The 283,566-nt window shown below is 36.1% G+C and overlaps 29 protein-coding genes, 1 long non-coding RNA gene and 3 pseudogenes across 35 annotated transcripts in view; 17 read left to right on the top strand and 16 right to left on the bottom strand.

Moving 5' to 3' along the window:
* Positions 1 to 2,456: 2,456 nt before the first annotated feature.
* On the bottom strand, positions 2,457 to 41,234 carry LOC141819912 (anthranilate synthase alpha subunit 1, chloroplastic-like). Its single transcript, XM_074707175.1, has 11 exons — positions 40,979 to 41,234; positions 40,709 to 40,899; positions 40,441 to 40,630; positions 36,691 to 36,842; positions 35,313 to 35,428; positions 34,951 to 35,197; positions 34,730 to 34,786; positions 14,829 to 14,981; positions 13,971 to 14,051; positions 4,251 to 4,337; positions 2,457 to 3,044 (listed from the first exon to the last, which is right to left on the bottom strand). Exons 1-11 carry the CDS (start codon positions 41,190 to 41,192, stop codon positions 2,727 to 2,729), a joined length of 1,806 nt encoding a protein of 601 aa, XP_074563276.1. The 5' UTR covers positions 41,193 to 41,234; the 3' UTR covers positions 2,457 to 2,726.
* LOC141819933 (F-box protein At1g67340-like) lies at positions 8,202 to 8,822 on the bottom strand (annotated as a pseudogene).
* A 7,006-nt stretch (positions 41,235 to 48,240) lies between the features above and the next one.
* On the top strand, positions 48,241 to 61,411 carry LOC141820096 (signal peptide peptidase-like 2). The gene is made up of 7 exons (XM_074707378.1): positions 48,241 to 48,336; positions 52,983 to 53,164; positions 53,267 to 53,344; positions 53,442 to 53,598; positions 61,080 to 61,133; positions 61,212 to 61,304; positions 61,397 to 61,411. Exons 1-7 carry the CDS (start codon positions 48,241 to 48,243, stop codon positions 61,409 to 61,411), a joined length of 675 nt encoding a protein of 224 aa, XP_074563479.1.
* A 28,420-nt stretch (positions 61,412 to 89,831) lies between these two features.
* Positions 89,832 to 92,223, top strand: LOC141820014 (uncharacterized). The gene is made up of 3 exons (XM_074707293.1): positions 89,832 to 90,191; positions 90,532 to 90,665; positions 91,431 to 92,223. The coding sequence occupies exons 1-3, from the start codon at positions 90,024 to 90,026 to the stop codon at positions 92,116 to 92,118; spliced, it is 990 nt and encodes a 329-aa protein (XP_074563394.1). The 5' UTR covers positions 89,832 to 90,023; the 3' UTR covers positions 92,119 to 92,223.
* Positions 92,224 to 92,682: 459 nt separating this feature from the next.
* Positions 92,683 to 100,650, bottom strand: LOC141819975 (dolichyl-diphosphooligosaccharide--protein glycosyltransferase subunit STT3B). Its single transcript, XM_074707243.1, has 6 exons — positions 99,629 to 100,650; positions 97,623 to 98,159; positions 95,759 to 96,213; positions 95,465 to 95,587; positions 94,033 to 94,092; positions 92,683 to 93,150 (listed from the first exon to the last, which is right to left on the bottom strand). Exons 1-6 carry the CDS (start codon positions 100,517 to 100,519, stop codon positions 93,021 to 93,023), a joined length of 2,196 nt encoding a protein of 731 aa, XP_074563344.1. The 5' UTR covers positions 100,520 to 100,650; the 3' UTR covers positions 92,683 to 93,020.
* A 1,483-nt stretch (positions 100,651 to 102,133) lies between these two features.
* LOC141820071 (protochlorophyllide reductase) lies at positions 102,134 to 103,733 on the bottom strand. Its single transcript, XM_074707354.1, has 4 exons — positions 103,642 to 103,733; positions 103,463 to 103,564; positions 102,851 to 103,379; positions 102,134 to 102,767 (listed from the first exon to the last, which is right to left on the bottom strand). Exons 1-4 carry the CDS (start codon positions 103,690 to 103,692, stop codon positions 102,250 to 102,252), a joined length of 1,200 nt encoding a protein of 399 aa, XP_074563455.1. The 5' UTR covers positions 103,693 to 103,733; the 3' UTR covers positions 102,134 to 102,249.
* A 1,418-nt stretch (positions 103,734 to 105,151) lies between these two features.
* Positions 105,152 to 108,069, top strand: LOC141819951 (uncharacterized; annotated as a pseudogene).
* A 418-nt stretch (positions 108,070 to 108,487) lies between these two features.
* On the bottom strand, positions 108,488 to 115,079 carry LOC141819894 (protein REPRESSOR OF VERNALIZATION 1). The gene is made up of 8 exons (XM_074707149.1): positions 114,643 to 115,079; positions 114,494 to 114,556; positions 112,286 to 113,041; positions 111,752 to 111,886; positions 111,028 to 111,111; positions 110,625 to 110,684; positions 110,312 to 110,401; positions 108,488 to 108,981 (listed from the first exon to the last, which is right to left on the bottom strand). Exons 1-8 carry the CDS (start codon positions 115,012 to 115,014, stop codon positions 108,697 to 108,699), a joined length of 1,845 nt encoding a protein of 614 aa, XP_074563250.1. The 5' UTR covers positions 115,015 to 115,079; the 3' UTR covers positions 108,488 to 108,696.
* A 918-nt stretch (positions 115,080 to 115,997) lies between these two features.
* Positions 115,998 to 116,758, bottom strand: LOC141819874 (uncharacterized). Its single transcript, XM_074707127.1, has 3 exons — positions 116,644 to 116,758; positions 116,453 to 116,572; positions 115,998 to 116,381 (listed from the first exon to the last, which is right to left on the bottom strand). The coding sequence occupies exons 1-3, from the start codon at positions 116,725 to 116,727 to the stop codon at positions 115,998 to 116,000; spliced, it is 588 nt and encodes a 195-aa protein (XP_074563228.1). The 5' UTR covers positions 116,728 to 116,758.
* Positions 116,759 to 117,084: 326 nt separating this feature from the next.
* LOC141819895 (uncharacterized) lies at positions 117,085 to 122,886 on the bottom strand. Its single transcript, XM_074707150.1, has 5 exons — positions 121,949 to 122,886; positions 119,271 to 119,329; positions 118,540 to 118,668; positions 117,606 to 117,741; positions 117,085 to 117,501 (listed from the first exon to the last, which is right to left on the bottom strand). The coding sequence occupies exons 1-5, from the start codon at positions 122,651 to 122,653 to the stop codon at positions 117,187 to 117,189; spliced, it is 1,344 nt and encodes a 447-aa protein (XP_074563251.1). The 5' UTR covers positions 122,654 to 122,886; the 3' UTR covers positions 117,085 to 117,186.
* Positions 122,887 to 125,202: 2,316 nt separating this feature from the next.
* On the top strand, positions 125,203 to 137,726 carry LOC141820082 (uncharacterized). Of its 3 annotated transcripts, XM_074707366.1 has the most exons (8): positions 125,203 to 125,349; positions 126,844 to 126,969; positions 127,065 to 127,108; positions 133,086 to 135,465; positions 135,535 to 135,599; positions 136,773 to 136,877; positions 136,983 to 137,151; positions 137,263 to 137,726. In XM_074707366.1, exons 2-8 carry the CDS (start codon positions 126,856 to 126,858, stop codon positions 137,467 to 137,469), a joined length of 3,084 nt encoding a protein of 1,027 aa, XP_074563467.1. In that variant the 5' UTR covers positions 125,203 to 125,349; positions 126,844 to 126,855; the 3' UTR covers positions 137,470 to 137,726. The 3 variants fall into 3 exon arrangements, with proteins under 3 accessions (XP_074563467.1, XP_074563466.1, XP_074563468.1); XM_074707365.1 differs by having other exon boundaries at positions 133,086 to 135,599; XM_074707367.1 differs by lacking the exons at positions 125,203 to 125,349; positions 126,844 to 126,969; positions 127,065 to 127,108 and adding an exon at positions 132,005 to 132,033 and having other exon boundaries at positions 133,086 to 135,599.
* A 9,364-nt stretch (positions 137,727 to 147,090) lies between these two features.
* On the bottom strand, positions 147,091 to 153,296 carry LOC141819950 (synaptotagmin-2-like). The gene is made up of 9 exons (XM_074707214.1): positions 152,354 to 153,296; positions 151,568 to 151,809; positions 150,967 to 150,985; positions 149,674 to 149,879; positions 149,328 to 149,437; positions 149,135 to 149,233; positions 148,550 to 149,000; positions 148,359 to 148,457; positions 147,091 to 147,256 (listed from the first exon to the last, which is right to left on the bottom strand). Exons 1-8 carry the CDS (start codon positions 153,130 to 153,132, stop codon positions 148,369 to 148,371), a joined length of 1,995 nt encoding a protein of 664 aa, XP_074563315.1. The 5' UTR covers positions 153,133 to 153,296; the 3' UTR covers positions 147,091 to 147,256; positions 148,359 to 148,368.
* A 2,265-nt stretch (positions 153,297 to 155,561) lies between these two features.
* On the top strand, positions 155,562 to 157,711 carry LOC141819970 (BTB/POZ domain-containing protein At3g19850-like). The gene is made up of 4 exons (XM_074707240.1): positions 155,562 to 155,719; positions 155,796 to 156,292; positions 156,371 to 157,004; positions 157,201 to 157,711. Exons 1-4 carry the CDS (start codon positions 155,657 to 155,659, stop codon positions 157,606 to 157,608), a joined length of 1,602 nt encoding a protein of 533 aa, XP_074563341.1. The 5' UTR covers positions 155,562 to 155,656; the 3' UTR covers positions 157,609 to 157,711.
* On the bottom strand, positions 157,611 to 161,389 carry LOC141819971 (uncharacterized). Its single transcript, XR_012601110.1, has 5 exons — positions 160,616 to 161,389; positions 160,380 to 160,480; positions 159,843 to 160,086; positions 158,855 to 158,989; positions 157,611 to 157,717 (listed from the first exon to the last, which is right to left on the bottom strand). It is a non-coding gene; the product is annotated as an uncharacterized LOC141819971 (long non-coding RNA).
* Positions 161,390 to 161,958: 569 nt separating this feature from the next.
* On the bottom strand, positions 161,959 to 164,459 carry LOC141819993 (transcription factor ILR3-like). Its single transcript, XM_074707265.1, has 5 exons — positions 164,197 to 164,459; positions 164,037 to 164,096; positions 163,235 to 163,312; positions 162,934 to 163,096; positions 161,959 to 162,440 (listed from the first exon to the last, which is right to left on the bottom strand). The coding sequence occupies exons 1-5, from the start codon at positions 164,307 to 164,309 to the stop codon at positions 162,147 to 162,149; spliced, it is 708 nt and encodes a 235-aa protein (XP_074563366.1). The 5' UTR covers positions 164,310 to 164,459; the 3' UTR covers positions 161,959 to 162,146.
* Positions 164,460 to 165,764: 1,305 nt separating this feature from the next.
* Positions 165,765 to 168,560, bottom strand: LOC141820114 (ATP-dependent Clp protease adapter protein CLPS2, chloroplastic-like). The gene is made up of 4 exons (XM_074707394.1): positions 168,286 to 168,560; positions 166,766 to 166,864; positions 166,157 to 166,266; positions 165,765 to 166,067 (listed from the first exon to the last, which is right to left on the bottom strand). Exons 1-4 carry the CDS (start codon positions 168,533 to 168,535, stop codon positions 165,984 to 165,986), a joined length of 543 nt encoding a protein of 180 aa, XP_074563495.1. The 5' UTR covers positions 168,536 to 168,560; the 3' UTR covers positions 165,765 to 165,983.
* Positions 168,561 to 169,531: 971 nt separating this feature from the next.
* Positions 169,532 to 177,291, top strand: LOC141820110 (uncharacterized). Its single transcript, XM_074707391.1, has 9 exons — positions 169,532 to 169,842; positions 170,322 to 170,851; positions 171,532 to 171,631; positions 172,949 to 173,017; positions 173,290 to 173,386; positions 174,389 to 174,459; positions 176,583 to 176,644; positions 176,730 to 176,847; positions 176,950 to 177,291. Exons 2-9 carry the CDS (start codon positions 170,520 to 170,522, stop codon positions 177,028 to 177,030), a joined length of 930 nt encoding a protein of 309 aa, XP_074563492.1. The 5' UTR covers positions 169,532 to 169,842; positions 170,322 to 170,519; the 3' UTR covers positions 177,031 to 177,291.
* Positions 177,292 to 178,331: 1,040 nt separating this feature from the next.
* LOC141819964 (putative 4-hydroxy-4-methyl-2-oxoglutarate aldolase 2) lies at positions 178,332 to 180,791 on the top strand. Of its 3 annotated transcripts, XM_074707233.1 has the most exons (3): positions 178,332 to 178,419; positions 179,197 to 179,264; positions 179,984 to 180,791. In XM_074707233.1, the coding sequence occupies exon 3, from the start codon at positions 180,000 to 180,002 to the stop codon at positions 180,504 to 180,506; it is 507 nt and encodes a 168-aa protein (XP_074563334.1). In that variant the 5' UTR covers positions 178,332 to 178,419; positions 179,197 to 179,264; positions 179,984 to 179,999; the 3' UTR covers positions 180,507 to 180,791. The 3 variants fall into 3 exon arrangements, with proteins under 3 accessions (XP_074563334.1, XP_074563333.1, XP_074563335.1); XM_074707232.1 differs by lacking the exon at positions 179,197 to 179,264; XM_074707234.1 differs by lacking the exon at positions 179,197 to 179,264 and having other exon boundaries at positions 178,333 to 178,476.
* A 2,386-nt stretch (positions 180,792 to 183,177) lies between these two features.
* Positions 183,178 to 188,211, top strand: LOC141819995 (putative adenylate kinase 6, chloroplastic). Its single transcript, XM_074707268.1, has 4 exons — positions 183,178 to 183,624; positions 185,066 to 185,206; positions 186,450 to 186,722; positions 187,852 to 188,211. The coding sequence occupies exons 1-4, from the start codon at positions 183,337 to 183,339 to the stop codon at positions 187,993 to 187,995; spliced, it is 846 nt and encodes a 281-aa protein (XP_074563369.1). The 5' UTR covers positions 183,178 to 183,336; the 3' UTR covers positions 187,996 to 188,211.
* Positions 188,212 to 188,930: 719 nt separating this feature from the next.
* Positions 188,931 to 192,158, bottom strand: LOC141820020 (uncharacterized). Of its 2 annotated transcripts, none has more exons than XM_074707300.1 (7): positions 191,972 to 192,158; positions 191,758 to 191,864; positions 191,582 to 191,662; positions 190,616 to 190,709; positions 189,895 to 189,994; positions 189,412 to 189,620; positions 188,931 to 189,333 (listed from the first exon to the last, which is right to left on the bottom strand). In XM_074707300.1, exons 1-7 carry the CDS (start codon positions 192,074 to 192,076, stop codon positions 189,169 to 189,171), a joined length of 861 nt encoding a protein of 286 aa, XP_074563401.1. In that variant the 5' UTR covers positions 192,077 to 192,158; the 3' UTR covers positions 188,931 to 189,168. The 2 variants fall into 2 exon arrangements, with proteins under 2 accessions (XP_074563401.1, XP_074563402.1); XM_074707301.1 differs by having other exon boundaries at positions 190,616 to 190,676.
* A 1,016-nt stretch (positions 192,159 to 193,174) lies between these two features.
* LOC141820056 (uncharacterized) lies at positions 193,175 to 198,736 on the top strand. The gene is made up of 9 exons (XM_074707337.1): positions 193,175 to 193,312; positions 194,198 to 194,224; positions 195,146 to 195,225; positions 195,481 to 195,553; positions 195,685 to 195,742; positions 196,348 to 196,399; positions 197,317 to 197,341; positions 197,520 to 197,611; positions 198,455 to 198,736. The coding sequence occupies exons 1-9, from the start codon at positions 193,184 to 193,186 to the stop codon at positions 198,486 to 198,488; spliced, it is 570 nt and encodes a 189-aa protein (XP_074563438.1). The 5' UTR covers positions 193,175 to 193,183; the 3' UTR covers positions 198,489 to 198,736.
* A 268-nt stretch (positions 198,737 to 199,004) lies between these two features.
* LOC141820095 (uncharacterized) lies at positions 199,005 to 202,458 on the bottom strand. Its single transcript, XM_074707377.1, has 6 exons — positions 202,453 to 202,458; positions 202,292 to 202,316; positions 201,851 to 201,983; positions 201,026 to 201,122; positions 200,495 to 200,581; positions 199,005 to 199,376 (listed from the first exon to the last, which is right to left on the bottom strand). The coding sequence occupies exons 1-6, from the start codon at positions 202,456 to 202,458 to the stop codon at positions 199,242 to 199,244; spliced, it is 483 nt and encodes a 160-aa protein (XP_074563478.1). The 3' UTR covers positions 199,005 to 199,241.
* Positions 202,459 to 202,891: 433 nt separating this feature from the next.
* LOC141819890 (monosaccharide-sensing protein 2-like) lies at positions 202,892 to 207,782 on the bottom strand. The gene is made up of 6 exons (XM_074707146.1): positions 207,506 to 207,782; positions 206,757 to 206,858; positions 206,005 to 206,571; positions 204,340 to 205,256; positions 203,614 to 203,801; positions 202,892 to 203,525 (listed from the first exon to the last, which is right to left on the bottom strand). Exons 2-6 carry the CDS (start codon positions 206,833 to 206,835, stop codon positions 203,078 to 203,080), a joined length of 2,199 nt encoding a protein of 732 aa, XP_074563247.1. The 5' UTR covers positions 206,836 to 206,858; positions 207,506 to 207,782; the 3' UTR covers positions 202,892 to 203,077.
* A 4,911-nt stretch (positions 207,783 to 212,693) lies between these two features.
* LOC141820001 (putative flavin-containing monooxygenase 1) lies at positions 212,694 to 214,906 on the top strand. The gene is made up of 5 exons (XM_074707276.1): positions 212,694 to 213,238; positions 213,322 to 213,559; positions 213,633 to 213,811; positions 213,953 to 214,311; positions 214,376 to 214,906. Exons 1-5 carry the CDS (start codon positions 212,792 to 212,794, stop codon positions 214,761 to 214,763), a joined length of 1,611 nt encoding a protein of 536 aa, XP_074563377.1. The 5' UTR covers positions 212,694 to 212,791; the 3' UTR covers positions 214,764 to 214,906.
* Positions 214,907 to 227,292: 12,386 nt separating this feature from the next.
* Positions 227,293 to 233,522, top strand: LOC141820094 (transport inhibitor response 1-like protein Os05g0150500; annotated as a pseudogene).
* Positions 233,523 to 235,838: 2,316 nt separating this feature from the next.
* LOC141819935 (serine/threonine-protein kinase ATR-like) lies at positions 235,839 to 250,039 on the top strand. The gene is given in 15 exon segments (XM_074707196.1): positions 235,839 to 235,998; positions 236,055 to 236,199; positions 236,279 to 236,417; positions 236,419 to 236,820; positions 236,922 to 237,046; positions 237,725 to 237,869; positions 237,941 to 238,476; positions 238,566 to 238,654; positions 240,425 to 240,773; positions 241,764 to 243,014; positions 243,114 to 246,411; positions 246,489 to 247,058; positions 248,106 to 248,723; positions 248,801 to 248,995; positions 249,604 to 250,039. Coding segments are annotated over 15 exon segments (8,190 nt in total). The 3' UTR covers positions 249,772 to 250,039.
* Positions 250,040 to 253,031: 2,992 nt separating this feature from the next.
* On the bottom strand, positions 253,032 to 254,126 carry LOC141820017 (uncharacterized protein At1g76070-like). Its single transcript, XM_074707296.1, has one exon. It carries the CDS (start codon positions 253,926 to 253,928, stop codon positions 253,209 to 253,211), a length of 720 nt encoding a protein of 239 aa, XP_074563397.1. The 5' UTR covers positions 253,929 to 254,126; the 3' UTR covers positions 253,032 to 253,208.
* A 1,564-nt stretch (positions 254,127 to 255,690) lies between these two features.
* Positions 255,691 to 259,105, bottom strand: LOC141819963 (histone-binding protein MSI1-like). Its single transcript, XM_074707231.1, has 5 exons — positions 258,455 to 259,105; positions 257,945 to 258,097; positions 257,217 to 257,341; positions 256,300 to 256,381; positions 255,691 to 256,083 (listed from the first exon to the last, which is right to left on the bottom strand). Exons 1-5 carry the CDS (start codon positions 259,088 to 259,090, stop codon positions 255,874 to 255,876), a joined length of 1,206 nt encoding a protein of 401 aa, XP_074563332.1. The 5' UTR covers positions 259,091 to 259,105; the 3' UTR covers positions 255,691 to 255,873.
* Positions 259,106 to 261,211: 2,106 nt separating this feature from the next.
* Positions 261,212 to 262,054, top strand: LOC141820093 (E3 ubiquitin-protein ligase BOI-like). The gene is made up of 2 exons (XM_074707375.1): positions 261,212 to 261,445; positions 261,533 to 262,054. Exons 1-2 carry the CDS (start codon positions 261,212 to 261,214, stop codon positions 262,052 to 262,054), a joined length of 756 nt encoding a protein of 251 aa, XP_074563476.1.
* Positions 262,055 to 263,419: 1,365 nt separating this feature from the next.
* On the top strand, positions 263,420 to 264,825 carry LOC141819985 (SKP1-like protein 1B). Its single transcript, XM_074707255.1, has 2 exons — positions 263,420 to 263,725; positions 264,652 to 264,825. The coding sequence occupies exons 1-2, from the start codon at positions 263,420 to 263,422 to the stop codon at positions 264,823 to 264,825; spliced, it is 480 nt and encodes a 159-aa protein (XP_074563356.1).
* Positions 264,826 to 265,488: 663 nt separating this feature from the next.
* Positions 265,489 to 267,815, top strand: LOC141819959 (large ribosomal subunit protein eL22y-like). Its single transcript, XM_074707227.1, has 2 exons — positions 265,489 to 265,787; positions 267,497 to 267,815. The coding sequence occupies exons 1-2, from the start codon at positions 265,540 to 265,542 to the stop codon at positions 267,639 to 267,641; spliced, it is 393 nt and encodes a 130-aa protein (XP_074563328.1). The 5' UTR covers positions 265,489 to 265,539; the 3' UTR covers positions 267,642 to 267,815.
* Positions 267,816 to 268,628: 813 nt separating this feature from the next.
* On the top strand, positions 268,629 to 274,357 carry LOC141820010 (cysteine--tRNA ligase, chloroplastic/mitochondrial-like). The gene is made up of 9 exons (XM_074707288.1): positions 268,629 to 268,992; positions 270,264 to 270,327; positions 271,451 to 271,612; positions 272,570 to 272,746; positions 272,831 to 273,112; positions 273,217 to 273,342; positions 273,451 to 273,654; positions 273,770 to 273,874; positions 273,952 to 274,357. Exons 1-9 carry the CDS (start codon positions 268,826 to 268,828, stop codon positions 274,198 to 274,200), a joined length of 1,536 nt encoding a protein of 511 aa, XP_074563389.1. The 5' UTR covers positions 268,629 to 268,825; the 3' UTR covers positions 274,201 to 274,357.
* Positions 274,358 to 275,614: 1,257 nt separating this feature from the next.
* The window catches only part of LOC141819877 (uncharacterized), a 70,599-nt gene continuing 62,647 nt past the window's right edge, over positions 275,615 to 283,566 (top strand). The window contains 6 exon segments of the mRNA XM_074707132.1: positions 275,615 to 275,771; positions 276,824 to 276,901; positions 280,012 to 280,124; positions 280,733 to 280,826; positions 281,495 to 281,538; positions 281,654 to 281,722. Coding sequence (XP_074563233.1) covers positions 275,675 to 275,771; positions 276,824 to 276,901; positions 280,012 to 280,124; positions 280,733 to 280,826; positions 281,495 to 281,538; positions 281,654 to 281,722 — 495 coding nt within the window. The 5' untranslated portion in view covers positions 275,615 to 275,674.

The following is a 283,566-nucleotide window of genomic DNA, read 5'->3' as shown; positions in this document are numbered from 1 at the left end:
AGAACGAACGAATGACGAACGCTATTCATCCCCTCTAACACATGCACTGATCTTGTAATAATGAGTATACAAATGATAATAGAAAACTTAGAATAATATTTTTAAAATTTTTCTTCAATAATTTTAATAACCTTATCATGCATAATACATGAAGAATTAGGTGTTGAGTTATATATATAATGGAAAGTTTATTTGTAAAAAAAAAAAAGAAAGATTATATGCATTTTCAGCATATAACCGATAGATATCTTTTAATCGGTTAGTAATAACCATAAAACATTCCATATATCTCCTAAACAACTTAGCTGATTTAAGCATAAGGTAAGTAAGTTCTATTTATGTGGTAGATAAGTAGGTATTTCTTATATTTAATGTTTAATTCTTTACAATATTTTTAAAAATATTTTGTCCTAAAGAGTGATGACTAGACAAATCTAATTGTGTTCCTAATTTGTGCAATATTTTAATAGATTACTCTAAGCTCATCTGGTATACAAAAGTCCAATACATGATAATTAAATTTTATTAAACCTCATGGAATATTGTAATTATGTTCCTGAATACTTTTTAAAGATAGGGCAAGAGATGTGCTCACATAAAATATTTAAAGTCACTCGAGTTAGCTAGCTAGTGAAAAAAATATTTTTTGTAAGAGTGTTTCTTAATTTTCTCATTTGAAAAAATAAATTTTGCGAGCTTGCTAGTGACAAATGATAGTGTTTCCTAACACTTTGTTTGGGAGGAGGTGAGGGAAGGAGAGGGAAGGGTAAAGAAGGGGAAGGAGAATTTTGACCTCCGTTTGGGATAGAGTGGAGTTAAGGAGAAAGGGAGAGAAGGATAAGTTTTACCTTTACATGTTCATGAATCGCTAGAATTTTTTACACTCTGATTTGGGGTGTAAGGAAGGGGAAGAGAAACTCAAAAATATTTTATTCTAATTTTACGTCTATTTTAAAATATTAATTTTCAAATTAACTCATCTATTTAGATATCTCTCATCTTTGCACCATCGCTCCTCACACAATGCACATCATTATCGTCCAATGTCCTACCGCTTGCACTTCACGATGTCGGCGCTAGCTTTCGCCGCAAATATCTTCGAGGACAAGCCTTAAAAGGATAGAGACAGATAATATTAATCTTCTTCTTTTTCTTCTCCAAAGAGCCTACATTATCTATTTTAGAACCTTCCATATCTCAACTTCTACATGCAACATTGATAGAATTTTATAATTTTCCATCCGTTCTCTACATGCATTATTTTTTTTTAAAAAGTGAAGATATTTTTATAATTTTATATATTTAATCATCATTCTCTTTTCTTTGACACATGTTACGTTTATGAACCTTTCATCCCTTCCAAATAAGGAGAACATAAATATTTTACTTCTCCTTCCTTTCCCTTTCTTCCTCTCCCTTTCCCTTCCATTAATGAATCTTCTCTCATCCTATCCAAACAGAGCGTAAGTAATAGCTATCCTAATATTTCAGTGTCATGTGAATTTATATATAGAGAGTAAGATGTCCCAATAGAATATTTGCAAATAGGAATCTTTGTCAACTCTTACACTAGACACTTCTGTTGAGGTTGGTGCAGATGAGATGGTCGGATACGTAGAGGAGATGAATATTATATATATAACTTAAACCATGTTGTCAGGCATAATTAAATTTAACACATCAAAACGATTAAACTGAATCACATATCACATAGAATCATCATTTCTGCAACATAACAAGTGTCAAGCAAGTGGTGCCAGTTCTCAATTACTCGCTCAGAGTGAGATTTTGATGGTAACTAGGATCACCTAACTAAAATAGCCAAGTAACTGTAGCCTAAATTCTGAAGATCAGACTAGTCTTGGATATGTCTAATTCAACACTACGCTGGGTATAGAAAGTGATACCTCAGTGAACTGCAAAACATAACTATTGATTTTTTAATCTCTAGGCCACCATTGGTAAGCTAGATTGAGTTTAGTATTTAATTTGGAGCTGGGCATAGCCCCAATATCCAAGGTCCTTTATAGAATGAGGTGGAGATATATGAAGTGTAGTTGCAACAGTTATTAAACAAAATATTTATTGTCTTAGTGTATCCCCATAAGGGAGGGAGGAGCATTGGTCATTTTTGTTAAAAACAAGGATGCATTATTGAAGCTACGCATAGACTATAAGCAATGGAGCTTGAAAACAACAACAACAATTGAGCTTGAAAAGCATTTTAAAAAAATTAAGACAATTTTTTCAATTAGTATGAGGCACCTCCACGTACTGTAAAATTAACTTGAAGTTGGGGAACCACCAACTAAGGGGTTGAGATTTGACATTTAATATTAATATTGCATTTAAGATGTGGTATGATCACTATGAGCTCCTAATGGTGCCTTTTGACGTGCTAATGCTCCTACTACATTCATAGACCTTTGAATTGAGTACTTTTGAAATTATTGGACTAATTTTTAATAGTTTTCATTAATGATTTGCCAGTCTACTCCAAGTCTGAAGTAGAGCAAGAGGAGCATCTCAGATACACCAACTATATCACAAACCTCAACCAATTTAATTTGTCAGTCATTGCAATGCCCAACATTTTAGGCTTTTAAAAAAAACTGAGAGGAGTGATCTTGGTTTACTAGAGATGCTAGACTCGCAAGCAAACATAAACTTAATACTGGAATGCCAAATCTCGGATACACCAAAGACTTGTGAAACAAGTTTCATCCTCACACAAAGGTAGATTCCGCAAGATCTATAGCCCGAGCAAGAGCTGCCGCCTTGTTCTCACACTCTTTCTGCTCTTCATCAGGATTGCTGTCTGCCACAATGCCGGCTCCAGCTTGAAGATGAGCAACCCATTCCTGGCGTCTCTGCATGTCCTTATATGAGAACATGGTGTTGTAGCGGCTCCCAGTTGGAAACACTATGGTTCGTAAAGCAATTGCAATGTCCATGTCACCCGTAAATGACACTCCTCCGAAACCACCACTGTAAGGCCCTCGCCGGGTAGCTTCCAGTTGATCAATTAACTCCATGGCTTTCACCTAATGCAAAAAATGAAGAGTGTTTTAGACAATGCAGAAACAAGAAGGTACGTGCCGATTAGATGACACTTTGAGTGGTAGGAGGCAAACAATACCATGCTTGCACAATCACATGGGTCATTTGAGAACTGCAATATTAGAAACCACAACCTTTTATTTCTACAGTCACATGGAGGATAGCTACCACTATACAAATGAGAGGGACGACAAGAACTGTTTGATTTCATTTACTTTAGTCAACCGACAAACATTGGCTTTGTGACTTGTATGCAAGGAGATACAGAATACAGAAAATTCTATAAAACAGAATCAAGATACAAAGGCAAAAAAAAGTATTGACTGGACTAGAATTTAGCAGTGGAGTCTTTACAAAGCCTCAATAAAAAAAATAGAAAGTTTGGAACACTATTATCTCATGCCGAAGTATTGATCTCCAATTGAAACACTACAATTTTGGTACCATAGTGTTGACACTCGGTTGGACACATTTCAAAACATTCCAACACCAACTCAAATATGACACCAAAATATGAACTTTCAAATTAGAAATTTAAAGCAATAATAATCATTTTGATTAATGATTATGTTATCCTAACACTAAAATAAATTTTGTGCATCGAATAACAGCATCAGTTCATATAGCATCCTACTGACATTAATTTTATAATTGTAAGAGTTATATCAAACCAATGTATACGGGAGTTGGATTTGAATTAACACAATTGAAACTGCAATAATTATAGATACAAGATGTGAATACATGTGTTTCTCCTCTAGCTAATGTTGGTGCATATTCTCTTTGCTCTCTTTTCAATATATAATCTTCATCTTGTGACCGAAAGACAGACTCACTCAGAGAGATGAATAATAGGAAGAGAATTATATTGTCTCAGTTGGAACCCTTCATTGGTATTTTTCTCTTCTTTCCCTACTCTCTTTTTATCTTTAGTGTTTTATCTCCTCATGATTAGCACACAAAATCAAAGGATGAGTCATGAAAATACAATGTATCTATCTATCTCGATCAATCTCGAAGGTACTACTGACCAAGACAAATCTTGGCTCAATGAATACCACAAACCATGTCATGGTGGCAAAGTGAAATTTACCCGTGCCAACTTATTAGCGACTAGAACATTATGACTTAGCCATGCCAATGGATAAGTTGAATACGTCAAACTCAGAAAGTGAAAGTCTCATCGTAACCTTTGGAGCTCCACTAACAGTTCCTACAGGTAATGCAGCACGGAGTGCATCCCAGCAAGTTAGACCATCAAGTGCTTCTCCTGTAACCTAAAAAAGAACGTGTTAACATCCTTGTCATAATCAAAATATACAAAAATACATTACTAAGATTGGTCAAACCATGCTCCTCATGACATAGGATTACTGAAGCAAAATTGTGAAGTTTGATAATGCAAGAGCATAGTCTTCACTAGAAACAAAAAGAAATCTTAAATCAGATATATCAGCGTTGGGCAACAGGAAGCTATTAAAAGAACTAGGGTATTTATAAGCTTAAAGAAGAATATTCAGCAAAATCAATTTCGCTTCAAAGTCCTGAATTAGAAACATCCTAAACTATATAGCCCAATGGGTCGGTGAAATTTGCAAAAGTCATTAACTAATAAGAGTTTTCACATTCAGTTTCTAACAAGCTACAAGTGATTACCTCAATCCTCGATCAAGCAATAACAACCTGGTAAATATTAGGGGTGTGGAAAACCAGATAATCAGAATTAGAAACCAAGACCAAACTGCAGTGTTTGGAGAAAAAAAACTAACTCCATCAATAAACACCAGTGTCAGTTTTTATATTTTTAATTATCTATATCTAGATCTTTACAACAAATTCTTACTTAATTAGCTCAATAAAGGGGATTAGATTCGTGTAACCAGACCTAAAGAGTTGGGAAAAACACAACTTGATGATGACAATGAATAACTCAACTTAGGTGAGGTTGGAGTTGTTTCCAGTTTCAGAGTAAAATTTCAAACTTGTCACCGTAATCCAGAAGTATAGTTATAAAAATCTGAAACTCAACCTGACCATAAAGGTGTGGAGTTTTAGTCAGCATGGGCTGTTGGGTTAAGATGACACTCCTAGTTGATCCAACATCCAGAAACTAGTTCACATATGCTTGCTTTCATATCAGACTATTAGAACCAAAAACAAATGCACAAGCACAAAGCATTTTCATAGTTGAACAAACCATGTGTTGAGTGTGCCAAATTTTGCTTTTTTTTTTAATTCAAAAATGATTTATTGGATTTTTTTTCAAGAAATTCTTTATTATATAATTCGTGCTGGGAACCTTATTGAGGCCAAGAAAGGGCCAATTTTGAGTTGACAAGAGGGAATTGAGCTTAGAGGAGTTTAGATTCAAATCAGGATCGAAAGGATTTGAATCAGATTTGAAGGATATCCAAATTGATCACTTTGGGGGTGAAGCATAGTTGAATTGGAGAAATTGGGTTTGTTTAGTTGAGACATCGGATTTTCTTTGTATAATAGAGGGGAATTGATAACCTAGTTGCCACTTCCTCCCTCCTTGTGTTGACCATTGCCCCTCCCCATCTTTGCGCTACACCCCTTTTCCTCTCTCATTGTTCTCTTCTTCCCAGAGTAGCTGCACCCCCTTTCTCTTGCAACCACACATCATGTCACATAGACCTTTTGCTGTGCAGCGCCATCTACCCATATGTTGTGCCATACCCTTTCAACCAGCCATGTCATGTTGTTCTTTCCAACCACATGTAGTCGAGCTTGTGTTGTGCCGCTTCATTTCAACCACGCGTCATACCCCACCATCCTTCCAATTGCAGATCGTGTTGTGCCATCCATCTCTACGTTCTGGCCCACCCTTCAAGCCACACATCATGCCGTAAACTAGCAGCAATTTATCATTGTCTTGTTTAGTCTGCAAGGCATTGTGTGAGACTCCTAGAGGTAAGACAAATCCTCATCATTTATGGGTAGCTATTATAGAATTGAATCTATTGGATTGGTCCTAATCTAATTTTATCTATTAGGACCAAACATGGAGGATTTGAGAGTTGAGCTTCCTATAGAGTCTCTCAGAGTGTTATAGGCAGCTTTTGCAGGCAATTAGCTTTACATTTTTTTTTTACTCCTCTTCACAATGATGTTGCTTGAATATTATTTTATTTGCACTGGTGAAACTACATTGTTTCATTCATCAACATACATTTATTTTGTTCTATTATAATATAAAGTTATTCACAACTAATGTTGTTCTGTGGATGATGTGGATTCTAGGTATGAAAGTTCCCAAGTGAGAGGCTTCGTCAGATAGAACGAAGTCATACGACTACGCCCTTGAATTCACCTAATACGTTGAAAAAGGGATGAATGCATATCCTTTTGCTCCTTAGTAGAGTTTTAAGTAGGCGTGATAGGCACTACTCTATATATAAAGATTAGCTGGTGTGTATACCTACTTTTATATAAATATAAAGAAAAGGATGGGCTTCACCCCTTCTAGTCGGGGGATCAAAGGTTAGGGTTGGATTCGTTCTTCGTTCGCCTTGCACCTGAGACTATTTGATTTCTAGGTGTGACACCATGTAACTCCACTTCATGTGCACCTTTAAAGAAATATTAACAACATGAGAGTGAAGAAGGCTAAAGCTGTGTCAAAAGAAAGCGTAACATTTTTATGACCAAATCATGTCAGTTAAATGAAGACCCTCCAAATTCAAAAAGCTAACTGCATAAAATTTGACTACTGATTGTTGTGCTATTTTCTCCAATATAATAAAATTAGATGGTTAAATCTGCCTCAAAACACATTTCATTTAAAGACCTATTATATTTGAGAGGTGCCCGAAAGGCAATCGCCTTAAATATTGTTTTATTTATTTGATAAATAAAATTCACTATTTGAGTGTTCATTCTATATATATGTGATTTGATCTTAAACTCAATTAATGAAGTCCACAATACAAAGTATAACATGAGAGAAATTATTATTAGATTACAATTAGTATCTCATTATGTGTAATTATATACGTATTGACATCTTCCCTAGTAAATGAATTGATGAGATTGAACATCATCAATTCTGTAAAACTAGCACATGTTATATCCTTGGTTTATCCAAGAAGTAGATCCTCGCTGGCTAGAAACATAGGAATGTTGAGAGTTAATATATGGATGCTAGTTAAGAGTAATTAGTTCATCGGATGTAACATGATATGAGACTTTATGTGATTTTTTATATGTCAACGAAGATCTCATTGCAACTCGAGTATAAGTTTCTTTAGATTTGAGGTATTCAAGTCATTTTGGTCATAGAAACTTATACTTTGATATCTTAGCAAAACATCTCCTAGGAAGTATAGATCTGGGATGATTGGGTATAGGTCAATATGTGCGAAAGTATTTAAATAACTCATAGAGGATTCATTATTTCTTTTATAAGGAGACATATACCCTATGATATCTTCAGGATTATTATTTATAAGTCTTTGGCTAAAACAAACATGTCAAAAGGATGGTCTTCTTAGACATGTGTTTTTAAGTAATTTGAATCTACAGGATAAGGAATTACTACTTGGACTAGGTGTAACATAGTCGGCCAGGTGTCACTCATGATCTATTCATAATTAATGGTTAATTATGAATGATCAACATGACCGGAAACCTATTGGGTCATGCACTACAAGTATATCTTAAAGACCTAAAATAAGTTAGAGAATAAGATTCTCAAAAAAAGAGAAATTAAATATGGTTGGACCACGCAAGTTCGGGTTGGAGTCGAGTTTGGGTTGGGGATTTTGGATTGATTTAAATTTGGGTCGCTCGACCCGGGTTTATTCAAATTTAAGGTTTAGGGGATTTTTTAAGGGTTCAATCAAATTTTATTTTGAAAATTAAGATGTTTATGTAATATTAGGGGGCGCTTGGTAGGCGGGTTTAGGAGAGGGGAATGGGAATGAGAATCAAAATAAGGATATGATATCCCTGATTTCATAACCTACCCCTCCCCCGGTTATCGCTAAACTCATTCCCATTTGTTCCCGTGGACAGCGATACCCCGCGCCCCGCCGCGATTCTTCCCTCCCCCTCTTGGCCGCCCCCTTTGTCTTCTCCCCCGTTCATCTAAGCTCTCCCATCTTCGTCCTCTTCTTCTCTCAATCGGTGTCAGCGGCGACGTCGGCGACGAAAATGGCAGGAGGCACGCACTCGGCCTTGTGCGATAGCCGCCAATCGAGAGCCTGGCACGCCGGAGCAGTAGCTGACGACGCCGCAAACCGAGCACCGCCGGAACTCGTGTCGGCAGGTCTCCGGCCACCCGCAGTTGCGCTGTGAGCAGAGGCGCAGGTCCTCCAGAAGCCGCGTTGGGGAGGATTGGGACCAGTCGACGAGGAATCGATTGGCTGGGTGCGGCTCCGGAGGGGGCAAGTTCCAGCCAAAGTCGCTGAGGAGGGGGCTTCCTTCGGCGGCGGCGGCAGCAGTCTCCTCAGCGATTCCCTCCGTTGTCGCCCGGCGATGCGGCCCATTCTTCCATGCTGGCCAAAGAAGGTCGCGCGGGCGCTCAGCGCGACGTCGACACGGAGATCCTTGGCGTTTTTGGAGCCGCCGCTTCCGTCGAACTGAATGATCGCCAGAGAGTACAACGACCACGGATGCGATCGAATCGCTGCCTTCGCCATCAACGACGCGCCGCTTCCTCTGTTTCCCAGGGTGTAAAATCTTATACCCATTTTCTCTATACCAAGCACTATCAATCCAGTAATCATTCCCATTACCATTAACCCCTCAATGAAACCCATTACCATTCCCATTACCGAATTTATACCAAGCACCCCCTTAGTATGATAATGATAAAATATTGAGATAACAGTGAAGAATAATTGAGAAAAATATCAAAAATATTTTTTCCGAGTTAGGCAAGTTAGGTGGGTTCGGGTTTAAGGTTTTGAGTTGATTTTGGGTTCGAGTTAGGTTCGGATTGGAATTTTTTGATAATCTTTTTTGTTTCAACCTGACCCGAACCCATCCGACCCACCCGAATTGACACCCCTACAAGAGGGTTCATCGGCGATACAGTTTGTACTAAAGATAAACGACTACATTGAGCTATTGGGATCACTTGGATTTGTAATAAATCATGAGTTAAGTATCGATTTAATTCTGCACAGTTTGCCTGATAGTTATTCACAATTTGTGATAAACTATCAGATGAAACATCTTAAATCCACCATTCCCGAATTGATCAACATTCTTAAGGCAGTGAAGTCATCTGTCAAGAAAGAATCAAAAGCTGTGATATTGTTTGACTCTTCTAAGAAATATTCTAAGAGGAAGTCAAAAAAACTCACACCAAGGGAGGAAGAAGGTTAAAAAAGAACAGGCTCCAACGGGCCCTTGCTATCACTGTGGCAAGATGGGATATTGGAGAAAAAATTGTAAGATTTATCTTGGGTCCTTAAAAAAGAAGAAGGCATTAAATGCCTCACTTCAAAAAGGTATCTTCATTATTGAATGTCATACTATTTCTTCTAACACATGGTATTGGATATCGAGTGTGTCTCACACATATGTAATGACATGTAGGGGCTAAGAGATAGTAGAAGACCAGTTAAGGGAGAAATAAATTTACGAGTTGACAATGGGACAAAAATTACGGCCGTAGCCATAGGAACTTTTTTGTTAAAATTCCCTGGTGTACTAGTTTTGGAATTGGATAATTGTTATTATGTTCCTTCGTTAATAAAATATTATTTCTATTTCTTGTTTAAATAGAAAATATTTCTATCCAACTTTTAGTAATAATTATTGTTGCATAACTTTAAATTGTGTTCTTTATGGGACTGGAATGTTAAGCAATAGGATTTACGTGTTAGACATATCTAATGGCATATTCAACATCGAAACGAACAACAAATGCTCTCAAAGAGACAATTATAATTTTCTATATGTGGTATTGTCGCCTTGGCCATATAAGTAAGAAGCGCATGACCAAACTATAAAAGATCGACATTTTGGAATTTTTTGAATTGAATTCATTTAATATATATGCTTCATGCTTGAAGGTAAGATGACTAAATTACCTTTTAAGGGAAAAGGTGAATGGGAGAATGATGTACTGGGCCATATACATACCGATGTGTGTGGACCCATATTAACTCACGCACGAGGAGGTTAAGCTAATTCATTACCTTCATCGATGATCACTCACAATTTGGGTATGTGCATCTCTTAAGATATAAGTCTGGGACATTTGAAAAGTTTAAAGAATATAAATATGAAGTAGAGAAGCAACTTGAAATAAATATCAAAACACTTTGATCAAATCGAAGTGATGAATACTTAAACTAAAAGTTTCAGGATTATTTCAGAGACAATGATATATTGTCTCAATGGACTCCGTCTTATACATCACAACACAATAGTATATTAGAAAGACGAAATCGAACCTTGTTGGACATGGTTAGGTGGATGATGAATCATGCAAATCTCCAAATCCTTTTAAAGTTATGTACTCGAGACAGTTATTTACTTGCTAAACAGGATCCCGACTAAGGCAGTCTCGACTACTGCATATGAGATATGGACTGATAAGACACTTCATTTGTTTTATATGAAGATATGAGATTGTCCTGCTTATGTGAAAATGACTATATCAGACAAGCTAGATGCTAAGTCTAATAAGTGTCTATTTATTGATTACCCTAAGAAAACAAGAGATTATAAATTCTATTATCCCTTGGAATAAAAAAATGTCTTAAGGCATGATGTATTTCTTGAGAAAGAGTTTTTCTTACAGAAAAACGATGAGAGTTGAACTTGGAATAGTTCAAGAAACTCCAGCAGACATTGAAGAGATGCCTAGTCTGGAATCACAACCAATTACTCATAATGATGAGATAATGATTGAACCTATTGATACACCACATTTTTGTAGATCTAGTAGGACATGCCAAATTCTCGAGAGATATGAATTCCTCATAAGTGAATTGAAAGATGTGTTGCTCATAGAGGATAAGGAGTCTACTTGTATGAAGAAGTTCTGAAAAGTTTAGAAGGGGATAAATGGTTAAAAGTAATGAAGTCGAAAATGAATTTCATGTATGAAAATCAAGTTTACCCACCTGAAAGCATAACACCTATTGGGTGCAAGTGAGTTTTCAAGAAGAAAACCAATATAGATGGTAATGTGATTATCTATAAAGCAAGACTAGTGGCGAAAGGTTATCATCAAAAATATAGTGTTGACCATGACGAAACCTTTTTATTAGTAGTCATACTTAAATCCATTTGGATATTCCTGGCCATATTAGCTCATTATGATTATGAGATATGGTAAATGGATATGAAAACAACTTCCCTCAATGGAAACATATCTGAAGAAGTATATATGATACAAATTGAGGATTTCACATCTGTTGACAAAAATAAGGTATGCAAGCTTCAACGATCCATTTATGTACTGACGCAAGCATCCAAAAGTTGAAACATCCATTTTGATGAGGCAATTAAAGAGTTTAATTTCTCACAAAATCTTGACAAACCCTGCGTATATATGAAGGTTAGTGGGAGTGTGGTCGTGTTCTTTATATTATATGTAGTGGTATATTACTCATATGACACAATTACCTATTCTACATTCAGTTAAAGTTTAGTTATCCAAAATATTCTCCATGAAAGACGGTCGGTTTAGTATGGATAAATCCAAAAAAGGTTTTCTTCCCATGAGGCATGAGATTCACCTTTCGAAGCCCATGTGCCCGAGCACACAAAACGAGAGGATCCGTATAGGTCAGATCCCATATGCGCTAGCTATATAATCAATCATATATGTTATGTTATATATTAGGCCTGATATATCATACGCTCTGAGTGTCATGAGTAGATATCAATCGAATCCAGGGATAAATCATTGGGTGGTTGTCAAAGCAATCCTTAAGTACTTGAAAAGAACTAAGGATTTGTTCTTGGTATAGATAGAAGATGATATGATTATACGGTGGTATACTGATGTCAACTTCTAGACGAACAAAGATGACTCCAAATCCCAATCTGAAAATATATTCACTTTAAATGTAGGCGTAATAAATTTAAAATAATTCAAACAAGAAACCATTACTGATTCTACCACTGAGGTATAATATATTGCGGCTTCAGAGGCGGCCAAGGAAGTGGTTTGGATGAAAAAGTTCATCACTAAATTTAGAATGGTTTTGAGCATTGTTGAAGTATTACTGATTTATTACGACAACAATGGGGTCATTGCATAGGACAAAGACTCCAAGTCTCATCAACGGTCTAAACATGTACTTCGTCACTATCACTTGATCAGGGAAATCATAAGTAGAAAGAAATACAAATTGAAAACATTCTCACCAAAAAGAATCTAGTAGATCCTTTGACAAAACCTCCACTACAAAATAAATTTGAGAGGCATGTTGAGGCAATGGTATTAGATACCAAGGCGATTGATTTTATGACGATTGGGAATATGTTATATTTGAGAGGTGTCATAAAGACAATCGTCTTAAATATTATCTTATTTATTTAATAAATAAAATTTACTATTTGAGTGTTCATTATATATATATATATGTGTGTGTGTGTGTGTGTGTGTGTGTGTGTGATTTGATCTTAAACTCAATTAATGAAATCCACAATACAAAGCATAACATGAGAGAAATTATTATTGGATTACAATTAGTATCTCATTATATGTAATTATGTACGTATTGACATCTTCCCTAGTCAATGAATTGATGAAATTAGACATCATCAATTTTGTAAGACTAGCACATGTTATACTCCTTGGTTTATCCAAGAAGTAGATCCTCACTGGCTGGAAACATAGGGATGTTGAGAGTTAACATATGAATGCTAGTTAAAGGTAACCTGATATGAGACTTTATGTGATTTTTTATATGTCAATGAAAATCTCATTGCAGCTCGAGTACAAGTTTCTTTAGACTTGAGGTATTCAAGTCATCTTGGTCATGGAAGCTTATACTTTGATATCTTAGCAAAACATCTCCTAAGAGGTGTAGGTCTGGGATATTTGGGTATAGGCCAATATACCCGAAAGTATTTGAATAACCCACAGAGGATTTATTATTATTTTTTATAAAGAGGCGTATACCCTATAACATCTTGTCAGAATTATTATTCATAAATCTTTGGCTAAAACAAACATGTCAAGAGGATGGTCGGTCTTCTTAGATATGTTTTTGAGTAATTTGAATCTACAGGACAATGAATTATCACTTGGGCTAGGTGTGACGTTGTCGACCTAGCGGGGACTGATACATAGACTATGTTCTGAGCTAAGTGGATATAAGATCAGGTAAATGGAACAGAGACACTAATAATTGTAGCTGCTAAAGGGTTCAAAATATGTTCTAAAATCAATCATGATTTTTTGATTAATTAGAGGTCATGATGTACTACTAGGTGTCACTCATGATCTATTCATAATTAATGATTAATTATAAATGACCAACATGATCGAAAACCGATTGGGTCACACGCACTACAAGTAGATCTTAAAGACTTAAAATAAGTTAGACAATAAGATTCTAAAAAAAAGAGAGATTAAATCTGGTTAGACCAGACAAACGTCAAATATGGAAAGTATTTATCGCACTGGAAGCGCTTATGGGCCACGCCTTATACAGGCAAGTTGGGCTTACTCATGTGACATGGCCTTGAGTTTTTATTCACATTTCTTATAGGTGAGTCGGGCCTACATATGTGATATTAACTTGAGCTTATCCCTCAAGCCTTAATAAAGAGGTATATAAATGAAGATTTTCCAAGTCCAAAAAGCTAACTGCATAAATTTTAACTAATGATTGTTGTGTTATTTCTCCAATAAAATAAAATTAGAAGGATAAATCTGCCTCAAAACACATCTCATTTAAAGACAATCTTACTGTAGAGCTAATGTGCATCACATGTGAGTATCTCTCAACATTCATAAGTTTCTCCACCTTCACTGAACCAGCTTTCGACACCTGGATGACAAATGAGGAATAATGTAATTCAGGAAATTAAACAATTTCATAATGGGAAAAGACGTCGATGAAAGATTATGCTGAAAAATACTTGAATAATGTTAGAATTCATTAGCTTCTTAACAAATTTACAAACTTTATTGCGAGACTATTCATTGTGCACATGTTGAGAAAATACAACACTTTCACATATATTCCAACTAGGAAACTTAGATGCCCTTGACCCAAGTTCCTAAATTTAGAAATAATGTGTCAGACAAATTATCACTCTTATCAAATACTTGTTTTCAAGTCTGAATAACATAGGTCGATGAATAAGACTTCATAGTCAACACATATAGACATTAATTACCCTTGATGTCATTCATCTACAATTTAGTAATATAGATTTTCATATTATTCTAGCATTTGAAAGCTCTCTCATCTCTGTATCAATTTACTAAAGAACCAATTGAATATCAATGGTGAAGATATTGCAGGTTTGATAATGATAGCATGGTTGGATAACCACCAAATTAACCAGTGAAAACAAGGATTCTATATCACAAAAGAATTGAAATTAATCAAATTTGCCATCAAAGCATATGAGGGATCAAGTCTTGTACTATCTAGTTGAAACTTTACAACCCAACTTGACAGAAAACATGAGATTCTATAAAGTTCACACAAGCTTTTGCAAAAAAAAAAAAAAAAGTTTTCAGTTTCATGGCACAAGTACAATAACTACATTAAGAAAGAAAACAATTTAAGAAGCACGCATAGAGGATGATGACAGACCCTTCCAACATCATTCCGTCCCAAATCCACAAGCATAATGTGCTCAGCACATTGTTTTTCATCATTTAGTAACTGCTGTTCAAGCCATTTGTCCTCCTCCTCAGTTTTACCTCTTCTAACTGTCCCAGCAAGTGGTCGGTTAACAATTTTCTTCTGCAAACAATAAAAGAGTTCAGTTTGCATGAAAACCTATCTTTACCTATTACATAGACTTTTATTTGAAATAGCAATAACCAGAATGAAAACAATGACAGTAAAGCTTAAAACAGATACTCAAATGCAAAAGGCTTCAAATTTTCATAAATAAATTTAAAAAGTTATTGAATATTAAGCTAATCTCTGTCACTCCATGTTTGTCTGCTGGACAAGTTTTACATGGTAGAGGCGAAATTTTAATATCTAAACGACACTGTGCAATAAGGAGTTGAAAAAAAAAAATAAACAAAAGAGTTGGATTTGGCATAATGAGTAAGAGAATAGGCAATCACCAATGAATAACCAAGTCAAAGAAGGAATAATAAAATTTCATTTACATAATAGCTACACAATTATTTACCATATAATTTTATGCAAAAACTTGTATAAATCAGCTCTAATACTTGGACTCTTCATTTAGCCCTTCTATATGGCGTTAGATACTAATACTCAGACACTAGCAGTCCTAATGGATACAACATCCCCGTTGATCATGTGTTAAAAATTATAGAAATGGCTCTCTGAAACTTGGATCAATGTTAGTCATTTAGGTTCGGGTTATTACATAGAGAAAAATCATGGAAACCATACCAAAATAGAGTTTGTGAACGAACATGTAAGGTGAGAAATTTTGCATTTTTAAAGTTACAAGCTGTAAATTTTAGCATATTGGAAAAATTCAAAAGTTACAAAACAAGGAGGTATATAAACATTAAATATTACATAGAAAGATCAATATTACAAAAGTTTAATAGGCATAATAAGACCATAGAACTAAAATATTAGAAATGTAACAATCCAATAGAACTGACAAAAGCTCTTACCCTCATAATAACTCATGGACCAAATTTCTATATCCAATGCTAGAAAATACTACTCCTTGTTGAATATCCTAATACAATTTGTGTCATGTTAATTGCTATACTGTTTAAAATGTCAAGGACCAAGTTGTAAATGTTTAAAATGTGGACCAAGTTGTAAATTCTAAAGCTTCTGGACTTTTTTGCAAAAGCACAATTAAAAAAGGATGAGCCGCGATTTCTTCTCATCCATGTGTACTGCTCCTTATACTTCTTTCTTCTTTGACCCTAATCTTCTCCCATTGACAAACCCACCACCGCTTCCTCCTCCCAACCTCTCATGAAAACCCTAAAACCCTCTTCTCAAATTGTTGTCGCTGCTATCGCAAGCCATTGTTGTTGCTACAATGTTGCACGTCGACACTATAAATTTCAACCACATTATCCATAAACCATCACCCCTCGTAGTTATAGACTCCCATCATAGCAGCATCATTTGCTGTCAGTCTCGCACCAGCGCCATGATATTTACAACTTCCTCTAACAATAAGATAGCAACAACAATACCCATTATTTATTCCACCATAGTAGAGAAACTTCTCCTATGTTTACCTTTAAGAGTAGCAACACTAAATCTAGTGTTGGCTTCGACTACTGACCCACAACCCACGTGTTGATTTACTCGTGAACAGAGCATAGCTTAAGGCAAATTAGTATGATTTGAGCTAGTATCAGGTGGAGGTTCTTCCTTTTTTTGTTTCCCTATAACCACCTTGTACATGATTAAATATACAACATAAATGATATTAGATAACTAAAAAAAAGAAATCATTTATAAATTGCTTAATTATGAAATAGGGAAATAAGTCCCGATAAAGGAGGGTTGCATTAGGTTGCCAACCCATGATGAATTAACCTCGTCATGGCTAGTCCCAAGCTCGGATAAAAGAGGAGGGGGTATTAGGTTGATAGTCAACGTTAAACTAAGACAAATATTCAATGAATTGATCCATTAAATTATTGTACTAATGCTGATTGTTCCCTGGAAGGAACGTGTTGTAGAGTCCGATTGTAATATCTTGGCAAGGATTGCTACATCTCTAGATTAGGATGTAGTGATAAAAATGCAAGAGTTTGCGTTGCAAGGCTAGACTATAACGTATCGACAAGGACCATTACATCTCCATGAAAATTTGAACGTAGTATTAAATAGGCAAAAGTTCTCACACTATAGGTTGGATAAAAACAAATATGATAGGAAAACTAATAGTCTAAATTTGAACATGAAACATAGGAATCGTCATTGGTAAAACAATGGAGGTAGTAGATATGATGATTATAAGAAGAATTAGTATTTTGTGTGTATAAGAGAAAAAATGGGTAGGCGAGAAAGCAAAAATGATAAAGAACTCGGATTTTAGTTATGGTATACAGGAAAGAGTAAAATAAGAAATGGAATGAGTATTGTTGTAGATAGTTCGTTAAAAAATGAAATTGTAGAAGTAGTTAGAAAAGCGGATAGAATTATAGCTCTCAAGATAGTAATGGAAAAAGAAACTATGAATGTAATTAGCATATATGTACCTCAAATAGGATTAGATAAAGATACAAAATCAAAATTTTAAGACGACCTAGATGAAGTATTACAAAATATTCGATCAAATAAAATGATTTTAATAGGAGACGATCTAAATGAGAATGTTGGAGTGAAAATGAGAAATATGAGAGGGCGCATAAGGGTTATGAGTTTGGAATAAGAAAGGAAGAAGAGAAAATTATATTGGATTTTATGATAGCATATGACCTTATATTGGTTCAAATCCTGGAAACAACCTCTTGCCAAAGGCAAGGTAAGGCTGCGTACAATGGATCCTTTCCCCGGACCCCGCATGGCGGGAGCTTGCACCGGGCTGCCCTTTTATATGACCTTATACTAGCTAATACGTTTTTTAAGAAAAGAAAAGAACACTTGATCATGCTCAAAAGTAGGAATAACAAATCACAAATTAACTTTCTTATAATTAGGATTTGTAAAGATTGATATTGGTGCAAGTCGCACCATACGATTAAACCTAAGTTTTGATATTGGCAAAGAGTTAGAAGTTAAGTCATTTTGAGAACTAATGTGCTTATCAAGCTTGTAGGAAAGTCCTAGTTGAATCTAGGTAAGGAAGTCCTGATCAAAAGGACTGGACAAGGAAGTCCTGGTAGAAGGGCTGGACAAGGAAGTCCTAATCAGAAGGGACTAATCGGAAGGACTGGGCAAATCTTGGCGAGGATATCAAGCAAGAAGCCTTGAAAGTCGAGGACGCCAGGTAGGAAGTCCTAGGGATGGAGAACACCAAGCGGAAGTCTAGACGGGTCGAGAATCGGAGGTCTAGTGGAAAGTCCCGAGAGTTAAGATTGAACTAAACAAAAGTCCAAACAAGTCGGATAGACCAAGATTTGACACCAAGTAAATTCTCCTGAGTAGAGGAGTGAGGACGCACTCTCGCAAAGAAAGTAGTAGACATCGGTTCAACTTAAGATTTCACAGGAAATCCAAAGTTGAGATTGGATAGTTAGAAAGCTATCAATCATACTATACTTATTTTTGTTAATAGTGTGATGCAAGGAAGGCAATTTGAAAGTTGATCGGAATTGAGGATTCCGGCCGCCTGAATTGATTCCAAGTGCCCTGATGAATTCCAGGCGCCTAAATGGGCCAAAATCTGTACAACGAGATGAGGTGGTAAACTCTGATTGGGCAATGCACATCGGCAACCAAGTACTCGGAAGGGATCCAGGCGCTCGGAAATAGATAAGTCGCAGCTAATAGAGTTTTGTCCAGTGGTCGACACATCAGCAGTACAGGCGCTCGGAAGTGATTCAACGCCCGGAGTTGGCTAACTCACCGATGAAGGTGGATCGGATAAACCATGCTAGAGGCACTCGAGGTTGGTCTAAGCACCCGGATTGCACCATAAAAGGAGTTGTCGACTAGTGCTTCAACACATGAATTTCGTCGATCAACCAAGTGCTTTACTACTATTCTGAGTCTTCCAGACGCCGTGCTCAAGCTTTAATGATGCAACAACGACATGACGTCGCTACGAGCTTAAACGAGCCTAGCATTTGATAATGCTAGTTTGTTGTATATTCAATTGTTGTTTCTTTGTGTTGATTTATTCTAAGGGTCAGTAAGATTATGACCAAACCCTATCTTTGTAAAAGAAACAAATCTTCTCTTTTGAGAAGAAGGTTAATAGTAATTTTCTATTGAAAGCGGTCAGACTGACTCGGGCCTTGGAATATGCGAACCAAGTAAAATCACTATATATTCTTCTATTCTGTTTTATTATCTTTCCGCTGCATGACTCTATTATCGAACGATTTTTGAACGTGTACGAAATGCACTATTCACCCTCTCCTCTAGTGCTTTCTCAATCCAACAATTGGTATTAAATTGGGGTACTCGAAATTGGTACAACCACAAATTGAGCTTGTGGTTTGTCATTTGTTTTTAGTTTTTCATTCTTTGCCAAAATTGGTGCAATCAACTCTTCTGACAAATTCTTTTTCGGTTTGTTCGAAATTGGTACAACACCACTCAAGTGACTTTTTCCTTGAGTACTCTATTGTTCCCACACTACTAATCCAATACAAGTCTTGGAACATCATTTTTTGTGTGTGCAAGTTTTTAAATGGCACACCAAAAGGGTTACAACATAGCTCATCCCTTACTCTTCACCGGAGATGACTTCGATTACTGAAAGAGCTATATGGAGTTTCACCTGAAGGCCCAAGTGAAAATATGGATATACATCCGAATTAGGTTCACTCTACCTATCAAACCAAATGCTTCGTCCAATGGACCTGTGAGGACTAGAACCTAATCATCAAGAAACAAGTAGAAGCTGATGCCAAAGCGACTCAGACTCTTCAATGTGGCTTGACCAAAAAAGAACTCAGTCGGGTCGACCCCTTCATCAACGTGCAAGATTTGTGGAACAAGCTAATTAAGCTCCACACAGGAACGTCTGACACTAAGGTAAGCAAAAGGACTTATTTTTGAATAATTTTTATAACATAACTATGTAGGAAGGAGAGTCCGCTAGTCAACTCCATGTTCGACTCCAAAACATTCTCAACATGTTGCACACAATCTAACAAACCGTGGAGAATCGGGATATAATAAGGTATGCACTAAGAGGCTTCCCGAGAAACACTTGTGGGCATCAATCGTCGATGCTTACAAAATTTCCTAAGATCTCTCAAAAATTAAACTCAATCAATTATTTTCTGAGTTTGAACTTCATGAGCAAACTAACACAAGCCAAGCCAAGAAGGGTATGACTCTTTTTGCAGGACAATTAAGGGAGAACAAACAAAAGGTGAAAATTAAACTACCATCAGAGGAGTTTGAATCCGATGACGACGATGTGCCGAATTGGTCAACCTCATTTAGAGACTAGAAGAGAAGCAAAAAGGGTTTAGCAAACGGGAAATCAAGAGTAACACGAAGCAAGAAAGATGGATCAAATCGAACATTTACTCAAAAGTTCGACTCGACCTACTACGAGTGCAATTAGAAGAGGCATTTCAAAGCCGATTGTCCCAAGTTGAAGAAGACATATCAAAAGATGAAGAAGACATTTAAGGCAACATGAGACGAGTCATCATCCTCCAAAGGAGAGTACCACAACCACCTAGCAATGATGGCTAAAACCTACACCGAGTCTGAGACCGAATCTGAAGTTAAGTCCGAGAGAAGTTACGGATCCATATCCATTTCTGAAGGATCAAACCGCAATGTAAGTATTAGAGTAGAATTATAGTTGTACGAAGTTATTACTTATTTAAATAAAAAAATTAGAAAAATCGAACGACCGGGTCAAATCACTCCTAAAAGAGGTCAAACTTCTTAAGGAGCAGATTAACCTGAGTTTGATAACAGATCAGGTTCAGATCGGAACCTCAACTCAAGTTCAACAACTTGAGGAAGAGAATTCTAATCTAGAAGATCAGGTTACCAAACTTAGAGGTTCATTGAAAAAGTTCACTATCGGATCCAAGGGCCTAGATATGCTTCTTGAGTCTCAGCAAGTCATGTACAACCGAACCGGACTTGGATTAAAATCAAAACACAGTCAAAATAAATCATGCACGCCTTTAATTAATCAAAACAAATCTAGAGTCCAAGCATGGGTTCTTAAAATCGATTTGGTTAAATAAGTCTAAACGAACAAATATTTAATCCCTCAAGATTAGGTACATATTTTGGATAGATTTTATCTAAGCCATGATCGAGGGAGAGCAAATCAAAAAAGTATTTTTCATTATTAGATAAATAAATTGCTTGTTTATTTCTTTAATGCATAATTAATTTTTATTCTTATTTAATATAGAACGGATAGATAAGGACATAGACTTACTTGAGTATTGCCATATAGTACTAGGATATGACGAGATGATAGTACATTAGAAAAACTTTGACTAAGCTGTTAGGTGGGGTAAAGTGTATCATACATAGTCTGCTTAGTTAAATGGAACTAACTAAAGCTATCTCATCATATCCTAAACTAGTTAGATCAGAGTTTTTCAATATATTAACTAAGTATATAATTTCATTAATTAGTTTTGTCTTAAAAAGTGATCATTGCTCCAACACCCAAGAAAGCATTTGTGCCTTACCATGGCCTGCAAGCTAAAACTTGAAATGGATACTTAATTGATCAACAGTGGAACTTGAATCTAACTCAAGATCAAACAAGTCTCAGAATTCAAATTAAATTAATTAAGAATTAAAGTGGCAAATTATCTCACACAACCCATAGAACTGAATGGTTGAAAATCTAGAAATGGATAAGATCAATTTAGGGTTTAATTTGAAACAAATTAACATAATATGAATTAAATCTAGCTAATTAATCTAACTCAATCAATTCAATTTAATCAATTAACCCTAAACTAATTAATTAACTTAATTAACTTACCTTAATTAATTCAAAATAAATTTGATAACTCTACTTTATTAATCTGAAACTAAATAAGTTAATTAAATAATCTCAAACTTAATTTAATCTTAATTAATCTAATAATCCAAGTAATTTAATTTAACCTAATATTCAATTAATCTAATTAATTAAACTCAATTTAAACAATCTTAATTAAACTTAATTAATCTAAACTTAATCTAATAATTTAAATTAAATTAAAATCCTAATTAATTTAACTAATTAAACCATAGATAATTAAACCTTGATTAAATAATTCTAATTAAATAACTTTAATTTAAACTTAATTTAACTTAAATATAATAATTTATCAATTAATAATTCTATATATGAATAAATCTGACTTAAATTTTAAATAAATTTAACTAAATTCTAATTAATATTTTTAAATTTTAACTTAACTCATAATTTCAATTTAACTTAACTAATAATTTCAACTTCTTTAATACATCTAACCTTAATTAAAATTCTAACTAAATTCTAATTTAAACTTAACTTATAATTTTAACAAAATTTTGATTCAAACTTAATTAAAATTTTAATAATTTTAAATTTTAAACCTAATAAATAATTTTAACTTAATTAATAATTTTAATTTTAAACCTTAAATACTTAACTAAAATAATTAAAACTTAATCTCAAACTCAATTTAACATATTGAACCTAATTAAATCAAAATTTAATTAACTAATTTAATTAAAACCCATTTAAAATTTAAATAATCAAAAATTAATTCCAACTTAAATAATCAAAATTTAATTCGTAATTACACTTAATATGTTTAATTAAATAAATTTAAACTTAAATTAAAATTGAATACTTAACTAAAATAATTAAACAAACTCTAACTTAGATAACCAAACTCAATAATTCTAAACTCCAACTTAAATAATTAAACTTAATTTAAATAATCAAAATTCTAATTTAAATAATTAAACTTAAATTAATTTATCTAAACTCAAATAATTCAAATTCAAGTAATAAAATAAATTAAAGTTCAAACCTATTGAAATTTAGATAACTATCTAACTCCTCACTCAAGAAATTTAGACACTAAATCACACATAATCAAAATACATTTTTTTTTAAATGAACAAAATTAGATATGAACAAAATATGAATAAAAAGAGGATATTAAAAATTCATGTATATAAAATTCAATACTTACTGACTAAATATTGGGTGACCCAATTCTACGTTGTTAAAATCCAATTACTTAAATATGAGTCTAAACTCAATTGAACCTTAAATGTTAAACATCTGCTCGTAAGTTATACCTAACTTACGTTATATACCTGGTCAAAATAAGAAGGGGATGCATGCTTGGACCTCAAAGACCCAATTTAGCTTGTTAGGAATTATTGCAGGCATTCAATCTTAAATTTTTTTTATGCATTTCACTTTAGTTTTAAAAATGTTTTTTTAAATCTAAAAATGTGTGTGAAAACTCATTTTGAAAAATCTTCTTGAAACTCGTTTTTAATATTTTTAAGATAATACCTTTTGAAAATATGTTTAAAAATTCCCTTTGAAAATCTCTTCTAAACCTTAAATATTTTTGAAAATGCAAAATCCATTTTCAAACATATATAAGTACTTGGAAATACTCTTATTTTCTTCAACAAATATGCTAAATGATAACATGCCTTCAAAATTTAAAAAAAAAAATCTTGACAAATCTCATTGGCTTTGAGAAATATAAATATTTTTTAAACTTATTCATCGATTTTCCATTATTTTGATTTTTGGAAAAGGGGGAAAAGAAAGAAAAGTTAATAAAATATCTCACCTAAAGATACAATAAGCATATATTAAGGGGGAGAAATCATATTAGGAGGGAGACATCAAATTAAGGGGGAGAAATCTCATTTTTATGCCCTTAAATTAATTTTTATTTGTTTCCCCTCATTTATTTTTATGTTATATTTTAACTTAACTTTAACCAATGTTGTTAATAATCAAAAAGGGGAAGATTGTTATACAAACAACACCATGTGGATTAAACTTAAGTTTTGATATTGGCAAAGTGTTAGAAGTTAAGTCATTTTGAGGACAAATAAGCTTATCAAACTTGTACGAAAGTCTTAATTGAATCTAAGAAAGGAAGTCCTAGTCGAAAGGACTGAGCAAGAAAGTATTGGTCGGAACGATAGGGCAGAAATCTTGATAGATTGAGGACATCGGACAAGAAGCCTTAGGGTTGAGGACACCAGACAAGAGGCCTTGGGGATCGAGAATACTAGACGGAAGTCTAGACAAGTCAAGGACCGGAGGTCAACGGAAAATTTCGAGGATCAAGATCGAGTGGAGCAAAAGTCCACAAAGGACAGATGGATCAAGATTTGACACTAGGTAAATTCTCCTGAGTGGAGGAGTGAAGACGTGCTCTCGAAAAGGAAACAGTAGGCGTTGGTCCAACTTAAGGTTTCACGGGAAATCGAAAGTTGAGACTGACAGCTAGAAAGCTATCAATCATGCTATACTTGTTTTTGTTAACATGGTGATGCAAGGAATGTTATTTGAAAGTTGGTCGGAATTGAGGATTTCGGCCGCATAGATTAATTCAAGACGTCTGGATTGGTTCCAGGAGCCCTGATGAAGTCTAGGTGCCTGGATGGGCCAAAATCAACACGGCAAAATGAGATGGTAGACTTTAATTGGGTAGCACACGTCAACAACAAAGCCCTCGTAAGGGATCCAGGCATCCGGAGATAGATAAGTCATAGCCGATAGAGCTTCATCCGGTGGTCGACACATCAACAGTACAGGCGTCTGGAAGTAATTCAAGCACCCAAAGTTGGTTAACTCACTGATGAAGTTGGATTGGATAAACCATGCTGGAGGTGCTCGAGATTGGTTCAAGTACACGGATTGCACCATAAAAGGAGTTGTTGACAAGTGCTTCAACACAGGAATTCCGTCGATTAACCAAGTGCTCTACTACTGTTCTGAGTCTTCCAAACGTCGTGCTTAAGCTTCAATGACGCGACGCCGCTACAAGCTCAAACGAGTCTAGCATTTGGTAATGCTAGTTTATTGTATATTCAATTGTTCGTTTCTTTATGAGTTGATTTATTCTAAGGGTCGGTAAAATTGTTACTAAACCTATCTTTGTAAAAGAAACGAAGAAGGTTAATAGTGATTGTCCATCAAAAGCAATCAAACTGACTGCGGACCTTGGAATAGTAGCCACGAGGTTGCGAACCAAGTAAACCACTGTGTATTCTTCTCTTCTATTTTATTATCTTTCCGCTACACAACTCTATTTTCAAATGATTTTTGAACGCGTATGAAGCACGCTATTCAGCCCCTCTAGCACTTTCTCGATCCAACAATTGCTAGGGATGCTTTGCCCCCTCTAGCACTTTCTCGATCCAACAATTACAAGGTCATCCCTAAAGAAAGCTTAACTATCTAACATAGATTAATAGTGTTGAATATACGTCTCAAGTATATCAATAGAAGAAAAATATAGATAACTTTTAGAATTAAGAGGTAGAAGTTAAAGGATGAGAAGCAAAATATATTTAAGGAGAAAGTAGGAGTACAAACATTAGGTGAAATATAAGTGACTCTAATACGATATGGGATAAAATAGTATCAAAGTTGAAAATAATAATTAAGAATGTATTCGGTGAGTCAAAGAGGCATGCACCATTAAGTAAAGAAACTTGGTGGTGGAATGAGAAAGTACAAGAGAAAGTGAAAAAGTACAAAATAAAGTGAAGGAAAAATGAATAGCCTATAAGAAATTATATATTTGTAGAAGTGTGGAAAACTTTAAAAAATACAATAACCAAGAAAGAAGTTAAGAAAGTAGTGAATAAAGCCAAAAATAAAACTTTTGAATGGTTATATCGAAAATTGAATACAAAAGAAGCGGAAAGAAACATATATAGAATAACTAAAGTGAAAAAAAGGAAGACAAAAGATCTTATCCAAATAAAATGTATGAAAGATGAATGTAATAGGATACCAGTAAATAATGAAGAAATAAAAAAGAGATGGAAGAGGTATTTTTATCAACTTTTTAATGAAGGTTTAAGTGACTAACTTAACTTAGGTAATTTAAGTAGATAAATGAGTATAGAAATTTAAATTTTTATCATAGAATTCAAACTAAGTAGAACAAGCTACAAATGGGATGTAAAATGGAAAAACCGTTGGACCAGATGATATTCTGATAGAGGTATAAAAGTTCCTAGGGAAACAAGATATTGAATGACTTGCAAAATTATTTAACATGATATTGAAAATGAAAAAAAAAATCTGATCAATTGAGGGTAAGTACTTTAGTTCCCTTATATAAGAATAAGGAAAACGTATAAAATTATGCAAACTATAGGAGTATTAAACTAATGAGTTATACCATGAAATTTTGATAAAGAGTAATAGAAAAAAGATTAAGAAGACCACGATGACCGAAAGTCAATTTGGATTCATGCTTGAAGGGTCGACAATAAAAGTTATACATCTTCTCATGCAACTAATTGAAAAATATCAGAAGCAAAAGCAAGATTTACACATGGTATTCATTAACTTAGAAAAAACTTATGATAGAGCCCTAAGAGAAATTATATGGAGAATTCTAGAAAAGAAAGACATTAGCGTATTATATATTAAACTAATTAAGGATATATATGAGAATATAACGACTAGAGTGGAAATTTCAGGCGGATTAACTGAAGCATTTCTATTAAAGATAGTGTTAGATTTCTCTATACGTGTTTTAAAATTTTATTTCACTAAACAAACAGTGGAAGCATAATAATCTATTACAACACATGTATCAAAAACCACACGAGGATACACAAGCATGCAGACATAATCATAAAAATAGAAGACACAAACAAATTATACCTATTGAATGATGTAATGCGGAAACGACTTCAACTAGCAACTTTTAAAAAAGTTGTCTCTGTTTGTATCCACGTCGAGATCTCCGCAAGATGACTTCACTAAGTCACATGTCATGTCTCCGTTTCAATACTAATCGAAGGAGACAAAGCGATCCGACAGAGAACCTACAGTTCGATTCGGTATTCGACGGCTCAAAACAACCCGATAAGAATTGCACGGAGGCGATTAAGCCTCCGTTCAAAGGTCAGATGGCTCGCTGCCGATAAGGAGCAGCAGGCCTAATGACGTCAGAATTCCAACAACAACAATTACTTGTCAAATCAATAGCCAATGACAGAGGAAGAAGACCTCGCGGCTAGAAGCTCTTGCTGTTCAATGGAAAGGGGGGTCAGCTGAGACAACCGACTACTTCTCTCGAAGGGGGATGGTTGACAGAGGATGGTCCACCGATGGCACCCTTGGTCGATGTCAGCGAACACCTTGGACGGCAGCCGCAGGACCCTTGCTGGTCAGCGGCGCAAGGAGGAAGAGGGGTGGTAGGCAGTGGGTAAAAGAGAAGGAAAGAAAAGAAAAACCTTAACCCTTAGGTTTTCAATTCATTAAATATCTCTTCCATAGAGATATATTTATAGATCTCTAATGGATTTGATTCACGAATCTAAAACCTGTATCTATTAGCCCAAAATTCAATCTAAGAGCCTTAAGTTGGGTTCAAGACCAAACTATGTTGGTTCAAAATCAAACTACTTTTTAATTAAAACCAAATCAATTTGATTTATAATTAAACCAAAGAGGATCCACTTTGTCTTCACAAGGCGTGGCCCATCCGCACTTCCATTCCAACAAAATATCTTCCATATTTGTCCTTCGTTTGGTCCAACCAGACTCATTCTCTCTTGATCTAAAAATTTAATTCTCAAACTCGTTTTATGTCTTTTAGATAGTCTCGTAGTACGTGTGACCTTATAGATTCCCGATTTATGTTGGTTATTCATAATTAATCATTAATTATGGATCGATTATAAGTGACACCTAATAGTACATCATGATCCCCAATTAACCGGAAAATCACAGTTATTCCAGAATCATTTCTGAACCTTTCAGCAGTTACAGTTGTTCGTATGTCTGTTCCTTTCACTCATCTTATACTCGTTTAGTTCAAGACATGATCTACGTGTCAGTCCCCGCTAGACTAACTACGTCATACTTAGCTCAAGCAGTAGTTCATTATCCAACAGATTCAAATTACTCAAACATCTATCCAAGAGGATCATCTTCTTGATGTGTTTCTGCTTTGACCAAAGACTTATGAGTAACAATCCTGACAAGTAGTCATAGGGCATGTGTCTCCTAATAAAAGAAGTGGTGAATCCTCTATAGGCTGCTTAATTATCTTCGGACATTTCGACTTATACCCAATTATCCCGGGGTCACACCTCCGAAGAGAAATTTGCTTAAAATGTTAAAGTACAAGTCTCCATGACCAAGATAACTTAAATACTTAAAGTTAAAGGAAACTTACACTCGAGTTGCAATGAGATCTTCATAGATATATATATAATCATATAAAGTCTTATGACATATCATATCTGATGAACTAGTTACTCTTAACCTGTATCTATATGTTAACTCTCAACATCCCAATGTTTTCAGACAGTTAAGATCAGCTGCTTGGTAAAACTAAGGAATCTAACATATGCTAGTTTTATAAAAACAATGATGTCTAGTCTCATCAATTCATCGACTAAAAAATATTTTAATACGTACATAATTATACATGTAGAGATACTCACTAATTATGATTCAATCACAATTTCTCTAATGCTATGCATTGTATTGTGGACTTCATTAATTGAATTTAAGATTTAATTAGATATATAGAAAAAATACACTCAAATAGTGATTTTATTTATCCAATAAATAATATATTATCTAAGACGATTATCTTAAGACACCTCTCAAATATAACAGATAGGGTTACATCAAGGATTAACTCTAAATTCCTATCTTTTTACACTAATCATGGGCGACCTCATTAAACATATTCAAGGCATAGTACTGTAGTGTATGTTGTTTGTAAATAATATTATTTTAGTAGATGAGACACGTGAAGGGCTAAATATTAAACTAGAATCTTGACGAAAAATACTAAAAGTAAAAAATTTTAGGCATAGGAAAGTAAAAACAAAATATATGAAATTTATGTTTAGTAATATTAGACGTAATGAGACAATTGTTAAGATAGGGAATAACGAGTTATCTAGAACTGAGAGCTTTAAATATTTAGGATCATTTTTGCAAGACGATGGAGGAATTGATAGAAATGTCTTACATAAAATATAAGTAGGATGATTGAAATGGAAGAGAATGTTAGATGTTTTAAATGATTGTAAAGTACCTCTAAAACTTAAAGGGAAGTTCTATAAAACAATGGTTAAACTTGTTATGTTATATGGTGTTGAATGTTGGGTTATAACTCGAGTACATGAGCAGAAGATAAGAGTTACAGAGATGAGGATGTTAAAGTGGATGTGTGGACAAACGAGGATGGACAGAATAAGAAATGAGAGCATTAAGAAAAAGTTAGAGTTGTATCTGTTAAGGGAAAACTCTGAAAGACACGTTTAAGATGGTACGGACATGCACTTAGACAATCAATAAATATTTTAATTAGGCGATATGAAACTATGACAAATACGCACATCAAACGAGGAAGATAACAAAAAAGACTTGATTAGAAACAATAAATCAAAATAAAATTTATTTAAGTATAAATGATAATATAATAGGAGATGGGGCCCAATAGTATAGAAGAATCCATATAGCTGACCCTGCCTAGTAGAATAAAGCTTAGTTGTTGTTATATGTTCTTGCGTGTTTATATAAATTAATTTAGTGTATGATGGATAGAAAATAATAATAATTTCCTTGAGAATTAAATTAGGCCTTTATCAGGAGAACATTAAGGATATATTCTTTAAGGTTTAGATTATACCCTTGTTAGAAGAAAAATTAATTGCAAACAATTTACCTTTATATCTTGATAATGTCTTTTATGTTTATTTGCCCTTTCTATATTCTAATTGTCTATCTAATTGGTATTGCCCTATTAAAACTTATTAATAAGATTTACAATAGACAACTTAAAATTTAGAACATAGGGAAACTTAGAGGAGTCCCTTTAAAGAAACTCATGTTGAAGCAGAAGCATGTCAAAGGGGGATGGGGTGGGGCGTGGAGGGGGGGGTGGCATAAATTACAATATTCATTGTTTGTGAGTTACTTTTCGAGTAAACTAGCGAAAATAAAAATGGACAACTAAAGCAATGCACCACTGATACAAACATACCACACCCACAAGATATAATGATTTAACGTGGTTCACAATGGCAGCTGTTACCCCACAGTCGTACAGTCCTCAACCGAGGTAGTAAAAACCTCTTACAATACAACAATTTTATAGTCTTAACAAAGATATAGATTTAATCACAAAAGATTGATAAAACATAAATATATTTTACAGACATTTGTAGGAGTAAAATCTAGATCCTTTGAATTTATAAGGCGTAATTCCCTCCAAATCGCAGATCGGAGGGAGAATACGAAGTCTAGTATGCAAATCAAGATTGTTCATGTAAAGAGCTTTAGCACAAAGAATAATAGACCAATGTAGTAGAGATCTTTTAAATGAGCTTTTCTTCACGCGTGTTTGTTCGTGCATGAAACTTTTACCATAGTCAACTGATCACTTTGACTTATCGTATCTGGTTGATTTATGACATGTCGAAGTCTTCGCAGTCAACCAAATCACCTTCTAATTTTGCCTTCGATCGACTATGAGCTCCTACAATCGATATGTTGCTAATGAGTCGACTTCCCAAGTCGATTATTCACCCTTTTGCTTCCTTCTGAAATTCATCAGTCAACTAGTCCAGTCGACTATTCAACCTTCTGTTCCATTTTGGAATTCAACATTTGACTACACTAGTCGACTATTCATTGTTTATTTCTTTTCAAAATTTGTCAGTTAATCACGAATTCAAGCATATTGTGGTTTCCATCAATTGACTGTACATGCACAACAATCACTGCTTACAAACCACAATCCTTAACGGTCATTCGTAGTATTGATCCAATAGTTCATATAGTCGACTGATCCCATACCACAAATCCAAACTTATTCGAATTTGATGTTTGCATACTCTTGTACAACAGTCGACTAAGGCACCATGAGTCAACCCATCTGCAGGTTGAGTCTGCTTAGCTCTAAAACTACCCTCATCCCAGGGTTTCAATAACTCAAAACTCTCAGGTTAGAAGCATACCTAATGTCAAAAACCTTCATGCCCACTGAACTTCCGTGCTTGGTGTCTCACCGCTCCGAGTATTCCTAGCCAAGATCCTTCTTGGACTTTCTCCATCTAGAATCCAACACTCCTTATTTGTCAAATCTTCTCCACATCCATCTACCCAACATCCCATGCCTATTATGACTTCTACCACATCCATCTGCCCAACATCTGACATACTATGTCTGCTAGAACTTCCATCGTGTCTGTCTGTCTACCATCCGTGTTTGTTTGTCTAGCATCCGACATCCCATACCTGCTAAGACTTCTACCACATTGAACCTATCAATTCATCTACTCTTGCACACTTGACACATAACATCAGATCACAATAAATACTTAAATATGGTCTAAACATCAAAATTATACGACAAACATGCTAGGTTAGACTATATCAACAACCCTCCAAAACATGCAACAACATGCATAGGTGATTGCATCAACAACACGAATCATCATGAGAAATATAAGTGAACAAATAATGCAAGAAAGATTCGGTTCCGTTTAAGAAGTTATGTAAACTAAATTAATAAGGAAATGGATAAAATTCTTGTACCAAAGAGCTACGATTCTATTTATAAGAGTTGCAAGATTTCTTATGTTAGAATGAAAATTTAATAAATTTTTTGTAATAGTAGAACATTGACTCTGTGCTCTGAAGCCGTTGTGTGAATGTGTATAATGAATTAATAAATTAAATTAATTAACTACATTGTAGAGCATTAGCTTCGCTAAAAAAGGACGCTTAAGTCTTTTTGTGTGTTTATAAATTTGGCCAAATTGCATGAGATGCTTTACTCACTAGGTAGATTACGGATCATTCACTATATTCTTATGAGGTGTATTTTGGGTGGATTGTAGATCGTTCACCCTATATATATGTATGTAAATGTGCATATACATGATACATTTCATTACGAGTAAATTGCGGGACATTCGCTCTTTATATATGATGCATCATTCTCAAGTGGATTGTAGGTCGTTCACCCTTATCTTACAATTACATATGATGTGCTTTCGTATTAGGTAGATTGTAGATTGCAAGTCATTTACCTTTATTTATACGATACATTTTTTGATGGTGAATAGCGGGCCATTCATCCACTTAATAAATCATGTTGATTCTCAAATAAAGTAAAACTACAATGTATGCAATGTTGAAAAAGAGAAACTAAAGAGAATTAATGAGATTAATTAAAAAGCGAATGAAAGAAGAATAACGAGAAAGGAGTAATAATTAAATGAAGAACATGAAAACATAAACTATAATTTTTGTTGTTGCCTTTTATGATTTTGTTTTCATGAATTTCTCTTCTTTCTCCACTTTATACTATGTGCTTACTTTTCATTTTCTTTTGACCTCTAGATTCGCAAATTTGAGGCGATCTTCAAGGTTAGATGATATTATGGGATGGTCTTGTTCAAAGATACTCAGTGATAACATTGGAGACGATTTCTATTAGAATCCATTCAATTTATTTTCTTTTATGCATTTGGTAATTTTGATACTTAGTGTATTCATTTCGTTGTCACCATGAGTCCAAATGTGTCGGTCATGTCATAAGTATAGTAGAGTCATTATGTTGAGTTGAACATTATGTTAATATTTTTCTATATTATCGAATAAATAGTTTTAAGTATTCATTTTCATTATAGCCTTGCACCCTTAGTAGTATTTTTTTATACATTGATAAATATTGTATGAGTAGAGAGATTATCCTTTATATAGGGATGGAAGTCTTCGAGTTGTGACATTAATTGTGTCATAAACGGATCATATTATTTAAGTCAATCAAAAATAATATGAGATAAAATATAAATATTTACATATTTTTTTAACAAAATTATAAGATTTAAGATTAATTAATCTCGCTGAATAAGTTGTATGACATAAAAGTTATTAATATTTAAAAATAAATTGTAATCAGATCAATTTGTGCAGTACATTTATATGTTTGAGTTGTGTTGTCACTTTCAAATTTTGTCTCTAACAATCATGTTTTGAGTTGGATCAAATTCGGATGTATCATCTGGTCATGTCTAATATGACACTCTAGTTGATCACATTGGCATCTATAATTGCAATATATATGATAGATGTTATGTAACAAGGTTTAAATATTGATCCAAGTGTTGGTCTTGGTGCCAACTACCAACCCAAGAGAGTATCATATCGAGGCGATTCATTTCAACACAAAATATGTTTTGGCACTTGTCTAACCATTCTCAACTATGTCTTTGCAGGAATCTACTCTCTTAAATCCCTCAATAATTTCCTTTAATAAAGTCATAATACTGAACTCTTTATCTCATTTCTTGTTTACCTTAATAAAATTTCTTTAAGTCTTTTTGTTTAACTTATACTATTTGACAACCTCACCAACTTTCCATATGTAGTCTCCTATCTCATAGATTTCAAAAATGAGCTTGTTATAGTTGCATACAAATGAAAGACAATATTAGCTTAATCTAGTTTCTAACTGTTCCTAATAACTCACGTATATGAGCTTGTCAAAGTTGCATACAAATGAAAGACCATGCTAGATTACTCTAGTTTCTAACTGTTCCCAATAATTCACGTTAACCTTTGTAGCTTAATAATGGGTTCTTTGATGTTCCTTGAATATTGGCATAAACTTAACTAGCATCTTACTATGGAGTTATACTTTTAAAGGGATTAGAATTTTAAACTTGCATAACATTTCAAACTTAAAATCATGCAAATTATATATGTATAACAAAGTTTTGAGATAATCATATAATTTTTTCCTTTATTAGTTTAGCACAAATATTGCCTTCTGTATGCTTGTATCGAGCTCCAAGTAGCTCTTATCAAGCTCCATGTAGTAGTATTGTCTCATATCATGTTAATAAAGCAATAAAAATATACAAAAAAAAAACTCAAATAAATTGTCTTTAAACTTTTGACAATTTTTTTTATTTTTTATTTTCACTATTTATAGTGAAAATAGTCTACTTGCCACCATCTTAAATAGACTGAATTACGGTTAAGGACTATATTCTCTTGGAATAATGTCTCATTCGCCTCCTCATATGACATAGGATTTAAAATCATCATTTTGGGAGGACTGAACTATCCAATCATGCATAAAGCCCAATTGTTAATGGAGTACATCAGATTGAGGAATGATTTGAATGTGCAATAACCATGCATTTTCATATGGAAGAAAATTTGCTTACCATGTAACATCAATAGATTGATTAATCGTACATATAAAAGCATCAATAAGGTCTAGTGCATTTCTATCTGTTAAAGTAAATTGGCAAGCCATTTATTTGCTAACCATTTATCCCCAAAGCTCCATTTATTAGGAAAATGACAAATTTCTATATTTATATTGTTAACACTCTCCCTTCATATGTGGATGTGATACTTGATTTGACTAACCACTTATCCTAAAGTTCAAGCTACGAAAGAGACTAATTTATGTGTTTATATTGTTAACAATATCAGCGTATCAAGTATCAATTAATAAACAATCAAAGTAGTGGATGATACAATTTGATACACTATCGAAGTATCAAGTATCATTAGTAAACAATCAAAGTAGCGGATGATACAATTTGATTCTTGAACACGATTATGAATATTATCTCAACTAATTTAAACATAAATGAAGTGAATGAAATACAATTTCTATAAGAACATATAATTTTCAAAAAAAAAATTATAGAAGTACCTTCTTTGCTCGTGTAAGGATTTCAGGACTTGATGCTACTAGAATACAACCTCTTGCCTGTATAATTTTTAGTGTCATGAATATTCCAAAAAGGCAAACGAGAAAAGAGTTAAGAGTTGAAAAAAAATGAAAAGTTGGAAGATAAGAACAGTAATAAAACTATCAGGGATCAGAATCTGAAAAACAGAGTTAAAAATTATATCAACTGAAACTTAACACACTTGTAAATAAGCCATATATGGACTTGGATTCACAATTCTCAAAGCTCGATAAACTTCAAATGGATCTGCAAATGTACGCCGCTCGAAGCGCTGGCTCAAGACTATCTGAAAAATGTCACCAGCAAAGATGTGTTCTTTTGCATGCAAGACAGCCTTTTTGTATTCTTCACTTGTCATCGATGACTTTGTTAAAGCCGCACCAAACTGATAAGTAGACAGTTTCACAGAGCCAGCAGAGAGTGTGGGGCTAAAAGAGAAAAGTGGGAAATATGAACAAAGAATTACACCAGATCAATGAAGAAATAAAAAGAGGAATAGGAGATAAATTCATCAATTAGAAGAAATACACTAAACATACTCACACATTGACATTGTGCACCCTGGATAGCAAATTATCTAATTTTTTTTTCCCATCTTGATAAGCACTCTCAATGGAGGAGTACCGATCCACTCGCACCCAATGAATCACATATGCTTTCTGTTGGAAAATCAAAACTTTGAAATTATATCATAGATGAAAACCTTTCAAAGAAGGAAGCCTATTATGAACAAAATTTCTTTCAATCACCAAAGTGACTTATGCATGAAGATCCTATATATAGAGGAGCATTGTTCCACACAATGCCCGATGTTAAGACAAACAAAAAGCAACAAAAGATGACTAGATCTAAGACCCCAAGCTAGCACAAGAAATAACTGAATCTGGAACAAGTTGCAAGGAAGCATATATAAACAAATTTCTTCCAGTCACCAAACATACACATTGGCATTGTGCGCCCTAGATAGCAAATTATCTAATTTTTTTCCCATCTTGACAAGCAATCTCAATGGAGGAGTACCAGTCCACTCGCACCCAATGAATCACAAATGCTTTCTGTTGGAAAATCAAAATTTTGAAATTATATCAAAAATGAAAACCTTTTTAAAGAAGGAAGCATATTATGGACAAAATTTCTTCCCGTCACCAAAGTAAATTATTCACGAAGATTCTGAATATAGAGACATATGTCATTGGGTGTTGAGGCTAAAGCAACAAGAGATAATTAATTTTGTGGCTCCATGCTAGCATAATAAATAATTGAATTTGGATGATAATTTATAGATGATGGAATTTCAATTTGGTAGAAAACTGTAAAAATCAAATTCTTATTGCAACATTTTAAGTTTACAATTCATGTGATAAGGTTGTATACAATAGACCCAATGTGATCTAACCCTTCCCCGGGACCCCACGCTAGCGGGAACTTCGTGCGCCGGACTGCTTTTTTTTTAATTCATGTACTTGCAATTGGAAATTATGACTAAATTGTTAGGCAATATGAATTTGTGTGTTGATATTTAATCAACAACTATGTATTATGAAACTATAACTACAACAAATAAAGATATAAAACATTATGTTGTGAAACAATAATTGCCACACTAATAGAGGCCCAAAATGAAAAACCAACATGCATCTTGCCATCATCCCAGGAGTGTCAACAAATGGATAGATAGCTTTTGATTAGTTCTTCAAAACTAATGGTATGATTGTTGATTCCAATGATAGAATCATTCCATGATGTGAAGGTACACCTTCACAAAACAACATTCATTGCAGCTACATACAATTTTGAAACTGGCAAGTATAAAGAAAAATATCTTACTAGAATAGATCATAATTCCTATGACGAACAGAATATTGAACTAATACCATATATAAAATTACCATAGTTAGCCAAAATAATTGTAGAAAGGTACCTTCTCAACGTGGTCAAACACTATCACATCATTGTAGAGTCCTAGGTGGACATCTGGGAGGTTTCTGTCATCCCTAGGGGAATTAGTGAATGGAAGCTTTTTCTTTTCAACATATCGGACAGTATCATAGGAAAAGTAACCTGCCCATCCACCTGAAAACACAAATTACTATAGTCATCAAATATAATTTGACATTTTGAAATTCAATGTCTCTTAATGAAGTATGTCCAAGCCTTTTCTTAACACCACTTAGACAAGAGAAAAGGAAAAAAACAAGTCAATCTTAAGAATATGTAATTTGAAGGTGCTTCATCATTTACAAGAGAAATTTCTGTTAAACCAAGAACTTGCAACCAAGATTCAAAATCTCAAGCTATGTCGATGCTTCGATTTTTTGAGTATTGTTTCAATATCGTGTCAACGTTCCAATGTATGGTGTCAATGACGAATTAAAGGTTCGAGAAGGAAAAGATGAAGGAAAAAAATAGATTAACAACCATATAGTTAATTTGAATGTTTGTTTTCCATGTAGAATGTTACAATTTTAATGTTATCTTGTAAAAACACAAATTATAAAAAAAAAACATTATCTCAATTTTAGCATACTAAGGGGTGTCGAATGTTGACATGAAATGATACACACGACACAGGAGATATTGTCTCAATTCGAATTTCATTAATTTACCGGAATGATACGCTTTGACAGTTTCACTTGACAGCAACCAAACTCTAATCTATTATCTAGCATAAAGATAAAATTTCTATTCAAATGATACAAGATATGACTTATAGCATAATTATTTGATATATTAAACTACACTCAAAATGACACATAATAAATGGAGTCTATACACTTGAACATAAAAGGATAGAACAATCATGTTCTGCTCTACCTAAATTGGTTTATTTATCTTATAGAAAAGGCATCTCACACCTCTTGGCACATCCATGGGCAGTTATTTGGTTAGCCAAATCACAAAGCCAACATTTTTTTATTATAGTTCAATTTTAATTATATTTATTTTTTTATTGTTAGTGTAAGTTAATTATTATTGTTTGATTATTGCTGTTGAGTTTGGATTTAATTATTAATTAGTACTTCAGCTATTTGATTGCAACTATGCTAATGTTTAAAAATTTACTTATTAGTTAGTTGTTTAAAATTTTTTAATAGGTATTTGATTCGAAAAATTTACTTCAGCTTCATGCACCGGGCTACCTTTTTCTTTATTTGATTCGAAAAATATTCCTTTTGTTTGATTAAATATAACAATGGAACTGCCCTCAGGTAAGGTTGATCATTAATGTTTTCTATAATTTTATTATCACGTCTTTTAGATTATACATTCTTACTTAATGCCATGGGCACTTGGCTGATTGAATCATTGATTGCTTCGTTCTTTGTATATTGTGAAACCATTGCGTTGAGTATTAACAATTTATATGGAATATGAACAATGGAGCAAAATTATATGGAATATGAACAATGGAGCGAGGTTCTTCATTTGAATACCATGCACCACCTAATTTTAATAGTTAATAGTTACAAATTAGAGACAAGCATTAGGAATCTCTTAATCAACTGAGAAAGCCCATAGAGTATCAACATTATTGATGAGTATATAAAGGACGATGGAGAAAAATATGGTACAAATAGTAACATAAAATGTTGCAATAAATTTAGCACCTACAAACAAGAAGAATAATGAAAGACGAGCTCCTAAAAATATTTTGTTTCTCATGTGAATTCCATACCCATATCTTTTTTTAATATACTTTGTGCATGATGCACTTTTCCACCAAAAGAAGAATCACTTTTCACCATATGTCAAAAGATAATATCATAGATTGATTTATTACAAGGGTTAAAAGCTTTATTTATATAAGACTAAAATGAGTCCTATCTTAAACTCTTTGTTACACATCAAAATATCTCGATCGAACTAACCACTCTGGGGTCAACACTTTTTCGATTCAAAATTGACATATATTACTCTTTACAAAATTTTATCATTCATATTGTCGCCATTTTTGTTTACCTCAAAATTTAAGCCTCTTTTTACAAGTGTTCCTAGTCTCTATCATCTATGAAGATTCTTAGGCATGGTAGTAGTGATGATATGAGATCAATATGACAAGTTTAATCGACTATGTTGTTATAATGGAATGGTCATTCTATTTATATGATTGATGAACTCAAAGCTTCTGTAATATGAATCCATTGATGGAAGATTGAATCAACTGAAGAATAGTTTATGATTACAATGGAATGATTATTCTGTTACAAAGGTTAGTGTTCTAGAAGCTTCAATAAATTCAATCAACTGAAATAGTTGGTAAAGTTGTTGTCAGCAAGAGATCAATCAATTGAAAGCTTAAAACAATTAACTATATTTGTACTGGGAAGACAAAATAAAGGCTAAAGGAAAACTGGTTGAAGGGTGGTTAAGGAGTAACGAAGAGGTTATCCAAAAGTGTTTATACATTGTCCATTCTCTCAGTTATTAGATTATTTCTCTTTCTTTACTTTAATTCTACTCTTGTGCCAAATTTTCTCTTTATAAGGAATTGTATAAGGTGCAATGGCGGAGCCAGGAAATGGGTAGCCTCCGGGCTAATCCCGAGCTCCCCGGGCTATCTTCTTTTCTCCTTTATATTTTTTAATTTTTATACAATAAATTTAAATAGTAAATTCGTTGGGCCCTCGGACTAAAGCCCGGTAGCAAACTATTTGGCTCCACCCTTGTATAAGAGGTTTATTCACCAAACTAGTGGATTTCGAGGAGTGACTCATCGAAAAATCATAGGTCATTGAATAGGAATCAGGGGCCTAAACCACATAACAATCTCTCTTATTAGCATTGCTCATTTTTTATCCATATAGTTTGTATTTATTTGTTGTTGTGTACTAATCAATTGTAGAAATCAAACTATCGGCTATTCAACCCCTCCCCTAGCCTCTTTTTTCTCAATCCCACAGTTCATTCCATTGCTCCACCATTATTACTCGGCCATTAGAAGCCCACCACTAAATCTACAACAAATGACCAAGACTCTAATTCTCGGCTAGTATCACCTCCTATTCCAAATCAAACATCTAAGAAGAAAGTTTTAAATGCAAATGCTACATGGGATTTCATACCTCCTCATCCTAGTAAATACATTACAAATGGGTATGCACAGTAAAGACCTAAACTATAAACTACAGACATTGTGTAAGAGATACACTCAGGTTTATAGTGTAAATCAAATGGACACAATTTCATCTAGGCCTAAGATTGCTCCTTTGGCAGCAATTAGATACCAAGAAGGTTTTTCTCGACGATGATCTTATGGGGAAAAAAAGTGCAAGTAGCCTTCAGGGTTTATTCAAAAAAACTTAGTCTTGTGCCATCTATCTAGCTACAACCACTAGTCCTAATTGTGTATGGATGTATTATATTGAAAAAGCTCATACACCTCTAACTAAAAAGAAGATAAAATTCTTGTCAGTGTAATGCAATTTGTTACACATCAAATTATTAGAAAGGATCAAAATTTGAGGATTACAACAAGTTCTAAGCCTACATGAAGTTTCAGTGGTTGCTAAGAAAGCCAATTAGGTAGCATTCAATACCTAAATTCTTTTAGCCTTCCCATGTGATCCCAAACACACAGGGGCATCAGTTGAATAATAATGTGGCTAGTAAAGTTTATTGCTCACCTGCATGCATTATACAGAAAAGGTGGAGGAAAAAAAGCAAGAGTTACCACAAAAGACATCAGGAAGCTCTGCAATTAACTGAGGGCTCCAACTCTCCATGATTCTCCGTGGGATTATCATTGGGTCTTCAACAATCTCCTCCGTCATGTTGCCTTCCTCGTGATCCATAATCGACACACTGTATTCCTTGACGACGATCTCCATGGCCGGCTGAGCTCCCACAACACTGTAACGACCCTGACCACGACGATTGTTCAATACAGCATGACGAATAAAAGCAATCAGAAACCAAGGAAGACAAGAATTGGAACTCACCACGTTAGTACCCCGGGAACCTTGCTCCACTGACTCGAAGAGAAAGCTGGGAGCGTCGCGCTCATCCTCTTTCACGAGACAACGGTAGGCTAACACCGGTGTAAGGTGATCACTGAAGATGGTACGGAAAAGGGGAACCAAATTTCCGTTGTTGGCAGCTTCTGCGAACTTAAAGGACTCATCGTTTTCACCTAGAAAAAGCAACCAACACGTATCAGGCATCATTCCCGTTGACGACCGTAAATGTACATGTGCACAAAGCTTAAATACCTGTGAGGCCTAGGGAGGAATGTGAGAGAGCGGAGCATGAGAGTGAGGGCAGTGGGGAAGAGAAACCGCGTGGGAGGGAGTGACGGAGGAAAGGGAATCGTCCGCGTAAGGATGCGGTGGCCGGTACGGCGGGGAAGAACGAAGCTGGTAGTCTGCGGCGGCGGCGACCGAGGAGGAAGGTTGTCGGATGGTAGGAGGTGGCAAGCGCTTCCATATGCGGCGGGAGAGAAAACGAAGAATTCGGAATCGGGGTGGAACGGCGTCGGTCGGAAAGGGGTAATCGAAGTAATACACTGGGATAGTCATCCCCTCCCGTCCAGCTCAACGACAGCACACCAATCCACGTGGCCTCATTCCATCTTCAGACTCTTGAGTCAACGGTATCGACAGCACACCAATCACACAACCGTGTCACTTTCGCTGTTCGCCATCACAGATCGCTTCCCTGACTTAGCAATTCAAAATTGCCCACGTCCACAGTCCGTCGGTCGTGCAGTTGGCATTCCGAGCGCCCTTTCATTCGACCTCTCAATTCTCGTCTATAGCCTGATCACTCAGAATGCCCAATGCAATTGGCACCTGAGTTCCTAAAGTACTTCTTCACTTGGGGGTGCGCCGAGTTCCATACTCAACGCTCGGCTTGCATTTTGGCTTCCTAGGTCCCTTATGATGTGTCTGATACATTGGGAAACCAGAAGCGTAGGCCATAACTAGTCTGGTCCTTGCAATATGATCCTAATAGGCACTAATCATAATTTAGTATAACCACTGCGGATATGGATTGATCGTGATCGGAAATGGGCCCTACAAGCCGAAGTCTTAATTGGTGAGGGCCTCATTATAATTCATGTTATTGCAACCATGTATTGCAACCCATGTTAGGGTTCAAGAGACCCATGATATATATGTCCCCGCAGGCTAATATAGATGGTTCATACATGAATATCACTATCAATATATATGGAGTCGAATTTCAACAGGGATAAAAATATCTCACTAGTTGCCTTAACTCTTACAGGCGCTATTATTACTAAAGGTGAAGCTCCTCATGATTTACCTCTTCTAGGTATAGTAGGGGATCACCTTAGAAGATAATGATTTCATCTTTTGACTACAAGAGACCAATCATATAACCTCTAGAGCAATGGTGCAGCGGTTATAATGGATCCCAAGGATTTCAAATTCGAGACTCAACTAAGGTACACTGCAGAAATAATTTTTCTCTAGTGGATAGCAAGTTAGAGAAAGCGGACTGTCTGGATAGGCCATCGTGAGTACTTCTCGATTTATCCTGATGCCCATTGAAAAACTTTCGTTGGGTCAACTAAAAAAAAGACTAATCATATAAAAGAATTAAAGTTGGCAATTGTACGGAGATTTGAACTTAGTATCTCATCTCTTCTATTAGCCTTCTCTTTTTTTTTTTTATCAACCTCGATTGTTAGAGACTAACTTAAGTATCAAAGGGATTTTGTCGCACACCTTTAGCCCCTTATGATGCATATGTAGATTCATTTTCATCTTGAAGGAAGCTCCTACAAACACCCAAGAAAGTAACATATTCTCAATGCATTATTTATAGTGTCATATGTGGAAAACTCGAGATAAAGACGTCGAGGATGATGAGTATGCAAAGGAATAAACAGAAGGAGTTTATCATCGCGGCAACATAAGAGGTTTTCCAACAACATGCTACTCTAAATCCTCCATCTAAAATCCGCGTAGAGGAAGTAAAGCCTTGAGCTAACAACCATAAGAATTCATGGACTAAAGCTCTCAAGCCAAGCTTACGAAGGCATCTAGGGGACCTCCCAAACGCATGGGAAACCATGAAGGGAGTTTCTTCGCATAGAGGATCACTTCTTTGACAAGATTTTAGTCGAAGAACTAAACTCCCCCCCCCCCCCCCCCCCCCCCCCCCCCCAACCTATTGTAGCTCATTTAACCTCAAAGACTACCTTATGCTAGTTTGAGAATGTTACCCTCCTTTACTAGTATTCAAATGCAGTGAAACGTTGAGTGTTCCTAATGATCTTTGTTGGACTTGTGCAATAATTGTTCAACATGTTGAAGCCCAACACCATCATCCTTTGAAGATTTTTGTTCCACCTTCTTGTACCACTTTGTCGATTGCAAGAAGTATCAACATACTCCTCTCAACTTGTTCAATCTAAAGTAGTAGGGGTATAATCACTTCAAATATATATATCAAGCGCTTTACTTGAGAAATATTGGAGGTATCTTCTATGACATCTAAGGTGCTAACTAGTGCCTTTCCCAAGACCTTCAAGAGGAAGACTTCTTCTTGTGCTTGACAATGATGCCCCTAGTTGACTATGATGAGCTCCTTGTGTTGGTGCAATCGATTCAAGATTTTGATGTTTGTTTGACAATATATTCAATGGAGTATGGTCAAGTTGATCTAGTCAAGTGAGAAGTCTAGTCAGGTCAAGGTTGATCAAATGACTGACAAAGATAAGTTTAGTCAAGTCAAGGTTGATCAGATGACTAGCAAAGACAAAGTCTAGTTAGGTTAAGGTTGATCAGATGACTAACAAGAGTAAAGTCTAGTTAGGTCAAGGTTGACTGGATGACTGATAAAGTTCAAGCAAATCAAGGTTAACTGAATTGACAAGAAAAAAGTATAGTCAAGTCAAAATTGATAGGATGACTAGCAAAAAAGAAATTCTAAGTAGATTAAGGTTGATTGATCCTTGGCAAGGGAAAAGTCTATATAGATCAAAGTTGATCGGATGTCTGACAAAGGAAAAAGTCCAAGCAAATCAAGGGATGGCTAGATGTCTGATAAGGGAAAAACTCAAGAAGGTCAAGGGTAACCGAATGCTTAGCAAAAGGAAAAAAATCCTAGGAGAGTAAACCCTGAGTAATGAAAAGTCTTAGAGAAGTAAACTTTAAACAAATGTGATCAGTAGGTTCAAGTGACCAAAATAAAGTTTCTGATCGACTTGCGATTAGTGTATGTAGTCGACCGAAAAATAGTGTGGCTAACACTATTTTGCACTACTATTTCTATTATCTATATCGTGCTAAATTTGGTGTTGTATGAAAGTCTTAATGGATATTGAGCAGAGAAAGTCCAAACTGTAGGATCGCTGGAACACGCTAGAGGGGGTGAATAGAGTGTCATTGCTTTTCAAACTCGTTCGTTTTTCTATTAAAATACTAGCAGCGGAATATTAGAAAACACACAGAGGATTCACGGATTTTTACTTGATTCCTAAACCCCCAGGGTTAGTACGTCCAAGGCCTATGTACGGGAAACATCCGTCCACTAGTGGTCTCCTTTTCGAACCTTGTGTTGGGTTGCAAGGGTGCAAACATAGTCCCACATCTAAAGCACATGAAAAAGATCATGAGTTTAAATGATGGAAGATATCTCCATTGGTATAAGGCCTTTGGGGAGAGCCCAAGAACAAAGTCATGGGGGCTTAGGCCCAAAGTAGACAATATCATACCATTGTGGAGATATTTTGATTCCATCAGTACTAACAAGTGGTATCAGAGCGAGACCGCTCTTCACCGGACTAACCGCCGGATGAGCCATGATCCAGATCTAACCATGTGATTTAAACCTTAAAACAAAGGAAGTGGGTGCTCCCGTGTCTAAATCAAGAGGACCAGACACCAGGTGAAAAGTCCTAGTAGGTCGGGTGGACCGAGGGGCAAAAAGTCCTAGTTGCGGCTAGGTGGGAAGTCCTAGTAGGTCGGATGGATTGAGGGGCAAAAAGTCCTGGTGGGTCGATGATTCAAACATAAAAAACAACGTTGAGGGGGGTCTGTTGTCCTTTGTTTGAGAGGGGGATTGTTGGGTTGCAAGGGTGCAAACATAGTCCCACATCTAAAGCACATGGAAAAGATCATGAGTTTAAATGATGGAAGATATCTCCATTGGTATGAGGCCTTTTGGGGAGAGCCCAAGAACAAAGTCATGAGGGCTTAGGCCCAAAGTAGACAATATCATACCATTGTAGAGATATTTTGATTCCATTAGTACTAACACCTTGTTCGAAGGCGGAGAAACTCGTCTTACATGTTGGGATGTATACCAGAATCCTAGCTATGTAAATAAATATTCTTAAATAAGAATCACATTTGGTCAATATTTGCAAGCGTCCGATTAATCTATATTGTACATAAACATGGTGTGCGGAGTCACACACAGAAGACCGTGTTATCAGTTCCTTATAGATTATAAACAGTGTTCACAACCAAGATGGATTGGACAAAATATTGGATTGGTTGTAGTGTAATTTGGTCTTAGTCTGTCTTGACTATAGAATTACACTAGTACACTAAGTGTGTATTGAGCAGGACCATCTGAGGATTGTTCGATTTATACTGACTATATAATCGAACTAAACCTCCGTTACTATAGATGTACATACTCTTAATCCCGATATAATAACAAACACATGTACTTAGTATGTAATTCTTTGATTCATCAAAGGGTAAGGTTTAGATCGATAGATCAAAAGGCCCGATGAGTTGGGAAGAAGTATTATGTACATGGTGTGTTGTTGATTATAGAAGGAAACTGTGTCCTATAATCTAGGTTGATGATGTCCCCTTGAGGAGCTCATAAGGATTATCATGTAAACCCTGCAGGTGGACCTTGTCCACATGATAATAAGGTTGAGTGGTACTACTCTTGGATTAGAAGTTGATTAAATTCGAGTTGTCAGTAACTCATTTAATTGACGGACATACGATATCTTAAACACAGGGAGACTAATGTACTTATAGTAAGAAGGAGCCCATATTATAATATGGGATTGGTGCGGTAGTGCAATAATAACTCTCTAGTGGAATGAGTTATTATTGATAGACTTAAGCTGTGTGTTCGGTGAAGAACATGGGAAACTTAAGCCCATCGGGAGACCAAAACCAATTCCTCCTCTAGGTCCCTGCTGTAGCCTCTAGAAACCCTCAAATCCGCCTTGGAAGAATTCGTGAAGAAACCAGGCATTCGAACCCATGCTAAGTAGTGTAATCGATCAACTGATCGATTACACACTTTGGTAATCGATCAGCTGATCGATTACCAAGCTCCGTGGGAGATCGATTGGTAATCGATCACCTGATCGATTACCAGGCTTAATGAGAAAAAGTTACGATGTTTAATCGATTCCTTGATCGATTAAATATCTCGGGTTCAAATTGGTAACTTCCGAAATCATACCAAATTCTCCGATCTGATTGATTCCAATCATACCAAGTTTATGATTTAAATCATACCATATTTATGATATAAATCATACCAAATTTGTGAGATGGCTAGGCTATAAAAGAGGTGGCTTGCAAAGGTTTTGGTGACATACGAATCAATCTTTGGTGGCCGAAACTCTCGGCAGCCAACCTCCTCTTCCTCTTCTCTTTTCTCCTAACAAAGAGAAGGAAGGAAAGTTTGCTAGCCATCGGAGAGGAGAATTCTGGTGGAAAAATTCTCGAAGGATCGTTGCCCACACAACGTTCGAGAAAGAGGAGAGGAATACAGCAGAAGATCGAGGGGTCATCCACATCCTTCGCAACAGTCCGAAGAAAGGTATAATTTAATGTTTCCGCATAAGTTAAATTATCCCTTTTTATATTAGATCTTGTAAACCAAACACAAGAGCCCAATGATCTAAATGCGTCGATCAAACTTCGTTTGATCGACTATGAGGGCAACTTGAGATCGTTTCCGAGAAAATTTTTGTTCTGCAAGAATTTACTGAAACGATTTTTCAAGACTTTCCCATCATTACAGTCCAAAATAAATAATAACAAAAACAAGAACTTTAAAGTAAGACATAATAATAAATTAAACCAAACTCACCGTTCTGGAAGTCCTAAGCGTCGCGCACTCCTCCTGGATCTTCCCTGGTTGTAAGCGTCTGGCCCCGTTCGCGTTTAGAAACACCACTAGTTGAGTAGGGAAGTTTCTAGCTTGAATGATCTTATTTGTGTACGTTCACCTCCTTTTATACTGCATCTGAGTCGACTCCAGGCTGATCTGAGTCGACTCCAGTCGACGTAGTAGATAAAACTTCATTCTGCTCGTTATCCACTGTCTGAGTCGACTCCAGGCTTGTCTGAGTCGACTCCAGGTTCACTCAAGTTGACTCAAGCTACAATTGAGTTGACTCCAGAGACCATTTTTGTAGAGCTCTGAAAGGGCTTCGAAACGCATCTGACCGTGTCTCGTTCTGAGTCCCGAGTCAAAAGTTATGACTCGTTGAAGTCGAACTTCTCATGTGTTGCCCCTGCATCAAGATTCCTGCAATATAAGCATGCAAATAAAGCAACACATCCTGCCCTTGCTTTGTGAGTTTAACTTCAGATTTCTACCGAAATTCTAAGTTAGTCTGACGCCTACTGTTCCACTCCGGGAACACGTCCTTACCAACTTCACTCTGGAGAATTTATCTTTGCCAACCAAGTCTTCCTGACTTGTTGGACTTTTGCTCGGATCTGTCCTTAGCCCATAGGATTTGTGCAACGGTTTGGTCCTCCTGACCAACTTAGACTTTTGCTGTGACTCGATCTTCTAGATCAGTCCAGACTTCTGCTGCAACTCAATCCTCCTGACTAGCCTAGACTTCTTGCTGCAGCTCGGTCCTTCAGACCAACCCAGACTTCACTTGGTGCTTCGACTCTGCCAAGACTTCCACATGATCCTCCAAATTAGGACTTTCCCTTTGCTTAGCCTACAACTAAGACTTTCCCTTGCCTAGCTTCACTCACTAGGACTTCCCTTGCCCGATCGTCCAGATTAGGACTTCCACTGACTAATCTAACCGACTAGGACTTCTCACTAGTCATCTGACTATACTTCGTTCACTTCCACACATCCAAACATCAAGTCCTATTTGGATCAACCCTTGGTCAAACTGACCAGACTTAGGTATATTGTTAAACATCGAAATCCTATGAAAGATCTAGTGCTTCTTGCACCAACACAAATAAGTCAGCTGAATCGGATATTTGACAAATAAGTAAGATAAGTCCTAAAGAGGTTTTTTTAGATCGGAAGGTAGTGAGAACGTGCCCCATCTGGGATAAATCACCTAGGTGATAGTCCAACTTAGAAACTAACTTGGAGTTTCAAGTCGAAATCAGATAGTTTAAGTGTCAGAATAATTTATGTATATATATATATATATTATTTATTTCTAACTCTATTTTTGCAGACCTATCGTTTTTATTGTTGTGCTAACTTTGTTTTATAGAAAATAAAATCTTCAAGGTTTGATTGATCGAACATGGAGGTTCAGTTAACTGATCAAGAATCCATATGCATCTTACCATCAATATGTGTAGCTATTAAGCAACAATTGTTTAGCCCAGTGGTAAATGAGGTAGATCGGGAGGACTTTTGGCAAAAGGTTGATGGTTCATATTCATATAATGACAATATTGAGAGAGGTTTAACTTTGTCGCTCTTGCCTTGAATAAGAATTGTTTTACATTTAATATTTCATGTGGACACCTCATGGTAAAAAAATTGTAAATATTAAAATTTTAGATGAATAATTTCAAGTCAAACTAGGGTAATGTCTTCATAAAGATACACATAAAATAAAGCATAGAATTTGCATCATCTTGCTTGATCTAGAGTTATCTACGTTCATGGATGGGTGCTTCTTATATTTTCCATAGTTTGGAATCTTGCACTATGATGGATAACATGGTTATAACGTATCATTCCAATAATTTTTAAAACTTAATACTACTTAATACAAATCTACATTGGGTCCAAGGTTTAAAATTTCAAACCATGTCAAAATTTTAATTTATAATCGGAACGATATAGTTTCGGTACTGTATCGTCCTATACCAATACAATTTCGATATATTTTTAAATATAAATATATTAATTAAATTTTTTATTAATATTTGATTATTATAAAGGTCATAGGTTCGAGTCTCAAAAATTATCTCTTACAAAATAGGATAAGACTGCGTGCAATAAATTCTTCCTCGGAATCCGTATTGACGGCAATTTCATGCACCAGGTTGCCCTTTTATAGATATTTATTAAGTAAAAATTAATTTAAGATTAGTTAAAATTTATTAAGTAGACATGGCAGGATCAAATAAATTAAAAAAAATTATTTTGATCGATTTAAAATTAAATTAAATTTATATATATAATAATTTAATTGATAGTAGTATATTTCATAAGGTTAGAAATTATATTATATTTAGTTTTTTATATTTTTTTCTAACAATATGTTTTCTCCATTTTAATGGGATTTATTTTTTTTACTTATCTTGTGGATAGATAGAAGGGAAAAATTATCTATCTTTTAAGAGGAATTTTTTTTCATCGATAGATAGAGGTAAAAAATTAATTATTATTAAAAAGGCAAAGAGGTTTTTCCTATCTTTGTTTACCTTGTGGACAGATGGGAGAAAAAAATTAATGAATCAAGGAGAAAAAATTAAATGAAAAAAATAAGGGAAGGAATTTAAATTAATGGATAGAAATGCATAATATAAATAAATTAATTAAAAAATAAAAATAGAAATGAAAATAAATAAATTTATAAAAAAAACTTGAAGGTAGCCATGACCTTGTGGTTGCCTCCACGACGCCGCGAGGAGGTTGTGGTTGTCTTCATGACCTCTTTGTGGACGCCATGAGGTCCACCTTGACACCTTTCCAGTCCGCGAGCTGAACAAAAACTTCTGCTCGTACTAATCGGTATAGCACGGTAATTGAATCTATGGTTGTGTCACTGTGTCAATCATGTCAATGAGTATCTGTCATGCCAACTATTTACACCCCTTAGCATGATATAACACTGCTTATGTATTGTTATTTTTTTGTTTGCAACTTGTCTTCGTACAAAATAATATCAAAATTATACCAATTTCAAATAGAATACAAAGTCTAAATTTAATATATAGTCGTCTTATTTTATTTTCCTTCATATCCTTCCTTCTTCCATTTTTAATTCACCACTAATACCATAAATTAGAACATCTACACAATACTGAAACACCAAAGACCAAAATTCCGTCATGGTTTGAGATTTTGATCGAAAAATTATTGTGGCTATAGCAATAGAAGGAGGATATAAAGCTCTGAGAGATCAAGATGAAGAAGTATTAAAGATAGCAAGATGGACTAAAAAGTAAAACAATGGATAGTGAATTGAAAGGCACAAGGTCTTTTGATGAACACTCCCTTTATAAGGCATAAATAAGATTAGAAAATACAAAAGTGAAAAACAATTGATGAAGAAGTTTATAAAATTACATGAGGGCACATTCAGTGCCAAATTTTCCAAGAGAGATCTCTTAAGAACACAACTGAATACACTCAAGATTAGAAGATGAAGCCATTGCTCAAATGCACAAAAGATTGATAGAGTTAATAAATAACTTAATGAGCATCCAAGAAGAAATAATAAATACGACTACATTCTAGAATGCATTGAATGGATTTCCAGGACTCCAAAATGGGCCTCAATTGTTTATGCATTTTTAAGGAACCTTGAAGTGGGCATTATAAAAGAACTCTTCTCAATAATGGAGAGTTGTTTGAACGTCAGAATATACATATTGAGAAGCAAGAGAAACAAGTCAAAGGAAAGACACTGCTTTTGTAGCACAAAACGAAGAAAATAGGAGCATGTCTTCATCCTCTTCATTGCTATCCGGATCACCATCATCATGATTATCTGAGTGATGAAGAATCATAAGTGGCACACATATTGAAGAGTCTTTAGGAAAAATAAGAAATCAAGTAGAAGTGAGATTAAGAGAATTAAAGTGAAGAAGAACAAGTAGGAGAAAAGAGGGTAGTTTGGTATTTCAATTGCAATAAAAAAGGGCACATTAAAGAAAATTGTCAAAAATAGAAAAAAGCCAACCAGAAGGGAGAAGATAAAGAAAAAGTAGAAGAGAAGGAAAAAAAACCAATGGCCATTAAGGGCAACTTGGGATAACACATCCACATCCAAAGAGAAACAAGAGCATTTACATATAAGAAAATGCAATCTAGCACTAATGGCCATTCATGATGGTGCTTCTCCATAAGAAAAAGAACAAGAATAGGTTTGAAAGTAAATACAATCTAACACTCATGGTTATTCATAATGGTGTCTTTTCAAGTGATGAGGGAGATTCAAGCACTTGCCAAGGGGAACATTGCACAACATGAATGATGAGATAAACTCTTCTTTAGTAGATAAATTGTTAGATATCATAGGTAGTTTCACCAACTTAAAAGGAAATGCCAAAAGCAAGAACAAACATTTAAAGAGGTTAGTTTCTACTTTAAAAGATAAGATTAGCTTATTTCCACCACTATGAGATGAATCACATGTACATGATTGACTTCAGATTAAGAATTTAGTTGAAAATGATGATTTAAAGAAATCATTAACAAGTTTGTTTGTGGCTCAAAGAGTTTAAACATCATAATTGAGAGTCAAAGGATAAACTATAACAAGATTGGGTTGACATACAAGTCAAAATCCAAAGAAAATACATATTCATCAATTATAGTTAAGGCCAACCAAAACCTACGAATGTAATAAGTGACCTTCTTGGAGTAAACTCAAAAAGGCCAACAACATCAAATATCTTTGAGGTCAACTTCTAAGTGTTCATAAGCTATGTTCCAGATTTATCTAGAAGGCAAACTAGGGGGAAAGGCCGTTTACCTCCAGGATTAATTGGGCGAAGCATAGACATTTGGATTATCAAAAAAAAGGACAACAACATCCTTAAAAAGTGGATTCGCAGGAGGTATTTAGTAAACTTAGTGGAGAGTCTCATATATTGGTTTACTAAATCGTCTACCTCTTTTTAAAGTAGATTAGGGATGCTTACATCATTTACCTCTTGCTAAAGTAGATTATGGGATGCTAGCAATTGGGGACAATGGTTAATTTATATGATAGTTGATACAATATTTAAAGTCTAGTGTTAAATAATATGATTCATATATGTCTGTAATTGTATGAAATAGACAATTGGGGACTTATATGTTATATATGCTTGAATCATTGATAATTTATATGATAGGCTAACTTATGTTGCATGATTGACTTATATTTAGTTTTCCATCTGCATAGTCACATAGAAAACATTGACCTTAGACATCTCACAATAAATTTTAGAAATAATGTATCTAAGTATTGAGACACTTAGATGATAAGTAAAATGGTAGAATGTTATTTTAGCTCATGATGTTTGTTATAATGCATTTAATTGGACCAAAAATATCAAATTGTGAATTAATGATGACAATAATCAACCATACTTATGTAGTTGATCATGTAAACTTAGTTCAAAATGATCATGGTTGAAAATTTTCCCATGAACAACATCATTAAGTTTTATGACTGAGTTTTAAAAAATTATCAAATACATCATAGATTTATTTAAATTACCTATTTATATTTTAAACACATTTTATCCAGTGATATGTAGTGCCAAATTTATAAAAATAAACAATTTGTAATTAGAAGAGCATATGTTACATGCTAAAAAATTAATCTTTTTAATCATTTTGAATTTTGTGGTAAAATCCTAAAATATGCAACATTTATATACAAAACTATTTTTCCTAGGTAAAATTTACCTAGTTATATGTGTATACAAAATTTCATGAATTTTAAAATTTTGCGGAACTTTTAATGATTTTTCAAAGCTGGACTACTAAATGTTTCAATGTTCAATTTACTGCATTATGGAAATCCAGTAAACTATATGAAGCCATTCAATCAACCAAAATAAGAAAATCAGTCCTTTTAACATTTTGTACCCTTTTTAATGGGGGTTTGACGATCCTCCATGGTTTAAAATTTTGTACTGTACCGGAAGGCACAGGTGAAACATATTGTTTTACTTGCCGACCGGCATGGCACTGACACTGAAAACAAACTCTTTTTATTTGCTGTGCATACATATTTGATTTATCTGTCTCAGCATATTGTTCGTTTTTACAGAAAATGTGCATAAACTATATTGCTTATGTTATCAACAGGGTCATAGTAATGCTGACACAAACAGAGAATCTAGTGAGAAGGAAACTATAGAAATAAAAGAAGTGGGAGCCTTGGGTTTTATTGTAGTAGCATCAGCATTTCTGGTGTTACTCTTCTTCTTCATGTCCACAGGGTTTGTGATGCTGCTAAATGTAATGTTTGCCATAGCTGGTTCACAGGTATATATGGGATATTAATGCAGCCATATCACTGCGTTGTGATTTGGTGCAATATTGTCAATTATAGCTAGATAAGTCGCTAGCTTTCCAATTATTTAATTTACATATTTCAACCCTGATATCTGTTTTGAAGTTTATGTGTATCAGGGACTGCATGCCTGTCTTGTTTCACTAATCTCAAGGTACTTTAAGGATCAGAACTCACAGTTGGTTGCACAGAATTATCTTTAACATGCTTTGTTTTGTAAGCTTAAAATCTTGTATTGTATTATCGTGCAGAATGTTCAAAGGGTGCAAGCAGATGAAAGTAAATATTCCTCTTTTGGGGGATGTTACGATTCTTGCTATTGTGCTCCTGCCATTGTGCATAGTCTTTTCTATTCTTTGGGTAGTAAATCGACATTCACCACAGGCATGGGTTGGCCAAGATATTCTTGTAAGATAACTACTACTATTTTACTAGTATTGACTTCCACAAAAAGTAGGGAAATGACATGTGGTTCATAGGAAATTAACTCATTTTAAGTTGCAAATTGATTTCTCACCTGCTATATGGATTTCCGAAAGGACAAAATAAATCAATAGAAAACCAAATAATCCTGTTTTTAATCAAGTGCTTCTCCTTTAATATTTTTGCCTATCTTCCTCGTTAAATACTAGGGTAACACTTGCAAGTACTTTTTTTTTTCTTATCAATAGGAAAGAGATGCAGGATCCAAGCCCATAGATAATGGGGCAAAAATTAAAAGGGTATTCACTTTTACAGAATCATTAAAGGAGCCACCCTTTTTGAGTTATCATCAAATGAGTGTCCAAGATGTCCCACCTAATTGTCTACAAAATTTGTCTTTCTCAACCAGCTGCACCTTCACTTGCCCTCTAAAAATATTAAACAGGTTGTTTAATTGGTCTAATGTGCACAGTTAAGCAAGCTCATGTAGTTTTGGTTAAAACTGCTCATTTTTAAATTTAAAACATATGTAAACAATTAAAATTACAATAAAAAATAGAAACAAAGTGATATAGATTATTATGAAATTTTAAAATTGTAAGGTGAATTATAAATTAAAGAATTATTAAAAATGCATGTGTTTTTTTTTTTAACTTAGAGTAAGTTAGGACCATATAATAGATTTGTTCAAAACTACTATAAGAATCTAAATTGATCTTATTTCACAACAAGCACTCTATGTTTCTTGAACCCTAAGAAGTCATTATATGTCTTTCTTTTCTAATTTTGGGCATTTTAAGTCTATGTAACAAATTTAGTCAAAATTCTATATGAACCTAGTTTAGATTAGTTCATAACAAAAAAACTCTTATGCCTTCTTATATGTCTTCTTTTTCAAATTTAGGCTAGTTTAGGACTTTGTAGAATTTTTGGCCAAAAAAATTATTACATGAATCTAAAATGGTCTAAATTCACAAACAAGCACTCTTATATGTTCCCTAAAGCTTATGAAATTGTTATATGCCTTTTTTCCTAATCTTGAATATTTTTGGTCTATGTAATAGTTTTGACCATGCCTACTACGTAGACCTAAATTTATCTAATCCATAAACAAGCACTCTTATGTGCTCCCTGTAATATATGAAATTGTTATATGTATTTTTTTCCAATTTTGAACATTTTAGATTTATGTAATAGTTTTGTTCAAAATTACTAAATGAATTCAAACCAATTTAAATTTATAAATAAGTACTCCTATGCGTCTACTTGGATGTTATGGAGTCATTATATGCCTTTTTCAATTTTGAACATTTTAGATCCATGTAACAATTTTGACGAAATTGCTACATGGTCTTGAAGGAAGTAAAAAAAAAAGAATTACATAAGTGAAGGCCAAAATCTATTTATTTTGAATTTCTTTAAGGTTTATAATGTAAAGGCACTTGTGAATGAATGATGACTTTAAAAATATATACATGAAAATAGAAAAGAAACAAAAACAGAGATTCCTAGAGAAGAACAATAATGAAGATAAAAGTAGAAAGGAAAGGAGCTATTAACGGTACGGAGATGAAGAGACATTTGCAGGGAGAAGAAAGGGTACATTGGTATACCAAAGTTAAAGGATTGTAGTAATATTAGCACATTCCTTGATGGATTAGGTGGGACATAAGCTAGAAGAGAACCAATATAATTTTGTTTACGTAAGTGGCGAAGGTAGTTTAGAAGGATATGTTTGGTAAAAAGCATAAAGTGGGATGCTCTTGTTAGGACAAGATTGAGTAAGTGAATAGCGTATGCACTCGCAAACACAAATTTCTAACTACTCGTTCTATAGATCTATCAAGGTTACACAAGTTAGCATAGTGGTATAAAAACCATACAAGCATATACCATTCAACACACATGACTTATATGTGGTTTACTAGTACCTCCGAACTCCTATGCCACAATCTATGATCCGTTAGTGGATTACTCCTAGAAAGTCACTACCTTTTTCCTTCTTACTTAACTATTGAGGTGCAGAAATGTCTTAGAAGATCAAGATTACAAGTGAAAGGAATGCCATAGCGGTTTTCCAATTCTATTTCGCCAACGTTGAAGCATCCCCGAAGCCCTTCTTTTATAACCTTCGAAACCTCTTGCTGTAATTTGATCTACGACTAGTTTGTACCATCAATCGATAGCTTTACTTGATTCGACCATTGTTGAGCTCCAATAGCTCTTTCTACTTTCTATCCTTGGCATCAACTAATTAGAACTTTACCATTAGTTGATTGATGTGCCGCTAGTTGCCTGATCGTCTGAAATAAATATTTTGTTCGTTGCCTTGCCTCAGTCGACTACTTCATCATTCAAATAGATTTCATATCAGTTGATTGGTTGGACTCTAAACCTTGAATCTTTGGCATTTTGGATTTCCCCATTCCATTAGTTGACATGACTCTCTATTATCAGCTAATTTGAAATCCAATTACGACCAATTTTAAGGCCGAGTTTGCCTACGTTTAGTTCTGCCCCAACCCCATCTGTACAAGCCACTCATCTCTTACAGCTCACCATGTAATTTTACCACTCATAGCTTTTCACAGCTTGACTTTACCCCTCGGCTATCTTGTGTCAGATTACTTTTTCCCTCGGATGCACATGACCCCTCATCTCCTCCACGTTATCCTTTGTCTTCATCTACGTAGTTTGCCTCCATCATCTATAGTCGTCACTCCTCATTGCTTCTCATTCTGTGATCCCTCAGTCGTCTCATGCAACCCTTTTTGATCTCTTCAGCTCTCGAGCTATCGAGCCTCTAATTTGGCCAAGTAATCGTTCTAAAGTTGCTCCAACACCACCTCAATGCTTCTCATTTTGTGGCCCCTCGCATGTTCCATACCATCCTTTACCAATCTCTATGCACCTCTAAGTCATTGAGTGAGCCACCTTGGCCATGCCAAATCATTATCCACAATCATCACTCAACCTCGTTGAGCACAAGCTCTCCAACCTCTATGTGTGTTCTTGTAAGTCTCTGCACACCAAAACACACATGTCAAAAAACAAAAGTTAAATTTAAACCCTTTGCCCAAACATAAAAAATCCAAGGTCGCAGCTAATCATTTGGGGCATAATTGCACCAACAATTCTATGACGTCTTTTTAATAATAATGCAAAGATACCCCTTTAATGATAATCTTAAAAAGATACACACTTTTAATGTTTGCCCTAGATGATTTTGTTATAGTAGCAAAGTATGATTTATTAATTATAGCATGCTCAAATCTTTATATTCGATTGTAGATCAACAATGACAATGTTTTTAGTATTATGCACTTTTGCAATTAAAGATGACAAAATAGATAGAGGTGCCAATGTGTTGTTGCACAGATTCAACTTTGTTAGGAACCATACTAAGCCAACTATGGCTTGTTCCATTTCTGGTCGTGTCAAATGGCTAAGGTCAAAACCACTCAAGCCCGCATGCCCTATTATATTGATTTAATATGTTTTTAAATTTGTTAAAAAATGTAAAATAATAAAAAAAATTAATTAGGCTTAATACTTACATCAAGTTTGGTACAACATTTTAAAAAAATTATCAAGTTTGGTACAACTTGTTCATCATAGTTGAATATTGCATGTGTGCCTTTATCTTGTAGGTAGTTCTCAGTATTTAACCAAACCTTCATATTGAGGCACATCTCTAAACTTTATTCAGTCAGGTGACTAGTTACGTGCACTACAATAGCCCTTATCTTACTTAAGATATGGGAAATGTTAGTACATCATCAACTATAGATATTAAGATAGAAGAGACTCCACTTTTTTTCCACTTAGTCTGACACATCTATCCTCATAATTTTCAATTAACTTCCTATCTCTCACCTCAGGTGTCTCCACAGCCATTGGCATAACATAAAACTCGTAATGGCCATGCGACAATTTCTTCAATATCTATTGAACATGATTCATTGATATAAACAAAGTACTCCCTAATAAACACTACCAAGATTACACAATCATAATATAACAAAAGTAAACTTTATTTGTAAAGGAAAACCATATAAGTTTTTTCACATGTTGTGAAACATAAACAAAATGTAACAAGGTCCAAAAAAATATAAATATAAAGTTCTACAACATAACAATGTTAAAGGATTTACAAGTGAAATCCCAAAACATCTCAAAAATCACATAAAGTATGTCACTAGAGAAATCCTAGAAAATCTAACTCCAACCTACCAAGGAATTAGATACTCTCTCCTTGAAGCCTTGTAGTGGTAACTGTTATTGTTCTAGGTTATCTATTAAGTCAAAGGTCTTATATGCATGTCATAATATCTTCAATACATCCATAGCAAGTGTCTCAACATCCAAAGTAATTTGTTTAGTGTTGTGTTATGTATTATGTTCACTAGATCCTAACATAAGGTACCTTAAGTATCTATTTAATGTGTTATCTTCATTCGGTATCAAAACTATAAAATAATATGGAATCTTGCTTTATTACAAGAGATAAACCCCTATTTATACACGAATATAGAGACCTATTCTAGGAGAATTATTCTATAAAAAAGAGAAACGGAATATTTATCCCTAACAGAATATTTATTCCTAAATATTCTAACACTCCCCCTCAAGCTGGAGAATATAAATCATATGTACCCAGCTTGTTACATATGTAGTTAATTCGAGGATCTCTCAGTGACTTGGTGAATATATCTGCTAGTTGATCTTGTGAGTTAACAAAACTAATAGATATTTCACTAGATATTACTTTTTCTCTGACAAAGTGACAGTCGACTTCAATATGCTTTGTCCTCTCATGAAAATTGGATTCGAGGCAATATGCATGGCGGCTTGATTGTCACATATAAGTGACATTTGTGTAACCTCTCCAAATCTTAGCTCTTGAAGCAATTGTTTGAGCCATTAAGCTCTTGACTGGCTATGGTTATAGTTCGATATTCTGCCTTTGCACTGGATCTTGCCACAACATTCTACTTTTTGCTTTTCCAAGAACTAAGGTTATCTCCGACAAATATACAAAAACCTGAAGTAGATTTCCTATCAATGGGAGATCCTATCCAATCTGCATCAGAATAGCTTATGACTCGAGTATGTCCTTTGTCTCCGTACAAAAAATCTTTTCCTGGAGCACCTCTGATATATCGGATAATGCGTGTCATAACATCTCAATGTCTCTTTGAGAAACTGCTAACTTGCTGCCATTACTAGAAGAGGGCAGCAGAGAAGAGAAGTGGTTGATGTTGCTGCTTCTGTTGAGAAGAGAGGAGGCGCGGACAAGCAGAAGAAGACGGCGCGATCCTTGCGTCGTGATCTGAAATCCAGACACCCTAGCCGCGTAAGGAAGACGTGCTTCTCATCGCGTCGAGGAAGACGTGCTACTCGTCGCGTTGAGGAAGACGCGCGACCAGGAGAAGAAGATAGCGCGATCCTTGCGTCGCGATCTGAAATCCAGAGACCCTAGCCGCGTGAGGAAGACGTGCTGCTCGTCGCGTCGAGGAAGACGCACGACGAGGAAGCCACTACGATTGCTGTGTTGCAACGAGGAAAACGCACGACGAGGAAAGCGACAGAGGAGAAAAAAACACAAGCTTCGCCTTCACGCGGAGGGAGAGATCACCCTCCTGTTATTGCAGAAGGCGATGCGTCGCTGCAGCAGGAGGAAGACGTGCTGCTCGTGGCGTCGAGGAAGACGCTCGACGAGGAAGCCGCTGCGATTGCTACGTCGCAACGAGGAAAACGTGCGACGAGGAAGGCGGCGTAGGAGAAAAAAACACGAGCTTTGCCTTCGCGCGGAGGGAGCGATCGCCCTCCTGTTGCTGCAGAAGGCGATGTGTCGTTGCGGCAGGAGACGCACTGCTTCCAGTGATCCCGGTTCCTCTGCTCATGGGAGAGGAGACGCCACGCTAACGCAGGGATGCAGCACAGGAATCTCGTCACGTCGAGGAAGACGTGCGACGTGGCTTCCTGTGCTCAGGCTCGGGATCAGGAGAAGGAGGAGATACCTCAGAAGGGAGAGCCCCGACGGTTTCGCGCACGACGGAGAGCATGACCGGAGGAGGCGGCAGAGGCGTTCGGATTTGCAGTCGGCCAAAAGAGAAAGACTCGGTCGCTGCTAACGGAGGAGGCGGCGCGTTGCTTGCTGGGAAGAAGAAGCGAAGGTGGCGCCGCGACGTAGCTCTAGAGAAGAAGCGAAGGTGGCGCTGTGACATAGCTTTCCTTGGTCGGCGACGCTCTGGAGGGGGAGGCGCCGCGAGACAGGGAGGAAGAGACGCGCGCGTGTGCTCGTGTTTTTCCGAGACACGATGAACATGCGCGCGGTGGAAAGGGAAGAGGCGAAAGAGAAAAGGAAAAATCTAATTTGGTGGCTCTAAATGGAAAACCTAAACCGGAGGGAGGAAAACCCAAACCTAACCGGGCTCTGATACCGACCGCGAGACAGGGTTGATCTCTCGCGGTTGGTAAAGACGGCGAACAGAAATGCACGCGAGGAAAACACGTGGCGAACAGAGAGAGAGAAGGAAGAGGATTGGTTTTGGTGGATAACCCTAAACCTAGCCTCGCTCTGATACCATGTAAAATAATATGGAATCTTGCTTTATTACAAGAGATAAACCCCTATTTATACACGAATATAGAGACCTATTTTAGGAGAATTATTCTATAAAAAAAAGAAACGAAATATTTATCCCTAACAGAATATTTATTCCTAAATATTCTAACAAAAACTATTTGCAATATAAAGCATAGTATACAACCAAATAAGCAAACTATCATATAATGGTCTATTTATAGCATATGAATATCTCAATGAGGATATACTAAAATGTAATTACATAAAATAACCTATGGCATGTCAATTAATATGGTGTATTTACAAGGAATCTGTTGTAACCAAACAAGTCAATATTAACAAGGAAAACAAAAAAAGAGTGAACAAGGTAACATCGACACTATCACCAACTCAATTCAACCTACAACTTCACATCTGAGAAAAACCACCAACATTGACAAATACCTCAACCTCACATATAACATTGAACTACCATCTTAACTCTCCACTCAGACACACATTTCCTATCACTCGAATCCTTTCATTTCAGGCTTATGGTCTTCTTTTTCTTTTTTTAAAAAAAGAATCAATGGTGAATTCTTGAAATCTGCAATTCAGGAATGTTCTTTGGATACTTAGATGATGATTCAAAGTTTTGGACTAAGCCTATTTACTTAACTACTCTGCTGTGCTATCTTGAGCTTGAAATGAACTATAGGAATAATTTTTATTCATGGTTTAATCTCATAAATTACACAAAATACAACTAAAAAAGTAGTGATGTCTGCTGCATTAGATTAATTATTTTCCTTCCATGTGCTTCAGGATGGTCTGATTCTTTTTTTTTCCTGCTTTGTCTTACTTCAATTGAAAACCTTCTTTGTAATTCATTCAGGGAATATGCTTAATGATAACAGTGTTGCGTGTTCTCCAGTTACCAAATATCAAGGTAAGTAGGTAACTCGAAAGACAAAAACATATTTCACCTAACATATTTCTTAATATAAGGTTTTACTCTTGTATTCAGGTGGCATCAGTTCTTCTTTGTTGTGCTTTTTGTTATGACATATTCTGGGTTTTCATCTCACCTCTCATATTTCATGAAAGTGTTATGATTGCCGTAAGTTATTATCTTGTCTCTCTTAACTTCATTTCTGCATAATATTTTAGTATGTTAAGTATTGATCTTATTGTCATCATCATATAAAACAGGTTCATTTAAATTGATATTAAGGATGCATTATTTAAATTCATTTATTATAAGCCATGAGTTTGTTTATTTTGTATCCACTAATAGCAAAAGGCTTGGTCAACGTCTAAAGTTTGAAAAATAGAATATCTTAATCTTGATTCCTTATTAAACAAAATTGAGGATTGTTTCCATTTTTAGTCAAGAATTTTAGTAATTTACCTTGGAGTAAACTGGTTTTTTGAAAACTAATCTTTACATTGGATGTGATATGAACATAGTGATTAAAACTAGTCAACACATTGGGCTTTATTTGAACAAAATGTACTGAAAATTTTATGATCAAGTATTAATGTCTAATGTATTCAAGATAATTGTCAAATTTCCAATATGCCACACCCAAGTTCTATTTTTTCCCAAACCACACACCCTCACCCTGGCTTGTAAATGCTAAAAGGCACATGCTCCCTCACCTTCTCTTTTTCCATATCCAGGAGACCACCATCAATTTGTTTTGAGGCAAAACACCTTGATAGACTAAATGAAATGCAAACAACAAACGTATGTGCATGATATTAGAAATTTTCCAATATAATTTCCAAATTCTTAAATCTTCATAGGGTAATCCTTTTGCCAATATTTGTGCAATCTATTCTTTTTATCAAACATAGAGAATTTTTGTGATGCCAACTTCAAGCTTCTCGTTTATGAAATGCATGCCAATTACACATACTTAGTTCAATCATGTTTGAAAAATTCGATGCAACCCTGATTGTTCCCTTATTATCCCAACACAATTAAATGTTACTTCCTTCTCAATTTCAAGTCATCCAAGATTATCCTACTAAGTGTTCATAAATGTCAAGTTCCCTTGCTCTGAACTCAACCTCCAGATTTACAGCTTCTGTGATGACCATGAATGCATTTTCTGTCTAAATTTGACGACAAGTCAACCATAAAGTGTTGGCCTGTTGTGATTGTGCCATGATGTGTTCCACATCACTTATGTTGATCGCTTCTTGATATCTCCACAAAAGGTTGACTCTATGGCATTTACCCACCTTGAAGCCTACTCACCAGTTCAACAAATCCTCCCCTTGGCATTGTTTCCCTTTTCACGTGATCCTCACCATGGTGCAATCTGTAAATTTCCTCACTACTAGATGCAACAAATTTCACATCAGATTTATTGAATCTTCTGAATTTGTTAATTTAGTAAAGTTGCAAAAGTTCTCATCAATTCAGAATGATGGCAAATTTCTTTACTACCTGTTTGAAGCCTCCTACCTTGGATCTTTCCAGCCTTTTAGTTCTCCATGATAATTACCATAGAGAAGTTGAATGGTAAAGACTATTCTTTATAGGTTAAGTGATTCAAGTTTGGTTCATGGGCCAACATAAATAGGAACATCTCACCACCCATGATTCTGAGATAAAATGACTCCTAAATATCTTACGTTGCAATTTCTCCTACTATGAGACAAAAATACACTTGGTATCTTTATACAGGTGACAAGTCTCGAGCTTATGATGCCATTGTTTATGTTTTCAATTACGATAGTCTGACACTGAGATGACAACTTACATTGGTTTATCCCAAGCTTTTGTAATTGATTTTTGAGATATCTTCCAGATCACTTCAGATGTTAGGGATATGTAGGAACTCTTTAATAAGTTCTTACCATGATATTTCTTCTCACTATTCATCCTGAGTTAGAGCTAGTGAAAACTTAAATTTTGGGAGTCTTTTACATTTCAACTCAGTCAAACGTGCTTATGTGACTATTATTGGCTTCTATCATAGTTCACTATCCTTTGATCCCATAGTGGACTGATTTTCTTTAGCAATAAGTTTCCATGATTCCATCTAATAATTATTGCAGCACTAGTGGAAATTGTCAGTAAGGTCATGATGGACGATCACGTGGATAAAGTATGCCTAGGTGCTCTTGCTATGGGAAACTTAGGCATGTCAAGGATGTTTGCTACCCTATCATATCCACCTAGTGATCCTTTACACAACTTATATAGCCAAGGTAAAAAAACTTCTTAATAGAGTACACTAGCCCTTACCTATTTTGGGTCTAATTCTAGTGTAATAGTTGTTGTCAAAGAGTAGTCATGCTTCATTCAACTCCAAAATGCTGTTTAGAATCTCATTCTGAACTAAGGTTTCAGTTCCTGGTCAGAACCAGCTATGTCAAGTGCTAGCACCGGTGGTTGTGCTCCTAAGTGGAGAACTAGGTAGCAAGTGAGGTGGAGTTGCATACCTTATGGAAGCCTTGGACCTGTTAGAAACCTTATCATCATTGCATCGCATCACCTCAGAGAAGTGTATCACTAAATCATTCTTATTACAAACCCATGTGTAAGCCTCAAGCAAAGCCCTCAATGTCATTGTAGGCATATTTTGTTGTCTTGAAGAGTTTTGTGCACCAATCAACAAGTACAACACAATGGTTTTCCCATGTTGACTAGCACATAATGAAATTATAAACTATGTCAAGATGGTCATCAACACTGCATCCAAGTACCTCTTGGCCTATAAAGGTATGCCTACTAGCTTTTTATCTCATACATTTGAATAATCACTCAAATTTAAGATTTAGGGCCTTTGAGCATATTTTTGATAACATATTTTCTTTATTTGCCCTTATATTGCTAACAACTCCTATTAACATCACAAGAAATTAAAGATTTCACACATAAGTTAAGGGCATTGGGTTGCCTCTATTATATGTATTTTATACACTGAAGTTTCTATTGACTTTATTATTGAGTCATAAAAATTCATTAAATGGAATTGTTCCATAATATTCCATATCACTATGGTTTTGATTCAGGATTCAGGATTCATAGATAGGGAGGTTATTAGAGTAGGGGATGAATCTCGTAGATTACACCAATTAGATATGGCTTCATTGCTTTTTGTTCTTTTAGTAGCCCCATCACAACTTTATATTAGTCTTTAAGAGTTTAAAATATGTAGTTTCTAGTTTGTCTAGTCTTCAATCTCCTAAGTGGGAGTCATATAAATTAATGAAACATTATAGGTATTTATTCTTCAGTAGTGTGTATAAGTTTGCATCTTTACCCTTTGCTTTAGTAAATATTCAATGTTTGGGTATGAGTCGTGTTAGTTCAACTCTTGGATTACTCTTTTTAGATTCTATATATTTTTCTCTTTTTTACATTGAGATTAAAACTCAATACAATCCAATGATAATGATAAGGAGTACTTTCATACTTTCTAATTTTAGGTTTAGGTATACCTCAAAATTTCTCTTGCAATCATACCCAATAATTGCATAGTGTAGTGGAAAGGAAGAATTTTCATTGAATTAAGACCACTCATATTTTACTTTTACATAAAGATGTTCCTTTTTAGCATTTTAGGATAATGCACTTCTTACTACACTATTTATAAATCGTACATTGTCCTCTACTCTTTATGTGCATGTTTCTTTCCTCTTTCCTCTATCTTCATGTTCCCCTATGGGTCCCTTCTTTATGAATTTCTTATCTTATGCACAAGACAATTTATCCTCTAGTTTTTTAAGAGTGTCTTTCCCTACTACTCTTGTCTCCAAGAGCTACCTCATACAAATCTAATTAAATCTTTTGCCAACACGTCAAAACAACCTGATTGCATTAGGCCACTTGGGAGCATCATAGTACCAACAAAGATATAAATATTCTCAACACTTCCTCAAGGCTTTCTAGCTCTTCCTCTTGTATTGTCATCTTAAATCTTTTCTCTAATTTGGACCTTCTAATGCTCTTTGCAAAGCTATTCTAAAGTAATTTTCTTGATTTTATTTATCTAATACTTTATTGTCACTGCCATATTTTGCATTTTGTCTAATTTAGTCTCATGTTTAATTATTAGAATTACCTCAAGTCTTTTTGGATCTAGTTGGCTGTAGTCCATGATTGATGAATGGATACTCTTCATTCTAATGATTTTTAGAAGCTAGTTTCTTTTCCCCAAAAAAGTTTATTAGGTACTATAATTGGTTTTCAGCACCTTCCTTCATGGTCATTTTACTAGTGAGATTTATATCGAGCACCATCTATGGCTTCTTGCTTGAGGGCAAATTGACCAAGTGTGCAAGCTGAAGAAATGTTGATCACACTACCAACGATGTACCTTTATTAGAATTTTCATACTAAAGAATAAGAAGATCTCAATTATTTAGTCTAGAGGTTACCTGCTAAGGAGGAGCTATATTTCTTAATTGAAATGTGCTTGATTGGCTTTAGGCTACTATGTTGATACTTAAATGATTCTAATGTCAAATTAGTACTAATACAAGAGAAGCGACTTAACTAATTTATGGAAGAATAGAGAATAGTAGAGAAATTGGATTACTTCATAACTATAAGAGCTAACATCTCATTTGCATTTGCATTTGCATTCAATGTGATCCATTAGTTTCTAGAAATTATCTACCATAAATATTGGGAGTCACTCCTTAGAATCCTATGATACCTTACAAATGATACTCTTGTCATCTTTAGATTGTACAATAACTTGTGATTGATTTTACAAGTTCTCCCACAATAATTTAAAGTGATCCATTATATTCTTTTGGAGGTAATCTGATCACTTGGAAGATTAAAAAGTAGATGAAGTCAGGTCAAGTATAGAAGTGGATACAGAGTTTTAACCCAATTTTAGAGCTTGTTTAGATTAAACAACCGTTGATTAGTTACAACATACTTCTATAGAGCTAATGAAGTACTGTGAGAACCAAGTCATCATGAAAATAACCTATATAAATGTTTTAAGAAGATAGAGCATATAGTGGCTCATTGCCATTTCATTAGAGAGAAAGGTGTAGTCTAATGAAAAATTTCACAATCAATGATCAATTGACAAATTTACTACTAGATCATGAAGGAGCCCTAGATTGAATATATATGTGAACTAGATGTTGGGATCCATTGATGAGATGGCCAAATAAGCTAGAGGGGGATGAACAACAATTGTCTTTATTCTTGTTATTACATCTTCATATATATCCTTAATTAGTTCAATATACGTTATACTAACACTTTTCTTTTCTAGAATTCTCTATATAATTTCCCTTGAGTCTCTATCATAAGCTTTTTCTAGGTCGACGAATATCTTATGTAAGTCTTGCTTCTGTTCCCGATACTTTTCAATTAGTAATCTGAGAAGATGTATAGCTTTTATTGTCGACTTTGCAGGCATAAATCCAAATTGATTTTTGGTCACCGTGGACTCCTTCCTTAGTCTTTTTTTTATTACTCTTTCTCAAAGTTTCATAGTATGACTTATTAGTTTAATACCCCTACAGTTCCCACGACCTAACGGCGACCTTGTGAAGCCGCCTGAGGTCACGACAGTCTTGTGGTTGCAGTGTCGATAGGGTATCGATGCTAGTCCCACATCAGAATGGGAAATACCGCTGGTTTCGGATGACATGGAATGACATTTCATACTATGACTTGTCAATGAGTCAATCCATAAAGCCACTATCTTTTTCCTGTACGATGAATTGTTGGAGGTAGAGTAATCTTTTACAACTTTAATGATTACAAGTAAATAGAAGAGGAATTCTTATGAACACAAGGGAGAAGCTCTAATATAATTTGACCAACTTTATTTTAGCCAGCCTTTAAGTCTCCACCTTGGTCTTGTTTTATAGCTTTTATCATCTCTTCATTCTTCACTTGCTGCTTGCTGATCTATCACCGATCAATTGCTTCCTCTAATCACTTTACAAAGTCTACCAATTACTTCTGGGTCGGCTAGATTTCCCCTTTAGCAGATTGGGGTATTGTGGCTCTTAGGTCATCCTACTATTACAATGCAACTTTGTCAAAGCAACAACTTCTTATGGAGTTTCTATTGTAGTATTAGTCGATTGGAATTCTTCATCAATCGACATTGACTCCTTAGTCGACTTACTCTTTAGTCCATTGGGCATAGTTCTAATCAATCGAAATCTAACTACAATGATCCTAATAATTGAGTCTTGCTAAGTTGAAGATTATCCTTGCCTAGGAGTATAAGCCTCTCAACTTTCATAGCTCATTAGAGTTTACTTTTGGAGCTTGACATTGCCGCCATGATTGTTTCTTGTTAACTTACTCGTCTCTCGGATGCATTATGCCCATGGCTCGCTCCATGTGTCATCTTCATGCTTCACCTACATAGTACGCATTTATCAATTGTCATTACTATTGCACTCGATGCTCCTCGTCCTACAGTTCCTCGAATATCTCATTCTATACTTCTCTGATCTCTATAGACCTTAAGACACTGAGTTACTAACTTGGTCGTACCAAGTTATACTCTATAGCAACTCTAACACCACCTCAATGCTTCTCATCATATGGTCCCTCGGTCGTCTCATGCAACTTTCTCCAATATCTATGAACCTTTAAGTCAATATGCATGTCACCTTGGCCACGTCAAGTTATAATCTATTCACTTGACCATGTTGAGTCACAAGCTTCCAAAGACACACATATCAAAAGTTTAACTTAAACCCTTTACACAAACATCAAAACCTATAGTTGTACCCGAGCACTTGGCGCACGATTGCATTAATAATTCTCCCTTTTTGATATTTGATAATCCGTTTTAGGAAAATCAATGAATGCCAAAAGCTATGAATTTTCTATATTTTACTAGAGAGTAAGGATTGAAATTTTAAGCCGTTTCGCTTGATATCGATGAATATTTTCATTCTGCCAACGGACTAACACTAGTATTCCGGTCGGGATACTGTCTGGAGGCGTCGCTCGAGTCCAGCGACGCCTCTTGAGGTGTCGCGCGGGCTACGTCGTGCGGGCTCTGCGATGCCTCCGGACACGTCGCCCAGGTCTAGAGGCGTCGCGCGGGCCGCGCTTGCCATGGTTGCGTGGGTCGTGTGGACCATGGTCGCGCATACCCAGTCGTCGTCGTAGATTTTATTTTATTTTTAAAACTTAGATTTTAATAATCAACTCCTATCTATAGTTGAGATAATTTAAATAGGCTTAATTAAAGTCTTATAAAATTATCCTATTATTTTTTTTAAAAAATTATTATTTTTTTAAATATTTAGATTAAATTTTTTATTTTTAGTTAATATATTTTATATTTTAAAAATACTGAAATTATACTGCATGGTACGATATGGTACCGAACTTGTATTATTTCGGTTTGGAATCGAAACCACGGTACGGCTCAATATTTTAAACCTTGCTAGAGAGGACAAGGTTTATCCTAATAATTTTCCCTTATTGATATTTGATAATCCGTTTAAGTTAGGGAAATTAATGAATGCCAAAAGCTATGAATTTTCTAAATTTTTACTAGAGAGGACAAGTTTATCTAAGTTTATCTTTCTTCTTCCTCTAATTTTCAAACTAGGCTTCTTTTAATTCTAATAATAGAAGAACCTCTAGGAGGAGAATAAGGTATCTCACTTAGCCTTTTCTATCTTCTCCCCTTTGAAGGTATCCCACTTAGCCTTTTCTCTCTTCTCCCCTTTGACATATATTAAAAAAATGCACCAACAATTTCCTTATTATTGGTCTTTTACATCTATAATGAGTCTTAATTTGTATCTATAAAAAACAATGGATTCTAACATGAATACCAAGTTCCCTTTATCATCCACAATGTTGAATATCCCAGTTAAAACTTTCAAGCTTTCTACATTGTTTTAGTCAACTCTTTCCATAGTCTAGTTGATTGAACACAAGCTTAGTCGACTTTATATCACATCTAGTTGACTCTATTTAAAATAGTCTCAGTGGAGTCATAACTAATGCAGTTGATTTTGTACATGAAACACCCAATCATGCTAATTTTTGTAATTTATTAGAAATTTTACATACCTCTTACAATTTTAAAATTTTTGGAGAAGTTTGTTTTACCCATATTTACTCGGGAAAAATAGATTTACTTTAAAAATCTTTCCAATTTCTAACTTAGACACTATTGTCAAAACAGCTAAATGGTTAAATAAACCTTAACCTCAAGTCTTAGTTTTGATCCCAAACAATTGCATTTGTCAATCCCAAACTAACCCATTGCATTAGTTTATTGACATTTCATACAACTGAATACTATTTCATGCTTCTTAAACATATCCCATATTTTCCCATGCTTGAAACTATTTTGTCAGTTTTCAAGGATTGAGCTCCCTACTTATCCTCAATCTATTGGCACTCCTTATGAACCATTTTTGATATCCTAAGCATCTCTTCATTAGAATCTAATGACCATAGGCCCCAACATTTATAGGGGTCTCACTAAAGCTACTACCAACTCTGTCACCCTTTTCGGTTTATATGCCTTGCCATCCTAGCATCATATCTAGACCCTGAACTTCTCAAGGATCTTTTCTAAATGTTTAAGCTTTGATCTCAAAACTTGCTTCTCCAATTCTAGTATCCTAATCCTAGAATTATCATGCTTTCCTTTTGTATATACCTATTCTTAGGTATGTGCCTACTTTTCTTGATGTGCTTTTCTAGGTCACCTTCTACTTTCCTATCCCTAGGTAAAGTAGTCCTGTCATGAAAATTACTCATACAGAGTTATGATATTTGAAACCAATATTTTGCATAGGTAAATAAACATATGAATTAGCCCTATGCATGTAAGAATTTAACATTGAATTTAAATTCAAGGAGATAGTAACTTATCCTTAACCTTTGGAGGTCCCCTTTGACTTGATCCTCCAATTTCTTCCACTCCTTATTTTGCTTCTTCTCCTTTACCACTTTCCTCTTGGGCATTGAGTGTGGTCATGGCCTATTTCATGGGGCGTGAAGCAAATAATGTGGTTTTCTTCTTTATTTTGACTTTCCTACAACAATCTAGATTAGTCAAAATATTGGATTCAGCAAGTATATGAATTACGTTGCTTACCTCATTGAAGAGTGGACACTTGTTCTTGTAATCTCCTCTTTAATCACATCCAAAGCATACAATGTACTCCTTACTCTTTACTTAAGTGGAGGCACTTGAGGCTTTCTCTTCTAAAATCTCTTCTGCAATTGTAATGGACTCATTTCATCCATTGAGGAGGTGCTCCACTTGACTTATCCACTAAAGAAGGTCTAACATCCTCATTAACTTCCTCAATTAGTGGAAACTCCCTCTTCTTCGTCTAATGGAGCTTTGAATCTTTCCTTTTCCCTCCACTTCCTCTTCAATTGTCTTTTGGACTTAGCCTTTTGATCTTGGACTCCTTCCCTTTTCTTGGGATAAATGCACAATCTTTTTCTAAAGATCTCTTGCATCCTCACATTCCGAAATTTCATCCAGCATTCTCTTGGGCATAACCAAAATGAGTGACTTCATGATCTTGTTTCCTTCATAAACTTCGATTTGTAGCTTAGTTTAATCTTTTCTTTTAATTCTCCTTCCTTCCCCATCTTTAGGCTTTTCATTCCCTAATGTATGACAAGATTTCTTTCAATCTTGAGCTTGAACCAATACTCCACCTCCTTCCAAAAAATAAAATCTCCATTATATGGTGAAATCTCAAAATCTATCCTAGTCATCATTTTGATGATCTCACCGTTGAGACTCTAAAAACCACTTGATATCGATGGACTTTTCTAACACATTGCTTGATTAGCAGTTAAACCTTTTGGGGTGACCGAGCTCTAATACCACTTATTGGGACAATTGATGAGATGTTCAAGTAAGCTAGAGGGGGAAGGAGTGAATAGCGATTATAATTTTATGCAAATGTGCTCTTGCTAATGTTTCACAAGGTCATAAAAAATTAATAGTGAAAATAAAACAAACAAAGAATTGCAATCATACCAATCGCTAACTGATGTGCCTTCCGCAAGTATACAGAATGTCGTCAAGTAATAAAAGATATCGAATTCACAGGGACCATGAAATTGATCACTAAACTATCACAATAAGAGTGGAGAGATCACTTATGTTGAGTTGGTGTGGGAAAGAGAGTGTAGTCGAGCTCCTAAAACCTCAAACAGAGAAAAATCAACTATGACAAATTTGGGGAAACGATCCTAGGACTTCGGATTCCTTGAGATTATGTTTGATTGACTATGGATCCTTCACCATTCCTCAATATATGCACATTTACAGGGATTCTAACCAATGTATCCAATTAGACCTCATTAGGTTTCCTCAGAATAAAATCAATGGCGTTCTAGCATTATGATTGTCAGTTTGAGATGACCCCAGATAGCCTGGTTATGACTCTCCCGCTGTCACCCGGGCACCCCAGCATACTACTAGTGTCCTACCCTCTGTCACAGGGTATCCATTTAAGGACCTCTCCCTAACAACCAATAACTATTAGTTATCCCTCATAAAGATTCATTATAGCCTAAGGATTTCCTCGGAAGGTCCGGTTAAAGGTTAACCTTCTGTCACAAGGCACCCCGGTCATACGATCCTAAGAATCCTCAAAACCACAATACATCCTTATCCTCATAGACTCGATACCATTCATAGACATATTATCAAACAATCACAAGACACAAGTCCATAAAGCAATATGCACACTTATATCATTGAACATGGTAAACAACAAATCCACAAGTTCAATCATCCATAACACCTCGATTCCTCCTAATCCTAGAATCTAGAGGACTACTCCATAACGGAGAGATTACAACTCGAAGAACATGTGAAATAATACATTTTAGATCCTAAAATCCAAGACGGAAAAAGGAAGTAAAACTTATCAATGAAGGTCTTCTTCTCCGCTTTGCAATCTTCTCGTTGACGGTGGACGGAGGCGATTGAGTAATCCCGGACAGATGGATGGATCGTCGATTCTTGCTCCGGAAGGCGGCTTCGGTGGCTCTCAATCACTCCTAGGGTCTATCCCAAGGTCTCTCCCTTTTCTTAGGAGTCTTAAGGAGGGTATTTATATGCCCCCTCTAATTTCCCTTCTCCACACGATAGGCACGCCTACGTCACACGGCCGTGTCTGGGAGGCATGGTCATGTGCTGCCGCTTCTTTGGAGAATTGGCACGGTCGTGCCTAGGGGGCATGACCGTGGCTAGTCGGTGCTCAGGAAATATGGCACGACCGTACCTGTGGGGCAGCGCCAGGGGCAGCCGCGGCTCTGGAAAAATGGCACGACCGTGCCTGTGGGGCATGGCCATGCACTGGCTGGATGCTGGAGCGGAGGCACGGCATTGCCTGTTTGGTACGGTCCTTGGTAGTTGGTCCTCTGGTGGAAGACACTGCCGTGCCTGGTGGGCACAACCATGTGTTGGTTCTGCCTATGAAGAAGCACGGCCGTGCCCTGGGGGGCACGGTCCCTGGAGGAATGAGACACGGCCGTGCCTGTGAGGCACGACCCTGTCTTGCCTTGTCTTCAATTGCTTCTCCGCTCGCCTTTTTCGCTCCATTTCCGTACTGCAAATACATAAACACACGAGCAGACCTCCGAACTAGGAAATGGAGAAAATCATGCCTAATGCATAGATAAAGGATGCAATGAACGTAGGAAATAGCGTGAAGTACAGAAAGATGTACGATTAAAGCATAAGAAACATATGTATACCCTACGCACATCACTAACAAGACATTTACGTGGTTCATAATTCTCGTTTTAACTCAACGACCTACAAATTATCGATGAGTCACTCCTAGAAAGTCACTATGTTTTTCTCTCGTGGTGAACTATTTTACAACATCAACAATTACAAGCAAATAGAAGAGAAAGACTTAAGAATACAACAACAATAACCAAGTCTTTATCCCACTAAGTGGAATTGGAAGGCTTAACAATACAAGGGAGAAATTCTAATAGAATTTAACCAATTCTATTTTCGTCAACCTCAAAACCTCCACCTTCATCCTCTTCTATAAACTTCATCACCTCTTCATTCTTTACTTGTTGTCTTCATTCTTCACTTATTGTAGCTAATTGTCACTGATCGACTAGATCTATTCAATAATCGATTACTTCCTCTAATCGCTTCAGCTCAAATCTGCCAACAACTACTTCAGTTGACCAGATTCCACCATCAGTCAACTTGGACACTATTGCCCTTAGGTCATTTGACTATTGTAGCACAACTTTGTTAAATTAATGACTCCTTTCGACTATTTTTTTTTTATCAATTGTCGATTGGGATTCTTCATCAATCAATTGTTCAGTCTACTTAGCTAGGAACAAAAATATTTGTTTGTTGGCTACTCACCTTCAGTTGACTCCTTAGTTGACTCATTTCCAACCACTACAATCATTCTAATGATCGACTCTCCCCTAACTTGAAGACTATTCTTGCCTAGGAGTACAAGTCTCTAGCTCATGGAGTCTTTTATCAAGTTGGCCCTTGAATACACCATGTCCATGGCTTTTTCAACGTGTCATGCTTTATACTTCACCTACGTAATATGTCTCCACTGGCTATCGTCATTGCCACCACCCTCAATGCTCCTCATTCTTTACTTGTTGTCTTCATTCTTCACTTATTGTAGCTAATTGTCGCCAATCAGTCAACTAGATCTATTCATTAATCGATTATTTCCTCTAAATCGCTTCAGCTCAAATCTGCCAACAACTAGTTGACTAGATTCCACCATCAGTCAACTTGGACACTATTGCCCTTAGGTCATTTGACCATTGTAGCACAACTTTGTTAAATTAATGACTCCTTTCGACTATTTTTTTTATCAATTGTCTATACTTAGCTAGGAACAAAAATATTTGTTTGTTGGCTACTCACCTTCAATTGACTCCTTAGTTGACTCATTTCCAACCACTACAATCATTCTAATGATCGACTCTCCCCTAACTCGAAGACTATTCTTGCCTAGGAGTACAAGTCTCTAGCTCATGGAGTCTTTTATCAAGTTGGTCCTTGAATACACCATGTCCATGGCTTTTCCCATGTGTCATGCTTCATACTTCACCTACGTAATATGTCTCCATTGGCTATCATCATTGCCACCCTCAATGCTCCTCATTCTGTAGTCTCTTGAATGTTTAATTCCATCCTTCTCCAACTCTTCGAACCTCAAGCTACTAAACTACCAACTTGGTTGTGCTAATTCATACTCCTAAGTTGCTCGAGCACCAATTTAGTGCTTCTCATCTTAGAGTCTCTCGGTCACCTCTTGTAATCTTCTCCAATCACCATGAACTTTTAAGTCACTAAACGTGTTGCTTAAGTCACACCAAATCATCATCCATATTACTCAACCTCATCGAGTTATGAGCTCTCATGCAGATCTTTGCACACTCAAATATGCATATTAAATCAACATATACGATCTAACTTAAAACCTTTGTATAAATATCATAATTCAAAACCCAAGGTTAAACCAAACCACTTGGACCACGATTGCACTAACATTAGATCTAACTTTAGACTAACTTGAAGGACGGTGTTAGGGTTTATAGGGAATTTTTTTATATACCACCTATTATGAGGTGTGAATCGTAAAGATTATGTGAAACAATAGATAAAGGTAGATGGGTCAACCTAGGGTAAGGAATCCTAATTTTTTCTCTATTACTCTAAAAATGACTAATGATATCACATGTGAAACAAGTTGAAGATGGTGATGACAATGATGACCGTAATGGAACTTCTGCAAGTAAACTATGAGGGCTTGGCTTTTATGAGCATGAGTCTTATGGTTTCATCATTTGATGAGGATGCTTACACAATGGGAGTTCCTTGATGAGGCAACAAGGGATCTCGTATAGGCGACAATGGGAGTTCCTTCCTATTCTCCCTTTTATGTCCTTTGGGTATTCTTCCTCTTCTCCTCTTCCTTCTCATATTGGTGTCTCTAGCATTATGTATTGGCATGCCTTGCATGACACTGGCACTAGATTGTTCCAATTGGACCAAAACAGTGTGGAATGAAATCTTGAATGATAAACCTTACATAAAGCTCGGTAAAATGGAAGAATATGTGATTATCTTGCTAATAATGAGGTGAATGAAGATTTGTGATATTTGAACTAGAAACAGAAATTTGACTTGTTAATGCTCACATGGCTACAATCATCATAATGCCGCACTGGTAGAGTCATAATTTAAATTTCCTATTCTCCCACTAAGAACCACTTAAATTCATATATATAAGTGATCTGGAAATTACAAATAAAATTTATGAAAAGTATTAATCAAGAACTTAGTACAAATGCATTCATTCTTTTAAAGGAAATGCTGAAGTGTAGGGTACTGCCAGTTTAAGTTTCTCGAAGGAAACAAGATGGAGATTGACTGGAGGAAAATGACAAGATCTGACAACCATAAAATACCTAAAGCTAAGAGTATATTTTAGAAATGATAAAAGTTATGTGCATAATCTTCCATGTTTCTTGTCTAATGGTTAGAACATATTATTTTTCTTTTGATTTACTGTAATTAATGTTTTTTTATGATTCATTATTTAATCTTTTGAACATCTATAAGCATATTATTAACTTGAATTAAAGGTTTTATACTTATGCATATTTTCTTTAACAAAAATGACAAGAATGCCAACTAGACCAATTGTTCCACCAAAGAGATGAGATGCGAAAATCAACCCTTCCTCCTGGACCTCTTTATATCAAAAAATTAAAAATTGTACTAACTTTAAATTTATTTAATATGTGGGATCTTAATATTTTTTATAGTTTGATAGCACGACATATTTTTTATAAAATAATAAAGTTTTCTAAGAAAAACCAAAAAAATATAATAGACTTTATTAAACTGACATCTAAAAAAAACTAAAACTAGTTATTCTACTATATCTCATAATTTATGGAATATTTTGAGCCTATATATGATTACAGAATATGTTTTCCCACACTCCCCTTAAGTTGATATTTATCATTTCCAACTTTGAAACACTAAGCTACTTAACCCTTTAGTAATTATATCTACAAGTTGTCCATATGTAGATATATAAGTGTACAAATTAACCTGCTTTCTAATCTCCATGATGAAGTGTCTATTTCGTTTGATCATGTTGTACTTGATCGTGAGCTGTGCTAAATGCAAACTTATTATCACAATAAAGTCTCATTAGGTTATCCCACTTGATCTTCAAGTCTTTAAAGTTATCTTTAACTAAAAGTAGTTCGCATACATCATGCCCTTTGATTGAAATTCTGCCACTACACTAGATCGTGCTACCATATGTTGTTTCTTGTTCCTCTATGTCACAAGGATACAAAGTTGTAATATCTAGTGGTTGACCTCCTATGAACCATAGACCCAACATAATCAAATCAATATATGCCTTTAGCACCAAACCACCATTTCTTTTAGATAGACTATCCTTTCTTTCTTTCTTAGTGTTCCTTTGAGAAATTGTAATACTTGGCGAGATACTTTGAGATGAGCTTCTTTTGAGTTATGCATGAATGAATTGACTAATCACACTTACTCCACATGCTATGTCTTGTAATGTATGAAATAAATAATTCTTATTTATTATGACATTTTTTTTTCAATAGTGGGATAAGGCTTCATTGTTGGTTGTTGGTATTCTAAGTCTGAGATTTGAGTTTATTGAAGTACTTGCCGGCTTACATGCTAGTTTTCTTGTTTCTTTAAAGAGATGTGGCATTCCTTATCTTTGTTGTGAGATAAATGTCTTTCTTTGAGTGAGCCATCTCATTTCCCGTTATTGTTATATCATCAACATACTAAAAGTGTTATGACTCCCTTGAAAAAGACTTTGCCTATGCCCATAACAATCATAACTCTTGCAAATCATGCCCATGGTGATTGCTTAAATCCATATACGGCTTTCATACATTATGAGCTTCTAAATTATTTCCATATTCTAGTAGGACCTTAATATAAATTTCTTCCTCTAGTTCTCTGTATATACTATATTCTTGACATTAAACTCATACTCAGAATCGAAGTTGGATTCTTGGACTTGCATTAGTTCGGGGACAACTATCTTTTTCCTTGAGTATGTCTCGTTAAGTCTCACATTTTAGACACGGGAAGTAATGATAGGATGAGTAATTCTCCTCCTAATGATAAAGTGTGGTGAAGTAAGATGTTTGTTCATTGAAAGTAATGCCCATCGATACAAAACTTTTTTAATGGAGGACGATAACCATGCCCAACAACTTTTTTCATTGAAAGGTAAATGATTTATAAGATAAATGACTAAGTACGCTAATGAACAAGTAGTTAAAGGCTTACCAAGGTTACCAATAAAAGATCTCAACCTCTTGCCAAGTAACTGAGAAAAGCCCAATTATGAAGGCTGGTAAAAAAAATGCAACTTTAAAGGTTGATAAAAGAAAATAAGGAAAAATAACAATGGCATTTTACTAACCACACACTTCACTTTCATTAATACCCGAATCATGCACCACACTTTTATATTTACTAAATCACGCACCTATTTCCTAGAATATCCCTCCATTTGTACATGCCCTTGCCGACCACTCAAGCCACTGAAGCACATTTAAAATCTTAAAAAATAAACTACGTTTTATAGGATTTTAAAACTAGTATTTGTCTCCTTCGAAAAAAGTAATTTTTTTAAAAAATCACAATAGGCTAAATACAGTGTGGAGCTAAGTTTGAATGGTTATACTCAAGAGAGTCCTAAGAATACACTGGTCCTAGTTTAAATTGAATTTGATAAGCCTAAACCCATTAGTGAGATTTGGTCAAAACTCACTAATGGTTGTATAGGGTCAGGTCCAAATTCAAAAATTTTGAATATGGTTAGATTCGCAAGAGTACTAGGAATATATAGGCGTTGTTGTTGAGTGAATATAATAAGTCTAATTCCATGAATAACTTTGTGATAAAATTACATAAGGTTGGATTTTTTAAAAAAAATTTTACAATAAGCTAAATAGAGCGTGGAACCAAGGTCGGAGGGCATGATTACAGTCACGAGACTTCTAGGAATGCATTGATCCTGATTTGAATTGATTTGAATATGTCTAAGGCCATCAGTGACTTTTGACTAAAATTCACTAATAACCTTCGCCATATTCAAATCAATTCAAACTAGGACCAATGCATTCCTATAAATCTCTTGAGTGTAACCATGCCCTCCAACATTGTTTCAAACCTTAGATATGCTGCTATGAGTTTCTAAAATTTATATAACTTTGAGCAAATTTGACATAAACTTTGTTGGACATAAGCCTATTATATTTATTCAACAATAACACTAATGTATTCTTCAGATTCCCTTGACTCTGACCATGTCAAAAAATTCAAATTGTGGATATTATATGACCATTAGTGTCTTTTCACTAAAACTCACTAAAGTACTTAGGTTTATTTGGTTCAATCCAACCAGGACCAATACATTTTTAGGAGACTCTTGAATGTAACCATGCTTCTAGATAGACTGTTGTGAGTTTTTAAAATTAATACAACTTTGAATAAATTTGGTATAAACTCGTTGTTGAACATAAATTTATCATATTCACTCAACATCACCACCAATGTATTCCTAGGACTCTATTAACTCTGACCATGTTGAAAATTTCAAATTTAGAATATTGTATGACAATTCATTACTTTTGACCAAAACTCATTGATGGACTTAGGCATATCAGATTCAATTCAAACCAAGACCAAAGCATTTCTAGGAGTCTCTTGAATGTAACCTTGCTCTCCGACCTTAGTTTCACATCCGATATAGGCTATTATGAGTTTCTAAAATTTATATAACTTTAAGTAAATTTAGTACAAACTCACTATTGGACTTTGGCTTATCATATCCACTCAACAACACCAATGTGTTCCCGTGACTTTCCTAACTTTGACTATGTTAATTTCAAATTCTGGCATTGTACAATGCCCATAAGTGACTTTTAGTCAAAACTCACTAGTGACCTTAGTCACATCTAAATCAATTTAAACCATGACCAATGCATTCCTAAAATCTCATGAGTGTAACCATGCCTTCCAACCTTGGTTCCACATTCTATATATCCTACTGTGAATTTTTAAAAAATATACAACTTTGAGTAATTTGGCCTAGACTCATTGATTAGCTTAGGTCTATCATAATCACTCAATAAAAACACTCATGTATTATTGGGACTCCCTTGACTCTGACCATGTTGAAAATTTCAAATTCTGGACATTATACGACCATCAGTCACTTTTGGCTAAAACTCATTGATGGACTTAAGTTTATCATATTCACTCAACAACAGTACCAATATATTCTTAGAACTCTCATGACTCTTTGAAAATTTTAGATTCTGGATATTGTATGGCCATTAGAGACTTTTAACTAAAACTCAGGACTCATCAATAAGCTTTGGCCAAAATCATTGATGACCTTAGATATATTCAAATCAAGATCAATGCATTCCTAGAAGTCTCTTGAGTATAATCATGTCCTTCAACCTTTGTTCCACACTTTATTTAGCCTTCAATGAATTTTTAGAAAAATTTCAATCTTATACAATTTTATTATGAAGTCACTGATGGACTTAGATTTATCATATTCACTTAACAACCACACCTATATATTCTTGAGACTCTTGTGAGTGTAATTATGTCCAAAATTTCTGAATCTGGGTACAGTTATTAATGAATTTTAGTCAACACTCACTGATGGACTTAGGCTTGTCAAATTCAATCCAAACCAAAACCAATGTATAGTTTGTACCCTCATAAATGTAACAATGTCCTCTAATCTTAGTTTCACACTTTATTTAGCTCGTTGTGAATTTTTTTTTTTTAAAATCTGGTTTTTTAGACAAATAGTAGTTTCAAAATCATATGACATGTAGTCCATTTTTCAAAATTGTAAATGTGCTTCAGTGGCTTAGGTGGGTCACACAAATGCATGTATAGTCATAAGAGTATTTTAGGAAACATGTGTGTGATTTGGTAAATATAAAAGTGTAGTGCATGATTCGAGTATTAGTGAAAGTGAAGTGCGTGGTTTAGTAAAATGCCGAAATAACAATGAAAGCTAAGCAACAACAAAAAAATCTAGCTACAAAGGCTAGTAAAAGAAATTCGTTGCTAAGGAAAAATATGCAATGAAGGCTAAGCAAAAGAAAAAAATCCAAGGCAAGCTATGAAAGTTGGTAAAAGGAAAGTCGACAATGAAGTTAGAGCAAAAGTGAGAGTTGGTAATAAGAAAATTCGACAATCAAGGCTGAACTAAAGAGAAAAATACAACTTTAAAGGCTAGTAGAAGAAATTCAATTATTAAGGTTGTTAAAAGGAAAAGTTGCAATGAAGGCTCATCAAAAAGGAAAAATCTAGCTATAAAAGTTAGTAAAAGAAATCAACAATGAAGGCTATCAAAAAGGAATCGAGCTATAAAGGCTCTACTAAAGGGAAAAATATTAGCAATGAAAGTCAAGAGAAAAAAGGAAAATTTAGATATGAAGGTGAGATATAAAGGTTGGTAAAAGGATCCTAGCTACAAGGGCTGGTAAAAAGAAAAATCAATGAGCAAAAGGGAAAAATCCAATTATAATAAACGGAATACAACAGCTATGAAGGCTAGTAAAAGAAAAACAATTTAGTAATGATAGCCAAAAAAAAGGGAAAACTCCAACTATCATGGACCGTAAAAGGAATATGAGAAAAATCAGCAATGGAGGTCGAGCAGGATAAACTATCATTGATGAAGAGTAGAGAAAGGAATCTAGCTATGAAGGCTTGTAAAAGCAATATGAAAAATATTCTTATTTATCGTTAGAAAACAAAGAAAAATAGGGAAAAATAATCAATGTGTGATGGTGGTGGAACATGAGAAATATTTTATTATTGCTTTAGGATCCAGAGAATTAATGATGTTGGTGTGAGTTAATTATTTAAATCTGAAGGAAGGGGCAATTTCTTCTTGTAATAGTGGTCATGGTTTACAGGGAGAAAAACAGGTGAAAAAGTAAAAGGAAATTATAGCTCCCGTAAAGGAGGAAGAGACAAAGGATGCAATAGAGAAATAGAAACAAACGAAAGAGAATTTGATGGAGATTAGTAATAGAAGAGGGAGTTTTATGAAAAAAAAGAGAAATAGGAAAGGAGTGGCATGTTTAGAAAAAAAATAGGGAAGTAAAAGAAAATAGGAAATAGAAAAAAAAATATTTTAGGACTTTTTTTAAAAGATAACAATGATGTGATTGTAGGTAAGAGAAAAAAAGGAAAAAAGTATGTCGAAAAATTGTCAATACCAATCGCTAAGTTTTGGCTTTGATACCATGTCGACAAATTGAAATTTGTATTAACTCCAAACCTATCTAATACATGCTACACCAACTCAAGCTTCATTTCAACCTATGGGAGTTTGTAGCATTTGTTCAAGTCAAGATCACAATTCAGATTTTTGCCCAAATCTCCAACAGGATGAATCAGTTGCGGCTTTGGCTAGAACACAGTTTCAACAACGGAACGACCCCTATTCATCGTCCTACAACCCAGGGTGGAGGAATCATCCAAATTTGAAGTATGGGAACTCTTTTTATCAACAACCACCTTCCCAACCATCCCAACAACAAAATCAGCCCCAAAATCAACAATTTCAGCCATCATTTCAGCCCCAACAGCAGCAATATCAAAGTGGACAGCTTCAACAAGGTTTCCAACAGCCCCCTCATCAATTCCAGCAATTCCCCAATCAATTCCAAAATTTTCAGCAGCCTACACCTCAATTCCAGCAGCCACAACTCAATTTCAGCATTTAAATCAACCAATTCAGCCCCCTACACAGAATTTTCAGCAAGCTTTTCAGCCATTCCCAAGCCAGAATCAACAATTTCAGCAGCCCCCTCCTATGTTTCAAGCTCAACAAAAGCCATATACGAGCTATGGAAATTCTAATTCTGCCAATATGCAACAACAAAGGATGGAGGAGTTGATGCAACAAATTTCGATGCAACAACAGAGTTTGCAAAATCTTGAAAGACAAATGGGACAATTGGCGAGTGGGATGAATCAATTACAAGCTCAAGGTTCAAGCCAACTACCATCACAGACAACTCCCAACCCTAAGGGGAATGTTAGTGCCATAACTTTGAGGAGTGGGAAATCAATTGCAAATCCAAACATCACAAATTCTGAAATTAATCAGAAAATTCCAGCACCTTCAATTTCAGCTCAAAACAGCCCCGAAATCGACTTTTCAGCATCTATTGGTGGTCAAAGTTCACAACCAAGCTCCTCCTCAATTGATCATTCAAATTTGGTGGAAGAACATGAAGAAAACAGAATTTTTGAGGATGGGACAGCAGCTAAACCAACCAAAGATGCAGCCCCTAGTTCAACACAACAAAATTCAGCTCAAGAGGAGGTGTCTAGGGTGCCTTTGCCTTTTCCACAGCGTAAAACTCAAGCAAAAAGGAATGTAGAGGAGGAGAAAGCCAAGGAATATCAAGAGCTTGTCGACTTGTTTAGCAAGGTGGAATGCTTCACTCCCTTCAATGGTTCTTCTCCTCCTCTTCTTCTTCGCGCTTCTCTCGGTCACTTGTGTTTCTTTGGACCACCAAATCCAATCCCATTGCTAATGATGGTTCCTAGCTATGGGCCCTTCGTATTTGGTATTCTATTCTATTCGAATAGCATCAAAAATTTTGTTCGATTTAGTTTGACTTATTGTTAACCAAACCCTTGGATATGACGAGGTCAACCCATACTAAATCGATCCAATTCTGTTCTCTATCCAATCAGGATTTCTCTAGCTTTATTAGAGTCTCTAACTTTTAATCATAAGTTTATTTTTTACATAAATAAAAAATTGTAAATTTTCATAATCTTAAATTATAAGTATCTTTAGTTGATTTCAATAAAAAAACTTGAGCTTAATAAATTTTTAATAAATAAAATTAAACAAATTTAATAAAAATAAATAAATAAATTTGAACATAATCAAGGACTCAACTCATTTAAGAGGTGGGATTTGAAATTTTAGAATTCATCGAGGTGTTTTTTGTATAAAGTAAATGCGAGTGAGTAAATCTAATGCTCGCGTCACTAGTATTGCGTTCGGTGTGGTAGATAGATGCTGCACAATTGCGGCGGGGCACTAGATTTGCTTTCCTTTTTCAACCAATCAAACGCGACAATTCCCAATCTCTCAAGTTACCTAGGAATTTTATAGAATACCCCTTATAAGTTTTCAACTTGCCCAAAAGTACTTCAAAGATTTTATGTAATATAAAATTTAATAATCTTAAATTATAAGTATTTTTAGATGAATTCAATTAAAAAAACTTGAGCTTAATAATAAATAAATAAATTTGAACATAATTAAGGACTCAACTACTTTACACTGCCTCCATGTGTCTCTCAGCAAACAAAGAAAAATATTTATTTAATGTTTAAGAGGTGGGATTTAAAATTTTAGAATTCATTGAGGTGTTTTTTCTATAAAGTACAAGTAAATCTAATGCTGTCGTTAGATTTTACTGAAAGATTGCGTATCTAATACTGCGTGCTGTGTGGTGGATAGATTCTGCACAATTGCGGCGGGGAACTAGATTTGCGTTCATTTTTCAACCAATCAAAACGCGGCAATTCCCAACCTCTCAAGTTACTTCGGGATTTTATAAACTACCCCTTGTAGTTTTTCAACTTGTCAAAAAGTCCTTCAAAGATTTAAAAACCTTGGCATCATTTATTAGTTATCAGCACCCTCAATCCATTTCATTGTGGAAAACGTATAAACGTAATCCTTTTTTTTTAAAATCATTTTCATCTATCTTTCTTTTTATTTTATATTTCCAAATAGATTTTTAAAATTTTTTTATGAACAAACCTTTATATATATATAAAATGAATTCTAAAAGTGGCAAGGGATGGATCTACAAATTAAACATTGACTGGCCTTTGAGTGTGGAACCTATCAATTCTCTTTGACAGGGGCGGATCCAGGATTTCATATTTGGGGGGGCCATATAATGAAAACGATATACTCATTTGAACAAAAGAATTGCCCAAAGAGACAAATTCCTGCATAAAGATATATGAATATATGGTGGTAAATGTGAGAAAGGCTCAAAGGCAGCAACTGGACAAGAACAAGCACCTGGACAGAGTACCTGAGGCCTTACCGGCGTTTCTCTTCTTCCTTGTGATCGACACCCACCAATCTCTCTGATTCGATGATCAAACCACCCAAGCCCTGGAAAGTGAAAATCAAAAAAGAACTCAAATCACAGCCCGAAAAACCCTAGAGATCAAGCGATTCGGCTGAAACTCACCCGATTTACTTCTTCTCTTCGACTCTTCCGGTCTGCCCTTCATGCCACTGCCGCCGCCGATTGACCCTGTTACCGGCACTGTCCAATCCACCTTTCACTCACCGGCGTCCTCAGCCACCTTGCAGATCGCCGGCAATCCAAGCTGAAGTTGTTGCCACCACGTCTGACGAAGACACGAAGAAGACGGAGGCGCGATCGGGACCCAACGAAGACAGACTCGCGATTTCTAGGTTTCCTTATCGGCTTATCGGGTTGGTTTAGGATCCAATAGATCAACAACCTATTAACCCTAAAACCTATTAACCAGTAACCCTAAGGGTTTAATCTAAATACATTAAAGGTTTAATTTAGGTTGGGGGGCCATAGGCCTCCCGAGCCCCTTAATACATCCGCCCCTGCTCTTTGATGCTAAATTGTAAGTTATCTAATATACTTATGTAAGTTTTTTTAGACTTAACTAGAATTTCAAGACAATTATATCTTAAATCCGAATTTCAAGACAATTATATCTTAAATCCGTCTCTCTATATATAACCGTGCTAATTATAAAAAGGTAAATGAAAAAGATTAAAGTATTGAAGGGGTTTTGTTAAAATACATACATTAAGGGGATTGATATGCAATTCTCCAAACAAAAAGAGAAACCAGGGGAATTTCAGCCGCATAGTTTGGTGTATGAATCAAGAAGCTTTTAAATGTTTTTACTGATTCAATGAATTTGTAAAATAAAGAAAAATAATAATAATAAATCATAAACGACACTGAATGAGTGACACAAATATGAATATTTGAGAATAATTTTCAATAAAGATATTTATCTAATGTGTGGCACAGGAACATTTGAGAAAATTTTCATGAAACTGGATCGATAAATTTTAGGATTAATTGATTGAATGAGTTGGATATCTGAATTACTAAAATAATAAATAAATAAGTGATAAAATGAGGTCACGAGGTGGAATTGTGACGGTCACATAGAATTTGAGGCATATATTAGTGATGAGGAATCCAAATAGATATGGAGAGATCCCCTCTTGGATAATTAATTCATTAAATATAAATAGAACTTTTCTAAAATGTAAAACATAATCTAAAAGAATCCTCACAAAAACAAACACTTGAATCATAGCTAGCTAGGTCTAATTTATCAAAATGATTTAGTAGTTAGATTATTTAAATATTATTTATCTAATTATCAAAAAATACTATTTGTAAAGGATGACAAGGGATCATGAGTTAGGCTTAGCTGTTTACCACTTGATAAGATTCTTAGGGTTTATTTTTTATTGAGAAAAATAATATCTTCTTTAGACGTTTTTAAAATTTTCTGAACAAATTATTATGCACGTAAAAATTATATAATTTTTCAGCAATTTAAAATTTAGAAAAAAAAAGGAAAAAAACAAGTGAAATTATTTGACATGACATTTTGTTCGTGTTAGACAGTGTGATGGGTGGGACCCATTGGAAAGGAATAAAACAGTAGAGCTGGATCCCAATAATCACAAAGGATAATATTCACCTACACTTGCTATAGTAGGGCACTCATGATTTGTTATTTGGGTTGTGTTTGACTTGAGTTCGATTGGATCCGTTAAACTTTGCTACTTTGTTTGATTCGGTATAGGCTTAAATGGATTGTGCTAGGAATGATCTATGAAAGTCGTGTTCTTTGTTTGTTTGATGTAGATTCGAGTGACTCGTACTTTTGTGGAACCAAGTAGAGACTCGAGTGACCCGAGCACGTACTTCTATTGGCCCTTTGTACAGAGGTGGTAAAATAGATTGATTGATTCATAGATTATATTTGGCATGATCCATAACGGTCTAATTTGATGTGAGACTTAATTAGTCTTTTCTTTCCTAAAATAATACAAATATAAAAAGAAATTAAGAAAATATTAAAGCAATATATATATATATATATATATATATATATATATATATATATATATATATATATATTACTTATTAAATTGTATTATTTTAATATGTAAGATAGATTGAATTAGGTACAACGCAATACGACTTAGACATGTCTTGCGCCATGTTAGATTGGCACGACATGCCCTAGCCTTTGGTAGGCTCTATAAGGCATGTATTGTGCCATGTTGAGTTGTATCAAGTCGCAAATAGTCCAATCCTTTTGACACTCCTACTATACTACAAACCACTTTTAGAACCAAAACACACACCAAAAACTACAAAATTTAATCGCTTTAGTAGTTAAGGGTCGAGATACTGTCGGTCAGCAAATTAATGTGACTTGTGAAGTACAACAATTATTAGGAAATAATCGAGTTAGAGCTGTAGCTATGAGTGCTACGGATGGATTGACGAGAGGAATGGAAGTAATTGATACGGGAGCTCCTCTAAGCATTCCAGTTGGCGGAGCTACACTCGGACGAATTTTCAACGTTCTTGGGAAACCTGTTGATAATTTAGGTCCTGTAGATACTAGCACAACATCTCCTATTCATAGACCCGCACCCGCCTTTATAGAGTTGGATACAAAATTCTCAATCTTTGAAACAGGAATTAAAGTAGTGGATCTTTTAGCTCCTTATCGCCGTGGAGGAAAAATAGGACTATTTGGGGGAGCTGGAGTAGGTAAAACAGTACTCATCATGGAATTGATCAACAACATTGCCAAAGCTCATGGAGGCGTATCCGTATTTGGCGGAGTAGGCGAACGTACTCGTGAAGGAAATGATCTTTACATAGAAATGAAATTCTTCATTAAAATCTTTCTCATCCTCATTATCTTTAATCTTATATTCATTTCCTTGTCCCCGGGGCAATGGTGCAACGATAGGACATCCGGGTTGTGACCTAGGGACCTGCGGTTCGATCCCTAACTACGGCGTATTTACAGAAATTTTCCTTCAAATGAGGAACGCAATCAAAGGATGCTGGACATCTGGATTGGCCGCCGTATGCGCTTCCCGATTTACCCTGGTGGTCGGTGGAAAATTTTCATGGGATCGGACCGGCCACCCCCAGGGATTGAGTCCATGAGACTGACTGAGATTTATCATTTTTTTATATTCATTTCCTTTGACAAACAAATAAATAAAACAAATTAAGACTAATAACCCAATTCTTTTATAAATATTTATATCTTTTAAAAGCTAATTAATAATAATTAATTATTAAAGAAATACAAGGGCCTTAACACCACTAAACAAACAAATCTAATTAATGCGAATTTAATTATATATCTCTAAAATGATAAGAATCCAATCTCTTGAACGCCAATGGGAGTTTAGTTACATGAATCCAAGGAGATTAATGCAAGCATTAACCATATCTAATTAAGGTTAATAAAGTCAAATCTTAGTTAGATATTGTGCACTAGATACAAAAGATCTCAAGAGAAAGATATGCCAACTTAGTGGGACTTGATTTTAACTTTGATTTACATTAATTATTCTCCACTTTACATTCACTGTAGGACTTTTAGCACTTTTGTTGTCAAGGGAACAAGGGTTTCATGGGGGAGGTTGATCTTAATTAAGATGATAATCCGCTAATGATTTGACTCGAATTAATATGAAGTCGTTAGATGTCACTCAAATTGTTATCGAACATCTCTAAACTCTCGTATCGCCGTTGCCACAATGATAGAAACCTCTTCACCTAGGTAACACAAGTAAAATCTCCTTAAAAGACATTAAAAAAACTCTCCTAGACCTTCCCTAACTCCCTTAAGAATCCCTTAGGTAAGACAAAGTAGAGTGAGATCCACATCATCATAAATTACTTTATCATCTACATGCATCACTTTTTCCTTCAACCCTACTACACTTACACATAGTTAAATGCAAATAGATTCTATTTAATTCGGGCACCGACAAAGTCTCCTTCCTACTTTATAACGACAACTACTCGTTGCAAGCAAAGTGCAATGAACCTCATTTGTGAATCATATTATATAAATTTATTTAATATTTTGGGATAAGAAAGCATATAGCATGACATGTAGAGCACACTACAAAATGAAATCGCTTTCTTGGCTCAATAATGTCATCTTTGAGAGATGTGGTGATCTATCTGTAGGAGTACAATGAAAATGATCACTAGAATTTTAATTAAGTTGCAATTAGTATGAAATTATTGGGATTTACGAAGAGTCGAGGAATTGTTAGAAAATGAGATGATGGTGCCCAGATCTAGGTGATTATTGGGAGAGTGAAAGCTAACGAATCTTGAGCGAGTTGAGATAGCTAGGGATAGAATTAGTGTAAAACATTATTAGACGAAGAGAAAGTGTAAATTGAAGATGATACCTAGCTATACCACACACATAAGGACCTATATATGAGTTTAGATTTTGTTGTTTATGAGAATGATCATTTGTGAGTTCAAATTCCATTCATTATGTGAGATTGATCGATGTGCAACTAACGGTGAGCAATCACATTTGAGCCTAAAGGCGATTATATAGATTCAATCTCTTACACATTGTAGCTTACCATTAGATCAAGCAACTTTTGGTAAGGGCTCCTTATATGGGCCTTGAGTTGGCCCAATAACATATATGGGCATTAAGTTGGCCCAATAACTTGATTTTGGGCTTAGCCCACACCTTTGTTTTGTGAATTTTCCTCCTTTTTCATAAAATGAATCGACTAAAATCCAAACACACCATTGTATGGGTTTGGATCATGAAAACATCGAGTATACTCGTGGAGATAATTGTCGTGGTGACTTGGATCATGATTTACTTTGCTCCCTTACTTTTCATTCTTAATGAGATATGTTTACAAAAACATATGTACACTATATGAGTTGACTACATAAGCGGGATAGGAATGTTAGTCTTAAAATCTTATAAGACATTCGAAAAGAAAAGAACTTTTCATTTTCCCCTTAAAAGTTTATCTCCTTTTAAAATCCCTTGTAATTTTTAAAATAGCATCAAAATATACTTTTGTTCCCAATAGAGGTAGCCGACTCAACCTAGAAATGTATAGTTTGTTTTCGAAGTTTTGTTTTAAAAATTAAAATACTAAAGGGGTCTAAATGAAACTTTCCCATTTTCATAAAGAAAAGGAAAACTAAAGGGGCTTAAATGAAACTTCCCCTATTTAGTAATGCAGCCACCAAATGTCGGAAAGTAACTGGAATGACTCAACGCTGAAAACCACAAAGCAAGAATGTCCTTAGAAGCCCACTGAAATATCGCCACGTGTCGTCCTTTTCCCTTGCCGACAGCACGAAGCTTTCTTAGAAACCCACCCAGACAGCGCCGCGTGTCATCCACTCCCCGCGCCGCTCTCGAACTCCCTTTGCTAAAGCACTTGCCTTCCACAAAAGGGCTCCTTTTCCTTCACGCTTCAATCCTCTTTCTGCAATCGAAATCGGCGAGCCTTCGAGCGTAATCTGCGGGGCGATTCGACGAGATCTTGATCTGCAGCTCGAGATCTACCCATCTGTGCGGGTACAAATTCGAATTCCTTTCTTTCCTCCCCTTCGCGGCGTCTGCAATCGATAGGTATGGCATCTCTTTCGCGAGAGCGAAAGAATGATGCTTTTGCTCTTCCTGCGTCGGCGATCTGTTCTTCCCCTTCTTCCTCGTGTTCTTCTTCTGGCTCGAAGTACATCGAGCACAATGTATCCAAGTTGGACACGCTTGCAGGCGTCGCCATAAAGTACGGTGTGGAGGTAATTGGGATCTTTTTGCATTTGCTTGGAAGTTGTCTACAGTAAAGAAAAATCTTCTCTTTTCATTTGTTTTGCCAAAAAAAGTACTGATGCAATATTTCTTGTTCTTGTTAGTATTGCCATTATCAAGTCATGTAGCCATGTGATTGATAGATTGATTTAGCATTATGTAGTTCGTGCTCAAGGATTTTCTTTTATGTACATCATTTAACTGTTCTTTTATCTGTATGTGCAAGGTTTTGATGTTTGTATCAGCAAATTTTCCATGGTTATAGCTACCATTAGATATGTTTATGAATTATGACCAGTACTGAGATTGATCTCTTTGGTTTGTGAGAAGGTTGCAGATATCAAGCGAACTAATGGCCTATCGACGGATCTTCAAATGTTCGCGCACAAATCATTGCTTATTCCTCTTCGCGGAAGGCATCCACCGCCTTCTCCCATCCAATCTAAAGCTTTGGTTGATGACAGGTACTGACTGAATGAGCATTAGTAATGAAGCAAATTACTGTTTAGATAGTTAGAAATGATGGTAAGAAAGAATTAACATGTTTCCATGGGGTTGATAAATGCACACAGTCCATTATCTGGTCATCGTTCCGCACTAGAATATCCATTAAGAAAACAGTGAAATCGCATGCTTTCCATTGATGTCGCAAGGGCACTAGACATATATTCATGATAACCTTTACCTATTCAGAAATGAGTCTTGCAAGTAGAGGTTATGGCAACTGCTACAGCTAGCTCATTTGTTTTAGTTTCATCTCATATGCCTTGGTGCTCTTTCAGAGCTAAAAGTTTTCACCATGTTTGTTGTGATCATCTTTTTTTTTTTCAGTTTATTTGATTTTATATCTCTATATCGCCATTTTCAAGAGTGGAAGAGAGTTAGCCATCAAGGATAGAATTCTTTCGCATTGAGTAACTTCCATGTTGCAGTACATTCGTAACGAGAGCATTCAAATATCAACATGAATATCGAAGTAGTCAAGATGATGCATGAATTGTATTCGCAACTAGATTTTTGAAAATTTAAAACAACGAAGAGAATTTGGTAAAAGATAATTGACCACTAGGTACTTTTATCTAATGGACTGAAGATGCTTATTCTTTACTGTTTCTCCAATAGCTCGGCATGTAGAACTCTTTACTTTAAAATTTGCTTTATTTGCTCTTGATAGCATTTGCCTAAATCTATTGTACTGATATGGCGGTTGCAATTGGGCAACCTTGCAGAGATGTATTAGATTCTTTCCGATCTGCGAAGTTGAAATCTGATGGAAGTTTCATAACCTCATCGGCCATGAGTACTTTACAGAGATATTATGGTCTTACAAAGCATAAAAACAGATCTACACCTGAAGGTACAGAAATGACTGTTTACCTAGCCTGCGGCTCACCGAACCTTGAGAATGAATCGCTTTTGAAATCATCACCAGCTTCTAATACACAACTCAGAAGCCACCTCTCAGATAATGACCTTGAGCAGGCCTTGCTGCTTGATAAATCTGGGGATGCTAGTGATGATGGTGGTGAGAAATCGATGATAGATAAGCCAGTCAGACGTCGCCAGAAAACTGATAATGATCCTTTGATCACTCCTGAGGCAGCAATCGAGGACGACGATAAGGGCTTTGTAAATAGGATTCGAAGAGGCTTAGCCCCAAGGTCATTGTTGGCGAGTTTGATTGATCCTGAGCCAGTGAAGCAAAACACAACTCCAACAGAAGAAACTTCTCTAACAAACAGTCTTCTGGCTGTAAGGAAGTCTTCTAGCAACTCAAGTTTGCAAGACTCGGAAAACAACGACTCAATTTTAACTTATTCTAAATGGACACTGAAACCTGATTCTGTGGCAAGGCCAATCTTCTCTGCTTTGCCAAAACAAATCTCTGTCTGGAGGAGCAAAGCTGCTCTAGATTGACACATAAATCTCTTTAGTGGGGCACTGTCACATTGGAGATAGAACATAAATTTAGTGTGATAGTCCGGCTTTGATGGCAATTCATTCTTCATTTGTTAATGTGAATTGTTTTGATGCCTTTATGTATTGTTCGGGCTTTAGGATCCGATTAATCTCGAAGGTTATATATTGTTGTTATATGCCTCTTTAACTAAGAGGAATCATAGATTTGATAATTTAAAATCATATAATATTTTTTGGAACATATTAAATGTTCAAGTTGCCAATAGAAGACAAGGCATGTGCGATGCGCAAAGCAATGGTGAGTGCAAGAAGGTTGATGAGGCGACCGAAGAGTACCTGGTGAGTGAGGTTGAATAACCGACACAGATGAGGTTGAGAAGGTCAAGCAAGACTGAGGAACTACGAGTGCATACAAATCAATAAGGGCATGCGAAAGTCAAGCAGCAAGTGTAGACAGACAAGATCAATGAAGGTGACAGACTTGGATGAAGTCGGAGATTTAACTTGGCACAAAGACTTGAACTTGCCTGTTGCTCAACATCTTTAGTTGTTTCATGAGCATCCACAAACAGCTCCAATTTTATTGCAAGATTCCAGAGGGATGGTTCGCAATCACAAACATCTGAAAAGATGGTCTAATGACAAACTTAAGTTATCCTCAAAACAAAATTCGGACACGAAAATCTTGAAACTCGAACAAGTTATCCATCTAAGAATACTAACGATAAATACTCTCGCCCTTAGAATAACCCCGCAGTTGATCGAAACTTTGGTTTGCTATGACTAAGTTTACCCTTCAGTCAGCATAGTGACAGCATATCTTGAAAATTTGTCTGATTCTATGTTTCTTTCTCTCTTTTTCAGACAAGTAGCTGGTTCGTATTCAGAAAGACGGTACCTCACCATCGGTTCTTGGGAGGCTTGACTTTGTAGATACGAATAATCCAGTTTGATGTTGTGAATGCCTCTTCTAGGTATTCAAGTTTGATGTCCTTGTTTCCGATTTCGACTCCTCTGGCACGGTCATACCTTACATAAGAAATTATTCACGGTTAGATGTATGCAAGGTTAGCATAGTGTCGAGTTCAAGGAAATATATTTGGGCAAAACCATATTTATACAAAAAATTTCAAGCAGCAGTTGATTGATTGACACTGGATTAAGTAAAATTGTAAAGTTCCATGCAGATTTAAATTTAACAGTCGTGGTATTTTGCAAATAAGGGTAAGATTGTGCGGTGAGGAGAGAGCAACTAGCTTGGCAATGAGAATTTGGAAGGGCAAGACACTTCTGAGCAAACTGATGAAACCGAAAGCAGGGAAGCAGAAGGAGATGGTGAGAAGTTAACCTCCGTGTTGGAGCAGGAAGAAGAGAGCGGCACGTGCAGCGACATCAGTTGGAGGGTGGATAAAACAGGAGAGTGCATGGCAAAGAGCTGTTTTGTGAATTTGCAGCAGCGACGGCATAGAAGGGTGGGAAATTTAGATGGCGTCTTTTAATGCAAAGGCAGAAAGCAAAGTCTGTGGTGCTAGTGAGCGACTATGTTCTCTAAACTCAAGGATGACCAGTACTTGACACGGGTGCAAATTCAAATGTTTGACACAGCTATATAAATTTTTTTCACATGAGCGACACACTTGAAGTATCAGCGTTAAGAGTGTCATTCTACATGAGTACAGACAAGGAGAGCCAGAAATCAAAGGTGAGCCACGGATGGTGTAAGTTAAGAAAAGACAAAAGGGGAAAGGCGATGTGGGAAACGAAAGGGAGAAATGAGAAAGAAAAGAGAATGGACAAAAAGGGATTTCTTGGAATTACTACATTTTTGACAAGTGTTCCGTAAGGTGTTTTGCCTTTGGATCAAAAACAAGATAATATTGTCGAGGATGTGCACCAATGATAACAACTTACCCAGTGGGCTTCCCATATTCAGTAGTCATCTCGCCAAACCGGTAATAGGAGAGCTTGTACCTGGTCATTAACAAAGATAAATTTTAATAATAAAACATAAAACCAAAACCACGACATATTTTATTTTGACATGAAGTTGCAAAATAAATAGAACTTGACTATCTTCTGAGAAAATAAATCTTAGAATTCATTCAAAAACGATAAATTATAGAAAAAGTTGCTCCTTTGTGTACAGGCTAGGTAGGTGGTATGAATTGAGTCCATGGCATCTGCAAAAACTTAAAATGGAAGAAGTGAATATCCATATTCCAACAAACTCGTGATTCCATACAGCTCCCTGATGAAATAGTCATGTGACAAGTTTCGACACCAAATTTATTTTCGCATGCCAAAACCCTTTTTTCTTCTACAGCATGCTATCTAACAGTACCTAATTGTTGATTCTGTATGCATAGCCACACAGCTCCCAAAGAAAAGGAGTGCATATCCACATCATATTAAAACTCATGATTCCAATCCAACTTGATGGAGCAATACCATGTCAAAAATTTCTAGACAAAATGTATACTTGTGAGTGGGAATCTTTTACTTCCCCGCCGTTCCATCTAACACATACCTTCTTGTTGACTTTGCATGCAACATTAACAACCATTTTTGCAAGTTTACATATTTCTGGCTAGTCACTTTAATCATGCATGTAATGCCTAAATCTACTAATGTGTTGTGATTTTCTATAATAGTAAGTGTACCCAGGGTGGAAGGAAGAAATACCCTATAATGAGACAGATTCACATTTGCTCAATGTTATCCACACCACAAGACGAGGAGCATTTATTCGTTGTATGATAAAAATGGTAAACTTGTATCTGAAAACTACACAATGTAATGTTACAAATTCACATTCAATCTATCTAACCCATTGTGCAGGAAGATGATACTTTTGTAGTATGAGAAATAGAAGGCAATAAAAGTAACAAACTTGTATCTGAGTCTCTATGCAGCAAAGTCACTGTCAGCATAGCAAAAATATTGTCACTCTGAACAAGACATATTTCCAACAATTGGAGTTCCAATGTGTTATGGTTGTTCTAAAATTGGATCAAACTAAGACTTGCCCTCAAAATTTCTCCAGTTTAGATTAAGGTCAGGCATAAACAGTATCTCCAGAACTAAGGCATTAATTGGCATACAATGACACTAAATATGCGGTAATGCTGTATTTTGACCAAGCAACAGTTTCAATTGCCAAAAAAAGCTTGATTGCAGTATGCATTCAAATTATCTGAAAGCCAGACTAGCTTCTGGACTAACATTAACGTTGTCATATTAATTGGCTGAAGACCTGCAAAGAGTGCTTAGAAAGAATAATATTTTTCTGATAGTGAAATCAACTAAAGTTATGGTAATCCAATCATCTTGAGGAAAGACTTACATGAGACAGTTCAACATTTTTGGTGCTGCTCCCTTGTCAACACGATATTCACCATTCACTAGATAATCTGGTTCTTTTATTACAGGAAAAACCCCACCACCAATACGAACCATCCAAAGAAATCTGTAGAATTGAACCAAACATATAAATAATTTGTATGTTAGCACAAAACACCAACACCAAGGCTACTTGTATACACTGGTCCATGTATGACAAAAGAGGGAGGCAAAATCAAAGATGACCCAAATATTTTATGCTAATTGCTAAGCTGATTGTAGGCCTAAGCAAGCTTACTTGTTAATGTCATCAGAGGAATACCCAGTAAGACCCCCAAATACAACAAGCACATAATCTACGTCCAATGACTGCATTATTTCATACGCTTCATGCTCATATGATGACATTGCCCGTCCAACAGTTGCAATATGTGTATTATTCCAGGTGTTATTATCCACAATAACAGTCCTATTTCCCATCGCAGTTATCTGGTAACCGTAGTCCCACCAAGACATTACTTTAGCATCAGGAGGAGTATTTTGCCTAAGCCAATAATAGGCCTCCCTATAATCATCAAATATAACCCTACCACCATGGGCACCCCTAGCAGCCAAGACAATAGAAGGAGAAGAGTATGCTTCAGATGTGACCCAAGTGCAATGAATAGCATATCTGCTAAGCAAATAAAAAGCACCAACAAGCAGAGCAATAGCGGCGTTGTGCTGGAATGGAAGTGACTGATCTACTGATGTCTGCCAGTGCACACACACAAAAAAAAGAAAATATTTACAGCAATTAATTTCAGTTGTTAACTGCAAACTGAAACAAAAAAATTATGGAATGGCCTAGAAAGAAGTAACTAGGACTAATCAGAATGACAGAACAAGAATTTCTATGCAGTTCAAACAATTAAGTGAATTTTACAAATAACAAGAAATTAAGTTGTGTACTTGTGCACAAGTATTTTATTATCGCAAGCTCCTAAGACTTCACCTAGCTGACCCCACCTAGTGGAGAAGGCTTGGTTGTTGTTGAACTCCTAAGACTTCACTTCTTGGTCTTGTTTAAATACTAACTAGCAAGTGAAAAGAAGGGAAAGGAAAAGAGATGAGAACGAAAGTAGGCCAGGGGAATGGAGAGAAACATTCCTTTGTTTGGATACCAGTAAGGGGAATCAAGGAAGAAGAGCCATCAAAACTCTCCTACCAAATTCATGGCATTTTGGAGAGTTTGTAACTTATGTAAAATGAAAAGAAACCAAAGAGCATGTTTCCTTTCACATCTTTATTTTTTTCTCTCAAGACAGAATTTGTGGGTTTGGGGGGTCCTACTTTCTCCTTTTTTTTCCCTCAACAACTCAAACAAGACTAAAACAACAATGAGTTATTTCATGTCACAAACAAAAATGGGTGCAACAAGTAAAATGTTGCAGCACTCTACCAAACATGATAAAAGTGTGGTCGTTGCAACACTCTAAAACATGATAAAGTGTGTCATTGTTAAACATTCTCAGATAATTAAAATCAGTTCTAGTTCCAGGCAAAGAGATAGAGTGTTAAAAAGAAACTAATAATCTGCAAAAATATTTTCTTGGCCAAGTAACTCCTTTTATCCTGCTTGCGGATTTCATCATATATCTACAAGATACTTTTTTTTACTCAAATAATATATTTTTGTGTTCCTTAGATTATCCCTTTGCAGTTTCATTTTATTTCATGGCCTCATGAAATTCTTAAAATTTATATAATGGTTAAAGAAAAGGTAGGTCAAAGTTCTTGGTTGCATGGATAATAATCAATTAGCCTTGCTCCAATATTATTTCTGATTCATGGCTATCGCCTAAGTAGCACCAGCATTTATTTGTATCAAATGTCTAGATTCATTCTCTTATTGGATGTTCGCAAGCAAGTCCAAGTAACATGGAATCTTAATACTTGGTGTCTGCATCATGTAGGAATGGAAATATGAACTAGCTCATCAGAGAAAGAAAGAAAATTGTTTACTTCATGGAGACTGGGACTAAAAAGACATAAATGCCTTTTGAAGTTTAAACAACAATTTCATCAACTAACAACTCTCTGACCAAGGTGCAGTTTAACCATTCCTTAAAGGTAAACAAAAAGGAAGATGCATTGCAGGATATACACATGGAAAACGTTACCTTAGCTGATGCTTTCAAGCTAGATGACCCTTTTCCAGAAACTGCCTGAGGTGTCTTGCCCTTTGTGCGTATCAAAGATGTTAGATTTTTTATCGTTGCCGAGATTGCTATAGCACTAATAAGGCAGACAGCAGGTGCAGCTACAAGGATCAAACGCACCATAACTCCAGCAAAATACATGCTTATAAGGCCATACATGACAATGAATATAGTTGCATCTGACAAGCGCTTAAAACAGAAATAGAGGCCTGCTGGAAAAAGGAAAAGAAGAATGTGGAAGTCGAACATGAAGGATGACCATGCTGTTGGTTGATGCTCTGAAACAGAGGCGATGATTGGTATGTGATCTTTTGCATATGTTGGATCAAGCAAGGAATAAAAACGGCCAGTCCATGGAGAGATATAGCCACTCGCAGTGCCAACTCCAAGAGCAAGGGCACCAACACTTATAGCAAAGGTCAAAGTAATTCGCAAGAATGACTGGAATAACTGCTTATCATTTAACATGTACTTCACCCAATCTAAAAAGTAAAATACCTACAAAAAAGAACTGAACATCAGGTCCATTGAAGTATATCAGCTAAGCACTTATTCTCAGGCATAAATAGAATAGCATTATATACAAAAAAAAATAACATATACATCACATCAGACTAAGCATTGATTAGTTAGGACCATAGAGCATAGTAGCTCTGTATACAGAAATATCAGATAAAAAATGATACTTGAAGGGTCAGCTAAATTATCAAATCTATGGTGTTGGTCGTCGAGAATAAATATCTAAGAACATAAAGAAACAAGAGCCATTTCTAGAACATTGAAATTTTAAAAGAAAGACACAAACCACATTAAAAAACACAATTGTATCAAGAGGTTCTTAAACGTTAAATAAAAAAGCCATAAAAAGAAAAAAGGTTTAATGATGAAATGATGCTAAATAAATATATTTGGTGTCCCATGAGTAAGCATATTACCTCTCTTTTACATCAATCATATAGAATAGGATTTAATTCATATGTTGGGACATGCTTAACACATGTATCACATTTTTTAGGCTTACTCATCCATGTACTATCAATAACAATCATCAACTCAACCAGGAAGAAAAGGAACTGATATTAAAGCTTCCCTTCTGGGACTAATACAGTCATGGGAATAAGAAATCAATGTTTGTTGCCCAAATTACTAGGAAGCATGGTCAAGCTAATGTATCTTTCCTGCAAGTTCTGCACATGGAACATAATGTGAAACCAAACATGTGTTTATATCCTATACAACGCAATTCGTTTAACATGAACTATTAGACTTTACAAACAACTTTGAGGGTTTTCTCACACTTATCCTTGATAATTAAGAGAATACTTCAGTTGCTTTCAGAAAACGAACACGAACCATGCATAAAATATGGGAATACCATCTTAAGGAGCTTTCTAATATGTATCAGAAGTGTTAGAACATAATGCCAACCATGAAAATTAATAATGAACACAGCAAAAGGAAACAAATTCATGCAATGTATTTTTATGGATTTACAGTGTTTGTATTGAATAGAGAAAGGAAGCTGGATCTTCCAAAGTAGTCATTAGCAACTATCAGGCTAGATGCTAGACCAGGTTATCAGTCTCTAAGCTGAAATCACATAAGGTTTCATTGCAATAAATGAAGATCAATTACAATGTTTGTAAAACCACTATAAAATGGATGAGATACATTACTGTTGCAATGATCAACTACATTTTTTTATTCTTTTCCATTATAACCAGTTTTTTGAGCTGAAATTACTGAGTAGCATTTCAACCCTATCAACAAACTCCTTCATAAGGGAATAGGGGTTTTAGAAAGCTACGTATAACTATGTGGATCGTTGAAGCATATCATAGTCCAAGAACTTTGGACGTTCCTATGCAAAGAGAACTAGGAATTTCAACCACATTCTATAAACAATCCACCATTAAATTAGTTCGCATTTAAGGAGTCAAAACAATGGGAAAAAAATGTCGACATACCTGCAACAAGAAGAAGACTCCCAAGGCCGCCATGTGCTCTCCAGACTGGACATGCTGAAATCCCACAAACCTGATCTGCATGGCGAGGAGCATTCCAAGGATATACATACAATTATAAGCCACATAGAGCCTCATCGAATACCTCCCCGTCACCAGCAAGACCAGAACATACAGAGGGATCAAGTTGATAATAAACACGTATCCTCCCCACGCCGACACCATATAGAAGTAGCCAAATGCAGATGCAAGAGCCCAAGCGAGGGATCCGGTGTTAACCGCCTTGACAAACAAGTAGAAAGTGAACAGAAGCGCAAAGATAGCGACGCCCTCATTGTCATAGGACCCAGCGACGGACCTAGAGATGTATCCCGGGCAGATGGCAATGAGGGCGGCGGCGACCAGTCCGGCTCCGGAGTCCCAGATCTCCTTCCCAAAGAAGTAGGCTACGATGGTCGTGTTGGAGGCGAAGAAGGGCGCCGTGAGGACGCAGACTTCGCGGATGTGGACGGCAAAGGTGAGGAAGCGGAGGACCCGGTAGATGAGGGCGGCAGTGACCATGAGGCCCGGGTAGAGCGTGCCGCCGATGATCCGGCCGAGCGGGTACCAACTCTCGGAATCGAACCAGTTCCAGAACTCGTAGAAGCCATTGCGGGTGAGGAAGAGGGTGGTGCGGTAGTTGAAGTAGGGATCGAACTCATGGATCATGGACTCGTAGCGGAGGACGCTGAAGAGGCGAACGGCGAAGGCGAGAACGTAGATAAGGGCGAGGGAGGCCACGCGGATCAGGAGCTCCTGCTGCTTGGTCTTGAGACGGAAGAAAGCCTTGATTGGAGGCGGAGAGGGGGCCGAAGGAGGCGATTTGGCGCCGTTGTCGGCGACCTTGGCGCCCATGGCGGTATCTGAAATGGAGGAGGAAGCGAGGAGAGGAGATCTGGATCGAGGTCGTGGCGATCTAAGATTTCATCGACGAGGGAGAGGAGAACCCTAGGGTTTTGATCCGAGAAGGAGATGGGCGGTGACGTCGCCTACTTGAGGAAAAGACGAAGGGAAGAAGACCCGAAGCGGGATTTTGGTGGCTTGGGGATTGGCTTGCGGCGCTGAGACATTTCTAAAATGGTTCGGTAAGTTTGGTTCGGAAAACGCTCCGGTTTGACTGAATCCAATCGAGCCGGGCATTGGGCCCAAACTGGACGGTGCCCAGTTCATCTGGTTTGTGGGCTCGGCCCCACGTGAATCGGACGCTATAATACTGAGTAAAATCACTCTAATTTAATTAAAATTATTAAATATTAATATATTAAAACAATCTTTTTTAATTTTGTTAAAACTAGTACTATAGTCCCGGGACAATGGTGCCGCGGTAGGACATTCAAGTTGTCACTCAGTCACCTGCAATTCGATCCCCAGCTACGGTGTATTTACAGGAATTTTCCTAAAGAGCGTAATCAAAGACTGCTGGGCGTCTGGGCTGACCGCTGCGTGCATTTCCCGATTTATCCTGATGGCCGGTGGAAAACTTGAACTAAGAAATAGACCTAGAAGCTAAAAGAGGGTATCCTGAGCAATTGCAAGAATTGGGTTCATTGATATTCCTGGTATAGTAAATGCTATCACACATATAGTCATACTCAATTCGATGGAATTGTTTTATGTTAAAGGAGATCTTTTATAAAAAATGATAAATCCCAGTCAGTCTCATGGACTCAATCCTTGGAGGTGGCCGGCCCGGTCCCACGGAAGTTTCCCACCGACCACCAGGGTAAATCGGGAAGCGCATACGGCGGTCAATCCAGATGCCCAGCATCCTTTGATTGCGTTCCCCATTTGGAGGAAAATTTCTGCAAATACGCCGTAGCTAGGGATCGAATCGCGAGTCCCTGGATCACAACCCGGATATCCTACCGTTGCACCATTGCCTCGGGGACGAGATCTTTTATAATTTCGCAAGTAAGGGGTTATTTCTTAATTTCGTTCGGTCATTAATAACTTGATTACTTTTAGATAATAGTAGATGGAAATAACGCTCGTAAGAAGTCCTATTGAAACCAAGAAATATAGGCTTGCCTGCCATCCACACTAGAATAGATGGAGTTTTCCGAAAAAACCTGCTAGTGGGGGAAGACCCCCTAGGGATAAGAGACATAGGGCTGAGAGAGAGCCAAAAACCTGCTAGTGGGGGTTGATCGCTGCGTGCATTTCCCGATTTATCCTGATGCCCAGTGGGAAACTTCTGTAGGACTAAATCGGTCACCCCAGCTGTAGTCAACGGAGCTAATTAAGATTTATCATCATCATTTTTTTTTTGTAAAACTAGTACTATAAATTAGAACAATTTGACTTAAATTATTTATAGCAAATATTATTATAGCAGGGGATAAAAAAATGATGAAAGCACCTTTTGTTAAATTTCTATCAAAAGTGTAAAATAAATTATTTTAAATTATTTTTTAAAAAATAATAAATAATACTATATGTAATTTTTTTAGTGATGAACCACAATACTACTTTTGGAAGCAGGCGACGTGCTTGTTGTTTTTATTGATCGGAAAGGAAAGGAAAGGAAAACTGAAGAAGAGCTGCTCTCTGCTAACAATGGCGGAAGGTCAATTGACTGCAACAAATCAATCGGCCAATCCAACCAACTTCTCGCTGATCTCCCAAACCTTCTTGGCCTTTGCGGCGTCGCTGGCTTCTTCCGACAGCTGGTTCTCAAAGCTGGCGGAGTCCTTGTTCCAGCTCCAGTAGACGCCCGACTTGGTCAGGCTCGGGTCGCTCACGACCTGAGCCAGCCGCTTGCCGGATTCCTCCTCGGAGACGAAGCCCTTGGTGATGAACTTCTGGAAGGGCGGGAAGAGGAGGCGGAAGAGGGGGATGTGCTCGCGGAAGAGGCCGGTGGTGGCGATGCAGCCCGGGTAGAGCGACGCGAACGAGATCCCCGTCTCCTCGTGGAACCTCCGGTGGAACTCCTGCATCGTCAGCATGTTGCATATCTTGCTGTCCTTGTAGGCCTTGGCGCCGTCGAACTCGCCCCCGTCGATCATGGCGGAGCTGTTCCTGCCGTCCAGCCCGCCGGCGAGCCCGCGGAGATCCCCCAGCCCCGCCTTCGGCGGCACGTTGCCGGCCAACGTGTTCGTATTCCCTGCAGAAGAACGGCGTTGTCTGTGAATTTGTGTGGTTTGAGGAAGGAAGAGAGGCTCGTCGGAGAGGAGAGGTTGATGGTACCGGTGATGGAGCCAAGGATGATGAGGCGGCGGGAAGGGTAGTCGGACTGCTTTAGGTCGTCGAGGAGGAGGTTGGCGAGGAGGAAGTGGCCGAGGTGGTTGACGCCGACGCTCATCTCGTACCCGTCGGCGGTGTACGTCGGCTTGCGGGCGGTCGGGCGGTAGATGGCGGCGTTGCAGACGAGCACGTCGAGGGGCCGGCCGCTGCGCCGGAAGGCGTCCACGAACTGGCGCACGCTGTCGAGGGAGGCGAGGTCGAGGTGCGCGATGGTGTAGCTGCCCTTCGCCATGCCGGCCGCCTGCGCCGCCTTCTCCGCCTTGAGGAAATCGCGGCACGCCATCACGACGTGCCACTTCCCGGATTCTGCCAGGACCTTGGCCGTCGCCAGGCCCAGCCCCGACGAGGCGCCGGTGATCACCACCACGCCCTGGCGGAGCACCTTCTTCCCCTGCAGCGATGCCTGGTTGAGCCCCGGCGCCGCCACCGCCGCCGCCGTCGACTGCGCCTTCACTGAGAATTTCGCCAGCCTCTGCTCATCGATCAAAATCAAAACAAAATCACTTTTTTCCCCCACCAATCTTTCAAAATCTTGATCGAGCAGACAGCAATTACTTGAGATCGAAGAACAGGGAGTTGAATTCCCGCCTTGGGATGCCCAAGAACAGAGCCTCCAAGGAATGCCGATTCCTTCAGCACTCCATTGCTCCCCTTCCCCTGCATCAAAAACACAACTTTAAGTCACAATTCCATCAAAACTCTAAAATCATCAACAACTCGATTAGAAAGTCAACCTCTTTGCGATGGGAGAGAGCAGACGGAAGAATTGAAGCCTGCAGAGCCATTGCTGCCGGAACAAGATGCTTCTTCTTCCTGTTCTTGGAGATCGAGTATGAACTCGGTGGCGCATTTATACAAGCACCTCCGAGACTCGAAAGCGCGAGCGACATGATAAGGAGGCGGGGACCCACGAGATCCAACGTCACCGTCGATTCGCCAATGAGGTCGCAGGATCTGGATTTCTTCTAGAGGATAGATATTTCTCTTCTTTTTCTAGATTTTTTTTTTTCATGTTTTTGGATCTGACAGAATTTAGTTGGAGGTGGTCCAAAAGCGGTTATCCGTATCAGGTTTTTATGCGACTCGTGACTGCCAAGTCAGCCTGATCTAGCCATGTGAGGACACGTGACGGAGAGGTCTTTTAGTGGACACGTGTGAACGAACAAGACCGTCATCTGCTGACGTGGCGAGGATAATAAACTGTTAATATCTATCTATTTTACAATTTCCAAAAAACACACCTAAATTTTTGAATATTCAAAAATACCACATAATTTTAAAATTTATTCAAAGATACCCTATTTAACAATCGATTGACGATATAAGTATAGTATGTGCTACAAACATGCTCAAAACATACGTTAGATCGAATAACAACACTCTTCGACGAATCATAAAACCGCTTGAATCACACTTATCGGCTTACTAAAAAGTTTCAAGTTCGAGCATCACAAAGGGACCCTAAATATGTACATTTTCCTTTACTACGAGGGTAGTAAATGAGAGTTGATACTCTTCAAATTTATTCATTAATTTTTTGAATTTATTTAAATTTATTTATTAAAAATAAATTCAGGTAGGTTATATAAGTGTTCGTATATTTTGTAAACTTAGATGTGTAATTCAGTAAATTATCGATACTTTTGTTATCACATCTCACGTTAATTGCATTTTCCACGTATATATTTTTAATTATAAAAGAATAATCCCAAATAAGGTAATAACCAAAAAAGTTATGTGACTTGTCCACTTAATAAAAAAGAAAACCCCATTTTTTATTTAAGGAAATAAAACCAAATTTTTAAAATTAATTCATGCAAAATATGAACTCTTAAATCACAATAAATAAAATATTATCTCTTTAAAACCAAATATTATTTCCATCAAAATAATAAACATTTATCATGTCAAATATCTTGAAGAAATATGAATTTTATAAATGTAGAAGATCTTAATATAGAACTTTGAATATCTATTCAAATTAATAATCTGGATGGCGGGGCCCGCAGAAGGCAGGGAGGTACAGCAGGGCCCTTGCGCAGTTGAGAAATGCACCCTCGTTTTCTACGCGTCCGCTTTTACGCGACGGGTCAGCGGGGTCGTGGGGCCCGGGACATGGCGGTAGAGGTGCATGTGGGTAGACCGTGCGGTTACGATCGGACGACAACGCCGGGCATTGTGCTTTAAGAACCACGCGTTGGCCTCTCTCTCTCTCTTCTTCGTCTCTCTCTCGAGAAGAATCGCCGCATCGCGTCGTGTCGCCACCAAGTCGTCGGTCTCGATTCCAAGCAGTCTCTTCCTCTCCTCGCCGCTCGCCTGCTCACGTTCTCGCTCCTTGCGGTTTTGTTCGAATCGGCGCTCGTCCGATTTGAATCCTTAACCTTTCTGCTGTTTGCGGCGCATCGATGGAGTATTGTTCAAGGGATGGTGCGAGATCGTAGAAAAAGGGGCAATTTTTCTCTTCCTCTTCCTTGTTCCGTCTCGCGCTTCCTTGGTTTGGCTTCGTGATTCGTCTGGAGCTTCTCGTTGCATTTCCTGTTTGAGCGATCGAGGAGATAAAAGGGTGGTGCGGAAAGGGGCAAAAATGGAGGCTAACTGGCGTAAGCGCTCCAATTTGCAGGCCTTTCTCAGTTGCACGACGCCTAGGGTTCCTTTTTCCCCCTCCCGAAGGTGACTGCTTTTCCTCTTGCAACCATAAACTTGCCCTCTGCATTTTGTTTGCTTCAGAATGTTAATTTGTCTTGATGTTTTGATCTTTGTTATGCCCTGTTTTCAATATTAGATTTCTTTTCATTTAGCAAATTCAGGAAACATATAGCGGATTGCTATACTCCTTTTCATTGAATGCATTTGATACAAATATCTCAGCGGATGTGTTATCCAAGAGGAATGAGTTATTATGGAGTGAACTTTATTCAGAAAGAGAAGCCATGGTAGAATTTTGTTTGTTATTTATTTTTATTTTCAGAATTCTATACGGAAATTCATGTTTCAGTTTGTAGGAACTCAAATTCCTTCATGTGGAGGATCAAAAGATGCTACACCAATGAGTGGATAACAATTTGAAGTGGTGAACAAAGTTGCTCACTTTTTGTTTTCCCTTTTCTATTAATTGTTTCAGCCAAGAGTTGTATTGTGCGTTTGAGGCAGTGCTAATGCTTTTTTGGCATGGCACATTTCATGCGCAGAAAGTTGGTATAACCCACTTCTGTTTGGCATAGGCCATAAAATTTGCCAAAACATGCCAACAACTCGTGCGTAACTTCACGCGCACACAATAATATCTATTGGCAGGAAGTGCTTGAAACTTATTGACTAAGATAAAAGGCTTTCTTGTTTTCATTTGGCCTTACAGATAGTTGTACTTGCTGAACCTTCTCACCTTTCTTTTTGCAGCTTGGTTTGCATGTAGATCTATCTCTTTTTTATATCTCACATCAAGCTCCAATGATTGCAGACAAATTCATATTGGCAACCAGTTTTACAAGGCAAGGTTGAGAATTTTAATCTCGAAGATCTTTGGGATCAGTATAGAGAGTGGAGTGCATATGGGCTTGGAGTCCCGATCGTTCTTGATAATGGAGCTAGTGTGGTTGAGTACTATGTTCCGTATCTCTCTGCAATCCAAATTTATACTAGCAAATCTCATGCTCTCACGAGGTGTGTGTGACCAGATATATTTTGCCTTTGTTGCTTCAAATGGTTTTTTAGGAGTCAACAAACTGGAATTTCTTTTACCCCTCTGTACAGGAGCATGTTGGAAGATAGTGAAAAAGAATCATTCAGCGATGACAGTGAGAGTGAGAAATTATCTCGATTGTCGGATGTTTCAGATGATTCTCTCTGTGACCACGATGCTTCATGGCCCTCAAGACATCTTTTGGGGCAATTGTACTTGCAGTATATAGAATATGGATCTCCGTATGCGAGAATACCTCTCTTTGATAAGGTACAAATGTTTTTGCTATAAATGATGTCAAACACCCTCTCGTGGCCAATTCTAGTTTGTTGACACTACAGTAGGTATACTGGTCATATATTTATATTTCTTTATTCATAATTAGATACTGTTAAATTGTGGCGAACAGGTAAATGAACTAACGCAGAATTATCCTGGTTTGACAACGTTCAAGAGTGTGGACATCTCGCCAATTAGCTGGATGTCAGTTGCATGGTAATGCTACCCCTCTTTTTCATGTGATTGTTCTGGAGAAACTGAGTTGCTAAGAGGTTTATTGTCAATCTAGGGAAATTGGAATGAGACTGAATAACTACACTGACTAGTTATTAAGAGCACCTGCCTATTCATAGGTTTCTAGAATGATTGAGAGTCTTTTCGGTGTACTATTTCTAACGAATTTGTTCACTTATCAGGTATCCAATTTACCACATTCCATCTTGTAGGAATGTAAAGGATTTGTCTACATGCTTTCTAACTTATCATACAATCTCCACTTCGTTCCAAGGTACGTGCCTCATCTTTGTTGTTTTGTTTTGTGCAAGTTACGGATGTGACACTAACCGTGAACTCATCTACTTCCATCTGGTTTTTGCAGAAAACAATGATGTGCCAGAGGAAGTGACCGAGGACTTCTGTTCCACAAATGCAGGCAATATGATGGAGAAAAAGAGAGGCAAGATCTCGCTTCGCCCCTTTGGCCTCGCGACATACAAACTAGAGGGTGGCCTATGGATAAACGCTGAAACTTCAGACAATGAGACGATGAGCAACCTTTATAGTGCTGCATACTCTTGGCTGAAGCAGCTAGTAGTTGAACACCATGACTTTGACTTCTTCACCACTCACTAAATGGAAATCTAACCCCTTTTCTCAACTTCTGAGCAACCACCAAAGAGATGAAAATGGTGTTCCTCTGCAATTAGCTTAACACAGTCTAATTACGAACCTGAGTGTAACTTTTTTTATGCTAGGACTGCTAATAACTGGTCCGATGATTGTAGTTACCTGTGAGTGGCTTGTGTAATTAAGTTTACTTGTGCTGGGGCATGATGAGAGTTTTTACTAGTGAGCTTCGTTTTGGCCCCAGTTTTCGGATGTAACAATGATATTAGCCTCGTAATTTTGTTGAGTAATTATAGTTACCTCCAGTGTAAAGTTTTTCACCTTTGATTTCTTTGGCGAATAGGTCTATTCGCGCTTAGGGTAATCTCTTCTGCAAAAGATTGAATCCACCATCTTAGCAGCTTCACACGGTCGGCTCCACAACCTTCTGTAAGGAAGTAAATCGAGAAATTATAGTTGGTCACGATGCAGAAGAGCATTGTCTAACTTCGTCAAGAGTCGAACTTTTGTCTTCTTCTACAACTTTGCTGCATCGTAATCAACTCAACTATGTCTCGAAGACAGATATCTTTCAAACATAAAACCCATCACAGCAATAGCCAACCATGAGGCAAGACATAGCCATGGTGACCGCACGACATTTGCTCTGTCCTTATGCTAGAGTTCTCCGGCTGATGCGCATCGAACACTCCTTCAGCTTTCCTTGTTCATTAGAATAATTTTTTTTTAATCAACGAATTTTACTATTAAAATCAAACGGATATAAAATTGATTAATTCAATTGATAATAAAAATATTAAAACTTTTTAATAAAAACTTAACTAATAACAAAGAACAGTTGTGGGCATACTTCCTGACGATAAGATGATGCAGCAAAGCAACAGGCAACCAGAACAAAACACGCCAGATTAACTGAAAGGAAACCTTTACATCTATCTATCTCGAAAAAGATATAAGCCTATTAGTGTACTAGTACATAGTCTGTCTATTCGCGGTTGGGCGCAGAGGCTGAAACATCTTCAGTCTTGGTCCTGTTGAACGATCTTTGGGTTTCAAGCACAGGCATGTAAGCGACCGTGGATTTCTGAAGCAGATCAGAGGTCGGCTTCTCGGATTCACGGGGGCTTACCAGTGACTTCTCAATGGCATCAAACTTGGCAGTAGCCCATGGAGCAGTGCCTACATTTCCAGCGACACTAGTGTCGATCGTCAGCGATGAGATGGCATCTCGAGATGCATACCATGTGTGGCCGCAGGCAATGCACTCAAGCTGAATTTGTATAAAACAAAGTATTAGAGAAAAGAGATCAAAAATCACTGAACGAGTGATGAAAATCACCAGATATCTGCACACCATAATGTAACTTTGCGAAGAGAATCTAAATGAGTAGCATTTGGAAGTATATTATGCAGTAAAGATAGCTGGAACTCGAGCAGTAAGTTTGATAGAAGAGCAAAGGGCGATTTATATGAAGCATACCACCAAAGTATACTAGTCGCGATAACAAAAGCAAAAACAAATATAAATCACCCTATGCATGTGTGATTATCAAGATGAAAATATAAATGCTATAGCCATACTCTAGAATTTTTATTTGCAGGGGTTGACAGCCACAAAAAGAACATTACGATAAATATATATAACTGTTTTCATAGTTTTGTTTGGTGAATCCATGGCGATCCTTTGATTTTGGATTAGGGAGTGTTGAGAGACTAAAGCGACCTTTTGAACAAGGGAAATTCCTTAACTCGTAAATTTTAAATTTTAAGTTTAGGCAGGCTTTTAACATCAAGATTGTGGACAGCCCTGAGGGTCTCTCTATTACTTCTTACTTCTTGCCTATTATTTGCTATCCAGCCCAATTCACTTACTAAAGCAACCAAGCAATGACCTTGTTTCTATGGGGTCTGTAGCTACGCTGTGTTCGTAGTGTGCGGATATCAACAATTATATTCCACATAAGACATCAGCACAAGGCAGTGTGTTACCTTCATGAACTAGAGTCTTTGCCCCCAACAGAAGAAACAAAAAAAAAAAAAAGCCAAATGTCATACGTAGTGTGCATCTAAGAATAACTAAATCACTGTAAACTTATAGGGGAATGGAAAAGAGAGTTGATTACTTGGTTTGTTTATGCAACCATTGCCAAAAGCTTAAGGCACGAGGAAATTACTCAACCTATGAAACTGCGAAGCAAGATAGAGCGAACCATAATGACTAGTAATAGAACATAACGGGATCAAGCCACTCAGGACTCATGCAATGATGCCAAAGGTTTGATAGGATGATCACTTCCCAAAAGATAATCATTCTAAAAAATTTGTGGTTCTTCACATCAAATTGTAATAGTCAATTGAATGGCAACAGAAGCAAACAATCAGGCTTTGTTCTATATGGCAAATGGATGATACGAGAGAAATAACAAGATTCATTATGGAATCTCTCATATCATGTTAAGAATTTGACTAGGTTTTTTCTAGGCAATGGATATAAATAAAAGCCCCCATCTCAGTACCGGTAAGCTGGCACTTTCGAATTAGCTGTAAATATAAAGCAGAAAAATAAAAAAGAAAAGATAATATAAAGTCTACTCACAGACCTGATAACGGTCCCCATGGCCACCTGCCTGTATAATGTCGGCTACACCTACTTTTTTCTCCGTGCATCTTGAACATCTAGCATCAGTCATCTAAATGGGAAAACAAAAGAAGATATATAATCGAAGTGAAAGGGTGGCAACCCATGGGACCAAGAGAATATTCTATGAAAATTCAACTGTGAAAAACAGCCCAAAATTTCAATTCAACTTTATTTGCTGGCGCTATCAATTCTAGTAAACATTTTATCATCTACGGCGATCTCTTACACGATCAATTTGACCCTGAGGCAAAAGAAGAAGAAAAAAATTCTACCTGTATTTGCTTGGACTCTTCAGGTTCTTTTGGTGACTTTTCTTGTGCCGTGAAACCATCCTGAATTGTTCGAGAGCCCAGTTCACATATCAAACAACCAATCAACAGATCTATGTAATAAATGCATAAGCACATAACAGATAACATCAGCTTGGATTCAGACATTATAGATGGAATGAAAGGAGACAACAAAAGTAATATTTTACAAGAAAGTAAATGGTGCCTAATAGAAACATAACTAACAGGCTTTCGTATGAAGAATTGTTTAATACATGCCAATATAAATAAAGCCATTATTATAAGCTAACATTTGGTTAGCCTGCAATGCATGACAAAGATTAACCAAAGTTTCTGTCAAAGTAATGAATCTAAAAAGAATTAAATGTTTGGAAAGGCAGCAAACCTTTAGCTCTTTTGGTGACATGGCCACAACTGCCACAGGGTCCAACTCTTTCTTCAGTAACCGTCTCACTAAGACTGTAGTATTCTGCACAATTAGATGGTTTATATATAAAACAATTCATCAAGAAAGACCATAAGGGCTTGAGAATTGATACCATGAAAGCAATATGCAAAACAAAAGGAACAAAAAAAAAAAAATCCAAATTCATAAAATCTATATCCCTCTCAACCATTAATAAGACTCAAGCTAGATAAGATAATTGAGTGTTTTTAGTGACAACATTAGATAGTATTAACACAGTAGTAACAAAGAATATCAAATGGCAGAGTCCTTGTACTATTTTCTTAGATCAATGGATGAGCACTCTCATATCAGGTAGTCAAATAGAGACATGAGAAAAAAGTAATGAGATTGGACATTTATGACTGAATCAAACTTGCTAAAACACAAGAACTTCAAGTGCCCACTTTCTCTCCCAACAAGAAGATGAGAAGGGAAGAGTGTTTATCTTGTTCTCATTGTTCATTTAACTAGTGTGTGACTTGGTCATGTCATTTGAATCCAAATGCCTGATTCAGTAATTCACAACCCAAACTTCTAAATCTTCACAATCCAATTGCTTCAAAACTTGAGCAGCATTGACATTAGCTATAAGCTCATATCTGTATGCTTAACACAGAAATGTAACAGCAAGATTAGCAGCAAGAAAAGAAGTAAATTGTACCTTTAGATTAAAATCTAACTGCCGCATTTTCTGATTATACTTTTGAAAGTCAGAACTAAGTGCTTCATGTGCGGCTCTCTCAACAGAAGTTACAACCCAGACAGCTGTATCTGGCCAACAAATATTTTCCCCTGCCTGCAGCATACATAAAGATAATTTTAATTTTGGAGAGGAAAATGGAAAAAAAAAAAAATCAACGATCAAAGAAATTTTCTAATGAGATGGATGCTGGATAATGTTACTTTGAAGGAGGATAAGAAGAGAACCAAGGGAAATCTATTAACAATACTGAACATATTAAAAAGAAGGATTCACACCCACAATATAACATTTAAACTAGAATAGTAGATGCACTGGTCCATTTGAATCTCACATTGATTCAACTGTTTCTTACTAACCTGACTGCATGATAGTAAAGAAATATACTTTGCACTTGCCACTTATAGAACCCTCAACAACAATAATGACACACTGATCAATTCAATCGTGCAAATGGAACATTCAAGATTGAGAAAAAGGAAAAAAAATGCTTACGTCTATTTTGTTTTCTTTTGTTCCTTCAGAAATTGTTGATTCAGCATTGCCATTCATGTTTTTTTCTGAATTAACAATACCATTTATTTTCTTATCCACAGTCAGTGCTGAATCTTTTGGAGAACATTCCGATCGAATTCCTTGGAGAAGTTTCTCCAACCACCTGTCTCGATATGAATCGCAGGTCAATGCTTTGAATTTTGCTAAAATGGTTTTGCACTCTGAATCATCAGTTGGGCAACTCCCTGGTGTCTCTGCTTTCATCTGATGCTCAGATTTTATTGCATCATCAGATCGATGAACATCAATGGGATACACTCCCTTCTTTCTAATAGTTCTTTTATTTATCAATTCATCAGCATGATCAATAGGAGTGTCTTCAGGATCAATATCTGCAAGTTCCCCTAACCGTTGTCGCGTTTTCTGGACAAGAAGATCAATCTCATGTTGTTTAGTATCTTCATAGTCCTTGTCGGTTAGCTTCCACAGCTTCCTCTCAATGGTGTCATATACATTTTGCACTATAAAACCAGGATGCTGCTGCCGAAGTGGCAGCTTCTTGTTCAAAGGAATGAAATGAACAACACATTTGTGCATCACAGATTCAGCTGGCACCTCATCAGGATGGAAACTATAAAAGAGTTCTCTGGTGTCTCGTGCTTCCCACTTACCCCCTCCTCTTTTTTCTGCCTCTTCAGGACGGTAAAACCACTGTCCAGTAACCCACAAGCTACCATTTGTATCTTGGGTAATGTCCTGTGACATAAAACTGTAAGACGAAAAGAAAAAGAGAGAGAGAGAAGTTGCACAACATGAACTTGGCAAGAAATACCAAGGTCACTTGAAATATGAAATTCACAGAAAATGATTACATAAAAAAAAATCCAAGTTCAGACAATGAGGAGCAATAGCCAAGTAATGAAATAAGGGACAACAGTGAGAATATGAAATATATGTTATCCACCTAAAAGAAAAAAATAGCAGTGTTTATCTTATATAAAGACAATGCAAACCATTGACAAATAAAATGCAAATGTGTTACACTTCCCTAACAACATTCTTCTCATTACCAGAACTCCTAATTAAGAAACCATTCTTGCGCATAGGGTAAAGATATAACTGGTATATACATGCATGCTTATTAAGGAACAAGACATGATTAAATATCCAAACAACCAAACTACCCACTATTTAGTGCTTTGTTTTGAAGAGAACCATTTCTTCAAGCAATAGACACGGAGATATAGATTGGATGGTAGTTTGAGAAAATAATGAAAAACTAGGTGCAAGGATTATCCTTGTATTACAGGTTCCAATATTTTTGCATTCAGTTGTAAACCCTCACAAATTTAGGTAATTCATGATTGAGCCACATAATCAGGTGTAGAATTAAAAAATTAAGAAATCTCCATGTACAAGTCTGAGTTTGTCCTATTGACTAGTCATACTTTTTATATCAATCAGAATCAGACCCAAGCATATTGTCCACAAAAGCATCCAAACATGTAGATATGACAGCTACCAGCTGATTTGGAGATCTCCCTTCACAATTTGATGCAGATGGTAGACCAGTTCAAGCTGTCTTTCTATATAAGAGAAACCAAGCTTCATGATCCTGACAACTTGGCAGTTGTAAACACAAAGGGGGATGACCCATGGTTTTCCATGGTTTTGAAGTCTCAATAGATTCCATTACAATTGTTTTATTAGTTAGTATTCCACCTACATCTTCGTTCTCTTTCAAATCAAAAACCTTATGCACAACCCTAAATCATTCGCCAAGATATGGTGGCTAAGGCTGGGTGATGAGTATTAGCCAAGGCAGCTCATGCAAGTATTATGTTTCAAATACTTAATATATTTAAAAAGAAAAGGCATTATTTAATTATCTAGTCCAACAAATGCAGCTTCACACTGAGAAAAAATGGGGGAAGAAGAAAAATAGATTCTCCGTGCTACATAGAACGAGTTAAAAGTTTCCAATGAAGCTAAGGCAAGTGCAAATTGCAGCCATTTTAATGCAACATAAGCAATATGAAAACACTAGAAACTCTTAGGAAATAAAGACGGTACATAAACGTTGAGAAATCCCGAACTCCATCATCATTCACTTATGTGATCGAGTTTGAATGCTTAATAGTTCATCGAGTAAAATGTATTAGATAATTTATATAATCGATTCAACAAAACAAAAGGAAGACAGATCACCTTAATGATAGCCACATAAGGCTTAGTGGTGTTATCTTCGGGAGTTAGTAGAACGGGATCCTCCTGAAACCCAAGCGAAAACCCAAAAGAAAAAAACACAATTAGGGCACGAAACTAAAACCTAGACATCGCAAATAGGCAAAACTTACCAACTCGAAGACGTTTCCATCGTATTCAAAAGAGGAGAAGTGCAGCTTCTTCTTTTTTCCCTTCCCGGAAACCCTAATCACGTCCCCGATCGGCTTAGCGTCCTCCTGGTACTCCGCCTGCTGCTCCACCTCCTCCTCCTCCTCCTCCTCCTCCTCGTACTGCTCTTCGGCTCCGCCTCGGGACCTTCTTCCGTTGCCACCCTTTTTCGAATTCCGGGTTCTCCCTGCGTCCTCCTCTTCCTCCTCCTCTTCATCTACCCGAAGTTTCTTTTTGCGCTTGCTCCTGCGGTCGCCTTCAGCATCGAAGTCCTCTAGACGACGAGGCTCGTCGTCGTCGTCGTCGGAGACGTGGGCGACCCGGCGCTTCCGCATCCGGATGACGGGGAACCGGACGGCGGTCTGTCCTTTGGGCGGCAACAGCGGTTGTGCAGAAACAGGGTTCCTTTTAGGGAAGCGTCTATTTGTGTTGAAAGGAACCACGAAAATGTTATGATCGTATGAACTGATACTACAATTACAACTGCAAGTATGCCACCCTGTCATCATAGTACAAAACATGTTTAAGATGATTGGCAGGTAAACTGTTGGGTGTGAAGGTTGGTGCCATGATGTTTTTCGGGTAAGACGGTGCAGGGGATGATAAAATTTTCTGGTAAGCGGATTTACTGCAATGCCATTAGCAGTAAAAATTTTGGAAAGAAAATAAAAAAATGGGAAATCCGAACATTTATTAATTTTCTAGTCCTAGGAAATTTTCAAAATATATCTGCTTGCGTTTGATTTGATACTTTTGAAACGACTGTGTGTTTATTAGAGTGCAAACGAATCAAATTTATTCATAAATATTTTTAAATTAATTTTAAAAATATTTAATTAGTATTTAAAATTATCAAATTTGAATCGAATTTATAATTTTTTCAAACCGAATTAAACTTAATTTTTTATTAATTTATTCATTAATCACTCGCAACCGAAAAACTCTATTTATTTATTTTGCATAATTTTAATGTAAGTAAGATTAAATCATTCGAACCCAACTGAAATTTATATTATTTTAAATTATAATTCAATTATTAAACTAAACTTAAGATTCAAACTCAAGTTGAATTTGAGCTTAAATTCATTTCAAATTGAATTCAAGTTATAATCATTTATATAAATTAGTTTACGCCCCTAATTTTTTTCTATTTTAATATATGAAATAATATGCAACTACAGCTCGATATCGAAGTCCAAGATCAAAATTCCACTGAATGATAGGGTGAAAAAAAAAAGTAAAAATAAAAAAATAACAGAGAAAATGTATGCGTGTGCAAGCGAGAGAAAAGAGAAGAGTGATCGGTACGCAGTTGATTTCAAGTAGGTGGAGGCAGGCCGGAGAAATCCTGCCGCTCGCCGCCGTCGACCACAGCCGCCCAAACAACCAACAAGTTCATCGCCGCCACCAGCAGAATAAGGAAACATATGATGCCTATCCTTACCTTCGTCCAAAACGCTGAATCCCACTTTGCATCTCCCTCGCACCTCGCGTCTTCGATCGCCTCCAGCAGAGCGCCGAGAAGCATCTCCGATCGGCCCTTAACCTCCGCCGACTCCATCAGTTCGCGCAGAGCCTTCCGCAGGCGATCTACCAACCCATCCTCCGGTCCGATCTCCAGTTCGTCCACCGTCCTCATGATGATTTTGGAAGATACTTGAGATACTTCATCCTTCGATTCGATCAGCAAGGGAGGAGAAACCTGCACATTGCAAAACAGGGAAATCGGCGAGCAAAACTAACTTCGAGACAGATTTAGGGACCCGAGCTCACCTCCGTTGGGTCTTCGACATTGCTGCTCGATTCTGGGGGAAAATCCAACAGATCTCCGCATTCGGTGGGGGTTTCTTCCAGGACCGCGGAGAAGGGGAAGCTCAAGCGTCTAGGGACGACCTACGGCGACCAAAGGCGGGTGAAGGAGACCGAGGAGAGGAGACGAAAGATATTAGAGCTTAGTGGAGTACCTTAGGGGTCTCCTTCGGCCATCCTCCGCCGTGGATCGCCGGCCGCGGAGTTCGCCTCGGTGTTCGCTGGGCGGAAGATTTCATCGCTGTCGGTGGAGGGAGCAGCGGAGGGAAGGCAAAGTGATCGTTGTGAACCCGTTCGAAATTTGAACTCACTTATATAGTCCTTGTCCTCTAGTGGGCTGGGCCATTCTTATGAAACATTTCAGTTACACCCCTATAGTTTATCAAATTTCAGCACACCTCACGTAGTTTTAAAACTACCACATTTATGGAAGTGTAAGTGAAAATTTTATAAACTATGAAGGGCAAAATACAATTTCGTTTATTCAAAGTAACTGCAGAGCTTGAAACGCATCATATAGTTTTCTTTTGTTCACTCACTAATGTATCATTATTAACAATAACAATAGATTACTAATGTATTAAGGATAAACACACTGAAGACTAAGATAAATAGATAAATCTGGAAGCATATTAAACAGTAAACACCATTTGGATAGAAAGAAATCGATGCTGGACAAAAATTAGCAATAAAAAGCATCAGCTGTTGGATGCCGATCTGCGAAGCACCATGTGCCCAGAATCATCTTTGTCGAAAATTCGCTCGATCAGCTCATGCCAGCTCATTTTCAACCTGCTCTTAGTGGACGAGGAAGTAGAATCATCAGTTGCATCAGTAGCTTTATCGTCGAATGTACCGTATGCTGTTGGCGAAAAGGCATCTGGAACAGACAATGTGACGGCCCTTCTTAAGGCTGCTTTGTGCTCCTCGCTGTGATCTTTGGCTAGAGTTTGCTGCCTCTCCATCCTCTGCTTCGGTGGGATCTCCATGATCTTATCCTCCTGCAGCATCAACTGCAATCGAGAAACTTCGGGCTTTAGATCACAATCAATACGGATACATACGATTCATCTTACAGCGTACTTTGGCAAACCGAACAAGAATGAAAGCAGTGTACCTCTAAGGCATTCTGGGCTTCCCTCTCTATCCAGAGTATAGCATGATCAGAAGTAGCATTGCAGGAGAGGACGATGTGTTCAAATCTCCCATCGACAGGCACTGCAGTTCGAACAACTGGTGGATATCTTCCAAACCTTCAGAAATAGAGAAGAGAGTCAAATTTTATGAGTAGACTATGATTATATTAACTTTGTCAATGCAAATGGCATCATTTATCTGTTTGAGCATCAACTGGTAGATACCCTCCAAACCTTCAGCTAATCGACAAGGAGTAATGAATTGGGTTTACAGCATAAGATTAAATCTTCTATTAACTTCGTAAATTGAAAAGAAAAGAAATACAAATCTCGGATGTAGTTGCTGTATATACTTGCACAACCTTCATATAGTTATAAAACAACTGATGAAGATCATTGCAAACACTGTAGTTCTTCAACCAACATCATCAGTCTTGGTATTCCTAATTATATGAGATCGACTGTATGAGGTGTTAAAGAAAAATTATGGAAGCACTAGAAATTATAGGATGAGATGGAAAGTATATGTATTTAGTTGACTCTTGCCATCTCAATACAGAGCGCAGGCAACAACTCAGAATGTTAAGCTGGCATAACTAGATTTGTCATACACATTGATTAAGAAATGCAAATCACTTTATCAAAAATGCAAGAAAATATGAATTAAGAAGTGAAGATTACAGGTTTTTCTGATGATGGCTTACGCTTTATCATTCTCCTCAAAAAAGTTGGAGACATGACTTTGATAACTGATAAGGGCATCTTAAAACATAGTATAGACAGATGATCCATAATTCTGACTTCAAGATTAGATCTTAATGGCTTCAATTTCTTATAAGTTTACTTTGAAAAAAAAAACAAAAATAACTGGAGTAACATCTTCTGGAGATGATTGCCAATGAGAGTAAATTATACCGGAATGGTTTTCTCTCGACGATATGATACAGTCGACCAGGTGCATAGAGCCTCCTTGGATCTCTTAGCATCACCTCTTCTGGAATGCATGTGTCCCTCATACATCTTAAACAGAGCAGGCAAGGTAGGCTGAAAAAGATAATTTCCTCAAGTTTTATATATCCAAATTAATAAAATTTTATGAAGATCAAGAAACCAGAACGAGTGACATAATTTTGTGACAGTTTCAAGATCTGCCCGCTCTACATTGGAACTCAAAATTTTCTGCAGGCTGCAATACCATCTAAAGGTTTGATTCTCTAAGTCAGTAAAGATGCAGTAAAGGCACTAAGCCCTCTCTAAGCTTATAATTAAACGAGGAATCTTTTGCTAGTTGTTGTCGCCATTTGAGAAAAATCAGTACCTTTAAAAGTTTAAGATATTCATATCCCAAAATAGGAAGATATTTCGCTGCCTATAATATAAAACACGGTTAGAATAATCAAGGCGATGACTGGCCATGTATAAACAAGCCCTTCCACTATAGCAGGAACAGTTTGGAGCATAACACAAAGTTGCCTGGTAAGATACTAGGAAAACACTGATATAGATAGCCTCCGCCGAGTCAAATCTGGTTATCCCAGAGATTTTTGGCATGAGATCAAAGTTCTATAAGTGTTGCTAGAGTTATTCTTAGATAAAACAGTACCAAAGAGAACCAGGTAAAAAAATACTGCTTTCATCCTCTTTACCAGAAGAGAGACTTGAAAATGTCTTCCAATGGAGTAGCTGTCCTAGGCAAAAAATCATCCTGACATCAGAATACTAGCAGTTATTGCATGAACCAACACATCGATCTTGGTAAATTAAGGAAGTAGATAAATAATAAATGCAGGAAGAAATGTTAAATGAACAAAAATGTGGCAATTGGATGATGAAAGAAGAAAGTAGTGTCTAAAGCAGATACTTGTTGAATCTAAAGATGTTACTTCTTTCTTTATTCAGATCCATAGCTTGTCTATTAAACAGGAGAAAATCACAAAACAGATTTCATTTGTCTCCAACAGTCTTTTTTTGCAATTACAAATTAAACGATGTATCTACAATATACTGTTATTACCCATTTGAATTTCAACAATGAGCGAAAGGGAAATAGCATTCTTTCTCCATTCTTCAACTTGCAAAATAGCAATTTAGAGGTCTAATGATTATGTATTTATTTTGCAGAATCAAATTTTATCCCATATATATATAACTAAGAGCATAAACCAAAATTTTCAATAATCGCTGTATGATATATGGAAGCTTTGTAAACCCCATAGAAGAAACTAATGACACAAAACAATGGACTAACAATATCACCATAAGACAACCAATCAGATTTGAAGACATGAGGAACAAACGGAAAAAAAATATCTAAATAAAATAATGAAAAATGATTTAAAAGATCTAGGTATTATCAATGGAGGATAAGATCCATATAACTAACCTCAGATAGTTATGAAGGGAAAAATCAATGGAGGATCAGATCCATTTAACAACCCCAAATAGTTGTGATCCACAGGATGTGTCGCTAAGAAGACAAATTCATAGACAACCACATAGGAAGAGTTAATATGGGTACTCATGGTAGTCTAGCTACAATGCTCATTCACCCATGTGCCATTAAGGCATTAAGAAGACTGTGAGTTGCTGTCCAATCTAAACCTTAAGTCTTAACTTGTCAAGGAAGAAGAATATATAAAAAACAACAAGGCTGTGAGTTTCTAGTATGGGAAGCAACGTGCATGACAATGCCAAGTGTAGGCAAAAAAATGTCAATGTGTACATCCTTTTCCTTGCATAATAAAATCAATCTTATAACTGTAAAACAAGCTTAACCTAGTAATTTTTTAGTAAATTAGATTACCATTGTGACTAATTTAACATCCTAATGCCAGTCTCAGTTAGAGACAACAATTGGACCAATTATGATGCCTATGTAAGCTTCAATTCATCCAAAATTGGGTCTGGAAATTTTCGCAAGTGTAGGTCTACAATAGTCATCAATTTGCAACCTTGTCTACTAAGTGAAACTCTCTTTTAAATATATCTGAAATAGTTTTACATAATTCAATAAAAATGAATGCAAATTCAAAGTGGTATTTAGAATAAAGTACAAAATACCAAAGTAGCATCTCACATATCAAAATTCATGCAAAGATTGTAAGTCACAAGGATAGAAACTTCAATCAGGTTTAGTTAGTCTTCAAGCTCAATCTCTGTGTCCAAACTTGGCAAAAATTAAATTTGGGCCTTACATTTTGGTTGGGCTCAATCATTCGGGTAAAATATTATTCAAGACCTTTGAAATTGATAACAGATTAAACAGTGAGCTAAAGCATACTTGAGAGTCAATACAGAATATTATGTGTCCATAAGAGCCAAAACTAGCTTAGGAAGCAAGCTTCACATAAGTGTACAAAAGATGCAAGTGTTATTAATAGGACACTAATGGTCGATATCCATAGTAGCCCCCATAATGCCGGAGCGCTATGTAATTGAATTTCAGACTATGATTAAAAGCACTCAAAGGATAAGACTAAAATAAGTTCTTGTATGTAAACATGAATGATCAAGATTGGTATTTGTTAGACCATGAGTGCTTGAAATCTGGTCTGTAGCAAGGTACTGAAAGAAGAAACAACTGAAATGCTTGAGTCTATAAAGTTTGGAAGTTTGGTCTTGCCTTTCCAGATCCACCATAATCCTATGTATTTAACAAGTAGGCAAGTAATTCACCAATTAATATTAATATAAACAAATAAATTGGACTATCAATAAATGACAATCTTGTACTTGATGAATTGTCTTAATGCATAAAATTAGAAGTATCTAAAAGATACTAACAACTTCAGTTCTGTCATGATTTGTGCTCGCAACTTTTTTATTTTAGTACTAAGAGTATGAAATTGAAAAGGACAATAAAATGAGAGCAAATAGCTTGATATAGTATTAATGTGTTCAAAGATGACCAGTAGATTCTTTCCAATATAAATCAATTACACTATACCATATGCAACATAATATCCCACACGAGATTGTCATGCCAATTACAAAATAATGGTGATGCAAGTTCTCTCAGAAGTACATTTAATTGAACAAATCAACTCATTGTGCAAAAAAAAAAGATTATGAGGGAAAATAGCTTACTTTATACAAGAAAATCATGAACAAGTTCTCACACATTGCTATCGACCATTCTTGATTTCCTAAAATTCCAAATTTTGTATTTGGATAATCATAACCAAAAATAAGCTAAGAAAAGAGGTACTTTCCAAAAAGTATCCAGCTATAAATGTTATTTATAAAAACAATATTTCAATTATAATACACAACATTCATAACATAAGAAAATATTGGCTTAAATATTAAGCAAAGGTGTTCTTGCCTGGAGCACAACTGAGTTGATAATGTCAGCATATCGAACAGCCAAATTAAGGGACATACACCTTGCAGGAGCAATAGCATAGCATCTGATCCTCTTCCTATCGACATTCCCCAACTTGTCCCTGTTCAGAACAACCACCAAAGCGAGCATTGCAGCAACACCAGACCCCAGAGAATGGCCTGCAAAAGTAAGGGTATAGTTTGGATACTTCTCCATCAACTCTCTCAGGACATCACATTCAGCATCCAAAACCCATGCTGCCGCCTTCAGCAGCCCATTGTGAACATACCCCCCATCAAATTTCCTCTTCCCCAAACTGTTGTCCAACAAGACGGCGTAATCACTTTCCTTGGCCAAGTTCAGGCCCCTGACCGCGAGCACCACGTCGGAGTGATCATGATCTAGGTAGATCAGGTAAGGCGGCGCGCGGCCGCGGGTGTCCCGGTACTTTTTCCTGCGCACCACCAAGGCCGGGTCAACGGGGCAGCCGCCGGGTAGCCCCAGGGAGGGGGTTTCGATGTCGTCCTCGTAGTTGGCGAGGATGTAGCGGCAGAGTCTCGGCACGGGCTCGAACTCCTCGACGGAGGCGAGGCCCCAGGTCTCGCTGTCGTGGCCGGCGTTGTGGAGGCAGCGCTTCCATACCCAGCGCGCGCACGCGAGGCAGTAGACGCACTCAAGGATGGGGATGCCGCACGCGAGCGACATCGTCGGATCCCCCGGCTACTGCAAGGACATCGCCGCCGGAGCAGCAGACGGCGACAAAGATTTGGCGGCTTTGGAGTTGTGATTGGCTTCGGATTCGATCGGAGTGCAAAGAAGATGGAAATCTGAGTTTCTTCAAGATTCAAAGTGAGGTGGTGGAGAAAGATTGGATCTAGCGACCGGAGACAAGACGGAACGGTCTCGAGCTGTGGGAACACTCGATCGCAGGAGGCGTCAGGGGGAGATTCGAGGTATATTTGCCATTCTTTCGATTAAGTCCTCTGTTTCATTCTTTTTGCAACTTAAGCCTCCGTCAAAGCTTAGTTACTATATCGATAGTGTAAAGAGGCCAGTTGAATCGGGACCTTGTATTATTTAAGATTATTTAATAAGATAATCGAGTTTGTCAAGCTGAATTCTATAATTAAACAAAGTGAGTTTAACATTAAAAACTTAATTATTCATTTTAAGAATTTTTTTATTATTTGTTTACAAATTTGATAGTTTTGATTTATAGACGTGCTTCATAAATAAATTATTTAATAAATTTTATTTGTAAATATTAATGAGATGAATTTATATATATATATATATATATATATAATTTAATTTAATGAGTTATTTGGATTTATTTATTTATTTAATCTGGAATAAAGATGAGTTATTGAAAATGAGAAAATATAATTTAATATTTTTCAAGTTCGTATAAAATTTAAATAGTGGAGTAACGGTCTAAGTTAAAAAAATATATCCTCCAGGAAAAATTTAAAAATTATTAAAGGAGTTTTTTTGAAAAAAATCAAATTGCTCAGCTAGTCAATAACTCGAATCTTGTCTATTGAAGCCAAGTCTTGCGTGACTTGATGCATTCATAGCATCTATCGAACGGCACTAAAAACTCTTACGTCGTGATCAACTGTACTTTCTCGATTTATCTCCTCATAGATGGTCGTGGGGTCGACCGTGTGGGGCCGCTAAGGTGGCGGATCCACCTTTTTGCAGAAGAACGGCACTAAAAAATATGAGTGTTCGAGTCCACTTGATAATTCAAAATATGCTTTGTAGCGGACACTGGTTGAGCCACTTTATACTCTATTCTTTTGTAAAAGGTGGAATCCGTCATCTTAACGGCCCCACACGATCAGTCCCACGACCATTTATGAGGAGGTAAATCGGGAAACTGCAGTTGGTCACGACGTAGGAGGGTATTACCTGGCTTCGCCAGGATTCGAACACTTGCCCTTTTCTACAACTCTGTTACGTCGTAACTAACTCAGCCATGCCCCGGGAACACGTTATACTCTATTCAAGCTTTAGCTTGGAGGTCGACGACGGCTGAAGACGTTGAGAAGATGACTAAAGTGATGGAAGAAAAGAAAAATATTACTCGATTGAATCGAACGCAAATGGTCATATTTGGGCTAGCTAGATACGACAAGAACTCGATTGGCTTGTTTCATAAAAATCCCATAAAAAATTATCTTTGGACAAATATTAATATATCAATTTATTTACTAAATTTGTGAGTAAATCATAGTTTAGATATTTCTTTTTTTTTCTTTTCATTAGAGGGAATGTTCCTTCGGATAAGTTCTACAAGTTTTTGGATAGATAACAATTTGTATACCTCATTAAATATCTATTTTACTCAGTTTAGAAGCAATTTAAAGGCATAAATGGATGATAAATTTAGGTGGATATTTATATATATAATCAAAAGATATGTGTTGTAAAAAACGGCTCCTTTAATTTCATTCCAATTTAGGTGGATTATATTTTTCTCTCTCACGTCATAATAAATGCCCATTTTATCAAAAACAATTTTATTTCCTTTAGATTTTCTCTTTAATTATCTATTTATTACAAAAAAAAATGGACGAAGAAAAAAAAGAAATTTAGAAGAGAATTAAAATAATTTTCCTCGGTTTAAATTTATTTATGGGTCAATTTTAATCTCTTATTCGTCGTTCAAATCGAGCAGAATGAATTTTTTATTATTATTATTTTTTTCAGCCTTTCAGGTAAGCTTGATGTTTGGTTTGGCCACGAGCTCGCGCGGGTTTGGCAGCTAGAACGAAACACGACAAGTAATCCGCCGATTAAGTCACGAAAAGGGACGGAAAGTTTCGTGATTTAACTCGTGACGGGGAGCGAACGTCCGGAGAGACTGTGCTGCATTGCTCAGTCGGCCCAGGTCGCCGCGTAGAAATAACTCTGCGACCGCGACCTTCCTCACTTACTCCCTTTCCAAACATCAACGCCGACGGCACGGAAGCCCGCATATGCGGTCGCATCGCAGCCGGGGACGTGGATGGATATTCTTTCCGGAGCTGACTGTTACGATGGTTACCGACACCTTTTGTTTGGCGGGGCCCGTAGTGGGACCCTTGTATAGCCGAATAAGATTGCGAGTGGTCGAAGGTATAAGATAGAGGTGTATGTGTAATTTCCTCGTCTATTTTGATTTTCTGCGTCCCCCCTCGGTCGGCCCCTCTCTCGCTCTATAATATCCCCTCTCACCCTCCCACCCCCTCACCTACTCGCTTCTTCTTCCTCTTCTTCTTCCTTCAATTGGAATCGAGCGGTGGCGATCTCCAAGAACAGTGAAATCTTTGCTTCTTCCTCTCAATCTCGCAAACGATCTCTCGATCTTCGAATCGCGCAGCGGAAGTACACATCGGAGAAGCGTGCGCTCCGAGGTACTGTTCTCACTCTTTCATCTGTGTCCGTTTCGGATTCCCGGGGTCCTCTGCGATGATTTCAACCCGCACGTTTCCTTTCTGTGGTTGGAGGATTCCAATCGGTACTGCTCTTAGTAATGTGCCTTTTCATTGGTTTCCTCTCTGTTTCCACGATCGGAGATGTTTTTGCTCGCGGCTGCGGTGCTTTGCTCGCTGCGCTTAGTGATCGCTTGTTCTTGGATGTCGTCTCCTGTCTTTGCGCGTGATTATTTTAGCGCTACAGTGCATGTCTGCTTACTCGGCCTGGTGACGATTTGGTGCTTCAGTCTTGATTTTGTGGATCGTCTTTACTGCGATATTGGGGGAAGGTTGGGACTTGTAGTTGAGGATATCTGTTTGATTCTGATGTTTCTTCCCCAGATTGGATTGAAGTTTTGATACAAAATGAGATCTTTTTTTACTCTCTCCGCCTAGTCTTCTTGGCCGGCTATGTATATGTGTCAAAGTTTGGGAAGATGAGAGCTACTTGGATTCAGCTGAAAAGGCGTGCGTTTCTTCTAAAGTTGACTTTGATCATAAGTATACTCAGTTTAGGAAAATTTAGGATTCCATGGTGTAGATAAACATCCTACTTTGATTCGTGGAACCATCTAATTATTTATTGATGGACCTATTTCATCTAGAACAATGTGATAGACTAGAGGGATTGGAGACTTGATTTTCAGGGATGCCCATTTTTGGAGCTTACACATATTGCTTGTCATGATTCAACTTAGTGGAGGATAGCTCCTTATTTCATACCACATTGTTAATTACTCATTAAAATCAGTCTTAAATCTTTCCATTTTTGTATTTGTGATTACATATTGGTCTCCCTGCAATTATTATCCTTTTCACTCCCTTATATGCTGAACCTTAGAACTCATCCAATTTGTGTGGATACTTCTTGTCCAGTCATTTGGTTTTATTACATCAATTTTAGAACAATTGGATCTCCACATAAGTTATGCATTTCTTTTAACTATTTTTAGCTGGCGGAGTGATCATATTCAATCATCTCAACACTTTAGCTTCACTCATAGATATTGGAGGAATATGTATCAAGAATTATTAATGAATTAACATTCAGGGTACACATCCAGTGAGATATAAGATTTCATAAGTGGAATTTGCAGAAGAAAGATAAGAAATGTTTCATTATTTTCACTTGCCGGAGATTGAAGACATTTTTCAGTAGTACCTTGCACAGACCTGTACCATCGTGTCTATTCTTTATATGAATGACACTTTTGTGTGCTTCTTGTTATTTTTCAATAGAAAAAATATTAGGACTGTGACTTGACATGAGTATTCATCTATATATGATCATGACGAACTCTTATCTAAGTATGTGGAGATGCTTAAAAAACCATAACAAATTCCCCATATTCCTTTTTCTTTAAAATATCTACTACTGACTGTCCATGCGATTGGTCTATATGAATTCATATGTATTTTTTTGTGCACAAACAGGAGTCCTTGGTGATGTCGTATAAACATAGGAGGAGATATAGTACCATTGAAAAGATAGCATATGGGGGAAACGACTCGCTCTTGAGAAGATCATCAGCTCAGAGAAATAGTAGAATCTGTGCAATAGTGAGTTTTGTACTGTATTGATGCTGGCCTTCCAATGTTTTGGAAGCTTAGATTACGGATTAAATTTCTACTGACGCATGAGCATTTTTCTCCAGGACCTTCAACGACTTGAACTTGACCTAGGAAGTCCTAAACTAAGGTACTCTTCTTTCTGGTCATTTATTCATTATCAGCTTAGCAACTGTTAAAAAGTTGTCATTATTTTTCCATTTGTGTTTAAATCCTTTTTTTACTGCTTGTACTTGCTAAATTTTAGGGTTTTTTTTCATAGTAAAACTGTTATTTTCCTTTAGGATGATATTTTGGGTGCTAGGTGCATACTGATATGCCACCTGTGTCTGTCCAAAGCTGAATCCTTGATGAAAAATCTCAAAAGTTGTGTTAGGTCATGACAGCTAGTAATAGAAGTATAGAAACCTATGGACATGGATCTTATAAGTTATAACTAACCTCACATAGTTGAGACTAACATGAATTCAGGATGATGGAAGAAGTGGAGGGATGATGGTGCATTCTGTTGCCTAGAAAAAGCAGCTAAACAGAATTTGAATTGTTTTATATTTGGCATCTATGTTATGTTTAAATGTACTAGAAGTGTGTACCTTATATAAGAGGTATTAACATTAGATTTTGTGCTGGAATGGGTTTTAATACATAAATATTAGAGTTGATCTGTTTTTTCTAGTATATCTGTTCTCTCCTTTCTACTTATCTCTACTCCTCTCTCAATATTTCTCCTAGTTTCTTTTTCTACTAAACTGACGCTATAAACTATTGTGCATGTAGCATGTTGTTGGGTCCTGTGCATATATAGTATGCAAGGAACAATATGTGCGCCAATATTAAGAAACTGTTCAACATTGGTTGTATCCATAAAAGTAAAATTTTAAAAAGTATTGATCAATTTATTAGAAATAATTCACTTCTAGCTAATGGATTACCTAAACGTTCATCACTGGAAACAAAGTAGTGTTCATTTAAGAGAAAGCAACTAATTAAATAGGCTAGAGAGCAATTAATTTCCATATACAACAATCAAGGAGGCTAGAGGGAGATTAATTTCCATGTAAAAAAAAACTACACAAACTTTTGATGTTGTTTATTGCAACTCTTCCATCTCCCTTTGCTTCACATCCAATTTAATTATAGCTTCACTCAACTTTGTGTAAGTGAGTCAATTGAGGCGATTTGGGCTAATGGACCAGGAAAGCAAGGTGGCAAAGATCTCAAAGGTTCGTAATCAGAGTGTCTCTTAACAATGTCCAACCTTTGTTGCCATGACACCCATTTGCTTAGAATCCAGACACGTTGTTTCTTTCTTTCTTTCTTTCTATTGACAATTTCTTTGTGCATCGGTAGTATCATAAAGCACACATAAAGAAGAAGACAAGCACCAACTTGTAAATGTTAGTACATTGTTTCTTCCATGTACTAAAAACAATGAACTCTTTTTACCCCACTCAACTTTTATTCATTTTCTTGTCTTCATCCCATAAAAAACTATGGAAGGTCAAAAGCCTATCAACTCTTTGAATTCACATTTTCTCCATCTTTCTTCATGATAAAGAGAGTCCAAGAACTCCAAGGCAAGGAGGAGTCTTTCCTGATTGGCGATGGCTTTGGTCCGATATGGAGCCCTTTTTGTGGCAATAGAACCTTTAAGACACCCCCACAATATTCTGAATCATTGCGATAAGAACATCATTCACAGGAGACTAAATCACTTTGTATGCTTCCTTCAATTCTTTTTGGCCTATTCAACTTCACCATGTTTACTATGACCATTGAATGCCACTTTTTCAATCTTATCTATGAGGACAGTGTTGGAGATAGAGTCAAAGAAAGAGAGGTGGCCACAACGAAAGATGTAGTGGTTTGTAAAAATCTACTTTAAAATTGCTCTATCCAATAAAAATGACATGTTTATATATTTTGTTGATGAATTAATGACTGTATTAATATGACAATTTAAACATGCATTCATTTGCCATACACTCAATTCCATCGACTTGTCATTAAATATTCCTCTTTTAGTCTACTGCCGACTCCTTATCGATAAGGATAGTGTTGGAGATAGAGTCAAAGAAGTCAAAGAAAGAGAGGTGGACACAATGAAAGATGTAGTGACATGTAAAGTCTACTTTAAGAGTGCTCTGTCCAATAAAAATGACATCTTCATATATTTTGTTGATGAATTAAAGAAACATGACAATTTATACGTGCATGCATTTGCCATACACTCAGTCCATCGACTTGTCATTAAATATTCCTTTGTGAGTCGTTCATCGAGTCCTTATCTCGTACTTTCCTTATGTCTGGGATTGCTTGCATATTCAGCATGATTTACACCACAAAGTTCTCCTACCATCTGCTCTCATCGGCAAAGCACATCGAGACATTCTTAACCAGGCACTCTATCCAGCCTAAGCCTTCAAGGCACATCAAGGCATTCTTCACCAAACACTTCATCCAGCCTAAGCCTAGCAAAAGTCTCATTCCTTGAATGGTGGTGGAGACAAAGTTGTGGAAAGAGAGGCAAGAAATATATGTTTTAACAATTAACATGCATCATGCTACTATGTGCTATTTTCAAGATTTTTTGTAATATTAAACATTGACATTGTACATAGAGAGCTTGAATTTTCAATCTGCACATAGTGCGAGTTCTAACTAAAGTTACTAAGTATCATCAATGATAGGACATCACTTATAGCTCATAAAGGATAAAATTAATTTAGCTAACTATAGTTTGGGACAAATAGGATTTGGCGAGATGACGACGATGATATAATAAAATAATAATAATATGAAAATGTAATAAAGGGCATCCGGTGCACGAAGCTCCTGCCAATGTGGGGTTCCAAGGAAAAGTCTCGGATCACATTGGATTTATTTTATGCAACCTAATCCTGCATTGCAAGAGACTGTTTTTACGACTCGAACCCATGACCACAAGATCACACGACAATAACTTTACTATTGCGCTAAGGATCCCCTTCAATAATATGAAAATGTAATAAGTTTATAAAATTCAAAAACTTCTTCTCCCTTTGATTGGGATAGTGCCTTAGTTGTCAAAGCTTTTTCAATTTCATATCAAGTACGATCAAGGGCTTACAATATCATTTCAAGCCATTGAAACATTAATCACACTAAAATTCAATTAAGCTATAGAATAAAATTCCTTTACACTTATAGAATGATTTGTAGCCAATGAATTCTTTCCTTCCCGACTTTTTGAATCTTACGCTATTCATTAAATCCAACATTAACTAGACTAGTCATCTTATTCATGATTTGTTATCTCGAAAGAATATGTAATGTGATATCCACATGAGGGGTGTATGTGAAGATGTAAAGCTTTTAGTATTCATATATAGGAAAGTACCCGATTTTATATACATAGGGGTCTAGACAACATAGGGCGTTTGATCATGGATCCTATGCTTTGTGGAAAATCCATGGATTCTTTGACTTCACGGCGATAAAAGAGATCAATTGAGGAGCCTTTAATAGCCATCTATTATGATATAATAAACCCATCTCATATAAGAACACGCCATTGTTTCCACAACTTGCAACTAATAGCCAAAGATGTTCAAAAAATCATCAAAAAATTTGATTTTGGTCATGCTCAAATCTCCCTACTTTGTTCTTGAGCCAAGAACCACATCACCAGAACTTAACCAAAATGAAAGTGCTCGAACAACAAAAGAATCTTCTTTTATGAAAGAAGTTCTAGAAACTTGATGGGATTGTAGGGAATTTCGTCACATCCACACCACTATATATGTTTGTTTTTTTCAACAGATCAAAATTGACCAATCATGATACATTTTTTTGCTGAAAAATTATACCTATAAAAATTGCTTAAAAATTTGTAAAAAAGTTACAAATCACATAAATCCATTCAAAATGGATCCAGAAGCAGCTATCATTTTAACAACTTTCAAACGAATTTGTTATTTGTCTCAAAAACTTAAATTGTTGGTGACTACTTTTAAGCCCTAGCATACAAAGGCAATAACAAAGGGCTTTAAGCTGGACCTCAAAGCTTGACAACTACTAGCAAAACAGATGGATATGCTTGACCACAATTTTGATAGAGTTTGGAATGCTATCGAGATTGGGGAGTAGTGATGAAGAAAAACAAAATCTATTAAGTGAATCCATAATAATATTAGTAATAACTCAATATAAAATAATAATGTTAAGGATGACATCTTATAGATACAAACTAAACAAGGGATCATGCTATAATTATCAAAAATATATTAATGATTATATGATAGACTATTATATTGTTAATAATGATAATATATAAAGATATACTAATAAGATAGTACAAATAGTTATTCAGTGTTACAACATATGATAGTTATATTTTTATTAGGTAACAACTAAATGCAAGTAATTGTATCAAATTATCAGATACTATTTTTATTCATTGGTCTTTTATATAACATGCCTAAATTGGTGTGCTCATGAAGATTCCTAAATCTTATAGGATTACTGTGATCTGTTCTTGATATACATGGAGGTTGCTGCAGCATATCTTTTTGACAGATGGGTATTTTTTTTGGAAGTGAGTTACTGTTGTTTAATGATTGTTACTCTATGCTGGTAGCTAGGTGATTAATCTATGATACAACACAGGGGTAACTATCTCATGTAGAGGTAAAATGATCCCAGGTAAGAATCAAAAACTCACAAAGAGGAGAAATTTTTATTAAACCCTAGAATGCTTTATACGAGGGATTGAGAACCCCTTTTAAGACTATTTTTTTTAAGTTTGAGTTAAATTTTTTTTTCTATTTTATAATACCTTGGAAAACACAATATAACAAACTTTTAACTTAAAAATTTTAAATTCCTAATTTTAAACTTCCTGTTTGTACTGTTAAATTTGTGAATATGGACGACCAAGGAGAAGCCAACTCTAGATGAGCTTTTAATATCTTTCTTTGGTCATAAATTTCAAGCATTATGAGTAATTGCTTCACCAACTTTATTATGTATGAAATTGTGGTGAGATGCAGATCAAGCCTGGTCCGTGTAAATGAGGTGAGCCTTGAAGTGATTCTCCTTCTTTATTGTTATAAATGATTGAGTGGATACGAGTATATTGGGGCTTGGGGATTGTTATTGTGATGAAGAAGGAGAGGTTGGATGACATTTGAGTATCCAATCAAGATTCTGCCCTGATAGAGCTGCATATTTATGAACAAATTCTGTGTTTGTTAAAAGTTCATTTATATTCATACAATATCAAAAAAATATATAAAACAAAAAGCTTGAATACTAGTGAATTTGATTCGTTAATGTTGATGAACAAAGGTCGTGAACAATTTAAGAAGGAACTTATTTTTTATTAAATCAAAAAGTGTAGGGATCAAAAACCCCTTTTACAAAACAAAGGAAAGACATTCTAAGGTTAGATTCAATTTTATTTAGTTTATAATAATGCCCAGTAAAATATGATAATAACGTTAAAAAAAATTGTAACTCAAAAAAGTTGAACTTCCTAATTTGAAACTCGCAATTTAAACATTATTTTCCCCTAATTTTATAACACATAACTTATTGCCTATCTTCCTTCGTCTATCCTTTTTGTACCGTTACTGTTGTTTGCTACATTACTTTTGCAATGATATATATGATATATTTTGGTGTTGGTCGTGCTCCTCTTGAAAGAAAAAGAAAGTGTAGGCATGGTCTAGCAGACTAGTCATTTGGTCAACAGGTGCAATATTAGCATCGAGTTTGCTCAAACACCTAGAAGTGACTGCCTAGTTAGTGTGAATGTATTGTCATATGTTTCACTTGAACACTGCTTACCGTTTGAGCAATTTGAAGTTGGTTTATCTTAGTGGATTGGATCTATTCTTTCTGTTTTGGCTAAATAAGCTTTTAAAAATCTCTGGATTGTGCTAATTGTAATTTTGCATTTTCCTTCCATTTTGATACTGTGGCTTTCTTTTATTTGTTAGTTATCTTGTCTATACTTGCTGTTTTGGCAAAGTACATTTTCAGCAGTTTGTGCTGGACTGAGCTAATTCTATTTTTTTTTCTTTTTTCATTCTATTTTCACACTATAACTATCTTTTATTTGTCAGGTTTCATCCAATCACTGTCGTCTTTGTTGATACTGATGCGTTGGTGAATGAGTCAAATTATTCTTTGGCAGACACTACTGCTGATGGAAAGCTTATTGAATCTGGTTTGCCTTCTAATATGGATATATCATCTCCGAGACTTTTAGTGATTAACCCAGATACAGACTTTCGAATGTCCAGTTCATCTGGTATTGATAGTGAGGCGAGTAGTTCAGGACAAGGAAAGAAAAATTTGTCCAGTTCTGTATCAAGTACCTCAGGTAATGCTTCCCCTGTCTCTGATAACACAAATGTAGTTAGTTCAGATTTTTTGGTTGGTATCTTTCCAAAGGCAGAGAATAAAGTTAAAAGAAAATCAAGAAAGAAAGACCAGAAGAAGGGGAAGCAACGTAAACGAGTCACATCTACAAAGGATCCCAACAAGTCAGATGTTCAATGCAACACAAAGATGCTTATGGCCTCTGCTTTTGAGACATCTGCCCCCAGTTCACTTTGCTCTTCAGACAAACATCTCCCAGATAGTAATTTGTCAGATGAGGTAGCCGTTAGCTTGTTGGACAAGGATGATAGTGCAAATACTAATGAGTTTGTTGACTGTCCAAATTCACTCTCGTCTACATCATACAGTGATGAGATTGATGATTTTGAAACAATACCATCTTCTGAAAGATCTAGTGATGATTTACACTGCACCACTACCACTTGGCTTCATTCATCTGGCAATTTTAAAAATGCAGAAGCAGTGTCATTTTCTTTTGATGAGGGAAATGGAGGAGAGAATTGTAAAGAAAACAATATCTGTGATGGAAATTCCTCGAGCACTCCCATGGACAAAACTTTCCAACTGTGGAACACTGGCATGGGTGAAAACACTAGTGATGATACTGTAATAGAGTTACCAGTTAAGGATGAAACTGGACCAAGCTCTTCAGAAGTACCAAAGGGTCCTCATAGCTATGCTGCATGTTTGTCAAATGGTGACCTTGATGCTTGCTGCGGTACTGGAAGAGCAGATTACATCAGCCAGGATGACAGCAGCAATGGTTTCCATGTTGTTATTTCTGGAAAGAGAAGAAGAAGGGCTAGAAGAAGGATGGATAATGGATCTTTGAACGGAGAAAATATGCCCATTAATGCAAATCTACATAGTAACATGGAGAAAGATAACAATTACTCCATTTGGCCAAAGCTCCAAAAATTTGGAGAGGAATGTTCTAAACCTAACAGGGTCAAAGTTTCATCTTCACACAGCAAGCTTGCAATGAAGGATGACAAGATGAAATCAAAAGATAGTAAATTTATTGGGCCAAAGAACAAACAAAGTGGAATAACCCCTTGTTTAGGTGGGAATTCCAAAATAGAGGCTGGCCTTGTGGTCCCTAGAGAATCCAAGATTGGTGTAACTATCACTAAATCTACAGTTGGAAACTCTGTCACTGGTGTTATGTGTGAATCTAACTCAATCGCCAAACAAGCAGAGCATAATGATTGGAATGTAACTTACACTGCTAAAACTGATGTGCCGAATAGTGCAAAGCATCATGTTCAGCAAAAAGAAGGTTTGCAGAATCCATCACCTGTACAACTTAATATCCAAAGTAAAACTGGAGCAAAATCTCCTGACAATGAGCCATTGGGAAGACATGTTTCTAAGCTGACTGATAATGAACTGGAGAAGAGAGTTCCTGTTCTCACAGAGGTAATTTTTTGTCACAATAAACTTAGCTATATTTCAACCACAACAAATCAGCTTGGTCAGGGGAAGATTGAAACTATTTCTGTAAGTAATACCAAAATGAACTCTGAGGACACACTAGGTTCCATTGTAGGTAATGAAGGTCAAGAACTCATAAAGCCTTGTTTTGGAAGTTACAAAGAATCAAACAATTTGAACAGCATTAGTACTTCAACACAGAATAGAATCCCTGTTGTGATGAGAGCTTCGGCAGATATTGACAACATAATGATAGCTCTTAATGATGTATGCAAACAACAAAGAGTAGTGGAATATGCTCAATTGATGATTGGCTATCCAATTGCTGATTTTGAGAAATTTCTTTTTTCTGCCTCTCCAATTATTAGACAAACAGAAGGCCGTAATATCTCCTTGAAGAACATATGGAAATGGTATGAAGAACCTGGTTGCTTTGGGTTGGAAGTGAATGGACAAGAATTTTGCGATTCAAGAAGGCTGCCCAATGGCTATTTGGAGTTCACTGCCTATTTTGTGCCATATCTCTCTGCTGTGCAACTATTTGGGATGTCTGTTAGTAGCAGAAATTGCAATCTGAATTCTCAGGTGGATAAGACTGAGAAATCTTCAAAATCTTTGGGTTCTCACTCCACCTTGACATCGGTGCTGCAAAACTCTTGCAAGAGTGCAGATGTATGCTTGTCAGATTTCTCTTCTGAGGAAGATTTATCTGATAAAAACGCTGCTGTTAATCAGGCAGATCTCATTTTTGAGTACTTTGAATCTGACCTACCCCCTAGGCGCCCACCATTATTTGACAAGTGAGTCATTTTTCGCTTTATTTATACTTCAGTTGGTCTTTCTTGTTAAGGAATTGCTGGTTTTTGAAAAATTCCTGCAAATGTTTCTCTTTTCTAAAATATGCCTGAAAAAATATGTAGTTTCCCAGCATCATGTTTTGATGGGAAAACTTTCTCTAGGATCGTATGCAGATGTGACTTTTATATACATATGAGATGTATGACAGTTATTTTAACAGCATAATGTTTGGTAGATGGTATGCGATAGGACATATGGAGTGCATGTACCAGGCAAGTTTTTATCCTATTTGAAGATAGCTAACTACCAATTCATTTTAATTTTAGATCATTTAAGTTTCCTTTTGTCCTGTTTTTGTAATTGATCAACAGTTGTTTCATGTAAACCGAAAAAATGTTCTTTGGTAGCAGAATCCAACAATTTAAACATGTAGGGAACAATAATTTTGTTTATCATTGATATTTTGACATGCTCATGAGAAAAAAAAAATCCTTAAAAGAATGATGACCATGAGCAATGTGCAGCTCCATGACGTTAGACTGCTCCACAGCACATACACATTATTAGGCAACAAAGGTGGATATGTATGTAGTTCTTACTACTATCAGTCATATTGTTGAATAATTATGTCTTCTCATTCCTATTCTTCATCGTTTCAAGTATTAGATATGTCTACATGTTCGAAAAGGAGAAATGGGAGAATGAAGACATTCACGCTAGATATATAAAAAAGTAGAAACAGCTAGGACATAGTAAGGAGGGAGGCCAGAAAAACAAGCAAAAACACCGGTCCAATGAGAACTAAGGAGTTTATATGTGCCTGTAGTTCAATACTAGAAGATATTAGATGTGTGCGTTAGAATTTTTAAGCCTCAGAGGAGGTAACCTATTTAAACATCACAGGTGCAATGCATTGTAAATTGATAAGCATAGGATAGATTGGTTTATTTAACATGAATTACTCTTTATACTCATAAGAATAAGGGTAGGCTTTGTTAACAGAAAAACATCAAAGCGCAAGTTGATAGGGGAAAAGTGTGAACTAATTGGAAGCAAACTATAACCTATGGTCAAACATAAAGCATGTCCAAATCGTTGGTTCCCTCATTTTACTCTTGTATTGTATGTGCTAGATTGGCAACTCTTTTCTGATATTCCTCTTTTCCTCGATACAGGATCAACGAACTAATTGCTGGTGATGCATCTTCTGATGGATGTATATTTGGAAATCCATCGGTTTTGGAATCTACTGAACTGCAAGATCTTCACCCTGCATCTTGGTCTGTCCAAGACTATTGTTTTCTTCTACATTTCATTTGAGGTTCTGTTTAGTATAGATAGATATTCAGATATTTCTTTTCTTCTTCTTTTTTTTTTCCTTTCAGGTATTGTGTCGCATGGTATCCCATATATCGTATACCTATTGGTAGTCTTCGTACCGCCTTTCTGACTTATCATTCTCTGGGAAATTTCACTCGTGATAATCCAGCAGATGCTTCTGGTGCTTGTGACACTCTAGTTTCTCCAGTTGGTCTCCAGGCATACAACGATAAGGTACATCTGCTCTATGTTCATACTTTGATCCTTATGAACCAAAATTTTACAGATGATGATATTTCGATAAGTTGTTTCTTTGGAAAAAAATAAACTGTGCTTGCATTGCAGGGCGAGAATTGGTTTCGACCAAGGAAAATGGGTTCAAATGTTCTCTGCACTGATCCCAGTACCTCAGAGCTGGTAAAAGAGAGGTTGAGGGCGCTGAGGCAAACCGCAGCTACAATGTCAGGCACTGTAGTTTCAAAGGGTGACTGTCGGTCTGTGAATCGGCATCCAGACTATGAATTCTTCGTATCGCGGAGCAGATACAGATAAGTCTGCAACATTCCCCGAAATGCTAATGCATACTTCTGTTACAATTTTCCATCATAGAGTCAAGACTGCAACTACAACAAGGTGAGAACAATTATCACATCGACTTCTTTTTTTCTTCAATTTTCGACTCTTGAAATAAGATCTGACTTGTAGGCATAAGCTCTCATGGCAACTGGTTTGAGCATTGTTTCTCAGCCAGTCATGTTATTACAATTAAGATGTGCTTTTTAAAATTTTATGATAATGAAAATAATAGATGTGTGACGTCCGAGTCGTAATGCATTGGGTTGCCCTTTAATAACAATAATTGATGTCTTTCTTATTTATAATATATCATACAATAACAATTAAATCTTTATCTCATTAAATAGCTAGTAGCATGATTATATGAATCTATTCTTTATTGTATTCTCATGTATATTTAATTAAAGTTTATATTATTTTATTATTGTTAACTATTCTCATCTCGATTATATAGTTAAACTATTGAGATATTTATTGATTATCTAATTATATATCCATACCATTTCAAACTTGTCTTTTATGATTTCTTATTCTGTTAATGAATATAGATCTTGTAGTAACTCTTTTTATTCAAGTTATATTAGGTGTTATAAAATATATTTTAGTTTTGATAAAAAATAATTCGAATGTATTTTTATTTATTTATAATAGATATTTTTATTTAGTTTTTTTGTAAAAAAAAATAATTGTCATATAGATGCATTAGGTTAATTGTAATAAGTGTTGGAAGATATTTTGGTAAATAAATAACGATATTTTATTGAACAGAAAGGTTTAGTATTGTCGATTTTACATATTTAATTTTTATAATTTCAACAACATATATCCCTATCTTCTTTTCACATTGAAATGTTACTCTACCCATGTAAAAACTGAAGTTGTTAAATTTATATTTAAAAGCATAAATATATTAAAGAGATTGGTATATTGACTTTGATTTAAAGTAATTTAGAGTTTTTTAATTTATCAATCAATTTTAAATCTTATTTATGTTCTTAGATTTAAATGTCATAGTATAATTCGATAGTGTAAATTGAGAATGATAAATTTTTTAATTTGTAAGGGTTTAATAAAATTTGTTATAAATTCATTATAAGACTTACTATACTCACTAATTATAATCATTAATGAGTGGACTCTTCTAGTTCAAAAAAATTAATTTTTTAAAATTTTGGATGATGTAGATTTATCAGTCGATCAGTTAGATTTAAGTCAAAATTAATATACTTCTAAAAACTTCTTCGTTAGATTTGAATTCAATAATATAAATTGAGAATAGTAATTTTTTAAACTTACACAGACTTAATAACATTTATCACAAAGTAATTATAAGTGTTAAGACAATGATACTTAATAACCAATAACATTAATGAGTTTATAGAACTCTCTTAGTTCAAAAAATTTTAACTTTTACATTTTCAAATATGGTAAATCTTTTAGATAATTTTATCTGAAAACTCTGATTAATGAATGTAGAAAATTATAAATCATTTTAAATTAAAATCAATATACTCATATAATTTTTTTAAATATATCTATACAATCGTATTTGAATTCGATTGAAAGTAATGAATTTTTAAATGAATTGAAAAAAAATTTAAATATGAAAAAAATTGAACGTGAAAAAAAATGGAGTATAACGAGAATGTGATAAATATTTTTAAAATTATAAAAATTAAGCACACGACGTAGAATGTCGAATAAATAAATATATTCTACGTTGATTCAAATTAGTTCACTTGCGATTTATTGATTTTGACGAAGTTTGACACACCGTTGACCAATTTTGACTGCCACCATTCCGCAGGGCACGTGTGCGCAAGCGCGAGCGCCTAACCGGCGCACGAGCCGGGTGGTCGGCCAAAAGCCGGTAATGGTGCTTCTGCCACCCAATCTCCCACCGACGGCTGCCATCTCTCTCACTTAGAAGACCGACAAGCGCCTGTCTTCCCGGTTGGAGCTCGCACGTGCGGCCGTGGCCCTTCTCATTAACTTCACTCTCTCTCTCTCTCTCTCTCTCTCTCTCTGTCTTGCTGTCTCTCTCGCTCGTTTGTTCTGCTTCTTCTCTCTGCTTCCTCATTCGCCACTTCGCTATCGAATCACAGAGATAGCGATCGGTCCCTCGCCGTCGATCTCGTCGTCTCCTCGATCCATAATCGGCCTGTGTTCCTACTTTCCCCTCTCAGATTTGTAGATCGTATCATCTGGCGGCAGCTCCTAGTTGACTACATCGGCTTCTTTTTGCGGCTTGCATTCGAAGGTACTTTTCTCATCCTGTGCTTATCCATTGATCTCCCCTTCTTTGATGCCGCCATCGACGAGCAGATCGATCCCTCGTACTTATCTTCTCGTTTCCTGTCTCATCGAAGAACAGAAAACAGAACTGATCTACTCGAATCTGATGCATCCTGAAAAGATAAAGCAAAATCGCTTAGGTCAGTTCATATCCCCACCATTTCCAGTTTCTAGAGAAGAAAACTTCTTATTTTGGTTAATTAATTTAGTTCAGTCAATGTTTCCTAGTTCTTCCAGGTAATCCATATCTACATCATTTCTAGTTCCTAGAGAAGAAAGTTCTCTTCATTTCTAGTTTTCTGGGGCTTTTTTTATACTAATTAATCATTAGCAAGATTGTTGATCTCAATACCTTACATGCATTTTGTCTGAAAATTATTCCATGTCCCTTCCACTGCTTGATCGTTTTTTCTAAAAAAAAAACAAAAACATTGTTTGAGTCTGAATCTGGAAATCTGTGCAAACTTAATAATTAAAGAGTAATTTGACTGTTGTCTTAACAATCAGAGTGGCTTGCACTGTACCTAGATTAGTGTAATTCAGTTGCATATGAATCAGTGTTTCTCTGACACCCTTTGAAAAACAAGTTTTACATTTGTTTTGTTTCCTGATGAAATTTCAGATCTTCAGGTGAACAATTTTAGTATATTCGACAGTACTGTCCTTTTGTCAGCGTGTGCTTACTGTTTACAATCCCATTTTATAATGTATATTTTGAATGCATTACTCTTCTTGATGAAAATTTAATAATAATTAAGGTTTATCCGATTAGATACATGCTGATATAGATCTTCTTCATTTAATATACATATTGATAGTCTAAATCTATATTTATATCACCTTAAATGCGTCTTAAATTTTTTTATTAAATATATATTTATATCATTTTAAACACGTTTTAAATTTATTTTTCAATAGACGTAACTTTAATTTTCTCTTTAATATTTTTATTTGTCATTTTGTTCATCATTGCACATCTACAATTGTCAAAACACAATATTAAACTCCATATAATTAACTACCATTTTGCATATGTATGCATATTGTAAATTAGTAATTAGCATATTTTAAACAAAGCACCTTTCTGAAAAATGCAAACCCAATAAGATGGGGGGAAAACGTTATATCTCTACTAGTGAATATACATACATGTAGTTCTTGTTTTGTGCTAGACATGATCTAATTATAGATATCATCATGAAGAATATGTATCATTTTCCTTTTTTTTTTTTTTTTTTTGCTTTCTTGATCTACTCAGCACTACTTTTAAACTGCTAGCTTGAGTATTAAATTTACTTCTTTAATATGCATCTCACAACAAAAGCTTGTTGAGGATGATGCGAGAAAGTAATATTCTTGATCTGGCATGCAAGAAGTGAGGGAAGCTTTGTTTTCCTTGTTTTTGCAGTACCACACAGTTCTTCCACTATCGGCATGTCTCGGACTGCGGCGCACAGACTGCATGGAGGCATCTGCAGGTACGGTACCTTTAGGTATGATGCAAACGCAGACTATCCTCAGCTTCCAACTTTAATTTGTCTTAATTGCATTCTTAAATTCTTGATTTTAAATAATTAATAGATTAATTGCAATTGAACTACACCTAGGCAAAAAAAAGGGGATCGAAATACTCAGACTAACATTCTGAAATTATTGGAATTTATTTGAGCAACAATAAAATCATTATCATGTGACCTTATAATCCTAAATTCAATCCAATGTGGTCTTGTATTGATGAAAACTTCGTGTGTTGAATTCTTTTTTTTCTTGTAAATCACTTTAAAGGTTGATAATCAATTAATATTCAAGAATAAATTGATGATTTGCCCTTGAGGTATAACTCAAGTGGCAAGATATGAGTGACACAAATATGAGTATATCGGATCAATTCCTAGCAAGGGCATTTGCCCGACTTAATTGATTCTTAAAAAGTTGACTATGAATGTCAGGCCATTTTATGCTTTCTGAATTTATCCTGTTGGTTAATGAAAAATTTTCATGAAATCAAATTAGTAACATCTAAAATTAATTAGTAGAGGATAAATTGATGATCATATACATTACAAAGTAGTAGATAATTGATGTCCTAACTAGGATTGCAAATAAAGCCAATTAAGTCAAATAATATGAAAATATTAATATTCAACTTTGAATTTGAAAGATATATACAATATTGAAATTTAAATAAAATTTAATTGGAGCTTAATTTGAAATTAAATTCAAACTTAAGTTTGGTTCAAATTGTTTAAACTTTGATTCTAATATAATCGAATTACAATTAGAAAATTCAAATTCAATATACTAAGACTTATTTGAATATTAATTTAATATAATTAAACTAAAATTATGAACAATAGAATAAAAATATACTTATTATATAATATAATAAAAATAATAAATATATAAAAATATTAAATAAAAGCTCACTCAAACAATCAAATAAAATATTAATTAAATATTTTTTAAGCCATTTTGTTTGCACCCTAGTCTTACCTATGAAAACCTATATATACTTTATATAGGCTATTTGGACAATGTATGATATGTTTAAAAAAAAACATTCTTTGACCCGAAGTTAGTGGAATACTCAACATTTAATTTTTTTTTAAAAAAAACTGAAAATACTGATGATAATGCCTGTGTATAATTTGATTCACCACCACTCGTTCGATCCAAAATTAACGGCCGAGATCGCGGGCGAGAAATACCCCGCACCGCCCACTAACCAGCCATCTCCTTAGGAACCGTCGCCTATGAACCAACTCGGCGACACATGTCAGTCGTCCATTGAAGCAGCGCGCGAGTGGAAAGAATTAGAAACTGAACCCCTGCACGAGGCACGAAGCGGTTCGGAAACCTGAACTGAACTGCTTCGGTTCGTGTTCCCGTCCGGTTCTATTTAAACCAGGCTTGGATCGGCTTTCATTTAGCTTTGTCACCACTTTTCCTCTACCCTCTCCATCCTCACCCACACACACACTCTCTCTGTCTTCTCTTCCTCTTCCACCCCATCTCTTTCTTGTTGAATTCTTGCAATTTTCTAGGGTTTGATGTGCACTTGGCTTGGAGAAAACTGTGGTTGGAGAGTTGAGATGATTTCGTGATAAGATTGTGGGCATGCTCTCCACAGGCTTTCTTGAACTGTGAACTCTCCCCTTTCACGATCGATCTCGTCTTCTCAGAGAGAATTCTTACACTGAATTGTACTCTCAGAAGATCGGAAGAGACCGATGAAGGTTAGCTGCCGTTGATAGTTCAAGAAAGCCCGTGGAAACCATGCCGGATCTTAATTAATCTGTTTCTGATAAGATTTGGATCTAGATTCATGATTTCATGCCGTTCAATTTCCTTGAAGGTTCCTCTGTGTTGTAGTTTTGTGTGTGAATTTTTACTCTACTTTTATGCGATTTTGGTGAGAATTGTTTTATAGCAATCGGCATTATTTATATCTCAATTATATCACTGAATTCTAGCGTTGGAGTTTGACTTTTTTATGTGAAATTTTAGTCTTCTATGCAAATTTAGTGAGAATTCTCTTGCAGTAATCGACATATATATCTCAATTATGCAAAGTTGTGAATTCATTGAATTTTAGTACTTTTAAAATTTGCTTTCGCATCTAGATCTTGCAAAAGAGGTTTCATTTGATGAAGGATGTTTTTTTTTCTTCCGTTGGTAAATTATTGCATGATTCCCGGTTCCTTTGATCTTTTGTCAGTCACCTATTGCTCTAGTGTTCGAAATTGTTGTAGATCTTAATTTCAAAAGTGGTCTCATTTAATTTTGTTGAAGAATTGTTTATTATTGCATGATTCAGCTTGCTTTTCATGCTTCAATTCACTGAATTCTAGTACTGTTAGAAGTTGTCGTAGATCTTTCAAGAATTGTTTATTATTGCACGATTCAACTTGCTTTTCATGGTTCAATAATTCATCCTTCAATTCACTGAATTATCACAAACTATTCTTAATGTCCATTGTTAACTCTTAAATTCCCATTAATTAATTCCTTCTTTTAGGCTGTAACTAAGTACACTTCCAAGACATACTGCTCACACAGTTGTCAACGACATTTACTACTGTCCTCAATGAACAAACAGTTAGCTAGCTTCTCAAAAAGGTTCGATTCACATAGTCGAAAAGCGTAGGAATAATCACTAAAGCACAAGCTTCTAAGCGAAGAAGGTCGATCGATTGGGGGGCGAATTAGTGTCATAATACACACACAATGGCAGTGAAAGGTGAGAGAGGTAAAGAAGGTGGGGAATGTGGGGAAAAGAGGAAGACAATCATGTGAGCCCTGTGCTAGGAGAGGACAATTATGTTATGGCTCACTGGCAAGTGGATTAAAAAGTCTTAGGACCTGCCAATTTTCTACCTTCACCCATCCATCCAGTAGTTTAACTACTCCTTGCCTCGTCTGCTCATTTCCTTCTCTCAACCCTTCTCCGTCTCTTGTAAAGCAAGATAAGAATGCGTACAATAGACCTTTCCCTAAACCCTCTCCTTCATTTGCATTGTATGTTGATTGTTGTCGATTGGTTCAATTCGGTTCGATTCGATTAATAAGGAGCTAGTAGTGATTGAATTGTATTCACTGCAGTAGTAGTGGTGGTGGTGAAGTTAAGTTGGGGGGTTGCATAATTTGTTGCTGAGATTTGGTGGCAAGGGACCAGTGATGGGTGCAAACCTGTCATCACATTGTTCCAGCTCAGCGTGCAATAGATGTGCAGGCACGGGAGGCCACACCAACTCTCGATCCCACCTCGCTTGTGGGAGGGGGCATCTTGGTACGTACCTTGTGCCACAACGAGGGGAATAAACGACTGCAAGCGCATTTATAATAATTAAATTAGCATTAATCTATATCGTCCAGAGAATTTTTTGCCTCTCTTGAAAAACTATTAAAATAATATTTTACTCGTAATTTGATATTCAAAATACTTTTTTTTTTGCCAACGCGACTAAAAAATTAGTACAATTTTATTTAGTTTAAGTTACTCTACGGTGGATTATAGGTGTTATTTTGATAAATTTTAAAAGTTAAGAGTATTTTTTGATTTTTCTGTCCTTATTAATTGGCTTTCATGATTCGGTCTATTTTTTTATTTGATAATTCTATAGAGTATGTGTATAAATGAATCAAATAGAATTGAATAGTTTGAAAATATTAATATTTGAGTTAAATTTTGAAAAATATATATGATATTCAAATTAAATTTAAGCTCAAAAATATAAATAAAATTTAAGTTTGAGATTGATTCAAAATTTTCAAATATTGAATCGAACAGAATTGAATTATAGTTTGAAATAATTTAAATTCAAATTAATTTAAATTTAAGTTGAGTTCGAATTATTCAAATATTAATTTAAATATATTTATAATTCAAGTTTGATTTGATTTTTACTTGTGAGCATCGAAACAATCAAATAAAATATTATGAGTTTGAATTTAATTTTAAAAAATTATGAACATATTCGAATTTGATAATTTCAAAATTTTTTGAGCCTCCTCGAAAAGCTTGAGAACATGCTCAATTCAAATTTGATAATTTTGAATAAATTTGAAGTATATTTATGTACAAAAATATTTATCCTATTTATGTACAACTCAAATTTTACAACTAAAGGTGGAGGTTGTGAGTTGGCTTCTGATCGTACCGGTTCGGTTCATAATTAATTGCGGTAGCTGTGAAAGAGAGTAGTTGGAACAAAAATAAATTTTGTGCGGTATCGTAATCTGTTGAGAATTTCTCATCAGGCCCATTTGCCAGTTGGCTCTTGTGCCCAATTGTGCAACTGCCACATTAATTTATCGACATTTTGTGCTAATTTACTGTGCTGTCGATATTATTTATGATTTAATATTTATGTTCTAAAGACTGATCATAGTGATCGTGACATTGTTTTTTGACTCTCAAGAAAAAGTTAACGCGTATAATTAATTTTTATTTATTTCAACCAGTGAATATGATTAGCAATTACTAAATGAGGCAACAAAATGTGGTTGGATACTACACTTATATAATCCTTTAAATGTTTGCATAAAAATCAAAAGAGCATTTTTTTTTCTTTCTGAATCATCACATTAATTTTTATCAAAAAAAAACATCCCACCCCACCACTAACCTCCCTTGAAATGGCATAATTATCATTAAACATATACTGTTCGGCATTATTTTCTCTTGATACACGTATTAAATTCTGAATTGATCAGCTAGTTATATAAAGATGACATACTCATATTGTAGTAACTACAGTTTCATAACTCTTACAGTGTAAATGTTGTTAAATAAGATAAGTTCGCATTATGATAAATATGAAATTGTAACTACTATAATTATGATAATAATTATGAAATTATAACTACTATAATATAGACTTATCTTGTTTATATAACTGACTGACCAATTCATGATTGAATATGTATTAAAAGAAAATAATGTTGAACAATGTATACCTGTATTATTTTATAGGGGTTGATGGGTGGAATATAGTTTTGATAAAAAAAATTAAAGGCTATGGCCACGTCGATGATTACAAAAAAAATGCTGCTTTAAGTTTTGCACTAAATGTTTTATGATAACATTGGGTTGATTCATATTATCTGTTAATAAAAATTGAAGGCGAAATTATTTTTGATTCTATACAAGCAAACTAGATAAAAGTGAAATGGAAAGATTTTTGCACAACTAATCAAATAGAACTCGTTTAATACGATTGTAGGGGAAAGAAATATTGAACAGTTTGAGCTTATTTTTTCAAACATAGCTTGATTTATTTAAATATTATCCAACTTTTAATCCGAACTTATTTATAACTTTTATATTTTTTAAACTTATTTGATTAATTAATAAACTTCTTTACTCATTTTAAGTATTTTTTTATTTATTTACAAATTGAACTAACTATTCATAAAAATTTTACTATATTTATTCACAAATATTAATAAACTCAATAATATATATCTAAATATTATTTATTTAATTGACTTTGTACATATTATATAAATACAAATAAAATTTTAATTTATTTAAAGCTCTATTTGTCCATGCCTAAAGCTCCGTGTGTAGTCTAACCCTCACAAATCCAAATGTAATAGCAAATCATTGGATCTAACAAAATTAGCAAAACCGTGTGCATCTATTACTTTCATCGCAGTCAACTATAATTTTTTAATTTATCTTTTCATAAATAATTATAAGATCGACTGTATCGACTGTGTGAAACTACTAAGATGATAGCTTCCATCTTTTTCAAAAAAATACATCTATCACACATTGCCGTGAAAAACAATAATAATAAAAAAGTCAAACTGTACGAAGGATTAAGCAAGAGTTATTGACTAAACAAAATATTACACACTAAAAATGGCCGCAGACGTGACTCTGCTCTATCAAGTATTTACAGTTGAAGGAAACGGAAAATTGTATGGTTCTTCACTTTGCACTCCCCCCAGTTACAAAAACCTGCAAAAAAAGATCAGTTACGACCTCCAACAGCCGGCATCTGATACGGAAACAACAGTTTGCAACTATTTTGGTCTGCTAGGTGAATCGATCAAATAGTCTATAAATTCCCTCATAAACCTTGATGTAATAAAGCATCGAAATTGAATCTATAAAATAATAATAAAATAAATAAATAAATAAAATGATCTAATAATACAGAACCAAGGTTGTGAATACCACCGTGTATTCATGGTCTTGATCAAATAATGGTAGGTTAATTAGTAATGTTTGAAGACTAGGCATTTCTACCATTCTCACGTATTATTCATTTTTTTTTATATTACAAAAGGCATGTAATACAAACCCACTCATAATCCATGCCCTTCGGTACTCACAAAGATATGCTACGGTCTTATGATGCAGCAGTTAATGGAGTCCCAGGTTTAGGACGACGACAATGACGATCACAATCAAATTTTATTCCATCAAGTCAAGTAATATATATATATATATATATATATATAATATCATCGTATATTATTTAATAAAGTTTATTCTAATTTATCATTGCTAATTAATTTTTTTTTAATCTTTGTCTTTCTCATTCAATGTTTGTATTTAGCGTAATATTACATCGCTTAATTGAAACATTTATTGATCGTCTAAATATAGATTTATATCATCCTAAACATATCTTTTAGGATTTTTCTTCAATAGTCACAATCTCTTTCTTTCTAATGTTTCCATTTCTTATTCTATCAATCCTCATATATCCACACATCCACTTTAATATGCTCATCTATACGATTCTCATCTTCTGCTTATGTACTCAAGTTATAATCTAATATTCAATTCCATATAACATAACAGGTCTAATTGCTATTTTATAGAACTCTTTAAATTTTAGAGATATTTTACAATCATAAAGCACAACTGACACTCTCCTCCATTTTAACCATCCTACCGATCGCAAATCTATAGAATTGTGTTAGATTGTCAACCAATGTTAAATACAAAGGAATATTCTATCAATGGATCCAAAATTTACTATTAACTAATAAAATTTAATAAACTTGTAAATCTACTTGATACAGAAAGAAAGATAGATTGCCATGGTTACCTTGGCAGTATTATGGATTGAAGAAGCCTGAACCTCCCACGTTGATAGCAATCAGCACCGCAATGCAGGTCGCCACAGCAAGCCATACCAATGCTGAATCTGCAAAACCAGTAACATTCGATGAAACAACAAAAAGTTAAAATTTATCAAATGGAATAATCAGCAGAGCATGAGGGAGTGAAGTAGTGTACCTTTAGAATTACTCGATGCCGCATTAGCATCGAGAGTCGATCCTTGTGTGATAGGGTTGCGTGCTTTTGGTATCGGAGATTCTAGGGAAGCAGACGACTCTGTGGCTTTTGGAATAGCTGTTTCAGATGAGACTATACCCAGAAATTCCTCGCTGACAAGTAAAGCTGCTAGCACATCCATGAAGGACTCTCTTTCTCCTCCGACAGGATAACCACCAAACGTTTGTCTGTACAACTCATCTGCCTGTTCAAACTCCGAGCTCTCATCGTCTGATGCATCACCGTCGGTGAGTGTCTTCTCTATTGCATCTTCTTCGTCTTCTACGTAGGCTTTATACGTGAGGCGTAGCAGCAATTCCCCAGATAGTTGCTTCCTGAAAAAATTCCACCCACCTCGTAAAGCTACGACCCTGTCGGTTGGCACTGTGTCTTGGAGGGAGCCAAGCTCGACCTGCTCATCACCAAATATCATAAATGTTAGAGTCAATTGATACTTCGGCTAAAAAACCCTAAAACCAACCCAAGAACAGAATTTGATAGTCCTTGGCCTAAGAACCAATCGAATACTACTATCTTTGGTCTTACCTCTCCAGTGCCAACGGTGAAGTCTGTGAAACCGATAGAGTCCTTCACTTGAATACATAATTTCTGTTTCCTAGGGTCTGCTACTAGAAGATGAAAATCCTGTTGACATGCCAATATAATCGTCAGTCAATGTGCTAATGGTTGTATACTACATCGGCCGCTAAAATTGGCGAGTTTGGAATCAATGGATTACCTGATTCCATATAGGTTCTCCAGGAGCGCCTATGACCGTTGTCTGACTATTCTTCTTACTTCGAATTTCTTGATCACCAAGATTTAAAACAACAAATGGATCGGTTTTCCCTGTCCATCCAAAGACACATACACTAAGACTTACATGTCTCGAACTGCAAAATTTCTTGCATAACCATAAAACTACGATACAGGAAATGTACTAAAGCATATCGTAAGTAGCTAAACTTATGCATATACTTCATCCTTGATAATCAATAAAAAGGGAATATACCCTGAATAGCGAACTTCAGTTAGACAACGTAAGATAATTAAAAAAAAAAAGGAAGGGGTAAATGGTTCAATACCAAATATAACATAAGCAAGTTCCCGAGCATCAACTAAGGTCACTGATAGCTCCCCGACAAAATCCTTATTTCCTTCTTGAATATCTTCTGTTTTAAAATTGACAGGAACAGGGACAATTGCTGTTCCCTTCTGGAAATCAAGAACAATCTTCTTTGGACGCACAAAAAGCCGAGGCAGATCTTCAGTTAACAGCTTTGTGAGAAAGCTAGTCATGAATGAGCGTAATTTAGAATTCTAGAGAATGTTATTGTCTATCGAAGCAAATGGATAATCAAAAAATATCAACCAGAAAGATTACTTGTTTTTGCCAGTACAACTTCAAGACAATAAGGTTTACAACAAAGATGACAACAACAACAACAACAAATAAAAACTCAGGCAAGGAAGCAAAAAGTACACACAGTTGATGAAACATCGTAAGGTCGGCAGAGAAAAGAAACAATTTACACCACAAAAATGACACACACACGAAAAAAGAAAGGAAGAGAGAGGTGTTCTGTAATCAATTATTTCGTAAATAAATTATCTTTTGGCATCAAGTTTGCATATGTTCAATGACATTCACTTAAGAAACTGTTTTTCAGTAAATAGGCAATGATTCCAGACTTGCAACACCATCACCTATCAAAATTATGAAGCTCAATTCAGATAGTAATCAATTCGAAATTGACAATAGTGTTATATTGGCACCCTCCAATTTTCCAAATGAAACATTCCACATTTCAAGAGGGACGGATGTCAAAACACCGTCATCCTATATTCTATTCCCATCCCATTAGCTAACCTCACTACCTCACCCATTCGTGAGCACTAATCACTTTCCCTTGCAATAACTGCACAGTAAACGCAGCTTATCAACCAACAAAGTGTAGCCAACATGAACAGGAAGTTTCTGCTCATGTATTTAATGATAAATGTAAAGAAGTGAGTATCCAACATGGGCATGGCTCCAAGTATGGCCAACACAAACTTCCCCAAGAATTTTAGATCACTCTACTTCCATCATTGTTTTTCAGATAGCCACGAAATCCACAGGCAACAAATAATCAATAGATAGTTCAGTATGTTGATTTATGGTTGTAATAAAATTATACATTAGTGCAAGACAATGCAGAGTATGCCATGAGTAGCACAAGAGATTAAACAAAGCATTAGTTGCAAACCAAGCAAATCAAATAAACAGTCGGAATTTACTTGAGTAGGCTCTAAATTCTATATTAGCGAACAATTTTGTTAATATGTGCATGAAGAAACTTTAATGTAATATGAAAATGAAGGTTGGATATACTCACAGTGAGAGTACAGGAATTGCTGGAGGAGGATCAGCAAGTACATACATAAGAAAATAGAGAAAGCGTTAGTAAGCAGAAAAAGGCAACATCTATTATTCAGATCACATCGGTATAGATGTAGAAGGGGAATAATTAAGCAGTACCAAATACACAAATGGATTTGCAGGATGTAAATACTACGATTAACATGTATATTATGATTGTTTTTTAGGATACATCTTTGTCTATGTTGCCACAATAATGATAATTTTTAAATTAATTTGCAATAACATGTATGAGCAAATATCACATGGAGAAAGTATGACACAAGACCTTTATTGTGACAAAGCCTAAACAAAAGCCATCACTTCTTCAAAATTATCACTGTGCTGTGCAATGAACTATTAGACTTCCCTTTAACAAGTTGAGTAGTACAAACTTATGTATTTAAATGTATACTTTATTACCCGTGCATGAATAACAAATATCAAGACATGCTAACATTGCAGTTCCCTGCATCATAAAAACAGTAGATGGAAATAACAAGGCAATCCAGTAGAAGCAGAAGTGCTAGTGACATGAAAAGATAAGGAAAATTCAGCAACATGGAAAGGATACAAACCCATAAGATTGAACAGACGGAATGGGGACAGCTCAAACTTGATCTTCGGAAGGGAAACAAATGCCCATGATACAGCTCCTATCCATGGTTCAGTTGGTATTAATCTTAGCTTAACCCAAAGCTCTCCATCAATATCAAAATCTCGAATGCCGACAGGTACAACAATGGGAATGATCCCAAACTTTAATGTCAAAGACAATAACATCCTAGCACCACCTGTATAACGAAGTCCAATCTGATACCTGAATTTGGAAGAGATATCTATTCTCAGTTATAAGGATTCATTAAAAGAACGTCCTTTGAAATACCAGGGCTTACGACACAAATTTAATATAAATGCTGATCTTTTTATGAAAGCATTGTCGTGTGGGACAAGGATACAAGTCATGGGACATATCAAAATCAAACTTGGTAAGAAACTGTAAGATTTAGCTTTTTTTCACTTTTCCATCCCTACTCTCTCATGTTCAAAAATGCCAAAATCAATATTTCCATGTGTGATCTTTACTTCTATTTTGTTCTCTACTCTTATCATTGTTCTTTTAAATCCTCAATCGGATAGGAATATCTAGGCATTTAACAAAAGTATATGAGACGTGCCTTTCAGCATTAAAACCATTTAACAATAGTCTAGAACAGCTTTTCAGACTTCAAGTCCATAATTGACAAACCTAGTAGAGGTTTTGCTTCAGTCTACATGCAATGTAACAGTATGACAATTGTATCAAATTGACTTGTTAGATTCTCTAGCACGATTTTGTCTAGATATAATAAGAAAAATCTTACTGCAAATCATTCACACGACGGGAAGTTCGCCTCTCCACGTTCCTCACAGATAGTGGTTCATCACCAAGTGAGAACTGCTTAATTTCAACTCTCTGCACATAGCTAGGCTTCTTAAGATTATCTATAACTGGCTGAAGCAGTCCAATGATCCAATTCTCAATCCCAGACCTGTAAACCTTCCACAACTTCACTAAAACCATGTTCACCCATTCCACCGACTCTTTCCTCTGAAGGTCTTTCTCAAAGAACATAGAGAAGCTAGTTGGAACCTGCGGCCAGGTGCCATTTTCGACATCTCGTTGCGTCTTCTTCTTCCTTGAGGTCCAAAGCTTGTCAAAGGCAACACCAACAAAGAAAAAGAACACAAAGAAACCGATGATGTTCCTGTTGATTGGGGGAGTAGGGAGGGGATGAAGCACTCCCAGCTGCGTCCTCAACTTATCCACCAAGGGGTCTTCTTCGTAGCTAGCGAAGCCGGAGGCCAACTGCTGCATCGGCCGCGATGGCTCCGATTCCCCGTCGGCCAGACCATTCTCCAGTTGCCTCGAAACCAAGATCTTATGAACCTTGGAAGTCCTCTTGGCGGAGTTCAAGAAATCGACGTTCAATCTAGGGTTATTGTTCTCAGCAGAGGCAATGACCGCGCCGCATCTCCATCTCCGGCGGGCATCGGGAACGATTCCGCGGAACAACCTTTTGCGCCACCGGCTACAAGGGAAGAGAAGCCCGGCGCCGAAGCAAATCTGCGGAAGGACCAAAAAATCCTGCGGCGGAGACATTCCAAGGGGGACGGGGGCTACACCCGATCCGATTCACGTCGGAGGAAGAGAAAGACATAGATTCCGGCACCAGTCGTCGGCGCGGACCATCCAAAAGCTACGGCTCCGGGAGTCCTCGCCGGCGGCGGAGTGGTGGCGGAGATCGAGCGGTGGCGGATATGGCGATGGATTAGGCGGCGAGGAGGAACGAAATGCGTGGGGCAACTCTTTTTCTAGAGCAGACTGGCCGGCTCAGTTCCGGTTCAGCCATGTGCTCGCCTGGGCCGGTTCGACGAGAGGTTAAATTGTCCTTATGCGAGCCGAATTGTGGTTCAATTTTGACCGGGTTTATTTCGGTTCCGTGCCTTTTTAACGAACCGGGTCAATTTCATCCACGTCGCCAAACGACGTGGACTCAATTTGCGGTATGGCCGACCAAGGTCAGTTGGGCCTCGTGCTACTAGTAAATATTTGGAATTCTTTTATTCAATTATATAATATATATATATATATCCACTGTATCTTCCTCAAAGTCCAACCACCAACAAGTAAACCCTAAACCCTAAACCCTAATGATGTCAGTGAGGAGAAGACCTTCATTAAGCCACCAGTCGGTAGTAGACTGAATACGCTTTCCTCCCTCGCGCGACGCAGAGACGATCACCGGAGGGCCGATCCGCCTGCGACCGCGAAGGAGATGCGACGCAGAGCGCGGAGGCGGAGTTGGCAAAGGAGCGTCGACGCCGGCTGAGATGGAGAGAGGATGGCGTCGTCGCTCGAGATGGCTGCTAGGGTTTGAGCGACGGACGACTTGCAGGAGGGGCGACGGTGACGGGGATACAAACTCCGCAGGACACAAAGGAAGCGGAGCAGAATCGGGAAGGCTTTCGAGCGTAGGAGGCCGATTTTGGGATCTCAGAATCGCCGTGGAGAGCAGACGAGGGAGAGGGAAGCGCCGCGATTTTGAGGTTTGGCCGCGCGATTTGGGAGAGGCGGGATTTTGTAGGGTTTCCTTCGTTTCGCCGGCCACCGTGGACAATGCGTGGACGATGCACAGTGAAACTTCTCGCCACGTCAGATGTCGCGGACGGCTCGCGGAAATGAGTTGCGCAGTATATCATATCTGTATATATATATATATATATATATTAAAAATTAAATAAAAACAACAACTACTACAATAGTGAGCCTAAACATTATCCATGATCCTAAAGAGGTTTCTACTTCTCTAGTTTTGTCCTCCTTTCGTGAATTTCTTGAACCTCATTTTCTTTGCTATCCCAATTTCACTTTCTTTTCTCTTCTCCTTCCAAGCTTTCGTGTGGTATATTTTATTGCCTTCCTTGATAGATTGATCTTTGTATATGATCCTCCTTGTCATTAGAGGAAGTAGCAACACATTCAAAGTATCCCTCGGGATCACCATAGCGTAGCAAGACAACCTCAATACCACCAAGAGGAGGAGGTTCATCAGCCTCCGCGGCTACTAGGGTATCATGGCAAAAAGACTCAAGTGTGAGTATCATTACCAAGCTATTTCAAGATCAAGCCTATCCAAGCATGTTAGTCTTTAGTGTTTGTGCTACGGCAACTGTGTCATAGAATCGTCGTGCGAAGTTGTTGCCATCGCAATTGACATTACGCAAAAGTATTCACCATCATCGTAGACCTCAGAATGCCATCTCGAGCTCATTTCGCAAGCTAGCTAACAAGCCGAGCGATATGTTTCGCTCATACCAGCCGCCTACACGAAACCACCTTCAAAACCATGGATGGATTAAACGAGCCAAATCGACCAATCTAGTCTAAAAGTTCAAGACCACCTAACCTCCCCCCAGCAAGGTGCCACTGACCAACAGTGCCCATTATTCTGTTCCATGAGAAAAACAGTCTCCAATGCTGGTCCCTCCTCCTGAATCTGCCTGCCCTTCGACACCATGAACGGCACCACCCTAACTGTAGCTCTCCAACTCCACATGCTCCTAATGGTGACAAACCACTTCAGAGAACAATCATTATTCTGTTCTTCCTAAACCCTAATCGACCACAAGAACTATACCCTCAGTCGAGGGATGCCCGTCTTCCTAACCGTGTCACAGGCTTCAGACAAAATCAATACGACTCCCCAATATGAATCCACCAAATCAGTGAACTTATCCAAAGACATATTTAACTTTCAATAATATCTAAAAAAATTCACTCAACTTTTATTATTGCGACCATGGCCAATCATTGCGGCCGCTAGCCGTGGTCGTTGGCTGCAATTCCAACCTGATATCTGACTGCCCACGAGAATTTTATTTATTTATTATTAATGATAATTCACTGAAACTTCATAATTAAATTTTCAAAAAACCTAAAATGCACACCCAACTTTTAAATATTTTGATAAATATGAAAGTCTAGATGAGTATGAAACTTATATTTTAGAAAATAAATGAGGGGTTTTAGTAAATGGGGTGATCTAATACCTTCATTGTACGATTCCCACCCTATGCTCCATCACTGAACTCCTCCCCTTCCTCCTGCACATCATTCTTCAGCGATGCAGGAGCTTTGGGATCTCAAGGTCCTCGTCAATGACCAGCACACCTTCTTCCTCCACCAGGTTCTACTCCATTTTTTCTAATTAAGGAAAGAAAAATAAAACTTTCCTTTGACAGTGATCTGAATGTTCGTCGCAGAGCGTGATCTGTGCCTTCTCAGGCAAGTTGAGGAAGCTGGTGAAGCAAGAGAGCCAGAATAAGAAGAAGAAGAAGAAGAGCATCAGCGTCGGAGAGTTCCCCGGAGGGCCCTGTGGGTTCGAGCTCGTGTCGAGGTTCTGCTACAGCAATGGAAGCATCGGCCTCACGCCCTCCAACGTCGCGCTCCTCCACTGCTCCGCCGTCGCGCTCGACATGGCCGACACCCTCCTGGAGCAGACCTCCGCGTTCCTGGACGGCGCCGCCGGATGGCAGTGGAGCGACGCCCTCGGCGCGCTCAGGAGCTGCGAGGCCTTCTTCCCCGCCGCCAATTCCTGCGGCCTCCTCCGCAGGCTCATCTCTTCACTCACCTCAAGAATACCCCTCGATTGCACCGCGCCGATCCCTCCTCCTCCTTCTTCTTCCTCCGTCTCCTCCTCCGCCGCCTCCACCTCCCCGGAGTCATCCATGGCGACGCCCTCCGACTCACTGCAGAAGAAGTAAGTCCTAACAAATAAGAAGAAGCCATCAATTTTATCGCTAGAAAATTTACATCCTCCGCGTCCGTTTTGTCGCAGAGAGTGGTGGTTCGATGAGCTCGCGGTCTTGGCGCCGATCACGGTGGAGGAAATGGCGAGGAGCTTAGAGGCGTTCATGGCCGACAACAAGAGCCTGCTCCTGACCAGGTTCCTCCTGCACTACCTCAAGTCAGTGGCCCAAAGGCCGGGCTCGAGGAAGGAGATGGAGGCGGCGGTCGGCGGGCTTGCAGAGACTGCAGTGCACGGGGTGGTGGCCATCGGGAGGTCGACGCCGGGAGCCTTCTCGTGCAGAGGCCTGTTCTGGGTGCTGCGGGTGGTCACCGGCCTGGGGGTGAGCCGGGAGGTCAGGGACGAGCTAGAGAAGCTCATGGGGCAGGTGCTGGACCAGGCCACGCTGGATGACCTGCTGGTGTCAGGCCATGGCGTGGTGTATGATGTGAACTTGGTGGTGAGGCTGGTGAGGACATTTGTGGGCGGTAGCGCCGCCGCTGGCGGCGAGGTGGAGTTGCAGAGGATGAGGAAGGTGGGGAGGCTGATGGACAAGTACTTGGGGGAGATCTGCCCTGACCAGAGCTTGAAGGTGGGCAAGTTCCTTGAGGCGGCCGAGGCATTGCCGGACTCTGCAAGGGACTGCTTCGATGGGGTCTACAGGGCCATGGACATCTACCTTCAGGTAACGAATGATTAAGTTTTCATCATGAATCTTAAATTCTAAATTCTAAATAGACACCTGTCTCTCGAGGGCCTTATAGATCTTCGTGTGGTTTCCATGCAAAAGTACACCCTTCCTAATCTTTCTTTACTTTAGGTCATGCGAGCTTGGTTTATGCTCGAAACTAGTAGTATTAATCTTTTTGATGGCTATGCAGTCGCACCCGGGGTTATCTGGCGAGGAGGTGGCGAATCTATGTCGCTGCCTCAACTACGAGAAGCTTACCCTCGAGTCCTGCAAAGACCTCGCTAAAAATAGGAGAATTCCGCCGGGAATTGCAGTGCAAGCATTGGCCTCCCAGCGATCCAAGCTACACATCGGATCCACCACCACCACAACAACAACTACTATTACTACTACCATAGAGACGACACCTTGTTCTCCGGCAGCAGCACCGGATGACGAGGAAAAGGATCGGATGAGGGAAGAAATGCAGAGGATGGAAAAGAAGGTGAAGGAGTTGGAGAAGGTGTGCAAGAGCTTGAAGGGTCGGATGACGATGATGGCCAAGAAGTCTTTAAGCCATGGCAACATAAGTAGAGGTGGAATGCCAAAGCTCTGTTGAATTGAATTAAGAGAGGTTTCCCTCTCTTTTTTTTTTTTTAATTTTTTTGCTAGATCGTTTGTAAAGCTCTTACTGCAATTCATGAATCATATACCTCCTGATCTGGAACCTGAAAGGAATGCATATAAAACGGTATTAGAAAGAGGAACAATAACCATTGAAAATTGTAGCGTAAAAGTATGAATCCATGTTGAAACTCCCAGAGAGAATCAATGCAAGATCAAGATCACAATAAGGCCAACCCTAAATCAAGCTCTCGGAAAGAATGAGCATACAAATTGTTATCTTTTGTTCGCTTCCACGAGTCATGTGAAGGCCATCATATCTACAATAGCCGCAAACAAAAACATCGCATCTTCAGCAATCAATATCTTAATGACACCATGAACCTAACCAACCTCCCCTTGTTAACAAATAAAACCTAGAATCATTGGGCAGTAAAATATAAAGATATCAATCTTCATTTTGTTTCATTTGCAGATGCATGTGTAAGTTTCCCTGAAACTTCATTATCAGGAGACATGCTCTTGCAATCATAAAGGATGATTTAGCATAAGGACAAAGATTTATTTGTAGGATCACATGCAAAGGGGGCTGATAAAACAATGCCTCAAGGGTTAGGGCATACCTTGTCTTATTTATTGGACCACTAATTTTATTTTATGTTAGCGCATTAGGAAAGCATAATTGTACTTATCGAGTAATCAGGGTGTTTTTTTCTAAAAAAAAATATGAAAGTGTCAGTCACAAAACCTTGTGCCGACGCGTTAGCAAATCTACTGGTTTCTCCACTGAAAGGGAAGATAAAGGTAAAGGAACAGCAGTTTCAGAGATTGAATGAAGTTTCAAGACTCATTTGCACAAGGGAGCACATCTGCTTCGACTATGTTGTGGAGTTTGGTTCATAAGTAGGATGGCAATGGGTCGAGCACTCGTGATTTGTAAAACTATTTGAGTTCGTATCTATTGAAATAAATAGATACACGACTTACTAAATACCTGTATAATAGATATACCAATGCTGCCATAAATATTTGAATAAATAGATCAGCAAATTCCTACAGAAGATAAAAAATTGTTGTTGATAGAAATCGAATAACAAACATATCAGACATATTACTTCTGGTTTGCGAGATTAATACAAAATTTAGTATTCAACTCTAGAGAACATAATTTTCAGATAGGGAAGATTTTGCAAATATTTTCTCAAGAGTTGGGGTTGCATGTGCAACAATTAAGAAAATACCTCTTTTTTCAGTTGGACATTGTATGATCTATCATACTTTTTTCTGATCAGAGTTGCTAGATCCATTCCACTACAATTTGAATCGTCTGCTATGACTATTTGCTCCAAATCCTCACGGGATAACCCATCATTTATCTGTTAAAGACAAAATAATTGCAGAGTTTATATTATGATTAACTTTGAGCATGTGCATATTTAATAGAGCAAAAAAGTAAAACTGTAAAATCTCCAAAACATAAAGAAGAGAGAGCAAACATTGAAACCATTATTGAACACATATGCGAAGAAAAGGACAGAAATATAATAAAACCGTCAACGAGACATGGAAATGGTGGACGTGAGAATAAAGGAACAGCAGCCTTCATTGTGAAAAAAACTACATGACATGCTAATCAAACTTTAACAGGTACTACAGTCCTGGCACCCTACTGTTCTTTGGAAATATCTAAGAGAATCGAATTTGTCCAGGTTAGCAAACAAAAAGTGCATGAAAATTCTTTATTTTCAGTTTGCAGTTTTTAGAAAATAAAAACCCCACTAAAACCTCTAATAAATTTAAACTCGTCGAAAAAAATCAATGCTAAATATTAGTTTTACATCTCCTTTTAGCTTTTAAATTTTATTTACTAGAAAAACAAAAAATAGAAAATCTTCCTTAAACAAACAAGGCCATAGTAAATATGCTAACGTTTCGCAATCCTTCCGTTCCTTCCATGCCTCATCTATGGGACTGTACTCTGCTTCTGATCAGAGGATTTGTTACCATTTGGTCTATTCACTATTTACAACTATAATCTGAGACTCCCAGCTTCTGTTCTTCTGAAAAATGACATCCTCATAAAACTGTGATGGTATCACATTAACAGATATACAGTATCATCAACTATTCAAAATAAAAACATCCTGTAAAAACATATGAGAGTTCATAAAGGTAGTTTTTGCTTGTAAAAATCCATAATGAACAAAAATGAAAAAAAAGTACATGTACCTTTTCACTTTCTTGGTCCTTGTCATCATCTTTTGAGCTGTTTGATTCAACTTTACCGTTAACTTCTCTTACAATAACCAGCCTAGAAATTTGTGCTTTTTGATGGTTACGACTGAGCTGTTGATTTATGGAATATGAAGTTCCAGCAGAAAGAAACTCTGTGTCTGGCTCTGGTCTTTGTGAAACTGTTGAAAACTTAAATTGGAAAATTTCGAGGATGGCCTGAGGTAATACTCGCTGTATCCTGCAACCAAATTACATGCTATTTAAATATGGGACGCAAATCACATTAAATCACGAAAAACCAAGTCTACAAAATGAAACGACAAAATTTCGACCTGAAAAATATAGTTACATGATAGATGACATTAACGACAGCAATAAGAGGATTGCTAGCAAGTGAGTGTATGAATTCTATTGGAACTCATAAAAAGTAAGAGGGAGGACAAATTTTTGGATTTGGATGGCAGACACAACTACAAATACCATGGATGCGACAGTCCAGAAGAGAGAATATTAAAACATGTACGGATGTACCTTGTATCATGTTCTTCTTAGAAGTCAGAATTGTTCTAGAGAAATTTCCCAAGAAGAAAAATCTAAGTCATCGCAGAGATTCCCGCCAATTCACAATCTCCCTGCACACAACACTCAAGCAAGATAATCCAGTGTAAACATCAAGTAGTAGTCTGGCAGGAATGGCAGCACCCGGGTAGCCTACCAGTCTTGTAACAGTCGACAGTGTAGAGATCAGCAAAAGATTTCATGCCTACCAGTCTTGTAAATTAACCAAAAGATTTCATGAATTCTCTTCAGACTGTACATATCATTGGAGTGTCAAACTCTTGCTTGCGTATGCAAGGGTCAGGAGCCGCATGCACTCCAACTGTGTGAAGCATCAATGAGCAAGGGAAAAAAAACTTACATATTGCATAGTTTAAGACATTTACACATGTATTTTGATTTTTGAATGAATAGTTCAATCAAGAAGAAAGAGATAAAAACAATTCTTATCGACAACTTGTGCTAGAAATCAAAGTCCTATTAACTTCTATAATAGATGAGGCAAGATCGAATGGGCATCCAGATATACCAAAACCCTTATTTTTACAGTCATGAAGCACTAAATGCTACATTGCAAACAGTATTCCTTGGATTTCTTAAAACGTGCAAGATGAAAAACCTAATTTGAGGAAACGATTTAAAGAAACGCAATCATACTGATTTGGACAGCAATAAATCCATATTGATAATAGGAAACCTTGGCACTAGAATTGCTAAAAGTCAGAAAATTGTAAGGAAAACTCTCTCCGATACCGCGCCGTAAGATCCGAACTTTACGTTTTCCAGAATCATATAATTGAAATCAAAATCTGAAAGCTCGAGCTAGAGATGTCTAAGTTTCATCATCCAAAAAGCGATAAAAGTGGGAGAAACGACGTACCTGATGGAGAGCATGCAGCGGCGACGGATCGGGAGATGCGGCGGAGAAACCCTACCGATCAGCGGCCCCGGAGACGTGCAGAAGTGGGGAGGGAGTAGGCTTTGAGATTAAGAGAGTACGGAAGGCGAAATGGACGCGCAGCGAACAACAATATGAATTATTTATATATAAATAATATCGAAAAAATATATAATATTTCAATTCTAATGGATATTAATAATAATAATATATATAACGATTATAATTTATAGCAATTATTGTTACATACATAGCATAAAAAATAAAAATATTTTTTAAAATAAAATAAATAAAGACAGATAAATTACTATTTTGATGATAAAAAAAGAATATGTAATTGATTGTTGTCTGATAATATTTACATATTTCATTAATATAAATTATGAAGTATTTATAAATAATATACATAAATAATTTATGCACGTAAACAAAATTATGAAGCTCATTGTCACCTCGCCACGAGTTCTCCTCTTCTTTCGTTCGTTTTCTTCTTCCTACAGTTCCCCTTTCCTCACTACTACTACTCGCCAAACCTAACCAAATTGACTTACCTAACCTGTTAAGCTGAAGCAAGCTCACAGACATGGCCTACCCACGAACCTGTAACTAAATCACCACAAGCTCATGGCCAACTTGCCACGAGTTCTCCTCCACTTTTTCATTCGTTCGTTTTCTTACTATCCCAACCTGTTAAGCTGAAGCATTCATTAGCTGCTGTAAAGAAATGCTACAAGCAAACTCTTACATTTTGGAGGCTTAAAAAGCTGGCAATTCATGGAGTTGATTAATTAAAATGTCAGGTAACTCTCCTGCTTGCAGCGACATGAGCAAGGGAATAGATGTTAAGCATGAGGAGGCCAAAGCTTGGTGTCTTGTGTGGTATCCATGACGGCCGGGGGAAGCCATTGCCACATAGCCATGCCAGGGTATGCCGCGAAGTGAGCTGGCTTGTTCGGCGGGGCCTGGACGCAAGGCGGAGCAAATGCAGCTGGAGCGGCAGCAGCGTCAGGATGGAATGCAAGTGGATGAGGGATGAAGCTCGCTGGAGGCATGCTCATGGCCTTGATTTGTTGTTCTAGCTTCTCTTTGTCAGCCTTCAGTTTCATCTTCTCGTCTCGAAGCTCATGTTTCTCCGCCTACGAGAATGAGAGTTAGCTGTGATAAGAAACTTTGCGTGCAGCAGTATGTGATAGGCTAAGATATCAAGTCACAAATTGCTTTGCAAAGGATGAAACTGAAAAAGTCTGGTCTGCAAATATTTGCCTTAAAGAACAATAGAGCAATAAGATCATGTGAATGGAGTCAGAAAAGAAAACTAATTGTGGCTCCCTCCGACTACAACACACGCACCACTCATCCCTCCTGACCACTGTGAATTGGAGAAGATCTCGACTTCCACCGTGTCCGGTATTTAACTAACAGCACGAAGTGCATGTATTTCACTAACTTAACATCATAGTTTCTGCATTCTAAGTTATGTATTTTGTGAGTCTATATATAGAAACCAATCCCAATAGACATATCCCACCACAAACCAAATAATGTTCCGTGTACATTATTCACAAGTTATCGATACAATGGTGGATACTTGTGAACAGAGCGAAAAAGAACATAAGGATAGGGTCAGACCTTTAGATCCTTGATCACATCTTGGAGTTTTTCATTCGACTTCTTTAGTTCTTCTGCTTCAGCTTTTAACTGTGTCAAAACACGCACTGCATCGCTCAGAATAGATGCTTTGTCAGACTTAGGAGGTCTACCAGGGTCCAAGATCAAAGACAGCTCTGAGAACCTACATGGTCAAGGTCACAGATAAGTAACAATTTCTTTGGCAATTATAGTTTTTCCCTTGACAGAAGAATGCATAAATTAACCATGTGAATTACATGAAAAATCTGATTTTGCAAGACGTTAGTTTAAGAATAAGCACCTATCATTTAACTTATCCCGCCGTATTTTTTCACGACAAGCTTTCGACTTAGTCCCAGAGCATGAGTCGTCTCTTACCCTGTAAAATTAGAGTGCAAGAAAATTAAAGATACCCACATAAAAGAATGCCACTGCCAAATGATGCAACTCAATAATCCATTTTAGGAAGATGAGAAACACCAAAATCGGCACAAGCATGGTGCTGGGAAGCCACGAGAAATTAAACAGACCGGAACAAGTTTGGTTTTCGGCTATGGTTTAAAATTCTTGATATGTGATTATGCATCATGAGCTTAATTGTTTCTACATAATATAAACATCAGTCAATCTCCCTTCCCCTCCATAATTATTTGAAGGAAAAAAGGCATAATTTTCTGTTTCATACTAGTTTTTAAGAAGACTCACATGATAGATATGGAAGTACAAGCAGTAGTTCTTCTGGAAGCAGGATATATGTACCAAGAGTAGTTCCCTTCCATAATTATTTAAACAATGAAAAAAGGCATAATTTTCTGTCTCTTACTAGTTTTTAAGGAGATTCATATGATATATGTGGAAGAACAAGCAGATACCAGGAGTAGTTAGATATGATACAGATGGGAAACATCCAAGTTTGTTTGCTTTCTGATCTAAATTAGGATGAAAATCAAAAATAAAAAAGAAAATTAGCATAATTCAATTTCTTCTAAAATTTATGTTCACATCAACACAAAAAAAAGTTAACATCAAATTCGAAAATTAACCAGAAAGAAGGAAGCAACAAAGGGACGCAGAATCAAACCCTAGATCAAGAGAACACTGACCTCTTCCTTGAGCCTTTGACGGCACGACCATCAGCTGCGCAAGCCTCCTCGCTTCCCACCCTGCCAAACACGTTCCATCCCATGCCCATCATTCAAGATACCCAAATCCACCAACTAAGAGCACAATCAAAGCGAGAGGGAATAAGAGAAGTTCCCGCACTCGTCAGCGGCGGCGTGAAGCGGCATGTCGCAGAAGCTCTCGATCGCGCACCGCAGCTCGCCGTCCGATCCGCCGGCGTCGATCCAGTAATCATCGATGGAGTCGGCAGCCATGGTGGAAGGGAAGGGAAGAGAAGGGCGGGGCTAGGCGAAGAGCAGCGCAGCTTCGTCGATCCGATCAAGGGAAGAGAAGCAAAACAATGCGTGAGCGAGACGGAGAGGAAGAGAAGGAGGCGGTTTTGGTGTGGCGTGGAGTTGGGAGAAGCGGAGAGCAGAGAGGCGGGTTTTATCGCCTTCCTGTGGGCTCTCGAGGGACGAGCGCCAACCAAGGTGGAATCCTGGTTTTATTCAATTAACCGCCTAGAACTTCTCATATGTCACTATGCACCTCAGTTTGTTTTTCTTTTTATAATCTGTTTTTTTTTTTAAATTTCAATGAGATTAATATATTTTAATGATGAAGCATCTTTTTTGTTACTATTTTATTTGATTTTTGGAAAAATAAGTAATATGGTTTGATTTGCTTTGAGTGGGGTTAGTTTTTATCTTATTTTTACAAAATACCGCAATCAAATTATGAAATTAGCAAAGCAGTATTTAAAATTTTGTACTCACTCGAAAATAATATAATAATAATGTTATGAGCACGTGGTATCATTTGCTTGTATGAAATAACGTACTAGACAACACATGACATAATTAATAAAGTAAAAAAAAGTGAGGCAAATTATGTCATATCTCATTTTCCACATGACATAATTAATAAAGCAAAAAAAGTGATGCAAATTATTTTCCAACAATATTTTAAAATATACATCCCATTTTCCTAAAAAATATTCTTATTCCAATAATATTATAATAATTTTATCAAAACTATTATAAAAGAGAGTATTGGTGTAAGGATAAAATATTATCATATAATCTGATAGTTGCTGATTGAATCATTAAAAATATTTTTTTATAATAGATAATAAGATTGTATATAATAGATCTGATTTTTTTTTTGAGATCTCATATTCATTGAAATTTTATGCACTATACTATTATATATATATATAATATTATCATATCAAATATCTTTTTAACTTATCAAAATTATTTTAATTTTATTAAAATTATTTCAACTTTGATTTGTGAGTGTATATAAGTTGTGCTCTAGGATCAATCTACTTCATCTACTTTTAAGATTAGTAGGGCAAAAGCATGAAGATATGAATTATTAAAAAAAAAATTCTAACTTGATTAAGTTTACTTCAATACTATTATAATATTTTTGTTAGAGTAATCATTTTATTCAGAATTATTACAATGTGTAATAGTCATCAAATTGCTCTATGTTATAATAATTTTGAATTAAATTGATATTTCCAAAATGAAAAATAAAATAAATCATTGTTTTAATAATTTTTTTTTAAAAAAAAACACAGCAGTCGGAAGCTTGTTGTAAAACCCTGCATGATCCTCTATGCCTCTTCTTATGTTGCAGATTTATAGTTTGATTAAAGGGATAAAACATCCGTGAGCACTGCAAACAGAGGACTGGCTTTAACGAGTCTTATTGTATGTTGTTAGAAGACATTATTGTAGGTATGCAATGTAGATTGAATCTACCATTCAACAACTATTCAACCATGCGCTTACGGAGCTAACAAAGTAATGTAAAAATGACAACAAAAAATAACAGAAAGAGAGAAAGATCCGCTCTGCCAAAACTATACTCAATCTGTTAGTCTTCCATAAGATCGATCGAGTGAGAAAATCTGAGGGCTTGATGCCATTGCTAGTTCTTCAAGTTTCCAAGTTGGAATCTGCTTCTATTGCTGATCGCAATCCATGAAGAGTCATCATTTGGGCATAGAATTCTGCATGCTCCTGTTCAATTATATAAAAGTAAGCGATAAGCTTGTAGCAGGTAAATGAGTGGAATTTGATTGTTTGTGTCTTTGGGGCTTTCAGTGCACCTTGACAGTAACGATAACCAATGCGACGCCAATCTCCCGCGATTCATGAAAGAGCACCCTAGCAAGATCAGAAGTAACTGAAGGAACAACTTGTGGCAACACATTTTCGACTGCGAAAGAGCAAAGGAAGTTTCAGAAGAGATCATTAACAACTAGTTTACACTGTAATTGGATTTCATTAATCAAGTTGTGACACTTATGCTATTTTCAGGTTCTTCATGACAGTTGAAGTTTAGCAATTGACTAACAAAACACAAATCTTTTGTATGATAAATTGATAATAGTATATTTTTAACCATTAATCATGATTATACAAATGTTTATACAAGAAGTTTTACATGTTTGATGAAAGCAGCCATAACTATTTGAAAGGATACTAATTCCGTTGGTGTGAACGACCTATTCATTCATCATGCATACACACACACACACACACATAAAACTTAAATTTCCCAATCAGTGGGGCTGTGAGAAGGTATGTTATGTGTGTGAATAGATGGTCAAACTGATTTAGATTTTGTGAAAACTAGGGACTTTATCCTAAAGACAGATGAGGAGAAACAAAGCTATTGTGCACCTTGAGAGAAAGAAGTAGAATAATCAACATACCAAACTTTTCAGTGTGCTTTGGGTCGTCAATAAGCAGAACTTTATAGCTGTCTCCTCTTCCCACTGCCTTCCTTGTAGTAAGCCGACCGATATCTCCACCTAGAACACGAGCAAAAAATTTGAATTCATCATTAACTTCAGTGTTCCTGGAACCCAGATTGAAACACATCAGATGCTACTTGGTTTTGGAAATCACGAAAGCAACTCTAATTAGGATAAATTCTTAACTTTTTTAGCAGTGCTAATTTTCTCTTGTGCTTTCACGTAAAAACTTTCGACTTGGTTGATGTCATAAGCCTAAGGATCAATTCTATAGGTTGTTTTGGATACATAAGTTGTTGGTTTGATTAACACTGATTAACTTATTAGCTTCTGCTTCACCATTGAAGGTGATGTTAAATCAACATAGTGAATTACAGCACACAAAGTAATTGTATCGACACAAAAGGATGGTGGTTGCATCCCAAGTCACCTCCACAAAGTCCTTTATTTATAATATGATCAACTTTTCCAATCACCACTAATCCAGCCTCATCGAATAAAGAATACCAAATCATCCTTCAGCCTAAATCACGCCACGGGGATATAAGCCAAGATTTCACAAATACGGTATGTGGGGAAATAACTGGAGGCATGCAGTCAATATTGAAATACTTTATCACTTGCAAAACAAGTGCTTAAGTTAATATTAAATCAATGTGGTTTAGTTTAGTTGGGTTTAGATGAACCAAAAAAGTTTTTTTTTCTTTTATCTACACATGTAGACGGCATGTCATATAAGATTATATGTGGTCTTTATGCTACCCCTCTTCAAAATCAGCTTAGTCAGCCACATAAGCAGAGGTTTTTTTTTAAAAAAAAACTATGATATTAGCTATCAACTAATTCCTAGTCACACAACAATGATTTTAGTAAATTTTCTTGCAATTAAACAAGAATTTCAAATCATCATTGTGGTTGCATAATCTCTAGAGTGTAGTTTTGGTTCAAATTGAATGGAACATCAAGAACTTAAGGCAGTGTAGCTAGAACAGTCTAACTTTTGAACATGGATTTTTTTAGGACACTTAAAGCACTTGAGATTTTTCTGTTTAGTTAAAGTGTTCATTGAACAAAATAATAGGTTAGAAGGTATATCCGTATATGATTAAAACTCATCCCATTAAGTTGCTTTGTATTTGAAATACTAAAGGATTATCTCTAGCATCAACAATGGCCTCCAAAAGTATTTGATAAACAAATACAGAATTTTAATCACCATTACTTGTCGTTTCGATAGAATTGTGCCCTTGAAGAAACGCTACCTTAAGTTCTTTGGATCAACAAAAATACCCAGCGTTCATTTTCTTGGCAAAGTGGAAAAAGTTGAGGCACGGTGAAGCTATAAATGAGAAATAATACATAAATATCGATTTCTATTGATCGAGGAACACAACCGCATCCAAAAAGGGGGGAAATTTTGACGGCATCTAAAGAAAACAAGATCGATCTACAAGATCATATTAAGATTAGTGGATTACCTTCCTGGACTTGAGGAGCGGCATCGAACTGGGACAGATCGAAGGAAGGTCGCTCCAAGAGCCCAGATCCTCCCTTCGAAGCCCCAAAACCTGCGATCACAGAGACCGGACCGGAAATGGCGGCGGCCAACCTTACGCCGACCCTTGGCTTGCTCGGGGAAGTGTAGGCGGTGGAAAGGGGGAGAGAAGGAGGGCAAGGAACGGGCACGGCAAGGATGAAATTGACGACGCCTCTGGAGCTAATCGCCATGGGCAACGACGAAGAAAGCACAAAGTGAGGAGTTGTTTGACAAGTGCGAGGGCCTTTAGTTGCTATATATATATATTCGAGGTTGGAATGGAAATAAGATATGGAGGAGCTGGGGGTGTGATGTAATTTAAAATAATGTAGGGGTTTAGATAAAATAATTATCGAGCTGGGAATATCGATTCACTCCTAAAAGTTTCAAATTTCAATTTCATTATATTTTTTCACTATTAAATTTTAAAAGTTAAATATTAGAATAGGGATGCTCAGAGGAAAGAGACTATTTCATCAAAAGAAAACATAATATAAAATAATTTTATCGTGAAATAATTTTAACCAATGTTAGAATAATTTTGATCTATAAATTTTGTGACCAAAGCTATTATAACAATATTGCTCTATCTATTTTGAGAAGAAAAATTAAGACAAATTATATTTTTGATAATTTTTTAATCAAAAGAAAGTCTTTTGATAATAATAAAAAAGTAAGGGTGCTTTTTAAATTTTTGCTAGGGTTTAAATATATCGTCCGCTACTTCCACACGAGATTCCGGTCACGAAACCGTTATATTTGTAACCCCACTTTACATTTCATTTCCAGAACGGCTACCCCACGACACCTACCCGTGCTCGGAATGGGAATCACGCCGGCCCCATTTCGGTCTCCACTGACAAGGTCGGTAGCAATTCGCGAGAATAACAAGGAAAGGGCGAAGAATCTTGACCTTAATTTCAAGAAATTGATTTGACGGTACGGGGCTGATTCGAGATTCCCTCGGTCGGTGCAACGAACTCGACCGATTCCGATCGTCCGATCAGGATCTTCCGAGTCGAAGGGCTGTGATGGTGCCACCTGTCGCCGTTAGAACTCGAGGCTTTGCCGCCAAGTGGGCATCGGATCGTAATTAAGCGGGACTTGAGGGGCGGATGGCGGCGTCTGCTTTAGCTAAAGGAGAGGGCGGTGGTGGAACGGGATGGTCACTTCGCCAGCTGCTAGAAATCTGGTACCGCGGCTAGGAGTAGGAGGAGGAGATTTGGGAAGCGAGAAGGGGAAGCAAGAGTGGAGGAGTAATGGCGACGAACGGGAGAAGATTTGAGGGAAGCATGAGGTAGAAAAGCGAAAAAAAGGCGGTGGAGGAGGGAGCGGAAGGTTTGGCATCTTATATCGGCGTCCAGATTCGCTCTGCTTCTTTCGAATTCCGGAGATCCGCTGCTATCGTTCTCTGCTCGGAGAAGGAAGGGCCTTTTTTTGTGCCTTCCTATTGGAAAGAAGAGAAAGCAGTGACGCGGAATAGAAAAAGGAGGAAAAGGTTCGAATCTCGTTGGATTTTGTTGTCTGTGCGAGTTGATTGGCCACTGGTGTTAATGGAGACTGGTTTTGATTTCTGAACGTCGTCACTCTGTGCTGTTTTTGGTTTCCTTTTTTTCCCCTTCTTAATGTTCGAGAGATTTTCTCGTCTTGGTTGGAAATTTTCAGTGGATTTGGGGAGTCTTTATGTTACGCTGATTGGTTGAGGTTAGGGCTTTTCTCAATGCGATGGATGGCAAAATGATTCTTTTTGAAGGGTTGCGAATTTGAGAGGACGTCGGTGTGGAACATCAGATTGATCTTTTGGGGGTCTATTGCCTTAAATTGTTTGTGGAATCTGATCGATGTATCGATTTGCAAACACTAAGTTTGTCTATGGAAGTTGATCAGGCTATCGAATCTGAGACTCTCGATTGATATAATTGTTTTGTTTTCTTCTGTTGAATTTTACTAATTTCATTTCCCTGGGTTATATTGCAGGTGAGTGTAATTTTCTAGCCTTTTTGAAGTGGAGTTTTCTCCGTGATGGAGAAAATTTTGCCTATGTGCCATTAGAAACGGCTGGTGTTGGAATCTTTCTGGACATTTGTCTTTTGAGATTTCTTTTTGCTATATGGTTATGGTATAATTATGGCTAGTTCATCATAAATTGGCATCATCTAAGCGCAATATTAGAAGATGGAGGCTACTTCTAACAATGGTTCTCAGCAAAAAAGTATAGGTTCTTCATTTGGTCATCCTAGCATGGTCTCTTTCCAGCCAGGAACAGTAGATAGCTCAACAAAGATGGTTAATGGTTACATACCCACTTTTGATGGAAACAGTAGCATGGCCAGCAGTTTTATGTGTGCTGGCTCTGGTGTGACCAATCACATGGATGCAGCAACTCAAGCTCGGTACACTCCTGGATCTCTTCTCCAGGAACCGATGCCTAGGTTTACAAATGTTTCTGGTTCACCTGCGTATTGGTCTCCAGAAGAAGTTGATATATTAAACAGAGGTCTCATAAGGTATGTATCAAAAATTTCTCAAATCCAGATGCAATTGCCTGCTATTGGTAATGTTCACACTATCGTCGGTAGTCAGGGGCACAAGTCTTGCAAATGCAGTTGTGGCATGACAAGTTTTTTTGCATTGTCTAGAATTTGTTGAGGGTGAGAATGGAGAATGTAGTATAGTTTAGTCAATAGAAAAGGGTAATTTAATTATTCAACACTTCAAAAACTTTTTTCCCTCCATTTTCACTCATATTCGGGCAGATACAAAAGTAATGAACAATTTTACTAATTTTCTATCAGTTACTTTTCCTCCTTAAGTCAATCCACTCAAGTAACAACAAATGAAAAGTTTTCTATCAGTTACCTTATTCAACTGAAGCATATTAACTCTTAAACTTTTCTAATACTTATCTTTATGGCGACTGTGAAACACCTCATTGACTAAGCTGCCATTTATTCTTTGTAATTTTCACTTGAATTGGATCCGGATCTTCTTCCATTTAAATCATTCTCTCCACAGGATTATCCTTTTGTTAACTTTGGGGCATGAACTTCTTTTGTTATGTATGTATAATTTGGTACTCGAATCGACTTAGATTCACATGGTTTTTAGATTTTAACTTCAATAACTTTGAATTTACTGTAAATTTTTTCCTTTCATCATACATCAATTATTTGTTTGTGTTTGATAGCTTTGCAAGTGAATCGAGTATACAACAGTACTCCAAGATAGCTGCTATGCTGCCCCAGAAGACTATACGGGATGTTGCTTTGAGATGTCAATGGATGATTGTAAGTTTTTTTATTTACTACAATGACTTGAGGTAGTTTTTTCAACCATAGCTTTGCCTATATGTATTATCAAGACTTAGGACAGTCTCTTTCCATCAAAATTTCTGATACGTTGGTTGGGACAATCATTTTCTTCTACAAAAGCTTTGGTTAAAAACTCTACCTCACTTTTTCTAAGAGACCAACCTGACATTTTCTTTACTTCAAAACTGGTAGTGGAAGAAGGCCTGACTATATGTATGCTAAAGAACCCTTATCTTTATAACCTTTAAGTGATTAGATATAACTGGAAGAGGATCTGCTTGGGCAACCACCACATGAGAATTGAATGATGTCTTTCTCAACTCATTTTCAAAGAAACAGAAAAAAGCTAAAGTTGGTGCTTCAAAGATTAATAATATTGTAATTTATAAATAGTGTTCTTAAACAATTCAATACACATAGAAAGATTTTAAGGACAATCTGATTTGCCTTCTGTAAGTGGAAGGTTTTGATTGTCACATAAGACACATACGCCTGTTGCACCTGTGAAGCATACCACTAATACTGGATTGGCCATGAGAGTTCGTTGCATTTGTTTTTTTTTAATAATTTTTTCCGATTTTAGTGTTGCTCTGTGATTCACTTTGGCAAGCCTCCATATCAAATTGTGCCAAATGAAATATCATAGTTTTCTGCTATGTACAATCAAACCCAGATTAACTTCTGTTAGAGGAGCTAACATGAAGTTAATCGTAACTTGTGCTACCAGACACACACTCAACTAGGATCATCTATGAACCTCCTAGTTAGCATATATCAGGTCTGAAGAACCCACATCTACAGAGGATATTTTAATTTGGAAATTGGAATTTGAGAAACAGTAGGCAGTAAAAAATAGTTATAACTGGACCAACTTTGTCTCACTGAACTTGCTAACAATTGGCATCACTTATCAGCATCCTTGGGGTTGCACATGCAAACAAGTGGGCTTGGCTACAGAAACATGAAGCTATTCGTCTCCAAGCCAGACCCATTATTTTAGATTTTAATTGTAGTGCTAGTCATATATACTTCTTTCCTTCCTGTTACTAATGGTACGTTCTGGACACAAAGTAGTAATGCCAAAATTTTAGAACGTGAATTGCTCTAATACTTTGATACAAAGAAGAAGTATGACCATTTTCCTACAAACAACATTTATTTTTAATTTGAGTTATACAACCAACGTATTTTACTGGCAAAAGTAGCATGCTTTAATTGCTAGGTAAATGGATCATTTTTTCCCACTCATATACTCAATTTTAAAATTAGTCAATGCATCGACCTCTCTTGCAGAACCAGGAAAATGTAAAAAGGAGGAAGACAGGAGAATATTATGCATCAAAAATGATGAAAGATAAGAAGGTAACCCTTAGACCAAGAGTCTTGTGACAGGGAAGTCAGTATAAAGTCTTGGTTGGGAGCATATGGAACTAATCTAGAGAATGTGTGTGTATGTATTTTAAAAAAAATCTGAGTGTTTGATTTAGATTATTCTCACCTGGATTATTTATTCTTCGTGAGACATCTATGATATTGATTGTGAAGCTTTAGCGCTTGGATGCCCATCAACATTTTTAGATTTTATTGTCATTGCATAAGTTGCAGCTTGTTTCTTTTTTCTTTTGGTGTTTTAGGAAAGGATGATGGGCTTTCCCTCAGCAAGTACTTCTAATGTTCCTGATCTACTAACAATGCATCATTTGAACATCCACGATCAACTTCTATCTGAAGGTCACATATTGTACTGTTACATTTTATTAGAAATTTTTTATTTTCCACTTTTCTCCTTTGACAGAAATGTGTTAGAATCCTTCAGTTCCATTTTAACAGTACTCTGAATGACATACATTTACACACGCACACACACACATGCCATTTCATATTTTTTTAGTGCATAACCATGGGAATCCTTAGGTATATTGACAAGATTTTTTTTTTCTGACTAGAACAATTTGGATTAGGAATGCATTTGAAGCTACAATAGACATAATAATTGATCTAGTCCATTAGTTAGGATTCAAAATACGACATCAAAATGGAAAAACTTGGAGCTGCACATGTTTCTCCATAGTAACCCAAGTCAGGTTTAATTTCAATTTTCCTTTACACATGCTTTCTGCTAATGGTATTTTGTGAAGCATTCTATGTTTCACTTTTTGTTCTTTCATTAATGAATTACTTGTATTACCTGTTCTGGTGCAATTTCACATTCTATGTATTACCTGTTTGGCTGGCCAATACTGTCTTCTCACTGGCATTTAGGCCAAATTGAAGCACTGATATAGTTCTTTCAAATGTCCTCATGATGATCTTCTCATTGAAACAACATTCCCTGCATATCTCCTTTTTTCATCTTGACTTTTTTTTTCTCCATCTAAATTATACTTCTTGACTTTTTCCTCCATCTAAATTCTACCTTGTAGATTCATATTATATAGACTCTAATACTAAATATATTGCTTGCCAATGACCTCCCATTCCCCTAAAAATACTATATCATCTATTCATCTATTGTTCTCTCTCTCGAGTGCTTTATGGTCAATATCACAAACAAAAGCAACAATTCAAGCTTCTCTAAGTGTACTTGTACAGATTTGAAATCTTTTAATTATTACCAAAAGTATGCTACAGCATGTCAAGGTCATCTTGTTTCTTCTCAATTTAATTCATGAGTTTTCAATATAATTTGTATTACTATTGTTATTTTGCTTAGATTTGCTACTTTGGATGCAGAAATGAAGAGTATTCTTGTAAAAAATGAAATGTGTCTAAGAGCGATTGCACAAAATCTTGAGGGAGGCATGGTTTGTTATCTTATATTATACTCTCTTTTCTTTTTATAGTTGGCTTTTTTATTCACATCATTTTTAGACGAAATTGATTGCATATATTTTCTTAGTTTATTTGTCATTATTCTTTGTAGTCTCTATTGTAGTAGGTGTTAAGGACCAGTGGCTCGATTAGGGGATGAATAGATGTCAAATACTTGCAAAAGTACAACTGAATTCAATCATTATCAATCACGTATGATGAAACCTCACATGCTAGAGAGCTCTATGCAAGAATGAAACCTCACATGCTAGAGAGCTCTGTGCAAGAATGAAACCTCACAAGTTAGAAAGTTTGACCCAAGCTTATGGACTTCCACTTGATAATGAAACCTGGACCAAAACAAATGAGATTTCTAATCTCCTCTCACTCTAAACGATAGAAATCGAGCCCTAGAGAGGTCCTCACCTATGACCTAAATAAATGGTAATCTAATCCTTGGCAAGAAGAATATTACCAATGGAGAGACAAGAATCATCAAAAATGCTTTTAAGCTTAACCTTAACTGTCATATTTATTCTACCTCTACCAAAAGTCTTAAGTCTATCTAACTCTTAAGAATTTAACCAATGAAACCAATGTTCAAATCTTAGGTAGATGAATGTACAAAAATATTAGGTCTCCCCAACCAACTTAGCTCAACTTACTAAAAGTGTTAGGTTAGTCTAACTTACACTCTGTAAGGTAGCTGCCCAGAATTGCTTTCTTAGGTTGACGTAGCAATTTTCTTAGATCAACCTAACCTTTGGTCAACTAGCTTTTGGAATTCGCCATTCAGGTCAATAAAGCCCTGGGGTCAATCTATGTTGGACAGCATATAAGCATGTACTTCGGTATTTATGTTGGATCTTAGATGTTTCATATATAATGCATAATCAGAAGGTCAAAAGGCTTCTAATATACATAATATGTCACATGGTTGGCGCATGCTTGTTTTGATGAACAAGTAGTTGGTGAAGAGAAGGTGCTAGCTCACTAAGTTGGTAAAGACTTTGAAAAGTATCACTACAGTTTCAGATTTATGCTTTCATTTATTTAAAAAAAGTGGGCACGGTAAAGCTAGTCAAAGCTATTGACCCGACAAGTTGTAGATATTGAAGGATACTTCTTTATTTAAAATGAAAATGCAAAGCATAGAAATTGGCACAAAATTGCTTATATAATATATTTAGTCATTCTAGCATTGTTTTACTTTTCTTCCCCAATCCCTTAGTCAAGAGGTTTTAGTCCTTGCTAAAATCTACATGATTTTGCCAGGGTTGTGAAGTGCAACTTTATAGCTCATGTGATGGAATAGAAAATGCATTCGATATGCTGATAATAATATGTGTCGTCTTTTATAAACATAACAAATAGCACAAGTGAAAGCTACATAGATGAATCTGAAATGAATAAGGTTGAATATGATAGGAGGATCAGAATGAACCATGTAGGAGATAAATCTCTTTCCTTGAGAACAATTCACATGCCTTCTGGCCTGAGATTAAAAAAAAAAAATCTTAATTGTAGTTGAACCTTGTCTTGTTTTGCATATCAATATCTATGTGATTTTGCCAGGGTTGTGAAGTGCAACTGTATAGCTCCTATTATGGAATAGAATAATATGCATTCGATATCTTGATAATAATGTATCGTGTTTTATATACATAATAAGTAGCACAAATGAAAACTACATAGCTGAATCTAAAATGAATAGGATTGAATATGATAGGAGGAACAGAATGAATCAGGTAGGAGATAAACTCCTTGAGAAAAATTCACATGCCTTCTGGCTTGAGATCAAAAAACCAAAAGAGTACCTTAATTCAAGTTGAACCTTGTCTTGTTTTGCATATCGATATCTTTGTTCTGCAAGACCATGTGGAATGTTGATACTTTACGATGTAGTTGTATGTTGTGCACTTCAATGCATCTGAAGCTTGGATGACCCTTGGCTCGCCCAAGTTACTTTCATTGTCAAATAATAAAAATAATTGTACCTTGATGCTTGAGTCAAGTCCTGTGACAGACATGCTGTTATCTTGATCATTCTTTTCGAATTTCAGCTCATCTTCATTGCCATTCTTGGTCACTTACAAACCATGTCCTCAAATTGCAGATGCAAAACAACTTAAGTTTATTCCATTACATGAGAAACAACATTGCCACCGCGGATAATAGGTAATCATTTTTTCCCTTTGTTCTACCTTCTGTCTCTACGCGCACATTTCATTGATGATAACTTTTGAAACATAACATTCTTCAGAATAAATACTCTATCTAGAGGAATGAACCAACTTCCTGGGTCATTGAAACAAATACCTCCTATTCCAGTAACAGCAAATGATGAGCTTCTCAGCAGCCTCATACCTCTGAATGAACATGTAAGTTTCATCTCTATGCATTTGTTGCTTCGCAGCGGGCATTTTCTTTTGAAACACACCCTTTATGTTTTTGAAACACCCTGAAATGTTCAATTCTTGAAGGTTATCTACACCACACCTGGTGGAAGCAGCAGTAACTTGCAGTCGGATCCAACATGCTTCAGACCTCCTAATACAGGTTGACTTTGTCAACTCAATTATGTAAGCTTCTCTCACAAATGCTGCACAACCTCTCTTCCCAGCTTTCTCGATCGAGTGTTCGGTCAGGGAACCATCAGAAGAGGAGCTGTAAATACTAGTAGTAGTGAACCAGGCACAAGGCTACAAGAAACCTCCTTTCCAAGGTTATATGCTTCACCAGCCCACTTCTCATGATATATTTGTGTTTATTTGCAGCATGAGAGGGAGAAAATGATCAATTCATTTACTGTTTTATCATATTATGCTTGATCATGCTCTCAGGAAATGAAATTAACAAGAACAGAATAATTATTTTTAAAGAAATGGAATTAGATCAGTAAACATAGAAAAAGTGAATTATTTGTGGGTAATGGAGTTCATTCTCTGTAGTGTTTTTTATGGCTCTGTAATTGTGCCTTGAGAAGTTGAGATGGATGATTCTATGTTACATTTCTTCTGTCTAGCTCAAAGATGTTGGATTGTTTGCGATAGGTCGTATCCGACAAGTAGGTGTTAGCGATAGTCGACTTCTTGCCACCATACGTCCAATCTTCACCTCAATTGGGGCTGTAGGGATGATAGATTTTATTTTTTGCCAATCGTATAAGATCGTTGGGATGATGAATTTCACCTTTTGTTGAAGTGACTTCTCATGGAATGATCATGCTAGTTGATATGGTTTGTATCTAACTGGCTACAAGTCAGCAGAATGCACTTACATGGTTCCCACCTCTGAGTTGTCGAGTCTGCCTGAGTTGGTCCAAGTTGAGTGACTTTTTGACAACCTCCGACCTTCTCGACTAGACTTGGTTCGATTTTTGACATGTAAAAGAACACGACGGTTAAAAGGGATTCTATTATTTAAAATAAAGAAATTAAAAAGATGTCTTATCCTATTTTCATCTTTAAAATAATCCTTTGTTGTTGGAGATTTGGCTAAAATTACTACAATATAAAATAAAGTTATTTTATTTAATTAAAATTATTCAACACTATTATGATAGACAATTTGAGCAAAATTGTTTAAAATGAAAGTATTACGATGAAAAATATAATTTAATATTTCTTAAGATATTTTTTTACAATAATTTTAAATTCTTTTAAATAAAATGGTGCCTTTTAATGGGAAATTTTTTAAAAAAAAAAATCTTATTTTGAGGCCCCCATTTCATTTGCACGCAATTAAGTTTCTGGAGCGAGAAAGTAGAGTGCGAATGGAATCTCTTGGGTTGGAGTTGGGCCCCACCGCTATCCGACTAATCCCTGTCCGTGTATGCCAAATCCGTCGACATCAGTCCCCCATATTGGCCTTCTTCCCCTTCTTCGCCCTCGCCCACTCCTCCCTCCTTCCTCGCGATCAGCTCGATTCCCTGCGCCCTCGATCTGCATCAGGTATGGAGCATCTCGATCCCTCTCCCTTCTCTCGTCCATCCCGCGATCTTTAGACAGGTAAACCTGGAGTCGTCGCTTTCTCGCTGCTCGATCACGCTGTTTTCTTACCGCAATGATCAATTGCTTCAATCTGCCCACCAAGGTCCCATTTTGATTCCGCAGGAAATCTATAAGAGCTAGTGATTTTCAGTTTTGTTCTGTGAGATCTTGAATCTCATCCATGTGTAGCTTGGGGTACGCCCATTCGTAGGCAGTTTTTATTCATTTTTCTATTTTTTTTAGTCAAAATAGCTAAGGGCATTAGTATAGCAATATTCCCCTTTGTTTATCTTGTTTATCTCTAGTATGGTGCTAATTACCACTTGTGCTATTTTCGTTTGAGGAAATTTGAGGTGCTTGGACAGCTTTTTGTTTGTTCTTATTGAATCAAAATAGCTAAGGAAGAAGTTATTATAACAATTTTCACCATTTGTTTATAGACTTCATGGTGGTTTTGAGGGGAAAATAGTGAGTTTTGAAAGACCTACTGCCGAAAGTCACTAGAAATCTGTTCTCGCCTTGATTTAGCTTTAGTGTGTTGGTACTGACCATTCAAAATATTCGGAATGAATTTGAGCAAGGTTCTTGTTTTATCAGGTTTAATGGGCAAATGCAGCATACATAACACACACACTTGCCCCCATGAAACTTGAGATGCTTGGACAGTTTTTTTAATCTTATCAATTCAAATTAGCTAAGGAAGTTATTATTATCACAATTTTCGACATGTGTTTTTAGATTTGGTGGGGCTTTGGGGGAAAGGAGCGAGCAACTTTTGAGAGCCATAGTGCCAAAAATATCTAGAAGTATGTTATCACTTTTGATTTATCTTTAAAATGTTGTTACTGACCATTTGAAATATCTTCAAGGGTAATTGTATTACTATTCTTTCACAATTTAACATTCATCATGAAATGATTTGTTTGCAAATGCATTTGTGGTTAGAATTTGGTGGTTCTCCATTAATAGTTTAGTACAACTTTTGTACATATATTCTTGGTAGCTCATATTTTTAAAGAATAACCTATTCAAGTTGCTAAATCGAAGCATAGTTGTCTGTTAATAATTATATATTTCATCATCACCATCTTCATCCTCATCTGAATCTCTATGTTTTTTCCTCAATAGAAACCCAATCTTAGATGTTAGAGTTTATCTAGCAATGCTCAATAACTAAGGAATTTTATTTTGGAGAACTACTTATATTTAACTAGTAGTTATTATTTGGTGGACTGGTTATGTTTTTTGTCCATTTGCTTGTCCTTTAGTGTTTCTCAGTAGTTTTCAATCAAAAAAATCTTGACATTGATGCAAGGTTTTTCTTCGACTAATTGTTTAGCCAAGATGAAGAAATGTCCTATGTGATACGAGTTTGTTTCGAGCCAATTGCTTCTTCAGGATAAGAATTCTAATTAGCAGAAATGAATTCTCAAGGATTCTAATTTCAAATCTTCTGTTAGAATTTTAGTGGAAAAAGAGAATCAGAATTCCATTTCTCCCCTGTAACTGTCTGTTTTTTCCCCAGGTACTGACTGAGCAAAATGTCTGCTTTACCATTAGCAACTGCTGAAGCATGTGATGCCAACGTACATTTAATCCTGAACGGCGAGCTCCGGGCCCTCCAACCAATCTTCCAAATCTATGGCCGGAGGCAGGTCTTCTCCGGCCCCATCGTCACGCTCAAGGTCTTCGAGGACAACGTCCTCATCCGTGAGTTCCTCGAGGAGAGAGGCAATGGCCGTGTTCTCGTCGTCGACGGAGGAGGAAGCATGCGTTGCGCCATCCTGGGAGGGAACCCGGTTCAGCAGGCGCAGAACAACGGCTGGGCCGGCATCGTGGTCAACGGCTGCATCAGGGACGTGGACGAGATCAACGGGTGCGACATCGGCGTGCGGGCTTTGGGATCCCACCCCATGAAGGCGAACAAAAAGGGATTCGGGGACAGGCACGCGGCGGTTAACATCGCCGGGACGAGGATCTGCGACGGCGAGTGGCTCTACGCGGACAGTGATGGCATTTTGATTTCCAGGACGGAAATCTCTATTTGAAATCCTCTGATGGATATCATGAATCGTCGACTGGATTGTTGCTGCTGCTGCTGCTGCTGCATCGAGTAAACCAACCACTTTTGATCAGTTTGAGCTACAACTTCTTGTGTTTATCTTGTCTTGATGTATGGTAAGAACAACACTGCAGTGATTTAAAGGCATTTGGGACTCATTTGGAGATTTCAATACATCTGGAAGAACAATTATGTAATGAATGTGATTTGGGTTTTCAAGTTAGATATCCTATTGCGAGTGAAATGAGAAATGGATTAGCCTTTTCCGATATGTTGAATAGTAGCTGAATTCTTTTGTTATGTCCATTGTAATTTTTTAATTTATCTTTTTATGGATGATCGTGAGATCGATTATATGAGACCGTTAGAGTGACAAATTCTATCTTTTATTGAAAAAAAAATTTGAAATAGCATCCCATCCTAAATTTTATTCAAAAAATATCTTTTTTAATCAACTAATACAATATATTATAGTAGTTTTAGCTAAAACTACTACTACTGCTATAATGTTGGGTAGTTTTAATCTCATCCTATATAATTTTGGTAGATATTGAAGTAATTTTGATCGAGAGTTTTGACGTAACGATAAAGTTGTTGACATAAATAATTTTGATTAAAATTGTTTGGTCATGATAAGTAAGTATACTTTAGAGATGATAAAAAAATATGGTCGTACTTTTAATTTTTAACTTATATATTTATCATATTATTATAAGATTATAAGATTAAACAGTGTGCTAAAGCTCCCTTGGAATATAAAATATTATTATATATATATATATATAATTTATAAAATTATTTAATTTAATAAAAAAATATATGGTATATCTTTAGAATTATATTTTTAAAGATAATAATAAAATAAGGGATCTCCTTTTTCCCCTTAATTCAATTGTGAATTTCTAGAATAATCGCTCTAATTATATTTTTAAAAATAATATTAATAATTGAGGATGCCAAAGCATCCACGCTTAATATTCCATTAATTGAGTAATTAATTAATGGACGGCGTGGTTTGTGATCCACGTTTGGAGCTCGTCAATTCAAATAACCCAACGAATTTATTGGACCAATTAAAATCAAATATTCGCACGCAATTCTTTCCATTCACATGACACGTGGCTCTCGATCCGGTGGAATGTTTTAAAAAGGCACTCTTAGCTTCCAAAATTACCAAACCAACGCTTAGACATCTTTATTTATTTATTTATTTTAATAATTCAGATATGTGAACTTACTCAATTAGTCCCCAGAGGCAGAGGATCTTTTTCTGATTTATTCATCAGATAAATTTAAAAGTACCAATAATTTCTCCTTCAATAATTAACATCTCAAATTTTTTTCCTACTAAAAAAAATTTTAGAGTACACCATAGTTAAAATTTAAATCGTAAATATTTGAATATCCTATTAACCATCGACCGCTGCACCATAAGACATTCAACATCTTTAATTTGTTTCTAGTAAAAGTTATTCAAATTCCAATTTTAAAATCTTATTTATTCTATATAACAGTTTTGACAAGCCATCTCAAACGACAATGATAGAATTGTATTGGCATGAATAGGTGGAATTCATCACCTCAACGATTTCACATGGTTGGTCCCATAATTATCTGTGAGGAGATAAATTGAGAAACTACAATTGATCATGACAAAGGAGGGTATTGCTCGATGTGTTGGCATGAATATATTTGATACAACTATTGCTAATCTCATATGATCCGTAGTTTTATTTAAACTTTATTTTATATACGAGAGAAAATAAATTAACTAGAAGAATTGATAGTTTTTTTAATATATATATATATTATTGATAATTAAGTTAAATAAAATTTACATAAATTTATAGTTAAAATTAGATAGTTAAATCTTTGTTATATTTATTTTAATTTAAGTTTAAAAAGTGTTTTTATTGGAAATAGATAGAAAAAATAATTTCAAGGAAAGTAAAGGCCTTTTTGATTGTTTGCCACTTAAATGTGAAGGTGACAAATTTGGACACGATCGCTTACACGAAGGCTTTGACTCTTCTCTTCTCGTACGTTTCACGCCAATGATTAAGGGTGATTTTGTAAAATACTCCTAACATTTAATAAGTTTTTTTTAAAGCTCTCTAAAATATATATTTCCTTTCATGAATGATCTAGAAAGGTACTTAGACATTATTATTTTCAAAAAACATTTTTTAAAATGTAAAAGATTATTTTAAATGTTTTAACAAAGTTAAAATGATGAGGATTATAAGTTTTTATGAACCAGGATTTTAAATTATGATTTATTAACATTAATTTATCTTGATCTTATTGATCAACATATCCCTCTCACCTCAACACGAGATTTTTACATTTATGTTTCTTGATTTATTTTTTTATAGATAATCATAAAATTGACTGTGTGAAATCATTTTTAAAAAGTCAAAAGATAACTAGTGATATGATGATCTTTTTACAAAAAAAAGGTTCTTAATTAAAATTTTATAGTAAAATATTGAAAAAGTTTTCAAAATTTCTCCTTTTATGGTTAAAGCGAAATAGTTTTCAAAATTTTAAAGTAAAATATTGGAAAAGTTGGGGTGCAAAATGAAATTTCCCTTCTTAAGAAAAATCACTATATATAGCTAAAAAAATCCGAGTTAATTTAGTCACGTGAGAATTTTTGTTCTCCTTCTTCCTAATTTCCGCTCCACCACCTTCACCGCCTTCTTCTTCTTTCCCTTTCCATCCGATCCCTTCTCTCGCCCTCCTGCTGTACGTCTAGATCCACGCAAGTGAAGGGAGCTTCCGATCCGAGCTTCTCACCATTCGCCGGCGGCGAGATGGCGGCCCGGACCCGCCTGCTGAGACGCGCGGCAGTGAGGTGGCTGTCGTCGTCGGAGATTGTCGATTCGGACATGAGGTGTCGCCCGAGCGTTTCCCACAAGGGGTCATCGTCTTCTTCGAGCGATCCCGGATTGCGGAGCGTGCAGTGGGTCTTCCTAGGGTGCCCGGGCGTCGGGAAGGGGACCTATGCTAGCCGCCTCGCTCGGCTCGTCAGCGTGCCTCACATCGCCACAGGGGATCTCGTCAGGGACGAGCTTGCCTCCTCTGGACCTCTCTCTAAACAGGTATTAGTCTGGCTTTAGATTTGCTTTACGAGAGATTTCAACTAGATCGCGAGGATTTGATCTTGATTTTGATCTAATTGAGAAGGAATTTAAGTATAATTTGATATCTTGAATGGAAAAGGAGCGATTTTTGGCTTTAATTTGTGGCATACCATGCTTGCGAGGATGTTACATCAACTCTAGCCCCACTTGTTGGAATTAACAAAACCGAAAAATGTATGGTCAACATCTATATGGTAGATGTCTTAATCTGCCATCTGAATCCGTTACCTTCAGTTTCAAGAACAGCAAGATACAAACACAAATTGCAAACCAAGAGCAATATAATGAATTTGGACCTAGGTCTATGTCATAGGGAGAGAATCCAAATCTATATGATAGGAGAGCAAAAGTAAACGAATACACATGCAAATATTGTACACAATGTTTGAATGAAGCTCTCAACACTCTTAGGCTCTTCTCTCAAAGCCAATGAAGAAATACAATCGAAGTCTCACCCTCATGGCTTTTAAACAATACGAGAACTTTTACAAGAAACAAAAACCTCTCTTCAAGTTCTCTGGTCTTCAATAGTCATTCACACAATGCTGATCGCTGGATATGCATCTGGAAGCAGTGGCCTTCTAGGAGCCATTCTTCTTGGAGCATGAACAAAGGAAATGTATTTCATCAATTCAAACTTCAATGCACTCATGGCTGATCCCTTGCCTGAATGAGATGGTTGGATAACTTGTAATTGTTCCTGTTTTAGGATTGCAGAGTACTTGCTTGGTGTGTTAAACCTCAAGGAACAATTGCATGCAAAGGGATTGATGAAGAACAAATAAATGTTTTTCTCCTGTGCAAACCAAAGGAATTACATAAGTACACAGGTAGAAATTTTGTGTCCCTGTGGGTAAGATAAGATGTGTAGATGCAACATTCAGAAGGCATAAAGTTGAACTTTCTTAACGGAGTAAAGTGACTGGTGCATTTTAGCGGGTGACAAATAGGTATAACTGTATCATTTAACTACTTAGGTGGATATTTATGAACTCATATTGAGTGTGAGCATTGCTAATTATGAAATGTAGTTGGTCCATTTGTTATTCATGCTTTTGGAGTTTCAATTCATTTTTCTACATTTTTTATGAAAAATTGAGGATGAAGGATGCTAGAAAGTGGGGGAAAATGATCACTATGAAAATCCTATGATGAAAAGTGAGCTATTGAATGGATTCTTTGTTATGCTGTCTTTCTGAATCTTATGCATCCATGCTGGATAGATGCATTCTTTCTTATGCTTTTGTATTGGATAGAAGAAAGTTCACACTTCTTCCAGTGGACTATTATTCAATACTAAGATATTGTTAATTCATGATTGTTTATACTTGCAACACACATTGTACAACCTTTCTGTGGTTCTATGTCATATTTACGCCATCTCAATCTTACTATGCAGCTTGCGGAAATTGTGAATCAAGGACATTTAGTGTCTGATGAGATTATCATCAATCTCTTATCCAAGCGTCTAGAAGATGGAGTAAATAAAGGTGAATCAGGATTTATTCTAGATGGGTTTCCTCGAACAACACGACAAGCAGTGAGTACAATAGCAAAGTTAAGACTTAAATTTGTATTAAATTAGTGTATCTTATAGTTTCTCCCTTTAAATGGTAAGGGCATCATCTTATTACCAATTGCTGCTTCTTCAGAGCCTTTTTTTGCAATATTGGCTGTATATCTAACTTTTTCCCCCTAAAAATGGCACTTTAATGTGCATTTATTTTACAACATTTGGCAATTAGAAAGGTAACAAATTCTTTTGTTTTTCTATTCTTCTAAGGTGCTCTACTTCTCTTCGCCTAGAAGATTTTGAAGGTTAACGCTCTTGTTTGAATAATTTAAACTGCATATCATGTAGATATTTCCCTAAATGATTTGCCTTTTAGGTATTCAGAACAGCTCTGTCTAGCTAAACTGGGCTAGAAACTTATCGCTAAATAGCTGATGCATTGAATCTCCACATTCATATAGATTTATTAGATCTTTCTTTTCCTAATATTGCTTTCTGTTTTCTCTGATTGTGTTCCATGGCACTGGTTGTCTCATTTGTTTATAAGCGATTTGAGAAATTTCAAAGAGAAAAGATCCTATATTTTTTTAATCTTCTGATATTCATCTTGACTTGACTTGGTTTTTTGATTTCATTATCCTTGGATTCAGAGAAATCTTCCTTCTAACTCAAAATACCAGACCAGATGAACACACCACACACATTAGTAGAGAAATAAAGAGAGACAAAAGGAAGTTCCCTTCTTATTACGTACTGACAAATCACTACATCCAAGCAAATAATTCCCTGGCCTAAATATTGTGGCCTAAATCATGAAAAGACCCGAGTACAAAATCTAACCAGAACATGCTTTTTTGCCTAACAATCCAAAATCTAAAAGCAAGTCGCCTTCATTGATACTAAATTTCTAACTTCATCTCCTATAACAAAACCTGTGTTACCCCACTCTTTGGGGCACTTCTCAATTTAAATTTACAAACTTCTTATAGAAGTTTTTAGTACAATTGGATAATTTTATTCTTTTCAAGGTTTTCTCATTAATTCTGTCTTTTGATCATGGTAGTTCTGCCAAGATTCCCCTAGTATTGTTTTAATTAAATACATGTTGACATATTGTAATTTTTTGATTGATGTTTTCTGGTTATAACCATTTCTTACAGAATCCTTAGTGTCTTAGAAATAGTTTCATGCTCTGAAAACTAGTGATTAAAGTGTTACGACCACCATTTGTTATTTTTCTGAGTATTTTACATGAAATTCTATATCTCAGGAAATTCTAGAGGGAGTAACAGACATTGACCTGGTTGTCAACCTGAGGCTCAGAGAAGATATACTGCTCACAAAGTGTCTTGGGAGAAGAATTTGCAGCCAATGTGGGGGTAACTTTAATGTTGCCTCCATTGATATCAAGGGAGAAAATGGGAGACCGGATATAATTATGGCTCCAATCATGCCTCCCGAACATTGTATGTCAAAGCTCATTACTCGAGCAGATGACACTAGAGAGGTGGTGAAAGAACGGTTGCGCATATACCATGAAACGGTAATGCATAAATTCCTGACATTACTGCAGTTTCACATCTAATTTACTGTTACATATGGAGGAACTTAATTCTGTTTTAATCTCCTGCATCGCATCATCCTCAAAACTTCTTTATGGCTTAGTCTATTGAGAACACATATTGTTGCTAGACGAAGTAATGGATAGAATAAGTAATTACCTACATTCTTTAATCTTTCATAAGTTCTTTTTATGAATAGGAATAGTACATTAACATATATACCTTTCTTTTCCTACTCAACGCCTGGTGTTGAAGATGTTGTCAGTATCTCCAGCAAACTATTCCACATCTTCATTTGTGAAGTTGATTATTGTGCTTGCCTATATTATTGATAAACAAATAAGAGAACCCTAGGGAACTTGAATGAATCCCTTATGTGAACTTCAGGATATTATAGGGCACCAGCAACACAATTACATGATTTCAATATGCAGCCGGAGTCATTGGCTCCTCTTAGCTATCCTTGAATATATGCATGAGGGCAATCTTTGGAATTCTTAACTACTGGATACACGGGAGAGTCAAGAGTGAATTAAGCTGCGGGTAAGGATAGACTTATAATTGACCCAAGAGCATTTGAGCTAGATTCAGATTGAGTCCTGTCCGGTTCCCAAACATCAGTCATTCACATTAAGAAAAGAGTTCATTCCAAGAGTGAGTGACTATATGTATGCAAGTCCATTCAAATAAGAGACTCTTGCTCACACACAATTGGCTCATTTGGTCCTTTTGGCCCTTTCACAACTCATACTATCTATGTGCTTCACTTGCCCTGTGTAGTTTCACTCAACCCATCTATTTCGCTTAGTTTGATGCCTGATCCATCTTGCCCTTTAAAAGTATGAATTTCTAGAAAGAACTAAATAGAGTAGGAATATATATTCTTTTGAGAATGACAGAGTTGGAATAGATTTTCCCTGCAATAGAATACGGAATAACTAACAATGATTGCAATTTCATGGAAATCTTTGTTGCTAGTTCATTTTTATAACCAAATATACACATACTGATTCCTTAAGACTTTGTGAACCAAAAAATCAATCATTATACTCTGTTAAACTGCTTCTTTTTAACCTAGTCTTCAATCAAAACGATCATTCATCCTTGCAGAGCGAGCCCGTGGAAGAGTTCTATCGCAAGCGTGGGAAGCTCTTAGAGTTCGAGCTGCCTGGAGGAATCTCTGAATCCTGGCCAAAGCTATTGCAAGCTCTGAAACTCGACAACCTTGGCGAGGAGCAATCAGCTGCAGCATGACTGCAGAACCAGATTCTTTTCAGGTGCACTACACCAAGCATTTATACTAATAAGACAAAAAATTTTTCCAGTTACTTTTACAAATTCATCACCCCTGAACTTGGCATCGAACAACCTCGTGAAACTTAATATTTCACAAGCACTACAATGCTGAATGCTTCCAGTTGTAGAAGAAGAATATATTAAGACTGTTCAATGCATACTGGTTTATACAAACAGCTCTTAGTTTTCTGGATGAGTTGTGTGCCTGTGCCAGTTGTGTGCAGGATGAGTTGCATAATTTTTAGGGCAAATCCTCACTAATGAAATATAGGACTTTCCGCGCTGATTTTACCAAAATCTCTACAAAAATAATACTTCATATGAAACATGTAGGGGTGTAAACGAGTCGAATTTGATTGCGTTCAAATTTGTTTATTAAAAATCTTATTGAGCTCAATTGTGACATCCTTTGTAATTTAGGTAAAAATTACAAATAATTTAGGTAAGATATTATAAATAATTTAAAATTATACAAATTTATACATTATTATATTTTTATGCATTCGGATGAAAAGTTGAGAAATAAATTTTAAATTATAATAAAAAAATTTTAGCACTCTGTTGTGAAATTTTCTAACATTTCAAGTATCATTTTGGACCTCCCCCTTTATTTATCTAGAATCTAAATCGATTGTTTATTTATTATAAACCGTCTGAAGGATAACAAAACTATGAAAATTAAAAACTTTTTCCAATTAAACAATTTAATCTTAATAATGTTATTTATGTCAATTTTATATGACCTAAAATTAATTAAACTTCTAAAAAGTTAAAGTGATATAATATTAAAAAGTTAGATTATATTGTGTGTTACGGAGTCTGATGATATCAACATGTATCGAAACAACAATGCTGTTTCTATTCAAGCTTATTGAAGAAGAAAAAGAACACAATGATATCAACATCTCTATGCTGTCTCTATTCATTCCAGTGCCATTCAATAGCTTTGGAAGACCTTGTCCATATACAGTCAAGCTCGTCAGGTCTAGATCGACCCATGGCTACAATTCTTCGATGCGACCAACCACATCGATAACAAGAATCGATTTTGGTGGCTATGCACAAGGTGACATTACAGAAACCTTTCTTGTTGCAAAAACCAACTCGAATCCTTGACAAACTAACTGTTTTTCAATCCAAAACCAAGGTGACCACCCAATCTAATAACCCCGCTTCTTCAAAAGTTAGGTTGCTATTGTATTCCAGGTTTTTCGATGCACCGGGAATGGCTTGAGTGAAGTGGAAACCGCGGCCTTGTCCATTCTCTAGAAGCGAAGAACAGAAAGGCCACAAAAGCTGCATGGCAGAGGATCAATTTCATGTTAGGAATACTTCCTAAGGGGAATGTGTGAGATCTGATAAACAAATTACTACCTTTATTGAGTCAGTTCGAAGAAAGTTCTGCTGAATAACACGCCCATCGTCAGGAAGACGAATCCGTATTCTACAAACTTCTTTTGTATCCTTTGGTTCTTCCGGGAGAACAGGATATGCCAGCTTTCCACTCGAGAAGGCATCACCATTTTTATCCAGGTTAGGTTCATTGTCGAGTAGGTGTTGCCTCTTAGAAGGATCCTCAGTGTCTATCAAGGGTTAAACAATGAAGGATACAATCTTTAGATGACTCAAGACGACAGTTTACTATGCTTATCGCTAGTACAACCTTACAGACAAATGAAAGTTACACATGATCGACAAAATCCCTAATATTGATATCCCTTGTATGAAGCAAACATGAAAATTCAATAGTTGGTTTAGGTATGCATCGACAACAAAAAGATACAAGAATTAAGATAAGCAACCCAATTGTTCGACTTGATGACCTGTTTTCTATAGTAAGCAACACAGTCTGAATACCTTGTAGGTTCGCGAACGCAGAATCATATTCTCTTGGACGTTTCTGACAGAGAAACGAATGCTTTGCCTTTGAACCTTTCTCTGGAAATGGAAGAGAAACCTAGACAAGAAATACTGTCAATGAAAGAGATCCGAGTAAATCAATATAAAGGACTGAAAATAACTACCTCTTCAGTCAATTGCATTCAGTGTTAACTACATGGATTTATTTAGATGTGAATCAAAAGACCATGTAGAGTTCGTTGAAGAGAAAAAATCTATATCGCCAGCCTCAAATAATCTAGACTCGAAGCTTCTTGTTGTTGTAATCCCTCTCGATATAAATAAATCAACAATGTTTTGCATACAATATTAACATATTACTAACATAAAAAAGGCCTAAGAAAATTGTTCTAGCATATGATAGACCTGGTGGATGAAGGGTAAGCGAAAGGATCAAAAAATAACATAAAATTGGGTACAAGACGACAAGCATGCTAACTATAAGTCGTTCTCATTAGATATACATGCATTGTCCAAATCCAATCAATTGTTATTTGCAAATAACTAATTCATGTTTCCCACATTATTCCTGAAACCACTAGAAAAATTTAGCGAATGGATCTCCAAGTGAAATTACTGAGAAAGCACAAGAATTCATAGTATCTGACACCGGTTCGTAGATCCCTTGGTAAATCAAGTTGAATGGTAGAGAAGCAAGCTTATCATGGGAGGTACTCACCGTTGAAGATGCACTTTCTTCTGATTCCCGCGCAGCAGATTGTCTTGATACCGAATCAACACTGCAGGGAGCAACCGCTTGACCTGATTGAAGCCTGAAGTAGAATGAAGGAAAAGGACAAGATTGACAATATTACATATAGCATAGTCTTATTCGACCAACCTACCTTACTGATTGATAGCCCTGTTTGATCATAATAATCCTTATCTTATTTACAATCTAATTGAAGTTTCAACATTTTTTGCTTATAATTGAATATCCTTACCAAGGCTACAGTTCTTTGTTGTGTTTGTCACGAGAAATATATAATTCTTCAGAATAAGGCAACATTTTAAACTGATTTTATAAGGTTAAGCTTCTCTTTGTTTGATCTCTAGTTAGAATATGCACAAGTTATACAGTTTCATATTTAAAAATCCCCCCTGTAGTGATACTGAACAGTTTTTAAACTAGCTTAAAAACAGACATCCTCACAGAAAAAAAATCTAGGACTCCATTCGATTCTCTTCAATCAACAAAAGTACCAGGTACTTTTTTTTATTTTTCAATTATCTTGAATAATAATGTCAACCATACATGGATGTGAATGTAGAGATGTGTACGATATAGTTTACTAAAACATGAACATGCTGGACAAAATATTTTTCTTCTATTTGGCATTGGCTCAATCAAGACAGCAAATTGCCAATCTGACAACTTTAAAAGATGAATTTTCCAATCTATTGCAGTTGAAACAAATGCAATAAGTAAACTAATACGTTCCAAGTTTCCCTGACTGAAAAATAAGATTGATGAAAGCACACATTCATCTTTTATTTGAGCAATAAAAAAAGTCACTTATTTACCAAATTTATGCCTCATTTTGGTTGTTCTAACCACAATTGAAGAACTCAAAAATGGGCTGTACTTTGATTTTTTAGCAAATGAAACTGGATATTTTATGATCAACCAGAAATCATAGTCTACCTAGCCAACGACGAAGGTCGCGCTTCATCCACTGGATCATCTCGCACAAAACTTTTGTTGCCAGTAGAACTCTCCAGCTCACTGCAGGAAGCAAAATTTCCAGAACACAATTTCAGGAGGAAAAAAAAAATCCAAAATTGAACTAAATCTGATGGGCGGCATCCGTCTAAGCTCACCTGAGATTTCCGTTGGCCGGCGGAGGCATGGAAGGCGATGAAACCCCACCGCTATCTTTGGCATAGAAGAAGAGTCGAATAGCGTCATGAAGATTCCATCTTGCTGCCTGTGTGGAATTCACCGATCAAATCAGGGACCAAACGGGAACGCCGAGAGAGGAATTGACTGATCGAGAACTACAAAAGGACAAACTTTTGCACAAAGCGGGCATACCTGAAGGAATTGAGTGGCGATGGCGGTCGTCTGGCCGACGACGATCTGGAGGAAGGACGAGACCAGGAGCTGACGGTCCTCCAACGATGGGAGGAGGGGCTCCATCGGCCTTCGGGGAATCTCGAGGAAGCTACAAATTTAGGGTTCGGATTAAGAATGCGGGGAATTAGATTGATCTCGATTTTAATTTTCTTTTCCTTTCTGTTTTTCTTCCTCTTTTCTTTCTCTTTTCATTCATAAAATAAACAATATATCATTTTCTTTAAATTTATGATAACAAATATTACTCTTTTAAAAATTATTAAAATAATATTTTATCCATATTTTAATATTTAATTATTTTATATTTTAAAAATGGATTAGGTATTTTAAATTTATGTACATTCAAAAGTCAATCTCAAAAATATTTATTCCATTTGAAATTAAAATCATATTTATGAAAATTTAAAATATCTTTTAATGCTCCACCTTCAAATAGTTTTCACTAAAATAGCATCATCTTAGAGAAATTTTGATAAAAACTATACCACCTTAAAATATTTTTCATTAAAATGATACTATTTTAGAATAGTAGTTTTGATCAAAATTGTACCATCTTAAAATAATAATTTTTATTAAAATTATACTATATTTAATAATTTTGACTAAGGAGTATTTTGAGTAGCAAGTTATAAATGATATTATTTTAATAATTTTAAAAAAGAAGGGGTGTCTAAATTTATTGGAGCATTCTTTTTATTTCTTGTTTGTTTATATTTAAGTTGTTTGTTACAATTAAATGGAAAAAAATATTGTCTCATTTTTATAAACAGGAATAAATATTTTAATTATTATTTTATACATTTGAATAATTAATTGAAGGGGAGCCTTAGCGCAACGGTAAGGTTGCTGTTATGTGACCTAGAGGTCACGGGTTCAAATCCTGGAAACAGTCTTTTACCAACGGCAAGGTAAGGCTGTGTACAATGGGAAAGGAAAAAATTCATTGGGAAAATATTTAATATTCCTAAAAAAGGAAAAAAATTTATTGCAGAAAATTTTAAAAATAGAATAACAATGGAAAATAGTGGACTATAGTTTACATTACTAGATTTAGTGGGCCTTAATTGGGCCAGTATGTGTTACGGCCCGATTAGTGATGTAATTAAGAGAGGGCTTGCGTCGGTGGATGCGGATTTGCCAAATTTGGTCGATCGCAGCGTGCCGGCGAAGATGAAGGCGACGAGGAAGAGCACGGAAGCGGCGATCGCCGGATCCGCATTGCAGCTCGTTGCGTTTCTAGCGATTTTTGTTTCTGTTACTTCAATAGATGACAGATGCGCCGCTTGCAACGCTGTCGCGGTACCTTTTACCCCCTTTCGTGTTGCTATATTTGTAGTTTTTATTGTGGATTCCGTGGATCCCTAAGTTCTCTCCGAGTATTTGTAGCTGGACGATGATGTCGTTGTCTATTTGTCGTATTTACTTCTAATTTTATTCTTGAAAACATTTACCATGAGTTTACCAAGATGGCGAGGTTTCAAAATTTATATTGAAGTGCAAGAATGATGTAGCTGGTAATAATTCTGAGGATCGAGCCTCAAGCACTCGCTTCTGTTGAGAAGGATAGATATTGCTTCTGTTTACCCAATTTGAATATTACTAGTAATATGGCCTTCATAGAGCTCAATGAAAGCATAGTTATTGCTAGTAATATGACCTTGCATAGAATTTTTAAGATTCATAGTTGGGACACATGGCTCAATGATGATGATGATTGATCACAACAATTCGGGAAGAAAGATACTATCTTCTCAGATATGACCATTATGCCTTTACCCATGCCCAACACCTGGTTGCAAAACAAGACTGAGCTTGTGGGTGGTGATGCTTGTGAGCGACTGATGTTGCAATTTGATGTTGGAGGTGGGGGTTGTAGAAGAGGGCATTTTATTTTATTTTATTTTGTTTCATTTTGGATAGAGACACTTTCTTCACTCCCACTCTTGATAGTGAGGTGATGGACTAGCCTTACTATTGATGACAAGGTTATCCTTTGTGATTCCTTTTGAAGATTTGAACTCTGTAATTAGTCATGTTTATATTATAAATGCCATACCTGTCACTGATTATCACCTAGTGAACAGAATTATCAAATTACTTGCTAAGTTGTGCAAACATCAATAGCCAGTATCTTATCCTTGATTTCTGCCTTTCTTACATGAAATACATTGTAAATTTTTGCAGGCTGAAATAGAGGTTGGACTTTCTAATGTAAGTATCATGCTATCTACTTTGCTAGTTAATTATTGCTCTATTCAGGATGAATGTACTGGTTTGGACTCTCGCATCATGAATTATAAATACATTATTTTCTATTTTTCATGTTCCACGAGTTGTGTGTCCATCTTTTTTTAGAACAATCTCAATTTTGTCTTTTGTGATTCAAATTGAAGACACATTTGCCCAAATCTCATTTCTAACTCGATTAGTTTCATCAGATGTTAATAAAGATGCAAGTGATTGATGGACGTTTCTATAGTTATTTTGCATTGCTTAATTTGTTGGTATTGTGAACAAATATATGCATTCTTGCTTGTTGCAAACATTGAATGAGATAGGTATTTATAAAAGGAAGTTCGTTATAATGTCTATCAGCTTTGAGTATCAATAGGCATTTACATGTGTGTCTCCACTAGTCACAGTTATCATGACTTGATTTCACTTGCTGTAATTTTCATAACCTAAATGCACTATGGGGAATCTTAGCTGAGTTTTGCGACTGTAAAACAACATAGAACTTTAGGTTCTGGTGTCAAATAGTTTATTTAGCGAATCCTACAGTACATTGTAGATTTTTTTAGTGCTTGAAGGAAGGTTTCCTAGTAATAGGATCCATAAACAGTCACTTAAAGTTCAAACGCTACTATTGAATACCTTATACAATGTAAATAGGAGAATATTTCAAGATCAAGAGATGAGGCCATTTGTCAGCTGAAAATTCCATCTTATTTCCCTGCAGTCTCCATGGTTCTTATTTTTAAGGCTTCACAGATAAAACCATGTTCGATATAAACCTAATTTGGTTTATGTTATCTGATTAAATTTTTGCTATCTTGTTCATGGTCTTGTGCGAGCTTAACTGTTGACACACATGCAGAATGCTAATAACTTTGTAATGGACTTTTGCTGCAGGAGAAACCGAGAAATCATATAGATATGCGCCATCGCTTGGATTCAAGAGGACAACGTGAAGGAAAAGTAATTGATTACAGGTATCAATGTACCACATGTATTATACTAATTATCAGTCTGCAGAAGATGCATATTAATAAATTGAAAACTCGATTTTTAAGCTTAATTTTTCCTGATATGCACCAGCAATCAACTTGCTTTTTTATAAATTCTATTCTATTTACCTTACAATGGAAGGATTTGTAGATGGGGCCAATGGATCACACGTTATAAACTATTGGGTTCTTGGTGATGGTTTTTATCTGGATAACGTATTTGATATTCATTTCATGCAGAGTGAGTGAGTTAAGGGTGGTTGAACTCCTTGATGGTCTCTGTGAAAAAATGCAGGATTATACTCTGGAGGAGGTAGGTTTTTTCTTCAAGAGAATTGAGTTCCATTAGTCAGTCTGCACAATTTTCACTTCTGCCTTAGAAACAGAGAAATGGAAAATGTGTGACTATGTTTCCTGCTAATGACTTCTATTTAATGTTTGCAGTTAGATTCAGGTGAACAAATGTGGGTAAAAGTAAGAAGTTGGGACAGCATTGAAGGTGGTGAGTAGCTAAACTATTTGTCTTTTGTGTTTCAGAAAGTTGTAATTCATATATTCAACCAATTTTATAATTTAATTCTTATGTGCAATTGAAAGAACTGAGCAATAGAGAAAAAGGCTTGTTTTATTTTTTCATTATTTGGTAAAGGAAGTATGATGTGTTTTATCGCTTGTAGTTTGTGAATGATATTATTGCAATAGTCTTTTCTTTCACTCCTATAAGATGAATTATATTCCATTTCCTCATTTCTAAATTCTCGGTAATATAGCTCCTACTTTCTGGCCACTAAGAAAAACAAAGAATCCATATGTACTATGCTATTTCAGACACTAGTTTCTTTTTCTTGTATTCTATCTATCCTCTTAAAGAAACCGAGATGGATGATTGCTTTTGTTCTGGTTTTGGGCATTCGTTTTTGTCACTTATGAGACATCAGTTAATGATCGGTTAAGACCATGGCTCTAAAATGTAGACCCAGTTTAGAGGACCTTACCCCCTCATGCTAATCACATTGATTCTTTATTCATGTGGGAAAAAACTTAACTGTTATCTATCAAAGTAATCTGATTCTATTTTATTCTTCACTTTTTGTTTACTGGAGGCAGATAAGCAAGCAGCACGAGCATACTCAAAACAGTTATCTGCGTTTTGTGGAAGGTAGATTATGTATTATTGTTCCGGCTATTGTTGTTTATCTTCCATGTGTTTTTGAGAGTTTTTGTTTATAGGCAGGGCCTTATATGAGCCAAGTTTAGCCATGATTGAGGGTATTCAATCTTGTTTTGTTTGTTTATCTTGTCAAGCTTGTCCGAGTTTGTTTATTAAAAATCAGCTTTTACTTGTATGAGCTCGCTAATGACATGGCTGTCTTAACAATTTAGTTAAATTATTGATCCAATGAATAAATCATATATCATTTACTCATTTCTAACCTACTACAGATAATTTGAAACTTAGAATTTTTAAGGTTTCAAAATATACACATGTATTATATGCTTTTGTATCTTTGAATTAAAAACTAAAGAAACAAGATCAAAATGAGCTTTGTTTATAAATATCAACGAGTTGTGCCTACTAGTCTTTGAGCGTTTGTTTTTATTTTTTTGTATGAAACAAACATATACGAACTCTTATTGAGGTCAGTATTGAATTTGTTCTGTAATATTAGTTCACTTACAACCCTATTTATGAGAATCTCAATTTCTTAACAATGTTTTCGGAACAATGTGGAGGTTCACTGAGATTCATTTAGAATGTAATGTGGACCGTAAATTGAATTTGTTCTCTAATATTAGTTCACTTACAACCCTATTTATGAGAATCTCAATTTCTTAACATTGTTTTCGGAACAATGTGGAGGTTCACTGAGATTCATTTAGAATGTGATGTGGACCATAAACTCCCCTTTTTAGTACCTCATCATGGTGTCGATAACGTTAAGCTTTCTATATCTTAGATGATGCATTAGCTAATCTGCAAAATTTAGCTCTATCAGAACTGTCAGTTGCTATTGACATCATGCCATAGCAGGAGACCCTGTTTGATATAGTGAACTGATGTTTTTTGCATTTCAGGTTGCTGGAGGAGACAGAGGATGAGGTGAGCTGAGGTTTCATTTTGCATCTTTCATAATTTTGTTTTTCCAATGTTATTTGTTGATCTGTTTCCAACACAAAGTTAACCTAACCAAAAAGTACAGCCAATACAAGACATATTTATTATTTTGCTCTTGGTAGTGCTGCATTAACACTGACTTGAGAACATCTCCTTTTTACAGCTTGCCGAGTGGATAAAGAAAGGATCTGTGCAATCCAGCAGTGTAAGCCAAGCCCTTTGTCAAGATCTCAGCAAGCACTGCAGCTACTCCAGGTAATTAGCATCCCTGTGGTGATTTCCTGTTGGCTATTTCTGCCATTACAACTCATAGATCACATTTCGGGTGCATGATCCTAGCCATCCATATCCATAGAAAGCTACTAATCCTTAACACTCCTTTACCTGTGCCATAGCCTGCGGTCTTTGAGCACTTCTTTAAATAATTTCCAAGGCCCCGGTCCCTTCTGGGTCTAGCCCATGAGACGAGTACGGTCTTTACTGTGGGATTCATTCATGCATTTGATATGGAGTAACCAAACGCGAGACTAATATTTGGTCAAGAGATGATGCTTTGATGCTTTCATCTAGTAGCAATTTGCCAATCCTAAAACTTTTAGATGAGACATTCGAAACTTGGTCCAGAGACAAGTAAGGTCCTTAAAATAATAGTGGGTTCATGTATAGGTCAAATTATTGAAAGTTTTGCTGAAAGAACTTAATCTAGTAACATTTTCCCAATCCTCCTTGAACTTTCGATGGGACATTTGAAACCTTGATCATTAAATAAGTATGGTCCCTAAAATTGTGGTTATATGTATACGAACATGGAGTGATCAAATTGTTGCTGCTTGTTGTCCAACTTTAGCATCTTTGTGGTCGTAAAACTTTGATGCTACATGAGACAAGAGCTTCTTTAAACGGTAGGTTCATGTAGACGAGGCTCAAGTGAAGATACTTTCAATCTAGTTGCATTTTACCAATCCTTCTAGAACTTTGGTCAATAAGTATCTTCACAATTCCTGGTTCGCCCGTATAACAACATATCTGTTCATCCTTGTGCTTGATGATAGGCTTTACAGTTACTACTAAGCTGATGTTTGGTTGCAATGGTTGCAGTGGTTCCTCCGCGATGGATCACGAAGAGCTGTAGAGGAAGATCAAATGATAACCAAGATTCTTTTTAGGAGATATCACAAACATCTGAATCGAATCGCTGAACCGAAAATTGATACAAAGACACCACTTATCATTTTTGTTTGATTTGAAGTTGAGGGATGCATTCAAAGCCAATGCGACTATATCATTAACTTGATATGATCCTATTTTTTTTCATCTTATTATCTAATTTCATCTTGGACACTCGATTGTCGATTCACTTGTGTTATTTGGTTGAAAGTGATAGTGAAGAAGATAATTGTTTCCTAGATGAAATCCTATTTAATTTGCTTAGCAAATAAATTTAAAATATAATCTATATATTCATAAGTCAATTTTTAAAATATTTAAATGTTAAATAATGATTTAACTAGATCTAGACATAATTTACCCTGCTGACCTGATTTAATCATAAAATATCATAAAAATAATTATTCCAGGTATTTTTAATGTACCAAAAGTCCCACTAGATCTTTGCAACACTTGCAAGAAACATATCCTTCATCAGTGATTAAAAAAACAGAAATTCTAATCAACATCCAACTAAATTTCACTGTGATGCAACCGTAAAGTTTAACAATCCATCCAAACCAACCATGTGGCTACGATTTACATGAGCATTTTGGCAAATCAAGAACCATATTATTTGTGACAAGTTCAAACCGATCGACAAGTTGTAACTTGAAAAGAAGCAGACGGCAAAGGGAGAATTAGTTTAGTGACCACAACTGCTAGACATAATTGATATTCATAAAGCAGCTTCAATCTCATCAGGAGACACAGCCACTCCATTTGGCTTGTCATTTGCATGGATTTGAGAAGAAACCTCATCGATAGCCAAGTTAAGTTCATCAATCTTCTGTGTCAGCACCTTCCTGGTTTTCTGTAATCACCAATTCGCTGTCATAAGCCACTCAAACAGGTACCAAATCTGGGCCAAAATACAGTAAAGGCAGGAAAGCATAGATTCTTTGTCAAGTTATGGAAACTGTGAGCAATATGAGCTTGCTAATTCAGTATAGAACTAGAATTCAATTGTCTGGAGCAACACAAGATTTGCTAGGAGATCCCTCTGTTGTTTATTAAGACGCATAAAGGGGCAGCCATAGTCAGCAACCATGGTTTTGGGAAGACCCAACAGCAACTATCCATCCACCTACCCTTGCAGATCAACTCGTGAATTTACCTACCCACTTCTGCTCGCAGCCAGAACTGCAGATGCTCACCACAATTGCAGATGACATTTACGGCTGACGAAAATGCTCGCCCACAACTATTTAAGGCGCTCACAACTTGCAAAACTGAGGTAGAGGCTTGCATATTGGGTGTATCAAAGTGTTTGATATGGCAGTCATTGGGCGAATGATAAGTTTGAAATTTAAAACCTTGTTTTCTGCCACATCAAGTAATAACACCTACTTGAAGTTGGCTATCTGTGATTGTGCTCCAAGTAATATCACATCTATCATTAGTGGTAATTTGTATGACCAAATTATATTAGCCACAAGAATCATATCCTCACTTTATGCTCAGCGAATAATGGCCAGTGCAAACTCCATTTTGTGTAACTGATGTTGCAAATCTGTAGTCTTCCTTACAGACCGGTATTCCTTCAAGTTCATGGACTATGGTTGATGAATAATTGTTTAATTGTGTCAAATCCAGAATAATAATTATCAAGGAACCTTATTGCAATATTTTAATCTATTGGTTGATTTGCCAACATAAGGCAAATTGATTTCAAAATATTTTCATTTTCAGTTGTTCTTCAATTTCCCAAAGTTTGTATGATTCATTACTTATTTTTCTACCACTAGAGGAATTATGTCATTCTATTTATCAACAAGAGTTGATCAGCGAGTCAACTAAGAGGGAAAGGGATGTGTCCAGAAAACCTAATCCTTAGTTCTGTTTTGGTGTCCACTTCGACATCTATAAAAGTGTTTGGTTGTAACATGGTCCTTCAGCCACAGATGTTAATACTATTACAATAACACGTACCTCCAAAGCTTTCTCCTCGTCATAGATGAACTTTGGCAACTTCCTCATAAGTTCTTTTTTGTCTGTACCAGCCAGTGCTTTGCTGATCTGGAATAATAATCATTTATCAGAAGGAATATAAAAATGACATGATCACGGCTGAACTTTGTGAATGTCATTTGCATAATCTTGAAATGAAAGTTTATAAATCATTTACTATCATTATAGAACATTTTTAAAAGAGCTCATTTAAGATCAAAATGCACATATAAAAGCCACACATGCACATGCTCTAACACAGCAGATTTCAAGTACTCTTGAAGTCAGATAAGAGCAACTGTTATAGTTTTCTCCCCTTTCCCTCTACAGCTTAGTTTATAAAGACTGCAGATCTAGTTCAGTTACAACTGGAAAGTGATGCAAAAGGTGAAGCTTTACCATTGTTAGCAGTATATGATACAGAATTTGCCTATTATGATGAAGTTGAGTCATCCACGCATGGAACATATTGAAATGGTGATGATAGCTAATGAAGAAAAGATCACATTGTACCTGAGGTGCATAGACACAAGCAAGTGTCCCAACCATCATTCCTCCCAGCAAAAAGCCACCAATGAATGAGCTCGCAGTGTTTGGCTTTCCCCCCTCTCTATTTTGATTGCACAAAGCAGAAAAAATTGCTGCTAAATTAGACAGGAAGAAAGTTGAATCAAGTCGAATCTCTTCACAGTTAATAATTATAAACCTTGGTGCATAAAATTGATAAAGCAGTTCTCCTTTCTGGATTTTGTGACTGGCTTCAAATTTGAATCAAGTTCTATCGCTAGTGGGAATCCACTAGACTTAAATAATGGTGTCAAATTTGGCATCATCTAAGGAGATTAAACAACCAGGCTTCTTAAGTGAATGTCCATGCCTAAGAGAACTTCCCACCTGCCCGTAATGGTTGCTGGTTCATGAATGTCTAATTTACTACAACATTATTGCAAGCCCTTTGAAAGAACTATACAACAATTATGTAAATCATTATGCAATTTACACCAGAACCAAAGCCCTGGTTTGGTTAATAAACACTAAACTCAACTTATTTAACACAGCACTAAAGTCTCAGATCTTGAGTCAGAATCCTACTACTGATCCATAATTACGTTTAGAATCTCGCTATTGATCTATAGTTACGTTAAATCAATTGGGGTGTTGGGCATTGGCCAGAACATTCTAATTTGTATATCAACACAAGAAGAGGAGTGTTGAGTATACAATAAAATACAGATATAACTCTTCCTTAATAGATTAAGTTCTTGTGCAAGCGATTAAATACTAACAAATCAACAAACAGATAAAAGAAAAAGCAGGCATTTTTAACAATTAAATCACCTATAAGAAGCTCTGAGAATGCATCGACGTTTAGGAATTGCAACTCCAGCACTCTTGCGGCGCAGAGGAGCAGAAGACAAGCCGAGAGGGTGGCAAATGACAAAAGATTTCTCCGACGTCTTCAACGTATTTTCTGGAATGAAAAAGTATCAAAAAATCGATCCTGAGAACGCCAGTACAGCCACGAAATCGAGGGGGGAAAAATTCTTTCGACTAAAGGACTGAACAAACGGAACAATAGTCCTGCATCAGATCTTAGGAATTGCCCGAGCACCGAATAAGTCGGAGAAAATGAAAGGTCCGTTTCCCCCCAAAAAAAAAACACAACCACGAGAAGCAGCAGACCGTGCGATTTACCCAGAATCAACAGAAATTAGAGATAAAGCAAAATCAACATGGAGGATCGACGCCAGGACCCGAGAACCGAGGCACGAAGCTTACCGGAGTTCTGTTCGTAGGAAGGGCCCTTTGACGGAGACGAGGGAGCTCGCGATCGCCGCCATCGTGCTCAGCAATCTGATCGTCTTCGCAAGGGATTGGGGCGCTTTTATGGTCGATCAGTTCGAGAAGGGCAACTGCCGCTCGTCATCGATAACTCCGACCTCCATGGCCGGCCCAAATCGATTAAACCCGGTCGAGCATCGCTCGGGTCCGGCTAAATTGTCTTCGGGCCGGCCGGATAGATACCGGTCTTCCAGATCACATCGTGGTGGCTATGAACAGAGCCGATTTGGTTAGAGCCGGCTCAGGCCGGCTGATTGAGTTAGCCGGTTCAAAAAATATTGGGCCAAGCACATCACAGGCTGGGCCCAAATTGAAAAGCCCTATAAGATCAATTAATAAATTCATTAAAAAACTGTCATTTATATTCATTTATTTATATAATTTAATATCTAAAATTATTCAAAAACGAAGGAAACTCGAGATTGTCTTGTTCCAATTGTGAGTTCAAAATTGTATTTCAATAGACGATAAAAGACACTGAAAAATTCCTAAGAACATAATCTTTCTATCAAAGTATTGTTTTATTGGACAAGTATATCGACAAACAAAACTAAAGCTTGCATATCGAAAGCGCAACAGAAGTAGCTCACCAAACAGATCGATAACGAAAAGCGTACAAAGACACAAATTCCTTCCTTTCAAATTTCCATCCTCAACCAGAATGGGCACCCAAAGTAAACATGCCCCCTCAAACGTATACTTGTACTGTGTTTCGATGCGATTTCAATCTTTGAACGAGTCCCTGGCGATCTGCTTCGTCCCGACGTTGAAGAACTCGATGATCACTTCGAGAGGCATGCCTTTGGTTTCAGGAATCTTGAGGAAAACAAACAGCAATGCTATGAGACAGACGACGGCATAGATTCCGAAGACGCTGGCAAGACCGACAGTGTTGAGCATCACAGGAAGTGTGTAGGTGACGATTATGTCGCAGAACCAGAAGGTGAGGGAGCATATGGCTATGCACACGCCGCGGACTCGAGTCGGGAAGATCTCGGAGCAAAGGATGTTGGGGATTGGCCCGAAGCCCATGACGAAACAGCAGAAGTAAACCACGACGCTGATGGTTGAGAGCACAGCGTGAGCAACGGTCCCCAGATCGACAAGGTTTGTGAGAACCAACATGAAAAGCGAAGCGATCAACACGGGGAGCGTAGCTAGCAAAAGAGTTCTGCACAGAGGAAATCACAATCAATTGACCGAGCACGAACATATCGAAAACAAATACTGTAGTCGTGGAGTTCAGGTCGGAGTTTTACCTTCTGCCGGAGACATCCATGAGCCTCATAGCAACTGCTATACATGGAAGCATCAGCAAAGTTGTAAGAGCACTTAAAAGTATGGATGCCGAATCAGAATTGATTCCTAAGTTTGCAAGAAGAACTTCAACACCAGCTTGCTCGAGGATTTGTGGAGTGTAATAAAGAACTCCATTGATGCCGGCAAACTGCGAGAGTTTAAGACTTTCTACGTAAGAAGAACCGGCTAGCAAAAATTGAGTTTTTAGTTATTGAACCAAGCACAAATCCTCAACAAACTGTACCAAGTGACAATGTTCTTCAGGTAATAAAAATACAGTATCATACTAATTAACAACAATGTTTCGATGAAGTACAAAAGGATTGGTAAGTCATCATTAAATTACAGGAAAAATCATACTTCAACGAAGAGAAAGATAAGTTTCCCGACGACACTGTCATCCGATATGAATGTTATTCTTTGCTATTTGCTTTCATAGTTGTCTCATAGTCAATATAGAACCTCAATCCAAAGAGTTTACATCCAAAATAGAATACTTTTCGCATTCTCTACTTTTCTCTCGTGTGTAACTATTTTCCTGAATAAATCTAAATACAAAAAGAGATATTTCTTTCTACTTCATGCTTAGGTTGGATATAAGAAAACAGACAAACAGTAGATGTTATATTGCTTCGAGGAAAAGTTACGAAAATGGATCATTTCTTTATACTGTAGTTTGTAATTACCTGCTGAAGGATTTGTATGCCAATGCCAACAAATAGTGCATGCCGAACTCCTGACTCACAAAGATCGCCCCACTTTGGCCCTTTGGAAGCAACCTCCGACGGGTGAACCATTGCTGGACCAGCCCGATGATGGCTGGTGACTTCCGAATACAGGGCGGGCTGGCTTACCAATGCTGCAGCTTGAACATATTCACTTTCTTCTGGGATACCGCCAGGAATTGAAACAAGGGAACCTCGACGCGACGCAGGCACACCTTCTTGATGCAAATAGATCCTCTTGAAGCTTCCTTTCGTTCCATCTGCAGCCTCGCTTTCAACCCATTTCCAAGCCAATTGCCAGCCACCTCCTATTCCCATACTGCTAACTGCCTCTCCAGGATTTCCCTGCATAAGGTTGCTATTATGCCTCATATCTTTCCCACCCATGCCGGTTCCATGGCGCGAGAGCAATGGGGATTGCAAATTGTCATCGGAGTCACCACCTGCACCATCAGAAGTGTAATCGTCACCCTCTGGGAGACCTTGCTCCTCATCAGATTCCTCAGTTCTGTGGTGGTGCTCCGCCACACTAAACATGCTGCCAAAATTCGGAAACAAAGTGCTTCTCATGCTTCCCATCTCAGGTAACCTCTCATGGACACTCCCAAAAAGGGTAACTAGAGGGTCCATAAGAGGGATGCTTGGGTTTACAATACTTCCTTGGCGTGATACAAGACCGAAGGCACTTCCAAGAAGACTTTGTCCAGTTACTGGCTGCGCAACCCACGAGAGGCCTTCTGGACCATATAGCATTATCATCTCCTTTTCAGCTGTTGGGTCCTGTTCATCAAGATGTTCATTTACAGGTCCAATTATGTACTCTTCGATAGATGTATCTGCACTAACTCCCAACCCCTCGACAAGAAGTGCCATTTCTCCTGTAAAAAGAAAACAGAAGATACCTTTACGATAGATAAAAATCAACATTTAAAGTATTAAACAAGCCAACAAGTTTAGTTAGCTTGGTAGACGAAAAAAAAACTTGATCTTTTTTGTTTAATTAAATAAAGTTTTGTATTTGAGCAAAGATCTGCACTAGATGAAACCTAAAAAAAAAAATCACCTTTCCTTACGGGAAAATACTCTAATCTGAACATAAGCAATTATGAAGCACATTCTAAAACCAAAACTTGCAAATTCCTTCATCATACAGCATCATTTAAAAACTGAAACTCATTGCCCTTCCTGAGAATCTCACATCAAAAATCAAATTCTATCGAGCAAGAAGACACTGGAGTATCTAAGTAAATGTGAAGTGTCAAGTTTTGTTTAATAAACACCCTCAATTTCAGGATCTTGATTCCATTAAATTGCAATGACACATCTATTATGTATTAAAACTACATGTTTGACTCTGTTGCTAAAAGCAATTGGATAACATAAGACTTGATGGCATCCAATAAATCAAAAATAGAATAGAGGATGAAGAACAGAAATTAAAACTTCAAACCAACATGAGAGTTCATGAAAACAATGATTCTTGAGCAAACACTATCATAGACAAACTCTCTCCCGTGTTCTAAAGCTCAAAAAATAGATTAAGGAGTCATGATGAAACTAAGCCATAAACACACATGAAAGTTCATGCAAAAATGACTATCAGGTGCACTTTATTATAGAACAAACCTGATACATCTTCTCTTCCACGCAACCTCTGCAAAACCTGTTTGGCTTCCTTCATCCTCCCTTTGCTAACAAGCCATCTCGGTGATTCAGGCAGAAAGAATACAGTCAACACAAAATATAGAAGAGAAGGAATAGAGAGTACACCGAGCATCACTCTCCAGTCAGGCTGGATCTGTAATGACATCGCAAAAACCATACAATATGAGAGAAACATTCCTCCGGATCCCGTGAACTGTGGAAGGGTATTCAACAATCCCCTTATCTCAGATGGGGCTGTCTCCGATATGTATAGAGGAACAAGGGTGACCGCTAAACCAATTCCAAATCCATCTATAAGCCTTGCCAACAGCAGCATATACACATTTGAAGACCACAACATCACAAGACCACTGAGGAAGTACAGAATCGAGGAGATAATTAGCATAGGCCTCCTACCAATCCAATCTGATACTGCTCCTGAGAATGTCGTAATGACGGTCGCACCAATAAGTGACATGGCCACGATTAATCCCTCCATTGTTGGTCGATCTTCCAACTTAAATTCCCTCTTTATATAAATAACAGAGCCTGAGAAAGATACAAGCATGTGAGAATCAAGAAGCAAATCTTTGGTCCAGTCATCTTCCATGAAAAATTAATAAAAGATCATGTTAAGCATGATGAGATTAGATCCACCATCATAGGAATCAATATCAAGCATTTTTTGCTTTTCATTCAAGAAGGACAAAATGAACATTTGATACCAGTTTTACCTGCAATGGTGGCATTATCCCATCCCTGCAAGAAATTGCCAATTGCAGCAGCAATGGCTACCAGAACAGCTCCCTGCATTTTCTCTGGCCAACGTCGATATCCTGCACCCATAATTTCAATCTAACATGAAATAAACGTTCAAAACTAGCTACAAAACAATCCTTCATTTGCACCATTGTAAGAGATTCACTGCACATGACTGAAGATTATGGGAAATTATACAAAAGATGGCAACTACTCGAATAAAAAACATCAAATTGTAGAGATGAAGACCACGGGATGAACAGATAAGCCAACCACAGATCAATCGCTGATGGAGCTCTTGGACATCACTTGCAATATACATCTAGGTCAACTTTCACTCGTTGACCTAAAAATTGACTATCTATGAGGCAAAATTCAAAACTGCGTTCAATATCACAAAAAGAGAGTCTCACTAAAAATGTAGAGAGATCTCGACTTCTTCCAACGATATCAGATACTCGTTACAACATGAGAAGAAAAATCTGAGAAATCGCATTAGAAAACGTCTACAAGCAGGACATGCCCAACTTAACCCATTTCCTTGAACAAAACCAAAGATATAAACCCTAACCCTCGCCAGCGATTTCCTTATTTCACCCGACAAGATCGAAAACCTTAAGCGGAAACCCACCGAGTAAAAAGCAAAGATCTCAACTTTCTTGCGCAGAAAGAGGGAAAACGCAAATCACGACCGGCACAAGAGGGCGTCCGAGCCGAAACCTACCGAAGGACGGCGGCGGGAATGCTCCTTGCTTCCTTCTCAAGCGCAATGTAGCCGGAAAGCCTCCAAACCTCCCTCCGCAGAAGCCGCCGCTACCTCAACCTCCCTGTTCCTCCTTTCACGGAATCCGGGATTTCATAGCGATTCACGGGTACAGAAGCTAGCAAATGGCCGCGAAATGAACGATCACAGCAACAAACATCCAATCTATCGCCTACCAATCGAAGATCTCTCTACTCGCAATCCTTCTTCAGATGCATCCACAGGCAAAGGAACGATTTTTTTTTTCCTGCTTCACTCGTTCTTCTCTCTGTCCTATTATATAGCACCCAAAAAAAAAAATTTCCTTGCTTTAATTCCCAAAAATTAAAACTATAATTCTTAAATAAAAAACTAAACAAACTAAGAAATATTTAATATCGTATAATTAAATTTTTAGCCAAATCGAATTTCATTAGATTAAATATTCTTACCGACTCAAAATTGTTCGATTGACTTCTAATTTATAATAATTTCTGATTAAAAGAAAATGACATTTCGTTTTGATCCAATCTCATAATAATATCAAAGATGTGAAATCTCTCAGTCAAAGAAAAAGATAAATAGGCTGATGAGGAGCTTACTTGGCACCATTAAATTATGAATATTTTCTTTTTCCACTATCATTTTTATATTTTACAAAAATTAAAATAATGCTAAAAATAATAATAAGGTAGTCGAGTGTTCATGCATTTGATTTGGTTCAACCACGACTTAGATCTTGACCCACATAAACAATGACTTAGTGAGGTATTGGACGAGAAAATAGTGCTCTCAATTGCTTTTTCATAGAGTCTTTTTAATTATGGTGGTAAATAAGTTAAGTCAAGACAAATTTTATGGTGTTTAAGTTTATTTAATAAAGTAATCAAATTAAATCGAACCGAGTCTATAATAAATCAAACTTTTGAAATGAGTAGTTTGGCTTTATTTTTTTTATAAGTTTGAATTTGATTCGTTTAATTATTATCGAGTTCTCAATTCAATCATATTTTATTATTTAAAATTTTTACATTTTAAATTTTTTTTTATTAATTATTGAGTTTGATAATATAAATTTATTTATTTATTTTAATTTTTTTCCCTTTTTTGAAATGTTTATAGTTCATAAATACTGTTCATGAATATTATTTATAAATATTATTCAAGAACATTATTAAAGAGCTGAACACATATATATATATTTAAACTTATTTATTTAATTTAACAAGTTATTTAAGTTTGTTTATTTAATTAATTTTATATGTATTGAAGGAATATAATTAAATTTTTATCAAATCGAACATTAAACTTGTTCACGAACTTTCGATTAATTTACAATCCTACCTTTAAGTGAATTCGAGAAAATGGGGGATATCGCATGACAAAGAGTCCCAAGTGTAAGTTATTTATTTCTCGTAATGGTTTTCTCTCTATCGATTTAGCTAAAATGACTACACTTAAATCAAACATCGTTTGCTTTGACCGACAACCTCCATCAACGATGAACAATTTTATCTAAACAATAGCACTTTTCCATATATAGAAGATCAAATATTATTAGCTTTGCTACTTAATTATCCATGTGAACCTAAACAAATAATATCATTTACAAGCCGTGCTGGAACAATAATAATAATAATAATAATTTAATTCAATTTTTTTAAAAATATTATTTTTATTTTTAAAAAAAATAGTGAGTATTGAAATTGAACATGACTTAGTGGCTGGCTTGTACTGCTACTGTGCTTGCACTTGATTCATGCCCATCCATCAATTTAAATAAATTATTTTAAAATCAATTAATAACAACTTTTTATTTTTCATTTTTTGGGAAAAAAATACACGTATAATTGATGTAGTAGATGAGCTCCTTCCATGATTTACAGCTGACAAAATCAAAATTAAAAAAAAAAAATGTTAAAATAATTAGTCTTAAATATTCAAATAATGGATAAGAAGTAACCATTTCTAAGAGATAGTCTCCGCAATAATTGAATTGATTCGATCTATCTACTCGATTTACTTAGCCTAATTTATCTATAGTCTAACCTTATCTAATCGATCCATAACTTAATATACACTTACAAAGTTTATACATAAAGAAGATCAGAGACTAATGAAGAAATGTTTAAGATTTGATATTCTCGTATAGCCCAAATTAATTAACTTAATTAACATAGATTATGAAGATATGAACAATCTTTTTCCATGCTAAGTAAAAAAAAAAAGGAGAGATCTATCAGTATTAGATCATGACATGTCATGTGTGAGCTTGTTAGTATATAATAATAATAATCAGATATCTTTTTAAGGCTTTTTTATTTAGTTTTTGATTTCACAGCTAAATATTTGAAATGAGGTGTGGAATAGAATAGATGATCATCTCTTTGTGGAGAACATGTAGTTCAATGTATATATATATATATATTGATTAATTATGGAGGTGATAGATTTAATTTCATAAAAAAAATTTTACTTGATTATCAAGGCAAATTAGAAAGCGCAGATGATCCTGATGAATAATTCAACGTCATAAATTTTTTAAAATTTTCAAATGTAATATGTCTTGAATAACATTTGAATCCTTACTGTCTTGTGAGTCTATCCCACCTTTCACTTTTTGTTATCGCACCCTAGTTTGTGGACACACTTTGTTGTAATATTGAACAAAGGTAAGGTTATCGGCTCAATCATTCTTTAACTTGGGCATCCATGACCTAATTTAACTCAATAAAAATGGAGCATGTTTAGCATGAGTTATTTTGCTATCAAATTTAAACATAATATGATTCCAATGTATTGTCCGTCTATTTACTTTAAATATACTCCCATTTTATTTTTTTAATTATAATTTTTCTATCAAATAAAATATAGTTGATAAAATTTAATGATAATATATAATATTATTTAATATATATTTGTAAAACTATTTTAATAATCAAAATATATAATTAAAAAAATTGAGCAAAATAAAAAGAGGTGCTCAAAGAGATTTATTATTAAAAGAGTGTTCTATTTCAACTCCACACATTTTTATATTTCAAAATAATTTGATTTTTTTATTCTATTGTAGTAGAATTATAGCCACTATTAGATTGTAACTGTTATATAATTATAACAACTACTATAACTACGCAACTATAATAGTTATAATTGTATAGTTACTACATTATAATGTTGACTATTATTGATAAAAAAAAAATTATTTATGTTGTACTAATATGATTCATAATTATTATAATATGATTTTGACTAGAGTAAAACATCCATATTATAAGGGTTCTAAATTATAATTGCTACAATATAATATTATTAGTATTCATTATAATTGAAATAATCTTATAATATAATGTTAACTTGATTGAAAATGAAGTGTCCATATTATAACAACTATGAATAAAGACGAAGCAAGAATCTTAATTTAGTATAGACAACAATATAATATAACTAATCAAGTAAAAAATATAAAATCTTATAATCATAAAGCATTATAAAATAATTAACTTACCATTGTTCTTTTTGAATCTTAATATTTTCAAACATTTGTACAATAACTTCATTATCAATTGTTAGAAATATATCTTTATTTACATAGACAATAAAACTATCATTCATCTAATCATCACTCATTCGATTATGCAATATGTCTTTTATAATTCTCATGGTAGAAAACACTCTCTACAATTGTTATTGCAACTAATAGAATTAATGTCAAAGTTAAAAGCTTATAACCTAATAGGTACATCATATAATTTTTTTGACATAACTGACTTCTCTGAAAGATCACTAAAGTCTATTAATCCTTTAAATGCTATGTTAAAACGTATATATAAGTTTCAAGTTGATCATTAAGATATGAGGAGATCAAATCTTGAAAAATCTTGTAGATAAAATTCAATTAGTTGTATCAATTTTTTTTTTCCAAAGTTAAAAATAAATTTTGTAGACACAAACAAGCTACGTAAAAAAGTAACTATGTATCTGCCTCTAAAAACGATTATTTAACTCTTAAAGTTGTGTATCAATAACATCATAAAATAAATCAACATGATAATGTGTAGACGATCACATGGTATCCAATGTGTAAACATATCATTTATTTTGAAAACATCAATGTATTGTTGTTGACAAAAATAGTGATTTTTAAAAAAAAAATAAATCTCAACCATCATCTTTCGTACTTTTGGAGTCAATGCTTACATACTTGTACTAAATCTATTGTATTCATAATATCCCGACCTTTTTTTTCTAATGCCACCAGTAATTCATTTGAAATCTTTAAGACATATTTTATCAAATATAGATTGAATATAAAATTAAATAAAAATATTGGCTTTAATAAATTAAATATCTCAGTTTTATCAAAAAGAACGTGAAATGATGTTTCCTTGGAGCTCTATACCATTTGTCTATCCTTGCATTATAGAAGACTACATACCTCATTGATCACTTTGATGAATCTTTATGATTGGATAAATAGAGGTAGCAACTACTAAGAACATCACAATAAAAACCAAGAGCTTCAATGTGACCTCCATAGTTGATAATGCATAATAGAATATCTTTCCATCACCACTCTATCTACCACCTTAGCGATCCCACATACGACCATATATGAGGGCATCACCACTCTATCCAGATGACATACACCTATATACTCCTCTGCTACCTTAACTTTTGAATACAAAATCAATTTTTTATCTAGCTCACCGGCCTGTGGGCAAGGGCTAATGCCAACTATTTAAATATATTTACATTCAATAAATTAAAATGAATTAATAATTTTTTTATTATTTTGTCTAATGTAAGTAACTATCATACTCAATCCATGTAAACTCTTGCTATAGATTATGAATTATTATTATTATAATATAATTTATTAATATTATCTGAATTTAAATATCTATATTATTATAATATAATTTATTGATATTAGTCCAAATTTAAATGTTCATAGTTCATAAGAGTAGTTATAAATCTGTCGCTACGGCATGATATATATAATTTTAAAAATAAAAATACAAGAATATAAAATGAAATACCATTTGATGATAAATTTAAAAAACAGGTGCTTTTTTAATAAAAGACGTCTTTTATTAAAAAGGACGTCTTTTTTTAATAAAAAGGTTGTCCTCGAGACCGCGCGTTCTCCAGACTGGCGGCTGCGGTTTCTTCGATTTCAAAGGACAATCTTTTCCTCGTTGATCCGTCAACGCTTACAGCAAATCTCCGCATTTCTCCCTCCGCCGCCGATCGAGAGAGCTATCCATGGAGAAGAAGCGGGTGGGCATCGTCGGCGCGGGCATCAGCGGCCTCGCCGCCTGCAAGCACGCGGCGGAGCGTGGCTTCCGCCCCGTCGTCTTCGAGGCTTCGGCCGGAGTCGGCGGCCTCTGGGCCCACACCCCTGCCTCCACCAAGCTCCAGTCCCCCGCTCTGGATTTCACCTTCTCCGACTTCCCCTGGCCGCCGGACGCCACCGAGATCTTCCCCCGCCACGATCAGGTCATGAACTACCTCGAATCCTACGCGCGCCACTTCGACCTGCTCCGCTGGATCAAGTTCCACTCCAGTGTGGTATCGATTGACCTCGTTGGGACGTCCGAGGAGGAGATCGCCGCGTGGGACCTCTGGGCCGGCAACGGCGAGGCCTTCGGCGGCGGCGCCAAGGGAGAGTGGCACCTCACCGTGCAGCACAAGGGCGATCCCTCCACCGAGGTAAGATCCCCAAAACCGATTCTCGCGATGCTCATACCTCTCCCAATTTCTGCAATTAAACTTCAATCTCATCAAATCGCTAGATCTATCGGGTGGATTTCTTGATCCTGTGCATCGGGAGGTTCAGCGACGTCCCAAATTTCCCCAATTTTGCGCCATGGGGTGCAGCTCAGGTGTTCGATGGAATGACTATGCACTCGATGGAGTACTCCAACATGGACGACGCCGCCGCTGCCGCTCTCGTGCGAGGAAAGCGAGTCACCGTCGTCGGCTCAGGGAAGACAGCGTTTGAGATCGCATCAGAGTGCGCAGACGCAAATGGTAGCCAGATAAATTGAATCCTTTTCTTCGTTGTTCTAATTGAATCCTTTGCTTCTTAATTGTTCTTCTTCAGGAGTTGGCTTACCTTGCACTATGATTCTTCAAACCAAACGCTGGTTCATCGGTGAGTCTGCTGCCATGAGATTTCGGCTTTTCGGTCATTTCTATCGAACGCGATTCGCCGAGCTTCTCGTTCACAAACCTGGCGAAGGACTTTTCTTGAGTCTGCTGGCCACCTTCTTGGCTCCTCTGGTAAGTCTCTGTTTATGCTTGTTGACATTGAGAAGATAAGAAACTGCCAGAGAACTCACCCAATTTCGATTGTTCTAAGGGAGAAGAGGACTTGTAACTTGATTATTTTGAACTCTAATTAGTTCTGTTCATGTGATTCAGAGATGGTTATTCAACAAAATCACTGAAAGGCACTTCACAAGGAACATGCCTCTAATGAAAAAGCATGGGATGGTACCTGATCACAGCTTCTTCCAAGGGTATTCTTCTTGTGTAATCGGCATGCTGCCCGAAAAGTTCTACGAGAGAGTGGAAGAAGGGATCATCACTTTGAAGAGACCTACCACTTTCGCCTTTTGCAAGGACGGATTGGTCATAGACAAAGGCGAAGTCGTGCATTCAGACCTAGTGATCTTTGCTACTGGATTCAAAGGCGACCAGAAGCTCAGAAACATATTCGTATCCAAATGGTTTCAACAAATTGTTGCAGGCTCAGCAACTCCCATGGCTCCTCTGTACAGGTCTGTTCACAAGCTATCTCATTCAGATTTCTATTCACAAATTCGATAGCTGGTTCTTCTGCAGGGAATGTATCCACCCGCGAATCCCCCAACTGGCAATTGTTGGGTTCGCCGAGAGCTTCTCGGATCTTCACGCCGCGGACATGAGATCGAAATGGATAAGCCATTTCTTGGACGGCCAGTTCCGGCTTCCGAGCATATCATCCATGGAGAAGAGCGTGACGGAGTGGCAGAAATATTTCAGGAAGAACATACTGGAATTGGAGAAACACACGACGAGAACAAATCGCGAGTTCTTCCGGGGATCATGCATCGGCGCCATCAACATATGGTATAACGATCTTTTGTGCCGAGACATGGGGTACAACACGAGAAGGAAGAAAGGATTGCTAGCAGAATGGTTCCAACAATATAATCCTGTCGATTATGCTGGGCTTTATAGCGGAAGGTAATTGAATTGACTTACTATTATCGTTACCAGGTTCAAATGCTAAATTGGATAGTCGATGCTTGCAAGAGAATTATGGTGTCCATGATTGGAATATCTATAAAAATAAGGAAAACCACTCAATAGATGAGTTACTATTTGTGTGAATCATACATGTTAGAATATGGTTGAACCACTGACTCCAACAAGGAAAACACAGCCCAAGGATTCGAATCCACTTATTTCTAAGTCTTATACATTACTAGCACGATAAGGAATAACAAGCCAGAGCAAAATGGCATCTTAACCTAATTCCTACTTATTTTAAAGATTGAAAAGATATTGACAATTTCATCTAAAATTATGCTGTGAATAATTGATCAGACCATTTTTAATCACAAAGAAATACTACTAGCCGTTTGCACCAAGACGATACAGACAAATCTTCACTGATTGTTGTCACTAAAATCGTTTGGTGGATTGGGACGGTCCGGTCCGTCAAAAAAAAAAAAATCTGTCAAATCATTTGACGATGTCGAAATCCTGACGATAACCAATTCAAGATGGATTGTGGATTAACCGGATCAACATATCAAAAAATATATAAAAAAATCCCTACTATTGATTTTGATCCTTTAGTAAATAAACACTAATTCTAAAAAAATTCTTAATAAAATTTTTAATTTTTGATTGCACTTAAATATTAGTCAAAATAATTAGCAAAGACATTCATAATTTTTATTAAAAATATATATATATATCACCATGATCCGTAACCCTAAAGCCCTCTTCACCTCTATCCCGTTCTATTTGGAGGAATTTATGCCTTGTCTTTTCTCGTTAGAACCATTATTTCTTTATCGTTCTGCTGATCCGACTAAGTAGTTTATTGCTCCTGGGAATATAGGTTTCTCGATTGTTCTCTTAATATAGAGACATAGAGTTCTCGATTATTCTCCTACATGAGAAGTGAAACGATCTCAATTAACTGTTGTGGTATACTCGAGCATAAACAGATAACTTTGTCTGTTTGAATTCTTATTCAAAGCATTTTTTGTGGTTCACTAAAATCGTTTGGTGGATTGCGATCGTCGGGTCCGTCAAAAAAATTTATCAAATCAGTTGAAATGTCTAAATCCTGATGATATGAGAAATTTCCAATTTACTCCAATTCAAAATTTGAGTTGGGATTTCAGCTACCAAACCGGATTCAGTGGTTGATTTTAGTAACCGAACATGATTCGATCGCTGATTTTAGCAACTGTATAAGATTCGGTCATTGATTTTACCGACCGATCCTTAGTTCAGTCATTGATTTTGGCGACAGATTCTTGGTTCAGTCGCTAAATTAATCTGATATTCATTTACAAACTTGCTTGCATATCCAAGGAAATCCAAGAAACATTTTGACGAAAAATACTAAAAGATAATCTAGAATGTGGATGAGCAAAAAAGGAAAGACATATGAGACTAAGAGTAGTTATAACTGTTTCTAGTTTTAATGGAGAAGATTTTAAATTTGTACGTTTGGCGGATTCAAGAAACAAAGAAATTGATCTCCTCATTTCATTTGCAATCTTTTTCTTCTGCTCAATATTCATAAGAAAATCAAATGTCTTTTAACGCTTGCACTCAACAGTAGAGTTTATTTCTATTGATTTTTTACTACTGATTTGTGGCAATACAGATGACTTTAAATTAGCAACATATGTGCTAGTATCAACTTTACCTTCTAAAATATCACTGGGAGTCAGTATAGTGATTGCTATTTGGATACATTGAATAAAGGATAAATAAGGTCTTTATGATGAAACAACATTTAGCAATTTTTATATAAGCATTGCACATAGTAAACTGATGAAACAATGTGTTACTTAGAGAACCAAAAATAAATAAAAAAAATACAAAAGTTAATAATAAATTAACCTGAAGTTCATAGCTCTTTGTGCTACATATAAATATAGGGAAAGCATTCATAATCTCATTAGCTGTAGATTTAACAATCTCATTCGAACAAAAAGAATGTAGCAGATGGAGGCAAGCACCCATACAAGAATCATATTCAATGTTTCTATAAGGAATTAGTGCAACGTTAAAGAGTTGAATAAGCTGTCTCAAACAAACAAGACAACAAGCTCCTGTTGCAAACTTCTAGCATGCCAAAAATCAAGGCTTTCTGTATAACATTGGTCAATAAACTATCTCTTTGGTAATTATATCTAAGGAGACCAAACCGGATTCAGTCATTAATTTTTGTGACCGAACAAGATTGGATCGTTGATTTTAACAACCGTACAAGATTCGATCATTGATTTTACTGACCGGTCCTTAGTTCAGTCGTTGATTTTGGCGGTCGATTCTTGGTTCAGTCACTAAATTAATCTGATATTCATTTACAATCCTGCTTGCATATCCAAGGAATCCAAGAAACATTTTGAAGAAAAATACTAAAAGATAATCTGGAATGTGGATGAGCAGAAAAGGAAAGGCATAGGAGACTAAGAGCAGTTATAACTGTTTCTGGTTTTAATGAGGAAGATTTCAAATTTGTACGTTTGGCGGATTCAAGAAACAAAGAAATTGATCTCCTCATTTCATTTGCAATCTTTTCCTTTTGCTCAATATACATAAGAAAATCGAAGGTCTTTTGACGCTTGCACTCAACAGTAGAATTTATTTCCATTGATCTTTTACTATTGATTTGTGGCAACACAGATGACTTTAAATTAGCAACAGATGTGCTAGTATCAACTTTACCTTTTGAAACATCACTGGGAGTCAGTATAGTGATTGCTATTTGGATACATTGAATCAAGGGTAAACAAGGTTTTTCTGAACATAGCATCCTAATAAGAAATTTAGGTTCCCAAATTTGTGGATAACAACATTTAGTAATTTTTATATAAACATTGCACATAGTAAACTGATGAAACAATGTGTTACTTAGAGAACAAAAAATAAATAGAAAAAAAATACAAAAGTTAACAATAAATTAACTTGAAGTTCATAGCTCTTTGTGCTACATATAAATCTAGGAAAAACATTCATAATCTCATTAGCTGTAGATTTAACAATCTCATCCGAACAAGAAGAATGTAGCAAATGGAGGCAAGCACCCATACAAGAATCATATTCAATGTTTCTGCAAGAAATTAGTGTAACGTTAAAGAGTTGAACAAGCTGTCTCAAACAAACAAGACAACAAACTCCTGCTGCAAACTTTTAGCATGCCAAAAATCAAGGCTTTTTGTATAACATTTGTCAATAAACTATCTCTTTAGTAATTATATTTAAGGAGACCAAACCGGATTTGATCATTGATTTTAGCGATCGAACAAGATTCGATCGCTGATTTTAGCAACCGTACAAGATTCGGTCATTGATTTTACCGACCGATTCTTAGTTCAGTCGTTGATTTTCGCAACCGATTCTTGGTTCAGTCGCTAAATTAATCTGATATTCATTTACAAACCTGCTTGCATATCCAAGGAATCCAAGAAACATTTTGACGAAAAATACTAAACGATAATCTGGAATGTGGATGAGCAGAAAAGGAAAGGCATAGGAGACTAAGAGCAGTTATAACTATTTCTGATTTTAATGGAGAAGATTTCAAATTTGTACGTTTGGTGGATTCAAGAAACTAAGAAATTGATCTCCTCATTTCATTTGCAATCTTTTTCTTCTGCTCAATATACACAAGAAAATCGAAGGTCTTTTGACGCTTGCACTCAACAGTAGAGTTTATTTCCATTGATCTTTTGCTACTGATTTGTGGCAATATAGATGATTTTAAATTAGGAATAGATGTGCTAGTATCAACTTTACATTCTAAAACATCACAGGGAGTCATAAATAAATCGGTCCCTATATAGCGACGGAATATGTATTCAGTCGCTAAATTTAACGACAAAATTCAGTTCGGTCGCTAATTTCAACGACTGAACTCATGTTCGATCATGTTCGATTGCTAGATTTGACTTCGAGCGGAATTAGGGTTTGGGGTCTGATTGGGGGTAAAATTTGAGTTGAAATTTCAGCGACCAAATCGGATTCGGTCGTTGATTTTAGTGATCGAACAAGATTTGATCGCTAATTTTAGCAACCGTACAAGATTTGGTCATTGATTTTACTGACCCATCCTTAGTTCAATCGCTGATTTTAGCGACTGATTCTTGTTCAGTTGCTAAATTAATCTGATATTCATTTACAAACCTGCTTGCATATCCAAGGAATCCAAGAAATATTTTGATGAAAAATACTAAAAGATAATCTGGAATGTGGATGAGTAGAAAAGGAAAGACATAGGAGACTAAGAACAATTATAACTGTTTCTGGTTTTAATGGAGAAGATTTCAAATTTGTACGTTTGGCGGAATCAAGAAACAAAGAAATTGATCTCCTCATTTGATTTGTAATCTTTTTCTTCTGCTCAATATTCACAAGAAAATTGAAGGTTTTTTGACGCTTGCACTCAACAGTAGAGTTTATTTCCATTGATCTTTTGCTACTGATTTGTGGCAATACAGATGATTTTAAATTAGCAATAGATGTGCTAGTATCAACTTTACATTCTAAAACATCACAAGGAGTCATAAATAAATTGGTCCCTATATAGCGATCGAATATGTATTCAGTCGCTAAATTTAACGACGAAAATCAGTTCGATCGCTAATTTCAACGACTAAACTCATGTTCGATCATGTTCGATTGCTAGATTTGACTTCGAGCGGAATTAGGGTTTGGGGTCTAATTGGGGGTAAAATTTGAGTTGAAATTTCAGCGACCAAATCGGATTCGATCGTTGATTTTAGTGACTGAACAAGATTCGATCACTGATTTTAGCAACCGTACAAGATTTGGTCATTGATTTTACTGACCGATCCTTAGTTTAATCGCTGATTTTAGCGACTGATTCTTGTTTAGTCGCTAAATTAATCTGATATTCATTTACAAACCTGCTTGCATATCCAAGGCATCCAAGAAATATTTTGACTAAAAATACTAAAAGATAATTTGGAATGTGGATGAGTAGAAAAGGAAAGGCATAGGAGACTAAGAACAATTATAACTGTTTCTGGTTTTAATGGAGAAGATTTCAAATTTGTACGTTTGGCGGAATCAAGAAACAAAGAAATTGATCTCCTCATTTGATTTGTAATCTTTTTCTTTTGCTCAATATTCACAAGAAAATTGAAGGTTTTTTGACGCTTGCACTCAACAGTAGAGTTTATTTCCATTGATCTTTTGCTACTGATTTGTAGCAATACAGATGATTTTAAATTAGCAATAGATGTGCTAGTATCAACTTTACATTCTAAAACATCACAGGGAGTCATAAATAAATTGGTCCCTATATAGCGACCGAATATGTATTCAGTCGCTAAATTTAACGACGAAAATCAGTTCAATCGCTAATTTCAACGACTAAACTCATGTTCGATTGCTAGATTTGACTTCGAGCGGAATTAGGGTTTGGGGTCTAATTGGGGGTAAAATTTGAGTTGAAATTTCAGCGACCAAATCGGATTCGGTCGTTGATTTTAGTGACCGAACAAGATTTGATCACTGATTTTAGCAACCGTACAAGATTTGGTCATTGATTTTACTGATCGATCCTTAGTTCAATCGCTGATTTTAGCGACTGATTCTTGTTCAGTCGCTAAATTAATCTGATATTCATTTACAAACCTGCTTGCATATCCAAGGAATCCAAGAAATATTTTGACGAAAAATACTAAAAGATAATTTGGAATGTGGATGAGTAGAAAAGGAAAGGCATAGGAGACTAAGAACAATTATAACTGTTTCTGGTTTTAATGGAGAAGATTTCAAATTTGTACGTTTGGCGGATTCAAGAAATAAAGAAATTGATCTCCTCATTTGATTTGTAATCTTTTTCTTCTGCTCAATATTCACAAGAAAATTGAAGGTTTTTTGACGCTTGCACTCAACAATAGAGTTTATTTCCATTGATCTTTTGCTACTGATTTGTGGCAATACAGATGATTTTAAATTAACAATAGATGTGCTAGTATCAACTTTACATTCTAAAACATCACAGGGAGTCATAAATAAATCGGTCTGTATATAGTGACCGAATATGTATTCAGTCGCTAAATTTAACGACGAAAATCAGTTCGATCGCTAATTTCAACGACTAAACTCATGTTCGATTGCTAGATTTGACTTCGAGCGGAATTAGGATTTGGGGTCTGATTGGGGGTAAAATTTGAGTTGAAATTTTAGCAACCAAATCGGATTCGATCGTTGATTTTAGTGATCGAACAAGATTCGATCACTGATTTTAGGAATCGTACAAGATTTGATCATTGATTTTACTGACCGATCCTTAGTTCAATCGCTGATTTTAGCGACTGATTCTTGTTCAGTCGCTAAATTAATCTGATATTCATTTACAAACCTGCTTGCATATCCAAGGAATCCAAGAAATATTTTGACGAAAAATACTAAAAGATAATCTGGAATGTGGATGAGTAGAAAAGGAAAGGCATATGAGACTAAGAACAATTATAACTGTTTCTGGTTTTAATGGAGAAAATTTCAAATTTGTACGTTTGGCGGATTCAAGAAACAAAGAAATTGATCTCCTCATTTGATTTGTAATCTTTTTCTTCTGCTCAATATTCACAAGAAAATCGAAGGTCTTTTGACGCTTGCACTCAACAGTAGAGTTTATTTTCATTGATCTTTTGCTACTGATTTGTGGCAACACAGATGACTTTAAATTAGCAACAGATGTGCTAGTATCAACTTTACTTTATAAAACATCACAGGGAGTCAGTATAGTGATTGCTATTTGGATACATTGAACAAGGGTAAAAAAGGTGTTTTTGAACATAGCATTCTAATTAGAAATCTAGGTTCCCAAATTTGTGGATAACAACATTTATCAATTTTTATATAAGCATTGCACATATTAAATTGATGAAACAATGTGATACTTAGAGAACCAAAAATAAATAGAAAAATACAAAAGTTAACAATAAATTAACCTGAAAATCATAGCTGTATATGCTACATATAGATCTAGGGAAAGCATTCATAATCTCATTAATTGTAGATTTAGCAATCTCATCTGAATAAGAAGAATGTAGCAGATGGAGGCAAGCACCCATACAAGAATCATATTCAATGTTTCTACAAGGAATTAGTGCAACGTTAAAGAGTTAAACAAGTTGTCTCAAACAAACAAGACAACAAGCTCCTGCTGTAAACTTCTAGCATGTCAAAAATCAAGGCTTTCTGTATAACATTGGTCAATATACTATCCCTTTGGTAATTATATCTAAGGAGAGAAAAAAAAGTTTTGAGATCATCATCATTGATTGATGAGTGAGTTATTTCAAGTTCTTACAAAAAACTCTCTTAGACTACTAAACTACTAACTGTGTTAATATTTAACTAGTTGACACAAATTTAATGATCATTAACATATTTTTGCAGATGTGTTATTTTATATTTTTCTTAATTTCTTGTTGAATTACAGTACTAATCTTCTCTCAATTTTTCATATTTATTAATTATCATGTTTTTATAATCTTCATGTAGAAAAGTTAAATAATCTCATAATCTAGCATGTGTGATTAATGGGAATAGAGGTATTAAACTTTATGTCAAAATCAAACACTACTTCCGTATGCTACTCTGAATTTTATGGTGATTGAGATGATGGGTCATTATCTCAGTACACATTTTCTCAAAATTATGATTTTTTTGATCTATGCTATTGATAAGGAAGCACTTCAAGCTGAAGGACTCTCAGTTTTATATTTTTTTATCAAACAGCTGGCTAAACTATCACCATCTAGCACCAAAGATATAATCTCGCAGGTTCTAGCTGAATTTATTGTGTTTGGAGAAATGCAAAGAAAATCCTTCTGTACATTTAGGTAAAATTGGTCATATCTTGGAAGATTTTATTGTTAAGAATCAACTTGTACTCGAGCAGCAAATTAGACAACTTCCTCTTATTGCTGTTGATGGTCTTAATCATGAAAGTCTAAATGTATGATATATGATGACGTGTAAGTTACGTGAACTGTTGAATTTGGAAAGAGAGGAAGTTACCACTCTTATTGCTGAATATTGTATTATGGATTTGGATGTTATAAGCTCCTTAATCTCATCACTATTTAAAGGTAGGGGTGAGTATTCGGTTAAAATTAAATCGAATCAAACCGAATTAATCGAAAATCGAATAAATTGATTTTTTTCGAACCAACCGAATCGACCAAATTTTTCAATAAAAATTGAATAAATCGAATCGATATTTTATCGGTTAATTCGATTTTCGATCGAAGTAATCGATTTTTTAAAAAATATTATGAAAATTTTACTAATGAATTAGAGATTTATAAATTTATTTATTTAAAATTTATAAATTATTTTTTCTAGTTTGATTAATTCGGTTTAACCGAATAAGGAATTTTAAAATCGAAATCGAACTGAATTAACCGAATTAATCGATTTTTAAAAAAAATAATCAAAATTTTAAAATAACCGAACTAAATTTTTAATTCGGTTCGATTTGATCGGTTTATTCGGTTTAACAGAATTTTTATTCACCCCTACTTAAAGGTTATGCAAAGGAGCCAAGGGCAGCTGTTAGCCGACAGTTGAAGTTAGTCTGTGTAGATTGTTTAGGCGCACTTGGTGCAATAGACCCAGATAAATTTAAAGTGCTTCGAAGATATTCGAAGGGCTTTAAAATTAAATGTTCTGATTATGACTTAATTTTTGAACTGATTCACAAACATCTTGCCAGTAGGGATGAGTATTCGGTTAAAACCAAATCGAATCGAACTAAATTAATCAAAAATCAAATTTTTTGAACCAACCGAACCGACTGAATTTTTCAATAAAAATCGAATAAACCGAATCGATATTTTATCGATTAATTTGGTTTTCGACCGAATTAACCGAATTACTTGATTTTTTTTAAATATTATAAAAAATTTACTAATGAATTAGAGATTTAAAAAATTATTTATTTAAAATTTATAAATTATTTTTTCTAGTTTGATTAATTCGGTTTATTCGGTTTAACCGAATAAGGAATTTTAAAATTGAAATTGAACCGAATTAACCGATTTTTTTAAGAAAAAATAACCAAATTTTTTATTCAGTTTGGTTTGATCGATTTATTCAGTTTAACAGAATTTTTGCTCACCCCTACTTAAAGGTTGTGCAGAGGAGTCAAGAGCAGCCGTTGACCGATAGTTGAAGTTAGCCTATGCAGATTGTTTAGGTGCACTTCGTGCAATAGACCTAGATAAATTTAAAGTGCTCCGAAGATATTCAGAGAGCTTTAAAATTGAATGCTCTGATGATGACTTAATTTTTGAACTGATTCACAAACATCTTACCAGTAGGGGTGAGTATTCGGTTAAAACTAAATCGAACCGAATCGAATTAACCGAAAACTGAATAAACTAAATTTTTTTCGAATCAACCAAATCGATTGAATTTTTCAATAAAAACCAAATAAATTGAACTGATATTTTATCGATTAATTCAGTTTTCGATCGAATTAATCAATTTTTTTAAATATTATAAAAAGTTTACTAATGAATTAGAGATTTATAAATTTATTTATTTAAAATTTATAAATTATTTTTTTTAGTTTGATTAATTCGGTTTATTCGGTTTGGTTTGGAATTCTAAATCGAACCGAATTAACTGATTTTTTAGAAAAAATAATTGAAATTCTAAAATAACCGAACTTAATTTTTAATTTGGTTCGGTTTGATCGGCTTAATCAAATTTTTGCTCACCTCTACTTGCAAGTGCATTCAGAATTGCTTCTAATACAATTGTCCAGGATTCAGCTGCATTTGTTATACAAGAACTTCTTAAACAAGCTGGTTGCTAGGGGTGAGCAAAAATTCGGTTAAACCAAATAAACCGATCAAACTGAACCGAAATAAAAATTCAGTTCGGTTATTTCAGAATTTTGGTTATTTTTTCTAAAAAAATCGGATAATTCGGTTCGATTTCGATTTTAAAATTCCTTATTCGGTTAAACTGAATTAATCAAACTAGAAAAAATAATTTATAAATTTTAAATAAATAAATTTATAAATCTCTAATTTATTAGTAAAATTTTCATAATATTAAAAAAATCGAGTAATTCGGTCGAAAACGAAATTAACCGATAAAATATCGGTTCGGTTTATTCGATTTTTATTGAAAAATTTGATCGGTTTGAAAAAACTCGGTTTATTCGATTTTCGATTAATTCAGTTCGGTTCGATTTTAACCAAATACTCACCCCTACTGGTAAGATGTTTGTGAATCAGTTCAAATTTTAACCGAATAAATTAGTGACCAAATCTAATTTTGATCGCTAAATTAACGATCGAACATAGATTTGATTGTTATTTAGCGACTGAATCTAATTTCGGTTGCTAATTTTAGCGATCGAATCTTAGTCGATCGTTAAAATTCGACTTTATTTCAAAAAGATACCGTCTAATTCAAAAATTAGCGATCCAATATAAATTTCGTCGCTAATTTAGCGATAGATTTTTAAATTTCATCGTTAATTAACGATCGATTATTAAATTCCGTCGCTAAATAATGATCGATTATAATTCTGTCGTTAATTTAACGCCCGATTTATAATCTGCCGCTAATTTAGTGACCGATTTATAATCGGTCGCTAAATTAACGACCGCTTTAAATTCGGTCGTTAAATCTATCGTTATTTATGATTATTTTTGTAGTGTAGGGTGGATGCCTTGGTTTTAAAACATTAATCCCTTCCCTCATGCATATATTTTCATTACCTATATTCAAATCTTCGCTTCTCTTTTTGTTCTTTATTTTTAGAGTTTTAGGAGCACCAACATAGATTTTTCACAGGCATTTTTTGATTATATCACAGAACCTGTGAAATTTTTTTCTTTTCTCCTTTTGTTTTTAGTTTCAGATCAAGTGTTATAATCTCTTCTCTTTGTGAATATTTTGATTTTTGTTGGTTCAATTAGTAAAGTTGATCTAATCAAACTGTTCTAATACATTTTCATTGTTAAACGATTTCCTATTATTAGTCTTCTTGGCACTCAATTTTAGAAATATGTTGAACTTTATTTTGATGATGTCTTCCTACTTTAAATTATGCATTTATTGATCCACACATTCGGGAATTTTTAAGTCTGTTTCTTAAGAGGGAAATAACTTAAAATTTGGGGTGGAAAAGTGAATTACCATTAAGCTCGAATTCTTTTTTTTTAAGACGATATTGATTTGATTATAAATTTATCATTTATTGATAATCATCTTTTACGATAACTTATACTTTAAAATAAAAGTATTTTGAATTATAGTTAATTTTTAATGTTTTAAAGAAAAATTAAATGGTCTTAGTAAAAAAATAGTATTTACTCCTTGACTCTTTCACAATCTAATTTTATTTTATTAGATAAATTTATATTGTTGATCGGTTCACATCTATGAATAGAGTTTTCTCGTATACAACTCAATATTTTATTTAAATAATTTTTAATATTATTTTTATTCACTTAATATATATAATTTATAATCTAATTATTTAAAAAAAATCCTTCTCAATCTACGAGTTAATTCATTTAGACTCCTTTTTAATTGAGTTGATAAAATTTCAATCTCAATTATTTGATATAATGAATCAATCAACGAATCTAATCCAAATTGATTACTTTAATAAGCAAGTCTAGGTGAAGTGGGAAGATCGGTCAGTAGTTGTGAGGTTAATCGTGTGAGGCTGTTAGGATAATAAATTCTACCATTTTACTGAAGAAAAAGGATGGTCGGTGATCCAGATAACAAACTAATTAACAATTATGATTTTTGTGCATGATTTAATATAAATTTTTAATTGAAAAAAATTTTAGTCATTGCACTTTGGGAAGAAATTTACCCTTCTCATAGAGAAAATTATCCTTCTATAGTAAAAAGTGAAATCCATCAAGTCAATTTCTCGATCACCTGTGATGAAATAAATCGAGAAGCTATAGTTGACCACTATAGGGTAAGACATTACTTCATCTTCGTTGAGGTTCGACCTTTCCACTATAGCAAATTTATCCTGCAATAACAAATTCAATCATATCTAGAGTCTAAAAATTATCATGCTCATTTATATGATGATAGCTATGCATAAATCAACTAAACTGATTCAAACTTAGTGTTATTTAAATTTATTTAATAAAATTAGAAATCAAGTTGTTAAATTAGTTATTTAAACTTGATTTATTTTTTTAAAATTGTATTTAAGTATATTATAGAGTTTTTAATTTAAGTTTATTTAATTATTTAAAAATTTATATTTTTTATTGGTTAAAAATTTAATATTATGTATTTATTTTTATTTATAAATTTAATAAGAATTTTATTAATAAATAATTTATGATTAATATTAATAAGTATTTATTAAATTTAATGAATTATTTAAATATCTTTATATAATTATTTTTTATATATTGAACAAATATGAATACTCTCCTATAAATCCTAGGTGCACGTTCGCCCAGTTCGTTTGCCTCCTCCTCTTATTCATGATTTGGTAGCAGAGGTTGTTGGCGAAGAAGGGAATGGGGAAAGCGGCGAAGGGATCGTGGAAGAGGAAGAAGGAATGGATCCCCGACCTCACCACCAACCACATCGACGATTACTTCGACGAATCCATCAGGGAAGCCTTCTGCGGCAAGGCCTCCGACACGAAATCCACTGACAGTAAGTGTCCTCTACTTCTCCCTTTTTTTTTGTTAGGTTAAATCCTGCCCGGTACTCATGCTCTTGTTTCTTGCGTTTTACGCTGTGAATGCTCTTGTTAGGTTGGGCTATTTGAGGATCGGAATGATCTTACATTTGATTTAAATAGGTGGGCACCATGGGTAGTTTGGTAACGAGTTTTTTAGGTAATGAGAAATTGTCCCATGCTACCTAAACCCAGTGATTGACTCACAGTGTTTAACTGCACAGAGAAATAAAAACCCTACCATCGTTTCTCACTTGTCAAACTCAAGTATTTGACATTTTACTGGTGATGGTTGTTTTCACCTAGGGCACTAAACAGTTACTGATCGTTAGCATCTTTTTTATTGTGAAGATCCAATCACATATATCAGATGATGATTAGGCTTTATTGTGTCTAACTAAACTAATATCATTTGTTTGGGTAGTTGTTCATTTAGTAACTTAAGTAGGTAGAACGCCATGTTATCGTGGTCTATTGATTGTTATTGACTGATGCAGAAACTCCTGTGAAAATAAAAATTGAGAAACACAGGGAAAAAGTTCTCCATCATGAGAGCTCACTTCAGAAAAATCATTTTGTCCAAGCTGTTCCATTGTTTTCTTCAAAAAAATCAAAGCGGAAAAAGAAACAAGTGAACACACAAATAATACAGACTGACAAATCTTCACAGGTGTGCAATCTCTCTTAAGTGTTCCTTTGTTTCATATAAAAGTTTATGATATGCATCTCTTATAGTATTTATGTCCTCAGGTAGATGATATGACTTCCACTCCAACTGGCATATGCAATAATGAAGGTCCTTGTGACTTCTCTACTACTCATTTGGTCTATTGTATCGCTAAGTTCTAAAAGTTGAGTTCAACATCATAAGTTATCTCTAAATCTTGCTGGTGAAGCAACTGACAGGCCTAAAAAGGTGAGTTTTTCTTTATTTAACAATCAATTTTTGGTAATAAGTCATTGATAACCATGTGCAAGTGTCTCTGGTAATTATTTGTTTCCGAATTCATAGTCTTGTAATGGATCCTAAGAAAAGTTTGGTACATTTAAGGGACTTGAATTTTCTATTTGTCTGTTTGATTTTGTCTTTGGTCCAGTACAAGAGATGATAACATATCACCACTGCTATCTTGATCATTTCATTAGTTGAACCATTAATATCTGAAATGAGCATTTGCTGCCTCATTGTGATTGTAAATTGTGATGCAAAGCAGTATTGTGCTGTTGATATCGTTTAGTAGGACAATTAATAATGTCACTAAATTTTATATGATCAATCTTTTTTCTGCATAATACTGTCCTTAAATGGGCCTATGCAAAATGCTGATTTGCTGCCATAGCATTTACTGCTAAGATGGAAAGCCCATTTAAGATAATGTATAGAGAGCCAAATTAATCTTTTTGATTATTCCAAACTGTTATGTGAATTAAATTAAAATATTTTGAATGTGAGAAGATAAGATCCACAAAACGGTTTGAGCTAATTAATTTGCATAATGTACCATAAACATATGATTTACAGTTTTCTGCTTTCATTGACAAGATGAATTATTTATTTATGATGCTGTTGGATCATGTTATGCCATTTTTTCTTAACATAGGACTAGGGGGTTTCCTTTTAATTGTCTCCTGAATAAGCATAGAAGTTTCTCATTTCTCAACCACTTGATTTTAACTTATCTTTTTAAAAATTTCTTCCCATTTTTGTTCTTGCAGAAACAGAAGGCTTCCATCATTCCAACTGTTGAAGTGGAGCCACCGTGCTGTTCATTTAATTTTTCATTTGAGGCTCCTCATGTAAATATTCAAATCTTTATGCACTAATAGTTTGGTGTTATTCCCATTATCCCTATTAAAATCTCACTTTTGTGTTCTGTCCTACTGTTGATATAAGGATTCATTGGCTCTAGCTGTTGCCAGTGAGATGCAGAAAATTTACAAAAAAGAATTGGGTCCTCAGCCTGTATCAGAAACAGTTCCTGGGCACTAAATTCGGTTGAGATATTAATTGTGTTCGACCCTGACCAGGTTGACAGCACAGCTTAATGAGGTGCTCAATCAGGCTATCAAATTGAATAAACAAATCCCTGTTTTCACTTGCAATTTGAGACCCTTTTCTTGCAGCTTGTATGACCTTAGTAGCAGCTTCACTTGCAATCATTCTAAAGTGAGGGACCTGCAACCTAAGTGGGAAAAAAGATACTTTTCTTGGCAAAATATTGTGATGATTTTCATGTTGATGCCAAGAAACGTCAAGAAGATAATCTTCCTGCTAGGCGCGAAGCTGCTGCTGAGATCATACAAGCTGCAAGAAAAGGGTCTCAAATTGCAAGTGAAAACAGGGATTTGTTTATTCAATTTGATAGCCTGATTGAGAACCTCATTAAGCTGTGCTGTCATCTTGGTCAGCGAGGGTCGAACACAATTAATATCTCAACCGAATTTAGTGCCTTGAAAAGAATGATGCCGCTAGGGATCATCTTGCCAGTCCAGCAGGCTCTTGCTGTCACTTTACCCACTTATGACATTATTTCACGTAGTTTTGATGTCTTTTCAACCTCTGATCGTGTTATGATATCTGACATATTAGATAAGGCTGAAATCCTTTCTTCTCTTCAACGACCAAAAAAGGTATGAGCATTTTTGCAGTTTGCCCGCGCACGGCTGAAATAAAAGCAAGTTATGCAGTAGTCAGTTTGATCTGGATGAACAACAATGACAACCTAAAAATTAAGTTGATGAGTCGTTCCATTCACATTTTTCTTGCATAATGCATGCTGAGCACTAAGATTACTAACCTGGATTTATCAATTGAGCTCTGCTTTTTTGCATGTTTTTGCTTGGAAAATTCTAATTAAAAGTACATTATTTTGTTCCGTAACTGTTTTCCACAAATGGTTCTTGACTACTTTCTCAGATCCAGCTTCGTGGTTTCGAGCAAGGGTAGCTTATGTGCATACCTGTGCTATTTGGTCCATGGTTGGGCACATTGTAGGCCTGGGGGTAGGCATGGTCAGAACATTTTGTTTGACTCGACTACTGGTTACTGCATCCATGTTGATTTCAGTTGCTTGTTTGACAAAGGGTTACAACTCAAGAAGCCCGAGTTGGTACCTTTTAGGTTAACCCAGGTAAGGAATTAAGTTCATTTCTTTATTTATTTTGAATATGTTTTCCTTCTTAAATACATATTTTGTCATTGAATACAGAACATGATTGATGGCCTTGGTATTACGGGATACAAGGGTGACTTTTTAAAGGTCTGTGAAATTACCCTTTCAGTGCTGAGAACAAATAGAGAAATGTTGATGAGCGTTTTGGAAACTTTCCTGCACGATCCGTTGGTGGAGTGGACAAAATCAAACAAATCCAGCGGGGTGGAAGTTCAAAATCCGCAGGCACATGTTGGTATACACATTTATCTATGAATTCTTTGCCATTGATTAACATAGCGTCATAGCCTGGTTTGGTCTATTGATTTCCTTTACTTTAAAATCCTTGATTCTTCATCATTCAATTTAGATGAAACAGCTAAAGTTCTCTACATTTCTTAACAATGAAATGCTGAACCAGCATTTGTTAGAATACTGGATCCCCTACCTTCTTGCTTCATCCAGTCTGGACAATAACATTGCCAATGATTTGATTGCTTTGATTAGCTCTTTTAGGAAGAAAGTGCTTGTTTGTAGAGACGATTTATGAAAACTAGAAAAGCTTTCAATGAAATAAAAGATTGTCAGAATCAATTGCTGAGAAGATTGCTATCAGGTGACTTTCTTGACTAGGTGTTGCAGCAGTGCACCATGATTTGAAGCCTATTAATCTTAAGAATAGTAATATATGAGACAAAAATTAGAGGCACTCAAATTTTACTATTTATCAGAATATATATTTAGCATCTACTGACAAAAACCAGCATCTTCTTTATTTGCCTAAACTGTAAACTGTCCATTGAGTTAATCCGGAAGTTGGCAGATACGCTCCATCTTTAGTATTGTGGCCAAGTTTACTGAAAGTGAACATGATTCCCAATCAGTGGCCATTTAGCTGTCTTCTCAATATTAAAGTGTTTGTCAATGTATTCCAGCCTAGCTGATATAACAATTTCCAAGTGATAAGAATTTTCTTAAGCTTAATTAGATACTTGACATTATGCTAAAAGATTATGTCCACATAAGACCATTATCTTGAACATATTGATAGTCAATGCTCTTAACATTGTTCAGCAAATGAAAACTCAATAGGATTTACTCCTACTTTTACTAACTAGTATTCTTTTGCTGCTTGGATTTATTATGGTGATTTTTTTTTCTCCACGACAGGAATCTGAAGGCACTTGATCTGCATGGCTGTATAGTGAAGGAGAATTGTATAAACTGGATATCTCATTTTCCAGAATCCTTTACTTGCCTTGTTACTCTCAACATTGCATGTCTAGATGGTGAGATGAATGTATCTATTCTTGAGCGCCTCATTAGCAGATGCCCCAATCTCAAGACCCTCAGACTCAATCATGTCACTCTAGAAAAATTTGTTGGCCTTCTACACAGGACTCCACAGCTGGTAGACCTTGGAATTGGCATTCTCATAGGAGAAGGTCATCCAGGACTTTTCTCCAAGCTTGAATCAGCTTTTGCTCACTTAAAACATTTGAAGAACCTAACTTGGAAAGCTGGACCATTATACTTACCAGCAATATATTCAATTTGTGAAGGTCTTACACACTGGATCTCCATGAGTCTAGCATACAAACATCAGAGCTCTCAAAAGTAGTTAGCCAGTGTAAAAATCTTCAACAGCTATGGGTACATCTTCATGGCCTCGTCTAATTAATATCATTTTCTTCATTTGGAGCAATTGCATCTTTTGATATGCTATCCAGCTATTCCAGTGATAGGATCTCACTTTTACATATGCATGGTTTTTTATTCCTTATTGATAGTTTGTCTTGTCTGTGTACATCTTTTCATACTTATCACTATTGGCTGTGTTAAATTGTTATTATTGGTTTTATTTTTTGCTGCAGGAATGAATTGTATTAGTATAACTTTCACTATTAACAAAAAAGACTATATGATCATTTTATTTCCCTGATATTATGTAATGCTTCTGTTTGTGTATGCATATTAACAAGGGACATGCTTTGTCAGGTGACGGACTTAATTAAGGATGACGGGCTTATTGCTGTGGCATCATCTTGCAAACTCCTCCGAAAATTGCGAATATTTCTTTGTGATCCATCTTACTGTCCTCTCACAGAAAATGGCCTTATTGCTGTCTCTTCTGGTTGTGTAATGCTCGAGTATGTTCTCTATTTTTGCCAGCGGATGACTAATTCTGCCCTCCTTACTATTGCTAATAATCGCCCCAATCTCACATGCTTCCGGCTCTGCATCCTCCAGCCTTACGCCCCTGATTATATTACTCAAGAACCTCTAGATGCTGGCTTTGGGGCTATCGTTGAATCCTGCAAGGGCCTCCGACGTCTCTCTTTATCTGGTTTTCTTACTGATGATGTGTTCAAAACTATTGGGGCCTCAGCAAATCATCTTGAGAGGCTCTCAGTTTGTTTTGCTGGTTATAGTGATGCGGGTCTTCATTACATTCTATCTGGTTGTAGAAAATTACGCAGATTGGAAATTAAGAAATGCCCGTTTGGGATTAAGGCATTGTTGGACAATGCAGATAAACTGGAGACAATGCGATGCATTTGGATGTCATCATGCTCTGTGACACTGGGGGAATGCAGATTATTAGCTAAGAAGATGCCACGGCTTAACTTGGAGATTATTGATTTTAGTGGAGGGCCGTGTTTAGCGTTACGGCCTGATCGTTTCCCTGTCAAAAGACTCTACATTTACAGTACTATTGCTGGCCCAAGAACTGATGCCCCACCTTTCGTCTTGACTGTTTAAGGTGACATCAGGTATTAAGGAAGTGATATTATCTTTATCTTGTTTATCATCCTAATTGGCTTTGCAGAAGTCGACTTATCAATGAATGAGTAGTGGGACTAAATGACTTGTGAACTTTACTCAATATATTGAGCATTTCTCATTTTTTGTTTAATATATTTTAGATTGCTGAACCATTGTTTTTTCTTAAGTTTTTAACATAGATTTTTCTATTAAAGTGGAAGGGAAAATATAGAGACCCTAGGATCTTACATGAATTTTTTGTGATTACCAAGTGCCCGAAAAGTTCTAGGAGAGTGGAAGAAGGGAGCATCACTTTGAAGAGACCTAGTGATCTTTTGCAAGGATGGATTGGTCATAGACAAAGGCGAAGTCGTACATGCAGATCTAGTGATCTTTGCTACTGGATTCAAAGGCAATCAGAAGCTCAGAAACATATTCGTATCCAAATGGTTTCGACAACTTGTGGATTTTCTATTCACAAGTTCAAGAGGTGATTGTTCTGCAGGGAATGTATCCACCCGTGAATCCCCCAACTGGCAATTGTTGGGTTCACTAATGCCTACTTATTTCAAAGATTGAAAAGATATTGGCGATTTCATCCAAAATTATGCTGTGAATACTTGATCAGACCATTTTTAATCACAAAGAAATAGTACTAGCCGTTTGCATCAAAATGACACAGACAGATCTTCAACTGAACTATAGAAATTAAGGACACAGATTTTCGACAAATCTCAACACTCAAAACTTAGGCAACAACGATAGCTGAAAACATCTCATCCATTTGTATTACTCACATTGATAAAGGAGCAGCCTTCCCATACTTTTCTTATTTTGTCTCACTTGCTTTGTGATTTTCATGCAAATAAGAAAAACTATTGTGACGAGTAGAAGAAAGAATGCAAACCTTAAATACCTGAAATATAGAGAAACTCCAATGAAAACGAGGCAAGCAAACATAAGAAAATCCCCTATCACCAGTACCACATCGATCCTGCATTCATACAATAAAGTACAAAATGAGAAGTCTGATATTTGTCGAAGAAGAAAACTAAAGTAACACACCCATTTACAGTTACAATGCTTGGGGGAACTAATTGATTAAAGAACCACTAATATCTTTATTAAGGCTGGAAATTTGACTAACAGAGAGCTAAAAAGAAGCAAAAGGGAAAAAAGGGAAAAAGAAAACCATATTAGTTTCCATCGCCAATAGTTAGCTTCCTTTAGAGCGAGTCTTCTTGAGAGGAAGGAGCTAAAGTAGAGGGAAATGAGGGTAAAGCAATTGGATTCCCTTGTCCAAGATCGGGTAGAAGCAAACCAATAATTTGGAGCTACTTTCCCTACTTCTGGTTCAATCTCAAAGTGAAGGCAAGAGAGGAACAAGAGGAGAAGCATGGCGAAAAGACATGAAAATCAAAGGGCTACTTTATCATTAACTTATTTCCTCCTCTTTCCTCTATTTTCAAGTAGATAAAACCAAAGAAATCCCTCTCCTTTTTATCATGAACGAAAAAGTTATCCTGTTCTACCAAGAAGCCATCAAGCTATGATTAGAAACCTCATAATTCAGTTAGCCTAGGCGAAGAACTAGGTTCAATATGGTTTCTCACATGGCTTGCATGCCGATCATGTTGATTAAGTTCCACAACTACAGAAAAAAAATGAATCACACAAACAGTCTTACATAGCAAAAAGGTAAAACCCCAAGGTAAAATTGCAAGTTCAACGGAATTCAACCATCGAGTAAGCGATAATCATCCCAACATTACAATTTTGTCCATTCGATCCAAAAATTCATCTTTGTTGAAATTTTAACACATTCTACGAAAATGTCATTGCTCGTACAGAATTACATACCAGAAGGACGCCGAGGCTGAATGGAACCCTAATCGATGCGGGAATACCTAGACGAGGAACTGGAAGCAGGTGCGAATGCGGACGAGCCGATAGATTCGACCGGGACATCATCATCTTCCCTGCCCGACGCTTTCTCGCTTATCACCAAATGCCCGCCCAATCGCTCACATCCCCCCTCTCTCTCTCTCTCTCTCTGTTTCAAATTAATTTCTTGCCCTAGGGCGAGAGGCGGATGAACGTTCGGCTCGAGACACGACCTAATTAGCCGTTGGCCCTTACCTTCGTGTCCTCCTATTCGCTACGATATAGGTAGCGACTCGCCGAACCGGTCTGATGTGGCACGACATCGAGATTTCAGGTATTGAGGTGGACCCCGGAATTGATGCCACGTCATCCACGGGACGCGTATGAGCTCTTCAAAATGTTTCCCTTTCTGAAATCCGAACTCGAGTGACGTTCACTGGTCGCATCGAGCGCGAGGAGAGGGCGAAATCGTCTAGGAAGAGCACGGGACGGCGGAGTGCCGCGGCTGCCGCCTCCACCGCCGGCCTCCGGCCGAATGGCCAACATCTCCAGCCTCATCCACGACCTGAGGGAGCGGATCGCCGCCTCCACCTCCGTCGCCGCGTCATCCTCTAACAGCGAGGACCCCGTGGAGACCAAGTTCCGCGCCGTCCTGCCCAATCTTCTCCATGCCTACGTAGTCCCCTCTTCTACAGGTACGTCGGAACTCCATCATTCGTCTCCCGGATCCCTCTGATCATGTATCCGTCAGGTAACGAGAGGGAGGTCACTGCGGTTCTCAAGCTGCTCTCATACACAGCCCGCAACTACCCCGGTGTCTTCTTCCATGGTCGGGCAGCTGCCGTACTTCCTGTAGTCGGCCGTGTCTTTCCCTTCCTCGCAGAACCTGCCTTCCGGTCACATTGCCAACCCTAGACCTGAAAACAGTTCCAATGAGCATCAAATAACTAATCTTTTTCTTTCTAATTTCCGTAGTTCCCGCCATGGAGTCATCTTTGAGACCATTGCTTCTCTTCTCTCGCTGCTCCGAACTGGAGAGCGCGAAGTCTACCGCCAATTCTTTTTGGATGCTATGGACGTTGTTCACGGTACAGTTTTGTTATTGGAAGCGTTACCATCTACTGTTTTTACCCCTCTCTCCTTCAGAATTTCATTCTCTATTGTATAACTGGCTTCTGTTCACAGATGTTTTGTACATTGCATCAAATTGCGGAAAGAAATCAAGAGCAACCTCAGATAGAGTTTTGCTGAAGTGTTTCAGCGAGTCCTTTTCATTGATATTAGACTGCCCTGTGACGTTTAGTGAGCTTCCGGTTTGTTGCCGACCTCTGGATGGCCCGGGTGTACTGATTGTTCTAACTGACAAAACTAGATGGCAACCATTTGCTGCATGGACGATCAGACTAATTAACAAGTGTCTTATGGAAGGGACGCTTCATGTAGAAGGGCTTATTAATATTTCTTTTGCTTATTCAGTCTGTTCTTTACTGTGCTACGGGGATGCAACTCTGCATATGGTATGTTGGTATCGCTGAATTAATTTTTCAAGAACATACTGTATGCATGCTGATGAACTTGCATTTGTGTATGCTATGGTGATTTGGTTTTATGCAAACAGGCTTGTTTTGATTTTGCACGAATAACAACTACGGTGATCGATGCAGATATTCTACCTGTTGAAAATGTAATTCGTTCAATAGCATGCATACTGCGTCTTGATGAAAATAAGTCTGTGGCATTCAGGTATGCAATTTATGTTTGATAGTTTGTTCAGTCTTTTGGAGATTTTATTTCTACTTGCTATTTTTTTAGAAGTGACAACAAATTGATAAGTATACACACAAATAATGTCGAAAGGTAGCTAAACTTGTCTATAAAATGGTGTTTTACACTATTTCCTTTTTTGCATACAGAAGTAGTGCTCAATCTTGACATAGAGTTTAATACCCCTCTTCCCATTAATCTCACAAGCTAGGTTGTAAGATTATTAAACTTTTTTATATGGAGGTTATAAAAACTTGATAGTTGACAAATGTAAAAAATTTGGAGGAGATTAGTATTGTAATTGAACAAGAAGTTGAGAAAAAAATAAGTAGCACGTCTGCAAGAATATGTTAATGGTCATTAAATCCGTGCCAACTAGTTAAATGTTAATGTGGTTAGTAGTTTAGTAGTCTAGGAGAGTTTTTTTGTATGAAATTTAAATAGCTCCCTCATCAACCATTAATGATGATCTCAATTTTTTTTCTCTCCTTAGATATAATTACCAAGAGGATAGTTTATTGACCAGTGCTATATAGAAAGCCTTGATTTTTAGCTCACTAGAAGTTTGCAGGAGGAATTTGTTGTCTTTTTTGTTTTAGATAGCTACAAGCTCTATTTTGCTACACAACTCTCTAATGATGCACTAATTCTTTGCAGAAATACAGCATATGATTCTTGTATGGGTGCTTGCCTCCATCTGCTACATTCTTCTTGTCCAGATAAGATTATTGAATCTACAGCTAGTGAGATTATTAATGTTTTCTCTAGATCCATATGTAACACAGAGAGCTATGAACTTCAGGTCAATCTACAGTTAACTTTGATATTTTTCTATTCGTTTTTAGTTCTCTAAGTGACACTTGGTTTTATCAGTTAGCTATGTGCAGTGCCTATGTAAGAATTGCTAAAAGCTGCCATCCACAAATTTGGGAACCTAAACTTCTTGTTAGGATGCTATGCTTGGAAAGACCTTGTCTACCCTTGATTCAGTGTATCCGAGCAGCAATCACTATACTGATTCCCACTGATGCTCTAGAAGGTGAAGTTGATGCTAGCACATTTTTCGCTAATTTAAAGTCATCTATGTTGCCAAAATTCAATAGCAAAAGAGCAATGGAAATCAACTCTACTGTTGAGTGCAAGCGTCAAAAGACTGCAGAAGCAAACATAGAGTACACCTCAACTTTTTTTGTGGATATTGAGTCGAAGAAAAAGTTTGCAAATGAACTGTGCAGATCAATTTGCTTGTTTCTTGAATTTGTTAACTTGAAAACTTCTCCATTAAAACCAGAAACAAATATAACAGCTCTTAGTCTCCTGTGCCTTGCCTTTTCTGCTCACCCACATTCCAGCTTGTCCTCTAGCATTTTCCATCAAAATCTTTCTTGGATTCCTTGGATATGCAAGCAGGTTTGTAAATGAATATTAGAATAATGTATCGTAGATCAATACCTGTGAATTTTTTATTCATTCTCCATTATTAACTCTCAACTAATTGGTTTGCTGCACAGGCAAAGGATTCAAGCTTACTAGCATCTGTTTTACCAACCTATTTACAAGCTGTTCACAGCATATTGTGTCTTCAAGGTGTGCACCACCTAACATTCTGTCATTTTCTTTGTTGGGTTGTATGAAATTACCAACTAGGTTTGTATAGTTTCACATTATTTTAGGTTATGAGTTCAGTCAAATAACATCTTTTGTTGTTATTTTCAGGAAATTGTTTATTTAAGTTTTAACCATATTTATAATATCATCTTTTTTCAATTTTTAAGAAATGATAAAAGATTCACTTCAAAAGGATTAACTGGTCAAAGGAAACAGAAGCAAGAAAACATAAAACCATAAAAAGTCAATTCAAGGAATGCGCAAACAATGTAATATTACACAAGAATATACACATTGCTCACCTAACTTTTAATCTTAAACTCTGAGGTTGAATATACTATTCCTTCTTCATTCTGAAACTACTGTTCCTTACAAACACTTGGCTACGAACATGCCTAATTGGATTGTTCTTTTTGCTGGGTTCACATTTTTATTCAGGCACACAAAAAGTTTTAGTTTCCCTTGATTTGTTCTTATGTTTGGTACACAAAACAACCGATGTTAAGGTTGTGGATTGAGAATATGATAGTTGTTGGAAAGTTCAAGAAATTACTAACCCATACCTATGATACATAGCACATGCTACCAGAAGATCCAGAGTTTGTTCATTCATGTCATTTTTTGAAGTTTGAATCTTGAACTCATACAATAAGCTTTGTAGTTATTGCAAATTTTTTGTGTGGTTATGAATGTGAATAGATGTCTGAGACTCTGAAGGACTGCTTGGTTCAGTGTTTGATTAGTGTCTGTTTCTACTTTCATTACACCATAAGCTATTAATGTTAGGCCCATGTACTGATGTACCCTACTAATTTTGTGGAAAAAAAGTTTACTGCATTCAATGGGATAGCCATATACATAGGAGGCCCTTTGAAAAATCAACTCAAGTGGACCACCTAGGTAAAGCTCAAGCAGTTCGCTTAGGTGGTCTAGACGTGTTTAAAGAAAAAATTATTTTTTTTATAAGTCACCAGTTCATTTGATATAAAATGTAGCCATAATTCTCCCCATAGTTTGAGCCTTTTTTGCCTGAACCTCCCATCCCATACCACTTTTGTCTCCCTTTTTTATTCAATATCTGTGGCCTATACTAATTTTGGCTATCTTTTCTTATTTCTCTTCCCTATGTGTAAATTCCCTCTTCTCTTGTCTCTTTTCTCATTCATCATTATTATTTTTTAAATTTGTTACTGCTTTTTTTGTTATAATGTGAAATGTAAAATTTTTTGTTGTTACACGGTTAGTGCTTATTATCAATTATGACTTGTTTATTTGTCATGCTAGATTATTAGGCACACAATTGTTAAATATGAAAATTAACATTAGTTTTTTCCTAATTTAACATACTTCTATTTTCTATTTCAATATTGTTTTAACAATGGCTGCCTAGGTCCCTTGCCTACCGCCTAAGCACCTGGCATTAGGCTGGCCATGTACCATCTAGAACAAACTTTTATGCAATATCTTTTGCCTTATTATTTGCTATTTTATATTCAAATTTTGTTCATTGTTTAATCTTTAAGTCATGTTTTCTTTTTTTGGTAGTATATCTGCAACATGTTTCTTATGATGTTACAATTGTATTTTTAATGCTCATAGAAATGACTTTGTCATGTTCCTGTAATTATCATCTCAGCCAACATTGTATTAACAAAAGCTTATATCAAGTTTGATCCTTGATTATTAATTCTAGTTTAGTTACCTGCATTTCTGAATGCCAACTTGATTAATTCTGCATCAATGATTCAGATCTCGAGTCACGAGAAAAGTTGTTCCAGGACGATGAATTCTTGACTGATGTTGAAAGAAGCAGCTGTGCATACCCAAAATACGTAGATCTTCTAGAGTTGTTGAAATTGCCCTGGACTTGTAATTCTATTATTCAGCAAGCTTGTCAAGTCAGTAAAATTAAATGTCTATGTGTACAAGTTTTCTCAAAGATTGGTCCTAAACTAAAGGATGAAAATGATTTAGAAGTTCTGGACTTGGCTATTCATGATGAGGATGAAGAAGTTTGCATTGAAGCTGTCACATCAATGCCAGTCATTGTATTATGCTCTGGTCAGATATTTTTTGAGAAAATGCTCAGAAAACTTGAGTGAGTAGATGTTTACTAGACACACACTACATATGTTTGCTTATTTGTGTTGCTTTTCTAAGTCCTACATACTACCATCTCTGTTATTGTTATCTAGGTACATCCAGATTGTTAATGACTTTTCAACTCACATGTTTTACAGAAAACTTGCTCTTTTACGTGAATAAAAAAAAAACTTACTGCTTTAAATTGATATATGGACATTTTCTGATGCAAACACTTGTTACTTATAAGTATATCATCTTTCTGTCTCTACATGCCATCTTTGTATCTTATGAATTTCACTAGTAAAGAAGCATGTTCTATGATGAATAGGCAGTGGGTGCTATTTATTATTATCAATCTGAAGTAACTATATCCATGTTGCATACAGATTGATTTAATGGTGTTTTCTTGTGTTGGTATCTTGCTATCAAACTCCCTAATATGTATGCTTACTCGGTCTTCCTATTACTATTTATTGGGAGGAGCTTATTTACTTTAATTGTCCTCGCATGGTTAAGTTATTCCAGTTGTTGATCACTTAAGGTGGAGGCAGTTAACCTTTGTTCAAATAGCCAATAGATGGATTTAGTTTTGTAGGCATTGATGGTAGAAGACTCTTGATAATGGATGGTGTTTTCCTAACTATGGAGTGTGGATTGAAGTTGTTGTGGGTTGTTCCAACTTCCAACAAAATGATTCCTGGCCCCAAATTTCATAACAATATGCATTTTGTTTTAGGCTTGGGTAAACATGGAATTATTGCTACAATACCAACCTTTTGTTTTCAATTGCCTTTACACTGAGAAAGATATTACCTGATTTCAATGATAAACATTCCCCTTAAATTGATTATAGAAACACAAACCTATTTTGCTAGAGGTTTTTAATTCATATTGTTATTAATCCCATATTCTATTAACGATCAAAAATCTTTTTTATTTAATAAGTATTATGTCTGTCATCATATTGCATCCTAGACTTTTTATTGATTGTTTAATGCTGCAGATCAGTGGGTCGAAATACAAGTCCCCGAATCAGAAGAAGCATCCTCTTTTCTGTTGGTTACATGTCATGTTTACATGGATCTTCAAACTCCCATGGCGGACAGGATAGTCCTTGCAAGCTGTTTCTAGGCGATAACTATGAGAGGCAGATCTGCACATCCGATCTTCTCCTGAGTGGATTCTGCTGCCCCCATTGTGACAAAGGAATGCACAATAGAGCACAACCTTATAATGTCATATCTATGGCTATGTTGCAGAGAGTAGACTCTGATTGTGATGATAGTTTTGTTAGATTCCAGGCCCAGTTCTTTGAATTTCTATATGATGATTCAGTGGAAGAGTTTCATGGTGTATGCATCAAATTATTGCCAAGAATTCTGAGGCATTCAACCAAGGATATTTTACTAAAGACTAGGTCAAAGTGGAGTGAGTGTATAGATTACCTACTTCTCCACAAAGCAAAGGGCATCAGAGATGCATTTCGTATGGAGATAAGTTGCTTCATTGAGGATCATATTTTTGATATATTGTTTAGTGACATGGAGGGAAATAGCAATGCCAAGGAAAGAAGGTTCATGGACAAACTTAATCATGCTTTGGCAGTATCTGAGGATCCTGAAATCCTGGTAACTATTTTGGAGTCGACTGCTGCCATTATGAATGCTAGTGACATCCATAGGCCCCTGTTCTTTTACTCATTTATTTTATTCATCGATCAACTTGATAGCTGTAATCAAATAGTTAAAACGACTGCATTAAGACTCTTACACAAGTCTCCACATTTCTGTCATAAGGGAGGATTGGAACTTGTCCTTTCCAAGATACCTCATATTCGTGATGGATTATATGAATATTTCTCTTCAAGGCTTGTGAATCGCCCTGCCATGATAAGAGAATTTGCAGAGGCTGTTCTTGGGATAAAGGTTGAAGAACTGATTGCAAAAATTGTCCCTTTTGTCATACCAAAGCTTGTCGTTTCACACAAGGATAACAATCAAGTACTTATTATTTTGCATGAATTGGCAAGCCATCTAAGTATTGATGTAGTGCCATTAATAGTCAATTGGCTGCCTAAAGTACTTGCTTTTGCACTTCTCCGTGCGGATGGAGAGGAACTATCCTCTGTATTGGAATTCTATCATGTTCAGACAGGATCTGACAACAGAGAATTGTTTGCTGCTGCTTTACCTGCACTTTTGGATGAACTTTTATGCTTTTCTGGTGAAGGGGAAACGGATGAGACTGAACTGAGGTATTCGTTTTGACATTTTAATATCATATGGTAGCGTTAGATAATTGTTTTATCATTCCAAACTGTTCCTGTTATTCTGAATCTTTTGTTGTTTTTCAGGACCTTTAGAATTCCTGTGATGGTTGAAGAAGTAGCCAAAATATTGACTAGTTCTGATGACCTTCCAAGCTTTCTAAAGAATCATTTTGTCGGTCTTTTAAATAGTATAGACCGTAAAATGCTTCACTCTGAGAATCTCTGGTTGCAGAAACAAGCCTTAAAGCGCATTGAAAAGTTGATTGAGATGATGGGTCCTTACCTCAGTGCACATGTTCCCAAAATTATGGTCTTTTTGATATATGCTATTGATAAAGAAACACTTCAAGCTGAAGGACTCTCGGTGTTACATTTTTTTATCAAGCAGCTAGCTAAACTGTCACCATCTAGCATCAAGCATGTAATCTCACAGGTTGTAGCTGCATTTATTCCATGTTTGGAGAAATACAAAGAAAATCCTTCTATTCATTTAGGTAAAATTGGTCATATCCTAGAAGATCTTGTTGTTGAGAATCGACTTGTACTCAAGCAACAGATTAGAGAGCTTCCTTTGTTGCCTAGTCTTCCAGCATTGTCTGAAGTGAACAAAGTCATCCAGGAGGCAAGGGGATCAGCATCTCTGCATGATCAGTTGCAAGATTCTGTTGATGGTCTTAATCATGAAAGTCTAAATGTAAGATATATGATGGCGTGTGAGTTAAGCAAACTGTTGAATTTGAGAAGAGAGGAAGTTACCGCTCTTATTGCTGATGATTCTGTTGTGGATTTGGATGTTACAAGCTCCTTAATTTCATCACTACTTAGAGGTTGTGCAGAGGAGTCGAGGACAATAGTTGGCCAACGATTGAAGTTAGCCTGTGGAGATTGTTTAGGTGCACTTGGTGCAATAGATCCAGCTAAATTTAAGGGAATATCTTCTGAGCGTTTTAAAATTGAATGCTCTGATGATGACTTAATTTTTGAATTGATTCACAAACATCTTGCCAGGGCATTCAGAGCTGCTTCTGACACAATTGTCCAGGATTCAGCTGCATTGGCTATACAAGAGCTTCTGAAGCTAGCTGGTTGTGAGGCATCACTAAGTGAGAATCTTGCAAATGAACCTCCTGTTGCATATGAGAAGAGGCCTGTTGACCTGCAACATGAGATTAATACAAGGGGTCAAAGGTTGTGGGATCGATTTTCTAATTATGTCAAGGAAATTATTGCGCCATGTTTGACTTCGAGGTTTCAACTTCCTGTTGCAAGTGATTCAACATTTGCTGGTCCTGTTTATCGCCCTTCAATGTCATTCCGGAGATGGATATTCTTTTGGATAAGGAAGCTTACTGCTCAGACAACTGGTCAACGCTCCAGTATTTTCAGTGCATGCCGTGGAATAGTACGACATGATATGCAGACAGCTGCTTATTTGTTACCGTATTTGGTACTTAATGTTGTATGTCATGGCACACTTGAAGCAAGGCATAGCATAACTGAGGAAATCTTATCTGTTCTTAATGCTGCAGCTTTAGGGCACAGTGGAGCTACACTGCATGGAATTGCTGGTGGACAGAGTGAAGTATGCATACAGGCTGTTTTCACTCTTCTTGATAATCTAGGTCAATGGGTTGATGATCTTAAACAAGAGATTGCTCTCTCTCAGACTTCTAATTCTTCAGCCTCAAGGAAAGTGCTCGGGCTTAAAGTTGAAAGTGAAGCTATGGTCAATGTATCTGAGCTACTAGCATCCATTCCAAAAGTTACTCTTGCTAAGGCCTCCTTCAGATGCCAGGCTCATGCTCGTGCACTGATGTATTTTGAATCACATGTCCGAGAGAAGTCCGGTTCATTCAATCCAGCTGCTGTGAGAATCAGATTTGCTAAACCTGAGGAGTCAAGTTCCACTGATTCAGCCACCACAAGAAGTGATTCAGAGTATCCCTTTGCGGATGAAGACATATCATTTTTGATGGAGATCTATAGTGGTTTAGATGAGCCTGATGGCCTCTCTGGTTTGGCTAACTTGAGAAAAACATCAAAACTGCAAGATCAACTTCTAATAAATGAGAAAGCAGGAAATTGGGCAGAAGTACTGACGTTATGTGAACAAGCCTTGCAGATGGAGCCTTCGTCAGTTCAAAGGCATTCAGATTTTCTCAATTGCTTGCTTAACATGTGCCACCTTCAAGCCATGGTTACACATGTAGATGGTCTAATCTCTAGAATACCACAATATAAGAAGACATGGTGCATGCAAGGTGTGCGGGCAGCATGGAGATTAGGTAGATGGGATCTGATGGATGAGTACCTCTCTTCTGCTGAAAAAGATGTAGCAGGCAATACCTCTGAGAGCATTGCTTCATTTGATTTGGGGCTTGCCAAGATTATCCAGGCCATGATGAAGAAAGATCAGTTCATGGTTGCTGAGAGAATTGCACAATCAAAACAGTCATTACTTGTTCCCTTGGCAGCCGCTGGTATGGATTCTTATGTTCGTGCATATCCATACATTGTGAAACTTCACATGCTTTGTGAGTTGGAAGATTATAGTGCTCTTCTTGGGCAAGGTTCATTTCTTGAAACATCCTTCACTTTGGATGATCCAAAATTTATAAAAATGACTAAGGATTGGGAAAATCGTTTAAGGTTCACACAACCATCTCTTTGGGCTAGAGAGCCATTGTTAGCTCTTCGCAGGTTAGTTTTCAGTGCAAATAGTTTGAGTGCTCAAGTGGGAAACTGCTGGCTTCAGTATGCAAAGCTTTGTCGTTCTGCTGGTCATTATGAGACTGCCCACCAGGCTATATTAGAGGCATATGCGTCTGGTGCTCCAAATGTCCACATGGAGAAAGCTAAACTTCTTTGGTCTACTAGAAAATCTGATCATGCCATAGCTGAGTTGCAGGCTTTTATCCCAGATCCAGATACTCCTGTCGATGTACAAGCACCAAAGGAGGACCGAGATCAAGCTAAAATCATTCTCCTCTACACAAGATGGATCCACTATACAGGTCAAAAGCAGAAAGAAGAGATTATGAAAAATTATTCTAGAGTGAGGGACCTGCAACCCAAGTGGGAAAAGGGATACTTTTTCATGGCAAAATATTGTGATGATCTGCTTGTTGATGCCAGGAAACGTCAAGAAGATAATCTGGCTTCCCACACTGCTAGTAGCTCCTTGAATCCGTCTACTGAAGAGAAGCCATGGTGGTTGTATCTACCTGATGTGTTGCTGTTTTATGCAAAAGGACTTCACAAAGGACACAAGAACCTGTTCCAAGCTCTTCCAAGATTGCTTACACTCTGGTTTGAATTTGGTAGCATATATCACCGAGATGGTTCCTCAACCAATAAGACTATGAGAACTATTTTCACAAGGGTACTCACATTTTCTGTTCCATAATTGGTACATCACTACATTATACTTTGTAATCATTTATCTGTCTTTTCTTTCAGATCTCAAGTATTATGCGGGGTTGTCTGAAGGATTTGCCAACATATCAATGGCTAACTGTGCTATCTCAGTTGGTTTCTCGCATCTGCCACCAAAATGAAGAAATAGTTCGAATTGTTAAGCACATAATTACATCAGTTCTACAAGAATACCCACAGCAAGTTCTTTGGATGATGGCTGCTGTTTCTAAGTCAGCAGTTGCTGCTAGGCGCGAAGCTGCTGCTGAGATCATACAAGCTGCAAGAAGAGGGTCTCGAACTACGAGTGAAAACAGTGGCTTGTTTATTCAATTTGCTAGCCTGATTGATCACCTCATTAGGCTGTGTTTTCATCCTGGACAGCCAAAGTCGAAGACAATTAATCTCTCAACTGAATTTAGTGCCTTGAAAAGAATGATGCCACTAGGAATCATATTGCCAGTCCAGCAGGCTCTTACTGTCACTTTACCCACTTACGACACTAGTCTTACAGATTCACCAAGTTTTGATGTCTTTTCAACGTCTAATCATGCTATGATATCTGGCATTGCAGACGAGGCTGAAATCCTTTCTTCTCTTCAACGACCAAAAAAGGTATGAGTATTTTTCTGGTTTGTCCGTGCACTACTGGAAATAAAAGTAAGTTGTGCAGCAGTCAGTTTGATCTGGATGAACAACAACGACAACCTCAAAATTAAGTTGATGAATCATTCCATTCACATTTCTCTTGCATAATGCATGCTGAGCACTAAGATTACTAACATGGATTTTTTATCAATTGAGCTCTGCTGTTTTGCATGTTTCTGTGAGGAAAATTCTAATTAAAAGTCCATTATTTTGTTCCGTGACTGTTTCGTCCACCTCAACTCAGACAAAATATCATTGAGGTGATGCAGTCTCTTCTTTCCTTGGCATTGCCATTTCCCTTCTGTCACTAAACAATATATCAAACATATGATCCTCAATGAAGCAACTTATCTCCATATGAAATGCATTTCTGATGCCCTTTGCTTTGTGGAGAACTAAGTAATCTATACACTCACTCCACTGGCCGAATGCCTCGGAATTCTTGTCAATAATTCAATGCATACACCATTGAACCCTTCCACTGAATCATCATGTAGAAATTCAAAGAACTGAGCTTGGAATCTATCAAAACTATCATCACAATCAGAGTCTACTCTCTGCAACATAGCCATAGATATGACATTATAAGGTTGCACTCTATTGTGCATTCCGTTGTCACAATGGTGGCAGCAGAATCCACTCAGGAGAAGATCGGATGTCCAGATCTGCCTCTCATTGTTATCGCCTAGAAACAACTTGGAAGGACTATCCTGTCCACCATGGGAGTTTGAAGATCCATGTAAAAACCAACAGAAAAGAGGATGCTTTATATTAGAAAAACTTCTATCAAAATAGGTTTGTGTTTCTATAATCGATTTAAGGGGAATGTTTATCATTGAAATCAGACAATATCTTTCTCAGTGTAAAGGCAATTGAAAACAAAAGGTTGGTATTGTAGCTAATTATTTTGTCTAATCGTTATGTGAAAAACACTGGAAAATGTTACTCATCTCATAATATGTCCGTTCCAAGTTTGTCAATATTTGCTATAACAGTAGTGTTTTGCAATTGCAGGTTATCTTTCTTGGAAGTGATGGTGTTCAACGTCCGTTCCTCTGCAAGCCAAAGGATGACTTGCGGAAAGATGCGCGGATGATGGAATTCACCTCGATGATTAATCGTCTGCTATCCAAATTCCCTGAGAGCCGCAGAAGAAAGTTATATATCCGTACCTTTGCTGTGATCCCCCTCACTGAGGATTGTGGGATGGTGGAGTGGGTTCCACATACTCGTGGGCTTCGGCACATTCTTCAGGACCTCTACATTTCCTGTGACAAATTTGATAGACAGAAGACAAATCCTAAAATCAAAAACATCTATGACCAACGTAAGACATCTGAAGAGGAGATGTTGAAATCACAAATCCTTCCTATGTTCCCTCCTGTTTTCCACAAATGGTTCTTGACTACTTTCTCAGAGCCAGCTTCATGGTTTCGAGCAAGGGTGGCCTATGCGCATACCTGTGCTGTTTGGTCCATGGTTGGGCACATTGTAGGTCTAGGGGATAGGCATGGCGAGAACATTCTGTTTGACTCGACTACTGGTGACTGTGTCCATGTTGATTTCAGTTGTTTATTTGATAAAGGGTTACTGCTCGATAAGCCCGAGTTGGTACCTTTTAGGTTAACCCAGGTAAGTAATTAAATGCATTTCTTTATTAGTTTGTAGATGTTTTTCTTCTTAAATACATATTTTGTCGTTGAGTGCAGAACATGATTGATGGCCTTGGTATTACGGGATACAAGGGTGTCTTTTTAAAGGTCTGTGAAATTACCCTTTCAGTGCTGAGAACAAATAGAGAAACTTTGATGAGCGTTCTGGAAACTTTCTTGCACGATCCCTTGGTGGAGTGGACAAAATCACACAAATCCAGCGGGGTGGAAGTTCAAAATCCGCATGCACAGGTTGGTATACATATTCCTCTATGAATCCTTTACCATTGATTACATAGTCTGGTTTGGTGTATCGATTTCCTTTACTTTAAAATCCTTGATTCTTCATCATTCAATTTAGATGAAACAGTCTTCATCATTCAATTTAGATGCAACAGCTAAAGTTCTCTACATTTTTTAACAATGAAACACGAATGAAATTGATCGAAAAATATCATAAATTCTGAAATGAGATAGGGAGTTTCCTCCTCCCCACATAGCTGGACTGAAATAGGAGTTTGATTCATGCTAATAGTGTGTTTCTTTGGACATAAATAGGCAAGAAAAGAATGCAAAAGAAATACAATCCATACTTTATTTGTTTACTCAGAAGGAAATAGAGAGAAGAAATTTATTAATTAAAACCAATTTCTCATATTTTGTATATGAGAAAAAAACACTTGTTGCAATTCATCTTGCAAATAATCGAAAAGAATGGAATTAGAGTGGAAATAAGATGTTGCAATTCACCTTTCAAGTTATCAGGAAGAACTTGAGTGGAAAGAAGATACTATAATTCATATTTACATTTTCCCCCCTCTCTTTCACTTAAACTCCTTTCAACATTTCATTTATTTCAGAGGGCCATCAGCAACATCAAGGCGCGCCTCCAAGGAATCGTGGTTGGGGTCGGAGCCGCACCTTCTTTACCATTAGCCGTAGAAGGACAGGCCCAACGCCTCATCGAAGAAGCCATCTCACTCAAAAATCTCGGCAAGATGTACATATGGTGGATGCCTTGGTTCTAAAACACTAATCCCTTCCCTCAACGCAGCACGGCCTGTTTTTCTTGTACTCCATCTCAGCAATGGCAGATCGACCATAAATTTCCAATCTTCTCTCCTTTTGTTGTTTCTTCTTTTTTCTAGAGTTTTAGGGAGGACCAAGATAGACTTTTCACAGGCATTTTTGGCAATCACAAGTTCTGTGAAACCTTTTTTTTTCAGCTTTTGTTTTTATTTTCAGATCAAGTGAGCTACTGTAAATATTTTGATCTTTGTTGGTTCAATCACTCAAGTCGATTGTGATTGAACCGAACTGTTCTATTATTAGCAATTTCCTGTTGATAGTGTTCTCGGCTTTCGATCTTGGAAATATGTTGGGCTTCATTTTGATGATTTCTTCTTACTTTAAATTATGCATTTATTGATCTACACCTTCAGAAATTTGTAAGGCTCTTTCTCAGGAAGGAATCAGAAAGCTTGAGTTCTTTCTTTTTAAAGATAATATTGTTTTGATTATATATTTATGATTTATTAACAATCGATATCATTTATAATTTGACTTTAAATTTTAATTAATTTTTAATGCTTTAAAAATCTTATTTTATTAGATAAATTTAAGGGAGTTGAATAAGCATCTAGACTTTTCTCCTATATAAATTAATATAGTTTATTTAAATATTTTTAAATACTAATTTTTTATTTACTCAAGAAATAATTATTTATATTATATAAATCAATTTCGAAAGTGATTTGCTCCGTCCAACCGACACTGCCCATTAGTGTTCGATTCGAGAATGTGTTTAGTTGGGTTGACTTTGCGGAAAAGATGTCCACGAAGAGAAATGGTATGAGAAGAATAAAATGTGAACGAGTCGATTGATTCCACAAACTAGCGTGGGAAACGTTCGTGTTTTCTTCCGCCGACGGTTTGCTTCAATTTATTTGTCTTCTTGTCATTTGCTCAAACCCACGCTCTCTTTTGTCAACCCATGACACGTCGGATCCTTCACACCGCACCAATCTAATCCACCTCCCTTGTCCTTTGCTTCTTTTGCAAAACTTTAATTTTAATCCCTTCCTCTTTTACTATTTTCTTTTTCAAAATCCTCCTTAAAAAGATAATAATAATAATAATAATAAATTCAAGCTCTTAATATTTTGCCATGGATAACTAATTAACTCACTTGTTATCCTCTATTTAGTTTTTAGATTGCGGAAAAATAAAGAAAAAATAGAGAGGAAATTTATATTGGTATGATATTTTGAGTTTAAATTTACTTAGAATCGTAAGATCACGAGGAGTACTTGATCGGCTTTAGATTTAGCCCTTAAATAAAAATACAGGCAGGGCGTTGTTTGTTATTCAAATCGTGGCCGGGTGTTCTTTTTTTTAAAAAAAAATATATCAAAACAGTAGCACTCTATCCATAATTTAGGACAAAAATCAAAAGACTTCCTAAATTATATAAATTGTCAAAAAGACAGTCTCTCTTCGAAAACAAAGTCAAAATGATATCTTATTAGATGTTTTAACTCGAAAATATCTCTTATTTAGACGTGATTATAATAGCTGTCAAGTAGCTACTGTAATATGTGAAAACTACTTTATAACTGCTATAACATATTTATAATTTATAGTTTAGGATTTAATTTGATTAAAATAAAATAAATCATTTTTCATCTTATAAAAATGATAATCTCAGTAATTTATAGTTTAGGATTACGGCGGCCAATAATTTGATTAAGGAAAATTCCTGCAAATACGCCGTAAATCATTTTTCATGTCCTACCGTTGCACCATTGCCCCGACATTTTTCATCTTATAGGAGTTATTGATAGTTGTTACATGATTATAATTAAATTTTAAATCGTAAGACTTTCAATCTTAAATTCTAAATACTATTATATCAAAATACTATTTATCAACTTGATCAAATTTATTTAAACTTCATCAAAATCACTTAAAATAATTGTAAAAGCCACTAAGTAGCTCCTATAACACTACAAGAGTATTATATTAGCTGTAGCAACTAGTCGTAGCTGATATAGTAGCGTTGAAAATAAAAAATAATATTGTAGCAGTTACTCAGTAATAATTAGTCGTTCATTTTTATACATTATAGTAACTATCAATAGTTGCTACAACAACGCTAGAATATAAGAGTATTATAAGAATAAAATATCTAATGGAGTAGTCTTTTGATTTTTTTTTCAAGGGGTGTTTATTTGATAATCTTTGAATTTACATGGCCTTTTTAATTTTTGTCCCATATTTAATACTCAAAATATTGTGCTCCATTTTGAAATAGTCTGGACTAAAGTTATATCATTTGGAAGTAATTTTAATTAAAATTGCTCCGATCCAATCTTATATTTAGACCACTAAATAAATCTAGGAAACGAAGTGACTTCTGACATGATGCTCTCGTATCATTAATTATTCAAACATCGCATATATATATGCTGTATGAATTTTGAGTAGTCATGATTGCTTAAGAAAAACACTCTGCTTTTTACCACTCCATCCTACCACTCCAGGATACTATCTCAGTTTTGATAAGTTCCTCTAAAATAGTCCAAGATGTATGTGTCTTTGAAATAATGGATCTCCTCCAAAAGTAAAGCAACTTTAGTAAAATTGCTCACCTTAGCGTAGCTTGAACCTAACTTTCAAAGTTGCTCTAACATAGAGCACATAAGGGTATTTTAAGTATTAAATTATAGATATGGTGTTGTCTTAATCATTTTAAAAGAGAGATGCCTTTTTAATGATATAAATAATTAGGAGTTTTTTTTAAAAAAAAATCTGCTAAAAATATAAATTTTTAACAAGGAAAGATGGATAAAATGATAGAAAACGGTATGAATTTTCATTCAAAAATTATAGAGTTGTGAAATTATTTTAAAATTAAACTAAAGTATGGGGGTTAAAATGAAATTTGCTATATTTAATTCCTCATTAAATTCAGAGTCAATATTCTTCAAAAAGCGGCTGCAATTAACAATATTTATCGACTTTTCAACATTTAATTAATTAATTGATTGATTCCCATTCCCTCAAATCTCTCCTTCCTCTTCCGTTCAAAGAAGGCAACTAATTAAGGCCACAGAAAGTCACATCTTAATTAATTATCTTGTAAAAAAATAATTAACTTCTTATAGTTGGCACCGAATAATTTAAAAAATTACAAAGTAAAACTCTCTCTCTCTCTCTCTCTCTCTTTTTTAATAATCCATGGGATGCAAATTCTATTTTCCAAACTTTGTGATGATTTTAAAGAAAATATCAACAAAAAAGAGAATTATGATATCGAATATTCGTCCCATTGTTGCGTGCTACAGGCAATACATTTTCTAAACTTTACAATAATTATCAAGAACAAGGGGGAATTTTGAAAAAACACCACGAGAAAAAAAGGGCTACATGAAAAATAGAAAACTATGGGAACTTAATTAATTAATTACTTAAGCTGTAGAGGATTCGGCGCCGGCATCGTCCTCCTCTTCCAGAGGTTCACCTCCTTCTTCGGCTCCAACGCCACCACGCCGCCGCTGCCGACGATGAGCGGCGCCGAGTGGGCCACCAACACCTCGTCGTCCTCGTCGTAGTACTCCTCCTCGCCGAAGCTCGTCGACGCCGTCCCTTCGCCCTCGGCCACCATCTTCCTCCAGTCGAAATCGCGCAGAGTATCGCGGCCGCTCGCGAACTGCCTCATCTTCCCCAGCGCCGGCGCCGGAGCCGGCGCAGGAATTATATTTGATCTGAGAATTTCCTTCTCGTCAGACGACGCCGACACCGACGCCGCCTCCCGCCTGCGCGGGCGAAACATCCGACCGAGGAGCAGGGAGGCACCGCGCCTCCTGTTACTCTTCGCCGCCGCCGGAGCCGGCGGCTGCGATTTGGCCTTACGGTTGCTGTTGCACCTCATCTTCCGGAGCTTCACCTGCCCCATGCAGGTGACCTTCGGCGACGTGGGCTCCTCGAACCCACCGCCGGCGCCGACGCCGTACTTCCCCTTCCGCCGCGCCTCCACGGGCACGATCGAGACGATGGGGCCGGAGAACCCCCGCCGGTTCTGGAGGAGGTGCGCGTGCGCGTTGCTGTCGCCGGCGAAGCTCCTCCGTTTCGGGAGGAAGCTGATGATGGACGCTTTATTCGCCGACCTCTTCGGCTTCTCCATGGCTGCAGCTGGCGCACAGAACACCGATCGACCTCGATTCCCGATCTCCGATCAACTAAAAATCAAATTTTGAGACTCGATAACCAAAATAGAATTGAAATCGAGGAGGACGACGGGATCAAAAAGCGATTTTGATTACAAATTAGAAAGAGGGTGGGTACATCGATGAGATATATACGAGCAGAGGAAGCGGATTCAAGAGGTAGCTGGAGATAGACTGGGTTTGGTCAACGCTCAAGCACACGCCTTTAGACCGCATTCATTACTTTTAGGGCGATTTAATAAAAAACTACTCATTTTAAAATTAATTACTTAATTAAAAACGTTTCTAATTGCTTAAGCCTTTAAACTTTTACTAATTCCATTCAAAATGTTCACTTGGTCCTTGCATTGTTCATTGTTCAAACTAATATAAAAGTGATTATTTAAGGATTAAGATTGGTTATATGATTAATGATTTAGACCTAGAAATTGATATTTATAATAAAGCAATTTGAGTTTTTAGGAAAAATTAAATTGTAGAGAAAATTAATGCTGATTTATCCTTTTTGAAGGAGTTTTTTGAATGACTTTTTGGAAGAAAATGTGTTGAATTGGATTTAAGCATATAATTAATATTCTTGGTTTAGAATTGGTAATTATGAATTTTATATTGATGTTTGATTGAGTGTGAAAATTATTTTTTATTTAGGAATACAAGTCATAAACTTTGAAAATAAGTATTCGTAGGAAACCTTAAGGTTTGTTTTTTTAAGTGCCCTCTAAAGATTTTTAAATTAAAAAAGGCTTAAAAGTTTCAAACTTGTTTCATTTATTTCAAGGGCGTTAAACTTATGTATATTATTAACAAAAGGTGCAAGTTAAGACTATAAAAAATTGATAGTATAATAAAAAAATAAATTAAAGAAATCGTCATTTGAATTAGTGAGTAATTTATTTAATGGTTTAAGGAGTTTTTCTAATTTAGATTATTTATTTCATATTTTAAATTTGCAAGTGGTCAATAAATAGTATTTGTGTGTCACATGATCGATCTTAAATTAAAGCCCTTGACATATACCAACATTTTTATCATATATATTAAAAGGACTATAAATAACGTGATTTTAAAAATAATAGATTTTTTATTTTTTTATTTCCTTTTCTCCAAATAACTAAAATTGTAAAATTATTTTCTCTATTTTTCTATAATTTCACAATATTTAATAAATAAATAAATAAGGAAAATGATTGATTGGATGATTGGAAGCCCACCGAATCCGCCCACCGAATCCCAGCACGCGGCTGTGCATGCTTTAGATTCGAGACATGCCAACGTCACCGTGTTGCATGTCGGCGCACCAATTAGTATCTAACTATTAGATCATGTCCTTAATTATATATATATAATAAATTCTAAATTATCGAAGATATATTAAAATAAATAATAATGTAAATTTAAAATACTTTTAAAAAAAAGATAATTATAGGTTAAAATGGTAATTACGTTGAAAGTTGGAGGGCACTTCCGTCCTACGACTTTTTAATAAGAGAGAAAAAAGAACTTAACCTCTTCGTCGTCGCACCTTTTTTTTCTCTATACGACGAATCGCCGAGAAGGCGGCGCCGGCGTCCGCATTGTCGCCTCCCTGCGTCCACGCCTAGCCGCTATGGTACACTTGCCTAGTCAACACAGATCTCAATCATCACTAAATTGAATGGCTGAATTAATCCTTCACTTAACTACTAACTTCATTCTAAATTTAATTATAATGAAATGAAATGATAAAGATAATAATTTACTCTAATTTCTTCCCTACCAAACATGACCGTAATATATCCCCAATACATTAATGGTTCTAAAACACAATAAGTTTGCAGAGAAGGATTTTAGTCTCAAACAAACAATCACCATTGATGATGATAGCAAACACATGCACGAGCAGCAGTATCGTCGGTAGGATCATTAGGCATCGTCGCGGTATATGCTCTCGGCGATTTGCCATACCTGAAGAACGTTGTCCTCGGCCACGCTGGCAATGACCCAAGGCTCATCAGGGTTCCATGAGAACTCTGAGATCTTTGCAGTGTGGCCTGAATGGACAAAGAGCACCTCTGGTGGCCCGTCGTCGGCATCTTCAGCCGTCTGTTCATCACCGATTCTATCCATATTTGTCAAAAAAAAAAGGTTACAAATTACTCAGTATTCACTACATAAGCCTTGAGAACATTCTTTTCGATTCTGCAAATATAAAAGATCTTATTGTGTGAAATTTGAATTCTTTGACCACCAGTATAAGGAATTATTCGAGGTGTAACATAACGGAACAATCAAATATCGAAAGCAATATTACAGCATGCCTTTGGATTGAGAAGTCTTATGTACCTGTTAAATCATCAGCTTTTTGTCAGCACCCGAGGAACCTAAAATAGTTTCATGCGTTGGGTTCCATTCTACTTGAATAACAGCTCCTCTGTAAACACACTTGGCTCTTCAGAATAATTCGCAAGAGAAGTTATTGTAAGAAAAATAGTCAAGAACTATACCTTCTCTATCCTTAGTTGAAAATTATAAAAAGTGAAAAAAATAATGTTAATTAGGGAAAGATGCTAGTGATCTTCACCATCTGAGTAGAACTAGGAAAATTGGGAATCTATCCTTGAAGCTGATTGACTAGGACAGAACTTCAGCAGGTCAGAATTTCTCAAAAAATATAGCAAAAATTAGGGCCGATCAATCAAGAAAAAGTATGACATGTTGATAATGGATTTTTTCAAACAATGAAAAATCAATGATGCCTTCTTGACACAATTTTTCTTGATGATCATCTATTTTTCTTAACATAGAAGTCCATTTAGTGCTATTTTGACATGGATTGGGACAAATGGATTCAACCAGTTAGACTGAGAAAGAATCAGTGTTCAATCTGATCCAGAAAATTGCTGATTAAATTGGTTAACCAGATCAATTGATTCGGTTTTGTGCCTTTACAATTTCAATTTAAAAGAACAAATTTTAAAACAATTCAATCGGCTGATTGAACCAAAATAAATCTTATGATATTGTCCCTTCATCATCAACTCAGATATACAAATATCACATCAACTTAAGTTTTTTTTTCTAGCTCCACCACTTCACTTATAAAGGAGCATAGTCTGGCTATCTGAAAACCATGATTTCAATTGGCAGAAATCAACCAATTTTGCATGAGATAAGATGATGTATTAAGTGGTATGAAGATCGCTATAGTATTAGTTTACCATCAACCAAATAATTCAACAAAGCAACACAAAATGCCATGTACTTACTCATGACCAGCAAATGTATGCAAACTTGTTGTGAGCTTCCGTAGGTCAAATAGGCTAAGTGTAGTGTCTGCAGATGCTGTTGCCAAAATCCACTCATTAAATGGATTGAATGAAAGTGAATTGACCTGGGACAGCAACACATTAAGCATCCAAAGTTTCCTAAGCGTTCATATGCTTACAAATCAGCCAGAAAAACATAATTGGATAGAGGAGAGAATAAATGCAATCAAACAGCAGAGAATAATCACCTTGTTAAAAATCACTTGTTACAACATCATTTTTTTGTTAGGAGACGACCAATATGATAATTATGGTTTACAATCAGAGTATGTATGTATTTCAGTTCTACATAAAATAAAGAAAGCATTAGAACATGCTTGGTTTGTCAACCTAGCAAGTGTTAAATGTGTCATAGTCTAATTGTTTGCAACAGAGTGTTAGCATTATAATCATACTTGGTCTTCAACCTAGCAAGTCTTAATCGTGCCATGCTCTAATTGTTTGAAACAGAGTATTTTCAGGCCAATGCTATCTGCATTCTGCAGAGGTAAGACAATATCATACACAATTCTGTGCCATGTTATTATATAAGTCCTCCTACTTATGCTCAAGGTCATATCAGAAGCAACAATTATCTTTGCACAAACAGTATCACTTGTAGGTGTATATAGGTATATTTATATTGAAAAAGTAAATTTAATTGTTAACTAGGTAATAAACTACTTTACCTCATCCTCATGAGCTTTCACCAGCTGCTGTGGCTTTCCAGATGCAGATGAACGCAGGTCCCATATCATCAAATGATGGTCATCTCCAACAGACCCAAACATGTTTTCATTCTTCAAGTGCCATGCAACATCCTCAACTGAAGCAGTATGGGCCTATGATAGAGTACATATATCAAAAATCTTATGAGACATGAAGTAGGAATAATGGTTTCAGTTTGCAATGACATTAATCTACTTGGTTTGTCAAAATGCATCATAAAGATTGTTTTGCTAACATGAAAGAAAACCCTTCTTAGACCCATGATGAAATGTTAAATTTCTTATTACGTGTTCAAATCTAGGTCCTTTATAGAGCTTTATTAGGCATACACTTGAGGATAGGAGAGAATTGGAAGAATTTAAGAGCATAGAAAAGGGAGGGGGTAAGGATTTACTTCAACTACAAACATTGGAATGCTGTTTAGATAACTTTTAACATTAAACAGAGTGAGCAATTCTATAACGCATTACCTCAAACAGGTGCTTTGCATCAATAACCTTCTTTTCCGGTGTCATTTCCACATCCCAAAGACAAATCTTGGAATCGTACGATCCGCTCAAGAGGAAGCCCCCCTTGTGCGGACTCCACGAGATCCCGTACCCTTCCGTGGAAAGCCCCCTCAGGACGACGTCCGGCCCACTCTCCTCCCCCTCGATCGCCCTCAGTGGACGCCGCTGGCAGTCGAACACGTGAACATCTGCGCCACAGGTCTTGGTGGCTACAACCGATGGTCTCTGCGGCATGAATCGGGCGCGATTGACCTCCCCTTGATGGGGGATGGTCTGCGAGATCTCGATCTTGGGGAGCGGCGCGCCAGGAGGCGGCGGGGGAGGGAGTGGGAAAAGCACGTCCGCAGTCATCAGGAAGTTGGGGTTCTCGTCGGAGGTGTGCGTGCCGAGGAGGAGGTGGTGGGTGGCGCCTCCGCGGCTGCTGCCGGAACAGGAGGACGAGGACGACCCCGGGAGCCACTGGACAGTGAGGGAAGGCCACTCGAGCGGGTGGGAGATGACGAGGTCGTAGAGGAAAGCTGTGTTCATCTTCCACACACGGTAGTCCTCCTCCGCCCCCACGGCCGATCCGCCCTCGGCATCCGCCGCCACCTCCATTTCTCTCCCGCCAAAAAAACGGCGATGGCGGGCGATCAGGAGAGCTGCGGCACTTCTTTTATTGCCGACTTCGGATCTCCTCCAATGTTTACGGGGAAATGACTTCGGATACTAAACATGCTGTGATCATGCGGCGAGTGGATCGACTAACGGTAGATGATGACCAAGGAAGAAATATTATTCATTAGCATTTTTAGGAGATCCACATAACGGTTTGGCTCAATATAAAAAAAAAGTTAATTTCACTCATTCTTTTTCATTTTAATGCTGATACTTTTAGAAATATTAATTTTCGCCAAGTTTATATTCTTCTAAACTTATAATTGCCTCAAATTTATCATTATTTTAAATTTTAATTATTTATTTATTCTATTAATTTATGTAATACAATAGAAATTCTCCATGACTCAATTAATGGTCATGGGTGAAATAGTGCAAGTTTGAACTTTTTAAATAGTATTTAAGCCATTTTGAAATTTTAGAGATTCTTTTTGAAAAATAAGTAAACTTTTGGGAGCATTATAGGAATTTTTCATCTTATAAATTTATGTTATTTTTTTAATATATTTTCAATGTGAAACTTTCTAAATGATAATAATAATCTTCCCTACCTTTTTTTTTTTAAGAGGATCTTCACATACTTTGATATCAATTATTAAAATTGATAAAATCAATATATCTCTATAATGGTATGAAATTGTTTACTTTAAATTTAAATTTATATTTTTTCATATATTTTAAATGTGAGACTTTGATTGTATTTAGATATGACCTTATAAAAGATGGGTCAAGTGGATCACTTAGGCAAATGGTGGAATTCGCAACCCCAGTAACATCAAGAAATTGCAGCTGACTACTATGGGGGGAGAATATTGCCTTGACTTCATTGAGATTCGACTCTTATTTATTTCAATAAATCTGTACGTAGTAACCAATTCAATCATGCTCCCAAGCCGTATTATAGCGTAACATGAATTATAAACTAGTTGTGCTGTCTTGCAATTTTGATTAATGATAAATTATTGAATTTTATATTTTGTTATGGTTTTCATTTTCGTGTGTAATGCTTATAATTACTTCAAATACAACTTATTTATTTGTTTTGATTGGTTGAGGATGGGACTATTATATATATATTCTTAATTTAATTAATTTACTTTTCCTCTCTATTTTAATATTATTTTAACATCGGGCACTTAGGCTCTTGCCTTGGTTCAAGCATTAGGCAATGGGTCGACCTTCTACCTCTTAGAACCGCCTTTTATCACCTTCATTAGGAGAATTAGAAGGATTTTATTGAAGGACCGTTTCTCATAATAAATGTCATATATAAAATAGTAGCATTATAATAATAAAAGTCCTAAATAAAATAATAGCTCTATATAATAAACAATTGGAGCAAATGTAAAGAATTATAAACATAAACAAAAAAATTAAAATGTATTTTGGAAGGCGATTCAAGAAATATGGTTAGTCAATAAATAAATGGAATGAGACATTAGAACATCAGCACCAAATAAATACAAAAATAAAGAGAGGACATATTTTATGAAACTTAAAATATTATTTATTAATTACATTGCATATACAAAATTGAATGAAGAGTTAATATATCCTCACACATTATAAAAAGGATACAAAAAAAAGGTCAATAATTGATTAGTTTCCATATTGTGTAGATATTGAATGGAAGCTATCAAATGTACAATCATCTTCTAAATTATTTAAAAAACAAACTAAATTGCAAGTGTTTATGAGAAAATTTTACATTTCTCTAAAAACTTCATAGAAGTAATTTCATTGATGTATGCTTGTCAAATTCACGTTAATTTCCACACTACCTAAATGCCTTCACGTTTCAGTAAATATATATATAAATATATTTATTACCAAACATATTAAGTTTTTAGTAGTCTCTATCTCTATAACATTTCTCCACATTAATTACGACAAATAATATTAAAAAATTCACATAAATGTTCTAACGCATGCATGGTTCCTTTCTTAGCCTGTCACCTTCTCCGTACGTGGTCTTTATTTATAGCCTTAATTTGCTATCTCCTGACTTGTTTATAAAATCCTCTGGTCGCGAGCTTTCATTTTCCTATACTGGAAATTTTCATGGGGTTTCAAGGTCCGCCTCCATTCCTTCTTCCAACTGAGAGTATGTTTCGACCTTTCGAACAACAGATCAGCCGGCAACCAGAAATCTTGTTTACATCCTCTTCTTCTACATCAGCCTTTCGTCCGACATCGCATTTGCTCGATCAATCTGTCTTGCTCGATATGACGATTTCCGTAGCATCGCTGATGCAGACGTATCAAGAAGAAATGCACCAGTTTCTCCAGTTACAGGTTTGTTAATTTCTTCTTTGTCGAAACAAACTTAATTATTGGCTGATCGATGCTCATTTTTGATTAAGTTTCTGTTGTGAAAATCAGAATCAGAGGCTCGTGCAGACGCTTCTGGAGCAGAGAAATCAGCATGTGGAATCTCTTTTGAATAGTTTTCAGGCAAACGTCGCAGTGCTCCTCAAGGCGAAAGAAGACGAGCTCACGATTGCGATGATGAGACAGAAAGGATTACAAGAGAAGCTGAAGAAGGCCGAGGAGTCCAGAGCGATGTGGGAAAGTATCGCGAGGCAAAATGAGGCACAGATTTTGTCTCTCAGGAGCGTGCTCGCGCAGATACAACAACCTCAGTTCTCCTCTGCGAATTCTGGCGGCGCGTCGATTAGCATCGATTCAAACTCACCGCCGATGGAAGTGAAAAAAGGAATGAAGGCGACGAAGGATGGGGATGACGAGGTCATCATTCCATGCAAGTGTTGTGGTCGTCGCAATGCGTGCCGACTCCTCCTCCCTTGTCGCCATCTTTGTACGTGCAAACAGTGTACAGACTCCCTCACCGCATGCCCTGTTTGCAGTTCTAAAATAACGGTTAGTGCGAAGGTCCTCTTTTGAGGCCGCAGTACGTACGTAGCTGCTGATGAAGAAACAACAACGAATAAACGATCTTTGCTTAGCTTGAAGTTAACAACCTTCATGGTTTCCTTTCCTTCCTGTAGATCTATATCATTGCTGAAGTTGAAATGTATTCTGATTTCGTTCCTCAAACCAGTGTTTCATTGAGATCTCTCTTTTGGTTTTGTTATATGTTATTGTTGGATCAAAGCGTGCAGAGATTGGATTGGATCTGAAAACCATGGGAAAGTAGAAACAACCTAAACAAGTTCTACCTTTTTTGTGATGAGCAGGTTCAGTTTTGGCTTATTTGGCCATCTAAGTTGGATGCTTGTGTGTGGCTGCATTTCTCTGTTCTCTGAGTCTGAGTAAACTGTAGAAGATAAACTGCCTTCTTGTCGGCGGGCAACGGTTTTTGATAATGATTGCTTTGTACTATAATCCTTTTGGCCAAATTACTATAATATTTAATAATATTGGAGCAGTTTTAATAAGTTGAGATAAATTTTGAGCACCCTTAGACATATATAGTTGAGTTGGTTACGACGGAATAAAGTTGTTGAAGTAAGCAAAGATCGAATCTCGATGAAATTGAGACAATGTCCTCCTTCGTCGTGGTCAATTGCAGCTTCTCGATTTACCTCCTCACATATAGTCGTGAGATTGATCGTGTGAGACCGCTGGGGCGTGGCAGATTCCACAAAAGATAAATTTTGAGTAACTAGGATTTATCATTTTTTTGAGTTAAGTTGGAACAGTTTTGACTAAAGTTGGAGTAGTTTTGATTAAAATTGCTTAGAGTAGTTTTGATAATTTTTTTTTCGCATTGTAAAATTGTTAAAGCAATTTTGACCATAAAGAAGGATATTTATGGAATGAAAAGTTAGCATTGACATATTTGAATATTTTTTAATATAGAGAAAATAGAAATAACAATTTAAAAATTAAAAGTAAGAGTTTTAAAAGGTTCCTTAAGAAAATTTGTATTGTTAAAGATAATTATTTCTTTTATTGTAACATCATCGATACTTAACAAAACTAATTATTATTACATTTTATTTTTATTTCTCCAAATTTGATCCTAAATGATAAAAAATTTATTTTACCAGTTCAAGTTACGACTTTAATTACGAGAGGCTAAATCTATTATTAATAGTCCAATAACCCATTATCGTTGTCAAAGTCGTAGTTTTGGTCGTACCTCTTTGCAGTCCCGTCGTGCACTATATGATGGGCAGCTCGGCCGACCGTTGTCTCTCCATCGGCGTTTTAATTTTCTCCGTCTGTTCGTTCGGACCCGTCGTTAGGGTTTCCGTCTCCTTCTCCGACGACGATCGCTTCCTCCTTCTATTCGAGCATTTTCCGATGGCCACGGACAAGAAGATCATCCTATTGAGCTCCGATGGCGACGAGTTTGAAGTGGACGCCGCAGTGGCCATGGTGTCACAGACCATCAAGCTCATGGTCGAGGACAACTGCGCAGAGGGCAGGATCCCCCTCCCCAACGTCACCTCCAGGATCCTTGCCAAAGTCATTGAGTACTGCCAGAAGCACGTCAATGACCACGCCGTGTCTTCCGGTGACGTCGCCAAGCCCGCCATCAAAGAACTCATTTCTTGGGATATCGAATTCCTTAGGATCGACATGGGCACCCTATTCAATCTTATCTTGGTAAGATTCCATATTTCCCTGATCCCTTCCCCCTTTCAAATTTATTCGTTCCCCAATTATCTTTTTTCTCGGTTAACCCTTTTGATTTATTTTGCGGCAAAGGTTGTCGAATTTAGTATTGGGACGAAACCTTTTCATTTACTACATCAAGAATGATCTAGAAATCACCTTCATACAAACTCCTGGCTTATTCTTTGTGATATATCAGTAAATATTAGATTCTTGCTGGATTTATGTTTATTTCTTGGTAAAGGAGAGGGAGAACCTGAGGGCAGTCTTTAAGAAGTAGTGGAATTTCAGATTGGTGTGAAATTATGTATCATGGATTTAAGAAAAGGGGAGACAGAGTAGAACAATGGGAAGCTGAAGTAGGAAAAGTATGGGGACTATGTTCTTTGTCCAAGTCTTTCCCTTTAGCCAAAATTATTCATAAAGTTCTTTGCTTCATACGTGGTTTTGTAGATTTACTTTTATAATCTGTATTCTGTTTGGCCATGCTAATGATAATGTGCCATAAATCATCTTTGATAATGCCATAATTGAATGCTCATTAATTTAAAACAAATTTATTGTTGTTGTTTACAAGCACGATATGTTACTACTCTGTTATCATCAGATGCATGAAATGCTTGATACAAGCATAATTGGCACTGTTAATGTTTTTTTTAAAACTAGAAATCTTCCAACTAATCAATTATCATCTGAAAATTTTCTTTCATAGCATGAGTTTCTTCTGTGCTTTTGCCATCTAAGAGTTGATATAAGCATGAGTTTCTTTGGTAGCATGAAATGGATGAACTCTGAAAGCAAAGAGCGATCGAAGAGATCTCAGACTAGTTAGTTCATTCATCGCTCTTATTGCAGCGGCATTTCTTATGATTTCTGAAGATCTATTTTGTGTTGATAACATGATCTGGTGCATTCAGGCTGCAAACTACTTGCACGTCCAGGGGCTGCTGGATCTGACATGCCAAGCTGTGGCTAACATGATGAAGGGCAAGACTACTGAAGAGCTCCGCAACACATTCAACATCAAGAACGACTTCACCCCTGAGGAAGAGGAAGAGGTTCGAAGGGAGTTTAAGTGGGGCTCCAAGTAACTCTTTGTCGATGCATCTGCTTTGTCCTTTAAACACTAGTCATGTTGGGATTTGGATTCAGTATCCCTTCGAATACCTATGAAAAGATTGACCCTTCTTGCTAGAGATTTGCTTGGGCTTTATATTCTTGGCTTTAAAGCACCAACTATGATGAGCTTTGTGCTTGAGCTCTTTTCATTCACATACCATTTTCAAAAATTTTAAATTATATAAAAAATATTTAAGAAAGTTATTGAATTCATTTTATTTATAGCTAAAAGGTTATTTATTAAATGAATTGACATGATAAATATTCATATTATCATTTAAAATCACTTACTTTGTCATTATGTTAACTAAAGCAATAAAACAAAATGTGTTTGAAAATTCTGAAGGTATTTTAAAAATTTCAAAGTTTAAAAATAATTTTAAAGAAAGATGTAAATTTGGAAGGTTGTGATTAATTTTTTTAGTAATATTTAAAGGCACTTACAGGTTGATTTTTTTTTCTTATAAAAATATATATCTAAAAGATAATTTTTAGAAAAAACAATACACGCTACTGGAATTATATATATTTTTCGGGAATGTAGGAATAATAAATTATGTATATATTTTTAAAAAATTAATCCGTCTTGTCCAATTCTAGGGTTTCAGCCGCCTTATAAATGGTCGAACTAATTGATCCATTTCTCTCGCTGATCTCTTCGAGCGGCGGCTTAATTCGATCGGGAAATGAGTCGTGGCAGCGGAGGGTCGACGGCCGCAGCCGGGAAGGGCGGGAAGAAGAAAGGTTCCACCTTCGTCATCGACTGCGCTAAGCCGGTGGATGACAAGATAATGGACATCGCCTCCCTGGAGAAGTTCCTCCAGGAGCGCATCAAGGTGAACGGAGGCAAGGCCGGTGCCCTTGGTGACGCCGTCACCGTCACCCGTGACAAGAGCAAGATCACTGTCACCTCCGAAGGGCCCTTCTCCAAGCGGTAACGATTATCCACGACTCACTCTATCTCTATGTTAAAGCCCACATCTTGCTCAGGGTGATTTCCGTTTCAACTTGAGTCTCTTAGCTTATTACTTCTTTTGTCTAATATCCTAGTATTCTTACAAAAAAGGATGGTCTTCCGTTTATTAGATTATACTTTAGATGAGCATCTTGTTGAACATGGCTGCAAGGATGATGAGATGGAGAAATTTTACTGCATAATATTCTCACTAATTTTATTCTTGCAGATTTGTTTTTTCCTGATCTGAAGTAGACAGAGTTCACTTTTTTAATAAGTTAGCACAATTGTCATGATTGAAGGAGATAAAGGGATTAAATGCCTTGCATTGCCTGAATGCATTGTTGTAAACAAGCATCGTACGAAGGAACATGGATACTGAGATGTTGTTTATCAAACTTTTAGGCTATTATATGTTGTTTATAGGAACAGGTTAAAGGTCTGCATATTATATTGGATCAAGATTGTGTCTTCAAATGATGCAACACTAAATTTAGACATTAATTCAACGTCCAAGTCTGGGAGTAAAAGTTGTAATTTTTTCCCTGCTTTTGTTTCACATCTTTGATCAAGTGATAGCATGCTTTGGCATATAATATTGACCTGTTTGAGGATAGTTAGTAATTGGCACTTGTCTATACTTTTTATGTAGTTGTACTCTGAGCCAATAGTTGTTGGGTTAATTATCAGGGAATTTCTAGAAACTATGATTTATGCACCATTCTGTTTTTTGGGAGGTACGAAAAGAGGAAAATTAGTGTGAAGATAAAAAATGCAGAGGTGGAAAACATTATCTTGCTATTTAATTTGAAGGATTACAATCAGATAGATATCTATTAATCTTATGCTAGCCATTCCACTGGCATTCAATCCTAGTTGTTGGAGGCTGGCTCATGTGAGATGTAAATTTGCTTAAGGTTGTTGGAGTTCATTTTGTGTGTGGTCAGCAAGTTCAAGATTGTCGATGACCCTATGGATATGAGTGCACAAACACAAAAACTTGATCTTCCCATTTGTTTCCTAGCTTAGATTGGATCGAAAGTTATCCTTTTGTGCACCTCTATCCTCTCAATTTACTCTCCAAGTGAACATCTGGTTTCAATGCATCCTTCACGTCTTCTCTATTAACATTATCTATTCTCCTAATTTTGGTCCCCAATAAGCAGGTCCCAAGTTTTGAGTTTGAATAGATAATCCTGAAGGGGATTGGTTCTCAACACATGTATAACTATGACGACCCAAAGTACTTCAGATTTCTTATCCTATCAGATCTTTTACCGTCTTAGCTATGTACATTTGAGTATTTGATTGACCTGTAGGATTTTGTTACCTTTATATCTCTTGGTGATGCTTAACACAGTTCGCCCAATTCCTATTTCCAGTTTGCGACTCAAGGCAACTTGACTTTTATTGTGCATTGCACATGCACACTGAAAATTGAAAGCAACTTAGTTTGATTGTTACCACTGAAAGGAATTTTGTTTCAGGTAACCTTTTGTTTAGTTCTATGTAAATACAGTATAAGCCTGAATGATAGTTTGGTTGTCAAATTGCATATTTAGTTTGGAAATTTTGTGTTTATGTAAAAAGGCTTCTTGCATCTCTGTCAACTACCTTTCTGATTGTAGATCTCCTTACTCATGGATCAACTTAACTAAACCTTTTTTCATTCGCCTCTGTTATTACAGATACTTGAAGTACCTAACGAAGAAGTTTCTGAAGAAACACAATGTGCGCGATTGGCTGCGAGTCATTGCTTCGAACAAGGACCGCAATGTTTACGAACTCCGGTATTTTAACATTGCAGAGAACGAAGGCGAGGACGAAGATTAATCTGCCATGTTACCTTTCCTCAAGTTTAGAAGGCTTCTTGTTTGGTACTGTTTGTTTAGGCTTAAACTTGAGTAAGCTTATCTTTGAATGAATGCTTATATTTCGATATGACACCTCCATGTGTGAGCTTGTTTAGGTCAAAAATATTCTTTCTGATATTATTTTTGTGGCTTACATCATTGAGTTTGTTGAAGATTTAATTAGTAACTATAAAATATGATAGGAAGAATTAGTAACTCGAAGTTTATCTCAAATTTCAAATATTTATTTTTTAAAATATGTTGTAATTTGATTTTAAATATTTATTTTATTTATTTATATTTAATTTTAAGTTATAATATTTATAAAATCTAAAATTATAAATAATTATTTTAGATAAATTAGTATTTTTATCATAATATATATTAATATTAAGGATAATTAATAATTTAATAATTGAGAGACATAAAGAGTTGAACATGAGCAATGATACATGGTATGAAAATGCAGTATGAAATCTTGACACACATATTGAATGGAGATGGGATTTAAGTTTTGGGTGTATTATGTTGAGATTTGTTGTATTTTCATACAGTCTATTATTTCTTCCTCCACATATCGGTTGAGTCCTAACTCGAAGGCCATAATATCTATAGCCAAATCGAGCTTGACAATATTTATGTTGTCTGTTAGCTGTTTTCGGGATATAGCTGAGTTAGTTAGACCATTTATTGAATATGATCTAACTCCGAGTGACGATGCAGATTCATATCGAGCCATGCCATGAATCGAATACGAACTGTGAATCGAACATCATACTGTCCAACCCGACCGGAAGGCTTGATTGAACTGCTGACCCGGGCACTACTGTCCAAACCGATCCGAAGACCTGATTGAACCGCTGACCCGCGAATCGAACCGGTCGAGCCAAACTATCGAACCGTATCAGATCTCTATCCCCTATTTAACGTACACTGCAAGGTTGGCGGCTCACCCCGATCTCGCCTTCCCTCCCGTTCGTCTGCGCCAAGCGGTGGATTCCGGGGACCTCGCCGCCGTCCAGGAGAAGCATCGGAGACGGCTGCATCGGCTTCCCGATCCATTTCTCTCCCTACTAAGCCTCTGCTAGTTTTCTTGCGGGGGTAGGGTGACAAAATTAGGGTTTAAGCTTTTCGGAAAGGGAAAGGCGCCGGAGTAGGAAATCCATGGGGAATCCGGAGCTGTTGCTCTTCAATTCAATGTCGAAGCAGAAGGAGGTGTTCAGGCCTCTGGTCGAAGGACAAGTCTCCATGTACGTCTGTGGCATCACGCCTTACGATTACAGCCATATTGGTCATGCTCGCGCTTACGTCGCTTTTGACGTCCTCTACAGGTGACTTCATCTCTTTCCTATTTGAGATCTACAATTAAATGACATGCGGCTTTGATTTGTCGGGCCAAAATTAAATGTATGGATTTTTATAAACGTGTAGCGGTTAATCTGATGATGTATTTAGGTGATATTACTACTGTTTAATGCTAGTTTTTGGTTGCCCTCTATTTTTAGCAATGACAACCATTGGAAATGCTACAGCCTTCACTGTTATCTCATGAGATAGTTTCTCATCTTCATATGATAATTTTTTTGTATATTTATATATTTTTGAAGCCTGATCTCTTGTCTTTGTTTGAAAGTGGTTAGCATTGTGTCCGGAGTTTTTGTTTGATAATATGATTTTTAGGTTGTATGTGCTGCTGACAGTTTTTTTTTGGTGATGCAGACTAGTTAGTATCAAAATTATTGGATTCACTTTGATCTAGATTTATTTATTTATAAAAAATGAATCTTTCTTTATGATAATTTTACTTGCACTTTCACATTGTTAAAAATATAGTATTATTTCTAACTAGTAATGATATATAGCCTGCATAGAGTTTAATGGAAGAAAAAGATTCATGTAAGTGATCTCAGAACTAGTTGGAACAAAAATGTTTTGTTGTAATTAATCATGATATTACTTGAGCATTATTTTTGTTGATATTGTTTATTTAAATTTTGGGTTATGTTTTAAAGTGGTTCAAGTTCTATTTTTGTCCAAACTTCTAAGTGACAGTAATAGCAGGTTAGTTAGTATTCAAAATTAATTCTAAATCTGGTTTAGACAAAGCCGACAACTGTTCTAATATACTATTATTTAACAATGGTGTCGTCTCTTGTTTAAGGCGGGCATGCAAAATTTGAAATGAAACTGAGTTCCTTCATGCTATCATTGTGATCATTCTCTCCCCATACCTCTTATGATTTACGTTTTCTTTAAACTTCCTTCTTTAGCACTATACGTTTACAGCTTTATTCTGTCTATTTTGTTCTTGCTTGTACCACATAGCTATAAGCTCAACTGTAAACTCTGTGAATTTGGACTGTTATAAAATTTTGTCACGCATAATACTTACTAGTCAATAACAAGAATAGTGACACATATGTTGCATACATCATACATGCATATTGTACTATACGTACCATTATATCTTTGTCAAATATATGTTCTAACTGGTTATGTTACTTTTATGTCACTAGTATTCTATATAGCTGTGCATTCTGTGCCAATATAACTTGAGTAATGTATCAAATAAAGAATTACATATTACTTTTTCAATTATCAGGTATTTGAAACAGTTGGGTTATGATGTCAAATATGTGCGCAACTTCACTGATATTGATGACAAGGTCAGATGTTTCTTGCATTTTCTAGTAATTAGTAAATCTCACTTTTGTGATGTATTGGAGATGTAGAAAATAGCAGATCTGTATGGTTTTTGTCTTTTTTGATACAATGAGAAGAAATGAAATTTAAACAATGACAAGGTACATTGTTATTAGTTATATATCCACTGTCGTTCCGTGTTCCTTTAATTTGTAATTTCACAGCTAAATTCTTTTATCGAAGAAAACTATTGCAATAGAACTTCTCTCTCCCTCTAAATTTATTTCCTTCAATTTGGTGAACTGTTTAAATTTTCTTCACCCTCTATATTATATATTTTACAAGGCAATGACAATTGTTGATATTAAGTACTTGCAGAGTAGCAAAAAATTTGTTTGAATGATATTGGAGAATAGGTGCTTCTGTAATTGATTCAGTAATTTTATTATCTGAATCATACACTCTTTAAGGGTTAGGAATGCCCAAAGTCCATATTATCCACTTTACCAACAAATTCTTTTGGTTAATGTGAAGATAACACTCTCTTTTAATAATGGCAGTAGATCTCATTGATTAGAGAGATAAATTAGAAGCAGTGATTAACAAAACAATAATCAGAAACTGTTAATTACCTTACAGTTGATTCATGCACTTTGTTGTGTGCGATGCAATGCACTAGAATCAATTTAAACTAACTTAGACAATTGCATTTTTAGATAGTTTTCGCTCTATTTAAGTGGGATATATATATATTTGGAAAATCATGTTGCATGCATGTTAATTACAACTTCAACAGGGTCTCTGAGGCTTGTTGCATTCTACTATGTTTTACACTATGACATGTAATTACTTAATAGAGTTAATTCCATAATCTGAATCCCTACGTTCTATATAAATTTAGTAATTTTATTAACAGCTAGTGATACACTTACGTTTTATCAAATGGTTAAACTTGTAAAGTAAGAAATTAAAGCAATATTCAATTTTTTTTCCAATTTAGATTGATTTCCAAAGTTGTTTATCGTCTGCTTCTACTATATTAGTCGACTTTGTCAAGAACTCTATTCAATTTGCAGATTCTTCCATGTGATGTTTTGGCGGTGTATCAGTTATGTGTCAACTATTTTGAACTTTTTTATTTTGCAGATAATTAAAAGAGCAAATGAATCAGGGGAGGATCCATTAAGTTTGAGCAATAGGTTTTCTGAAGCATTTTTGCATGATACATCCGAACTCAATTGTATGCCTCCAACTCATCAACCACGTGTTTCTGATCACATAGAACAGATAAAAGATTTGATAACCAAGGTAGAATTTTTGTACTGTATGCAATCACTTAGGACGTCTTGAAATTAATGTATAAGTTCCCTCATCTGTTATGTCATTTATGGTTTTGTTTGATTCTCTTGTTAACCAAAATTGACGAATAATTTTATGTTCTATTTTTCCAACTTATCTTAGCAGAGGTCTATCCATCCAATTGCAATTAACCTGTGACAAGTTGTACGCCTATTCTATTCTTAAACCACTTGAAACACCTTATCATTTCTTCCTCTCTAGTATTAACAAGATCCTCAATCCACTAGTTTGATGATGATGATCAATCCACTAGCTTGACCTGGCACATGCTCCCTCTTTGGTACCCATCTTGTCTCGTATTAACATTATATAATTTTTACTTGGGGAACCCAGGTATCTGGTTCATGCAACCAAGAAGCTGATATGCGTTATACAACTAGCAGTTTATTTATTGGATTCTTTTGTATTTATGTATAGCTTTACCAGAATAATATAGATAGAAGAGGTAATCAATCTCAAGAGGTTATCATAATGATGTTGTTTGTCTGCTATACTGTTTCTGTACGAATGTTTTCAATATAAAATGGTTTTGCAATGTGTTAGGCATTTACAAGGTGATTTTGTTTAATTAGAAGGATCTATGCTCGATCACATTGATTGCTACTTATTATTGTATTATTTGGAAGATTAGCTTGATTAAACATGGCGGTAAAGCAGTATCATTCTTTTTCCATTTCTTCACAAGAATCCTACTGGATTCCATAAACTAAATATATGTTCATTGTTTATATTTATCAACCTTACAGTGTATTTAAGGGCTTGTAGTTTGTTCAACAATTTAAAATTATTGCCATGTAAGTCATGATACTTCCATCTGATTGTGCGTTTCTAGGACAACTACTTTTTGTCTTATTCAATAATTTAGTTTCCTAATTTTGGATAGATAAAGTTGATATTTATTGGCAGATAATGGAGAATGGATGTGCTTATACTATAGAAGGAGATGTTTACTTTGCAATTGATAATTTCCCTGATTATTGCCAACTATCTGGGCGAAAGCTTGATGATAATCGTGCTGGTGGAGGCGGAAGAGTTTCTGTTGATTTAAGAAAGAAAAATCCAGCAGATTTTGCACTATGGAAGGTTAGACAATGCCATTTACCATTTTCCACACTTTTTGTAAACATGGCTTTTGCTTATCCATGTCCAAATTTGTCTGATTTTTAGGCCGCTAAGCCTGGTGAGCCAAGCTGGGATAGTCCTTGGGGTCCTGGCAGACCGGGATGGCATATCGAATGCAGTGCCATGAGTTCACAATATTTAGGTACTGCTTTCGATATTCATGGTGGAGGAAAGGATTTGATTTTTCCTCATCATGAGAATGAGCTTGCCCAGAGCAAAGCTGCGTGCCCAGAATTCAAAATAAGCCATTGGATGCATAATGGCTTTGTGAACAAGGATAATCAGAAAATGTCAAAGTCAGACGACAATTTCTTTACTATTCGAGATGTAAGTGCTGACGCTAGCATCCAGTATGTTGGTTCTCTTTATATTTTTTTTATATTAATAGTTTTTTCCTTTGATTCATAGTAATCGTAAGATTTATATTGCAGATTATTGCTAAATACCATCCACTGGCTTTGAGGTTTTTCTTGATGCGCACGCATTACCGTGCTGATGTAAATTACTCTGATATAGCACTTGAAAATGCATCAGATCGGGTCTTCTATATTTATCAGGTTACTGTTGCTCACTTTTATATTCACAATGTCCTGGTTTCCATATATTAACTGTTCAAAGATCCGTTCCACTAACATCACATCCTTTCTGCATTTTCCATATTTTAGACTCTTGACGACTGCAAACAGGGTCTTTCTCGATTCCGCGAAGAGGAACTCAAGGGCCAAATCCCAGCTAAGGTCAAAGAATCAATCGACAAATTCCATTCAAGTTTCATAGAATCTATGTCAGACGATCTTCACACTACTGCTGTATTAGATGATCTTATGGAGCCACTTAAGGCGATAAATAGTAACTTGAAGCAACTAAAGGTATCTCCCTCTGCCTCTCCCTCGCATTTTATTTTCACACTTGCAGAGACAGTAAAAACAGAATGCTTCTGTTGTATCTTATTGCACTAACCCTTTCCTATGCTACATTTTGAAGGGTAAGAAACCGCCGAAGCCGGTTATTCTGTCTCTTCTCGCACTAGAGAAAGAAGTCAGAGATGTTCTTGGCATTCTGGGACTCTTGGGCGCTTCTTGCTCTGAGGTACCTGTGAACTTTCCGCCGCGACTTCAATTGCTTGCAGTTTCAACAGATAAATAAACATTTCCACGTTTCCACAGATTCTTCAACAACTTAAAGATAAAGCTCTGGTTAGAGCCGGGTTAACCGAGGAACAAGTACAGCAGCTGATCGAGGAAAGGAACTTAGCGAGGAAAAACAAGGAGTACGCGATCTCGGACAAGATCAGAAAAGAGCTTTCTGGTAAGGGCATTGCCCTAATGGATGAAGCAAATGGGACCATATGGAGACCGTGCGAGCCAGAGAAAGATGCAGCCGAATTGGTCTCTAATTGCAGTATCGAAAGCTGACATTAGTCGACTGTCAATTCCATATTTATGATTTGTATGAATTTTGATCACAAGTCTACTTAAATTTTATGATTAACTTGTAACAATATTAGTTGCTTGTATTCTGAAAACAACTTCAATGTTAAGTGACAGCGACAGTTTTATGCGTATTATTATTTTTTTCTTTGCATTGTGCTGAAATGAGTTTACTATAATATTAGTATTTTTTTAGATTGAAAAATAAATATTAGGTATCATAATAATTAATTTCTAAAGTTGAATAAAGATGTGTGTTTTTTTAAATAATTTTATAGATAATTTAAAGTTTTCATATTTGAGATTTAAGTTTCCTAATATTATTTACTTATTTTAATATTTTGGTTTCAGATATTTAATTGATTGTTGCTTATATTTCTTCCTTGTTTAGAAAAATGAAAATTTCTTATTTAGGAAGTAATGTAAATAATTTTATACACTATTAACAGCTCATACAGCAGGTCACAAGTAATTATTCAAAATGTTCTTATTTTTTTTATTTGAAAGTGTCTTTTTTATTTAATAAATTACGCATGATCTCTTATTCCTAAAATATTCTCAATCCTTTTCGCCCTTAAAAGAAATTATTTTTTGATTAAAAAATGTAAGTGTTTTCCTAAAGTTATATAATATTTTTGACATTTGACTAATTAAAATTTAGTTTCGTGGGAAAATAAAAAATAATATTATGTAAATTTTAAACTATAAATACTTACAATTGTTATTACACAAAGTATGGAAAATAATAATACAAATTAAGTTTGGATTAAATTTTAGATACTCAACTAAGTGTCCATTATTATTTTTTATATTAGATGATGATCTATTTATCTATCAGATAAATCTAAACCATAACGTTTCAAAATTAATCTCTAAAATATTCATCTATAATAAAATTTAAATTCTGATCTTCTTTTACCATTACACTACATCTCCTATAATAATTTCTATTAAATTTTGATTGATTATATATATATATATTTAAAAATCATATTAAAAACTCATAAATGCATTATAATTATTATTTATATTTTCAACCCTTAACTAATTTGGCCAATTTAATTTCATATAAGGTTAAGGGTACTCTAGCGAAGAGGGTCTTAATGAACAATTTATGAAAATTAGATCCTTTTAGGATAAAAGCACGAAAGAAAAGGCTTTTTGTGCAATTGCACAATTATAATTTATTTAAAAAATTCATTATCATTTTATTTTTTTTCTCGTATAAATTGTAGTTTAGGTAATGAGAAGCCACGGATCGGAAGAGAAGATCTTTTGACCTAAACTGGTCGGTTGGGTTCGCCACATTCCGAAGAGGCGCGATCGAGTGCTCGTCGCGATGGCGCAGGAGAAAGAATAACAAGAAGAAGGGATTCGAGCCTTCGAGCAAGCGTCGTCCTCCTCCTCCTCCTCGACCGACGTCGACAGGAGAGGCGGAAGAGCTTCTGTCTCTCCAACCATGTTCGAGGGCATGGTGAGCCAGGTGCTCTCTGGCTACCTTGGCCGATTCGTCAAAGACATCCAGAAGGATCAACTGAAGATTGGCATCTGGAATGGTAAAACCGTCGCTTTCACTTTCTTTCTTCCTCGAATCTCAAATCATTTGGCTTCCAACAGAAGGTTTTCAAATTTCCTTTTTTTTTCTTTACTGAATCACATTTAACTCCTGTTGCTCCGAACTTGATGGTTTCGCCGTATTTGTTTCTAAATGGCGCCCGTGTAGCACACTAATGTTGCAGCTGGTCACTTGATTGTCTTGTGAGGCGCCATAGGCTGCCGTACATAGGAGTTGCTCCAAGATTTTGAAAAGGAAAATAAAATAAAAATTGTGTAAAAAGAACGCGGGAACACTCATCTCGTTTTATTTTCTCGGGATAAATATTTTGGAACAAAGAATCTATCTTTAATTACTGTTCTTGACGATAAACAATTTAATATGCTTTTTGCACCTATATTTAGTACCATCTTCGATGATTATTCTGACAAAGAAATCACAAATTCAGCCCTGAATTTCTTACTAGGCTAATATTGGGTGCTCCAATCATCATCTAGTTTTGGGAATTCAATACTTCAGTCAAAAAACCATGAGGGCATAATTTTGTACAACGTAAACATGTGTGTTATGGCACAAGTTGGTCGTTTCAGATGGTCCAAAAATGATAGTATCTAATTTTGGGAATTCAATAATTCAGTCAAAAATCATGCGGGCATAATTGTTGTACAATGTAATCACGATATCTTATGGTTGTTGGTTTCAGATGGTTCAAAATGATGTGGGGAGCTAGGATGTAGAGTCAAGATTTTATTATTATGTTAAGCAATGGTTAGTGTTTGTTTTGCACTTAATAAATATAACACTCCTTGTGTCTTCTTGTGGGTTCTAATTTTAGCAGCTTATATTTCAAGGGACTGCGATTGTAATTTTTTTTTTGAGGGAGAGTAGCATGATTCTTTAGGGAGACATAACAGCAGTATCTTTTAGCATGCAAGCAATATACTACAGTAGAGTTCTTATGTCCATTGCTTGTGCCAATATTTCACAAAGATTTAGGATTAATGTGAATTTGCCACCTTGTTAATTTTCATTGCTTTGTCTTTTTTTTTTCAGAAGAAATACTGTTGGAGAAAGTGGAACTAATACTTGAAGCCTTTGACTATTTGCAATTGCCTTTTGCATTGAAAGATGGTACATTGCTTTCTTGTTTTTTCTTGTCATTTCCCCCTTTTTTTGTTATTCGGCATTCTAACACATTTTGTCAGGAAAGTTTGTCTGCTCATTTCTCCACATATGTGCCTGATCCTATTTAAAGTTTTCTTTTTTCACTCTGATAGTTGCTTGTCTTAATTCTTCATTATCTAGTTTACCATCCAGTAACTTATGTTTACATTCCTACTTGAGATATTGTATCACTGAATTCTATATATATTCCATATTTTCTGAATTGTGTTGTGAAGATTTTAGAGTCATCTAAAGTGGATGACTCACCATATAAAAGAGAATCCTAGAGGAACCATGACATATATCCTACCCCTGCTGCCTGTAAGTAGTCTCCATTGCATGTAGGCTTTCCTCAGAGATTGGCAGTTAGACTTGTTAAATGTGTTGCTGATGATCTGTGTTCCTGTTCCTTCTTCCACTACAGCATCCATACTGCATTTAACAACATATCTTTTTGAAGGATGGGATATGACTCATGCTAGATGATGCAACTCTTTCTTTTGCTCTTCACCCTGGAAGTTTAACTGTTATCTGCTAGTCAGATGTCCTCGATGTCATTTCCACACCTTGTATTTGTCATGGCAGACTGCTTTGATGCACACCTGTTGAACTTTGCTAATTGCTTTTCTCATGCTGCTTGAACCTTGAAAACTTATTCAACATCATGTGAAACCTTTAAACATGCCAGTGGGCTAGATGACCATTGGCAAGATGTTAATGCTGCCATTTCAAGCAATATGGTCACAATGGATTCTCTTAAGAGAATGGAAAATGGATGATCTGCAGAATTTTTAATTAGTGAGAAGAAAAAGAGAATGCTCCACGAGGAGAGAGCTCAGCCAAGTGATAGTTATAACAGCTATTGGAGCCAAGGTGCAGAAATTCTCTTTTGTTGACATAAAGCTCACAATGAAGCAAACAAGCCCTCAATGCAGCAAGTCGATACTGCCCACTAATTAAAACACTCAGAGCGCAAGTGGATCTCTTGAAATTGGGTATTTTGGCAACTAATTACGGAATGCAACAACAAACTAGTATGTACAAGGAATACAAAGCTCACTCTCATTTGTACCAACTCATATAAGATTTTGAATGCTTGCTAGTAATACTTTTTATTCATCAAAAATTCATTATCTAACTTGCAAAATTATAAAACTGACTATGCTGGTTCCTAGTCCGAATGAAAAGGTTGAGAGTTGCATTAAGCCTAAATGTCAACGCCAGAAATTGTGTAAACCTATGAACCTGAAGACCATTTTCACAAAGCTTAGGCTGTCACTTGCCCATAAATGACATAGATTAGATGATGTGATCTTACATAGAGCTATGGAGCCATAAGATTTGTGTAGCTGCTCCATGGTTTTAAATTTCTTGCCGTACCAGACGAAACGTGTGAAATATTTCGTTCTGCTCGTCGACCGGCATTGGTACGCTAGGTACGAGGCCTATGGCCGTGATGGAGGGGTTGCGCGATCGTGGCGAAGGATCGCACGACCCTGTCGGATGTGGAGGGGTCGTGCGATCCTGTCGGCCGTGACGGAGGGGCCGTGATAGAGGGGTTGCGTGACCCTGTGGCGCAGGGTGTCATGAGACGCGGGGGTTGGATTTTTTTTTAATTAAAAGTTATGTTAATAAACTAAATCAACTCCTAGCTATGATAGCGATAATCTAAATATGTTTAATTAAACCCCAATAAAATTATCTCATTAATTATATATTTTATTTATTTTAATTTAAAAAATATATAATAAAATTTTATTTATTTATTTATTATGATTCCATATTTTTTTTCCTTTTTTTAAAAAATTTATCATTATTTTTTATTTTTAAAATGTTTATGTTAAATATTTTATTTTTAATTAATATATTTTATATTTAAAAAATACCGAAACCATATCGACATAGCATGATACGGTATTGAAACCGTATCGTTCCGGCCATAGACCGAAACTCCGATATGGCTCGAGATTTTAAACCATGAGCTGCCCTCAAATAGTTACAACAAATAACTTTATTTTTATGATGATGAATTTGTAAAACTTGCAGAGTGGTTTTTCTCTTGCATAATTTAAAGTATGTCCTGATTCCAGAGGCACCATTGTCAAGATGGCAGCAGCCTAAGAGGGGTTGGAATAGTTAGTCAAAACAAAAGAGAGAGAAGGATTAAAGAAATTTATTTTTAGTGGAAGCTATCCTGCAACATTCTAATTGAATGAGGTAATCCTGTTCTAGTTGAGCCACTCTCAAGTGCATTTTCTGGTTACCACAGGTTGATTATAGTTATGTTGATTTTCTGTTCAAGAGAAGGTCAAAATATCTGCAAACACAAGACTCTTGTGATTAAAGAAAGGAACACTTCAAATGTTCCAAAATGGCTTGCAGATTTGTAAGTATCTTGAGGCTGAGGGACAGTATCAGTGTGCATTGTAGGTTCTGACGCAGGAGAATGTCGAGTATGCCAGTATAACTTTGAGATATCTCTAAGGTTCTTGATAGTGGGTTGTTTAATTGTCCTAAAACAATTAATTGCTATTAGCTACTGAAGACAACCATATTTATACTGTGGCTCATGTTTCAACTTTAAACCATCAACTGTCAACTATTTTAGTGCATGGTCCATTATCGAAGAGGTGACAACTGTTTCTCTTGAGCTTTGTGCCAGCAGCTTAAGTGTGTAGCATGGCCTAATGCCTGTTTCACTGTCTTTATTGATTTAGCTACATCAAGACCATAAGTATTTGCCCTTATTGTTTATATTGCAATTTACAAGAAGCTACATCATCAATGCACTATATTTATTCTGTTTTTAAATTGATTGAGTCTATATTCTTAAATTTTGTTTTATATGTGTGGGATATTAGCTTACTTTTTTATATTCTGTATGATTGAGTCCATAGTCTTAGCTTCTGTTTATGTGTGTGTGTGTGTCTCGCATAAACACCACATATAGACTTGCTTTTCATTATTTTGATATTAAACTAGAGTTAATTGTGTTTACTATGAGGTTCCTGTTGTTTGTAGGTGATGATTACATACATGCTTGAGAATTTTGTGCTAACTTAATTTTGATATCACAGGGAGGGTCGGAAAATTGAGCATTAAAATACCTTGGAAAAAGCTTGGATGGGATCCTATCATAATTGTTTTGGAGAACATATTTATATGTGCTTGTCAGCGGGAAGATAGTGAGGTATCCATATAATCCAGATTCAAAATAAGATCTTCATTCTAGCACTGATCAATAGCCAAAATATATAGTGCGTAGGATTCTGAAAAATGATGTGCAAATTTGGCTAGGAAGCATATATCCTTACACTTATTAGATCAATTTCCAATAAGGAATCTCTTTCCTTCACATTATTGTGATTCTTTTTATTTTAGTTAAACTAAAATCAGAGAGGTCATGTTGATTAAACAGAAAAGAATAAGTTTTATTGAACTAATAATTCAATTTAGTATGTGAGATTCAATTGTGGTATGAATCAATGTAGCTGCTCCTAAATAGTTGGGACTCATGGGGTGCTATTGTTGATCTTCTTGTTGTTATTAGTATTACTATAAGGAACTTATTGAAGATTTTAAGTACTATGCAACCACTCATGCCATATTCGATACTGTAAAAAGCTGCACATGTATACTTAGTGAGGGCTCTTGTTAAAACAATGCTTCCTTTTTGAAAGTCTAATTTAAATTTCTCTGTTTCTATTGGGAATTCAAATTATTTATTTATTTATTTTTCAGTTGTTTTGTAATTCCCATGGTTTGCATATGTTAAACATGATTTTATTTCTTTTATAGTGGAGTTCACATTCAGTAGACAAAAGAGAGTTGGCTGGGAAAATGGCAAAACTTGATGCTATAGAACTAACAAAGTTGTCAAGACGAGTCTCTGGTGAGTATGCCAAGGTATCATTAGTATTTGTCATCAATAAGATAATATTAGTTCTGGTTATCCAACATCTGCTTTAGGTTTTGGTTTAAACGGGTGTTGTTTTAGCTCTTTGGGCTTCACTATTGCTATAATCTGGTAAGTCCTAATGGATTTTGTGTGTTGCACATGTTCTGCCGCAATATTGCAGTATCATGGAATTTGTGTGTTCTTCTATATGTAAATTGTCAATGTGGTTGGTGTGCAAAAACATTTTTTTCCCAATCTATTGTTTTTTGCATGCCTACTTAAGGCTGATGATCTGAACATAATTCTTTGGTGGTCTATGATATCACTTTTATATCCAGTTGCCACATTTTTGAGACAATCTTTCCATTTGTTATTTTTGACTTATCCTAAATGATCGAGTCCCTACTAAGGGCTACTTAGTATTTGCATTTGCTTCTTGCTATGGCAACATAAGTTGATCTGAAGCTTCATGCAATGGGCCTACTTAACTTTTAATGATGCAACTTCTTTTTCATTCTCCAATATTGCTAGTTTGTTGAGTAAATCTTCCACAGGAATTGTTTTCCCTTGCATTTACATTCTTGTTTGCAAACCATTTTGTGGCTACGATTGTTGCTTATGCCGTTTGCAATTAATTTTTTTATCTTCATTTTTCCTTCCAGATGATCAGGCTGGTCAGTCTTTTTTTTCTTACATATCTGCTAAGGTAAGCCCATTCAACCAGCTCACAGTTTACACTCTTCCTTTTCTTTGACTAGTTTGTTATTTATTAAGATCAAACTAAATTACTAATATTTACATTCCTGTATATCCTAGTGCAGATTTTGGACAACATCCAAGTTTCAATCAAGAATGTCCATATTGTTTATATGGACACACATATAGATCAGGTGGGAAATTCCACGTTTTTTATCTGTCATATATTTGTTGTCCTGTTTCATTTTATATTTCAATTTGTTGATTATTTCATTCTTTCTACTTTTACTACGACATGAATTGACAGTTGTAATCTTCTAATACTGTATCATTCAATCCTTGTTAGGTATTTCTTTATAGCCTGGATTTTGATTAACATGACAAATCTAATCCTTCATTTGGATTATGTTAAGTTCTTATCCTGTGGGCCAACATGTCACATCATCTCTTGGCTAAAATAAATGCAGATTGAGTATGTAGCTTAACTAAGAGTTATACGATAACAACTAATTCTTTGTCCTACTAAGTGGGGTTGACTATATGAATCCTTGTATGCTATTGGGCTCGATCCCTTATTATATTATTATCATCTATATTTAAATTATCATCTATATTTAAATGAATTTTATCTTATTTTATCATTACTAACAAAGTATTTTTTGATTTTCCTCTTTCTTGATTAATGTGTGTATTTGTCACAGTCTCACAATACCAAACTAGGGTATTTATTGGTCTCTTAAGTACATATTTATATCATCTTAAATGTGTCTCTTAGTATTTCTTGCTAAGATTCAAGCTTAACATTCACTTCTTCACGTGTCTCATCGACCAAAACAATATCATCTGCAAACAACATACACCATAGTAACTCATCTTTAATATGTCCAGTGAGTTCTAACTAAGACATATTAAATCAAATTGATACGTGCTATTACAGTTCTGTCGATATCCATTGATTAGTTTAGTCTAAAAATATTCATATCTTGGCCATTATGTTACTGCAGAAGTTGCCACTTATTGCACGTTATTTGCTGATTAAATCATAAGCTAAATAATTTAAGGTTTTGTTATATCAGCCAATTAGGTCCTGTTTTTCCATGACTTTCCTAGATAGTTGCAAAATATGATGCAAGTGTGAATAACTACAATGTTTAGGGAATTTCTTTCACAACCTTTTCATGTTATTCATGATAGAAAAAAATGCTCTTCGTGTGTTTAGTTGTAGCCTTGGTAATTGATAAAACAATAATAGACTAAGTATGAACAAGAAACAGAATAAATAGTTATACAAGTTGGATTGATTTGAATTAAAATTGCGAGAGACTGAAGAAAACTAAATACTCGAGAAATAAAAATAGCCCAACTACGTGGTCACACAAAGCACGATGACTGTATAAGATCTATGTAGCCGGTCCAAAATAATTGCAATAAATATTGTTGCAACTTAGTTTCAAATTAATAAATATGAATTTACTTGGATTCATCAAATGATGTAACATTGATGCTACTTTTTCACGAATGTGCACAAAACTTCACTTTGTAGTTGACTGTGCGATATGGTTTCAACTATTTTCTAAACAATTACATTCTGAAGCCTATGTAGTAGGTGCTTCTATGTAGCGGTCGAATCTAATGGTATTGATAAAGTATACAACAACAACAATAACAACAACCAAACCTTTATCCTATGACTATGGATCATTTTATGCCATTGGGCTTCATTCCCTATTATTTTGTCATCTATATTTAATGAATTTAATTCTATTCTATCGTTGCTAATTAAGTTTTGTTTAGTTTTCCTATTCCTCGATTAATGTGCTTATATATCATGGTCTCACGTCGTCTAACTGGAGCATTTATTGGTCTCCCAAGTTGATGGTATTGATAAAGTATACTTTCTACAATTATATTAACCAGTGGCTTTTTACTAAAGATTAGCTGCAAATTAGTACATTCTGTTGGAGCCTCGATTAGTTTTGATGTGATCAACCAAGTTAGGTTATGTCCTGTGTGTTCTGATCCCTCTGCTAAGTGTGTA

Source organism: Curcuma longa, unplaced genomic scaffold, assembly GCF_044706935.1.
Source record: "Curcuma longa cultivar G26 ecotype Majalengka, Jawa Barat unplaced genomic scaffold, ITB_CL_G26_1.1 utg2646_np1212_2152390_RagTag, whole genome shotgun sequence".
Lineage (NCBI taxonomy): Eukaryota > Viridiplantae > Streptophyta > Magnoliopsida > Zingiberales > Zingiberaceae > Curcuma > Curcuma longa.
The sequence above is the reverse complement of the archived record's forward strand: the minus strand, read 5'-3'. Positions and strand labels throughout refer to the sequence as shown.

What these genes read in the sequence shown, in the direction of transcription:
- LOC141820095 (XM_074707377.1), bottom strand. An exon ending in ATTCTCAGAGCTTCTTATAG is followed by an intron (nt 201,123 to 201,850) that starts GTGATTTAATTG and finishes CAATCAAAATAG; the next exon opens with AGAGGGGGGAAAGCCAAACA. An exon ending in CTTGTGTCTATGCACCTCAG is followed by an intron (nt 200,582 to 201,025) that starts GTACAATGTGAT and finishes TTATTATTCCAG; the next exon opens with ATCAGCAAAGCACTGGCTGG.
- LOC141820017 (XM_074707296.1), bottom strand. Translation starts at nt 253,928, where the DNA reads ATGGAGAAGCCGAAGAGGTCGGCGAATAAAGCGTCCATCATCAGCTTC.
- LOC141819950 (XM_074707214.1), bottom strand. Translation starts at nt 153,132, where the DNA reads ATGTCTCCGCCGCAGGATTTTTTGGTCCTTCCGCAGATTTGCTTCGGC. An exon ending in GAGAACCTATATGGAATCAG is followed by an intron (nt 149,234 to 149,327) that starts GTAATCCATTGA and finishes GCATGTCAACAG; the next exon opens with GATTTTCATCTTCTAGTAGC. An exon ending in GGCATCGAGTAATTCTAAAG is followed by an intron (nt 148,458 to 148,549) that starts GTACACTACTTC and finishes CTGGTTTTGCAG; the next exon opens with ATTCAGCATTGGTATGGCTT.
- LOC141819975 (XM_074707243.1), bottom strand. Translation starts at nt 100,519, where the DNA reads ATGGGCGCCAAGGTCGCCGACAACGGCGCCAAATCGCCTCCTTCGGCC. An exon ending in GAGTCTTCTTCTTGTTGCAG is followed by an intron (nt 98,160 to 99,628) that starts GTATGTCGACAT and finishes TCTTTTTTGTAG; the next exon opens with GTATTTTACTTTTTAGATTG. An exon ending in AAAATGTTGAACTGTCTCAT is followed by an intron (nt 94,093 to 95,464) that starts GTAAGTCTTTCC and finishes GTTAATGACCAG; the next exon opens with GTACAAGCTCTCCTATTACC.
- LOC141819895 (XM_074707150.1), bottom strand. Translation starts at nt 122,653, where the DNA reads ATGTCGCTCGCGTGCGGCATCCCCATCCTTGAGTGCGTCTACTGCCTC. An exon ending in TCAACTCAGTTGTGCTCCAG is followed by an intron (nt 119,330 to 121,948) that starts GCAAGAACACCT and finishes TTCTGATGTCAG; the next exon opens with GATGATTTTTTGCCTAGGAC. An exon ending in AAGCCCAGAATGCCTTAGAG is followed by an intron (nt 117,502 to 117,605) that starts GTACACTGCTTT and finishes TCTCGATTGCAG; the next exon opens with TTGATGCTGCAGGAGGATAA.
- LOC141820082 (XM_074707365.1), top strand. Translation starts at nt 126,856, where the DNA reads ATGTCGTATAAACATAGGAGGAGATATAGTACCATTGAAAAGATAGCA. An exon ending in ATAGTAGAATCTGTGCAATA is followed by an intron (nt 126,970 to 127,064) that starts GTGAGTTTTGTA and finishes ATTTTTCTCCAG; the next exon opens with GACCTTCAACGACTTGAACT. An exon ending in CTAGGAAGTCCTAAACTAAG is followed by an intron (nt 127,109 to 133,085) that starts GTACTCTTCTTT and finishes TTTATTTGTCAG; the next exon opens with GTTTCATCCAATCACTGTCG.
- LOC141820096 (XM_074707378.1), top strand. Translation starts at nt 48,241, where the DNA reads ATGGAGGTTCAGTTAACTGATCAAGAATCCATATGCATCTTACCATCA. An exon ending in TTAGCCCAGTGGTAAATGAG is followed by an intron (nt 48,337 to 52,982) that starts GTAGATCGGGAG and finishes TGTTATCAACAG; the next exon opens with GGTCATAGTAATGCTGACAC. An exon ending in GCCATAGCTGGTTCACAGGT is followed by an intron (nt 53,165 to 53,266) that starts ATATATGGGATA and finishes TATTTAATTTAC; the next exon opens with ATATTTCAACCCTGATATCT.
- LOC141820001 (XM_074707276.1), top strand. Translation starts at nt 212,792, where the DNA reads ATGGAGAAGAAGCGGGTGGGCATCGTCGGCGCGGGCATCAGCGGCCTC. An exon ending in AGAGTGCGCAGACGCAAATG is followed by an intron (nt 213,560 to 213,632) that starts GTAGCCAGATAA and finishes GTTCTTCTTCAG; the next exon opens with GAGTTGGCTTACCTTGCACT. An exon ending in CCACCTTCTTGGCTCCTCTG is followed by an intron (nt 213,812 to 213,952) that starts GTAAGTCTCTGT and finishes CATGTGATTCAG; the next exon opens with AGATGGTTATTCAACAAAAT.
- LOC141819890 (XM_074707146.1), bottom strand. Translation starts at nt 206,835, where the DNA reads ATGCAGGGAGCTGTTCTGGTAGCCATTGCTGCTGCAATTGGCAATTTC. An exon ending in TGGAAGAGAAGATGTATCAG is followed by an intron (nt 205,257 to 206,004) that starts GTTTGTTCTATA and finishes TTCTTTTTACAG; the next exon opens with GAGAAATGGCACTTCTTGTC. An exon ending in ATGGATGTCTCCGGCAGAAG is followed by an intron (nt 203,526 to 203,613) that starts GTAAAACTCCGA and finishes TCCTCTGTGCAG; the next exon opens with AACTCTTTTGCTAGCTACGC.
- LOC141820010 (XM_074707288.1), top strand. Translation starts at nt 268,826, where the DNA reads ATGGGGAATCCGGAGCTGTTGCTCTTCAATTCAATGTCGAAGCAGAAG. An exon ending in GCTTTTGACGTCCTCTACAG is followed by an intron (nt 268,993 to 270,263) that starts GTGACTTCATCT and finishes TTCAATTATCAG; the next exon opens with GTATTTGAAACAGTTGGGTT. An exon ending in GTAACTTGAAGCAACTAAAG is followed by an intron (nt 273,655 to 273,769) that starts GTATCTCCCTCT and finishes TACATTTTGAAG; the next exon opens with GGTAAGAAACCGCCGAAGCC.
- LOC141819964 (XM_074707232.1), top strand. Translation starts at nt 180,000, where the DNA reads ATGTCTGCTTTACCATTAGCAACTGCTGAAGCATGTGATGCCAACGTA.
- LOC141819894 (XM_074707149.1), bottom strand. Translation starts at nt 115,014, where the DNA reads ATGCGGAAGCGCCGGGTCGCCCACGTCTCCGACGACGACGACGACGAG. An exon ending in CTTATGTGGCTATCATTAAG is followed by an intron (nt 113,042 to 114,493) that starts GTGATCTGTCTT and finishes TTTATGTCACAG; the next exon opens with GACATTACCCAAGATACAAA. An exon ending in GCCATGGGGACCGTTATCAG is followed by an intron (nt 108,982 to 110,311) that starts GTCTGTGAGTAG and finishes ATACAAATTCAG; the next exon opens with CTTGAGTGCATTGCCTGCGG.
- LOC141820056 (XM_074707337.1), top strand. Translation starts at nt 193,184, where the DNA reads ATGAAGGCGACGAGGAAGAGCACGGAAGCGGCGATCGCCGGATCCGCA. An exon ending in CCGCTTGCAACGCTGTCGCG is followed by an intron (nt 193,313 to 194,197) that starts GTACCTTTTACC and finishes AAATTTTTGCAG; the next exon opens with GCTGAAATAGAGGTTGGACT. An exon ending in TGGAGGAGACAGAGGATGAG is followed by an intron (nt 197,342 to 197,519) that starts GTGAGCTGAGGT and finishes TCCTTTTTACAG; the next exon opens with CTTGCCGAGTGGATAAAGAA.
- LOC141820020 (XM_074707300.1), bottom strand. Translation starts at nt 192,076, where the DNA reads ATGGAGCCCCTCCTCCCATCGTTGGAGGACCGTCAGCTCCTGGTCTCG. An exon ending in TGCGTTCGCGAACCTACAAG is followed by an intron (nt 189,621 to 189,894) that starts GTATTCAGACTG and finishes AACCCTTGATAG; the next exon opens with ACACTGAGGATCCTTCTAAG. An exon ending in TTCGAACTGACTCAATAAAG is followed by an intron (nt 189,334 to 189,411) that starts GTAGTAATTTGT and finishes TCTGCCATGCAG; the next exon opens with CTTTTGTGGCCTTTCTGTTC.
- LOC141820093 (XM_074707375.1), top strand. Translation starts at nt 261,212, where the DNA reads ATGGGGTTTCAAGGTCCGCCTCCATTCCTTCTTCCAACTGAGAGTATG. An exon ending in ACCAGTTTCTCCAGTTACAG is followed by an intron (nt 261,446 to 261,532) that starts GTTTGTTAATTT and finishes TGTGAAAATCAG; the next exon opens with AATCAGAGGCTCGTGCAGAC.
- LOC141820114 (XM_074707394.1), bottom strand. Translation starts at nt 168,535, where the DNA reads ATGGCGATTAGCTCCAGAGGCGTCGTCAATTTCATCCTTGCCGTGCCC. An exon ending in AAAGCACACTGAAAAGTTTG is followed by an intron (nt 166,267 to 166,765) that starts GTATGTTGATTA and finishes GCTCTTTCGCAG; the next exon opens with TCGAAAATGTGTTGCCACAA. An exon ending in TGGTTATCGTTACTGTCAAG is followed by an intron (nt 166,068 to 166,156) that starts GTGCACTGAAAG and finishes ATAATTGAACAG; the next exon opens with GAGCATGCAGAATTCTATGC.
- LOC141819993 (XM_074707265.1), bottom strand. Translation starts at nt 164,309, where the DNA reads ATGGCTGCCGACTCCATCGATGATTACTGGATCGACGCCGGCGGATCG. An exon ending in GTCAAAGGCTCAAGGAAGAG is followed by an intron (nt 163,313 to 164,036) that starts GTCAGTGTTCTC and finishes CTAATTTTACAG; the next exon opens with GGTAAGAGACGACTCATGCT. An exon ending in ATGTGATCAAGGATCTAAAG is followed by an intron (nt 162,441 to 162,933) that starts GTCTGACCCTAT and finishes TCATTCTCGTAG; the next exon opens with GCGGAGAAACATGAGCTTCG.
- LOC141819970 (XM_074707240.1), top strand. Translation starts at nt 155,657, where the DNA reads ATGCAGGAGCTTTGGGATCTCAAGGTCCTCGTCAATGACCAGCACACC. An exon ending in ACACCTTCTTCCTCCACCAG is followed by an intron (nt 155,720 to 155,795) that starts GTTCTACTCCAT and finishes TGTTCGTCGCAG; the next exon opens with AGCGTGATCTGTGCCTTCTC. An exon ending in CCATGGACATCTACCTTCAG is followed by an intron (nt 157,005 to 157,200) that starts GTAACGAATGAT and finishes ATGGCTATGCAG; the next exon opens with TCGCACCCGGGGTTATCTGG.
- LOC141819995 (XM_074707268.1), top strand. Translation starts at nt 183,337, where the DNA reads ATGGCGGCCCGGACCCGCCTGCTGAGACGCGCGGCAGTGAGGTGGCTG. An exon ending in CTGGACCTCTCTCTAAACAG is followed by an intron (nt 183,625 to 185,065) that starts GTATTAGTCTGG and finishes CTTACTATGCAG; the next exon opens with CTTGCGGAAATTGTGAATCA. An exon ending in CTCGAACAACACGACAAGCA is followed by an intron (nt 185,207 to 186,449) that starts GTGAGTACAATA and finishes TCTATATCTCAG; the next exon opens with GAAATTCTAGAGGGAGTAAC.
- LOC141820110 (XM_074707391.1), top strand. Translation starts at nt 170,520, where the DNA reads ATGGAGGCTACTTCTAACAATGGTTCTCAGCAAAAAAGTATAGGTTCT. An exon ending in TGAGATGTCAATGGATGATT is followed by an intron (nt 171,632 to 172,948) that starts GTAAGTTTTTTT and finishes CCTCTCTTGCAG; the next exon opens with AACCAGGAAAATGTAAAAAG. An exon ending in AAATGATGAAAGATAAGAAG is followed by an intron (nt 173,018 to 173,289) that starts GTAACCCTTAGA and finishes TTGGTGTTTTAG; the next exon opens with GAAAGGATGATGGGCTTTCC.
- LOC141820071 (XM_074707354.1), bottom strand. Translation starts at nt 103,692, where the DNA reads ATGGCTCTGCAGGCTTCAATTCTTCCGTCTGCTCTCTCCCATCGCAAA. An exon ending in CTCTCTCCCATCGCAAAGAG is followed by an intron (nt 103,565 to 103,641) that starts GTTGACTTTCTA and finishes TTTTTGATGCAG; the next exon opens with GGGAAGGGGAGCAATGGAGT. An exon ending in TCCCTGTTCTTCGATCTCAA is followed by an intron (nt 103,380 to 103,462) that starts GTAATTGCTGTC and finishes ATCGATGAGCAG; the next exon opens with AGGCTGGCGAAATTCTCAGT.
- LOC141819959 (XM_074707227.1), top strand. Translation starts at nt 265,540, where the DNA reads ATGAGTCGTGGCAGCGGAGGGTCGACGGCCGCAGCCGGGAAGGGCGGG. An exon ending in GAAGGGCCCTTCTCCAAGCG is followed by an intron (nt 265,788 to 267,496) that starts GTAACGATTATC and finishes CTGTTATTACAG; the next exon opens with ATACTTGAAGTACCTAACGA.
- LOC141819912 (XM_074707175.1), bottom strand. Translation starts at nt 41,192, where the DNA reads ATGGAAGCGCTTGCCACCTCCTACCATCCGACAACCTTCCTCCTCGGT. An exon ending in GTTCCCGGGGTACTAACGTG is followed by an intron (nt 40,631 to 40,708) that starts GTGAGTTCCAAT and finishes CGTCGTGGTCAG; the next exon opens with GGTCGTTACAGTGTTGTGGG. An exon ending in GACGGAATGATGTTGGAAGG is followed by an intron (nt 14,052 to 14,828) that starts GTCTGTCATCAT and finishes TTTGTCATCCAG; the next exon opens with GTGTCGAAAGCTGGTTCAGT.
- LOC141819874 (XM_074707127.1), bottom strand. Translation starts at nt 116,727, where the DNA reads ATGAAATCTTCCGCCCAGCGAACACCGAGGCGAACTCCGCGGCCGGCG. An exon ending in GGCCGAAGGAGACCCCTAAG is followed by an intron (nt 116,573 to 116,643) that starts GTACTCCACTAA and finishes TGGTCGCCGTAG; the next exon opens with GTCGTCCCTAGACGCTTGAG. An exon ending in ATGTCGAAGACCCAACGGAG is followed by an intron (nt 116,382 to 116,452) that starts GTGAGCTCGGGT and finishes TGCAATGTGCAG; the next exon opens with GTTTCTCCTCCCTTGCTGAT.
- LOC141819963 (XM_074707231.1), bottom strand. Translation starts at nt 259,090, where the DNA reads ATGGAGGTGGCGGCGGATGCCGAGGGCGGATCGGCCGTGGGGGCGGAG. An exon ending in ATGCAAAGCACCTGTTTGAG is followed by an intron (nt 258,098 to 258,454) that starts GTAATGCGTTAT and finishes ACTCTATCATAG; the next exon opens with GCCCATACTGCTTCAGTTGA. An exon ending in CTGACAAAAAGCTGATGATT is followed by an intron (nt 256,084 to 256,299) that starts TAACAGGTACAT and finishes CTTTTTTTTTTG; the next exon opens with ACAAATATGGATAGAATCGG.
- LOC141819985 (XM_074707255.1), top strand. Translation starts at nt 263,420, where the DNA reads ATGGCCACGGACAAGAAGATCATCCTATTGAGCTCCGATGGCGACGAG. An exon ending in CCCTATTCAATCTTATCTTG is followed by an intron (nt 263,726 to 264,651) that starts GTAAGATTCCAT and finishes TGGTGCATTCAG; the next exon opens with GCTGCAAACTACTTGCACGT.
- LOC141820014 (XM_074707293.1), top strand. Translation starts at nt 90,024, where the DNA reads ATGGCATCTCTTTCGCGAGAGCGAAAGAATGATGCTTTTGCTCTTCCT. An exon ending in CCATAAAGTACGGTGTGGAG is followed by an intron (nt 90,192 to 90,531) that starts GTAATTGGGATC and finishes GTTTGTGAGAAG; the next exon opens with GTTGCAGATATCAAGCGAAC. An exon ending in AAAGCTTTGGTTGATGACAG is followed by an intron (nt 90,666 to 91,430) that starts GTACTGACTGAA and finishes GCAACCTTGCAG; the next exon opens with AGATGTATTAGATTCTTTCC.